Source organism: Erythrolamprus reginae, chromosome 6 (assembly GCF_031021105.1).
Source record: "Erythrolamprus reginae isolate rEryReg1 chromosome 6, rEryReg1.hap1, whole genome shotgun sequence".
In the NCBI taxonomy this organism is placed as follows: domain Eukaryota; kingdom Metazoa; phylum Chordata; class Lepidosauria; order Squamata; family Dipsadidae; genus Erythrolamprus; species Erythrolamprus reginae.
In genome coordinates, this window is record NC_091955.1 from 11,327,475 (window position 1) to 11,610,133 (window position 282,659).

Consider the following 282,659-nt stretch of genomic DNA (forward strand, 5'->3'; position numbering starts at 1 on the left):
TCGGTGGCGGCATTTTCGGCCGATCTGGAGGCTGGAAAGGAGGTGGGGAATCCCAATAGGGAATTCCATGGGTGGAGCTTTGACGTCACGAAAACGTCCTTCCTGGAGGCCACGTTTCGGCCGACCAAAAATGCCGCCGCCGATAGCAAAAACGGCGCTCCGTCTGGCTGTCACCTTCTGAAACAGCCGGGCGCTTCTCGGCGGCCTCCGGAACCTGAACCCAAACTTCCGGGTTCGGGAGAACACCGAGAAGCCCCCTGGCTGTTTAAGGTGACAGGTGGGCGGCGGCGCTTCTCGGCGGCCTCCCAAACCCGAACTTTCGGGTTCAGGAGAACGCCGAGAAGCCCCCGGCTGTTTTAAAAGGTGACAGGCGGGCGGCGGCGCCCAGTGGAGCACCATTTTGGGATTTTTTTCCTCCCTTGCACACATTAATCGCTTTTACATTGTTTCCAATGGGAAACATTGTTTCGTGTTACGAACCTTTCGCCTTACGAACCTCCTTCCGGAACCAATTAGGTTCGTAAGACGAGGTATTACTGTATATGAATCAAGCCCGTCATACGTCACCAAATACTATATTCAAAAGATCTGTGTTTAAATGTGTCCTATATGTCTATAGTTCTTTGGCTTCTTGAAAAAATAGACACAGGATCAGGCCAGTTTCTGAATTTTTAAGCCACGAGGTCCTGCAAGGTCCCTTCCAACTCTGTTAATCTGTTAAAATCACACATAATAACAGTTTATTTATGTTAAATATTAAGAAATATATATATATAATATTTCATAATATTAACCAGGAATAAACTATTCATATTTCCATTTTTTGGATTAGTAGAAAAAGTATTTTCCAAAACAGAGAAGTTGTACATTTTAAAAATCTAGTCTTTGCTGCCCAGAGTAAAAATGTATTGAATGTTAATTAGTACTGAATATTGATGATCCCTGTGCTTGATATAATCAAAATTTCCCCAAAGCTATCAGTTTAAATGATTTTGGAATATAATTCAAAGCAACATTGACTCCTTTTAAGTTCAAAACATTTATCCATACATCTCCTTACATATGTTGTAATCATGGGAACAAGGCCTCAAGAATCCAAGTTTTTTGATGTTAGGGTAGAAACATAAAATGAGTGCAGATCCTTAGTATCCATTTTGGTACTGGCTGTAACTGAAGGAATCTTGGATTGTAAAATAATGCACTTGGGGAAAAGGAATCCTCAATCTGAGTATTGTATTGGCAGTTCCGTGTTAGCAAAAACTTCAGAAGAAAAGGATTTAGGGGTAGTGATTTCTGACAGTCTCAAAATGGGTGAACAGTGCAGTCAGGCGGTAGGGAAAGCAAGTAGGATGCTTGGCTGCATAGCTAGTGGTATAACAGGTAGAGGGAGATTATGATCCCGCTATATAGAGCGCTGGTGAGACCACATTTGGAAGACTGTGTTCAGTTCTGGAGACCTCACCTACAAAAAGATATTGACAAAATTGAATGGGTCCAAAGACGGGCTACAAGAACGGTGGAAGGTCTTAAGCATAAAACGTATCAGGAAAGACTTAATGAACTCAATCTGTATAGTCTGGAGGACAGAAGGAAAAGGGGGGACGTGATCGAAACATTTAAATATGTTAAAGGGTTAAATAAGGTCCAGGAGGGAAGTGTTTTTAATAGGAAAGTGAACACAAGAGCAAGGGGACACAATCTGAAGTTAGTTGGGGGAAAGATCAAAAGCAACATGAGAAAATATTATTTTACTGAAAGAGTAGTAGATCCTTGGAACAAACTTCCAGCAGACGTGGTAGATAAATCCACAGTAACTGAATTTAAACATGCCTGGGATAAACATATATCCATCCTAAGATAAAATACAGAAAATAGTATAAGGGCAGGCTAGATGGACCATGAGGTCTTTTTCTTTCGTCAGACTTCTATGTTTCTATGTTTCTACCCTGTAATTAGTCAGAAGGCCATGACTTGAGTATAAATTGACTTGGTAGTTGATCAGGTATATATTAGTGCACCTACAATAGGGTTTTCAAACTCAATTTCATTGAGGACCGCGTCAAGGTTGTTTTTGATCTGGGTGGCGGGGGGCTATGGTGGAAGTGGCCAAGACGATGTCTCTCATTGAGGCTCCATTTCCGGCCATATTGACCCTCAATCAGCTGAGGGCCGGGAAGCTGATAATCAGATGCTTGGTTTAACAGGCTCTGTTCTGTTTGCTGCAAGGAGGTAAATTACTAGGAGGCAGAGGGTGGGAGCGGCTGGGTGGGGCTACAACCACTGTATAAGATGCACCCAAGTTTTCACCCTCTTTTGGGGAGTAAAAGGGTGCGCCTTATACTCTGAAAAATACAGTATATAATTTGTGCCAGTTTGTTTCTTTTTTTTATTTTTATAATAAAATTAATTGATTTTTTTCATTAAAAAAACCACACAGACATACAAACATTTAAACATGTAGTAGGGGTTACAATTACCCCTCTCTTCTTAGAAGTTAATTTTAAATACAGAAAAAGAATATATTCTTAGTTCATTAAATCAACATATTAATCTAGATGAAAAGAAGAATTTTGTTTATATATTCTAATAAACATAAAATTGAATTAATCAAAAGAAAAAAAATCTAAAGTCATTTCAATATATTCATACATTTCTCATAACATTTAACTAACTGTGCCAGTTTGTCTCTATGGGAATTGCTGAAGCCGCCTCTATCTTGCACCCTTGTTCCAGAGTTCAACCATTGTGATGAGTCCCGTCCCCAACCAAAATCTAGATATCCAGCCATATGATCTGAGTATTGATATTTACAGCCGTTACATTTACTGGACTTGTGAAGCCACAAACGTCATCAACGTCACACGCCTGGATGGACGGTTGATGGGCGTGGTGTTGAAAAACGAACAGGATCGGCCTAGAGCTATCGTCGTGAATCCAGAGAAGGGGTAAGTGGGTCGCAGGATGGGAAACGCTTAGACAATCCAGATCCTTTTCTCTCTCGACTTTTCTCCTGGTCTTGTTTTCTGCGGTGCTACACAAGGTGATATTCCAGTGTTTCCCAACCTTGGCAACTTGAAGATATCTGGACTTCAACTCCCAGAATTCCCCAGCCAGCGTTTGCCAAGGTTGGGAAACACTGTGATATCTCAAAATGGGTGAGCAGTGTGGTCGGGTGGTAGGAAAAACAAGTAGGATGCCTGGCTGCATAGCTAGAAGTATAACAAGCAGGAAGAGGGAGATTAGATTAGATTAGATTTATTGGATTTATATGCCGCCCCTCTCCACAGACTCGGGGCGGCTCACAACAATGGTAAAAAACAGTACATAGTAACAAATCTAATTACAGTTTTAGGTTAAAAAGTCCAAAAAAACCGCCGAACAAAATACAGTGTTCCCTCGATTTTCGCGGGTTTGAACTTCGCGGAAAGTCTATACCACGGTTTTTCAAAAATATTAATTAAGAAATATTTTGCGTTTTCCCCCCCTATACCACGGTTTTTCCTGCCCGATGACGTCATATATCATCACCAAACTTTCGTCCACCTTTAATAAATATTTTTTTAAATAAACTTTAATAAAGAAACATGGTGAGTAATAATCTAAATGGTTGCTAAGGGAATGGGAAATTGCAATTTAGGGGTTTAAAGTGTTAAGGGATGGCTTGTGATACTGTCCATAGCCAAAAATAGTGTATTTACTTCCGCATCTCTACTTCATGGAAATTCAACTTTCGCGGGCGGTCTCGGAACGCATCCCTTGCGAAAATCGAGGGAACACTATTACATTTTTATATCCCTTTTCAAATTTGTCAAGCTTAAAATAGGGAGAGTTATTTTTTTATTAACTTTCTAAGTTGCTTAACAGTTCCATTATTTCAACATGCTGGCTGGGGAATTCTGGGAGTTGAAGTCCTCACATCTTAAAGTTGCTAGGTATCAAAGAACACTTGATTTAAACTATATTACACAAAATAAAAGTAGGTCCAAGGAATAAACAAGTTAAAATCAGTGGTGCGATATTTGTAATAAAGAGTACATATAATGATTATACTAATAATAAATCAGTATAGAAATGTGAAATTGTTTTGATAACATGTAAGAATTTTAAAGATGTCTTCATCTATGAAGCTAAAGGATTATGTAGGACAATTTTATAAATAGTGTGTGTAATATAGATAAAATTAATGAGTAGGAGAATCCTCCATAAATTAAACAGATTCCTAATCTTTATAGAAGCAGAAGGATAAAATAAAATGTTTAGGAACTATTTAGTCCCACGTTTTTGTAAACCACAGAATATTTTAAAAGTTAAAATATTCTTCCTGCTAGAAAACGCAGAGGGAGAAAATCCAGAACAGTTGGTGGATTTTTAAGCTCTAGTTAATGAACTGTATTTTGTTAATGAGAGCTTAAAATTATGTATGCAGTCATAATTAACAGACTAAGATATTAACTGCTTTTTAACATGCAGCTTTTCTGTTACAACAATACAATTATTTTTTTAAAATGAACATCAAAGGTAATCTGCATTTAAAACTTTGAACCCTATGTTACTGATACCATCAAAACATGTAGCTTTGGAAAACTGGAAGCAAACTTTCTTGGGTTTCTTTTTAAAAAAAATAGTTTTAAATAAAATAAAATGTTGAATTCCATGTAATTCCAAGTAGTTTCTCTGGCAGTGCTGTAGAATTGTCTTTTTACAGAACCTTCATTCAACCTTGAGCTTCAGATTTTCTTATAGCCTCCCATCCAATATGCACCACATTTAATTATACTGCTCAAAAAAATAAAGGGAACACTCAAAATAAAACATCCCAGATCTGAATGAATGAAATATTCTCATTTCATTTGCACAACTATTCCATTTGCACAGCAGCATATGAAATTGAGTGAATCAATAAGTTTTGCTACCTAAGTGGACAGTTTGATTTCACAAAAGTTTGATTTACTTGAAGTTATATTCTGTTATTTAAGTGTTCCCTTTGGGTTTTTTTGAGCAGTGTATTTCAAAATAAGCTGTTTGCTACCATTTCTTGTGTCCTTTTTAGTTAGTACAGTATTCTCTCCCCTGCATCCACAAACAGTCCAGCGATACCTGTTGTGATTCAGTCTGAGGCTCCTCAGAGAACGGCTGGACCTCTGCTGCTCCATGCTCAGAGGGGGAGGACGAGGAACAGGAGGAGGAGGAGGACCAGGCAGATAGGGAAGAGGAATGTCTGGACGAGGAGGAGGGGGAACAGCCAGAGACCCCCGGGGGGGAGCTCTCCCCAGCGAGTAGCCTGGAGTCATTAGATGAGAACGCACAAGCCATTATAGATATGAGGCAGAGAAGAGCAGCACAAAGAAGGGGACAATTAGCCAGGTATTTCCATCCCTAATAGGCAACAGCTGGGTTTGGGTGTGGTTCTCCTCAGAAAGGTTGAAAAGGCAGGCCCGCCCTTCCTGTATTGTGGAGAGTTATCTTTTGGGAGTCCTGTGACCTTGCTTCGATCCTTGGCGTCTCTGATTCTGGCTTGTGGCCTCGAAGGCTGAAAACTTGGGGGAGGCGTGGGTTTTATTATCTACAGTGGTGTGTGTGCCAGCAAGAAGCCTGTTGTATTGTCTGGCCATCGTGACTCTTCTGTGAAGCTTCACAGCATTCCAGTTTGTAAGAACAGTTTTTGTTCTCTGTGTTTGTTTTCAAAGATATAAAATGACTTTGCTTTTTACCAGCGTGTCTGGATACTCTTTTTAGTTGGTGTTGACGTCTGGGGGAACCCAGACAGAACAATACCCAGTCAGCTGATTTAGTGGGGGGGCAGGATAGAAAGACCCCGTGTGAAATAACGTGATCGTCTCTCATTTTGCAGGTACATGTATTTCACCAATCTCCAAGAAAGATCTCCCCCTAAGATTGAAAGGGCGGCATTAGACGGAACGGAACGGGAGGTCCTCTTTTCCAGCGGGCTGAGTAAACCTGTTGCTTTGGCTGTTGATAGCAACTTGGGGAAGTTGTTCTGGGCAGACTCTGACCTGCGGAGAATCGAGAGCAGCGATCTGTCTGGTAGGATAAAAGGGAGTTTTGTTGTTGTTTTTGCTTTCAATTAATACCCTTCTTCGAAAAATCAAACCGTGTTGCAAACTGTTTGTTACAAAAGTTGTGCTTCCACAATATTTCTTTTATACTTTCACTTGCAATGCAACGCTTTCAGGTTTGAGCCATTGTTTTATTGTCCTAATCTAAGAAACCAAATTCAAAACGCTAGATCTAATATATGCAGCCTAGCATTGTTTTCACCATTATTATGGTGTAATTGCAGGTTTTCCATGGATGATTCCTAGTGATCTGAGTTACAACCTGTGTGTTAAAGTGGTGTGCACTGCCTAGTACAGAGAAAATAGCGAGCGGTTATGGGCCTTCTAAGGCATACCCATATTTCTCCAGCACTCCGCGGACTGCATTGGCTGCCGATTAGTTTCCAGACGCAATTCAAAGTGTTGGTTATGACCTATAAAGCCCCACATGGCATCGGACCAGATTACCTCCAGGACCGCCTTCTGCTGCACGAATCCCAGCAACCGGTTATGTCTCAGAGTCGGCCTTCTCCAGGTCCCGTCAACTAGACAATGTTGTTTGGCAGGACCTAGGGGAAGAGCCTTCTCTGTGGGGGCCCGGCCCTCTGGAATCAGCTCCCTCCGGAGATGTGCACTGCCCCCACCCTCCTCACCTTCCGTAAAAGCTTAAAGACCTATTTATGCCGCCAGGCTTATGGCCATTAGACCCTGGCCAACGAGTATAGTATGTTTTGCTGTGTTAATGGTAATGAATGATTTTTAAATCTTATTAAAGTTTTTAGTATAATAATTGGATTTTTAGATATGTGTATGGTATGTTGTGGTTAGCTCTGGCCCAACTCCTGCCCCAAGCAATGTGGAGGTGGATGTGGGGGAGACATCCACATGCCACAGGCCTGTTTTGCTTCTAGTAGAATCTGTCTTCTCTGACCAAGGAAGCGTGATTGACAGGAAGAGGGGAGTTTGGCAGACAGCCCAGCAGGAGATCAATCATCTGTATCATCCCTGGATTCTGAACAAGAATTAATGACACATCCACACATGCGTAGAGTGATGCATAGGAGACAACAACTGAAGGATTATTACAAGAGAAAATGAGGCCATCTGTGGTTGGGTGGGGCTGCTGTAATTAGTGCTACAGATAAAAGTGCAGCCTGGTGTTTTAGCCTCATGGCAGTTTATCTGATTCATTGTTTCGTCAAGATCGTGGTTTTTGTGCTGTTCAGGATTGTGTGTGTGTCTCTGGACTTTAGAATTGGACTCAATTTCCCAGTTATTGGGTGAGCAATTGGATTGCATTTAACCTGTGCCTTGTGTGTACCAGAAAATCCCTTTGACATTTAAAAAGGGAGCTGTTTCTGTTTTTCTGTATAGTGGGGGGTCAGAGGTCGACCTCTAGGTTGCTCCCTTGTGGGTTGCTCAGGGGTCGGTCCTCTCCCCCCCTTGCTATTTAATATCTACATGAAACCGCTGGATGAGATCATCCAAGGGCATGGGGTGAGGTATAATCAATACGCCGATGATACCCAGCTATACATCTCCACCCCATGTCCAGTCAACGAAGCAGTGGAAGTGATGTGCCGGTGCCTGGAGACTGTTGGGGCCTGAATGGGTGTCAACAAACTCAAACTCAACCCAGACAAGACGGAGTGGCTGTGGGTCGCTGTGGGTCTTGCCTACCAAGAAGGACAATTAAATCTGTCCGTCCATTACCCTGGGGGGAGAACTATTGACCCCCTCAGAGAGGGTCCGCAACTTGGGCGTCCTCCTCGAGCCATAGCTGACATTGGAACATCATCTTTCGGCTGTGGCAAGGGGGGCGTTTGCCCAGGTTCGCCTGGTGTACCAGTTGCGGCCCTATTTGGACAGGGAGTCACTGCTCATAGTCACTCATGCCCTCATCACCTCGAGGTTCGATTACTGCAACATTCTCTGCATGGGGCTACCTTTGAAAAGTGTTCGGAAACTTCAGATCGTGCAGAATGCGGCCGCGAGAGCCGTCATGGGGCTTCCTAGATTCACCCACGTTTCTGCAACACTCCGCGGCCTGCACTGGCTGCCGATCAGTTTCCGGTCACAATTCAAAGTGTTGGCAATGACCTTTAAAGCCCTACATGGCATTGGGCCAGAATACCTCCGGAACCGCCTTCTACTGCACGAATCCCAGCGGCCGATAAGGTCCCACAGAGTTGGCCTTCTCCGGGTCCCGTCGACCAAACAATGTCGTTTGGCGGGCCCCAGGGGAAGAGCCTTATCTGTGGCGGCCCCGGCCCTCTGGAATCAACTCCCCCCAGAGATTAGAACGGCCCCCACACTCCATGTCTTTCGCAAATTACTCAAGCCCCACCTTTGTCGCCAGGCATGGGGGAGTTAGGATATTCCTTCCCCTAGGCCTATACAAGTTATGTATGGTATGTTTGTGTGTATGTTTGGTTTTTATAATAAGGGTTTTTAGTTGTTTTATTAAATTGGATTGTTACATGTTGTTTTTTATCATTGTTGTTAGCCGCCCCGAGTCTGCAGAGAGGGGCGGCATACAAATCCAATAAATAAATAAAATAAATAAATAAATAAATAAGTGTGGGAAATTTATTTATTTATTTATTTATTATTTATATTTGTATGCCGCCCCTCTCCGCGAACTCGGGGCGGCTCACAACAAGGCATAACAAATCGTAACAAATCCAAATAAATTAAATATTTAAAAAAGTTTAAAAAGAACCCCAATATACTAACTAGCACACACACAAGCATACCATACATAAATTGTACATGCCCGGGGGAGATGTTTCAGTTCCCCCATGCCTGACGGCAAAGGTGGGTTTTAAGAAGTTTACGGAAGGCAGGGAGAGTAGGGGCTGTTCTAATCTCCGGGGGGAGTTGGTTCCAGAGAGTCAGGGCCGCCACAGAGAAGGCTCTTCCCCTGGGGCCCACCAACCGACATTGTTTAGTTGACGGGACCCGGAGAAGGCCCACTCTGTGGGACCTAATCGGTCGCTGGGATTCTTGCGGCAGGAGGCGGTCTCGGAGATATTCTGGTCCGATGCCATGAAGGGCTTTAAAGGTCATAACCAACACTTTGAATTGTGACCGGAAATTGATCGGCAACCAATGCAGACTGCGGAGTGATGGCAAAACATGGGCATACCTAGGTAAGCCCATGACTGCTCTCGCAGCTGCATTGAAATGATCATATGTCACTGTCTTCAGTGCCCTTGTACCTTTGAACAGTCCCTAAATGAACTGTTGTAAGTCAGGGACTACCTTTCCCTACAGATTTACCACAAGAGCATTTTTACTAAGCCTCTTGCTCTCCCCCCGTTTGCCATAGAACAGGGGTCCCAAACCACCGGGCCGCGGACCAGTACCCGGGCCGCGGGACTTGTTGCACCGGTCCGTGGAGTCAGCAGCTGCCGGCCCTCATGCCGCCACCCCCCTCCCTCCAGCGCTTCGCCTCCCGCCGGGCAAGAGGCCTCGGGAGGCAGGTTCTGCCGGCCACAGGACGATGGATGGGGCGGGAAGGACCGAGAGGATCAAGCATCTTTTGGCTTCTGCCGCGGGGCGCTTTTGCGTTTTTGGCTGGGGGGAGGCAGGAGGGCCAGCCTGACCCCCTCTCTCCAGCGCTTAGCTCCCGCTGGGCAAGAAGGCTTGGGAGGCAGGTTCTGCCGGCCACAGGACGATGGCGGGAAAGAGGGGCGGGGAGGACCAGCACCCCCATGCTTAATCCCGCCCCCAACCACGCCCCTTTCCGCCCCCACTGGGCCATAGAAAAATTGTCTTGCTGAAACTGGTCCCTGGTGGAAAAAACGTTGGGGACCACTGCCATAGAACACATTTGCAAGTCATAATTGGGGTTTTCAGGAAGATTTATTCCGTGGTTAGAAAATTACTTCTTGCGGTTTGGTTGGATGAGACTTAGAGAACATTAGAGCTCTGTTGGTGGGAAGAGCTGGAACCTTTGGTTTTCTTTTTAAAAAAAATAAAACCTCCCGCGTTCATCAATGCCTGTCGAGGAAGGTGAGATGTCCTTTTCAATGAGATGAGTCAGAATTACATACGTGGCTCCAGTGAATCTTCAAAAGCCTCCAATTCTACTCAGAATAGGAGATTGTTGTTGCTAGTTGCAAAGTCCTATCTGACCCATTGCGACCCCATGGAATATGTTCCTCCAAGCCTTCCTGTCCTCTGCTATCCCCCAAAGTCCAGGTAGTCCTCTTTTAACGTCATGGAAGATATGCATTGCATCTTGTGATTAGATGGCCCATCAATGCAATGCCTGTTGTGCAAATTATATTGTCTTTTTGCTGAAATGGCAATCAATTCAATTCAATTTATTAGATTTGTATGCCGCCCCTCTCCGAAGACTCGGGGCGGCTCACAACAATAATAAAAACAGTATAACAATGGAACAAATCTAATAATAAAATTATATTTAAAAAACCCAACAATTTAAAAACCATACGGCACATACATACCAAACATAAAATATAAGAAAGCCTGGGGGAGATGTCTTAATTGCCCCATGCCTGGCGATATAGGTGGGTCTTGAGTAACTTGCGAAAGACAAGGAGGGTGGGGGCCGTTCTAATCTCCGGGGGGGAGTTGATTCCAGAGGGCTGGGGCCGCCACTTAGAAGACTCTTCCCCTGGGGCCCGACAAACGACATTGTTTGGTCGACGGGACCCGGAGAAGGCCAATGATCGAAACATTTAAATATGTTAAAGGGTTAAATAAGATTCAGGAGGGAAGTGTTTTTAATAGGAAAGTGAACACAAGAACAAGGGGACACAATCTGAAGTTAGTTGGGAGAAAGATCAAAAGCAACGTGAGAAAATATTATTTCACTGAAAGAGTAGTAGATCCTTGGAACAAACTTCCAGCAGACGTGGTTGGTAAATCCACAGTAACTGAATTTAAACATGCCTGGGATAAACATATATCCATTCTAAGATAAAATACAGGAAATAGTATAAGGGCAGACTAGATGGACCATGAGGTCTTTTTCTGCCGTCAGTCTTCTATGTTTCTATGTAACTCTGTGGGACCTTAGTGGCTGCTGGGATTCATGCAGTAGAAGGTGGTTCCGGAGGTATTCTGGTCCAATGCCATGTAGGGCTTTAAAGGTCATTACCAACACTCCAGAGATGTTGCATTATTAGAGGAGGAGACAAATCTTTCGTAACCTTTTGTTTCCAAACATAAACTTAGAGTGTTTGAAATGTGTTTACAGCCGTTGTGCATTTTATTGGGCTCATTCAGCATTATGGTTTAGGCATCTCACATTAAGACGCAGTCATAGCATATGCGAAGTTACAAAACATTTTGCTTTTGGTTCCGTTTCCTCCACTTCACCTTTTTTTTTTTTTTACACCATTTTCAAGGTGCAAATCGGATAGTGCTAGAGGATTCCAACATACTGCAGCCTATCGGCCTGACCGTGTTTGAAAAATGGCTTTACTGGATCGATCGCCATCAGCAGATGATTGAGAAAATCGACATGACTCGCCAAGAAGGACGTACAAAGGTTCAGGCCCGAATTGCTCAGCTGAGCGACATCCATGCCGTTAAAGAACTCAACATGCAGGAATACCGTAAGTCGGGGGCATCACACTTGATTTCATTGAGGGCCACATCAGGGGTGTGTTTGACCTCAGAGGGATGGGCGTGGCCACGGTGGGCGTGACCAGCTCCATGCCACTCAGGTTGGGGCACCTATGATGGCCAAGTGCTAAGGCAGGACTTTTTTGAGTCCACCTCTTATTTTATTATTTATTATTTATTTATTTTATTAATGAATTATTTATTTATTCATTTATTCATTCATTTATTATTTAATTAATTATTTTATTTTATTTATTTATTTGATTGATTGATTGATTGATTGATTGGATTTGTATGCCGCCCCTCTCCGAAGACTCGGGGCGGCTAACAGCAATAATAAGACAGCATATAACAATAATCCAATGCTAAAAACAATTAAAAAACCCATTATAATAAAAACCAAACATACATACAGACATACCATGCATAAAATTGTAAAGGCCTAGGGGGAAAGAGTATCTCAATTCCCCCATGCACTCTTAAGACAGTGATGGCGAACCTTTTTTCCCTTGGGTGCCGAAAGAGTGTGTGCATACACACACTATTGTGCATGCACAAGTGCCCACACCCATAATTCAATGCCTTGGGAGGGCAAAAACAGCTTCCCCCACCCAAGTGCCGCCTCTATGTTGGTGGAGGCTGGTAATGGCCTGTTTCCCAACATCCATTAGGCTTGTGTTTCGTCCTCCCTAGGCTCCAAAGGCTTCCCTGGGGAGAGGGTAAAAACGCCCGGAGGCTCTCTGGAAGTCAAAACTCCTCTCCCAGAGCCTCTAAAAACATAAGAACATAAGAAGAGCCATGCTGAATCAGGCCAAAGCCCATTGAGTCCAGCATTCTGTGTGCCCACCTATTGTACATGGGCATCTTGAGCAGAAAGAGAAGGCAAGACCCTCCTTTTCCCTTGACCCCCAACAAATGGTACCTAAGGGAATCCTGCTGGCCTCCACCAACATAGAGGCGGCACTTGGACATCTGTTTCAAGTCTCTGTGTGAGCCAAAAATCAGCTGGCCGGGACGCATATGCACATTGGAGCTGAACTAGGGCAATGTCTTGTGTGCCAACAGATATGGCTCCGTGTGCCACCTGTGGCACCCATTTATTTATTTATTAGATTTTTATGCCGCCCTTCTCCTTAGACTCAGGGCGGCTTACAACATGTTAGCAATAGCACTTTTTAACAGAGCCAGCCTATTGCCCCCACAATCCGGGTCCTCATTTTACCCACCTCGGAAGGATGGAAGGCTGAGTCAACCTTGAGCCGGTGATGAGATTTGAACCGCTGACCTGCAGATCTACAGTCAGCTTCAGTGGCCTGCAGTACAGCACTCTACTTGCTGCGCCACCCCATGCCATAAAGCTTGTTGCTTTATTTATTGATAGATAGATAGATAGATAGATAGATAGATAGATAGATAGATAGATAGATAGATAGGTACATAGGTACATAGGTACATAGATAGATAGATACATAGATAGATAGAAAGCCAGATAGCCAGCCTATTGCCCCCACAATCCGGGTCCTCATTTTACCCACCTCGGAAGGATGGAAGGCTGAGTCAACCTTGAGCCGGCGATGAGATTTGAACCGCTGACCTGCAGATCTACAGTCAGCTTCAGTGGCCTGCAGTACAGCACTCTACTTGCTGCGCCACCCCATGCAATAAAGCTTGTTGCTTTATTTATTGATAGATAGATAGATAGATAGATAGATAGATAGATAGATAGATAGATAGGTACATAGGTACATAGATACATAGATACATAGATAGATAGAAAGATACATAGATAGATAGATACACAGATACATAAATAGATAGATACATAGATAGATAAATAGATACATAGATAGATAGATACATAGATAGATACATAGATAGATACATAGATAGATGCATAGATAGATGCATAGATAGATGCATAGATAGATACATAGATAGATACATAGATAGATACATAGATAGATACATAGATAGATGCATAGATAGATGCATAGATAGATGCATAGATAGATGCATAGATAGATAGATACATAGATAGATAGATTCTAACTTGAGATCGTTCCCAGAAATGTCATCATGCAAAGATAGCTTCACATTTATATTCCAAGATATTGAAAAGAAGTTTTGGTGCTAAAGTTTGCCCTTGACGTTAGTCCTTTTTGCTTACATCATTTCTACTTTTCCAAATAATTACTGATAATGGAGAGGTGACTGATCTTCATGAAGATTTTGAGCCCCTCCTAGGAGGCAGTCTGAAATCTATAGTTCTCTAATTTTTTTTAAAAAAGCAAACGGGTGTTTGAGATATAAAATACCATCTGCAGATGCCCTTCGTCTTTCAGAACAGCACCCCTGTTCCCAAGATAACGGTGGCTGCTCTCACATCTGTATTATAAAAAGTGATGGAACTACACGTTGCTCCTGTCCCATGCATCTGGTCCTGCTTGAAGATGAACTTTCCTGCGGAGGTAAGACTTTTTTTAAAAAAAAATCTTTTTAATCTTCATTTAGGTGGGGCGGCTCCGTAGCTTAGTGATACTGGAGATGGTCTCAGCACCGATAGTTCAAGGGCAAGTACTGCATGGCAGGAGGAGCTGCTGTCACTCACCTCACCCACCTAACAGATGTCGAAAACATCTGTGCAGGTTAATAGATGCGTACCACTTTGGTGGGGACATGAGCTGGTGCTCTGTGCAGGCAGGCAAATTCATGATGGCTCTGAACCTTCCTGGTTGCAATGCCCGATTGCGAGGCAGCTCTACGGAGGGTTAGGAAGCCTTGGTGATGCTGCAGGAAGAGCCACTTCTCTCGCCCTCCCGTGGCAAACTTTGGCAAGCGCGCAAGCGGGTCCCATAAGAGGAGCTGGTACCTTGGCAAGTCTAAGTATACTGCTCAAAAAAATAAAGGGAACACTCAAAAGAACACATCCTAGATCTGAATGAATGAAATATTCTCGTTGAATACTTTGTTCTGTGCAAAGTTGAATGGGCACAAGAGCATGTGAAATTGATTTTGAATCAGTGTTGTTTCCTAAGTGGACAGTTTGATTTCACAGAAGTTTAATTTACTTGGAGATAGCGCTGGTGAGACCACATTTGGAAGACTGTGTTCAGTTCTGGAGACCTCACCTACAAAAAGATATTGACAAAATTGAACGGGTCCAAAGACGGGCTGCAAGAATGGTGGAAGGTCTTAAGCATAAAACGTATCAGGAAAGACTTAATGAACTCAATCTGTATAGTCTGGAGGACAGAAGGAAAAGGGGGGACATGATTGAAACATTTAAATATGTGAAAGGGTTAAATAAGGTTCAGGAGGGAAGTGTTTTCAATATGAAAGTAAACGCAAAAACAAGGGGGCACAATCTGAGGTTAGTTGGGGGAAAGATCAAAAGCAACATGAGAAAATATTATTTTACTGAAAGAGTAGTAGATCCTTGGAACAAACTTCCAGCAGACGTGGTTGGTAAATCCACAGTAACTGAATTTAAACATGCCTGGGATAAACATATATCCATTGTAAGATAAAATACAGGAAATAGTATAAGGGCAGACTAGATGGACCATGAGGTCTTTTTCTGCCGTCAGTCTTCTATGTTTCTATGATATATTGTATTGTTTAAGTGTTCCATTTATTTTTTTTGAGCAGTGTACTATTCTGCAATAGCACTGTGGTCTCCTTGCTACTGTAACAAGGCCATATATTAATAGCAATAGCAATTAAGACTTACTGTGTTTTTCGGAGTGTAAGACGCCCCTTAGTTTTGGGGGAGAAAAATTGGGAAAGAAAATCTGCCCACCAGGTATTCATCTGGTTAGCGTCTTTAGTCTGGTCAGCTTCAACACATTATTTTATCCCCTGGTTAGGGCTTTTAAAAAACCTTGTAGGGAGAGAGTATGAAAGAGCTTGCAAGCCAGTGAGAGAGCTGGGAACATCATTAGCACCTGGAAAGAAACATTAAATAAAAAACCTGCAAAGACATAGGGCTTGGAAAACATTCTTCGCAGGGAGTAACAATGAAAGAGCTTGCAAGCTGGTAAGAGCTGGGAACATTATTAGCATCTGGTTAGAGCTGGAAAGAAACTTATTCAGAACAAGTTAGAGCAATGGAAAACAACCCTGCAAAGACTTAGGGCGTGGAAAACATTCTTCGCAGAGAGTAACAATGAAAGAGCTTGCAAGCTGGTGAGAACTGGGAACATTGTTAGCATCTGGTTAGGGTTGGAAAGAAACTTATTCAGAACAAGGTAGAGCAATGAAGAAAAAAACCCTGCAAAGACTTAGGGCGTGGAAAACATTCTTCGCAGAGAGTAACAATGAAAGAGCTTGCAAGCTGGTAAGAACTGGGAACATTGTTAGCATCTGGTTAGGGTTGGAAAGAAACTTATTCAGAACAAGGTAGAGCAATGAAGAAAAAAACCCTGCAAAGACTTAAGGCTTGGAAAACATTCTTTGCAGAGAAAAACAATGAAAGAGCCTGCAAGGTGAGAGCTGGCAAGATCATTAGCGGCTAGTTAGGTCTTGGGGGGGGGGATTACCCCTACATTCAGAGTATAAGACACACCCAAATGATCAGCCTCTTTTAAGGAGGAAAAAGGTGCATCTTATACTCCGAAAAATACGATATATACCACTTCATGGTGACTTAGTGCTTTCTCTAAGCGGTTTGCAGAGTCAGCATATTGCTTTGACTCAGCCTTCCAACAAGGCAATATACAGTAGTACCTCTAGATACGAGCTGCTCCACATGCGAATATTCCAAGTTACGAGCCACGACGGGAGCGAAATTTCTGTTCGACACCCGAGCTCAAATTCAGGATACGAGCCGAGCTTCCACTAGGTGGCGCAAGAATCTCCTTGCTTCTGGTTATCTCGGCGGGGGGAAAACAAAGTCTAAAGGCATTCGTTCGAGATGCGAGTTGATCGACATACGAGCTCGGTTCTGGAACGAATTAAACTCGTATCTAGAGGTACTACTGTACTGACTTTTAAAACTGCTTAGAGAGGACTATAAAGCACTGTGAAGCGGTATATAAGGCGAAGTGCAGGGGTGAAATCCAATAGGTTCTGGAGAACCGGTCGCAGAAATTTTGAGGAGTTCAGAGAACCGGCAAATACCACCTCTGGCTGGCCCTGCCACGCCCACCAAGCCAAACCCACAGAACCGGTAGTAAAAAAAAAATGGATTTCACTACCGGCTAAGCACTATTGCTAATTCTACATTGATGTAAAACTATGGTTCCTAGAGTCATTGGTCATGGGCAGGGAGAGTTCAATCAATGCAATCAAATTTCCAGATAGGTAATTCCAGATAGAAACATAGAAACATAGAAGTCTGACGGCAGAAAAAGACCTCATGGTCCATCTAGTCTGCCCTTATACTATTTCCTGTATTTTATCTTAGGATGGATATATGTTTATCCCAGGCATGTTTAAATTCAGTTACTGTGGATTTATCTACCACGTCTGCTGGACGTTTGTTCCAAGGATCTACTACTCTTTCAGTAAAATAATATTTTCTCATGTTGCTTTTGATCTTTCCCCCAGCTAACTTCAGATTGTGTCCCCTTGTTCTTGTGTTCACATTCCTATTAAAAACACTTCCCTCCTGGACCTTATTTAACCCTTTGACATATTTAAATGTTTCAATCACGTCCCCCCTTTTCCTTCTGTCCTCCAGACTATACAGATTGAGTTCATGAAGTCTTTCCTGATACGTTTTGTGCTTAAGACCTTCCACCATTCTTGTAGCCCGTCTTTGGACCCGTTCAATTTTGTCAATATCTTTTTGTAGGTGAGGTCTCCAGAACTGAACACAGTATTCCAAATGTGGTCTCACCAGCGCTCTATATAAGGGGATCACAATCTCCCTCTTCCTGCTTGTTATACCTCTAGCTATGCAGCCAAGCATCCTACTTGCTTTCCCTACCGCCTGACTGCAGAGATACTTTTGTCACTCTATTCAGACAACTGCTTCCCTTATCCTTTTTGTTGCATCTGAAAATAGAGGTGTGTGGTTTTCTTTTCCCCCCCTTCCTCTCCTCAACAGAGCCTCCAACTTGTTCCCCGCAACAGTTCACCTGTTACACGGGGGAGATCGACTGCATCCCTGTGGCCTGGCGCTGCGACGGGTTCACGGAGTGTGAAGACGCCAGCGATGAGAAGAACTGCCCCTTGTGCTCCGATGCCCAGTTCCAGTGCGAGAGCGGTCAGTGCATTGATGCCAGCCTGCAGTGCAACGGGGAACCAAATTGCCAGGATAACTCCGACGAAAAGAAGTGTGAAGGTATTGCAGTGTTCCTGAGCAAAGTAGGGATTGTTATAGGCAGTCTTCAAGCTACAATCCCCCTCCAGCCCCAAACTCCCATGGCTAAGCAAGGCAGCCATGATGTCCCTTTTGCCCCCTGTTGTACGACCTTAGTTGCCACTGTTGTTAAGTGGATCACAAGTGTGTTGAATGAATAACACGAATTGCGTAATTTGATTGGGATAACTTGAAACAAAAATAGTTATCTCTCGGGAGTATGTACCTTTCATTGTATACTCCCTGGGGAATTTTTTAAAAAAAAATAATTTTATTAAATATATACATTTAAAAAACCATTACAAAGTAGACAATTTAACATAATACATAATATAAAAGGGAAAGGAATGGATAGATAGATAGATAGATAGATAGATAGATAGATAGATAGATAGATAGATAGTGAGAGAAGAATCTATAGAATCTAGGCATCTAAATGTTTATATGATATATATATCATGTGGTCTTTTAGCTTTTATTCTCATGGTCTGGGGAATTTTTTTAACAGATAGATAGATAGATAGATAGATAGATAGATAGATAGATAGATAGATAGATAGATAGATAGATAGATAGATAGATTTTTATTGGCCAAGTGTGATTGGACACACAAGGAATTTGTCTTGGTGCATATGCTCTCAGCATACTTAAAATAAAATATACATTTGTCAAGAATGAATGGTAAAGTCAATTTTTTTTATCTTAAACAGCAAACTGCAAAATTTAAAATAAGGCATACAATAAAGACAACAATCCAAAATAAGGAATGGGGGTTTTTTTCAGTCTAAAACGTTCACCAATACAGTTACTTGTCTTATGTTTTTATGTTGAATACCTAACTTGTAAAATTTTAAATATTTTTCTCTTCCCTTAATGATGGATTTGCTTTGTGTCCGCCAGTGCTTTGTTTAACTGACCAGTTCCGGTGTGCGAGTGGCCAGTGCATTGGGAAGAACAAGAAATGTGATCACAGCCTAGATTGTAATGACAATTCAGATGAACAGGGCTGCTGTAAGTTATACCCATATTGTGGGGTGTGGGTTTTTTTAAAGGTTTTCTTCTTTGTTTTGCTTCATTGCCTTTTCTTTCGTTTTAAGCTGCAAGGTATCCGAATTAATTAGCAGCATGCAAAAATAACTAAATAATAAAATTTGCTTTGGTGAATGGCAGGCTTAGCCCTTCACTTTCTTTTTTTTTTTAATATCTTTATTGCAAATAAATGGGGGAAGGGAAGAAGAATGTTTCTTGTCGGAAGGAAACCGTTTTGATCTGCATGTATAATAATATTTAGGATCCTTTTTAGTCTATTGGCAATGATTGTAGTAAAAATTTTATAATCTGAATTTAATAGCGATATGGGGAGGTATGTCTGTATATGGGACCTATTTTTGACATCCTTTGGGACTAGGGTTATACAGCGTTCCCTCGATTTTCGCGGGGGATGCGTTCCGAGACCGCCCGCGAACGTCGAATTTCCGCGAAGTAGAGTTGCGGAAGTAAATACACTATTTTTGGCTATGAACAATATCACAAGCCTTCCCTTAACCCTTTAAACCCCTAAATTACAATTTCACATTCCCTTAGCACCCATTTAGATTATTACTCACCATGTTTCTTTATTAAAGTTTATTTAAAAAAATATTTATTAAAGGCAGACGGAAGTTTGGCGATGACATATGACGTCATCGGGCGGGAAAACCTGTGGTATAGGGGAAAAAACCATAACATATTTTTTAATTAATATTTTTGAAAAACTGGTATAGACTTTTCGCGAAGTTTGAACCCGCGAAAATCGAGGGAACACTGTATATGCCTCGTTCTGTGTATCAGGAATTTTGGCTTCTTCTAAGACTTCAGTGAATCATTTAAGGAGTATAGGGTTCAAATTTTCTGAAGTTTGTTTATACAGTTCTGCAGGGATACCATCTGGGCCTTTTTTGATTAGCAATTGCGTTGTTTATTTCAAGAGCCGTTATCTTTTTGTTCAAAATTTCTTGATGTTCTTCCTTTATTTTAATTTGATTTGAATGTTGTAGTAATTCTACAATCGAACATTCAACTATCTCTTCTTTTTTGTATAAGTATAAGCTGCTGTGTGCAACTAAACACGGTTGCATTCGGCTTGATTTGTACTGCAATTTGTACAAATTATCTAATTTGGGCAATGACACACCTGCAAGAAAATAACCAAGTGGGTTGGGGGGGGGAGAGAACACCAAGGACCCCTCAGTTTGATTTGTTCCGTGCAGTTTTGCTTTGATTCGTGTATCGTGTGTGAAGATGCTCAGCTTGAGTAAAATTCAGTTTTTGTGTCAAGTAGCAAAACAGTGAAACAGGTCAGGTTTTTTCATGATATTTTCCTCAATATAATTGGGCAGATTTCGGAACACATTAGAATAGAAATTAGAATACATTAGAATAGAAATGATAGGGGTAGGGTAGGGTAGGGTAGATAGGATAGCAATAGCACTTACATCTCACTTCACACAGTGACCTACAGCCCTGTCTAAGCAGTTTGCAGAGTCGGCCTATCTGGGTCCTCATTTTACCGACTTCGGAAGGATGGAAGGCTGACTCAACCTTGAGCCCGTCAGGATTGAACTCTATGCTGTGGGCAGAGTTAGCCTGCAGTGAGAAACATAGAAACATAGAAGGCAGAAAAAGACCTCATGGTCCATCTAGTCTGCCCTTATACTATTTTCTGTATTTTTATCTTAGGATGGATATATGTTTATCCCAGGCAGGTTTAAATTCAGTTACTGTGGATTTATCTACCACGTCTGCTGGAAGTTTGTTCCAAGGATCTACTACTCTTTCAGTAAAATAATATTTTCTCATGTTGCCTTTGATCATTCCCCCAACTAACTTCAGATTGTGTCCCCTTGTTCTTGTGTTCACTTTCCTATTAAAAACACTTCCCTCCTGGACCTTATTTAACCCTTTGACATATTTAAACGTTTCGATCATGTCCCCCCTTTTCCTTCTGTCCTCCAGACTATACAGGTTGAGTTCATGGAGTCTTTCCTGATACGTTTTATGCTTAAGACCTTCCACCATTTTTGTAACCCGTCTTTGGACCCGTTCAATTTTGTCAATATCTTTTTGTAGGTGAGGTCTCCAGAACTGAACACAGTATTATTCCAAATGTGGTCTCACCAGCACTCTATATAGCGGGATCACAATCTCCCTCTTCCTGCTTGTTATACCTCTAGCTATGCAGCCAAGCATCCTACTAGCTTTCCCTACCACCTGACTGCACTGCTCACCCATTTTGAGACTGTCAGAAATCACTACCCCTAAATCCTTCTCTTCTGAAGTTTTTTCTAACACAGAACTGCCAATACGTAGTGGTTAGAATGCAGAGATAGCCTGCATTCTAACCACTACGCCACCACAAACAGAATATAGGATAGAATATGGAATGGAGTGGAATGGTAATAGAATAGAATAGAATAGAATAGAATACTACTATACTAATACACTATATTGTACTAATGCTATACTATACTATTACTAAACTCATACTATGCTAATGCTACACTATTCATAGAAACATAGAAACATAGAAGTCTGACGGCAGAAAAAGACCTCATGGTCCATCTAGTCTGCCCTTATACTATTTTCTGTATTTTATCTTAGGATGGATATATGTTTATCCCAGGCGTGTTTAAATTCAGTTACTGTGGATTTACCAACCACGTCTGCTGGAAGTTTGTTCCAAGGATCTACTACTCTTTCAGTAAAATAATATTTTCTCATGTTGCTTTTGATCTTTTTCCCAACTAACTTCATTCTGTGCTCTGCTATACTTTATTTTTTCCCCGGTGCATAAACTCTTTGTGTACATACAAAATGAAAAAAATAATAACAATCATATTAATGATGCCCCTTAGAGGAGATAGTAGAAAAGATGAGAAGGGTAATAGTTATAGCTATAGTAATGGGTAAGTAGACATAAGGCGTTAAGGAATAGAGAAGCTCTACAGAGCTGTAGTCTTTTATTTAAGTTTGATAAAGTTTTTCCTTCCTTCTAGACACAACCGAAGAGCCCGCCCCACCCGCCACCAATACAATAGGCTCCATCGTTGGTGTGATCCTTACGGTCTTTGTCGTTGGCGCCATGTACTTCGTTTGTCAGAGGGTGCTGTGCCCGCGCATGAAAGGAGATGGAGAAACAATGACCAATGACTACGTTGTCCATGGACCGTCTTCTGTGCCTCTGGGTTACGTGCCTCACCCAAGCTCCCTTTCCGGATCTCTTCCAGGTCAGATTTATACAGGCAGTCCTCGACTTATAACAATTCACTTAGTGACCGTTCAAAGTTGCAACAGCACTGGAAAAAAAGGGACTTTAGGTCCATTTTTCCCACACAGAGGGCCTCCAGGAAGCGTTTTGTTACTTAAGAAAATGCCCAGTGTAGGCTGGAAATCTTGTTTTATAAAAAAGCTACAGATTTGTGGTTTGCATTTGGGAAGGCGAAGGTGTCACATCCATCACGTCTCTTAAGATTCATTTATGCCACCAGGCTTGGGGCGAATTGACCCTAGCCTCCTGGCTGACGAATGTTATGTATGGTTGTTGTTTGAATGGGTAGGATTGATTCTTAATATACAGCGATACCTCTACCTACATACGCCTCTACTTACGAACTTTTCTAGATAAGAACCAGGTGTTCAAGATTTTTTTGCCTCTTCTCAAGAACCATTTTCCAATTACAAACCTGAGCCTCCGAAACTGTAACCGGAAAAGGCAGGGAGAAGCCTCTGTGGGGCCTCTCTAGGAATCTCTGGGAGGAAACAGGGCCGGAAAAGGCAGAGAGAAGCCGCTGTGGGGCCTCTCTAGGAATCTACAAGGAGGAAACAGAGCTGGAAAAGGCAGGCAGAAGCCTCTCTGGGGTTCTCTAGGAATCTCCTGGGAGGAAACAGAGCCGGAAAAGGCAGAAAGAAGTCTCTGTGGGGCTTCTCTAGGAATTTCCTGGGAGGAAACAGAGCCGGAAAAGGCAGGGAGAAGCCTCTGTGGGGCCTCTCTAGGAATCTCCTGGGAGGAAACAGGGCCGGAAAAGGCAGGCAGAAGCCTCTGCGGGGCCTCTCTAGGAATCTCCTGGGAGAAAACAGGGCCTCTACCCTCCCTGTGGTTTCCCATCCCACGCATTATTTGCTTTTACATTGATTCCTATGGGGAAAATTGCTTCTTCTTACAAACTTTTCTACTTAAGAAACCTGGTCGCGGAACGAATTAAGTTCGTAAGTAGAGGTGCCACTGTAGTTATCAATTTTAGAGTAGTTTATTTAGTTTTAATTAATTGGATTAATGTATTGTATTTTATTGTTCTTTCTATATGTTGTAAGTCGTGCCAAGTCCTCAGAGAGTGGCGGCATATAAATCGAATGAATGAATGAATGAATGAATGAATGAATAAATATCTTCCTTAGTATGTAAAATTAGGGGAGAAGGCACACAGATTTCTTCAGACACATCTTTTTTTTGGGTCTCAACTTCTTTCTTTCCCCAGAATGCCTCCATCGGTCCTGGGAAATAAATCTTCGAAATGGCCTCTGCGTCATTGTGATCATAATGTAAACAGGACTTCCTGCTCTAAACTAGGTTGGACCAGGGATAGGCAAAGTTGGCTCTTCTATGACTTGTGGACTTCAACTCCCAGACTTCCTGAGCCAATCATGCTAGCTCAGGAATCCTGGGAGTTGTTGTTGTTGTTCTTATTCTTATTATTATTATTATTATTTATTTATTTATTTATTTATTTATTTATTCTTTGTCCAATATACAATACATATGAAAGAGAATAGACATTAAGTAATATATATAAAGATAGAAAGTAAGAAAGAAGAGAAGTAGAAGGAATGGAGAGAAAATATATGATATATGAGATAAGGAAAGACAATTGGACAGGGGACGAAAGGCACACCAGTGCACTTATGTACGCCCCTTACTGGCCTCTTAGGAACCTGGAGAGGTCAATCGTGGAGAGTCTTAGGGAGAAATGTTGGGGGCTGGAGGCTGACACCACTGAGTCCGGCAATGTGTTTCACGCTTCGACAACTCGATTGTTAAAGTCATATTTTTTACAGTCAAGTTTGGAGCGGTTAATATTAAGTTTGAATCTGTTGCGTGCTCTTGTGTTGTTGCTGTTGATGCTGAAGTAGTCGCTGACCGGAAGGACGTTGCAGCATATGATCTTGTGGGCAATACTTAAATCGTGTTTTAGGCGACGCAGTTCTAAGCTTTCAAGATCCAGGATAGTTAGTCTATTTTCGTAGGGTATTCTGTTTCGAGTGGAAGAGTGAAGGGCTCTTCTGGTGAAATACCATTTATTATTATTATTAATTAGATTTGTATGCCGCCCCTCTCCGGAGACTTGGGGCGGCTCACAGCAGTGATAAAACAATATACAATAGCAAATCTAATATTAAAGTCCAAAATAACAATTTTACATTAAAAAACCTTAAAAACCCCTTATATAAAAAACATACACACAAACATTCCATACATAAAACTACATAGGCAAGGGGAGATGTCTCAGTTCCCCCATGCCTGACAGCAGAAGTGGGTTTTAAGATGTTTACGAAAGGCAAAGAGGGTGTGGGCAGTCCTAATCTTCGGGGGGAGTTGGCTCCAGAGGATCGGGGTCGCCATAGAGAAGGCTCTTCCCCTGGGTCCCGCCAGCGGACATTGTTTAGTCGACGGGACCCGGAGAAGGCCGCTGGGATTCGTGCGGCAGAAGGCGGTCTCGCAGATATTCTGGTCCGGTGCCACGAAGGGAAGTTGAAGTCCACACCTCATAGAAAAGCCAAGTTCGCCTACCCCTGGGTTGGACGTATGACGCTTCACCAAATATCTTTCCTTCTAAGTCTTTAACTGAATCCCCTGGGTTTCCTTTAGGAATGTCCCGTGGTAAATCGGTGATCAGCTCGCTTAGCATCATGGCAGGAAGCAGCGGCCCACCTTACGACAGGGCTCACGTCACTGGGGCCTCCTCCAGCAGCTCCTCCAGCATCAAAGGAACCTACTTCCCTCCAGTAAGAGACTTTTCTTATCTAAAAATAGCGATTTGCAACACAAAACTGAAGCGACTTGGTAAAGTGGATCTCGGAGCCCTATGAATAACATATGGGAGAAAACGTGAGCTTGAGTTTGCATGAAAAGTTGGGGTTGCCCTATCCCACTTCCCTTCATTGGCTGCATCTTATAACGAAGGGCAGATTCTAATTCTTTACAGTACAGTGTTCCCTCGATTTTCGCGGGGGATGCGTTCCGAGACCGCCCGCGAAAGTCGAATTTCCGCGAAGTAGAGATGCGGAAGTAAATACACCATTTTTGGCTATGGACAGTATCACAAGCCTTCCCTTAACACTTTAAACCCCTAAATTACCATTTCCCATTCCCTTAACAACCATTTACTCACCATTATTACTGGTACTCACCACTGAATAAGACACTTAATGATCCTGATATTTATAAAGATAATTATTTATTAACAATATTTTTTTTTTGTTCTTTATTTGCAAAATTTATTAGTTTGGCGATGACGTATGACATCCTCAGGTGGGAAAAACCGTGGTATAGAAAAAAAACCCGCGAAGTATTTTTTAATTAATATTTTTTGAAAAACCATGGTATAGGCTATTCGCGAAGTTCGAACCCGCGAAAATCGAGGGAACACTGTACCACAGTTTTTCAAAAATATTAATTAAAAAATACTTTGCGGGTTTTTTCCCTATACCATGGTTTTTCCCGGCTGATGACGTCATATGTCATCACCAAACTTTTATCTGCCTTTATTAAATATATTTTTTAATAAACTTTAATAAGTAAACATGGTGAGTAATAATCTAAATGGTGGCTAAGGGAATGGGGAATTGCAATTTAGGGGTTTAAAGTGTTAAGGGAAGGCTTGTGATACTGTTCATAGCCAAAAATAGTGCATTTACTTCCGCATCTCTACTTTGTGGAAATTCGACTTTCGCGGGCGGTCTCGGAACGCATCCCCCGTGAAAAGTGAGGGAACACTGTATATTCTTTCACAAACACTTTCTACTGGTGTTTTTTTAAAATCTCAATTTCTTTCCTTTTTCCCTCTTTCCTTCCTCCTTATTTCCTTCCTTCCTCCCCTCCCTACTTACTTACTTACTTGTTTATTTGTTTATTTATTTATTGGATTTGTATGCCGCCTCTCTCCTCCCTTCCTGTCTATTTCCATCCTCCCTCCCTCCCTCTTTCCTTCCTTCCTATTTCCTTCTTCCCTTATTTCCTGCCTCACTATTTCTTCCCTCTTTCTTTCCTCTCCCCTCCTTCCCACACTATTTCCTTACCTGCTTGCTCACCTGTTCTTCCCAAACCAGGCCGTTGAGCTCTTACGCTCTGCTCCAGCAATTAGCATGACTTTATGTGAATGGGTGTGGTTATATGGTCTTATGACTTGGGTTTTTAGATTAGTTTTATAACTGGGCTTTAGAATTGGTTTTTTTGTATTGCTTTTATTTGTTGTGAGTCACCCTGAGCCTTCGGAAAAGGGTGGCATATAAGGTAAGTAAGTAAGTAAGTACGTACGTACGTACATACATACATACATACATACATACATACATACATACATACATACCACAGATAAATTTTAAATTACAGAAATCCAAGTTTTAAGCAGTTAACAATGAGCAAAGGGCACCAATCAAAAATCTTAGTGGAAATCTAACAACTGTTTTCCTGGCTTCTCAAGTTAGGTCTTACAGAAGGAAGACTAACCTCTTGGTCAGAAAGAAAAACCACTAAAAGGCCTTTTGGTACATTTGCTTAAAATTTCAGACAAAAAGGGAAATCCTTAATCATCTATACGGAAAGGACAGTATGATATTCATTGTTGTGGCATCTACCCTGTTTCCCCGAAAATAAGTCACTCCCAAAAGTAAGACATAGGAGAGGTTTCATAGAATTGCCTAATATAAGGCATTCCCCGAAAGTAAGACATAGGAGACCTTTCGTTTAGCAACATTCCTGAACAGAACATATATAACAGAACATATTATATAGAGCGCTGGGGAGACCCCATTTGGAATACTGTGTTCAGTTCTGGAGACCTCACCTACAAAAAGATATTGACAAAATTGAACGGGTCCAAAGACGGGCTACAAGAATGGTGGAAGGTCTTAAGCATAAAACGTATCAGGAAAGACTGAATGAACTCAATCTGTATAGTCTGGAGGACAGAAGGGAAAGAGGGGACATGATCGAAACATTTAAATATGTCAAAGGGTTAAATAAGGTCCAGGAGGGAAGTGTTTTTAATAGGAAAGTGAACACAAGAACAAGGGGACACAATCTGAAGTTAGTTGGGGGAAAGATCAAAAGCAACATGAGAAAATATTATTTTACTGAAAGAGTAGTAGATCCTTGGAACAAACTTCCAGCAGATGTGGTTGGTAAATCCACAGTAACTGAATTTAAACATGCCTGGGATAAACATATATCCATTGTAAGATAAAATACAGGAAATAGTATAAGGGCAGACTAGATGGACCATGAGGTCTTTTTCTGCCGTCAGTCTTCTATGTTTCTATGTTTCCATAACACTGCTGTCCATAAATTGCATCCCCAAACGCTGCATCAATTAGTTTTAAAACACATCCAATACGCATCCAACATGCGGCCGCGTGTTTGGATGCATTTTTGCTGCAGCAGGATACAGGATACAATTAACTGGAAAAAAATAAGACATCCCCTGAAAGTTAAGACGTAGCACATCTTTGGGAGCAAAAATTAATATAAGACGCTGTCTTATTTTCGGGGAAACACGGTATTGATCATTGTGAAAACTCAATGTGCGGTTGTGGCGATCTGGTGGAGTAATTGAACGGGATCCTGTCTAATCTAAAATGTTTAATTTGATGGAAGATTTTTGGCTCTAGTGAAATTAACTGGACAAAGTTCTCCAATGGCCAGCTTACATTTTATTTATGAAAAATGGGTGCTTCAAAAAGGGAGGGTTAAAAAATGAATAGAATAAATAGAAGTAAAGATCATTTGGGGGATTTAATTTAATGTCATTTGAAGAAAACGTCATTTGAAGAAAGATTTATTATGGGATTTGAGAAGAAACAGGTATAACTGCTGATTATTATTTTTTCAAATTCTCTGTGCAACTATTTCCAACTTTAACATTATTTAAGATGTGTGGATTTCCTCTGTTAATGTACTGGCTAAGGGATTCTGGGAGTTGACACATCTTAAAGAATGCCAAGGTTGAGAGACTCTACAGCAGCGGTCCCCAAACTACACCCCGGGGGCCACATGCGGCCCGCTGAGGCCATTTATCTGGCCCACGGATCTTTTCCAAGGCCGCACTGGAAAAGCAGTGAGAACATCCCCCTCAATCTTATCTCACCCGAGGTAAAGTAAGGCTTGCTGAAAGCCGAGCTGGGCACAACACACACACATACATGCACACACCCGCCTCCCCCTCCTCTTTGAGTTGCTAGCTCCCATTTTCTGAATGGGGATTGAATGGGAGTCCGGGGTCGGAGGGTGGGGGCTTGTCGGGTGAATCCTCCGCGGGGAGAGAAGAGGGAGGGTGAAAGAGGGAAAAGAGAGAGGAGAGAAAGAAAGAAAAGGGAAAGAGAAGGGAAAAAGAGCGAGGGAAAGAAGTGGAGAGGAAGGAAGGAGGAAGGGAGGGAGAGAAGGAAGGGGGAGAAAGAGAAGGAGAGAGAAAGGGAGGGAAGGAGGGAGGAAAAGAGATAGCAAGAGAGAGAGTGAGAGACAGCAAGAGACAGAAAGAAAGCAAGAGAGAGAGAGAAAGAAAGCAAGAGAGAGAGAGAAAGCAAGCAAGAGGGAGAGAGAAAGCAAGAGGGAGAGAGAGAAAGAAAGAGAGAGAGAGAAAGAAAGCAAGAGAGAGAGAAAGAAAGCAAGAGGGAGAGAGAAAGCAAGAGGGAGAGAGAGAGAGAAAGAAAGAGAGAAAGAGAGGGAAAGAGTGAGTGAGAGAGAAAGAAATAAGGTATGTGCAGTGTGCATAGGAATCTGTTCACAGGTTTTTTTATAGTCCAGCCCTCCAACAGTCCGAGGGACAGTGAACTGGCCCCCTGTGTAAAAGGTTTGGGGACCCCTGCTCTACAGTAAGCACTCCTTTCGATCTTAAACAGAAAAGTGATTTATAATTAAGTAATTAAGTAAAGGTATTAAGTTATAAAGATATTAAGTAAATACATCCTTAAAGGATCCAATTCCAGCTGAAAATAACAGGGACACAAAATGCAAATTAATCTGATGATGGTCAGAATCCAAATGGGAAAGATGGCTTTATAGTAACAACAGAGGGAAATAAATCTAGATGTAAATGTAATGAACGAAAACAAAATACCACTACGAAAGCAACGCTGTTGTATATGTAGTAAACTTCAGTTTTGCGTTCAGTACGGATGGCCTCATTGGTGGGCAGAAAGGCTTTTCCGTGGGACAGATACGTGCTCCTCTTAACGCTGACACTCCCTCTATTGTCCCTTTAAAGATTTTGAACCCTCCTCCATCGCCAGCAACAGAGGACTCCCGCTACACAATGGAATTTGGTTATTCGTCCAACAGCCCTTCTACGCACAGGTCATACAGGTAAGGCCGCATGTCCCCAGTGTTGTGCCACTTGCCCGATAGGTTTGGGATATTTCCTGGCCGCGATTTGCATTGCATCTTGAAAAAAGATGGACCACAGGGCCAGGCTTCCTGTATGACATTCTTCTGGCTTGATTGCTGGTTCCTATGAAAATGTTGGAGGATACTACACGGAGCCACCTTCCATCTCATTTATTTATTTTATTTATTTATTATTACATGCCCAAATCGTGTTTGTTTGGTATGGATGTTTGTTAGATTGGTTTTTTGAGGGGTGGGTGGGTTTATAATAGACTTTGTTAAGGAAATGGGGTTTTATTTATTGTTGTCATTCGACTTCTTTCTATTATTGTACCATGGCGAGAGCAGTCGTGGGCTTTCCCAAAAATGCCCATGTTACACCAACACTTACATGCCATAGGTTCGCCATCACGATTCTTGACATTAATTTATGACACAATCAATTCATCAGGAACTTAACCTTCTACAAGTTAGATATCTATTGATCCATGTCTACTCAAACAAGGAGCAAAATGTACAAATTAACACCACCACCACCCCAAAATAAAACTTCAGATCGTGCAGAATGCAGCTGCGAGAGCAATCATGGGCTTCCCCAAATATGCCCATGTCACACCAACACTCCGCAGTCTGCATTGGTTGCCGATCAATTTCCGGTCACAATTCAAAGTGTTGGTTATGACCTATAAAGCCCTTCATGGCATCGGACCAGAATATCTCCGAGACTGCCTTCTGCTGCACGAATCCCAGCGACCGATTAGGTCCCACAGAGTCGGCCTTCTCCGGGTCCCGTCAACTAAACAATGTCGGTTGGCGGGCCCCAGGGGAAGAGCCTTCTCTGTGGCAGCCCCGACTCTCTGGAACCAGCTCCCCCCAGAGATTAGAACTGCCCCTACCCTCCTTGCCTTTCGTAAACTCCTCAAAACCCACCTTTGTCGTCAGGCATGGAGGAATTGAGATATCTCCCCCGGGCCTATATAATTTATGTATGGTATGTTTGTAAGTATGTCTGCTTAAAAATGGGGTTTTCTTAACTACTTTAAATTTTAAATTATTAGATTTGTTATGAATTGTTTTATTGTGTTGTGAGCCGCCCCGAGTCTACGGAAAGGGGCAGCATACAAATCAAATCAAATCAAATAAATAAATAAATAAATAAATGGTATTGTTTTTTATTGATGTAAGCCGCCCTGAGTCCTACGGGATTGGGCAGCATAGAAGTCGAATAAATTAAATTAAATTATTTAGATTTCTATGCCGCTCCTCTCCATAGACTCAGGGAAGCTCACAACAGAGATAAATACAAAAAAATTAAGAGGCACTTTGTAAGAGGAAGTCAATTCAAACATCATGTCCTCCTTGAATGTCTACAGAGATTCTCAGTCATCCAGGTCATGGTTATCTCAAAGGTGCCTTTTTTTTCCAAGAGGCAACTGGACTTTCTGGTTTTCTTTGAAGACTTTTCGCTGATCACGCAAGAAGCTTCTTCAACTCCCCATCATCCGGTCAGAGGGAAAGAAGCTTCTTGCGTGAGAAACGAAACGTTTTTAAAGAAAAACAAAACAAAAAAGTTATGTTAAAGGGTTAAATAAAATTCAGGAGGGAAGTGTTTTTAATAGGGAAGTGAACACAAGAACAAGGGGGCACAATCTGAGGTCAGTTGGGGGAAAGATCAGAAGCAGCGTGAGAAAATATTATTTGACTGAAAGAGTCGTAGATGCTTGGAACAAACTTCCAGCAGACGTGGTTGGCAAATCCACAGTAACTGAATCTAAACATGCCTAGGATAAACATATAACCATCCTAAGATGGTTTGGTGGGACCCAGGGGAAGAGTCTTCTCTGTGGCGGCCCCGACCCGCTGGAACCAGCTCCCCCCAGAGATCAGGACTGCCCGAACCCTCCTTGCCTTTCGTAAGCTCCTTAAAACCCACCTCTGTCATCAGGCATGGGGGAATTGAGATATCCTTTTCCCCCTAGGCCTATACAATTTATGCATGGTATGTTTGTTTGTATGTATGTTTGGTTTTAATAAGGGTTTTTTCGTTATTAAATATTAGATTTGTTATATGCTGTTTTATTATTGTTGTTAGCCGCCCCGAGTCTACGGAGAGGGGCGGCATACAAATCAAATAAATAAATAAAACAAACAAACAAACAAACAAACACAGGAAATAGTATAAGGGCAGACTAGATGGACCATGAGGTCTTTTTCTTTTGTCAATCTTCTATGTTTCTAAAAATTCCAGTTGCCTCTTGGAAAAAAAAGCATCTTTGGGACATGCCCTTTCTTCTCTATTATTATTATTAATTTTATTAGATTTGTATGCCGCCCCTCCCCAAAGACTCGGAGCGGCTCACAACAATAAAACAGTACAAATCCAATAGTTAAAAACAATTTAAATCCCCTTAATATAAAAAACAGTCATACATCTCAGACAAACCATAGACAGAGTGGATCTTCTCCGGGTCCCGTCAACTAAGCAATGTCGCCTGGTGAGATCCAGGGGAAGAGCCTTCTCTGTGGTGGCCCCGGCCCTCTGGAACCAACTCCCTCCAGAGATTAGAACTGCCCCCACCTTCCTTGCCTTTTGTAAACAACTTAAAACCCACCTCTGCCGCCAGGCATGGGGGAATTGAGATCCTCTTTCCCCCTAGGCCTTTACAATTCTATGCATGGTATGTATGTATGTATGTTTGATTTTTATATTAATGAATTTTTAATCATTGCTAATACCAAATTACTATTGTACACTGTTTTATTGTTGCTGTTACCTGCCCCGAGTCTCCGGAGAGGGGCGGCATACAAATCCAATCAATCAATCAATCAATCGGAAACGGCCCAGGGGAATCCATTTCCCCATGCCGTCATCTGTTGCCTTGGTCATCTATTGCCTTGGTCATCTATTGCCTTCGGCCTTCCACTGTCCTACGGTGTCGATGCTCACACGCCTCTTAACGTTTTCTACCCAGTTACAGGCCGTACAGCTACCGCCATTTTGCGCCTCCCACAACCCCGTGCAGCACCGACGTTTGTGACAGTGACTACGCGCCCAGCCGTCGGGTGATGACCACGGGGGGCAAAGGCTATGCCAGCGACCTCAACTACGATTCTGAGCCCACGCCGCCGCCACCAACCCCACGCAGCCAGTACTTGTCCGCAGAGGAGAACTATGAGAGCTGCCCGCCCTCCCCGTACACAGAACGCAGCTACACGCACCACCTCTACCCACCGCCACCTTCTCCTTGTACGGATTCCTCATAGGAAAGCCCCCCCCCCTCCCCACCTCAACGGCATCCAGCTCAGCTGTGTAAATAATGTCGCTTGCCCTGGTTGAGGCCATGGGGGCAGAGTCTCCTGTGTACAGTGATAATATTTGACCTGGGGAAGTTGCCTTTTGTAGAATGGGGAGAGGGAGGGAGCAAAGAGGTTATTTATATATTTTTCCTAAAAAAAGAGAAATTGCTGCTTTGTGACATAAGAAATTTTTTTTTTAAAGTTTGTATACAAAAGTTTTTTTTAATTATTATTTTTCCAAATGGAACCCAAGAAGATGCCTTAAATCCGCGAAGGGACTGAGCATGTAAGGAAACGGAAGGACCTGGAGATGTTGCTGTTCTATGAGCCAAATATATTTTTTAAACAAAGACAAAGAAGAAGGAAGTAGAGGGTTTTTTTGGTTTTTTTTAAAAAGAGGAAGGAAAAAAACAAGGAAAAGAATGAAAGGACCGGTACCACAAAGCAGCATTTTAAAAATATCTGCAGAGTTGGGTAACTTAATGGTTGTTTTTTTTACTTTTGAGAGGCGAGCAATTAAATTAAACTTGAAGAAAACTGTTGAGACAGATAGGTACACCAAGAACTTTGTTTTCTACAAAAATGGAGTTGCCGGCGTACTCAAAAAATGTTATGCTCACCCACACTTCCTGAAATTGTCCTAATGTTCTACGTTACCAGCTCTTTGTCCCAATTTTGAAGTTCCATCAGCTTTTGTCCAAAGCTATAGAAATATCTTGTAGTTGAATCCAAAGTAGACGAAGTTGCTTGAGATCTGGAGTGGGGGCGTCTTTGCTATCTGCTAGCAATTCCTTCAGGAAACAGTGCCTTTTCCTGGAGCTAGGAGTGGCCCCAGTCCCAGGGAAACACACATTTGAGTTAAGGAGCTTTGGTAATGATGTAACCGCACCACTGGTGGGATTTTTAAAAAAATTACTGGTTCTGTGAGCCGGGCAGAGCTTGGTGAACGTGGCAGAGGAAAGATACTACAAAATCCCCATTTTCTCAGCTGGGACTCGGGAGGCAGAGAATAGATAGGGGCAGGGCCAGTCGGAGGTGGTATTTATCAATTCTCCAAACTAATCAAAATTTCCGCTATCGGTTCGTCAGAACCTGCTGAATCCCCCCCTCTGGACCGCCCCCTGTTGGCCTCCCTCCTTCCCCTTGACTCAGCCATGTGTTTCTCCGGGCCTGCGGGGACCCCATGCAAGCCCAGGAAATTGCAGGGGAAGGTGTGTCTTCTTATGAAGCAGCCATCCAGTAAAAAGGAAGCTGCTCTAGCTGCATCCGAAGCAAACTGACCTGTTTCAGACCCAAACAGGGGCATGCCAGCATGTAGTGTATATGCCAGTGAAGGGTGAACCTATGGCACGGGGGGCACAAGGAGCCATACCTGCTGGCACACAAGCTGTTACCCTAGCTCAGCTCCAGTGTGCCGGCCAGCTGATTTTCAGCTTCTGGAGAGTCTCTGGGTGGGGTGGGGAAGGGCATTTTTGCCTCTGGAGCCTGGGGAGGGCGAAAAACAGACCTAGCAGGCCCACCAGTTTGGGAAATAGGCTGTTTCAGGCCTCCAGAGGGCCTTGGGGGTGGCCATTTGCGCCCTCCCCAAGCATTGAATTATGGGTGTGGGCACTCGTGCATGTGTGATAACACGGGTACACATGCTTTCGACACCCAAGGGAAAAAAAGGTTCGCCATCACTGGTATATGTCTTTAATATATATGTCTTTAATATATATATATATATGGGCCAAGAGGCCAAAAAAAAGGAGCTGTGATGTTCCTTCAATACACCGGGGTGATTCGACACAAAAATATGTAACCCTTCCCTGGTGCAGAGCTGAAGGGATTGGATACTGTAGCCTAGAGGTTAATTCTCTGCCTTACAAGGCAAAGGTTGCAGGTTCAAGTCCCAGTGAGGGTATGGCTGGCTGATGAGGCCAAAATAAGGCTGAAATAGATCTATCCTAGTCTCCCTTAATTTTCAAATTCAGCAAAAAAAACCACGTGACATGTGTGTGTGTGTGTGTGTGTGTGTGTCACATGTTTTTTTGCTGAATTTGAAAATTAAGGGAGACTAGGATAGATCTATTTCAGCCTTATTTTGGCCTCATCAGCTAGCCATACCCACTGGGACTTGAACCTGCAACCTTTGCCTTGTAAGGCAGAGAATTATCCTCTAGGCTACAGTATCCAATCCCTTCAGCTATATATATATACTGTATATATATATTTCAAACTGGGGAGGCTCTTTGCTTGGTGCTTGCGCCCTCCAAGTCTTGCTTGTCATGAGATGAGAATGGATCCAGCTGAGCTAGGCCATGCACACTCCTTTCCTGACACAAGATACAACCTTTTGCAAGATTAGGAAAGCTGTCCATCTCAATGAAGGGAGGGGAGTTGGTGTGTTGTTCTTCTAAATTGAGGGATTTTGCTTCTGTTGCCACAGAAGAGGCTCCTGTGGCTCACAGGAGAGGAAACAGACGTGTCACTGGAGTCTCAGCTTTTTCCTAACTTGCATAGCAATCCCAGGGCCTGAGTCCTTGGTGAACAGGCTCTTTGTGAGTCCGTGTGTGTGTGTGTGTGTGAGAGAGAGAGAGAAATTATGGATGTATGCAAGAAATGATTTTCATTTCTTCCTGCCAGTACAATCGGATTAGTTCTCCTACCACGTCAGTGATGTTGTCAGACCTAAGACAAGGGTAATTACCTCTGAAAAAAATCTCCCAGCTTTTCACTAGATTTCAATGCCCCCAAAGAGGGGGCCAATGTTTTTTTTAATCAGACAAAGAATAAAACATAGAGGCGGCATGTTTATGAAAGTGAACGTTGGGTTCTTAGATTAATGTAAAAGAGAACGTATATTCTTGCAGTTCGTTCAGTGGTTCTTTGTGCACTGATGCGCCATGTGCAGCTTTATATTTTAAATCATGCTTTTTAAATTTATTTTTTTCTTTCTCAAGAAACTTCCGAACCCTTTTTATTTTTTCAGTCCGGCTGCATCCTTGATTGAAAATGCCGCTCCTCACCGGGGCAACGTCAATCCGGCCGCAGCCAGACTTTGCAGCGTGTGATATCCTGCTATTTGGCAGAACTTTCAATTCTTAAGCCCGAACCACTGTGAATGCCCATTTTTGAACCTCCTCTTTGTCGAAATATTTTCTCAGTTCTTTACATTGTTGGTTTTTTTAATTAAAAAAAAATCTTGGTGATATAAAAAAAGGAAAGGTTGTTCAGTTCACAAAGACATCAAACACGTTTTGGACACACACATGCAGAGAGAGAGTTTATTTTGTTGCCAGCACTTTAGACATTAACAGCTGTGTGTTGCGTTATTTTGAGGGGACAGCACATTCACACTGTAATACAAGCTGTATACTCACTATTTTACATTGTAGCCAAATATAATTTCTTCAGTGTTGTCACATGAAAAGGTATACAGTAATACCTCGTCTTACAAACGCCTCGTCATACAAACTTTTCGAGATACAAACCCGGGGTTTAAGATTTTTTTGCCTCTTCTTACAAACTATTTTCACCTTACAAACCCACCGCCGCTGCTGGGATGCCCCGCCTCCGGACTTCCGTTGCCAGCAAAGCACCCGTTTTTGCCTGCTGCAATTCCCCTGAGGCTCCCCTCCATGGGTAACCCCACCTCCGGACTTCCGTGTTTTTGCGATGCTGCAGGGGAATCCCAGCATCGCAAAAACGGACGCTTCGCTGGCAACAGAAGTCCAGAGGTGGGGTTTCCCAGCGAAGGGAGCCTCAGTGAAATCCCAGCATCGCAAAAACACAGAAGTCCGGAGGTGGGGTTTCCCATGGAGGGGAGCCTCGGGAATCCCAGCAGCGCAAAAATGGGCGCTTCAGCTGGCAAAAGGGGTGAATTTTGGACTTGCACGCATTAATCACTTTTCCATTGATTCCTATGGGAAACATTGTTTCATATTACAAACCTTTCACCTTAAGAACCTCGTCCGGGAACCAATTAAGTTTGTAAGACAAGGTATCACTGTACTTAAATATTTACAAAATGTGAGGGTGTGCCTTCACTTCTGTGTGATATAGTCTCTCTCTCTCTTTCTGTGCATCTCCAAAATTTGTTTAATGTCTTTGTAAACCACAAGTTGCCTCTATTAGAGGCAAAGAATTCCCAAGGTTTACCTCCTGTTCAGATGGCTCCATGCAAATGTAATGAAACGGTATCTTCCTTACAGGCTTGATTTACCTGCAAATAGGCAAATAAATAGGTTTCCTCCCGTTCTCCATAATTTCTTGTTTCTCACAATACCAAATTTCATCCCAGCAGGGAAATGTAAGCTGCAGAGCCCAATAACGGATCCATTCCAATGCTAGAGATATAAATAGCTCGGGCCTGAATTGTTAGGTTCTTGATGTTCTCATCAGGCTAGGACAGGGTTAGGCAAAGATGGCTCTACTATGACTTGTGGACTTCAACTCCCAGAATTCCTGAGCTAGCAGGATTGGCTCAGGAATTCTGGGAGTGGAAGTCCACAAGTCATAGAAGAGCCATCTTTGCCTAGCTCTGGGCTAGGGCAGTGATTGCTCTGGCACGCATGCGATAGCACGCGCATGCATGCCCACACCCATAATGCAATGCTCTCCCCCTCCCCGCCACATGAACGCATAACCCCTCCATGCTGCCACCCCAGGCTTCACTGAAGTTCCCAGACTTGGCTGTTGGGCCATTTTTTCGCCTTCAGGAAAGCCTCTGGAGCCTGTAGATGGCGAGAACAATTGTACATTCATCCTATGACTTTTAAAGACTTTTAAAGATGCTCTGAGAAATACCCACTAACCCTTTGCAACAACCACAATGAATTTGATTAGTCTGATCATGTCAAAAGGCTACGAAAGTAGTACAGTGTTCCCTTGAATTTCGCGGGTTCGAACTTCGCGAAAAGTCTATACCACGGTTTTTCAAAAAATATTAATTAAAAAATACTCTGCGGGGTTTTTTTTCTATACCACGGTTTTTCCCACCCGATGACGTCATGTGTCATCACCAAACTTTCGTCTGCCTTTAATAAATATTTTTTTTAATAAACTTTAATAAATAAACATGGTGAGTAATAACCTAAATGGTTGCTAAGGGAATGGGAAATTGCAATTTAGGGGTTTAAAGTGTTAAGGGAAGGCTTGTGATACTGTCCATAGCCAAAAATAGTGTATTTACTTCCACATCTCTACATCGCGGAAATTCGACTTTCGCGGGCGGTCTCGGAACGCATCCCCCGCGAAAATCGAGGGAACACTGTATATGCTTTTGCAGCTATCTTTGCAGATAATGTGTTTTGAGTGTGTGTCTCCTCCCATTTATTCCCGCTTGGAAAATCTTCAGCAGGCCACAATTTTAGTTGCGCATCGGATGTGTGATAGCTCCATAGGTATTTGGCACCTCCTCATTCTCACGTTCTAAAACATGATTCGTTTGCTTCGATAAAGACATAAAGGTAAGACACCTAGTTTTAGGACGCTTTGTGGCTGGTTTTAAAATGCTCGTTCTTGAATTAAACAACCCCCCCTCCAGACACATGGACTACAACAACTGTATTTAAATTTTCTTTTAAAAAAAACACTTAAAATTATTGTTTATAATTGCTTTAAATAAAAAAACAACCTGTAAAAATCCATGGAAGCATGCTTAACAGCATTGCTAGTTTTAAATTATGAAAGACTTTTAAAATACGAAAGGAGTCATCAAAGCAGCTTGATCAGTAATTAAATCTTTATATATAAAGGAATGGATTTTTAAATTTCATTTTGTAAATGGAAAATGGAATGTTTCAGCACATGTTCCAAATACAGGCAGGTTAAATACCTCATAGGGATTGTAAACAATGTTCTTATTCATCCATTTTTTGGGCTGAATGAGGCTACAAAAGAGGGTTTGTATTTTACGTTGATATATTAGTTAAAGGTACTGGTTAATTTGATCCCAGGGGCCACTTTTATATTGCAAATATTTTTCAACCAAGGCTATCCATGAAAAACACTGTTTTTAAAAAAATTCCTTTTTTTAACACCAAAATTAAACTAGGAAAGGAAGGTTTGACAGCAGCAAAGAATGTCAAATGAGAAACTAAAAGTGAAATCTTATAACACCAGACTCCTCCCTGACCCCAACCCCAAATGAAAGCGATGTCTGGTCTCCCTGTTCATTGTGCCATTTTTTTTAAGCCAATCTGGGGGAAATGGTGAAGAAACTCTAAGCAGAGACTGCTAGGAGCTTAAGCAAGACTTGTCTCTAAGTCAGGGTTGGGCAATTTGGCTCCTAAAAAACTTGTGGACTTCAACTCCCAGAATTCCTATGCTGGGAATGCAGGAATTCTGGGAGTGGACTGTCCGAGGGGTTTTAAAGGAGCCATAGTTGCCCACCCCTGCGTCTATGTGAAGGATCCTGTGCTGCTTTTTAACCTTTGAATGTTCTTGCTTTGTTTTTGTAACTTTTAAACTTTGTCCTTTGTTGTTGATTTTTAACCCAAATAATATGTTCATAAAATGTCTATATGACAGTGCTTTGCAAGGATATATGATAACGGCCAACATTTGGTCAGCCCAGTTCACTCGAATCGCTAAATGTTTGTACTGTAAAATAAAGAATGTTTTACTTGCAAGCTGTACATAAAAACTCTTGTACAAAGTTCCTCGTCCTTTTTTTTTTTCATTTATTATTACTATAAATGGAGTTGTAATAAATAAATTGATTTTTTAATAATAAATTTGGGTCTGAAAATCTATTTGGTGCATGGATGGCTTAGATGGAAGCTAATACATGGTAGCGGGGAAATAAGGTACGGCAGTTAAATTAGGTCGCTGTGTAATGCTTTAATGCAGTCCTCAGGTTATGACTGAAATTGAGAGCCTCTAAGGCAGGGACCCCCAAACTTGGCAACTTTAAGACTTGTGGACTTCAACTCCCAGAAATCTCTAGCCATCATAGCTGGCCAAGGAATTATACATAGCCCAAGGTTGAACTGTGGATACTTAGGTACTCTGTTTTTGGGGGAGAGGGATGGGGAAAAAATTGTTGTTAGCTCTGGCCCTGCTCCTGCCCCAAGGACTGTGGATGTGGGGGAGACATCCACATGCTGCAGGCCTGTTTTGCCCCCGGTGGAATCTGATGATGAAGGCTCCTCTGACCAAGAAGACATGAGTGACAGGGAGAAGGAGAGTGTGGCAGACAGCTCAGAAGGAGATCAATTATCTAGCTCCTCCTTGGATTCAGAACAAGAGTTAATGATACAGCCACGCATGCAGAGAGCGATGCATAGGCAGCAACAACTGAGATTATTATCAAAGAAAACGAGGCCACCTGTGGTTGGGTGGGGCTGTGGTCATTAGTGAGGCTGCAATAAAGAGCAGCCTGTGGGTTTGGCCATGTTGGAGGATTATCTGATCATTGTGTTTCATGACTGCTTTATTGACTTGGACCTTTTGTGTGCTGATTTTTCCCCGCTTTGAAACTAAACCAGAGCAAAGTGTGTTTCACTTTGTGAAAGAAGAAGGACTGTGAATTGCCTCACAGCTGCAAGCTAAGTATCACAGAACTGATAAGGGACTTGTACAAATTACCAGTTTGTTTGGAGACGAGTGCTCTTTGCTATACCAAAAGAGGGCTTAGTTTATGTGAATTTTCATTATAAAGAACATTGTTTTGAATTTTCAAACGTGTGTGTGACTGAAATTTGTACCTGTGAATTTTTGGGAGGAGTCTACCAGAAAGCCCGACAGAACATACACAAAGATAGATAGATAGATAGATAGATAGATAGATAGATAGATAGATAGATAGATAGATAGACAAATGATAGATATAAATATAAGTGATATATATACACTGCTGAAAAAAAATAAAGGGAACACTTAAACAACACAATATAATTCCACGTAAATCAAACTTCTGTGAAATCAAACTGTCCACTTAGGAAGCGACACTGACTGACAATCAATTTCATTTTGTTGTCAGCACATTCAATTTTGTACAGAACAAAATATTCAACAAGAGTATTTCATTCATTCAGATCTAGGATGTGTTCTTTGAGTGTTCCTTTTATTTTTTGAGCAGTGTGTGTGTGTATATATATACTGCTCAAAAATAAATTTCTTTTATATACACTGAGAGCATCTGCACCAAAGACAAATTCCTTATGTGTCCAATCACACTTGGCCAATAAAGAATTCTATTCCATTCCATTCTATACTATTTTATTCTTCATTATTTTTCTACTGACAAATGTATCTTTTCTTTTATGTACACTGAGAGCATCTGCACCAAAGACAAATCCCTTGCGTGTCCAATCACACTTGCCCAATAAAGAACTCCATTCTATTTTGTTCAATTCTGTTGATATGTTGTAATCTGGTTTATCTTTAGGCTGACAAAAAATTTGTGCAGGGGACATAGAAAAATGAGGTTTGTGCATGACAAATGCTATCTGTATCTATATTGTCAGTTCTACGTGATTAATGGGAAGGACTCTGGATTGAAATTGGAAGTGGGACGCATGTGATTAATCATGGGTGAGTAATAGAAACATAGAAGAAACATAGAAGTCTGACGGCAGAAAAAGACCCCATGGTCCATCTAGTCTGCTCTTATACTATTTTCTGTATTTTATCTTAGGATGGATATATGTTTATCCCAGGCATGTTTAAATTCAGTTACTGTGGATTTATCTACCACGTCTGCTGGAAGTTTGTTCCAAGGATCTACTACTCTTTCAGTAAAATAATATTTTCTCATGTTGCTTTTGATCTTTCCCCCAACTAACCTCAGATTGTGTCCCCTTGTTCTTGTGTTCACTTTCCTATTAAAAACACTTCCCTCCTGGACCTTATTTAACCCTTTAATATATTTAAATGTTTCGATCATGTCCCCCCTTTTCCTTCTGTCCTCCAGACTATACAGATTGAGTTCATTAAGTCTTTCCTGATACGTTTTATACTTAAGACCTTCCACCATTCTTGTAGCCCGTCTTTGGACCCGTTCAATTTTGTCAATATCTTTTTGTAGGTGAGGTCTCCAGAACTGAACACAGTATTCCAAATGTGGTCTCACCAGCATTCTATATAGCGGGATCATAATCTCCCTCTTCCTGCTTGTTATACCTCTAGCTATGCAGCCAAGCATCCTACTTGCTTTCCCTACTGCCTGACTGCACTGTTCACCCGTTTTGAGACTGTCAGAAATCACTACGCCTAAATCCTTTTCTTTTGAAGTATTTGCTAACACAGAACTGCCAATACAATAGTCAGATTGAGGATTCCTTTTCCCCAAGTGCATTATTTTACATTTGGAAACATTAAACTGCAGTTTCCATTGCTTTGACCATTTATCTAGTAAAGCTAAATCATTTACCATATTGCCGACGCCTCCAGGAATATCAACCCTATTGCACACTTTAGAGTCATCGGCAAATAGGCAAACCTTCCCTACCAGACCTTCCCCTATGTCACTCACAAACATATTAAAAAGAATAGGACCCAGAACAGACCCTTGTGGCACACCGCTTGTAACCTGACTCTGCTCAGAATACTCGCCATTCACAACAACCCTCTGGTGTCTATGCTTCAGCCAGCTGCAAATCCATTGAACTATCCAGGGATTAAGTCCAATCTTCACTAATTTATCTATCAGCTCTTTATGTGGAACCATATCAAAGGCTTTGCTGAAGTCCAGGTAGGCAATATCCACGGCACCACCTTCATCCAACACCTTTGTGACATAGTCAAAGAAATCAATGAGATTAGTCTGACATGATTTGCCTTCAGTAAAGCCATGCTGATTTGGGTCCAATAATTTATTGTTTTTTAGGTGCTGATTTATCCTCTTTTTCAGTAGAGTCTCCATCATTTTAACGACAACTGATGTCAAGCTAACTGGCCTGTAGTTACCAGCTTCTTCTCTACTGCCCTTCTTGTGGATAGGCACAACACTTGCCATTCTCCAATCCTCAGGAACATCTCCTGTTAACAAGGATTGGTTAAACAAATCAGTCAGGGGGGTAGCAATGACAGATCTGAGTTCTTTAAGAACTCTGGGGTGGATGCCATCTGGACCCATTGCCTTATTTATCTTTAATCGTTCAAGTTCTTCTAAGACATCGGCTTCTAAGATCACTGGAGCTGAATCCGTACAGTTGGAGGCAATGCTATATCCCTCTATACTATTATTTTGTAAGGTGTCTTTTGAGAAAACTGAACAGAAGTAGCTATTGAAATGGTCAGCGATCTCCTTATTCCCATTAATGCATGTATTTTTCCCGGTACTAAGCTTCGTGATGCCGCAGTTTTTCTTCTTCTTATCACTAATATATCTGAAGAAGGTTTTATCCCCCTTCTTTAGAGATTTGGCAATTTCTTCCTCTTTTGAGGCTTTAGCAGCATATATTATCTGTTTCGCCTCCTTCTGTCTCATTTTATACACCTCCCTATCAGCTATACTTCCAGACTCTTTATACCTCCTATAGGCAGCCTTTTTTTCATTGACTATAGTCCTTACATCATTGCTAAACCATAGCGGTTTCTTCTTCCTTTTACCTTTAGTTATTTGTCTTACATAAAGTCTTGTGGCTTTTAAGATGGCCTTTTTAAATACAGTCCACTGGGTGCTCGCTCCTGCCATTTTATCCCTCCCCTTTAATTCATTATCTAAATACAGTGGTACCTCGAGATACGAGTTTAATTCGTTCCGGACCTGGGCTCTTAAGTCGAGCAGCTCTTATCTCGAACGACTTTTCCCCATAGGAATTAATGTAAATAATTTTAATTGGTTCCAGCCCTCAAAAAACTCACAAAGTTAGTCTAAATTATGCAGAAAGACATGTTTTTAATGAAGAAATGTACATGTACATATAAATTAATAATGAAGTTTCTTTCACTTAACTTGTAAACTTTCTTAAACTTTTAAATTTACATATGTTCAACTTCTCTGCCACCCAATCCTGTAGGACAGAGGTCCCCAACCCTTTTTGCACCAGGGACCGGCTTTAAGCGATCAAGAGAGGAATGGGTGAATGAATGGACGGAGGGTGGGAAGGAAGGAAGGAAAGAGGGAAGGGACAGGAACAGAGGAAGGAAGCAAGGAAACTTATGAAAGGGGAGAGTAAGAGAGGAATGAGTGAAGGGAGGGAGGGAGGGAAGAAGGTGGGAAGGAGAAAGAAAAGAAGAAATAGAGGAAGGGAAGGTAAAAGAGAGAAAGAAAAAGAGCAAGAAAGAAAGCTGCAAGCACCCCCCCGAGCCCCCCAGGCCGGCTGCAACCTTTTAAAACACGCGCGCCGCTTCGCAGCTGTCTCCTGAAGCCGAACGCGGAAGTTAGCATTTGGCTTCAGGAGACAGCTCCTTGGCACTTGTATCTCGAATTTGGGCTTGTAAGTAGAACAAAAATATCTCTCCCCTCCCAGCTCTTATCTCGAGTTGCTCTTAAGTAGAGCAGCTCTTATGTCGGGGTTCCACTGTATTCCCCCATTGCATTAAAATTTGTTTTTCTGAAATCCAATACTTTGGTTGCATTATAGGATTGCTCACAATGAGTTTTTACATCAAACCACAAACATAGATGGTCACTGCAACCTAAATTTTCTCCCACCTTGACATCTGAAACCCAATTCCCATTCGTAAAAACTAAATCTAGAATATTCTCCCCTCTAGTTGGTGTCTTAACCAGCTGTGCCAGAGCTGCTCCTGTAAAGGCCTCTACTATATTCTTACTTTTGCATGTAAGGACACTGGGGATATTCCAGTCAACATCAGGCATGTTGAAATCACCCATAACCACAATATCTCCCTTTACTGCCATTTGGGTAATTTCATCCACCATCTTGTTGTCATATTCCTCAGATTGCCCTGGAGGCCTATAGATTTATAAGGCCTATATAATATTATTAAAATATTTATTACATTTTGTACTATAAAATGCAAATGAAAATAAAAACAGGGAAATGAAGAAGAGACAAAAGTGTGGGGGATGCAGAAAAAAAGAAGGAAAAAAAGCACTAACTTCCAACTTTTTTCAACACAATAGAATAAAAAACCGCAAAGAATAACTTTACAGTAGGTGGCAGTACCAAAGCCAATTTCAACTGGCCAGAACTTGAGCCTAGGGATGTGCAGAGGTTAGCCTAGGGGCAAAAAACCGAAACAGAAAGCTATTTCCATCGTTCTGCGTGGATGCAATCACCAGGGGCCAAGCTCAACTGAACAGCATTTGTCTCTCTATGCAAAAATGAATAAGCTGACTTTGGGGTTATTTTGGAGGAAGTAACAGCACGTATTACAAGAAACAATTGAATCCCAAAGCTTAAAACAGGAAGCAGCATGTACGCAGAGAATGCCAGCTGTGCAGAAAATACGACTTCAGCAACCAAGTACAGTGGTACCTCTACTTAAAGAATGTTTCTAGATAAGAACCGGGCTGTGCAAGATTTTTTTTGCCTCTTCTTAAAAACCATTATCTACTTAAGAACCCGAGCCCAGAAAAATTTCCCAGGAAATTTGAGAGCGGCACGAAGGTCCAGCCAGTTTTGATCTTCTGAGTCTATTAAAATTTAAAATTAAATTTTTTAAAAGAAGTTAAAAAGAATCGAAAGTTATTGTGAGACTTTGTATTGGGATACATAATTACTAAGACAACGGTTTTAATTCTGTTGTGGTTAGCTCTGGCCCAGCTCCTGCCCCAAGGACTGTGGATGTGGGGGAGACATCCACATGCTGCAGGCCTGTTTTGCCCCCGGTGGAATCTGCTGATGAAGGCTCCTCTGACCAAGAAGACATGAGTGACAGGGAGGGGGAGAGTGGGGCAGACAGCTCAGAAGGAGATCAATTATCTAGCTCCTCCTTGGATTCAGAACAAGAGTTAATGATACAGCCACGCATGCGGAGAGCGATGCATAGGCAACAACAACTGAGAGATTATTATCAAAGAAAATGAGGCCACCTGTGGTTGGGTGGGGCTGTGGTAATTAGTGAGGCTGCTATAAATAGCAGCATGTGGGTTTGGCCATGTTGGAGGATTATCTGATCCTTGTGTTTTGTGACTGCTTTACTGACTTTGACCTTTTGTGTGCTGATTTTTCCCCGCTTTGAAACTAAACCAGAGGAAAGTGTGTTTCACTTTGTGAAAGAAGAAGGACTGTGAATTGTCTCACAGCTGCAAGATAAGTATCCCAGAACTGATAAGGGACTTGTACAAATTACCAGTTTGTTTGGAGACGAGTGCTCTTTGCTATACCAAAAGAGGGCTTGGTTTAAGTGAATTTTCATGATAAAGAACATTGTTTTGAGTTTTCAAACGTGCGTGTGTCTGAAATTTCTACCTGTGAATTTTTGGGAGGATTCTACCAGAGAGCCCGACAGAACATAACCCGAGCCCAGAAAAATTTCCCAGGAAATTTGAGAGAGGCACGAAGGGCCGGCCAGTTTTGATCTTCTGAGTCTATTAAAATTAAAATTTAAAATTTTTAAAAGAAGTTAAAAAGAATCGAAAGTTATTGTGAGACTTTGTATTGGAAGACATAATTACTAAGACAACGGTTTTGATTCGAAACCAAGAAAACCCTCTTTGTTACTTAAAGAGACTTTGAAGACAGGATCACCCGGATCCCAGGCTTGTTTGCTAGATTTTAAGATTATTATTTATTATTTATTAGACTTGTATGCCACCCCTCTCCGAGGACCCAGAGCAGAGATGCCAAGTGTTCTGTCAGGCTCTCTGGTAGAATCCTCCCAAAAATTCACAAGTACAAATTTCAGACACACACACATTTGAAAATTCAAAACAATGTTCTTTATAATGAAAATTCACTTAAACCAAGCCCTCTTTTGGTATAGCAAAGAGCACTCGTCTCCAAACAACCTGGTAATTTGTACAAGTCCCTGATCAGTTCTGGGATACTTAGCTTGCAGCTGTGAGGCAATTCACAGTCCTTCTTCTTTCACAAAGTGAAACACACTTTGCTCTGGTTTAGTTTCAAAGCTGGGAAAAAGCAGCACACAAAAGGTCAAAGTCAGTAAAGCAGTCATGAAACACATAATCCTCAGGCTGCTATTTATAGCAGCCTCACTAATTACCACAGCCCCACCCAACCACAGGTGGCCTCATTTTCTTTGATACTAATCTCTCAGCTGTTGTTGCCTATGCATCGCTCTCTGCATGCGTGGCTGTATCATTAACTCTTGTTCTGAATCCAAGGAGGAGCGAGATAATTGATCTCCTTCTGAGCTGTCTGCCCCACTCTCCTCCTCCCTGTCACTCATGTCTTCTTGGTCAGAGGAGCCTTCATCAGCAGATTCCACCGGGGGGGGGGCAAAACAGGCCTGCAGCATGTGGATGTCTCCCCCACATCCAAGTCCTTGGGGCAGGAGCTGGGCCAGAGCTAACCACAACACCAAGGAAGAAAGGAATGGAGCTCAATACACAACTACACAAGAGAGGAGGAGAAATCACTTGTTTTATTGTTCTCTTAATTGTGTACATTTAAATCAATCATTGTGACTTAATCTAATTTTGCCCCTGAGAATTTAATCACTTTCATAATTAAGTCTATCATTCCCCACTACATCTTTATTTGACCAAACCCATTGTGTCATTGTTCTGTTTACACCTGTACCAAACCTCCCAAGGAAACGGGGCGAGGGATGCGTTCAATTCAAAAAAGCAAGCACCTCAAAGACTGATGCCAAAGAGCATCTTACGAGTAACATTGACAAGGCTCCGCGGGAAAACGAGAGGGAACTCAGAAAGTCCAGAAGTAGCAGGCACCTTGCCTTTTTTGAAACCCCACCCTTCATACACATACATACACACACACACAGGAAAAAGCAGATTGCGACAGTCCAATTGTTCGTCTTCACATTCCTGGATCAAAGCAGCCATCGTTCTTGTCCTTAAAGTTCTCAACCCGACTGGGTTGCACGTTTAATTTAGACCCAGAAGCCGAATCTGCAAAATAAGTCGCTTCATTCCACCGGAAGACTTTGGGTCGCTCCAATAATAAGGCTGCATGGCTCTTTCATTAAGCAGGAATAAAACAGAACTTGTAGTCCCCGTCCAGGTCGCATGATATCTACTGCTGCTGTTGCCGGTTTTCCAAAAGTTCCATGAAGCATCCTTTTCCCCATATTGGAGGCAATCCTAAAAGTGATTTAAGTTTTTCCTCTCGCATTCCGATCACTTTTCTCCATATTTAACCAACGCTTTTGAAGGGGAGCTCCTTTTTCTCATTCAACTTCTTCCTGGTCTGGTAATCTTAAGGCTTTTAGCTGGGAGGGGTGGGGGAGAAGTAAGGGGAAACCAGTGAGATTTGTTGTTCAGTGTTGTTAAGATATTCATGAACTGTGAGAGCCAGTAGTAACAAGATCAGCCAATGAATAGGCTTAGCAACTCAGTCAGCCAATGGGACAATAGGGGATACATTTTATAACCGGTTGAAAAAAAGGAATGATAAATCAGGTTAAAGTATAGGTATAAAGTATTGAGTTAAAGTATAAAGTATTTCTTAATACCTATACAGTGATACCTTGTCTTACAAACTTAATTGGTTCAGGGACGCGGTTCTTAAGGTGAAAAGTTTGTAAGACGAAACAATGTTTCCCATAGGAATCAATGGAAAAGCGATTAATGTGTGCAAGCCCAAAATTCACCCCTTTTGCCAGCCGAAGCGCCCGTTTTTGCACTGCTGGGATTTCCCTGAGGCTCCCCTCCATGGGACACCCCACCTCCGGACTTCTGTGTTTTTGCGATGCTGCAGGAGAATCCTAGCAGGGGAATCCCAGCATCGCAAAAACGAGCACTTCGCTGGCAACGGAAGTCCAGAGGTGGGGTTTCCCAGCAAAGGGATCATCAGTGAAATCGCAGCATCACAAAAACACCAAAATCCTCGAAACCCCAGCTCCAGACCTCTGTGTTTTTGCACTGCTGGGATTCCCCTGAGGCTCCCCTCGCTGGGAAACCCCACCTCCGGACTTCCATTGCCAGCGAAGCGCCCGTTTTTGCATTGCTTGGATTCCCCTGCAGCATCACAAAAACACGGAAGTCCGGAGGTGGGGTTTCCCAGCAGCGGTGGTGGGTTTGTAAGGTGAAAATAGTTTGTAAGATGAGGCAAAAAAATCTTAAACTCCGGGTTTGTATCTCGAAAAGTTTGTATGACGAGGCGTTTGTAAGATGAGGTATCACTGTACTTTAATTAAGTTAAAGTATAGGTATTAAGTATTTCTTGGATAAACATATATCCATAGAAACATAGAAGACTGGCCTCATGGTCCATCTAGTCTGCCCTTATACTATTTCCTGTATTTTTATCTTAGGATGGATATATGTTTATCCCAGGCATGTTTAAATTCAGTTACTGTGGATTTACCAACCACGTCTGCTGGAAGTTTGTTCCAAGGATCTACTACTCTTTCAGTCAAATAATATTTTCTCATGTTGCTTTTGATCTTTCCCCCAACTAACTTCAGATTGTGTCCCCTTGTTCTTGTGTTCACTTTCCTATTAAAAACACTTCCCTCCTGGACCTTATTTCACCCTTTAACATATTTAAATATTTCGATCATGTTCCCCCTTTTCCTTCTGTCCTCCAGACTATACAGATGGAGTTCATGAAGTCTTTCCTGATATGTTTTATGCTTAAGACCTTCCACTGTTGTTGTAGCCCGTCTTTGGACCCGTTCAATTTTGTCCATATCTTTTTGTAGGTGAGGTCTCCAGAACTGAACACAGTATTCCAAATGTGGTCTCACCAGCGCTCTAGATAAGGGGATCACAATCTCCCTCTTCCTGCTTGTTATACCTCTAGCTATGCAGCCAAGCATCCTACTTGCTTTTCCTACTGCCCGACCACACTGCTCACCCATTTTGAGACTGTCAGAAATCACTACCCCTAAATCCTTCTCTTCATCCTAAGATAAAATACAGGAAATAGTATAAGGGCAGATTAGATGGACCAGGAGGTCTTTTTCTGCCGTCAGTCTTCTGTGTTTCTATGTTTCTCAGCAAAAGAGGCTTAGGCAGAAATAATAATAATAATAATTATTATTATTATCTATCTATCTATCTATCTATCTATCTATCTATTTGGTTTGTATGCCGCCCCTCTCCGTAGTCTCGGGGCAGCATACAAATCTAAAATGAAGAGAAAACAACTTTTATTCACTGAGAACTACCAGAACGATAGAACAGCACTCGTAATTAGCGAAGCGAAACAATCTCCTCAGCCGTGGCTGACAGCTCTTTTATGCGAGCTGTCTGTTGCGGCAGCCAATTGGAGGCTTGCATTTTCCCGCCGTTTTGTAAACCAACCAGATTATGCCTCAGCTGTCTCCAGGGAGTTGCCAGGACACAACAATAGGTATACCGCAGAAATCCCAGCGACCGATTAGGTCCCACAGAGTTGGCCTTCTCCGGGTCCCGTCAACTAAACAATGCCGTTTGGCGGGACCCAGGGGAAGAGCCTTCTCTGTGGCAGCCCCGACCCTCTGGAACCAGCTCCCCCCGAAGATTAGAACTGCCCCCACCCTCCTTGCCTTTCGTAAGCTCCTTAAAACCCACCTCTGCCATCAAGCATGGGGGAATTGAAACATCTCCCCTGGGCCTATACAGTTTATGCATGATATGTTTGTATGTATGTTTGTTTTTAATAATGGGGTTTTTAGTGTTTTTCCTTAAATTATTAGATTTGTTCTACATTGTTTATTGTTGCTGTGAGCCGCCCCGAGTCTACGGAGAGGGGCGGCATACAAATCTAATAAGTAAGTAAGTAAGTAAGTAAGTAAGTAAGTAAGTAAGTAAGTAAGTAAGTAAGTAAGTAAGTAAGTAAGTCAATAAGTCAATAAGTCAATAAGTAGTAAATAAGTAGTAAATAAGTACATAAGTAAATAAGTAAGTAAATAAATAAATACATACATACATACATACATACATACATACATACATACATACATACATACTCACTCATGGGCTCCACCCCCCATGTAGCGGAAATGGCCCATGAACGGCATGAATGGCAGATTTCCAGTGAAAATCTGTGGGAGGGTTTAGCTTCTCCACATGCGCGGAAGCAAAATAAATGGCGAAAATAGCTGAAATCTTGTGACATTTGGCTTCTGCGCATATGCAGAAGCCAAATCTCGTGTGGGGCACATGCATGCACATTTTGGGAGTGAGCACGCCTGCGCCAGCCACCGAAGACCATCTGGGTAGCAAGGCAAGTGGCTGCCCTTCACTGGGTATACTGCTCAGTAGTTAAATAATTGTAATACAGTGGTACCTCTACTTACGAACTTATTCGTTGCGTGACCAGGTTCTTAAGTAGAAAAGTTTGTAAGAAGAAGCAATTTTTCCCATAGGAATCAGTGTAAAAGTAAATAATGCGTGCGACAGGAGAAACCACAGGGAGGGCGGAGGCCCTGTTTCCTCCCAGGAGATTCCTAGAGAGGCCCCACAGAGGCTGTTCCCTGCCTTTTCCAGCCCTGTTTCCTCCCAGGAGATTCCTAGGGAGGCTCCACAGAGGCTTCTCCCTGCCTTTTCCGGCCCTGTTTCCTCCCTGGAGATCCCTACAGAGGCCCCACTGAGGCTTCTCCCTGCCTTTTCTGGCCCTGTTTCCTCCCAGGAGATTCCTAGAGAGGCCCCACAGAGGCTTCTCCCTGTCTTTTCCGGCCCTGTTTCCTCCCAGGAGATTCCTAGAGGCCCCACGGAGGCTTCTCCCTGCCTTTTCCGTTTACAGTTTCGGAGGCTCAGGTTTGTAAGTGGAAAATGGTTTTTAAGAAGACGCAAAAAAAATCTTGAACACCCGGTTCTTATCTAGAAAAGTTCTTAAGTAGAGGCGTTCTTAGGTAGAGGTACCACTGTATTCATGAACTGGGAGAGCCAATAGCAACAAGATCAGCCAATGAATAGGCATAGCAACTAAGTCAGCCAATAGGACAATGTGGGATAAATATTATAACTGGTTAAAAGGAAGAAATGATAAATTAAGTTAAAGTATAGGTCTACTCAGTCATGGGATCCTCCCGCCCCCCAGGTGGGGGGATGCTATCCGGGTAGCGGAACTGGCCCGCGAACATCACAAGCAGCAGATTTCCGGTGAAAATCACTGTGTTTTTGCTCCTGCACATGTGCAGAAGCAAAAATATTGGCAAAAATAGCCAAAATCTAATGAGATTTGACTTGCTGCGCATGCGCAGAGGCCTAATCTCACGTGGGCATACACACGCACATGTCGGAAGCACGTGCACCTGTGCCGGCTGCCAAGGACCATCTGGGTAGTGAGGTAAGTGGCAGCCCTTCACTGGCTATATTTCTCAGTGGTTAAATAATTGTAATAACTCGATTTATAATACAGGATATGCACAATCATAACAGTAACAAAGAAATGTATAAATGTATATAACTCCGATAATAACGTCTGACGCAAATGGGGTTGTAAATAACCCCAATAATTGTTGTATGTTTGTTTTAGTCTTGTGTGTGTAAAAATAATTTTAAAAATTAATTAAGAAAAGTCAGCCAATGGGAATTAAACACTTTTGAGTCTGTGCAGAGCATCGAAACTGGAATTTAACCTGAAGGCTGGGTGTGGCTCCCATCTCTTACCCATCCCCCTTGGCTTTGGATCCAAGGGCTGAAGTGTTCCTGCAGGTACTTTGTTCCAAAGCCCAGCACAAGATTCATGGGATGGTTGTCCACTGCAGTGAGTCTGGTTGCGGCTTCCATAACCAAGGCAACTTTCATGGTCTTCACTTCCTCCTCTGAACTGGCTGTGGAGTCTATGGGCACCTCCTCAAGAAGCTGGTCGGTCACTCTCGTGAAGAACGAGTAGGAGGTCAGCATACCCCAGATGGTCTGACAGAAGGTCTTATCCTTCTTCATCTGGAAGGGGAAAGAGAAGCTATTTTATTATTTTAATTTCATTTCATTTATTAAATTTATAAGCTGCCCAATTCCTGTCGGGCTCTTTAATACATTGTTTTGTTTTATTTTAATATAAAGGACCGCCTTCTGCTGCACGAATCCCAGCGACCAGTTAGGTCCCACAGAGTGGGTCTTCTCCAGGTCCCGTCAACCAAACAATGTCACCTGGCGGGACCCAGAGGAAGAGCCTTCTCTGTGGCGGCCCCGACCCTCTAGAACCAACTCCCCCCAGAGATTAGAATTGCCCCCACCATCCCTGCCTTTCGTAAACTGCTTAAAGCCCACCTCTGCCGACAGGCATGGGGGAACTGAGATACACTCTCCCCATAGGCCTTACAATTTTATGCATGGTATGTTTGTACGTATGATTGGTTTTTTATATAATGGGTTTTTAACTGTTTCTTAATATTGGATTTTGTTATTTATTGTTTACTGCTGTTTTTAGCCGCCCCGAGTCTGCGGAGAGGGGCGGCATACAAATCCAAATAATAAATAAATAAATAAAGTAAAATTAAGAACCTACAAACCTAAGTAGAGCCATGCTGAATCAGGCCAAAGCCCATCGAGTCCAGCATTCTGTGTCACACAGTGGCCCACCAATTGTCCATGGGGATCTTGAGCAGAAAGAGAAGGCAAAACCCTCCTTTTCCCTTGACCCCCAACAAATGGAACTATGCCTGCTTCAACCAACATAGAGGCGGCACATGGACATCCGTTTCAATAACCACTGATACACTTGGCATCCATGAATCTGTCTAATCCTGCCTTGAAGATATCCAGGCTGACAGCTGTCACGGCCTCTTGTGGAAGGGAATTCCATCAACCAATGACCCTCTGGGTGAAGAAATATTTCCCTTTATTTGTCCTCACTTTCTTACCTATGAGCTTTAGGGAGGGCCCTGCAAATATTGGTTTGTTTGTTTAGCCAAGTTCTTTAACAAGTTCTCTAGGCCAGATTGTTTTCTTTTTTTTCCAAACTGTATTATATGAAGGTCAGCACGAATTCCTCCAGAAATTGGTGGAATGGATTAATGGATGGAATGCATGCGCGGAAGCTGCGGCAAGGGGGGCGTTTGCCCAGGTTCGTCTGGTGCACCAGTTGCGGCCACATTTGGACCGGGAGTCACTGCTCACAGTCACTCATGCCCTCATCACCTCGAGGCTCAACTACTGTAACGCTCTCTACATGGGGCTACATTTGAAAAGTGTTAGGAAACTTCATATCGTGCAGAATGCAGCTGCGAGAGCAGTCATGGGCTTCCCCAAATATGCCCATGTTACACCAACACTCCACAGTCTGCATTGGTTGCCGATCAGTTTCCGGTCACAATTCAAAGTGTTGGTTATGACCTATAAAGCCCTTCATGGCACCGGACCAGATTATCTCAGGGACCGCCTTCTGCCGCAAGAATCCCAGCGACCAGTTAGGTCCCACAGAGTGGCTCTTCTCCGGGTCCCGTCAACTAAAGAATGTCGCTTGGCGGGACCCAGGGGAAGAGCCTTCTCTGTGGCGGCCCCGGCCCTTTGGAAACAACTCCCCCCAGAGATCAGAATTGCCCCCCCCTCCTCACCATTCGTAGGCTTCTTAAAACCCACCTCTGCTGTCAGGCATGGGGGAACTGAGATATTCTTTCCCCCTAGGCTTCTACAATTTACGCATGGTATGTTTGTATGTATGTTTGGTTTTATAATAAGGGGTTTTTTTTAGTTGTTTAGTATTGGATTGTTACATGCTGTTTTTTGTCACTGTTGTTAGCCGCCCGGAGTCTGCGGAGAGGGGCGGCATATAAATCCAATAAATAGATAGATAGATAGATAGATAGATAGATAGATAGATAGATAGATAGATAGATAGATAGATAGAATAAATAAATAAATATTAAATTAAATTAAATTATATTAATTAAATTAAATTAAAAATTAAATTAAAAATTAAATTATTAAATTAAATTAAATTAAATTAAATTAAATTAAATTTTGCCAAAATCTCACGTGCCCACGCGTCTTCTCACATGATTTGCTTCCTGTGCATGCGCAGAAGCGAAATCTCACTCCCATGCGCACAACCGCACTGGTAGCAGAGGTAAGCAGGAACACCCACCCACCCCGCCTGCCCATAATCCCTTGCAGGGTGGAATCTCGGCATCTGAATAGAGCTAGAAGAGTGTTTTAATGTCCGGATGCCCTTCCTGTTACCAGTGTGGAGTTTTGTTCAGTACAGTGATGGGCTCCTATGGGTAAGGTCAGGTATGCAGTACTGGTAGCTAGTAAGGGCCCACAGAATCGGCCTTCTCCAGGTCCCGTCCGCCAAACAATGTCGGTTGGTGGGACCTCGGGGAAGAGCCTTCTTTGTTGTGGCTCCAACCCTTTGGAACCAACTGCCCCCAGAGATCCGCGCTATTTCCACCCTACCGGTCTTCAAGAAAGCCGTTAAGACCTGGCTTTTCCGGCAGACCTAGAATTAGGCTGATTGCAAGTGTGTATGTTTTTTTTAATGTTATTGCTGTTATTACTGACTTTTATTATTAGATTTTTAACTATTATTATTGCTGCTGTATTTACTCCTGTTGTTAGCCACTCAGAGTCTGTTTGGAGTAAGCATATAAATATAAGAAAGAAAGAAAGAAAGAAAGAAAGAAAGAAAGAAAGAAAGAAAGAAAGAAAGAAAGAAAGAAAGAAGGAAGGAAGGAAGGAAGGAAGGAAGGAAGGAAGGAAGGAAGGAAGGAAAGAATGAAAGAAAGAAAGAAAGATAGATAGAAAGAAAGAAAGAAAGAAAGAGGAAGGAAGGAAAGAAAGAAAGAAGGAAGGAAAGAAAGATAGAAAGAAAGAAAGAAAGAAAGAGGAAGGAAGGAAGGAAAGAAATAAAGATAGAAAGGAAGGAAGGCAGAAAGAAAGAAAGAAAGAAAGAAAGAAAGAAAGAAAGAAAATATTTTTTCCTGTGCTAGAAGGAAGTTATGCCTGGCTTTTAGGAGAGAGAGTTTTTAAGAAGACAGCACTGAAATCCATGCGCTTGAATTGTAAATTAAGAAAAACAAGGGATGGATGGGAAAAATTCTTCAATTAATTTTCAAACAGAGCTTCGGAGTCCATACCACCTTTGGTTACCTTTTCCTCCAGTTCATCTCCTGACTTCCGTAACAAGGCAACTATCGCTTCAATAACGTTTTCTTCGTTGTCTGGTAAAAAGAAAAAAATTAATTAAGTGCCTAATTTTCTTTTCATAACACAGCCCGTAAAATAACAAAGCCCTCGGACTAATGGGTTGGTAAGATGCTACTAGAAATTATGGGTTGCTTATAAGTGCCATCAAGTTGTTTTTCGATTCCTTTTTTGACCCCAGAGATTTTCTCCATGGAGAAAATTCTCCAATTTTCTCCATTCCCTCGAAAATGTCCAGAGATACTTCACCAGGAGAGCCCTTCACTCCTCTACCCGTAACAGAACACCCTACAAAACTAGACTTACAATCCTGGGTCTAGAAAGCTTAGAACTACGATGCTTCAAGCATGATCTAAGTATTGCCCACAAGATCATATGCTGCAACGTCCTGCCTGTCAAAGACTACTTCAACACAAGAGCACACAACAGATACAAGCTTAATATTAACCGCTCCAAACTTGACTGCAAAAAATACGACTTTAGTAATCGAGTTGTCGAAGCATGGAATTCACTACCAGACTCTGTAGTATCATCCCCTAACCCCCAACACTTTATTTATTTATTTTATTTATTCATTCATTTGTCCAATACACAAATACATAGGAAGGAAATAGACATGTGGTAATATATATAAGGGTAAAAGTGAACTTAGAGGAGAGGATATATGAAAGGAAGAGAATATATATGATAGGTGAAAGAGAGGAAAGACAATTGGACAGGGGACGAAAGGCACACCAGTGCCCTTATGTACACCCCTTACTGGCCTCTTAGGAACCTGGAGAGGTCAATTGTGGAGAGTCTAAGGGAGAAATGTTGGGGGTTGGGGTTGACACAATTGAGTCCGGTAATGAGTTCCACGCTTCGATAACTCGATTGTTGAAATCATATTTTTTACAGTCAAGTTTGGAGCGGTTCGTATTAAGTTTGAATCTGTTGCGTGCTCTTGTGTTATTGCGGTTGAAGCTGAAGTAGTCATTGACCGGTAGGACGTTGCAGCATATGATCTTGTGGGCAATACTCAGATCATGTTTTAGGCGCCGTAGTTCTAGGCTTTCTAGGCCCAGGATTGTTAGTCTATTTTCGTAGGATATTCTGTTTCGAGTGGAGGAGTGAAGGGCTCTTCTGGTGAAATATCTTTGGACATTTTCAAGGGTGTTGATGTCTGAGATGTGGTATGGGTTCCAGACCGATGAGCAGTATCCACGGTTGACCTCACCAAGTTCCTAAGAGGTGAGTAAGGGGCGTACATAAGTGCACCAGAGTGCCTACCGTCCCCTGTTCTATTGTCTCTCCTATATCTTCTCTTCTATACCTATATCTTTTCCTGCTATACTCTCATAGTCTTGCCCAGCCGCTGGAAAGCAAAGGGAAAATCCCAGGCGCTTCGGCCAGCAACAGTCGATGTTGGCAGTCTGGAGGTGGGGAATCCCAGTGAGGGCGGCAATCAAATGGTGGCAGTCCCAAGGCAGGGGAATCTCTGCAGCAGTAAGGGAGCGCACGCACCCGGTCATGGGTTCATAAGGTGAAAATGGTTCTTAAGAAGAGGCAAACAAATCTTAAATACCAGGTTCGTATCACAAAAAGTTCGTATGAAGAGGCGTTCGTAAGACAAGGTATCACTGTATTGCGGAGGATAGTTGTGTTGAAATGGGCGGAACTGCTACAAGGCATACAGAAAGCAAGTTAGGGGTCTTCCTCTAGAACTTGTCCAAAATGGAAATCTTCTGCAGTGCCCATGTGAGCAATGGACTGGACCAGGGTATCTATGAGACCGCCTTCTGCCGCACAAATCCCAGCGACCAGTTAAGTCCCACAGAGTCGGTCTCCTCCGGGTCCCGTCAACAAAACAATGTCGTTTGGCGGGGCCCAGGGGAAGATCCTTCTCTGTGGCGGCCCCGGCCCTCTGGAACCAACTCCCCCTGGAGATTAGAACTGCCCCCACCCTCCTTGCCTTTTGCAAGCTCCTTAAAACCCACCTCTGCCGTCAGGCATGGGGGAACTGAGATATTCTTTCCCCCTAGGCCTTTACAATTCATGTACGGTATGTTAGTATGTATGGATGTTTAGTTTTACAATAAGGGTTTTTTAGTTGTTTTAGTATTGGATTTACATGCTGGTTTTTGTTACTGTAGTTAGCCACCCCGAGTCTACGGAGAGGGGCGGCATACAAATCCAATAAATAAAATAAATAATAATAAATAAATAAATGTCCATGAACCGAAAATCAGTAGCAAATGTCCCCGTGAATAAATTAAAAATGCACTTTACCTAGTTCATCAATCCCAGCTGGTGGAATTGGCTTGCTGGTTGAGCCACCGTCTTCTTCTAGACTCAATGCACGATCCAGTACTGGAGTGCTCTTCTTCCCCACCGGAAATCTGGAATGATCCACTATCTCGACTAGTCTCTGAGCCAAACGAGAAATGTCCGAGTCATCTAGGAAAGGAAAGCAAAATAAGAATGGGATGATTACCTCCGGAACCGCCTGCTACCGCACGAATCCCAGCGACTGATAAGGTCCCACAGAGTTGGCCTTCTCCAGGTCCTGTTGACTAAACAATGTCGTTTGGCGGGCCCCAGGGGAAGAGCCTTCTCTGTGGCGGCCCCGGCCCTCTGGAACCAACTCCCCCCGGAGATTAGAACTGCCCCCACCTTCCCTGTCTTTCGTAAACTACTCTACTTTTTTTTCTCATCATTCCTATCACCCATTTCCTCCCATGTTGACTGTATGACTGTAACTTGTTGCGTATATCCTAAGATTTTTATTAATCTTGCTTCTTCATTGCTTATTTGACCCCATGACAATCATTAAGTGTCGTACCACATGATTCTTGACAAATGTATATTTTATTTTATGTACGCTGAGAGCATATGCACCAAGACAAATTCCTTGTGTGTCCAATCACACTTGGCCAATAAAAAATCTATCATCCATCTATCTATCTATCTATCTATCTATCTATCTATCTATCTATCTATCTATCTATCTATCTATCTATCTATCTATCTATCTAGACTCATTTATACCGCCAGGCATGGGGGAGTTGAGATAGCCCTTCCCCCTAGGCCATTACAAGTTATGCATGGTATGTTTGTGTGTATGTTTGGTTTTATAATAGGGGTTTTTAGTTGTTTTTTATTATTGGGTTGTACATGTTGTTTTTATTATTGTTGTTAGCTGCCCCGAGTCTACGGAGAGGGGCGGCATACAAATCCAATAAATTATTATTATAATTAAGTATTATGATTCCATTCAACCATCTCCCTTCAGCCAATACATTGTTCAGCAACATACAACCTGCTGCATCATCTAAAACCATTTTGGAATCCAGTTTGGCTCCATCACCATGAGAATTATAGGTAATCCTTGGCTTATGACCACACCAAAGGTACCATATTTTTTGGAGTATTAGATGTATAGGTTTTTGGGGAGGAAAATAGGGATGGGGGGAGTCTGCCTACCAGGTATTCATCTGGCTAGCATCCTTACTCTGGTTAGCTTCAGCTTATCACCTGGTTAGGGCTGGAAACAAAAACTTACTTGGAGAGAGTAATATGTAAGAGCCCGCAAGTCGGTAAGAGCTAGGCTAAAGTTAGAGCAATTTTTAAAAGCCTGCAAAGATTTAGGGCTGAAAAAACATTCTTTGTGTTGTGGTTGGCTCTGGACCAGCTCCTGCAATGGGGAATTTGGATGTTGGCTTAGGAGAAGCCATCAGCTTTGGACAGTGAAGAGTCATTGCCAAGGGGGGGAAGAAGAATCAGATAGAGAGATGGATGCAGCCAGCCCATTAGTTAATGACCTCATTAGTGGGTCATCGGACTCAGACTCGGATCGGTGGACAGATGCCAGAATGCGCAGGCTCCTGGCTAGAAGGGACCAACTGCACAGGTGTCGTCAGAGATAAGAGAGAACACCTGTGGCTGAGGCAATTAGGCTAATGGGGTTGCTGATAAATTTCCAGTGTTGCAGAGAGCGCATGTGGGAGTTTATCCACTTGGAGAAGGATACGTCGTGTTTGCATTGTTCCTGGACTTTCACAGACTTTTTGGGACATTTCACAGCTAAGTAAATCTTGTGGACTCACTTGAAGAGGTTTGGCTGTGACGCTTTCACAGCTGCTCTTATCTGCTCTGTTTGTTTTTGTCTCTCACAGCTTTCAAGGACTGTTATCTATGTGTGAGCTAATTTGCTCAGTTCAAAGTGCGTGTTCACAGCATTATTTTGGATAAACTGCTTTTCTGTTTACTCTGCAACAGCGTGTGTGTTTGAATTTACATTCCTGACTTAATTGGGGCTCGTAACATGAAGCCCGGAATAACACTTCGAAGAGAGTAACAAAGTGACAAAGCTTGCAAGGTAAGAGCAGGGAAGATCATTAGCGCCTCTTTAAGGCTGGAAAAAGAGTTTGAAAAAAGTTACATTCAGAGTATAAGATGCACCCAAATTTTCAGCCTCATCTGGGGGGGAAAAGGTGTGTCTTATACGCTGAAAAATACATTACCTTTCCTAAGCAGTTAAATGAATTATGCCCAATTTGATGACCTTGCTGAGTACCAAAAACGATGAGTACCAAATAAATATTCCCCATAAGGAATAATGTAGTGAGTCACAAGGCAGTCAACACTGACATGTTCTGGCTTGTGCGTTGAGGACCAGGACAAAATTTTCAAATCAAAATGCGTTGAGTACCCAATTCGATGTGTTTCAAAGCGATTGAGTACTGAGATACCACTGTACACAAAAGACTAAACTTCAGGCACACATCTTGACTTCTTTCGCCGCATTTTATTGTCAACTGTTGTTAGAAATAAGTTGTGGGAAAAACTGCCATGCTATCACAATTAATTCCCCTTACTTAAAAATTAGATATTCTAATTTTTCGGTTTTCCCCTGAACAACCCAAGTTGTAGCAAACTCATAGCATGCCTACCTCGTAAACCCTCAACTCTGGTCATCAGCTTCATAGCATGGCCATTGACGGAGGATGCTTCATTCATGAAAACAGCTCTTGCTCGCGGCCTTAGGCAAGAAGGAATACAAAGGCATTTCCAGTTGGTTCTTGTCTTTATCTTTCCTTTTTTCTTCTTCTTTGCCTTCTTCTGGTCCTTCTGTTTTGGTGGTTTATGATCTTCCGGAGAAATTTCTGGGAGGGTCACTTCTTTTTCCTTGGCTGGAGGGTCAGCTTGCACAACCTCACTCCTTTTTTCCTGGACTCTGGGCTCTCTTTCTAATAATTGCCCATATTTGCTCTCAGATAGTCGACGCTGTGCGTAGACCATCAGAACTCTGAATTCTATGCTGGTTTTGTCCGCATCGTCCAAAGAGATTTCTTCCATGTTGGTCAAGCTGTTGGTGTATTCGTTGTTCATCCTGCAGGTTCTATCAGGTCCTTCCGCCCTACAGCAAAAGAAGAAAAACCCACGTCACTTCTAAGTTTTTAACATTTTCCCTTCTTTTCTGCCATTTTAATTCTCAGCTGAGCAATGTAAAAATAATTTTATTGAGTAATAATAATAATAATAATAATAATAATAATAATAATAATAATAATTTATTAGATTTGTATGCCGAGTAGTTTGAAAAACAACATACATACACAAAAGGGGGGCGTTTGCCCAGGTTCGCCTGGTGCACCAGTTGCGGCCCTATCTGGACCGGGAGTCACTGCTCACAGTCACTCATGCCCTCATCACCTCGAGGCTCGACTACTGTAATGCTCTCTACATGGGGCTACCTTTGAAAAGTGTTCGGAAACTCCAGATCGTGCAGAATGCAGCTGCGAGAGCAGTCATGGGCTTACCTAGGTATGCCCATGTTTCACCAACACTCCACAGTCTGCATTGGTTGCCGATCAATTTCCGGTCACAATTCAAAGTGTTGGTTATGACCTTTAAAGCCCTTCATGGCACTGGACCAGAATATCTCCAAGACCGCCTGCTGCCGCACGAATCCCAGCGACCGGTTCGGTCCCACAGAGTGGGCCTTCTCCGGGTCCCGTCAACTAAACAATGTCGGTTGGCGGGCCCCAGGGGAAGAGCCTTCTCTGTGGCAGCCCCGACCCTTTGGAAACAACTCCCCCCGGAGATTAGAACTGCCCCTACTCTCGCCTTTTGTAAGCTCCTTAAGACCCACCTTTGTCGTCAGGCATGGGGGAACTGAGACATCTCCCCTGGGCATATACAATTTATGAATGGTATGTCTGTTTGTATGTTTGTTTAGAAAATGGGGTTTTAAAAATATTTTTAAACTGTAATTTAGATTTGTTGTAAATTATTTCACTTTGTTGTGAGCCGCCACGAGTCTGCGGAGAGGGGCGGCATACAAATCTAAATAATAAAATAAATAAATAAATAAAATATACATAGATTGTTCTGAGTTCGGGTTTTGCCCCGTGTAATATTTCGACGTTTCGGTGAAATCACCTTCACCATCATCAAATATACATACCGCATATACTCGAGTATAAGTCGATATTTTCAGCACAAAAAATGTGCTGAAAAATCCAACCTCGACTTATACTAGAGTCACTGACTTTCACTGACCTGTCCCAAGGCTCCACAGTTCCCATGTGAAAGGCAGGGAGGAAAGAAACCTCATGGTTGGCAACACAAGGGGTTTTTTTTCTCTTTCTGCTCTTGCTACCCCTCATCTGCCTGATTGGCAGCAGGCTGAACCAATCACAGCTCCTTCTCTACACAGAAAGGAGGCACTGAGAGAGCTATCTGATTGGCAGCAAGCTGTACCAATCACAGCTTCTCCTCTACAGGAAGCACTGGGGGAAGGGGCGGGAGGGTTGAAGAGACTTTCAGAAGGAAGGAACCATGGCTTTCTCTCCTGATCAAGCCAGCAACGATATTTTACAAGTAAACAAAATGTACAAGTAAAATGTAAGTTACCCATTTAAATTTGATTTACAGGATAGGTTATTTTGTAAGAAATTGTTGCTTAAAGTGGGGATAACTCTGTGTAATTAAACTTTTTCTTCCAACTATACTTATCCTACCCAAGAGGATTGTTAATGCTGACTTGTTTAAAACAATACAACGGTTAGGATAATATAATAGTATGAATTTTGTCATTAAACATTTGTTCTACGTAATTAATATGAATAGATTTACCTTTTTTAAAGAGTATGGTTTCTCCTTATGCAAGATAAATATAATGTAGAAGAAAGATTTTACAGTTAATGATTGAGTAACCCCCAATTGTTATTTACTGATCTATTGAGATAGTAATAATTGTTTTGACTTATGAAATATGTTTTAAATGGAAAATCTGAATATTTATCACATGGAAGTTTGATTTAAGCAATTGTTTTGAAAGAATATATGAAATCCCAATTATTAAGAAAATTATAAGGATATTGTAATGAAGATTAAGATAACAGGTTTTAAGATTAAGATAACATTCCTAAAGATATTTTAAGAGGTTTTTGGAATTTAAAAAAAAAGAAAAATTTTGGAAGGGGAGGAAGAAAGATGCAATAAATAAAAAACATTTTGGAAGGAAAAAAGTTATATAATATAATAATAACAACAGGGTTGGAAGGGACCTTGGAAGTCTTCTGGTCTAACCCCTTGCCTAGGCAGGAAACCCTACACTACTTCAGACAAATGGGTATCCAACATCTTCTTAAAAACTTCCAGTGTTGGAGCATTCCCAACTTTTGGTGGCAGGCTGTTCCACAGATTCATTGTTCCAACTGTCAGGAATTTTCTCCTTAGTTCTAAGTTGCTTCTCTCCTTGTTTAGTTTCCACCCATTGCTTCTTGTTGTGCCCTCAGGTGCTTTGGAGAATAGGTTGACTCTTTCTTCTTTGTGGCAAACTCTGAGATATTGGAAGAATGCTATCATGTCTCCCATGGTCCCTTTTTTCATTAAATTAGATATACCCAGTTCCTGCAACCGTTCTTCATATGTTTTTTTATTCTCCTACAAAAACAATTTTAAGAAGCTACAATAGAAGAATATTCCATTTTTATAAGTTACCAGTAGCCACTGTATTTTCCACCCTGGACTTATATTCGAGTCAATAAGTTTCCCCAGTTTTTGTGGCAAAAGTGGGTGCCTCGGCTTATAATCGGGTCGACTTATACTCGAGTATATAGGTATATGCGTCAAACCTACATTAAACTTCACATTACATTGACATAGTCTTCAGAGAAGGGCGGCATACAAGTCTAATAAATAATAATAAAAATTCTGAATCCGCGAGTGCGAAGAATGTTGGGAAGGCAACAGCAGCTGCACAAGCGCAGAAACAAATGATAAGACACAGCTGATAAGACTAATGACGCTGCTGCAACCTTGATAAAAACGGGAGGGTTGGCGTGAGCTGTGTGGGAGATTATCGTTTGAGCTTTGAAGAAGAGACATTGATGCATCGTGGTTTTGTTTTGGATTTTGGATTTCTGTGAACTTTCTGACACTCAAGCAGGAAGTACTGTGCGGACTTCAGTGGGTAACTTTGACTTTCTGGACTAATAACTCAGCATTGCTCGTGCATTCCCGGAGGCGTACCGCCCTCTGTATATTTTTATCTACTTAAGAACCATATTTTATTGCTCCTAGGTTGTGTGTTTGATTTATTACTTTGCTCTTGGGTGGCTAGAAGCCAGGCAGAACAACGAGTAAACTGGAAGTCTGTTTTTCTGAACTTCTGGTTTGCCCGCTTGGCCGTTTTTTGCACTCTGGGGGTTCAGGGAAGCCTCATGTGCCCTCCAATATGGCTCCGTATGCCACCTGTGGCACGCAGGTAATATATAGCAAAATAAGAAAACCCAGGTCACTTCTAAGTTTTTACACTTTCCCTTCTTTTCTGCCATGTTAATTCTCAGCTGAGGAATGTAAAAATAATTGTATTGAGTAATTTTAAAAACAACATATATACACAATATATACATATATATGTCAAACATATACACGTTACATTGACATACAAAGCCCAACCTAACAAATAACATCTATAGAATGTTATAGAATCTATCTATGGAAGGTCTTAAGCATAAAACATATCAGGAAAGACTTAATGAACTCAATCTGTATAGTCTGGAGGACAGAAGGAAAAGGGGGGACATGATCGAAACATTTAAATATGTTAAAGGGTTAAATAAGGTTCAGGAGGGAAGTGTTTTTAATAGGAAAGTGAACACAAGAACAAGGGGACACAATCTGAAGTTAGTTGGGGGAAAGATCAAAAGCAACATGAGAAAATATTATTTCACTGAAAGAGTAGTAGATCCTTGGAACAAACTTCCAGCAGACGTGGTTGGCAAATCCACAGTAACTGAATTTAAACATGCCTGGGATAAACATATATCCATTGTAAGATAAAATACAGGAAATAGTATAAGAGCAGACTAGATGGACCATGAGGTCTTTTTCTGCCGTCAGTCTTCTATGTTTCTAAGAATTGCATGGATCAAACATGCAGCACGCCTGAAAAAACTAAGAAATTCCAGGTCTCATACAATTCCAAAGGGGCCCATACTCTACCTCCTTGCTTCCTTTATATTACAGAAGCTAAAATGAAATCGCTAGCCAACTATTTCTACAGCAGCCGATTTATTTTAGGCGTATCAACCTTCCTAAACTTTGTAATGATGTGAACTTTGTTCTAGAAACTGTACAAAGTACACAACAAAGTTTATGGCGGTTTACAAAAGTGATGTGATTGCTTTACTTCTCGTTTCTGAGAAATCAGAACATTTCTTCTGCACAAAATTCCCCACTACTTTTTCTAGCAGTGCTCTGTTGGCTTTAAGAAGTTCTTAAAGAAGGAGGAGATAATAGAGAAAATTACAACATGTGCAGAGATGGACAAATTAACGTTGGAAATAAAAAACAAGGAAGAGTCCGAATTCTATAAATGCTGGGATATGTTCTATTGTTGGCTAGAAAAAAGGTTAAAGTGATTAATGTATGCTCAATTAACAATTAAAAAGAGCTATTTCTTGGTGACAATTTGTATAATGAAAAAATAGAGATATAAGATTACTTTTATAAATTATGATTATTTTTTTAAAAAAAATCTGGTTTATAACATTTTGTGGTTAGCTCTGGCCCAGCTCCTGCCCCAAGGAATGTGCAGGTGGATGTGGGGGAGACATCCACATGCCGCAGGCCTGTTTTGCTCACGATGGAATCTGCCGATGAAGCCTCCTCTGACCAAAGGAAGCGTGAGTGACAGGGAAGAGGGGAGTTTGGCAGACAGCCCAGGAGGAGACCAATCATCTGTATATCATCCCTGGATTCTGAATAAGAATTAATTACACATCCACGCATGCGTAGAGTGATGCATAGGAAACAACAACTGAAGGATTATTACAAGAGAAAATGAGGCCACCTGTAGTTGGGTGGGGCTGCTGTAATTAGTGCTACAGATAAAAGTGCAGCTTGGTGTTTTAGCCTCATGGCAGTTTATCTGATTCATTGTTTCGTCAAGATCGTGGTTTTTGTGCTGTTCAAGATTGTGTGTGGACTCTCTGGACTTTAGAATTGGACTCAAGTTTCTAGTTATTGGGTGAGCAATTGGACTGCATTTAACCTGTGCCTTGTGTGTACCAGAAAATCCCTTTGACATTTAAAAAGGGAGCTGTTTCTGTTTTTCTGTTTATAAAAACTTTTGGGTTTTCCTTTTATCGTGTGGTGTGTGTCTTCCTGGACTAATTACCCTGTAATTACGGGCGGTTGAAACACGCCGGCAGAACAATAACAAGTACTGTATTTAAAAAGTGATATGTAATAGAATGTGAGTACAGTTAGATTTGCTACACATTCGTCCAATTTTCTTTTTAAATGTTTTTGTTTTGTTCTGTGTGTTGTGTGTATATATGTATTTAAAACAAAATTTATTTTTAATAATAATAAAAAAGAAGTTCTTTTTGGCAAATAAGCTGATATTTAATAACCATCGAGGAGGCATTTTCTGCTACTTATCCTTCCCAGGCAAGCATAAATTAGAATTAGAATTCTTTATCGGCCATGTGTGATTGGACAGACAAGGAATTTGTGTTCGGTGCATAAGCTCCAAAGTTGGGCTTCACCCAGAATCTAAAATGTGAGTGTGCGCCTTTTCCAGTCCTGTTTCCTCCCAGGAGATTCCTAGAGAGGCTCTATGGTGGCTTCTCCCCACCTTTTCCAGCCCTGTTTCCTCCCAGGAGATTCCTAGAGAAGTCCTACGGAGGCTTCTCCCTGCCTTTTTCCGATTACAGTTTTGGAGGCTCAGGTTTGTAAGTGGAAAATGGTTCTTGAGAAGAGGCAAAAAAATCTTGAACACCTGGTTCTTATCTAGAAAAGTTGGTAAGTAGAGGCATTCTTAGGTAGAGGTGCCACTTTAAATAAAATATGCGACCAAAACGATAAATCAGAGGTTCCCAACCTTGGCAACTTTAAGACTTGTGGACTTCAACTCCCAGCAGAGCTGGCTGGAGAATTCTGGGAGTTGAAGTCCACATGTCTTAAAGTTGCCAAGTTTGAAGACCTCTGTGATAAATGGATGGAGAATCAACTTTAGAAACGCAGTCTTCCCTGAAGGCAAAAAGTTTCTTCAGAAACATTTGAAGAACTCAAAGGGATGAAGAAGCTTGGAGGAGCACCAGAACCTTCTCAAAAGAAATGGCAAGGGGTAGATACTTCATCCCTTTCCACTGCCAGGAGCATCAACCCCGAGAACCTCCATCTTGGGTGGGGATTGGACTAGATGACCTACAAGGTCCCTTCCAACCAATGATGGGCTGCTAAAATTCCCACTGCCACATTGTGGGCGTGGTTTATTTTTTGGGTGTGGCTTGATTTTGTGGCTTTATGGTCATGTGACCGGGCAGGAGTGGCTTGCTGGCCATGTGACCAGGTAGGAGTGGCTTGCCAATCATGTGACAGGAGGTGGCTTAAAGGTCATGTGACTGGGTGGGAGTGGCTTACCGACCAAGGTAGGTTTTCAAATGCTTGGACTCTTTTTCAGTTGATTAAGTCCCATTATTTGAAGAGCCACAAAAAGGACAAACTATAGACAGCATTATCTGTTGAGGAGCACAGTCACATTTTAAAGTTTTGTACTGAACCCAAAAGGTTCAGTAGGATAACAGGTTAGGCAAGAAGCTCAGTTTTCTTTAATTGCTATAGAAGTTCAGTTCTAGATAATGATTAAACTGATTAAAGCGCTTAGAAACATAGAAACATAGAAGTCTGACGGCAGAAAAAGACCCCATGGTCCATCTAGTCTGCCCTTATACTATTTCCTGTATTTTATCTTAGGATGGATCTATGTTTATCCCAGGCATGTTTAAATTCAGTTACTGTGGATTTATCTACCACGTCTGCTGGAAGTTTGTTCCAAGGATCTACTACTCTTTCAGTAAAATAATATTTTCTCATGTTGCTTTTGATCTTTCCCCCAACTAACTTCAGATTGTGTCCCCTTGTTCTTGTGTTCACTTTCCTATTAAAAACACTTCCCTCCTGGACCTTATTTAAACCTTTAATATATTTAAATGTTTCGATCATGTCCCCCCTTTTCCTTCTGTCCTCCAGACTATAGAGATTGAGTTCATTAAGTCTTTCCTGATACGTTTTATGCTTAAGACCTTCCACCATTCTTGTAGCCCCTCTTTGGACCTGTTCAATTTTGTCAATATCTTTTTGTAGGTGAGGTCTCCAGAACTGAACACAGTATTCCAAATGTGGTCTCACCAGCATTCTATATCGCGGGATCATAATCTCCCTCTTCCTGCTTGTTATACCTCTAGCTATGCAGCCAAGCATCCTACTTGCTTTCCCTACTGCCTGACTGCACTGTTCACCCATTTTGAGACTGTCAGAAATCACTACCTCTAAATCCTTCTCTTCTGAAGTTTTTGCTAACACAGAACTGCCAATACAATACTCAGATTGAGGATTCCTTTTCCCCAAGTGCACTATTTTACATTTGGAAACATTAAACTGCAGTTTCCATTGCTTTGACCATTTATCTAGTAAAGCTAAATCATTTACCATATGGGTAAAAACATACTATTTAATTATTTCCTATTTTAAACGTAAAATTAAGGTTCATACTAAGGTACTACAGAAGAAAGGACAATAAAAAAACAATTAAGTATTCAATAAATAGTGCATAAACCTACTACCCCCACTGTGCCCCACTGCCCCATTGGGGCAGTAGCCTATCACTGCTTCCAACTCTTTTAAATCTGTTAAACCTTTCATCCCCATGTTAACCCAGTTGCCACCTCCTTTGTTCAAGGCAAAAACCAGGACTAGAACATTCAGCAAAAATGAATGTCTGGTGACAATATGTACTGCAGGATCATCTTGAAACACCATCAAGATTTTTTACCCCCTTCCTCAACAGAGCTAGAAGTTGCTTCACTTGGTAACATCAATGTAACAGAGATGTTAACATTGGTGTAACTCCCAAGAGGACATCCACCATCCAGGTTTAAACAAGCCCAACATTTAAATGCAACTCATTAGTATGGATAATTTGGAAGCCATACCTTTGAATTTTAATGCCCAAACGGTCCTGGTGAAATCTCTTCCTGATCTCCCTTACGGGTCTCGCCTACAAAACTACTAAACGGTTGAGAGCCGATGCAATTGAATATCTCCCCGTTCCAGCTGTGTGAGCCCAACAGCCAACTCAAGTGAGGAATTCAAATGAGAGCTTTCACTTCCTCATGAGCCAGTCAAAGGTTAAAAGGGTGGAGTCACCCAAACAAGCTTAAACATCACCCAAGATGAAATCACTCTGACTTGGAGTTTGAAAGCTAAGGGCATCCTGCCCGAGGTATGAAAAACAACTGGAAAAGATATGGGTGAAGGACATCTAAGCAAGGACATCTAAGGGGCGTGCAGAAGTGCACCACGGTGCCTTCCATCCCCTGTCCTAATGTTTCTCTCTTACATAGAAACATAGAAGGGGTATTTGTTGGCACAGGTGTCAAGATAAAGGAGTGTTTATGTATATGTTTTGGGAATGCCCAATAGTGCAGGAATTTTGGCAAAAAGTGCAAGAGGACATTAATAGAATGTTAAATACACAATGGACAATCACTAGGGAAATGGCAGTACTGTATTAGTTAAAAGTAATGCGATGGGAGAATTTAGAGAAATAAAACAAGCAGCGATAGAAAGCACTCAGGCGGTAATAGTTTTGGGTTGGAAAGATGCGACAAAATGGACAATGCAAAACTGGTATAAGTACATGGTGGACCATATTCAATTTGAAATTATGGATAAAAGGATAAATTTGGATAATGAAACTGATTTGAGACAACTGATGGGACGGTGGGACAAGGTAAGACGATATATGACGAGCAGAATCCGAGACCAAGCTACAAGAAATAAACTGGAATCACTCAATAATATGTAAATAGATATATTGCTCTTGGGTCAAAATGGGTTATATAAGAAACACCCCCGATTTGGTGGTAGGGTATGTGTGTGTATCGGGGGGGTGGGCACTTTTCACTATGCACTCTTTTATGTTGTGTGTATATTAAAAATTGTTAAAAATCAATTAAAAAAAATTTTTTTAAAGAAGAAACATAGAAGCTTGATGACAGAAAAAGACCTCATGGTCCATCTAGTCTGCCCGTATGCTATCTCTTGTATTTTATCTTAGGATGGATATATGTTTATCCCAGGCATGTTTACATTCAGTTACTGTGGATTTACCAGTTTGTTCCAAGCATCTACTATTCTTTCAGTCAAATAATATTTTCTCACGTGGCTTCTGATCTTTCCCCCAACCAACCTCAGATTGTGTCCCCTTGTTCTTGTGTTCACTTTCCTATTAAAAACACTTCCATCCTGAACCTTATTTAACCCTTTAACATATTTAACTGTTTCAATCATGTCCCCCCTTTCCCTTCTGTCCTCCAGACTGTACAGATTGAGTTCATGAAGTCTTTCCTGACAAGTGATATGTGTAAGACCTTCCACCATTTTGGAGCCCATTTTTGGACCCATTCAATTTTGTCTATTAGTATTGTGTATATAAACATTGTTATATATTTGTATACTACTAATAAGTACTTCACTAGATAGATATATAGGTAGGTAGGTAGGTAGGTAGATAGATAGATAGATGATAGGTAGATAGATAGATAGATAGATAGATATATGGTAGGTAGGTAGGTAGGTAGGTAGGTAGGTAGATAGATAGATAGATAGATAGATAGATAGATAGATAGATGGTAGGTAGGTAGATAGATAGATAGATGATAGGTAGGTAGGTAGATAGATAGATAGATAGATAGATAGATAGATAGATAGATAGATAGATAGATAGATGATAGGTAGGTAGGTAGATGATAGATAGATAGATATATATGTGATAGGTAGGTAGGTAGATAGATAGATAGATAGATAGATAGATAGATAGATAGATAGATAGATGATAGATAGATAGATAGATAGATAGATAGATAGATAGATAGATAGATAGATGATAGGTAGGTAGGTAGATAGATAGATAGATAGATAGATAGATAGATAGATGATAGGTAGGTAGGTAGGTAGGTAGATAGATAGATAGATAGATAGATAGATTGATAGATTGATAGATAGATGATAGATAGATAGACAGAGAGACAGACAGATGATAGACAGATAGATAGATAGATAGATAGATAGATAGATGATAGATAGATTGATAGATAGATAGATAGACAGACAGACAGACAGACAGACAGACAGATGATAGATAGACAGACAGACAGACAGACAGATAGATAAACATAAACAAATATCTGGAAACAACGATAAGGAACCCATTGGAAACCCCTTGTGCAAGTCTCTCTCAACACAGCCTCTATTGTTTTGAAGGCAAAGAAATTTGCTTGGGAGATATTCCTCAGGCATAGACATCCAAATCACAGGACATAAATCAAATTAAAAAAACGAACAACATAAATTCCAGTAAAGCAGGACATGTTTTCTACGATAACAACAACAACAACAGAATTGGAAGGGACCTTGGAGGTCTTCTAGTCCAACCCCTGCTTAGGCTTACAGCAATATAATATAAAAACACAGTACAGTACAATAATAAAAAGAAGTCAAATGTTAAATATTAAAACAATGAAAAATCCCAGTTATAAAATCTACAAAGCAAGCAGCCCAATCAACACCCATGGATAACCACTCCTTCACAGTGCTTTTAACTGGCTCTTGGCCTTGACTATGACAGTCCTTTAAGGGTGCACAGGTTTCAGAAATTAACCTTTATTTTTATTTATTTGTTTGTTTGTTTGTTTGTTTATTCATTCATTCATTCATTCATTCATTCATTCATTCATTTATTTAGTCCAATACACAATGAGGGTTTTAGTGGGTATATATCTATATACACATAGTAAAATACATGATGAAGGTTATAGAGGAGATACTCATAGTAAAATATATCTAAGAAATAATAGAAAAGAAGGTATAGGAATAAAACATATCAATGAAAGAATAGAAAAAGAGATATAGGAATAGAAGAAAGGTATAGGAGATATAGGAGAGCAATAGGACAGGAGATAGGAGGAAATTCATTAACATTGTTCAGACTTCAAGTTCCATTTCAGGAGGGAAATCACCACATTTGAGTTCCTGCTATTCTAGCCAAAGTCCCTGTAAATAAGTGCAAACCTTGTTCGATACACAGGCAATAAGCCAATCTGCGACTTCTGTTTTTAAAATACAGTATGTTGGTTCAAGTGGCACAACCCTGACCTCTAGTGGACAAAAAAAATATTAAAACATGGTTTTGCAGAAAGTACGTACTTGGTTCAGTTTAGAGGTCTGAATTGGGAATTTTTGAAATAACCCATCAGGTCAATAGATTGGGCCCATTCATTCATTCATTCATTCATTCATTCATTCATTCATTCATTCATTCATTCATGCCTGTATATGATTACAAACATAATATTAACCAAGGTCTAATGTTAGACCATTTCTGGAATACAGCTCACCTGTCTGGAACCTGCATTGCATATCAGACATTACAGTGATCCCTTGATTATCGCGAGGGTTCCGTTCCAAGACCCCTCGCGATAATCGATTTTTTGCGATGTAGGGTTGCGGAAGTAAAAACACCATCTGCGCATGCGCGCCCTTTTTCCATGGCCGCGCATGCGCAGATGGTGGAGTTTGCGTGGGCGGCGGGGAAACCCGGATCTCGCTGCTGCTGCGGCCGCCCAGCAGTTGATCTGCTCGGCGGCGGCAGCGAGGAGCCGAATCGGGCTTTCCCCTTTGCGTGGGCGGCAGGGAAACCCGGATCTTCGTCTGCTCGCTGCTGCTGCGGCCGCCCAGCAGCTGATCTGCTTGGCGGCAGCAGCGAGGAGCCGAATCGGGCTTTCCCCTTTGCGTGGGCGGCGGGGAAACCCCGATCGAGCAGACGAAGATCGGGGTTTTCCCGCCGCCCACGCAAAGGGAAAACCCCGGCTCCTCGCTGATGCCCCCACCCGCCCGCCCGCCAGCAAGAGGGGGAGAGATAGAGAAAGAGAGAGAAGGAAAGAAAGAGATGAGAGAGGGAGGAAGAGAGTGTGAGAGAGGAAGAAGCAAGATAGAGAAAGAGAGAGAGAAAGAAAGATGAGAAAGGAAGGAAGAGAGTGACGTCATCGAGTGGGAAAAATCGCGATATAGCGTTTCGCGAAGATCGAGATCGCGAAGATCGAGGGATCACTGTACTACAATTGAGAGAGTCCAGGAATATTTCATAATTAAAGTCCTCCACTCCTCCTCTTGCAACAAAATACCTTATTCCACCACACTTGAAATACTGGGATTAGACCATTTAAAGTCCTCAGAGAGGGGGAGGATATAAATCCAACAAATAAATAAATAAATAAATGAGTAAATAAATGAGTAAGTAAGTAAACAAACAAACAAGCAAACATACAACAACATTGACTCCGATCTGATCTAAATGTAGTTCATAAATGTAGTTCTACTTCACCTTTAACTGCAGCAATACATAGAAACATAGAAGATGGACGGCAGAAAAAGACCTCATGATCCACCTAGTCTGCCTTTTCATGTATTTTATCTTAGGATGGATATATGTTTATCCCAGGCATGTTTAAATTCAGTTACAGTGGATTTACCAACCATGTCTGCTGGAAGTTTGTTCCAAGCATCTACTACTCTTTCAGTCAAATAATATTTTCTCACGTTGCTTTTGATCTTTCCCCCAACTAATCTCAGATTGTGCCCCCTTGTTCTTGTGTTCACTTTCATATTGAAAACACTTCCCTCCTGAACCTTATTTAACCCTTTAACATATTTAAATGTTTCGATTATGTCCCCCCTTTCCCTTCTGTGCTCCAGACTATACAGGTTGAGTTCCTGAAGCAACACGTTACAGTCATACAGTCATAAGTGGGAGGAGCTGGGTGATAGGAACGATGAGAAAAAAACTAGTAGTAATAGTAGTACTGTACAGACAGTGTTGAGGGAATTATTTGTTTAGCAGAGTGATGGCGTTTGGGGAAAAAACTGATTTTTGTCTAGTTATCTTGGTGTGCGGTGATCAGTAACAACGTTTTGAGGGTAGGAGTTGAAGCAGTTTATGTCCAGGATGTGAGGGCTCAGTAAATATTTTCACAGCCCTTCCTCCTTCCTCCTTTATTTATTTATTTTTTTTATTACTTAGATTTGTATGCCGCCCCTCTCCGAAGACTCGGGGCGGCTCACAACACGTGGAAACAAATCATAAATAATCTAAACAGATTTAGATTATCCTCCTTCCTCCTTCCTCCTTCCTCCTTCCTCCTTCCTCCTTCCTTCTTCCTCCATTTAGTCATTTTTTTAAAAAAATAATAATTTATACCCTGAACTCTCAACCTACAGCTGAGATCTAAAAAGGCTGTGTTCTTTCAACTCTGGAGACATTTTTTTTACCACCAGAAGGCAATCCCTTTCAGCATCTCATTTCTCTAATCCAATTCGGGCTGTGTTTTATCAAACTTTTATAACAGAAGTTATAAAAGTGACGGAAAAGCACCGTTTACAAAGCGAGTGAGCGAGAGGAAAAGGGAGCCCTTCAGCATGGGAAGGAAGAGGAAGCAGGTAGTAACAGCAGCCGCAGCCTTTCAGTCAAAGGAGCAGAAGCACACACCCCTATCGCCCATCTGTGTTTCTTTCTCTGGTGCAGTGTATGGGAGGCAGCCCTGCGCCAGGTGTATGGGAGGCGCATGCTCCTCCTCACCACGTCATAGTCCCTCTTTTTTTAAAAAAAAACCCTTAAAGTTTTGGATTTTTTTTTATTCCTCTCACCTCCCCTTCTTCCTTCGGCAGCGACTGTCCTCCTCCACTTTCTCCTCCCCCCACCCAAATTCCAAGCTTTTATTTCTTTCCTAATGGGTTTGCACGCATTACTTGCTTTTACATTGATTCCTAATGGAAAAATGGCTTCTGCTTACACACTTTTAAAATTTATTTTTATTTATTTATTTTGTCCAATACAAATTGAAAGTTAAAGGGAATAAAAACGTGTAGTAGTAAATATCAGGGAAGGGATAGAAGAAGAGATATGAGAATAGAATATAGAATACAACAATGAAGAGTAGAGGAAGGATATATGGATGGGAGAAAAGATATATAAAATATAGGAGAGACAATTGGACAAGGGAAGGAAGGCACACTAGTGCACTTATGCTCGTCCCTTACTGACCTCTAAGGAACCTGGAGAGGTCAACCGTGGAAAGTCTAAGGGAAAAATGTTGGGGGGTTGGGGGTTTATTTATTTATTTATTATTTAGATTTGTATGCCGCCCCTCTTCGCAGACTCGGGGCGGCTCACAACAAGTGAAAAAACAATCTACAACAAATCTAAATTACTGTTTAAAAATATTGTGCTCTGGCCCTGCTCCTGCCCCAAGGACTGTGGATGTGGGGGAGACATCCACATGCTGCAGGCCTGTTTTGCCCCCGGTGGAATCTGCTGATGAAGGCTCCTCTGACCAAGAAGACATGAGTGACAGGGAGGAGGAGAGTGTGGCAGACAGCTCAGGAGGAGATCAATTATCTAGCTCCTCCTTGGATTCAGAACAAGAGTTAATGATACAGCCACGCATGCGGAGAGCGATGCATAGGCAACAACAACTGAGAGATTATTATCAAAGAAAATGAGGCCACCTGTGGTTGGGTGGGGCTGTGGTCATTAGTGAGGCTGCTATAAAGAGCAGCCTGTGGGTTTGGCCATTGTGGAGGATTATCTGATCGTTGTGTTTCCTGACTGCTTTACTGACTTTGACCTTTGTGTGCTGATTTTTCCCCGCTTTGAAACTAAACCAGAGCAAAGTGTGTTTCACTTTGTGAAAGAAGAAATACTGTGAATTGCCTCACAGCTGCAAGCTAAGTATCACAGAACTGATAAGGGACTTGTACAAATTACCAGTTTGTTTGGAGACAAGGGCTCTTTGCTATACCAAAAGAGGGCTTGGTTTAAGTGAATTTTCATTATAAAGAACATTGTTTTGAATTTTCAAACGTGTGTGTGTCTGAAATTTGTACCTGTTAATTTTTGGGAGGAGTCTACCAGAGAGCCCGACAGAACAGGGGTTGACACCACGGAGTCTGGTAATGAGTTCCACACTTCAACACCTCGATTGCTAAAGTCATATTTTTTACAGTCAAGTTTGGAGCGGTTGATATTAAGTTTGAACCTGTTGCGTGCTCTTGTGTTATTGCGGTTGAAGCTGAAGTAGTTGTTGACAGGCAGGACGTTGCAGCATATGATCTTGAGGGCAATACTTAGATCATGTTTAAGACGTCGTAGTTCTAAGCTTTCTAGATCCAGGATTGAAAGTCTATTTTCGTAGGGTATTCTGTTTCGGGTAGACGAGTGAAGGGCTCTTCTGGTGAAGTATCGTTGGACCTTTTCTAGGGTGTTGATGTCCGAAATTCGGTGTGGGTTCCAGACACTTTTCTACTTAAGAACCTGGCCACGGAACGAATTAAGTTCTTAAGTAGAGGTACCACTGTACATACCAATCTGCTTCTTACTTACTTACTTACTTACTTACTTACTTACTTACTTACTTACTTACTTACTTACTTACTTACTTGTTTATTTATTTATTGGATTTGTATGCCGCCCCTCTCTGGAGACTCGGGGCGGCTAACAGCAATAACAAGACAGCGTACAATAATAATCCAATACTAAAAACAGTTAAAAACCCATTATATAAAAACCAATCATACATACAGACATACCATGCATAAAATTGTAGAGGCCTAAGGGGAAAGTGTATCTCAGTTCCCCCATGTCTGGTGGCAGAGGTGGGTTTTAAGCAGCTTACGAAAGGCAAGGAGGGTGGGGGCAATTCTAATCTCCAGGGGGGATTTGGTTCCAGAGGGCCGGGGCCGCCACAGAGAAGACTCTTCCCCTGGGTCCCGCCAAGCAACATTGTTTGGTTGACTGGACCCGGAGAAGACCTACTCTATGGGATCTAACTGGTCGCTGGGATTCGTGCAGCAGAAGGCGGTCCCGGGGATAATCTGGTCCGGTACCATGAAGGGCTTTATAGGTCATAACCAACACTTTGAATTGTGACCGGAAACTGATCGGCAACCAATGCAGACTGCGGAGTGTTGGTGTAACATGGGCATATTTGGGAAAGCCCATGATTGCTCTCCTAGCTGCATTCTGCACGATCTGAAGTTTCCGAACACTTTTCAAAGGTCGCCCCATGTAGAGAGCGTTACAGTAGTTCTTAGCAGCAGCTTGAGTCTCAGTGAAACCAATTTCACAGTCAATGCTGTACCTTATGATACCTAAAATGATTTCTGTAAATGTTTATGGAGGGAGGTTGAATTTTAACCTGGTCTTATTCTTCGAAACAAAGTTTTCCTCCACCAACATCCGGTTTTTGAAGGAAGTTCCGGCATGGGACAGCTGCAGTTTGAAGACTCTGCCATTTGGATTTGCTATGGAGTTTTACATTAATCACTAGGGAGCTGAGGTGCCCTCAAACAGCTGGCAAGAGGCAGATGGGGGTGGGAGCAGGAAGATTAGGAGGTTGAGTACAGCTGCTGTGAATGTCATTTCACACCTCTGTCGTGTGGGTCGTGGGTCGGGGAGAAGAAAGGAGGGAGGGAGGAACACCAAAGCAGCTGTGCCCTTTGGGACAGAACATTAAGCAGCCCCCTCCCCATTCCTAGCCACATTTGAAGCTTGTGGAATTGTCCACATCAACAATAATGTATTAATCCAAACTTTATTCTTCCAGCAGATGGCAGGACATAACTGAAACTGAACTTAGCAGACCTATGGTAAGTAAAGTTGGAGTTTTATATATTTATTTATTTATATTTATTTATTTTGTCCAATACACAATATTATACAATGAAGCTTATAGAGATATATTATTATTATTATTATTATTATTATTATTATTATTATTATTATTATTATTATTATTATTATTATGTCAGAACAACACAGCAAACGAGATCACTATGCTGGATTTCGTATTTCATCACCAGTCGGGCGCTTCCCAAGCACCTAGGACTGTGTGATGTAGCGGCGAATTATGTTTGCCGGTCCCAGTAAAGCGGCCTTTTGCAATTGACAGGTGGAGATTTTGTCAATTCCGATGGTTTTCAAATGTCCGCTGAGATCCTTTGGCACTTATTATTATTATTATTATATTATATTATTATTATTATTATTATTATTATTATTAATTATTTATTAGATTTGTATGCCGCCCCTCTCCGAAGACTCGGGGCGGCTAGAGAAGATATAGGAGATATAGGAAAGACTATAGGACAGGGGACGGAAGGCACTCTAGTGCGCTTATGTACGCCCTTTACTGACCTCTTAGGAATCTGGAGAGGTCAACCGTGGATAGTCTAAGGGTAAAGTGTTGGGGGTTACGGGATGACACTACGGAGTCCGGTAATGAGTTCCATGCTTCGACAACTCGGTTACTGAAGTCGTATTTTTTACAGTCAAGTTTGGAGCGGTTAATATTAAGCTTGAATTTCTTGTGTGCTCTTGTGTTGTTGTGGTTGAAGCTGAAGTAGTCTTTGATAGGCAAGACGTTGCAGCATATGATCTTATGGGCAATACTTAGATCTTGTTTAAGGCGTCGTAGTTCTAAGCTTTCTAGACCCAAGATTGTAAGTCTAGATTCGTAGGGAATTCTGTTTCGAGTGGAGGAGTGAAGGGCTCTTCTGGTGAAGTATCTTTGGACATTTTCGAGGGTGTTAATGTCTGAGATGCGATATGGGTTCCAAACAGATGAGCTGTATTCTAGGATGGGTCTGGCAAAAGTTTTATAAGCTCTGGTAAGTAGTGTGAGATTTCCAGAGCAGAAGCTACGTAGGATTAGATTAACAACTCTTGAGGCCTTCTTAGCAATGTTGTTGCAGTGGGCTTTGGCACTTAGATCTTTAGTTATTAGTATTCCAAGGTCCTTGACCGAATGGGGATTATCTGTGATAATTTGTTTGTTCAGTTTGTATTTGAAGTTCTGATTCTTTTTGCCGATGTGTAGGACAGAGCATTTGCTGGTTGAGTTGGTTAATACTTGGATGGAATTCCATCACAGTTAGAGGATAGACCCATGATCAGTGATGGGCTTTATGCACTATTTATTGAATACAGTAGAGTCTTGGTTATCTGTCCTTCGGATATCTGACACTCTGAATGCTTGGCTGCATAGCTAGAGATATAACAAGCAGGAAGAGGGAGATTATGATCCCGCTATATAGAGCGCTGGTGAGACCCCATTTGGAATACTGTGTTCAGTTCTGGAGACCTCACCTACAAAAAGATATTGACAAAATTGAACGGGTCCAAAGACGGGCTACAAGAATGGTGGAAGGTCTTAAGCATAAAACGTATCAGGAAAGACTTAATGAACTCAATCTGTATAATCTGGAGGACAGAAGGAAAAGGGGGACATGATCGAAACATTTAAACATGTTAAAGGGTTAAATAAGGTCCAGGAGGGAAGTGTTTTTAATAGGAAAGTGAACACAAGAACAAGGGGACACAATCTGAAGTTAGTTGGGGGAAAGATCAAAAGCAACATGAGAAAATATTATTTGACTGAAAGAGTAGTAGATGCTTGGAACAAACTTCCAGCAGACATGGTAGATAAATCCACAGTCACTGAATTTAAACATGCCTGGGATAAACATATATCCATCCTAAGATAAAATACAGAAAATAGTATAAGGGCAGACTAGATGGACCATGAGGTCTTTTTCTGCTTGCTGCCCATGCACAGAAGTCATATCTCAAGCCCATGGCCGTGCGCACGCATGATGGACACACATTTGCCCCCGATGGGCAGGTTGCTTAATTTTCAGTCCCACCCCTGGCTTTGTCCTGTAGTAACTTCTCAAAGACGTGTTCCCAGGGACACTCAAATCCTTATCACAGGTCTGTTCCAAAGGTCGCCTCTCTATGGCGTCTCCACCTTCCATCCAAGGTGTTCTGTTTATGTTCTGACATCAGATATCATTAGATGAGATAATCACAGTTCCTGTTTATGCTTATTGCTCATCTACCCCTGGAATGTCATCTCTAAGACAATTATGCCAACCCTATTCAAAATCAGGAAAAGCTCAGTTGCGATCTGCAAAAGATAAATCAAATAGAAGCATTTAATAACAATAAAACCCATCAGGAAAGACTTCATGAACTCAATCTGTACAGTGTGGAGGACAGAAGGAAAAGGGGGGACATGATCGAAACATTTAAATATGTTAAAGGATTAAATAAGGTCCAGGAGGGAAGTGTTTTTAATAGGAAAGTGAACACAAGAACAAGGGGGCACAATCTGAAGTTAGTTGGGGAAAAGATCAAAAGCAACGTGAGAAAATATTATTTTACTGAAAGAGTAGTAGATCCTTGGAACAAACTTCCAGCAGACGTGGTTGGTAAATCCACAGTAACTGAATTTAAACATGCCTGGGATAAACATATATCCATCCTAAGATAAAATACAGCAAATAGTATAAGGGCAGACTAGATGGACCATGAGGTCTTTTTCTGCCATCAGACTTCTATGTTTCTATGTTTCTAATATTTGTTATTCTACTGCGTTGGCTGCCGATTAGTTTCCTGACACAATTCAAAGTGTTGGTTATGACCTATAAAGCCCTTCATGGCATCGGACCAGAATATCTCCAGGACCGCCTTCTGCCACACGAATCCCAGCGACCGGTTAGGTCCCACAGAGTTGGCCTTCTCCGGGTCCCATCGACTAAATAATGTCGTCTGGTGGGACCTAGGGGAAGAGCCTTCTCTGTGGCGGCCCTGACCCTCTGGAACCAGCTCCCCCTGGAGATTAGGACTGCCCCCACCCTCCTTGCCTTTTGTAAACTCCCTAAAATCCACCTCTGCCATCAGGCATGGGGGAATGGAGACATCTCCTCCAGGTATATATAGTCTATGCATGGTATGTTTGTGTGTATGTTTGGCTTTTTAAATAAGGGGTTTTAAAATATTTTTAAATATTAGATTTGTTGTACATTGTTTTAATTATTGCTGTGAGCTGCCCCGAGTCTATGGAGAGGGGCGGCATACAAATCTAATAAATAATAATAATAATAATAATAATAATAATAATAATAATAATAATAATAATAATAATAATAAAATAACTATTTGTCTGAAGTAGTGTAAGGTCTCCTGCCCAAGCAGGGGGTTGGAGTAGACGACCTCCAAGGTCCCTTCCAACTCTGTTGTTGTTGTTATTATTATCTGACCCCTTCCAGGAGACATAGATCAAATCTATTGCGTTGCCTTTTGCAGTGTTTTCACATCTTCATACATGGTTGCTATGAGATGTTTTACACATTTAGGTCCAGTGTCAATAGCCTGATACTTTGGCATTTGTCAGTAGGAGGCAAAGGACTGGCATTCTAATCGCACCCTACCCCAAATTTAGAAATATTTGAGGGGGATATTTATACTTGCTATAGGGATGCTATTTAGAGTTCACTCCCAGTTCCACCTCCTCTTCCCTTTGCCTTTGTTTGATTCTGGGCTAGATCGAGATGAATAGAAGAAATGGTCCACCACACTCAAACCAGACCTTTAACTAACACAGCTCGTGGTCCAGATACCGTTTAGTCCTCCAATTCCAGTTAACTAAACAATGCCGCTTGGTGGGACCCAGGGGAAGAGCCTTCTCTGTGGCAGCCCCAGCCTTCTGGAACCAACTCCCCCCAGAGATTAGAATTTCCCCCACCCTCCTTGCCTTTCGTAAGCTACTTAAAACCCACCTCTGCCACCAGGCATGGGGGAATTGAGATTCCCTTTCCCCCTAGGCCTTTACAATTTTATGCATGGTATGAAGCCTCCTTGAAGCCTCCTGAGTGCAAAAAACAGCACAACGGGCAAACCAGAAGTCCATTTTTCCCAGTTTGCCCATAGGTCAGTTTTTTGCCCTGCAGAGGGCAAAATGGCCTTCCCTAAGGCCGAAAATGCTCTGGAGCTGACATGGGGCAACACCTAATGTGCCCTCCAATATGGCACCATGTGCCACCTGTGGCACGCATGCCACCACTGCATCTACAACGTATCTTCCAATGGACCATGAGCATTGTAGGAAGACCTTCCAGAGCAAGGAGATAATAATAATAATAATAATAATAATAATAATAATAATAATAATAATAATAATAATAATAATAATAAGAAGAAGAAGAAGAAGAAGAAGAAGATTTTATTAGATTTGTATGTCGCCCCTCTCCGAGGACTCGGAGCGGTAGGACTCGGAGTTCTTTGGAGAATGGCTGTCCTCCTTTGCATGAAATAAAAGGTCTTTTGGAGTCAGTAAAATAACATAAATAGTTTCTTCTTAGTTGTATACCTCTGGAACTGAAGATGGACTCAAAATCTTTAGACAGTTCTGTGTGATTCTGAGATACTTACATGGAGGTCATCATTATTATGAGTTTTGGGAGTTCTACTAGCACTACAAAATGAAAGAGAACTGTTCTGTCCCAGCATCGAGCCCCTCAAAATAAGATCCACACCACCAGATTTAGTACTAAAGGTTTTACTACTAACTACTTAGCAGTTTGAATCTTTTTTAAAAGAGAGTAAAATCTAACAAAGGCTTCACCATGCTGATTATAATATCTTAGCAGCTGGCCAGAGTTCCAAAAATAGGTAAACACAACAGTAATTACTACATTGTAGCAAAGTTCCATACCATAGACTTAAAGAGTTTGGCTGGAAGCCTGGAGCTAATTAATGCAGACAAGAATGTGGTTCTTTAAAACAAAAGCCGGAGACAAGAGATGCAACAAGATTCTGGAACGAAGTGTGTTGTCCTCTTCACCGAAGCATCACGTGACTCCTCCTTAAATTGCTTGAGGGTGTGGCCCAGTAGCCAGAAGTCCTACTCACGAGGAAGCCTCCTCCTGAGTAACCATTCTTGCCTCCTATAGGCCCTGCGAACCCTAGCATCAAGGCTCCACCTCTTCTCCTGAGTCATTCATCTCAGGAGGTGCAGAAGGCCCTAGTTGTTCTTCAGCCTTTGACACCACGCCCTCTTCGCTGTCCATCTTGACCTGGGCCTACACAGGTCACTTGTCTCGTGCCTCCACTGTCTCTGAGTCCTCTGGATCCATTGCTAACTGTGCAGGATGTGAACAGGCCACAACAACAACAACTAACGGCAATTTCATGTTTATCCCATCATGGAGGGGGAAAAAGAAAGTTCTAGAAATAGATAATGAGGGTAGCAGACCTCAGGACGAGATGGCTGTGACATCTGGAATCCCGCAATCCTTTTACAGATGAGGTTAGGGATTTTTGAACATTAAAAACCTCCTGTGGAAACTCATTGGAAACGTTCCACTGAACCGAGATTGTAGGTGTGAGGTGCTGGTTAATGGAGAAGAATCCTTTGTATATAAAGAAGCCTATGGGGGGGGGGGGGATTTGAGCTGATTTCCTGTTTAGGAAACCATGCGTGAGATATAGGAGGGGAGGACCCTGCCTATCTATCTATCTTTCCCATTCATGCACAAATCTACTTCTACTTTGGTGACTTCCCATAATTTATTTTATTTATTTATTTATTTTGTCCAATACACAATGAGGGTTTTAGTGGGTATATATCTATATACACATAGTAAAATACATGATGAAGGTTACAGAGGAGATACTCATAGTAAAATATATCTAAGAAATAATAGAAAAGAAGGTATAGTAATAGAACATATCAACGAAAGAATAGAAGAAGAGATATAGGAATACAGTAGTCCCTCGCTATACCGCGCTTCACCTACTGCGGCTTCACTTCATCGCGGGTTTTCAAGAAATATTAATGAGAAAAATCATTCGCGGATCTTCGCTGGTTCACAGGTTTCTGAGGAAGTCGATCGGCAGATTTAAACAGCCCGCCGAACTCGATCGGCAGGTTTTTCAAACAAAATATATCTAAAATTGTAAATACTGTATTTAAATACTGTATCTAAAATAAATACTGTGGGAAGGGTTTATAAACACTTAAAACAATGAAAACTTACCAAACAATTACAATATAAATACTTAAATAAGTACTATCAGTCGATAAATTCCCCATCGCGGATTTCACCTATCGCGGCCGGGTCTGGAACGTAACACCAGCGATAGGTGAGGGACTACTGTAGAAGAAAGGTATAGGAGATATAGGAGAGCAATAGGACAGGGGACGGAAGGCATTCTAGTGCACTTGTACTCGCCCCTTACTGACATCTTAGGAATCTGGATAGGTCAACCGTAGATAATCTAAGGGTAAAGTGTTGGGGGTTTGGGGATGACACTATGGAGTCCGGTAATGAGTTCCACGCTTCGACAACTCGGTTACTGAAGTCGTATTTTTTACAGTCAAGTTTGGAGCGGTTAATATTAAGTTTAAATCTGTTGTGTGCTCTTGTGTTGTTGTAGTTGAAGCTGAAGTAGTCGCCGACAGGCAGGACGTTGCAGCATGTGATCTTGTGGGCAATACTTAGATCTTGTTTAAGGCGTCTTAGTTCTAAACTTTCTAGGCCCAGGATTGAAAGTCTAGTCTCATAGGGTTTTCTATTTCTAGTGGAGGAGTGAAGGGCTCTTCTGGTGATGTATCTTTGGACATTTTCAAGGGTGTTAATGTCTGAGATGCGATATGGGTTCGAAACAGATGAGCTGTATTCGAGGATGGGTCTGGCAAAAGTTTTGTAAGCTCTGGTAAGTAGTGTGAGATTTCCAGAGCAGAAGCTATGTAGGATTAGGTTTACAACTCTTGAAGCCTTCTTGGCTATGTTGTTGCAGTGGGCTTTGGCACTTAAATCTTTTGTTATTAGTATACCAAGGTCTTTAACCGAGTGGGGGTTATCTGTGATAATTTGATTATTCAGTTCATATTTGGAGTTCAGACTCTTCTTCCCCATGTGTAGGACAGAGCATTTGCTAGTTGAGATTTGGTGTTGCCATGTGTTGGACCACTCAGAAACAGCGTCAAGGTCTTTTTGGAGAGTAATCCTTCTCTTAAACCTCATAAATGATGACCGTGAGCTGCAGGAGAATGTTTAAATTATGTTAGCGACTCCAAGAAGAAGTGATCTACCAGACCCCGTGTTCTTCGCTTCTTATTTTATGACCTTAGGAACCAGATGTCTGCTTGGATGGCTTCCATGGACCTATCAGCCCGTAGCTGATAGATTGACTTAGTTTCTAGTCTAATTTCTCTCCAAACTAACAAACTGGGGTTTTTTTTCCCTCTCCTTAACCGTCACCTTCAAACAAATGCTCCGGATGATAGTGGAAAGGGAACACTATGCCTGTTAATAACCTTATCAGTCATGAAAATGGATGATTTGCAGTTTCCTGGTTAGGTACATTTAACATTGGGCCATGTGAAAAAGCAATCAAGGAAGAGGACAAGAATGGTTTCCCGAGACTGTACTGCAAAAATGAATCCTGCCCTATTAACTGGGGGCGTGTGTTGGTCTCTGCTTCCAGAATAGAAGTCAAAGAGGTCGAGATGGCAGCAAGAATTGGGGGTTTGGGTTATGTGGTTGGGAAAGTCACGCTTTGTTTCTCTCACTTAAGAGAAGTGGTATCTTTGGACCAGACTACCTCCGGAACCGCCTTCTACCGCACGAATCCCAGCGACCGATAAGGTCCCACAGAGTTGGCCTTCTCCGGGTCCCGTCGACTAAACAATGTCGTTTTGGCGGTCCCCAGGGGAAGAGCCTTCTCTGTGGTGGCCCGGCCCTCTGGAACCAACTCCCCCCGGAGATTAGAATTGCCCCCACCCTCCCTGTCTTTCGTAAACTACTCAAGACTCATTTATACCGCCAGGCATGGGGGGAGTTGAGATATTCCTTCCCCCTAGGCCATTACAAGTTGTGCATGGTATGTCTGTGTGTATGTTTGGTTTTATAATAAGGGTTTTTAGTTGTTTTGTTATTGGATTGTCACATGCTGTTTTTATCATTGTTGTTAGCCGCCCCGAGTCTACGGAGAGGGGCGGCATACAAATCCAATAAATTATTTATTATTATTATTATTATTATTATTATTATTATTATTATTATTATCTTTAAAAAATTTGGCTATTTTTTGTTGTATAAGACACACCTGAGTATAAGATGCTCCTTAGTTTCTGAGGAGGAAAATAAAGAAAAGAATCTGTTTACCAAGTATTCATCTGGCTAGCATCCTTAGCCAACACATTATTTTATCCCCTGGTTAGGGCTTTAAAAAAACTTTATTTGGAGAGAGTAACAAGGAAAGAGCTTGCAAGCCAGTAAGAGCTAAGAACATCATTAGCACCTAGAAAGAAAATAGAGCAAATAGAGCAATGGAAAAAAGCCTGAAAAAACTTAGGGCTTGGAAAACATTCTTTGCAGAGAGTAACAAGGAAAGAACTTGCAAGCCAGTAAGAGCTAAGAACATCATTAGCACCTAGAAAGAAAATAGAGCAAATAGAGCAATGGAAAAAAGCCTGAAAAAACTTAGGGCTTGGAAAACATTCTTTGCAGAGAGTAACAAGGAAAGAACTTGCAAGCCAGTAAGAGCTAAGAACATCATTAGCACCTAGAAAGAAAATAGAGCAAATAGAGCAATGGAAAAAAGCCTGAAAAAACTTAGGGCTTGGAAAACATTCTTTGCAGAGAGTAACAAGGAAAGAGCTTGCAAGCCAGTAAGAGCCAAGAACATCATTAGCACCTAGAAAGAAAATAGAGCAAATAGAGCAATGGAAAAAAGCCTGAAAAAACTTAGGGCTTGGAAAACATTCTTTGCAGAGAGTAACAAGGAAAGAACTTGCAAGCCAGTAAGAGCTAAGAACATCATTAGCACCTAGAAAGAAAATAGAGCAAATAGAGCAATGGAAAAAAGCCTGAAAAAACTTAGGGCTTGGAAAACATTCTTTGCAGAGAGTAACAAGGAAAGAACTTGCAAGCCAGTAAGAGCTAAGAACATCATTAGCACCTAGAAAGAAAATAGAGCAAATAGAGCAATGGAAAAAAGCCTGCAAAGACTTAGGGCTTGGAAAACATTCTTTGCAGAGAGTAACAATGAAAGAGCTTGCAAGCGTGTAAGAGCTGGGAACATTGTTAGCACCTGGTTAGGGCTGGAAAGAAACCTACTCAGAGCAAGTTAGAGCAATGAAAAAAAACCTGCAAAGACTTAGGGCTTGGAAAACATTCTTTGCAGAGAGTAACAATGAAAGATCTTGCAAGCGGGTAAGAGCTGAGAACATTGTTAGCACCTGGAAAGAAACGTTCAGAGCAAGTTAGAGCAATGAAAAAAAACCTGCAAAGACTTAGGGCTTGGAAAACATTCTTTGCAGAGAGAAACAATGAAAGATACTTCTGTTGGCTTTGGCAAGAGGTTGGCAGAGAAGTATGAGATGGGAGTCCAGTGGTGAAATCCTACTGGTACGCTCCGGTTCAGGCATATCAGTAGTGGTGACCGCTAGTGATTTGGAGAACCGGTTGTGGGGGCAGCGCGAGGCTCCCCTGGCATGAGAATGGGTAACCTGGAGTAGATTCCAAGAATAGAATAGAATAGAATAGAATAGAATAGAAATTCTTTATTGGCCAAGTGTGATTGGACACATAAGGAATTTGTCTTGGTGCATATGCTCTGTGTACATAAAAGAAAATATACATTTGTCAAGAATCATGTGGTACAACACAAGGATTGTCATAGGGGGTCAAATAAGCAACGAAGAAACAACCAATATTAATAAAAATCTTAGGATACAAGCAACAAGCTACAGTCATACAGTCCTAAGTGGGAGGAGATGGGTGATAGGAATGATGAGGGAAAAAACTAGTAGAAATAGAAGTGCAGACTTAGTAAAAAGTTTGATAGTTTTTATTTGTTTAGCAGAGTGATGGCGTTTGGGGGAAAAACTGTTCTTGTGTCTAGTTGTCTTGGTGTGCAGTACTCTGTAGCGATATTTTGAGGGTAGGAGTTGAAACAGTTTATGTCCAGGATGCGAGGGGTCAGTAAATATTTTCACCGCCCTCTTTTTGACTCGTGCGGTATACAGGTCCTCAATGGAAGGCAGGTTGGCAGCAATTCTGATTCTCCTCTGAAGTCTGTCGATCTTGTTGGGTTGCAGAACAAAACCAGACAGTTATAGAGGTGCAGGTGAGAGACTCAATGATTCCTCTGTAGAAGCTGATCCCCCATAAGAGCCTGGAGACAGGTGGATTTAGCCTTAAGCAGAGGCCTGGCAGTTTAAGTCACTTCTCAAGCCCTCCTTTTAAAAGCATGGCATCGGACCAGAATATCTCCGGGACCGTCTTCTGCCGCACGAATCTCAGCGATCAGTTAGGTCCCACAGAGTTGGCCTTCTCCGGGTCCCGTCGACTAAACAATGTCGTTTGGCGGGGCCCGGGGGAAGAGTCTTCTCTGTGGCGGCCCCGACCCTCTGGAACCAGCTCCCCCCAGATATCAGAGTTGCCCCCACCCTCCTTGCCTTTCGTAAGCTCCTCAAAACCCACCTCTGTCATCAGGCATGGGGGAATTGAGATATCTCCCTTCCCCCTAGGCTTATAAAATTTATGCCTGGTATATCTGTATGTATGATTGGTTTTTCTTAAATTGGGGTTTTTAAAATTACTTTTAATATTAGATTTGTTTATATTGTCTTTTTTACTGTTGTTAGCCGCCCCGAGTCTGCGGAGAGGGGCGGCATACAAATCTAATTAATAAATAATAAAATTTGCTAAAGAAAGACTCCAGGAGTCAACTAGCTTTCTCTGTTATTTAGTCTTGAAAGAGGCACTGCAATCAGAGGTGCTACCAAGACTTGGCTGGATGAACAGTGGAGCATTCTGCCAGCTATGTGACCCAACAACAAATGAGCCTAGATGGTCATCTTGTTCTTCTGCTCTTTACAAAGACAGAGTCCACCTTTTGTAGGTGCATGATGTCCTTCAACAGGAGACTTGACTGTTTACACAGGTGTTGAGGAGACAGGCTATTGTGAGACTGCATCACTTGTATTAACAATTGAATTATTGTGGTGGTTATTTTTTCCCTTGGCATAGCGAGATTTTACTCTGATTTTAATTTTCTTGTTTTAATCATAGTAGGAACTCCAGAGTGTGCATCTTTGGAAAGGAAGGGAGGAAAAGAAGGAAGCTGGATTATTTTATAGGATATATAAAGAATTCTTTTTTTTTTTCTTTCCTTTCTTTCTGTATCTATACTTTCTTTTTTTTCTCTCTTAATTTTTCCTGCCTTTTAAGTATATTATGTTCTGTTGACTGGCTCAGGCAATGCGTAATAGTCCAAGGAAAAGAAATCAAACACACACGTGCTCTGCTCATCAGCAAACTTGTATTAAATAAACAAAAAAGGGTTACTCAAAACAGTTCTTACTGTCCAAAAACAATGATAGTGCAAGGCTTACTTCAGCCGCATACAAAAACACAGGAAAAAACAAACAAAGACAACCTGGAATGAGCAAAGACGTTTCAGGAGTCCTTTTGAATCTTTGAAGCAAACAGCAAGTTCCAGAGTTTTCACCTCCCACTTGTCTGAAAAAGCTGGGTTGAAAACTCCAACGGCATGGAACATAAACTTCAGAGCAGGAACCACAAAATAACACAGATAAACAGCCACAGTTTGCCTTGGGCCGTTGTTCCCTTTTATACCTTTAGCCCTCATTAAGGGAACCACACCCGGCCCTCAGTATAAGAACCACACCCAGCCCAGGTGCTCCTATGATGACTTGTAATACTCCTTAAAGCGATCCCTTCTTTGCATAGCTCTTCGGCTATGCTGATCAATATATTGATCTGCAGAAGAACCCAGGGACGAAAGACTGTCTGAGGGACTGCATGCCAAATCCCCTGGGCTGTCTGCTGAATCCTGCGTCCCAGTGGCCTCGTCCTCCTGGCTGTCTGCCACATCTTCCTGGCTGTCAGCCAGGCTTTCGCGTTCACTTTGTGCTGCGTCTCTCCCATCTGTGGGAGCAACGGCTGGCCCAGGCCCAAACACAACATATTATATGATTAAATTTCCTCCAACTTTTTCCTAGAATCTCCCCACTTTTACACTCTTGACTTCTTAATAGGTTTTTTTTTTGCAAATAATATTTTCCCTTGTCTGCTCTTTCTGTGCCACTGTAAAACCCAGTGAAATCATTTATCTGTTTTTTCATAGAGCCTCCATGTTGTGGTTGGCTTCTGGGACAGCTCCTGCAACAGGGAATTTGGATGTTGGCTTAGGAGAGTCCTCAGGTTCCCAGAGACTTGTCTTATTGCCATCAGCTTCGAACAGTGAGGATTCCTTGCCAAGGTTAGACGCTAGGGAAGAAGAAGAATCATCAGATAGAGAGATGGATGCAGCCAGCCCATTAGTTAATGACCCCATTAGTGGGTCATCGGACTCGGACTCGGAGGATCGGTGGATAGATGCCAGAATGCGCAGGCTCATGGCTAGAAGGGACCAACTGCGCAGGTATCATCAGAGATAAGGGAGAACACCTGTGGCTGGGGCAATTAGGCTAATGGGGCTGCTGATAAATTGTCAGTGTTGCAGAGAGCACGTGTGGGAGATTATCCATTTGGAGAAGGAGACGTCGTGTTTGCATTTTGTTCCTGGTTTTTCACAGACTCTTGGGGATATTTCACAGCTAAGTAAAAACTTGCGAACTCGCTGTGATGCTTCCACAGCTGTTCTTATCTGCTTTGTTTTTGTTCTCACAACTTTCAAGGACTGTTATCTGTAATCTGCTCAGTTTAAAGTGTGTGCACAGCTATATTTTGGATAAATGGCTTTTCTGTTTACTTTACAACAGCGTGCGTGTTTGAATTTACATTTCTGACTTAATTGGGGCTCGTAGCCAATGTTCCCTCTAATTTTTTTTCGGTGTGGGCAGAAAAGTATAGTGTCTGAGCGGCAGTCCCTTTGGGACTGGGCGGCATAGAAGTATAAACAAACAAACAAACAAATAAATCCCTTCTTTTTTATTAAAATAAATTAATAATAAAACAAAAATGTTCTCATTTCTGGGTCTCTCTCCTGTCTCTCTCCCTTTTCTATCTCATTTGTTTCTCCTTTCTCCCTCTTCCTCCCTTTTTCTCCTATTCCTTCCCTCTCTGACTTCTCCTCTCTTTTTCCATCCCTGCCTCCTCTCCCCCCTGTGTGTGTGTGTTTGTGTGTGAACTGTTGAACCATTTCCAAAAACAAGTGAGGGCTGGGGGGTTTTCCCCCCTGTTATTATTTAAGTGCTTTTTACCATATTCTTTAAATCAATAGTCACTTCTCTCTATTTCTCTCTCTTTCCTGTCATTCTCTGCCTCAATCATTTTGTCATTTCTCTTTTTTTCTCCCCCTTTTTTCCTATCATTTCTCTCTCTTTCTTCCTTCCACTCTTCTCTCTCTCTCTTGCTTTCTTCCTTTCTCTCACTCTTTCTTCCTTCCTCTCTCTTCTCTTTCTTTCTTGCTCTGTCTCACTCTCTCTCTTCCTTCCTCTCTTCTCTCTCTCTTTCTTTCTCTCTCTCTTGCTTTCTTACTCTCTCTCACTCTCTCTCACTCTCTTCCTTCCTCTCTCTCCTCTCTTTCTTTCTTGCTCTGTCTCACTCTCTCTCTTCCTTCCTCTCTTCTCTCTCTCTTTCTTTCTCTCTCTCTCTCTTGCTTTATTCCTCTATCTCACTCTCTCTCACTCTCTTCCTTCCTCTCTCTCCTCTCTTTCTTTCTTGCTCTGTTTCACTCTCTCTCTTTCTTCCTCTCTTCTTTCTCTCTTTCTTTCTCTCTCTCTCTCTCTCTTGCTCTTTCTCTCTTTTTCTCACTTTCTCGCCCCCTCTCTTCTTTCTAACTCGCTCTGTCTGTTGCTCTCTTTGAGAACTTACAAAGTCTGATGGACCACAATACAGTGATCCCTCGAGTATCGCGAGGGTTCCGTTCCAAGACCCCTCGCGATAATCGATTTTTCGCGATGTAGGGTTGCGGAAGTAAAAACACCATCTGCGCATGCGCACCCTTTTTTCATGGCCGCACATGCGCAGATGGTGGAGTTTGCGTGGGCGGCGGGCGGCACCCAGGGAAGGTTCCTTCGGCCGCCCAGCAGCTGATCTGCTCTGCAGCACGGCAGCAGCGAGGAGCCGAAGATGGGGTTTCCCTGTTGCCCAGGCAAAGGGGAAACCCCATCTTCGGCTCCTCGCTGCTGCCGCGCTGCGGAGCAGATCAGCTGCTGGGCGACCGAAGGAACCTTCCCTGGGTCTTCCCGCCGCCCAGGCAAAGGGGAAACCCCAAGATCGCTTGCCGCTTGCCGCTTGCCCGTCACCCGCCCACCCAGCCGCTCGCTTGCCGCTTGCCTGTTCACCCGCCCACCCAGCCGCTCGCTTGCCGCTTGCCTGTTCACCCGCCCACCCAGCCGCTCGCTTGCCGCTTGCCCGTTCACCCGCCCACCCAGCCGCTCGCTTGCCGCTTGCCCGTTCACCCCGCCCACCCAGCCGCTCGCTTGCCGCTTGCCCGTTCACCCGCCCACCCAGCCGCTCGCTTGCCGCTTGCCTGTTCACCCGCCCACCCAGCCGCTCGCTTGCCGCTTGCCCGTTCACCCGCCCACCCAGCCGCTCGCTTGCCGCTTGCCTGTTCACCCGCCCACCCAGCCGCTCGCTTGCCGCTTGCCCGTTCACCCGCCCACCCAGCCGCTCGCTTGCCGCTTGCCCGTTCACCCGCCCACCCAGCCGCTCGCTTGCCGCTTGCCTGTTCACCCCGCCCACCCAGCCGCTCGCTTGCCGCTTGCCTGTTCACCCGCCCACCCAGCCGCTCACTTGCCGCTTGCCCATTCACCCGCCCACCCAGCCGCTCGCTTGCCGCTTGCCCGTTCACCCGCCCACCCAGCCGCTCGCTTGCCGCTTGCCTGTTCACCCGCCCACCCAGCCGCTCGCTTGCCGCTTGCCGCTTGCCCGTTCACCCGCCCGCCCGGCTGCTCGCTTGCCGCTCGAGAGCAAGAGGGGGAGAGATAGAGAAAGAGAGAGAAGGAAAGAAAGAGATGAGAGAGGGAGGAAGAGAGTGTGAGAGAGGAAGAAGCAAGATAGAGAAAGAGAGAGAGAAAGAAAGATGAGAAAGGAAGAGAGTGACGTCATCGGGTGGAAAAATCGCGATACTGTATAGCGTTTCGCGAAGATTGAGATCGCGAAAATCGAGGGATCACTGTAGTACATTTTACTCTTCAGTGAAGTTATACTTCTTTTGCAGATTGTGTGTGTGTGTGTGTGAAGGCAGTTCTATTTACGTCAGCTGTTGAAAATCTTGGGTTTCAGCCAAGTGAGCCGATGGAGCTGTTACTGTTGAAAAAGTAATGTCTTTCTAAAACCTTGAACACGAGGAGAATTAATGTGGCCTTTTTCCAATCTCAATCGTATTTACAAAAGCCAAAAAAATCTGGTGTTACATCGTCTCAAAAAAAGGGTCCTTAGAGAGAATGAATAGATATTTATCCATCCCCGTTGGTAGGATCTGCTACGCTCTTACTAAGAGTTTGCAGATTCATTCTACATTTGGGGATATCTTTGCCAGCTTGCTTGATTAAGAGCTGAGCAACTGCTTCGAGATGAAATCCTCCATGATTTAATGTTATCAGAACGTAACAAAGCAAGGTCTATAATCAATGTTTGCCTTAAAATAGTGGATGTTCTTTCTCCATGCTAGCAATTTTATCCAATAAATTAGTTGCTATTAAGAGTATTTGTGTTTATGTCTTCCTGATGTTCAGGAAGTCCTGTTTATACTTTGAGGAAATGGAAACGATACAATTAAATGCACATTTGATTCAAGATTGTATCTCACTTTCTGAAAATCTTAATGGTGGCAAATAGAAAAACGAGGAACACAGCCGGATGGATAGCTAGATGATATTATTATTATTATTATTATTATTATTATTATTATTATTATTATTATTATTAATTAGATTTGTATGCCGCCCCTCTCCGAAGACTCGGGGCGGCTCACAACAGTAATAAAAACAATATAGCAGTGGAACAAATCTAATATTAAAAAACATATAAAACCCTATCATTATTTAAAAAACCAAACAGCACATTCATACCAAACATAAAACAAAGTATAAAAAAGCCTGGGGGAAAGGTGTCTCAACTCCCCCATGCCTGGTGGCATAAGTGAGTCTTGAGTAGTTTACAAAAGACAGGGAGGGTGGGGGCAGTTCTAATCTCCAGGGGGAGTTGGTTCCAGAGGGCCGGGGCCGCCACAGAGAAGGCTCTTCCCCTGGGGCCCGCCAAATGACATTGTTTAGTCGACGGGACCCGGAGAAGGCCAACTCTGTGGGACCTTATCGGTTGCTGGGATTCGTGCGGTAGCAGATGGTTCCGGAGGTTGTTGTTGTGGTTGTTATTATTATTATCAATAATAATAATAATAATAATAATAATAATTTATTAGATTTGTATGCCACCCCTCTCCAAGGACTCAGAGCAGCTCACAACAATAAAACATCATATACAAATCCAATGTTAAAACAGTCTTTAAAACCCCCTTATTAAAACAGTCTTACAGCCCAAACACACCGGATGAATAGGTGGATTGATAGACAGATGACTTTAGTATCTAAAGGAAAGTTATGTTGTGCCTATCACCTAGGTCAGTGATTCAATTCAATTGAATTCATTTGATTTATAAGCCACCATTTCCAAAATGGACTATGGACAGCGTACAACAATATAAACAGTATGCAGTGAATAAAACCCCCAAATTAAAAACATTCATCCATCAATCATTCGTCACTTTGGGTCAGAGCTGTATGTTGTTGCTCAACAGTCCCAAGCATGGTGGCAAAGTCATGCTTTTAAGGCCTTTCGGAAGGCCAGGAAGGTGGAGGCAGTGCGAATCTCCAGGGGAAGTTGGTTCCAGAGAGCGGAGCTGCCACAGAGAAGGCCCCCCTGTGGTCCCGCCGGCCTACACTGTTTGGCTGAAGGGATCTGGTGGAACAAATCTAATATTAAAAGAAAAAAATATATAAGTGTTCAGAAACTTCAGATCATGCAGAATGCAGCTGTGAGAGCTATCATGGGCTTCCCTAAATATGCCCATGTTATTCCAACACTCCGCAGTCTGCATTAGTTGCCGATCGGTTTCCGGTCACAATTCAAAATGTTGATTATGACCTATAAAGGCCTTCATGGCATTGGGCCAGAATATCTCCAGGACCGTCTTCTGCCGCACAAATCCCAGCGACCGGTTAGGTCCCACAGAGTTGGCCTTCTCTGGGTCCCGTCGACTAAACAATGTTGTCTGGCAGGACCCAGGGGAAGAGCCTTCTCTGTGGCGGCCCCGACCCTCTGGAACCAACTTCCCCCAGATATTAGAGTTGCCCCCACCCCCCTTGCCTTTCGTAAGCTCTTTAAAACCCACCTTCCCCTAGGCTTACAAAATTTATGCATGGTATGTTTGTATGTATGATTGGTTTCTTAAATTGGGGTTTTCAAACTACTTTTAATATTAGATTTGTTTATATTGTTTTTTACTGTTGTTAGCCGCCCCGAGTATACGGAGAGGGGCGGCATACAAATCTAATAAGTAAGTAAGTAAGTAAGTAAGTAAGTAAGTAAGTAAGTAAGTAAGTAAGTAAATAAATAAATAAATAAATAAATAAATAAACCCAGCAATTAAAACCATACAACACATACATACAAAATATAAAAGCCTGAGGGGAGGTGTTCAGTTCCCCCATGCCTGGCGATATAGGTGGGTCTTAAGTAATTTGTGAAAGACAAGGAGGGTGGGGGCCGTTCTAATCTCCGGGTGGGGGAGTTGATTCCAGAGGGTCGGGGCCACCATAGAGAAGGCTCTTTCCCTGGGGCCCGCCAAACGACATTGTTTCGTCGACGGGACCCGGAGAAGGCCAACTCTGTGGGACCTTATTGGCCGCTGGGATTCATGCGGTAGAAGGTGGTTCTGGAGGTAATTGCTGAAATTTCTCTCACACGTGTGTCCTTTCATGCGCAGAAGCAAAATCTCACTGGGGTTACTTGCGTGCATGCCGGCAGGACGAAGCTGCGCACGCAGATCCATTTTTGCTACTGGTACATCATGTAGCCATACCGGCTAGTAACCCAATACTGGTAATTTTTATTTATTTATTTATTTATTTATTTATTTTGTCCAATACACAATGAGGTTTTTAGTGGGTATATATCTATATACACATAGTAAAATACATGATGAAGGTCATAGAGGAGATACTTATAGTAAAATATATCTAAGAAAGAAGAGAAGATATAGTAATAGAACTTATCAATGAAAGAATAGAAGAAGAGATATAGGAATAGAAGAAAGGTATAGGAGATAGAGGAGAGCAATAGGACAGGGGACGGAAGGCACTCTAGTGCACTTGTACTCGCCCCTTACTGACCTCTTAGGAATCTGGATAGGTCAACCGTAGATAATCTAAGGGTAAAGTGTTGGGGGTTTGGGGATGACACTATGGAGTCCGGTAATGAGTTCCACGCTTCGACAACTCGGTTACTGAAGTCATATTTTTTACAGTCAAGTTTGGAGCGGTTAATATTAAGTTTAAATCTGTTGTGTGCTCTTGTGTTGTTGTGGTTGAAGCTGAAGTAGTCGCCGACAGGCAGGACGTTGCAGCATAGGATCTTGTGGGCAATGCTTAGATCTTGTTTAAGGCGTCTTAGTTCTAAACTTTCTAGGCCCAGGATTGGGTTTGTAGAAATCGCCAATATGAAGTGATTGGGTGAATGGAAAAAGAACCCAACTTTCCCCCAGTTTTGGATAATTTACCCGGGTTTGGGAAGTACTATTCTAAAGGGCAGGCCTGGGACATCCTATCCCTAAGGGAAGTCAAGATTTCGCACAGTCCTTTCTTTGTTAGAAGAACCTGTCTGTCAACTTCGTCTTCCGCCCTCCCAAGACGGAACAAGATGCAACGATTAGGTAACTTCGTGCTGTGAACAGATTTGGCTACCGATCAATGGCTTCGGGCTAACTACCTAGCCTTGTAACCTTTTGGAGAGCGAGTGTAACACCTGTCTTCCTGTTGCTCACGGAAAGCACCGCCTTTCCAGCATCCAAGCACCGATAGTACCTGTAGATTTCCTCCCACCCCCTTGCATTGTTTCCAAGCGATGGTAGAGTCAGGAATAAAAGGGTTTCATTGTGCTTTCTTTCACTTTGTAGAGGAAAGTGAAGAATTGTTCCAGTCTTCTTTGTAGTGGGAAGGGCAGGTGTAACTGCAATCTTTTAGCAATGATGTGTATTCCGTACCTACGTTCTGCTGGGATATTTTACAATGTTTGTTTGTTTGTTTATTTAGTCATTCATTCATTATTTCTTTCTTTCATTCATTCATTCTTTCTTTCATTCTATCATTCATTCTTTCTTTCATTCATTCATTCATTCATTATTTCATTCATTCATTCTTTCTTTCATTCTATCATTCATTATTTCATTCATTCATTATTTCTTTCATTCTGTCATTCTTTCTTTCATTCATTCATTCATTCATTCATTCTTTCATTCATTCATTCATTCATTATTTCTTTCATTCATTCATTCATTCATTCATTCATTCTTTCATTCATTATTTCTTTCTTTCTTTCATTCATTCATTCGATTTGTATGCCGCCCCTCTCCGTAGACTCGGGGCGGCTCACAACAGCAATAGAACAATTCATAACAAATCTAATAATTTAAAAACATTTAAAAAACCCCATTATTAATCAGACATATACATACCATACATAAATTGTATAGGCCCGGGGGAGATATCTCAATTCCCCCATGCCTGGCGGCAGAGGTGGGTTTTAAGGAGTTTACAGAAGGCAAGGAGGGTGGGGGCAGTTCTAATCTCCGGGGGGAGCTGGTTCCAGAGAGTGGGGGCCGCCACAGAGAAGGCTCTTCCCCTGGGACCTGCCAAATGGCATTGTTTAGTCGACGGGACCCGGAGAAGGCCCACTCTGTGGGACCGAATCGGTCGCTGGGATTCGTGCGGCAGAAGGCGGTCCAATGACATGAAGGGCTTTATAGGTCATAACCAACACTTTGAATTGTGACCGGAAATTGATCGGCAACCAATGCAGACTGCGGAGTGTTGGTGTGACATGGGCATGCCTGGGGAAGCCCATGATTGCTCTTGCAGCTGCTTTCTGCACGATCTGAAGTTTTCCGAACACTTTTCAAAGGTAGCCCCATGTAGAGAGCATTACAGTAGTCTAACCTCGAGGTGATGAGGGCATGAGTGACTGTGAGCAGTGAGACACGGTCCAGATAGGGCCACAATTGGTGCACCAGGCGAACCTGGGCAACGTCCCCCTCGCCACAGATGAAAGATGTTTCTCTAATGTGAGCTGTGGATCGAGGAGGACGCCAAGTTGCGGACCCTCTCTGAGGGTGTCAATAATTCCCCCCCCCCGGGTTATGGACGGACGGATGGAATTGTCCTTGGGAGGCAGAACCCACAGCCACTCCGTCTTATCCGGATTGAGTTTGAGTCTGTTGACACCCGTCCAGACCCTAACAGCCTCCAGGCACCGGCACATCACTTCCACTGCTTCGTTGACTGGACATGGGGTGGAGATGTACAGCTGGGTATCATCTGCATATTGATGATACCTCACCCCATGCCCTTGGATGATCTCACAATGATTCCAAGAGACACCTGCAGATTTGTCTCTTGGAGTTGGAGTTGTTAGAACAAGTGCAGAGAAGAGCAACAAAGATGATTAGGGGACTGGAGGCTCAAACATATGAAGAATGGCTGCAGGAACTGGGTAGCTGGGCTGGCGCAGCAGGTAGTGTTGTACTGCAGGCCACTGAAGCTGACTGTAGATCTGCAGGTCACCGATTCAAATCTCATCACCTGCTCAAGGTTGACTCAGCCTTCCATCCTTCCGAGGTGGGTAAAATGAGGACCCGGATTGTGGGGGCAATAGGCTAACTCTGTTCAAAACTGCTATTGCTAACATGTTGTAAGCTGCCCTGAGTCTAAGGAGAAGGGGGCTCTTATACTATTTCCTGTACTTTATCTTAGGATGGATATATGTTTATCCCAGGCATGTTTAAATTCAGTGACTGTGGATTTACCAACTACATCTGCTGGAAGTTTGTTCCAAGGATCTACTACTTTCAGTAAAATAATGTTTTCTCACGTTGCTTTTGATCTTTTCCCCAACTAACTTCAGATTGTGTCCCCTTGTTCTTGTGTTCACTTTCCTATTAAAAACACTTCCCTCCTGAACCTTATTTAACCCTTGAACATATTTAAATGTTTCGATCATGTCCCCCCTTTCCCTTCTGTCCTCCAGACTCTACAGATTGAGTTCATGAAGTCTTTCCTGATACGTTTTATGCTTAAGACCATTTTTGTAGCCCGTCTTTGGACCTGTTCAATTTTATCAATATCTTTTCTGGTGGGGTTTTTAAAAACATGAAACAGTAGTACCTCGTGACACGAACCCCTCGTCATACGAACTTTTCGAGATACGTGCCTCTTACGAACTTTTTTCACCTTACGAACCCGCCGCTGCGAATGCCGAACCCGGAAGTTTGGCAAAAGTTCAGGTTCGACGTTCGGGAGAATGCCGAGAAGCGCCGCCTCCTGGCTGTCACCTTTGCAGAAGAGCCGCAGAGCTGTCGGCCGGTCGGGAGGCTCAAACGGTGGTGGGAAATCCCAATAGGGAATTCCAGGGGAGGAGCTTTGACATCAAAGACGTCCTTCCTGGCTGGCCGAAACGTGGACTCCAGAAAGGACATCTTCCTGACGTCAAAGCTCCGCCCCTGGAATTCCCTATTGGGATTCTCCACCTCCGTTTGAGGCTCCCGACCGGCCGAGAGCTCCGCGGCTCTTCTGCAAAAGTGACAGCCAGGCAGCGGCATTTCTTGGCGTTCTCCCGAACGCCAAACCCAAACTTTTGCCGAACTTCTGGGTTCCGCATTCAGGACAACACCGAGAAGCCCCCCCGGCTGTTTCGGAAGGTGACAGCCGGACGGCGGCACTTCTTGGCATTCTCCCGAACCCAAACCTTTGCCGAACATTTCGGGTTCGGGTGTGGGAGAATGGCGAGAAGCAGGAAGGTGACAGCCTGGCGGTGGCGCTTAGCAGAGCGTCGTTTTTGCAATACTTTTTTTTGGGCTTGCACACATTAATCGGTTTTACATTGTTTCCTATGGGAAACATTGTTTCGTCTTACAAACCTTTTGCCTTACGAACCTCTTCCCGGAACCAATTAAGACGAGGTATCACTGTATTTTATTCCGATTTGCACATCCATCTTTGACTCCAGGGATCTCGACGTGCATAAAATTTTCCCTGTTGGCTGAGGCTTTGGGTTCAAACACTCTGTTAAGAGAATGAAAAAAAAACCAACCCCACCGCAAATAAAAGCTGCATAAAAGATCCCTCGAAAAGACAGAACGCCTTCCCCTCCGGTTTTTTTTTATATTAAAAAAAAATTTATTGAGATGATGTAATTACAAGCATTTAAAAATTATTTGCAACTCACTGGCCCTGAGTAAAGGCATTCTCGTTTTGCTTTGTTTACATTCATTCCGTTCACTCCCTTAACCCCAACACCTCGAAGAAAATAGGAAGCGCCATCTTCAACAGATTATAATTTACTTAAGAAAATAATAAAAAGAGGGTTTTTTAAAAGAAAACGACGCTAACAGCACAATTTCCTTTCGATTTTGCATATGGCTGCAGCTAATTCAACAGACAAAAAAAAAATCAAGAGGTTTTATTCTTAGTTCTCTTCCAAACTTTTGAGCTGCTAGCAATTCTCAGTATACATGGGGAATTTTCCGAGTGAATTCTTATAAAAGGGACTCTTTTCCAAAGTTTTTTTTTTAAAAAAACATTGATTTAACAGACTTTCTGTTCCTTTTAACCACTGACTAAAAGAGAGACCAGGGAAATGCCAAGCGTTGCAACAGTAATATTATTATTTTTTCTTTTTTTTACCAAATTAGATTCACCGTTGCCCTTCTGAAGAACAGCCACACGTTAATTGAAATATGTACTTTGGCTTCACAGAAACAAACATTGTGATTCAGTTCCCGAATTTGGAAAACACACTGTTCCAGGTTCAATTTCTCTCACTCTTTTAATATCTTATCGTAAGACAGGCTCTCGTTTTTCCCTCCCGCTTCCCAGACGCTGCATTTTCATCAATTGCTTTTGGCCAGACGCCTGTTGTTGTTTGGATGATGGCGTGTGTGGATGAAAGGCAAACAACAACACAAACACACATCCCACCCACCCACAATCGTTGTCATCTAACCCCAATAAACTGGACGCAATCCCGTTGTTGGATTTCTTGCCTTCTCAAAAATAGTAGCTTTTATTTTACGGCAGCAATGACGGTTCCGTTGGGACTGGGTTAGACTTCATGCTTTGTAATTCTTTTGGCTAATGTATGTATGGCGGCTGCTTAGCTGGTAAGACAGATGGAGCTGAAGTCGCTTTGAAGCTCTGGTGGGAAAGGAGAAGCCGCAACTGTAGGAAAGGGACAACACCCTTTTTTCCCCTGGTTTGTGTGTGTGTTAAAATTTTCATCTGCTGCGTTTTTAATGGGAGGTATACGTTTCTATCGAGGGCGGATTTCATTTTGCTTTGGAAAGAAAGGAAAAAGCAAAGGATTTTTGCTTTGTAAAAGCAAATTTGCTTTTGTTTCATATTTTTAAAGGTAGCCCTCTAAAGGTGAGTCGAAGCCCCATCTTTGCACCACGCAATCCGTCCACCATCTGACCGCTTTTAAAAACACCCCCTCTTCTTGGAAGTCTTTGTGGCTGGTTCTTTTTAAGGAATGCTCCTTGCAAAAGGTGAGTTAAGAATTCACCTAGCCTGTTATCTTGAGAACCTCAAATGTCAACACTCCCTTTTCAAAAAGGTAAGTTTCTAGCCCTTAACAATTCAGAAAAATAGGCTTGAAAAGCTGCAATGAAATTTCCAAAAAAACAAACAAACCAAGAAGCAGGTTTTCCAGCGATGGGAAGTGAAAATTAAATTCAAGACAAACCTCTGTGCTCCTTGACTGGGGAAGAAGCAGGCAATAATTACACAAAGTAAAGGGGAAAAAAACAGATGCAAAAATACTTCATTTGCCCCAAAGAACCTAGAAATACAGTTTGTTATTTTTTTTTTCCTGTCGTCGTTTAAGTTACTGCGGAAAAAGAATTTTGACTTCTTTCCAGTACGGTTTACACACTCTCGTCCGTGGCTGTTTATATAAAACAAAAAAAACCACAACACTCTTATATAGCCAGCGTTTTGTCACGACAAACTTCTGCACGTAATGAGGAATAAGTTCGTTTGTGGTATATGGAGAGGGGTGACTTCAACCTAGAAGGAGTTTCACAGAACAAACCGAAGGCACATACAAATCTCCTCTTAAGGCTACGGAGCTCATCTGTCGTTGCAGGAATCCAGAACACTGAAACGTCAAAAAAAAATAGTAGTCTTCAGTATTCACACCTCGCCTAAGAAACGAGGTAATGACTAGAAAACTTCGGTGGGGTTGTGTGTTGTGCGTGCGTGGATAGAGCAGAAGCAAAGGGGACGGACACAACGGTCGGCCCCAGAGGTTCAATTTCACCTCTCCGAGCTGTGGAAGGCCACTTCCCGGGGAAATTATGAGCCACCGTTTTGGAAAACCCTAAACCCTTCTTCCTCTCTTTGGAGGACCAACGGTTTTTCCTCATGGACCAGAGGCAACAACCCAAAAGACGGAGAGAGACCCCGAAAAAACCCCCCATCACACATTCTTCAGCCTTGAGGATGAAATACCTTTAGTAACTATTTCTGGAATTGTTTCTCCTATTCCTTTTGATGGTGCTCAGGATTCGGTCCGCGTACTTTGAGGACGTTGGCCCTGGCCAAATGACCGCTCCCCAAACGATGGCACCCCCGAATGACAGCACCCTCTTTCTCCCCACTGACCAGGAAGGCTTTTTTTTTGGTATTTCTCATGCTCTAAACCAGTGGTTCTAAACCTGGGGGTCGCCTAACACCCTGGGAAAAGACAAATTTTCCACCTTGTTAGGAACTAAAGCTTCTATTCTGGCGCCTTGAAACATAGTTTTACAGTCCGACCAATCAGGCGTTTACAGTGTGAGTGTCCGTCTGTAAGCTGCCGATCAGCTTTAAGCTCTTTGGAAAAATTGGTTGCTAGACTTATGGTTGGGGGTCACCACAACACGAGGAACTGTATTAAGGGGTTGTGGCATTAGAAAGGTTGAGAACCACTGCTCTAAACCATGGATTGCAGTCCGCGTCCTTTGATCTATCTTTGCGCTGGCGGACCTCACCCGCAAGTACGTTTTGGCCTCTGTAGTTTCTCTCGGAGGCCTCTCGCCCTCCGACCCTTCGATTTTTGCTTTTCATTTTTCCCTACAAAGGCTCTCGCGAGGAACCTGCGCTGACCCACGGCTGTGCTAATTTCCATAGGAAAGCACGTTCTGCTCTGCAAAAGGGATTTTTTTTTAAAAAGCCCAAATATTACTTGGGCGGGTTAATTAGGAAAATAATAATAATAATATATATATATTTATATATATATATATATATATCCCAAACTGACCAATCGAAAACAAAACAAAAAAATAATAATAAAATCAAGCCCAAGGCGAGACAGGTCCTCAAAGCCACCGGACGAGAGGGTTATGTTCTCCTCTTTCAACCAGATGTTGCTGCCACTCTACAATTGCCAGTCTGTTTCTTCGCTTAAGGTGCTTGGAGGTCCTGCCAGTCCAAGATGAATTCCAAGTCCTGGAGCCCTGTTTCCCCAGCCCAATGGATCTCAGAGACGGTTTTCTCCATGGATCACGGTGAAAGAAGTGGATAAAATCCTCAGCACTCGTCTTCCTGGTAGATCTGCTCATCCAGTTCCTGAGATTCCAGATGTTCTAAGCGATCTGTGCGGCCGCTCATAATTTCATCCGGCGTCTTCATGAACCTGCGGAAAACAAAGAGCACGTAAGGAGGGGAGCAGTAGGGTTTAAAACGCTCTCTACATGGGGCTACCCCCCTGAAGAGTGTTCGGAAACTTCAGATCGTGCAGAATGCGGCCGCGAGAGCAATTGTGGGGCTCCCTAGATTCGCCCATGTCTTGTCAACACTCCGCGACCTGCATTGGCTGCTGATCAGTTTCCGGTCACAATTCAAAGTGTTGGTAATAACCTATAAAGCCCTACATGGCATCGGACCAGAATACCTTCGGGACCGCCTGCTACCGCACGAATCCCAGTGACCGATAAGGTCCCACAGAGTTGGCCTTCTCTGGGTCCCGTCGACTAAACAGTGTCGTCTGGTGGGCCCCAGGGGAAGAGCCTTCTCTGGCGGCTCCGGCCCTCTGGAATCAACTCCCCCTGGAGATTAGAACTGCCCCCACCCTCCTTGCTTTTCATAAGTTACTGAAAACCCACCTATGTCGAAGTGGAAGTGATGTGCCGGTGCCTGGAGGCTGTTGGGGCCTGGATGGGTGTCAACGAACTCAAACTCAACCCAGACAAGACGGAGTGGCTGTGGGTCTTGCCTCCCAAGGACAATTCCATCTCTCCGTCCATTACCCCGGGGGGGGGAACTACTGACCCCCTCAGAGAGGGTTCGCAACTTGGGCGTCCTCCTCGATCCACAGCTGACATTGGAACATCATCTTTCAGCTGTGGCGAGGAGGGCGTTTGCCCAGGTTCGCCTGGTGCACCAGTTGCGGCCCTATTTGGACAGGGAGTCATTGCTCACAGTCGCTCATGCCCTCATCACCTCGAGGTTCAATTATTGCAACGCTCTCTACATGGGGCTACCTTTGAAAAGTGTTCGGAAACTTCAGATCATGCAGAAAGCAGCTGCGAGAGCCATCATAGGGTTTCCAAGATTCGCCCACGTTTCTTCAACACTCCGTGGCTTGCATTGGCTGCCGATCGGTTTCCGGTCACAATTCAAAGTGTTGGTCATGACCTTTAAAGCCCTACATGGCATGGGACCAGACTACCTCTGGAACCGCCTGCTACCGCACGAATCCCAGCGACCGATAAGGTCCCACAGAGTTGGCCTTCTCCGGGTCCCCTTGACTAAACAATTCTGTGTGGCGGCCCCAGCTCTTTGGAATCAACTGCCCCCTAAGGTCCATACTGCCCCCACCCTACTGGCTTTGCATAAGGCCCTGAAGACCTGGCGTTGCCGGCAGGCCTGGTGGCCATAAGACTGACACCTTCCCTCTGGAAAAATATTCTTGGTCAGGTTTGATGAATACTAAAAACTTATTTCCCTATTTTGATGAGTTGTACAATCAAATGAACTTGAACTTTGTCTATGTTTTTAATTTGTTGTTGTTTTCATTTTCTTTGAATGGTTACTCATTTATAAAAACACACATACACATGTGAAGAGACCGCCATCGATAACATTATTAAGTAGAACCAAAAATTCTGTCAACAACAGAACCAGGATGCTTTCACAAAATTTGGAACGCACAAAAGTACAAAAAATATACCACAATTACCTGAACAAAAGTCTTTGTCCTGGCTCCTTTCTGATAATATTTAGTTTGTAGTAGTGGCGCAGGGCGCGAGACATTTTCTCGTAGGTCATGTTTGTTCGGTTCTGTTCCATTTAAGACAAAGAAAAATCAAGAATTAAAGCAAGTTACCAAAACGGTAAAAGAAAGGAGGGTGGGCTAAACCCCGGTTCACATTTGTTGTCCCTTGTCATCGGTTGTCTCCTCTTATGTCAGGCTAGATAACACGACCTGCAGGCTCTCGGCGACCCTGCAGGAGATTACCGGAGCAAGGTAAGGGCTCGGCGGGCCGCTCACAGCGTAGTGTGCGGCGGTGTGGCAGAGTGGGCGAGGGGAGAAGCCACTGTGAGAGGCACGGGGAGGCGAATGGCGGTGAGTGGGCAGCGGCGTGGCAGAGCGGGCAGGAGGGAACTGCCATGAGAGGCATGAGGGGCCAATGGCATTAGGCAGCGGTGAGCAGCCACTTACCGTTTTTGCCTATTTCCAGGTTCTTTTCGCTTTTGCGCATACGGGTGTAGGCGGTGGCGTGGCAGACGGGGCGGTGGGGGGGAAGCCATCATGAGAGGCACGGGAAGCTGAATGGCGGTATGTGGCTGGCGGTGTGGCAGAGCGGGCGGTGTGTGGGGGAAGCCACCATGAGAGGCACGGGGAGGCAAATGGCGGTGAGTGGGCGGCGGCGTGGCAGAGCGGGTGGCCTTTTCTACCATTGGTCCAGCTCTTTGGAACATCTCCCCCTGCCGCCTTTCACATTAGGGGCAGTGGGTAGATTAACAAAAGATCCCACCTCTCTCCCCATCCTGTTCCTGCCTTCCGGATCTTTTAATCAGGCCACAGAATTTGGATCTTCAAAGTGTTTTATTTATGTCTCTTAATTTTTGTATAGTTTTTCTCTTTTTAAGATTGTAAGCAAGCGAGAGTTACCCTGTGGTTAAGATGGGCAGGCCATACATTTTTACAAACAAACAAACAAACAAACAAACAAACATCATGATGATGATTTATACAAGATTACAGAATTTCTCTTTTGGTCTAGGTCGCAACCCCTTTTCTTTCTTTCTTTCTTTCTTTCTTTCTTTCTTTCTCTTTCCTTCCTTCCCTGCCTGCCTGCTTGCCTTCCTTCCTTTCTTTCCTTCTTTCCCTGCCTTCCTTCCTTCCTTCTTTCCTTCCCTGCCTTCCTTTCTTCCTTCTTTCTTTCCCTGCCTGCCTTCCTTCTTTCCTTCCTTCCTTTCCTTCCTTCTTTCCTTCCTTCCTTCTTTCTTTCTTTCTTTCCCTGCCTGCCTTCCTTCTTTCCTTCCTTCTTTCTTTCCTTCCTGCTTTCTTTCTTTCTTCTCCTCCTTCCTTCCTTCCTTCTTCAAAGAATCATTTCTATTCTTTCTCCACTCCTCCGCAATCATCTAATTCACAATCGACGCAAAGATTCACCCATCGCGTCGTCCTTTGTACCTTATGGTTCCCCCATAGCCGGGCCAGCCCATTAGGGTCCACGATCCGAAATATTTTGGATTCTCGGTCCTCCCATCGGATGAAATTTTCGTACCGGCTGTCGGAGAGCAACTGATAGACGTAATCCCAAAGGAGTCTACAGTCTGGAAAACAGAACGAGAGAAATGTTTTCAAAAAGGTTTCCTGCCGGAAACGAACTAGTTAATTCGCCACCAATGACTCACCTCTAGGAAAGGCGCCAGAAACTGTCATACGTTACTCTACTTCTCCGCATAAAGTATATTGAGATACAATTGCTCCTAGCAAACAATCCCCAAACTCATTTACACTAATTATAAAGTGGTATTTAAGAATGAAACTGATCCATTACAAAGACAGGTGCCAGGAGGTGTTAATAGCTGAGATGTGCCAAGAGAGAGAGAGAAAAAAGCTGTGGTGGCACAGTGGTTAGGGTGCAATATTGCAGGCAAACTCTGCCGATGACCAGCAGTTCAATCCTGAGTGGCTCAAGGTTGACTCATATATATTTATATATTGGATTTGTATGCCGCCCCTCTCCACAGACTCGGGGCGGCTAACAATAGTAATAAAACAGTATATGACAATAATCCAATACTAACAACAGTTAAAAACCCATTATATAAGAACCAATCATACATACAGACATACCATGCATAAAATTGTAAAGGCCTAGGGGGAAGTGTATCTTAGTTCCCCCATGCCTGGCGGCAGAGGTGGGTTTTAAGCAGCTTACGAAAGGCAAGGAGGGTGGGGGCAATTCTAATCTCTGGGGGGAGTTGGTTCCAGAGGGCCGGGGCCGCCACAGAGAAGGCTCTTCCCCTGGGTCCTACCAAGCGACATTGTTTGGTTGACAGGACCTGGAGAAGGCCCACTCTGTGGGACCTAACTGGTCGCTGGGATTCGTGCAGCAGAAGGCGGTCCCCAAGGTAATCTGGTCCGGTGCCATGAAGGGCTTTATAGGTCATAACCAACACTTTGAATTGTGACCGGAAACTGATCGGCAACCAGTGCAGACTGCGGAGTGTTGGTGTAACATGGGCATATTTAGGGAAGCCCATGATTGCTCTCGCAGTTGCATTCTGCACGACCTGAAGATTCCGAACACTTTTCAAAGGTAGCCCCATGTAGAGACAGTGTTAGAGTAGTCGAGCCTTGAGGTGATGAGGGCATGAGTGACTGTGAGCAGTGACTCCCGGTCCAGATAGGGCCGCAACTGAGGCACCAGGCGAACCTGGGCAAACGCCCCCCTCGCCACAGCTGAAAGGTGTTTCTCTAATGTGAGCTGTGGATCCAGGAGGACACCCAAGTTGCGAACCCTCTCTGAGGGGGTCAATGATTCTCCCCCCAGGGTAATGGACGGACAGATGGAATTGTCCTTGGGAGGCAAGACCCACAGCCACTCCATCTCGTCTGGGTTGAGAATTCCGGAGGTGGGGTTTCTCATGGAGGGGAGACTCAGGGGAATCCCAGCAGCGCAAAAACGGGCGCTTCGGCTGGCAAAAGGGGTGAATTTTGGGCTTGCACGCATTAATCGCTTTTCCATTGATTCCTATGGGAAAAACTGTTTCGTCTTACAAACTTTTCACCTTAAGAACCTCGTCCCGGAACCAATTAAGTTTGTAAGACGAGGTATCACTGTAGTATCCTTCCCCTGTAGTGAATTAAAATCCGCCAGTCTTAAAAGTGCCCAAAGTTGGAGACCCCTAAAGTGGAAAATTGCTTCATGTCCTATCACAGGACAAGACAATTTTTTTTTTGCTGTGAAAGAACATCAGGAGAGCAGAGCTCAAATGATTTCTCGTCATTTATTCTCTTTGTAACACAACCCTTTGTAAAAACAAAACCAAACAACCTCTGGAGAGGTTTACGAGAAGATCGGTTTTCCGTTGATCCTAACCATAAGCAGGATAGGGCGGAACTGAACCGGAATTGGCAACGAGGAAAGGGAAGGAAAACTCCCCATCTGCTTTTTGTTCTGGGATTATTATAATTTTTTTAACCACACACGCAAACTGCTGTTTCTCTTAACAAGGAAGGAAACGTATTAAATATAGCTTGGTGTTCTGTCGGGCTCTCTGGTAGAATCCTCCCCAAAATTCACAGGTACAAATCTCAGACACACACACGTTTGAAAACTCAAAACAATGTTCTTTATAATAAAAATGTCACTTAAACCAAGCCCTCTTTTGGTATAGCAAAGAGCACTCGTCTCCAAACAAACTGGTAATTTGTACAAGTCCCTTATCAGTTCTGTGATACTTAGCTTGCAGCTGTGAAGCAATTCACAGTCCTTCTTTTACAAAGTGACACACACTTTGCTCTGGTTTAGTTTCAAAACGGGGAAAAATCAGCACACAAAAAGTCAAAGTCAGTAAAGCAGTCACGAAACACAACGATCAGATAATCCTCCACAATGGCCAAACCCACAGGTTGCTATTTATAGCAGCCTCACTAATGACCACAGCCCCACCCAACCACAGGTGGCCTCATTTTCTTTGATAATAATCTCTCAGTTGTTGCTGCCTATGCATCGCTCTCCGCATGCGTGGCTGTATCATTAACTCTTGTTCTGAATCCAAGGAGGAGCTAGATAATTGATCTCCTTCTGAGCTGTTTGCCACACTCTCCTCCTCCCTGTCACTCATGTCTTCTTGGTCGGAGGAGCCTTCATCAGCAGATTCCACTGGGGGCAAAACAGGCCTGCAGCATGTGGATGTCTCCGCCACATCCACAGTCCTTGGGGCAGGAGCAGGACCAGCGTTAACCACAACAGCTTGGGGAAGAAGATTTAATAAAATAAAATAAAAAGGTATTCTTCCAGAATCGCTGCATTTCTGCAGCTAAATAGGATTTTAGGGCAGCCTTTCTAAAATTTGCCAGCTTTTAAGATGTGCGGTTTTCCAATTTTCAGAATTCTCCAGCCAGCCTATTAATTTGGTCCAGATATCTGTGGTGCTTAGAGTTACAGGATATGTTCCAAAAGTAATGCAATTGAATTTCCCGCGCCGCTCCTATTGGTCGGAGTGGGACCGAAGCACTTGGAGTAGGTGGGGGGGAGGCGCTAAGCTTTGCCGCGAAACCGGTCTCAGTGTTCTCCAAGCTGTGGAAGCGACAGGTAGTCAGGTGCCAATGCTGCCCCCTCCCCCCTATAGTCCTGACGTCGCCCCAGAAGACTTCTTTTTGTTCCCTCGGATTAAGGCAGCCCTGAAAGGAACCCGTATTTGATCCATAGAAGAGATCCAATCAGCCGTGACGAAGACCTTACGAAAGGTCCCCGAAGACGCCTTCCAGGGTGTGTACCGGTCATGGCAGAGTCACTGGAAAAAATGTGTAGAGGCCCAAGGACAGTATTTTGAAGAACTTTAAGTGTTTGTGCAAATCTGTTCAATAAATTACTTTTTTTAAAAAAAAATGCATTATTTTTGGAACACACCCTGTATATACTATTTTACAGCGACTGACAGCCCTCTTTAAGCAGCTTATAGTCAGCATAGTGCCCCCAACAATCTGCTTGTCGCTATCACTTACACACTGCTGCAGCTACGCTGTCTGAAGAAATGCAAAATTTACACATGCACTCTTCAATAATGTATATCTAAAGTTTCGCATTCGTACCATTATTGTAGGTTGAGGTGGGGGAGTGGTGCATTACTTTCTGGGCGACCCTCGTAGCTTGCAATACTGCACTCTGCACATCTTAACCAAGATAGTCCTGTAAAGACTTTCCCCATCTTTTGACTGAGCAACTGAAGAGACCCTAGTTAAAGAATGGTTTGTTTACCGCAGAAAAAAGGAGAAGAGCTATTTTGAATATTAGAGAACTTTGCCAACAGTTAATTCTGCCACCTGCTTTTGCACTTATCAGCTCTAAATAAGAGAGATAATTTGTCATTCTGAACGCAAAGGTCACTCAAGATAATACAAATTCTCCCAGTGTCCGGGGGTTTGTGATTGTGCGACTGCTTCACTTTGCAGAAATGCTAGAGGTTCAACAATGCCCTAATAGTTTCAGCTAAATGAAGCTTGGAAATAAGAGTTAAGAATGTGATTTTGGAGGGGTGGGAATCAAAATGTACAGTGGTACCTCGGTTCTTGACCACAATTCGTTCCAGAAGTGTGGTCGAGAACCGATTTGGTCGAGTACCGAATTAATTTATCCCATAGGAAATAATGGAAATGGATTTAATGGGTTCCCAGCCCCTGTTGACTCGTTGAGAACCAATTAAATCTATTTTATTTCCTATGGGATAAAAAATCTATAGTCTAAGCGCTCCAAGCTGCAGGAAGGGTGGGGGCGGCTGCAATCCCGGCAGCTTCGGGGGGCTCCTTTCCTCAGTGCTTTGTCTTGTTACCTGTAGGCAGCTGCACCAACTTTCTCCTTCCCGGCGGCAACGGCGGCAGCTTCCCTTCGAGTAGCAACAGCGCCGGGAACGTCACGTAATGAAAGGAAGCTGCTGGAGCGGCGGCAACTGCTGAGATGGCTCCGGCGGCTTCCCTTCAACACGTGACGTTCCCGGCGCTGTTGCTTCTTCGAAGGGAAGCCGCTGCCATTGCTGCCGCTGGGAAGGAGAAAGTTGGTGCAGCTGCCTACAGGTAACAAGACGAAGCATTGAGGAAAGGAGCCCCCTGAAGCTGCTGGGATTGCAGCCGCCCCTGGCGGTAACATTTCGGATAATTAACAAAATTTTCTGTGGCTGTTCGGTATCTGAATTTTTGTTCAGATACCGAAGGAAATTTTTGCTGAAAATTTTGTTCGGTATCTGTTCTGTCTGGGTCACTCCAGAAGCCAATACCAACCCAAAAAGAGAAGCCAGACACACTGGTAAAAGGCAAAGGCAGTTTTATAAAATTCAAGAAAAACACAGCTAACAGAAAATGTCCTTACAAACAGGAAAAACGCTGGAACTTCAAATATATACACGAAGACAATAGTCCATGAAGCAATACCAGATTCTTGCTGCCAAGACGAAGCTGTAGATAGCAAACATACGCCTCCCACGAGTCTTCCAGACTGCTAGGCCACAAGCCAAGATCAGACACGCTGAGAATCAAAACAGGTCACCGCAAATCCAATTGATAACACTCCACATGGCTTCAAGGCCTTGCCTGCCTTTTAAACCCTGCTGATGAGGACCACACCCAAATCTAGCTGTTTCTAATTCAATGGTGATAATATTTCTTTAACTGCTCCTTTCGTTGCTCTGAACATCTCTGTCTCATGTCAATGACAGCGTGTGCGTCATCACCTAATGACTCCAAGCTACTGGCTGTGGAGAGGGCCCCCCCCCCAGGGGCTCTCATGCAGTTCTCCTTCATCCCATTCCTGACTCTCCTCTCCCCGTCCGACTGTTCAGCCCCCTCCTCTGCGCTGTCATCCTCCTCCGGGCATGGAGCCAGCAGAGACGCAGCCGGTCCCTGAGCAGCCTCAGGCTGAACCACAACAGTATCCGAAATGTACGACAACCAAGGCATTCGAGAACCGAGGTACCACTGTATTTGAATGGCACCTTTAAGATTTGGTTTTTTCTACAGTCTCCGAAGAGCTGGCGGTGTGAACTTTAATTTGAAGGCCCTTGATAATAAAAGGACCAAATATGAAATCCTAGATGAAATTCCCAGCTGATAAGCTTTGTTGTTGACTATTCACTACAGATCACTGGTGGGCTAAGGAAAATAGAGCTGTCACATCTGGGCTACACTAATTTGGGTGGCCACCAGATGGCAGCAAAGAATAGTGGCTTTCTCTATCTCCATCTAGTGGTTGAGGGGTTTTTTGCAGTCTAATACAAAAATCCCAAGGAATCTATCAACCGATTTCTACTCAACAGACATTGCTTCCATGCATACTACAACAGGTGCTTCTATGAGTCTCTCCATTTTGCTCACCTGGCTCCTTTGCACCTCTAACAACTTTGAAACCATCCAAGAGTTGTCAATGGTGCTACCAGCCATGGTGAGTGTGTGTGAAACTTTCTTGAGGATTGGGCCAAAATCCAAAAAGCAATTGAAAGGCAGCTTAGTCAAGTGGTTAAAGCACCAGGTCTGAACAAAGCTGTGAGTTCAAGTCCCAATTTAGGGATGAAAGCTAGCTTGATGACCTTCAGCCCAAACTCTCTCTCTCAGCCTGACACATCTTATGGGATTGTTGTTGTGTGAAATATAGAAAGAGGAAGGTGTGTTGGATACATTTGCTACCTTGAGTTATCTGTAAAACTAATAGAAACATAGAAACATAGAAGACTGACGGTAGAAAAAGACCTCATGGTCCATCTAGTCTGCCCTTATACTATTTCCTGTATTTTATCTTAGGATGGATATATGTTTATCCCAGGCATGTTTAAATTCAGTTACTATGGATTTACCGACCACGTCTGCTGGAAGTTTGTTCCAAGGATCTACTACTCTTTCAGTCAAATAATATTTTCTCACGTTGCTTTTGATCTTTCCCCCAACTAACTTCAGATTGTGTCCCCTTGTTCTTGTGTTCACTTTCCTATTAAAAACACTTCCCTCCTGGACCTTATTTAACCCTTTGACATATTTAAATGTTTCGATCATGTCCCCCCTTTCCTTTCTGTCCTGCAGACTATACAGATTGAGTTCATTAAGTCTTTCCTGATACATTTTATGCTTAAGACCTTCCACCATTCTTGTAGCCCGTCTTTGGACCCGTTCAATTTTGTCAATATCTTTTTGTACACGAGGTCTCCAGAACTGAACACAATATTCCAAATGTGGTCTCACCAGCGCTCTATATAAGGGGATCACAATCTCCCTCTTCCTGCTTGTTATACCTCTAGCTATGCAGCCAAGCATCCTACTTGCTTTTCCTACTTCCCGACCACACTGCTCACCCATTTTGAGACTGTCAGAAATCACTACCCCTAAATCCTTCTCTTCTGAAGTTTTTGCTAACACAGAACTGCCAATGCAATACTCAGATTGAGGATTCCTTTTCCCCAAGTGCACTATTTTACATTTGGAAACATTAAACTGCAGTTTCCATTGCTTTGACCATTTATCTAGTAAAGCTAAATCATTTACCATATTACAGACCCCTCCAGGAATATCAACCCTATTGCACACTTTAGAGTCATCGGCAAGTGGTTTTCAACTTATCACAGTTTATTTAGGGACTGTTCAAACCCTATTCTAATTTAAGAATTACAGTGATTCACTTAATAGGTGTTGTACATACTCCTGGTCAGTTGGAGGACGATGAAGAGCTTGACGACTCTGATACAGATAGTGTTTATGAATTAGTGGCAGGCCCTGGGTTACAGGTATCAGAACAGGTGGGAGGCCAGCCACAGGATGTTGCTATGAGTCCAGACTCCAGTGAAGAAGAGACAGACAATCGCTGGTTAAATCCTCACTTCAGAAGAGTTCAAAGGCGCAGGGAGCAAGTGTTAGGGAAAAGATATTAAGGGGAGGAACGGGTTAATTACTGGAGAGATGTATTTGTCACGTCAGGGGCGCTAACGGGTAAGAAGGGCGGAGTTTTCAAGGTTGTAAATCTATCATGAACGACAGCCTTTAATTTTTTTCTAGGCTGGTCTATTTCTCCTTCTCCTTTCCCTAGCCACAATAGGCGATTTATTCCTCTTAAACCACAGCATTTTTATCAGTCAGAAAATAAATGGGTTGTTGTTGTTTTTTGAAAAAAAATCAAGAAAAATTACTGAGAAGGGAAAGGCTATTTATTCTGTCTGAAAATTTGTCCCACGTTTTTTTTTATTAACACAAGTTTCCTAAAACTACAGCTGGCCAAAATAAATAAACTGTTTTCCCTTCTTAAAAGGAGCGTAAATATATTTTTATTCTGAGAGGGACCAGAACTGAAAAAGATCTCAGGAACACCACAAGTTGTTGGAAAACTTGGTTCTGCCCAGCGGGCCTGGGGAACCCAAAGCAGGTTGGAGCTCATTAAACGGCTTGTGAGAAGTGATATTATGAAGGCAGGGAGTGATTTGGGATTGGGTAGCATATAAATCAATTAAATTAAATTAAATTTTAGCATATCAATTTATTATGTGACTCTTCTTTTATTCGTTTTATTGTTTTTCTATGAGTTTTTTTTAAATCTTTTTCAGCCACCTTGGGTCGCCACATGCAAACAGGCGGCAATATAAATCCCCACAGAAAATACAATATATATCGCATTTTGGGAATACAGTGGTATCTCATGATACGAACCCCTCGCCATACGAACAACTCGAGATACAAACCCGGGGTTCGGAATTTTTTTGCCTCTTCTTACGAACTTTTCCGTCTTACGAACCCGGCTGTCGCTTTTTGAAACAGCTGGGGGGGCTTCTCGGCGTCCTCCTGAACCCGAACTTCCAGGTTTGGCATTCGGGAGGCCGCTGAGAAGCCCCCCGGCTGTTTAAAAAGTTGACAGCCGGGCGGCGGGGTTTCTCGGCGGCCTCCCGAACGCCGAACCCGGAAGTTCAGCAAAAGTTTGGGTTCGGGAGGCCACTGAGAAGCCCCGCCACCCGGCTTTCACCTTTTGAAACAGCCGGGGGGCTTCTCAGCGTCCTCCTGAACCCGAACGCCAAACCTGAACTTCCGGGTTCGGCGTTCGGGAGGCCGCCGAGAAGCCCCCCGGCTGTTTCAAAAGACAACAGCTGGGCGGCGGGGCTTCTCGGCGGCCTCCCGAATGCTGAACCCGGAAGTTTGGGTTTGGTGTTTGGGTTCGGGGGGCCATCGAGAAGCCCCACCGCCCGGCTGTCACCTTTTGAAACAGCCGGGGGGCTTCTCAACATCCTCTTGAACCCGAACGCCAAACCCGAACTTCCGGGTTCGGCACTGGGAGAACGCTGAGAAGCGCCCGGCTGTTTCAAAAGGTGACAGCCGGGCGGCGGCGTTTTTTTGCGGGGGGGTTTCGTTGCACGCATTAATTCATTTTACATTGTTTCCTATGGGAAACAATCTTTCGTCTTACAAACTTTTCGCCTTACGAACCTCCCCTGGGAACCAATTAGGTTCATAAGACGAGGTATTACTGTATAAGACGCACCTTAGGTTTTTGGGAAGAAAATAAAAAAAATAATCTTACCAGATATTCATCTGGCTAGCATCCTTAGTCCGGTCAGATTCAGCACATTATTTTATCCCCTGGTTAGTACTTTTAAAAAAAAGTGAATAACAATGAAAGAGCTTGCAAGCCAGAAAGAGCTGGGAACATTGTTAGCACCTGGTTAGGGCTAAAAAGAAACATTCGGAGCAAGTAGAGCAATGAAAAAAAAATCTGCAAAGACTTAGGGCTTGGAAAACATACTTCGTAAAGAGTAACAATGAAAGAACCTGTGAGGCAAGAGCTGGGAAGATCGTAAGCACTTAGTTAGGGCTGGAAAAAAAACTTCTAAAAAAGCTACATTCAGAGTATAAGATACACCTGAATTTTCAGCCTCTTTTAGGGAGGAAAAAGGTGCATCTTATATGACCTATAAAGCCCTACATGGCATTGGGACAGATTGCTTGCGGGACTGCCTCCTGCCGCATGAATCCCAGCGACCGATTAGGTCCCACAGTGTCGGCCTTCTACAGGTCCCATCCACTAGACAATGTTGTTTGGCGGGACCTAGCGCCTTCTGTGGAGGGGGTCCAGCCCTCTGGAATCAGCTCCCCCTAGAGATTTGCAGTGCCCCCACCCTCCTCGCCTTCCGTAAGAGTCTAAAGACTCACCTATACCGCCAAGCTTGGGGTTAATAGATTCTCCCCACTGGACGATGAATGTATAGTGTGTTTGTTTGATTGAATGAATGATTATGTATGTATTTTAATTGGTTCCTTAGTTTTTTAGTTGTAACTGAATTTTTAATTATTTGGATTTTGATACATATATTGTCTTTTTTTATATGTTGCAAACCGCACCGAGTCCTTGGAGAGGGGCGGCATATAAATCCAATAAACCTAAACTTATACTCCGGAAAAATACGGTGAAATGCGTGGTACTGACCTGCGATTCTCCCAATTGGCATTCCGTGATCCTCAGGGGGCGAGACGGACACCATGATGTGGTTCATGAACGCTAACTCTTCGCGGTGGGACAGGTTGATGGGCTTCACCTCCCTGTGCAACCCATCTTCAGACAACCTGGAAGCTTTGAAGTCAACGGAGTGTCGGGGATTCAGTATCAAAGGGTGCATGATCGGGCTGGGCATCAACTGGATGACCCTAGTATTTTCCTGGCGAGGGCTGGAAGGCTTCTGAGCTACTTCTGACGGCGTCGGGCAGTGGTTGCTCTCGGCCGGAGACACCGAGAGAGGGTAAGACTCCTGATGGTTGTTCTCCTGGTGCCGCGTGCCCAAGAGCCGGTCGGCCGGCGAGAGGCGACGGATAGTGTTCTCAAGGGGGGACTTCAAGGATCGCTGCTCAGACTCCGGGGAAGGCCTGTGATTGGCGCCGAGGGGTGACCTGGAGCGGTGTAAGAGTTCAATGGTAGGTGGATTGTGATGCATCGAGTCCGCTGACTGTCTTGAAGCTCTTGAGATAAAGTTATCTGTGAAACCAAGAGGGGGGGGGGGAGAGAAGATAAGAAATTTTAAAAAATCAGGTACCCTCAAATCAAGGAAGGGCTGTAAAACCTTTTACTACCACAATGTGGGTGTGGCTGATTTTGTGGGTGTTGCTTGCCAGCCATGTGACCAGGTGGGAGTGGCTTGATGATCATGTGACTGGGGTGGTTTAAAGATCATGTGAGTGGCTTAAAGATGGCCAACCTGATGTCACTCACATCAAAGGTTTGGGTTAGGGTTAGGGTTCCTGGATAGTGATGGGCGAACCCAATGGTGTTTGGGTTCAGCATGTTCGGACGAACTTTGCGCAAAATTCGGCCAAACCCGAACCAAATCCGAACTTGAACCCGAACGGGGAATCCCTCCCATGAAGAGATTCCGGGGGCAGAGCTTTGACGTCACCGGCAGGTTGCTAAGGACGCCAGGGTGATCACTTCCTGGATTCCATGGAATCCAGGAAGTGATCACTTTGGCGTCCTTAGCAACCTGCCGGTGACGTCAAAACTCCGAACGCCGAACACGACCCCGAACTTTGCCCCAGGTTTGACCCGAATTGTGCGGGTTCGGTTCGCCCATCACTATTCCTGGCCTCTCCTAGACTCAAAGAGCTACAATTTCCCTATCTATTTACTATTACTGAACATCCAAAATATACTATTTAATTCTATGTATATATACCATATGTGCACATACATATTACACACGGGCACACCAAAATATATATTATCTATTATATAAACTGTATGTGTATACACACACACACACACACACACACACACACACAGCTCTTCTAAAATTATACACATTCAACCTCATTTACTGTGATAGGAAAAACATACCCAGAGCCCAGAAGAGAAAAAAAGAAAAAAAAATTCAATTTTTTTTCTACCAGTTCTGCCTACCTGAAGGTACCTGTAGGAGCCCATCACTGCCTCAAATGGGCCAATAAAACTAGTATCTCTACCCTTACAACCCAAGCGTACAGCCTGTAGGTCCAAGATGAAATTATTAAATAAAAGAAATTGTAACTTTTAAGTAACGACTACCCGGGATTAGGTCCCTGGATTGTAAAAATGTTCGGAAAGATCTGGGACAGAATCACGCCTGTTGCCAGCTTACACATGAAAGTCTAAATGAAGCCTATGCAATATATAACATACACAGGCAAATACCAGGAAAGACTGCCAAAATTAAGCAAAAACAATTGCCTAGCATATTGTCTAAAAATGTTTAGGGTATAGGGCAGTGATGGCAAGGGTAGGAGTACTACACCTCCCTACACCTACAAAAATATATTGATAAAATTGAACAGGTTCAAAGACGGGCTACAAAAATGGTGGAAGGTCTTAAGCACAAAACGTATCAGGAAAGACTTCATGAACTCAATCTGTATAGTCTGGAGGACAGAAGGAAAAGGGGGGACGTGATCGAAACATTTAAATATGTTAAAGGGTTCAATAAGGTCCAGGAGGGAAGTGTTTTTAATAGGAAAGTGAACACAAGAACAAGGGGACACAATCTGAAGTTAGTTGGGGGAAAGATCAGAAGCCACGTGAGAAAATATTATTTGACTGAAAGAGTAGTAGATGCTTGGAACAAACTTCCAGCAGACGTGGTTGGTAAATCCATAGTAACTGAATTTAAACATGCCTGGGATAAACATAGATCCATCCTAAGATAAAATGCAATGTTGGGGGGGAATTCTGGGATTTGAAATCCAGATATCTTCAAGTTGCCAAGGTTGGGAAACACAGCTCTAGGCTTATGGCATAAGACAACTAGTATGTAACTAAATAAGAACAAACCATAGTAAATATACTTAATTGATATAAAATATATAAAGAGGAAAGAATTGTAAACTGCTGAAACGTAAGCCTAAAAAACTCAACCAACGTCAAACACGTTTGTTAACTTCGTTTATTTTAATTGTTTATTTTATTTTATTTATTTATTTTATTTTATTTATTTATTTTGTCCAATACATAACGAGGGTTTTACCATAGTGGGTATATATCTATATACACATAGTGAAATACTTCATGAAGGTTATAGAGGAGATACAGTACTCATATTAAAATATATCTAAGAAATATATCTAAGTCTGTTAACTTTGATTATTTTAATTGTTTATTTTATTTTATTTATTTATTTTATTTTATTTATTTATTTTGTCCAATACACAACGAGGGTTTTAGTAGGTATATATCTATATACACATAGTAAAATACATGATGAAGGTTATAGAGGAGATACTCATAGTAAAATATATCTAAGAAAGAATAGAAAAGAAGGTATAGTAATAGAACATATCAATTAAAGAATATAAGAAGAGATATAGGAATAGAAGAAAGGTATAGGAGATATAGGAGAGCAATAGGACAGGGGACGGAAAGTAAAGTTTACTTTTTAATTAAAAAAACAACAACTTATTGAATGTGCAGCTTGACGAGAAACCCAAGTAACATTTCTGATCCTCCCCCCTCTCTCCCCAGCTTCTGCAATCCCAAGGGGTCCTTTGCTTGAAGACCCTAGGGAGGTCTCATCCGGCTTGGATTCTTCTAGTGCTTTGCCCTGACCTCCGTCTGACTCCAGCCCCCTCAGACGCTCCTCATGTCCAAAGACGGCACCCACCCGTTTCCTGGCTCAAGCTGGAGAGGAAACGGCCCTGGTGTGGATTTTATGATTCACACAGCCCAAAACTCATAAACAAGAAAAAAGGTCTCTCTTTGTTTCGCTATTTAGGTCAGCCTTTAAACGGGCACAAGGAAGTGAAAAGTCGGGTGCCAAGCCATGCCCCTGTCTGCGGTGAGGGAAGAATGTTTGAAAAAGCAGAGAGAGAGAGAAAGAGAGAGAGAGAGAAAGGGAGGGAGAGAGTCAATGAGAAGGATGGCATGTTAGGTCCCATGCGTGGTACTGGGTGGAGGCTGTAATGTTGGGAGCAGAGCAAATCAAGGCTGCTGGAACAGGCTTTGGGATTCTGATGATGATGATAATAATAATAATAATTTATTGGACTTGTATGCCGCCCCTCTCCGAAGACTTGGGGCGGCTCACAACAATAATAAAACAATATAGCAGTAAAACAAATCCAATATTAAAAAAACATATATAAAACCCCAGGAATTAAAACCATACAGCACATACATACCAAACATAAAATATAAAAGCCTGGGGGAGGATGTCTTAGTTCCCCCATGCCTGGCGATATAGGTGGGTCTTAAGTAATTTGCGAAAGACAAGGAGGGTGGGGGCTGTTCTAATCTCTGGGGGGAGTTGATTCCAGAGGGCCGGGGCTGCCACAGAGAAGGCTCTTCCCCTGGGGCCCGCCAAACAACATTGTTTGGTCAACAGGACCCAGAGAAGGCCAACTCTGTGGGACCTTATTGGCCGCTGGGATTCGTGCGGTAGAAGGCATATTCTGGTCCAATGCCATGTAGGGCTTTAAAGGTCATGACCAACACTTTGAATTGTGACCGGAAACTGATCGGCAGCCAGTGCAGGCCACGGAGTGTTGCAGAAACGTGGGCGAATCTAGGGAGCCCCACGATGGCTCTCGCGGCCGCATTCTGCACGATCTGAAGTTTCCGAACACTTTTCAAAGGTAGCCCCATGTAGAGAGTGTTGCAGTAATCGAACCTCGAGGTGATGAGGGCATGAGTGACCGTGCTCAGTATTCATAAACCACAGCTTATAGGGGTGATCTAAATAAAAAGCCACATATATTTCGTGCTTTGCATTGATGATGTTGCCTAACTGGGTAATGACACGTCTGTAAGAAAAGAACCAAGCCCAGAAAACACCAAGGACTCTTCATTTGAACCCTGAGTTGCAAACACAAATGTTCTCCTTTATCAGCACGTTCCTCCCCAATTGTCCTCTTTCTTTCCACAGCATCACCTGAACTGTTTGTGTAATTTTGCAAACAGAGATCCTTGACGTTACCTTCATCGTGGTTCTGATGGAGCATGACATCTGGTGGAGCGTGCACAGAATTCCCAGGGTGGAAGAAGGGGGAAAACATAATATGAGAATTTCTTTGCTTCAAGATGTGCTGAAGAAGCTCATATAACACATCACCTGGAAGAAGAAAAAGAAGAGAAAAAAAAACACCAACTCAGGACAATGAATTTTTAAAGACTTTGAGGTCCCACAAGATAGAAAGGCAGGTTATATTTATTCACATACACTGCTCAAAAAAATAAAGGGAACACTCAAACAACACAATATAACTCCAAAGTCTGTGAAATCAAACTATCCACTTAGGCAGAAACATTGATTGACAATCAACTTCACATGTTGTCATTACATTCAACTTTGTACGGAACAAAGTATTCAATGAGAATATTTCATTCATTCAGATCTAGGATGTGTTCTTTGAGTGTCCCCTTTATTTATTTTTTTGAGCAGTATACAGTGAACTTATGAACTTAATTGGTTCTGGGACGAGGTTTGTAAAGTGAAAAGTTTGTAAGACGAAACAATGTTTTCCATAGGAATCAATGGAAAAGCAATTAATGTGTGCAAGCCCAAAACTCACCCCGTTTGCCAGCCGAAGCACCCATTTTTGCGCTGCTGGGATTCCCCTCCATGGGAAACGCCACCTCCGGACTTCCGTGTTTTTGTGACGCTGCAATTTCGCTGAGGCTCCCCTCTCTGGGAAACCCCACCTCTGGACTTCCGTTGCCAGCGAAGCGCCCGTTTTTCCGCTGCTGGGATTCCCCTGCAGCATCGCAAAAACACAGAAGTCCAGAGGTGGTGTTTCCCATGGAGGGGAGCCTCAGGGGAATTCCCAGCAGCGCAAAAACGGGCGCTTCGCTGGAAAAAGAAGTCCGGAGGTGGGGCATCCCAGTGGCGGCGGCGGCTTGGGTTTGTAAGGTGAAAATAATTTGGAAGAAGAGGCAAAAAAATCTTAAACCCCGGGTTTGTATCTCGAAAAGTTTGTATGACGAGGGGTTTGTAAGACGAGGTATCACTGTATTTATCTGCATTCATTCCTGATACCGTCCAGCTCCCACGATAATAAAAAACAGAAAAATCCCACGGCTCCTTCCTTTGACATAAAACTCTTCTCTCACACATTGAACTGCAGAAAAGTATTTACAGGTGGTCCTCGACTTATGGCCAGAATAGAGCCCAAGATTTCTATTGCTAAGCGAGACAATTGTTAAGTGAGTTTTTGTCCTATTTTATAACCTCCTCCCTTATTGTTAACTGAATTGCCACAGTTGTTAAGTGAATAACACGGTTGAAAGGTGAATCTGCTTCCCTGTTGACTTTGCTCGTCAGACTAGAATAGGATAGGATAGGATAGAATATAATAATTTATTGGCCAAGTGTGATTGGAGACACAAGGAATTTGTCTTTGGTGCACATGCTCTCAGTGTCCATAAAAGAAAAGATACATTTGTCAAGAACCATGGAGTACAACACTTAATGATTGTCACAGAGTACAAATAAGCAATCAGGAAATAATCAATATTAATATAACTGGTAAGGATACAAGCAATAAGTTACAGTCATACAGTCAGAATGGAGTGGAGTGGAGTGGAGTGGAGTGGAGTGGAGTAGAGTAGAGTAGAGTAGAATAGAGTAGAATAATTTTATTGGCCAAGTGTGATTGGACACACAAGAAATGTGTCCTTGGTACATATGCTCTCAGTGTTCATAAAAGAAAAGATACATTTGTCAAGAACCATGGAGTACAACACTTAATGATTGTCATAGAGTACAAATAAGCAATCAGGAAACACTCCACACCATGGTGCAAGAGGCCGAGTAGGTCATGCCCACCAGGGCCACAGCCACCCAACAAATGGACAGAGAACTGATTGTTCAAATTTTTAAATCCCACCCAGCATTTAGAAAACCGTTCTTCTCTGTGTGGCTGGAGTGAATAGTTTGAGCAGCTTTTGTAATGTTGTGTTGCAGTTATTTAATGCTACAACGTGATACTATTTACTCTTTATAACATTCTTCATAGTGTTCCCTCGATTTTCGCGGGGGATGCGTTCCGAGATTGCCCGCGAAAGTCGAATTTCCGCGAAGTAGAGATGTGGAAGTAAATACACTATTTTTGGCTATGAACAGTATCACAAGCCTTCCCTTAACACTTTAAACCTTTAAATTACAATTTCCTATTCCCCTTAGCAACCATTTAGATTCTTACTCACCATGTTTATTTATTAAAGTTTATTAAAATATATATTTATTAAAGGCGGATGAAAGTTTGGCATTGACATATGATGTCATCGGGCAGGAAAAACTGTGGTATAGGGAAAAAACCCGCAAAGTATTTTTTAATTAATATTTTTGAAAGACCGTGGTGTAGACTTTTCGCGAAGTTCGAACCTGCGAAAATCGAGGGAACACTGTATACACTTTTCATTTTTGCTGCTCTGAGTATCTTGCGTGAAGTAAGTTATGAATATTTCCAATACATGTGTTTTTCACACCATATCAGTAATTATCCTGGCAACAATACAACCATTACCAGAAGTCCAAAGAATTACAGTGATCCCTCGATTAGCACGGTCTCGATTAGTGCGAAACGCTGCAACGCGGTTTTTCAAAAAATATTAATTAAAAAATACTCCACGGTTTTTTTGCTATACCACGGTTTTTCCCACCCGATGACATCATACGTCATCACCAAGAGTCACTTCTCTGTCTCTTTCTCTTTCTTTCCTGTCACTATGCTTCAATCATTTTCTCATTTCTCTTTTTTCTCCCCTTTTTTCTATCATTTCTCTCTCTCTTTCTTCCTCTCTCACACTCTCTTCCTCCCTTCTCTCTCCCCCCCTCCACTTGCCCACGAGAAGAAAAAAAGCAACCTCTGCCGGGCAGCTCCCCTTGTGCCCCCGCTTTGTGCCTGCCTCTTTTGGGGATTTCTTTTTCTTTTCTTTTTTGCGCTGGCAGCGGGAGCTGTTGGGGAGGGCTCTGCCGGGAAGGCCTCTCAGCTGCAGAGCCGAATGGGGGCGGAGGCAACAGCGGAGCCCGGCGCTGGGGCCATGCGAGGCTGTTCATCCAGGGGGGCGTGGACTAGCAAGTCGCCCTCCTTTCTCTCTCTTTCTCAAGATCGCTTGCCGCTTGCCGCTTGCCTATTGCAGCGAAGGAGGCGAAGCAAGGCTCCAAGCTGCAAAGCGGCAAGCGGCAAGCGATCTTGGAGTTTCCCCTTTGCCTGGGCGGCAGGAAGACCAAGGGAAGGTTCCTTCAGCCGCCCAACACCTGATCCGCTCCGCAGCGCGGCAGCAGCGAGGAGCCGAAGATGGGGTTTCCCCTTTGCCTTTACCCCATCTTCGGCTCCTCGCTGCTTCCGCGCTGCGGAGCAGATCAGCTGTTGGGCGGCTGAAGGAACCTTCCCTTGGTCTTCCCCGCCGCCCACACGCAAACTCCACCATCTGCGCATGTGCGGCCATGAAAAAAATGGCGCACATGCGCAGATGGTGGTTTTTACTTCCGCATCCAGTATAACGCGGAAATCGGTTAGCGTGGGAGGTCTTGGAACGTAACCCCCGCGCTAACCGAGAGATCACTGTAGTCGAGAATTAATCCTAATCTCTTTTTTTAAAAAAAAAATGCCTAATTTAATATCTAATAGGTTGTAAGAATGCTCTCTAATCCTAATATATCCTACCACCGACAAAATATTCTGTGACATTCCAATTTGCTATCTAATTAACTGGCTGATAAAATAGACATACGGTCAAGCTACAAAATTGTACGCAAAAACTAATCTACAGTGACTCCTTTTCAAATCTGAGGCATGCTACAATATTCATTTTGTATCCTCTCTCCCGCAATATTTCCTATTACTGACTTGGAGGAGAAAAATGCTTATCGGGTTTGCAGATGACAAAAATGAATGAGATTGCTAATACAGTGTTCCCTCGATTTTCGCGGCTTCGAACTTCGCGAATAGCCTATACCACGGTTTTTCAAAAAATATTAATTAAAAAATACTTTGCGGTTTTTTTCCTATACCACAGTTTTTTCCCACCCAATGACATCATACGTCATTGCCAAACTAATAATTTTTGCAAATAAATAACAAAAAAAATAATTATTGTTAATAAATAATAAATATCAGGGTCACTAAGTGTCTTATTCCATGGTGAGTACCAGTAATAATGGTGAGTAAATGGTTGTAAAGGGAATGGGAAATGGTAATTTGGGGTTTAAAGTGTTAAGGGAAGGCTTGTGATACTGTCCATAGCCAAAAATGGTGTATTTACTTCCGCATCTCTACTTTGCGGAAATTCGACTTTCGCGGGCGGTCTCAGAATGCATCCCCAGCGGAAAACGAGGGAACACTGTACTCTGGAAAATGGAAATAAAATTTGTACGATGAGAAAAAATCAAATGCCCATTTCTCCCGTCCTACTTACGCTCCCCTCACACACACAAAAAGGAGTTTGGAATTGTTTTATTTCTCCCTTCACTAGGTCTCGTATTATTTAAAATCGTAATCAAAATGGGTTTAATATTAAATGGGATTTGTTTATTGTTAGGGTGTTACCCAGTGAAAGGTAGCTGGCTCCTGCTGTGCTCCGCATCTCCGGCAGAGTTAGGCGCCCGAGCGAGATTTTGCTTCTGTGGATGTTCAGGGAGCAAAATCCCACGAGGGGACAGGTGCATTCGCGAGATTTCGGTAGGGTTTTTTTTGCTTCTGCTCATGCGCAGAAACAAAAAAAGTCACGGAAAATTGCTGAAATCTCGTGAGTGTGTAAGTCCCCTTGCGAGATTTTGCTCCCTGTGCATGTGCAGAAGCAAATTCTTGCTCGGGCGCGTGAGCACCTCTGGTGGTCACCTGGAGCAGCACGCACAGTTCCATTTTGGCTACGGGAACTCCATCCCCTCCCATCCAGGTGGGAATCCAATAGTGTTCCCTTGATTTTCGTGGGTTCGAACTTCGCGAATAGCCTATGCCACGTTTTTTTCAAAAAATATTAATTAAAAAATACTTCACGGGCTTTTTTTTTCTATACCACAGTTTTCCCCACCCAATGACATCATACGTCATCACCAAACTTTCGTCTGCCATTGCTGATTGGCCAAAATCTTTGGCCAATCAGCATTTTTATCGCAAAAAAATAATTATTATTGTTAATAAATAATTATGTTTATAAATATCAGGATCACTAAGTGTCTTATTCAATGGTGAGTACCAGTAATAATGGTGAGTAAATGAGTGTTAAGGGAATGGGAAATGGTAATTTAGGGGTTTAAAGTGTTAAGTGATGGCTTGTGATACTGTTCATAGCCAAAAATGGTGTATTTACTTCCGCATCTCTACTTTGCGGAAATTCGACTTTCGTGGGCGGTCTCGGAACGCATCCCCCGCAAAAACCGAGGGAACACTGTACTGGTTCTCTCCCCTCCCATCTAAACTGGCCCATTTCTGCAGCAAGTAAAAATGTGCATCAAATAATAGGAATGCAATAAAGTTTAATTAAAAATATTTCAGATGTTGATTCTCCGCATCTAATCTCTGACAAATGTTGCACTGTTGCCCCTTAATGCAGTAAGAGATCTTATTTAGTTAGTTTGTTAAAATTACTTACCAGAATGTGGAGATCTGTATCGGAAGTCCTCTTTGGTTAGTAGCAAGAGAGCTTTGCCATTCATCTCAAACGTATTGCAGTCAATGGTTCTGAGGGAGAACTCCTTCTCTGCCCACTTTAGCCATTGACCTACATCATCTCTGCTCCAGTAGATGGGTTGCAAACCTGTAGAGAAATCAACAGAGGAATGTCAACAAGATGATGATGATGATGATGATTATTATTATTATTATTATTATTATACTAGATGGATCATGAGGTCTTTTTCTGCCGTCAATCTTCTATGTTTCTATCGCTGGACGACAAGATTAGATAAATAATTTTGTTTGGCAATAAGGGACACAAGATTTGTAGAGAAATTAATAATTTTGCATTGTGATTTTTTTTGGAGGGATTATAGAAGAGTTACTAACAAAATACTGTATTTTATTGTACTGGAAATAGAAGATCTTTGACATTGTACTAAAGCGTATGAAGGGAAAAATAAAAATTTAGACTGGGAAAAAAATATGGAAGATGGACAAAAGAAGACTATCTATTCAATCTGTAGGTAGGGTGAATTCAGGGGTGGGTTCCAGATTCCTCAACTGCCAGTTTACTCAAGGACGTATCGTGAGCGCGCGCACACATGCGCAGTACTAAAAAAATCAAGAGGGTGGCGCCTACAGTGCTACCGAGAGAACCTGCTTGGGGGCTGTTCTGCTGGGCTCTATGGTATAAGTCTCCCGAAAATTCAAGGGTACAAATTTCAGACACACACACACACTTGAAAGTACAAACACAAAGTTCTTTATCACAATATTCAAAAGAAACAAAGCACCCTTTTTGTATTGCAAAGAGCACTCTTCCCCAAAACAACCTTGTAGGCTGTACAATCCCCTTAATCAGTCCTTAAGTACTTAGCTAGCAACTGTGAAGGAACGTCACAGCCCTCCTTCTTCCACGAAGTGAGACACACCCACTTTGCTCTGCTTGGTTTCAAAGTCGTGAAAAATCAACTAACAAAGTCTGGAAACAGCAAGGCACGGTCCTGAAGAAACAACGATCAGATAATCTTCCACAACGGCCAAGCCAGCACGCTGCTATTTATATCAGCATCTCTAATTACTGGAGCCCCACCCAAACACAGGTGGCCTCTCTTATCTCCTGTAATATTTCCTCAATTGGTCTCTTCTATGCATAACTCTGTGCCTGCTTGGGTCTAACACTTCCTCATCCGAATCGACCGAAGATAATGGAGATTGGCTTCCTGGGCTGTGTGCCAAGCCCCCCTCTTCCAAGTCACCCCCACCTTCTTCGTCCGAGGAAACTGCACTACCTGACTCTGTCGGCAATAAAACAGGCCTATGACATGTTGATGTTTCCACTGCATCCACCTCCACATTCCTTGGGGCAGGAGCTGGGCCAGAGCCAACCACAACAGGGGCGTGGCAGGGTCGCTACCAGTTCCAGCGACCCAGGCCGCCAAGTTACTACTGGTTCTATTGAACTGGTCCAAACCGGTAGGAACCCAGGTTCACTTGGTGCACCAGTTGTGGCCCTATTTGGACAGGGAGTCATTGCTAACAGTCACTCATGCCCTCATCACCTCGAGGTTCGATTACTGCAACGCTCTCTACATGGGGCTACCTTTGAAAAGTGTTCGGAAACTTCAGATGGTGCAGAACGCAGCCGTGAGAGCCATCTTGGGGCTTCCAAGATTCGCCCACGTTTCTTCAACACTCTGTGGTCTGCATTGGCTGCCGATCAGTTTCCGGTCACAATTCAAAGTGTTGGTCATGACCTTTAAAGCCCTACATGGCATTGGACCAGAGTACCTCCGGAACCGCCTGCTACCGCACGAATCCCAGCGACCGATAAGGTCCCACAGAGTTGGCCTTCTCCGGGTCCCGTCGACTAAACAATGTCGTTTGGCGGGCCCCAGAGGAAGAGCCTTCTCTGTGGCGGCCCCGGCCCTCTGGAACCAACTCCCCCCCGGAGATTAGAACTGCCCCCACCCTCCCTGTCTTTCGTAAACTACTCAAGACTCACTTATACCGCCAGGCATGGGGGAGTTGAGACACCTTTCCCCCAGGCTTTTTTATACTTTGTTTTATGTTTGGTATGAATGTGTTGTTTGGTTTTTAAAAAAATAATGATAGGGTTTTATATGTTTTTTTAATATTAGATTTGTTCCACTACTATATTGTTTTTATTACTGTTGTGAGCCGCCCCGAGTCTTCGGAGAGGGGCGGCATACAAATCTAATAAATAATAATAATAATAATAATAATAATAATAATAATAATAATAACCCATCTCTGGTTGAATTAGATAGATATGTGTTTGGATAAAGTTGATTTTTCTATGTGCTCAGTCAGCTGTATAGAAATTCAACATCAGAAGTCCACAAATGCAACCTATGGGCACATCCATAAGTTTAAGTTGGATATGCTGAGAACGTCTCCAATATCACTAAAAAAAATTAAAAAAATAAAAAATTGCCAAGACAAAGGGCAACATTTGGCCCCCTGAAATGACACCGAGCCCTGGAAGATGGATTGCTAAAAATACTGAAGACTTTCCTCTTTCTCTGCAAAACCTTTCTATTATGACACGAGTACAAAATTGCATTTCCTTCTTCCTTTCTAAGGTAAAATAAATCAAAAGGTTGAACTTTGCCCGCTATAAATTGGTTTAAAATTAGGGTTATGTTTCAAGATTGGAGAGATGCAACCTACTGAAGAATTTCTGAGGTCCATGTGGCTACAACCGGATCAACATTGATTCAAATCAATCCTTTGGAAGGTCAAATACTGCCACTGAAGTCCAAATACTTTGGACGTCAAATGAGAAGAGAGGACTCGCCGAAGGAGACCGATGTTGGGAAAGGCCAAAAGAGGAGAAGGGGACAATGAAGGAGGAGATGGCTAGATAGAAAGATAGAAGACTGACGGCAGAAAAAGACCTCATGGTCCATCTAGTCTGCCCTTATACTATTTCCTGTATTTTATCTTAGGATGGATATATGTTTATCCCAGGCATGTTTAAATTCAGTTACTGTGGATTTATCTACCATGTCTGCTGGAAGTTTGTTCCAAGGATCTACTACTCTTTCAGTAAAATAATATTTTCTCACGTTGCTTTTGATCTTTCCCCCAACTAACTTCAGATTGTGTCCCCTTGTTCTTGTGTTCACTTTCCTATTAAAAACACTTCCCTCCTGGACCTTTGACATATTTAAATGTTTTGATCATGTCCCCCCTTTTCCTTCTGTCCTCCAGACTATACAGATTGAGTTCATGAAGTCTTTCCTGATACGTTTTATGCTTAAGACCTTCCACCATTCTTGTAGCCCGTCTTTGGACCCGTTCAATTTTGTCAATATCTTTCTGTAGGTGAGGTCTCCAGAACTGAACACAGCACTCCAAATGTGGTCTCACCAGCGCTCTATATAAGGGGATCACGATCTCCCTCTTCCTGCTTGTTATACCTCTAGCTATGCAGCCAAGCATCCTACTTGCTTTTCCTACCGCCCGACCACACTGCTCACCCATTTTGAGACAAAGAAGATGAATTTGGGAAAATTCTGCAAGACAATGGAGGATGGCGGGATCTTGGCATGCAACTCTGTGGCCCATGGGATCACAGAGTCGGACATAACTTAGCAACTGACCAACAACAACCACATCATGAGAAGGAAACTTTTTTTTACTGACTTTCTCGGCACGAGTAAAATTCACAACTTCTGGAGGCAAGCTGTTCCACTGGTTAATTTTTCTAACTTTATTTTGTTTATTTTGTTAATTTCTCCTCAGTTCTAAGTTGCTTCTCTCCTTGTTTAGTTTCCACCCATTGCTTCAATCAAAAACACTTCCCTCCTGAACCTTATTTAACCCTTTAACATATTTAAATGTTTCGATCATGTCCCCCCTTTCCCTTCTGTCCTCCAGACTATACAGATTGAGTTCATGAAGTCTTTCCTGATACGTTTTATGCTTAAGACCTTCCACCATTCTTGTAGCCTGTCTTTGGACCCGTTCAATTTTGTCAATATCTTTTTGCAGGTGAGGTCTCCAGAACTGAACACAGTATTCCAAATGTGGTCTCACCAGTGCTCTATATAGTGGGATCACAACCTCCCTCTTCCTGCTTGTTATACCACTAGCTATGCAGCCAAGCATTCTACTCGCTTTCCCGACTACCTGACTGCACTGCTCACCCATTTGGAGACATCAGAAATCACGACCCCTAAATCCTTCTCTTCTGAAGCTTTTGCTAACACGGAACTGCCAATACAATACTCAGACTGAGGATTCCTTTTCCCCCAAGTGCATTATTTTACATTTGGAAACATTAAACTGCAGTTTCCATTGCTTTGACCACTTATCTAGTAAAATTAAATCATTTGCCATATTACAGACGCCTCCAGGAATATCAACCCTACTGCACACTTTACAGTCATTGGCAAATAGGCAAACCTTCCCTACCAAACCTTCCCTTATGTCACTCCCAAACATATTAAAAAGAATAACCTCTCTGCTTGAATCTTGTCATGCACTGAATAGTTTTAACAGGAGCATCATAAATTTTAAAGTTTGCGGCAAACTGTCCAGGCCCCATCGCCGATTTTATGATTGATGTCCCTCAAATCTTTTATTTCTTCCCATCCATTTGCTACGCCTTAGGCAACCTCCCCCCCAAATAATTTCCCACTGAATTGACAGAGCTCAGATATGAATAGATTTGAACACATACGCTAGTCTGAGGCTGCACAGCTTCCGCTAACTACTAAATCAGGCAAAGATTGACAGTGTAAAGAGAAGAAAAGCATCCCACAGGGGAGTCGGAAAAAAAAGTCAACATGGCAGCCACAACTGTGCCATTTAATCTCTCCCCTCCATTTTTTCCCCATGTGCTTCAGAACCAACATCGGGACTTTATGCATGGCCCCTGCAGAGGCCCTTGCTCGAACGCAGGCTGCATTGTGTCGTCCCCATCTCGTTTCATTTCAACAGGACCAAAACTACAGGTCGTGGGCCACAATCAAAAGGGGGAATGGTTGGATTGGAAGAGTTATTTACTCGTCCCCAATTCCTCCTCCTTCCTTTTTCTTTTGGATATATCATTAAATCAGTGCAGAAGGGAGAATGGGAAGGGAAGAGAAAAGAAGAGAGGAAGGAAGGAGGGAAGGGGAAGGGAAAGAAGGAAAGGAAGGGAGGGAGAAAGGGAGGGAAGGAAAGAAGGGGGAAGGGATAAAGGGAAGGAAAGGAAGAGATGAGAAGGAAGGAAGGAAAGAAGGGAGGAAGGAAGGGAGAGAGAGAGGGAGGGAAGGAAAGAAGGGGAAGGGAAAGAAGGAAGGGAAGGGAGGAAGGGAGGAGGGGGAAGGGAAAGAAGGAACGAAGGGATAAAGGGAAGGAAGAGACGAGAAGGAAGGACGGAAGGAAGGGAGGGAAGGGAAAGAAGGAAGGGATAAAGGGAAGGAAGAGATGAGAAGGAAGGAAGGAAGGAAGGAAGGAAGGGGAGGAAGGGATAAAGGGAAGGGAAGGAAGAGATGAGAAGGAAGGAAGAAGGGAGGAAGTAAGGGGAAGGGAAAGAAGGAAGGGAAGGGAGGAAGGAAGGGAGGAGGGGGAAGGGAAAGAAGGAACGAAGGGATAAAGGGAAGGAAGAGACGAGAAGGAAGGAAGGAAGGAAGGGAAGGAAGGAAGGAAAAATGAGCTGAGATATTTCAGAACATTTCAACAAGTGGGTGGCAGAAAGGAGACATTGAGTGGGAAAGTAAAACACACACACACACAGAGCATCAAATGTGTGTAGGGGCAAACCCCGCACGTCACAAGCAAAGGGCAGGCGGAGCATTTTGACGTTAATTACAACCTACAAACTCTTGTTGAGCCACACAATCTTGGCAAAAGCACGCCAGCTTTTGAAACCAAGCTAGAAAGGAGAGCCACGGGGGCATTTCCGAAGAGAAGGCCGGGAGAAAGGAAAAGGGGGCTATTTTGGCTGCCTGGTGTTTCAAAGCCGCGAATCAATTCTCAACCTTTTGAAAGCCACAGGCTGCTAACATAAATAAGAGAGGTGGCTGTGGGTGCTTTGTTGTTTCCAAGCATTCGGATCCGCAATGCCAGGCTTATGTTTTATTCAACACCACGAGGGCTAGGAACTTGTTTTTAAAAATGCATTGCATCCCAATGTTTTAAGGGTATATTTTAAGGGTATATTTTTTTGTGTTTGTAGCAACATAGAAACATAGAAGACTGACGGCAGAAAAAGACCTCATGGTCCATCTAGTCTCCCCTTATACTATTTTCTGTATTTTATCTTAGGATGGATCTATGTTTATCCCAGGCATGTTTAAATTCAGTTACTGTGGATTTATCCACCATGTCTGCTGGAAGTTTGTTCCAAGGATCTACTGCTCTTTCAGTCAAATAATATTTCCTCACGTTGCTTTTGATCTTTCCCCCAACTAACCTCAGATTGTGTCCCCTTGTTCTTGTGTTCACTTTCCTATTAAAAACACTTCCCTCCTGGACCTTATTTAACCCTTTAATACTGTATATTTAAATGTTTTGATCATGTTCCCCCTTTCCCTTCCGTCCTCCAGACTAGACAGATTGAGTTCATTAAGTCTTTCCTGATACGTTTTATGCTTAAGACCTTCCAGTATTTCTTATTTCTTTTTAAAAACAATAAACTTTATTTTTTTAAAAAAATCTAATTCTAATTTCTTGAGTCTTCCCAGATACTCCCAAGTCTTTTTTTCTTTTTCCGCTGGACATTTCCCTAAATTTAGACACCCTAAAATCTGAGTTACAATCTTCCTGTAGAGATTCACAAGATGATATCATACTAAATGTGATCAACAAGAAGCGAGTAATGTTTTTCTCTCTCGGTTTCTTTTTCAGAAACGACCTTGTTTAAAAGACCCGATTAAAACCTATTGATTTTTTCTTTTTTAAAAGTCTTGGAGCTCTTTGAGATGAGCAAATAAATCTCGCTAACTTCTGGCCAGAGATTCCTGGAAAAAATATTGGCCCCTTTCTGGAACTAGGCTGGGATTCCCAGCTCCATCTACCTCCCGGCTGCTGACATAAAACCCAGGGAATCTGCTTGGAAATTTTCCAATTTTTTTCCTGGAACAATGAAAATGAATTGGACCTGTTGGGGGGGGGGGGGCTTTATCGCCTCCGCATTGAACAGTTAAACAGCTCACATTAGAGAAACATCTTTCGGCTGTGGCGAGGGGGGCGTTTGCCCAGGTTTCGCCTTGTACACCAGTTGCTGGCAACGGTAGTCTGGAGGTGGGGTTTCCCAGCAAAGAGAGCATCAGTGAAATCACAGCATCACAAAAACACAGAGGTCTGGAGGTGGGGTTTCGAGGACTTCGGTGTTTTTGCGATGCTGCGATTTCACTGAGGCTCCCTTTGCTGGGAAACCCCACCTCCAAACTTCCGTTGCCAGCGAAGCGCTTGTTTTTGCGATTCTGGGATTCCCCTGCAGCACCGCAAAAACACAGAAGTCCGGAGGTGGGGTTTCCCATGGAGGGGAGCCTCAGGAGAATCCCAGCAGCGCAAACACGGCGCTTCGGCTGGCAAAGGGGGTGAATTTTGGGCTTGCACGCATTAATCGCTTTTCCATTGATTCCTATGGGAAACATTGTTTCATCTTACAAACCTTTCACCTTAAGAACCTCATCCCGGAACCAATTAAGTTTGTAAGACAAGGTATCACTGTAGATCCAAGCAAATCCAAAGTTGGTTATTCTCGAAAAGGTAAGTAAGGTCAGATGAGCCAACTATCCAGATTGGAAACGATCTGGAAATACAGTCATACCTCGTCTTACGAACCTAATTGGTTCCAGGGGGAGGTTCGTAAGACGAAAGGTTCGTAAGACGAAACATTGTTTCCCATAGGAAACAATGTAAAGTCAATTAATCCGTGCAACCAAAAAACCCCCCCGCAAAAAACCGGCGTTCGGCGACTGCTGGGAAGCTGCGCGGCTATTTTAAAAGGTGACAGCCGGGCTGGGGGGCTTCCCAGCAACCTCCCGAACCCCGAACCCGGAAGTTCGGCAAAAGTTCGGGGTTCGGGAGGTTGCTGGGAAGCCCCCCAGGCCGGCTGTCACCTTTTAAAACAGCCGTGCGGCTTCCCAGCAGCTTCCCGAAGCCGAACGCCAAACCCGAACTTCCGCGTTCGGCGTCTGCTGGGAAGCCGCGCGGCTGTTTTAAAAGGTGACAGCCGGCCTGGGGGGCTTCCCAGCAACCTCCTGAACCGAACCTGGAAGTTCGGAGACAACTGGGAAGCTGGGCGGCTGTTTTAAAAGGTGACAGCTGGGCTGGGGGGCTTCCCAGCACCCCCCGAACCCCGAACCCAGAATTCCGGGGGTTTGGGGTTCGGGGGGGGGTGCTGGGAAGCCCCCCAGCCCGGCTGTCACCTTTTAAAACAGCCGCCCGGCTTCCCAGCTGTCTCTCGAAGCCGAACGCCAAACCCGAACTTCCGCGTTCGGAGACAGCTGGAAAGCCGCGCGGCTGTTTTAAAAGGTGACAGCCGGCCTGGGGGGCTTCCCAGCAACCTCCCGAACCCCGAACCCGGAAGTTCGGCAAAAGTTCGGGGGGTGCTGGGAAGCCCCCCAGCCCGGCTGTGACCTTTTAAAACAGCCGCGCAGCTTCCCAGCTGTCTCCTGAAGCCGAACGCCAAACCCGAACTTCTGCGTTCGGAGACAGCTGGGAAGCCGTGTGGCTGTTTTAAAAGGTCACAGCCGGGCTGGGGGGCTTCCCAGCAACCTCCCGAACCCCGAACCCGAAAGTTCGGCAAAAGTTTGGGGTTCGGGGGGGGTGCTGGGAAGCCCCCCAGCCTGGCTGTCACCTTTTAAAACAGCCGCGCCGCTTCCCAGCTATCTCCCGAAGCCGAACGCCAAACCTGACCTTCTGCGTTCGGCGTTCGGAGACAGCTGGGAAGCCGTGCGGCTGTTTTAAAAGGTCACAGCCGGGCTGGGGGGCTTCCCAGCAACCCCCCGAACCCGAAAGTTCGGCAAAAGTTTGGGGTTCGGGGGGGGGTGCTGGGAAGCCCCCCAGCCTGGCTGTTACCTTTTAAAACAGCCGCGCCGCTTCCCAGCTATCTCCCGAAGCCGAACGCCAAACCTGAACTTCCGCGTTTGGCGTTCGGAGACAGCTGGGAAGCCGCGCGGCTGTTTTAAAAGGTGACAGCCGGGCTGGGGGGCTTCCCAGCAACCTCCCGAACCGAACCCGGGGTTCAGAAAAATTTTGCCTCTTCTTACGAACTTTTTTCGAGTTACGAACTGGTGTTCGGGAGGCTGCTGGGAAGCCCCGCCGCCCGGCTGTCACCTTTTCAAACAGCCGCGCGGCTTCCCAGCAGTCTCCGAACGCCGGTTCGTAACTCGAAAACAGTTTGTAAGAAGAGGCAAAATTTTTCTAAACCCGGGGTTCCTATCACGAGTTGTTCGTAAGACGAGGGGTTCGTATCTTGAGGTACCACTGTACTGGAGTTTTAGTCTCGATGGAGAAGTCAAAAGGCATTCTAGACTAGAAGGCGGCAAATTGCAAAACACTTCCTTAACAGCTGCTAAGAAAACCGACGGGTAAAGTCCACTAAGCCGTCATCATTCAAGTTGGAGAATTTACTTTTAAAACCAAATAAGAAACTGGTCACTGGGAGGGAAGTCTTTTATGGCTTTGTTTCCTCAAGGATAAAAATAATTAAAATTTCATGTATCTGTGAAGGCTCTGGATTTGAGCTCTTTCAACAATAGTTCTTTCTCCTTGTCGGATCAAATGAGTAGGGTAGGGTAGAATAGAACAGAATAACAAAATAGAGTAGAAGAACAGAACAGGTTTAACTTAAACAATCATGGTGTTTTCTTAATGACCATCACAGAAAATGTCAGAATCGTTACAGACTTATGTCATAGACTTCTTTTAACCCATGAAACCCTAATTTGGAGGAAGTTGTTGTGGTTAGCTCTGGCCCAGCTCCTGCCCCAAGGAATGTGCAGGTGGATGTGGGGGAGACATCCACATGCCACAGGCCTGTTTTGCTCCCGATGGAATCTGCCGACGAAGCCTCCTCTGACCAAGGAAGCATGAGTGACAGGGAAGAGGGGAGTGTGGCAGACAGCCCAGGAGGAGATCAATCATCTGTATCATCCCTGGATTCTGAACAAGAATTAATGACACATCCGCGCTTGCGTAGAGTAATGCATAGGAGACAACAACTGAAGGATTATTACAAGAGAAAATGAGGCCACCTGTGGTTGGGTGGGGCTGCTGTAATTAGTGCTACAGATAAAAGTGCAACCTGGTGTTTTAGCCTCATGGCAGTTTATCTGATTCATTGTTTCGTCAAGATCGTGGTTTTTGTGCTGTTCAAGATTGTGTGTGGACTCTCTGGACTTTAGAATTGGACTCAATTTCCCAGTTATTGGGTGAGCAATTGGATTGCATTTAACCTGTGCCTTGTGTGTACCAGAAAATCCCTTTGACATTTAAAAAGGGAGCTGTTTCTGTTTTTCTGTTTATAAAAACTTTTGGGTTTTCCTTCTATCGTGTGGTGTGTGTCTTCCTGGACTAATTACCCTGTAATTACAGGCGGTTGAAACACGCCGGCAGAACAGAAGGTACTTAATATTCTCATCTGAATTTCTGCAGCTTAGATATCATAGTGATCTTCACTATCAGGATTTCCATAAATTGCTTTTGCCACCTAGTAACAAATGCAAAACCCAAAGATGGGAGTAAAAAAAATAAATATATATTAAAAATAATAAAATAATATAAAAATATAAAAATCCTGAATCTTAAAATAATGTATTAAGGAGGGAAGTGTTTTTAATAGAGAAGTGAACACAAGAACAAGGGGGCACAATTTGAGGTTAGTTGGGGGAAAGATCAGAAGCAACGTGAGAAAATATTATTTTACTGAAAGAGTAGTAGATGCTTGGAACAAACTTCCAGCAGACGTGGTTGGTAAATTGAATAGAAAGACGCCTGAAATAAACATATCCATCCTAAGATAAAATACAGGAAATAGTATAAGGGCAGACTAGATGGACCAGGAGGTTTTTTTTCTGCCATCAATCTTCTCTTTCTAGGTTTCTACATAAATAAATTAATCTGGAGGACAGAAGGAAAAGGGAGGACATGATCGAAACATTTAAATATGTTAAAGGGTTAAATAAAGTTCAGGAGGGAAGTGTTTTTAACACAAGGACAAGGGACACAATCTGAAGTTAGTTGGGGGAAAGATCAAAAGCAACATGAGAAAATATTATTTCACTGAGAGTAGTAGATGCTTGGAACAAACTTCCAGCAGACATGGTTGGTAAACCCACAGTCACTGAATTTAAACATGCCTGGGATAAACATATCCATCCTAAGATAAAATACAGGAAATAGTATAAGGGCAGACTAGGAGGTCTTTTTGTCATCAATCTTCTATGTTTCTATGTTTAAGTGCCTGCATTTGTACTGTTTCATATTAAAATGTTGATTTTAGCTACTGTAAGTGGGGTTTTTTTTTGAATACCCATTTCATTATTAATATTCCTCTTTTTCCAACCTCTCCAACTATTTTCATTTTCAGTAAATAAGAAGAGGACTGACATTGCAATTCTAAGCCAGTGTTTTTCAACCAGTGTGCTGGGACACACTAGTGTGCCGTGAGACATGGTCAGGTGTGCCGCGAAGCTCAGCAAGAGAAAAAAAGCAAGAGAGAGAGAGAAAAAGAGAGAGAGAGAGAGAAAGAAAGGCAGGGAAGGAGGGAGAGATAGAAAGAGCAAAAAAGAGGAAGGAAGGAAGAGAGAAAAAGGGATGGAGAGAGAGAGGAAGGAAGGAAGGGAGAGAAAGAGAGAGAGAAATAGAGTGAAAGGGAGGAAGAGAGAGATAATTTTTTTGTCCAAACTTTTTTTAGCCCCCCCCCCCTCTCCCCCCCCTCGCTCAATGTGCCCCATGATTTTGTATATGTAAAAAATGTGCCGCAGCTCAAAAAAGGTTGAAAATCACTGTTCTAAGCAACATAGGCAAAATCTAGATCTAAAGGATTTTGGATGAAAGAGGAGGGGGGAGAGACTTGCAGTGACTTTACTTTGATGTAACTGCGTTGCTAACTTTAACACACACACACACACACACCCCAATAAAGTAGGCCAGTCCCACTAAGACCGAGAAAACAGTTGTTTCCTTGCTTTTGAAAAGTTGACATTTGGACCCGGGACTTCCCGCTCTCGCCCTTAACCAAGGGGGAAAAAAAACAAGAGTGGAATGGGGAAATGAAAACGATAGCAAAAATAAGGAAGAAGGAAATATGATAAAGGCATTGACTGCAAGGGGGAGAATGGAAAAAAAAACTTGAGTTAGCAACATCAAGGCCAAGTTAGAAGTCAGAAAGAAAGTTTCTTGGGTGGGGCCTCTCCAATACACAGAAAAACAGGTAGTCTTTGATTTACAATACAGTGATAGAAATATAGAAACATAGAAGACTGACGGCAGAAAAAGACCTCATGGTCCATCTAGTCTGCCCTTATACTATTTCCTGTATTTTATCTTAGGATGGATATATGTTTATCCCAGGCATGTTTAAATTCAGTTACTTAAATTCACGTCTGCTGGAAGGTTGTTCCAAGCATCTACTACCCTTTCAGAAAAATAATATTTTCTCATGTTGCTTTTGATCTTCCCCCCAACTAACTTCAGATTGTGTCCCCTTGTTCTTATGTTCACTTTCCTATTAAAAACACTTCCCCCCTGGACCTTATTTAACCCTTTAATATATTTAAATGTTTCGATCATGTCCCCCCTTTTCCTTCTGTCCTCCAGACTATACAGATTGAGTTCATGGAGTCTTTCCTGATACGTTTTATGCTTAAGATCTTCCACCGTTCTTGTAGCCCGTCTTTGGACCCGTTCAATTTTGTCAATATCTTTTTGTAGGTGAGGTCTCCAGAACTGAACACAGTATTCCAAATGTGGTCTCACCAGCACTCTATATAGCTGGATCATAATCTCCCTCTTACATAGAAACATAGAAGTCTGACGGCAGAAAAAGACCTCACGGTCCATCTAGTCTGCCCTTATACTATTTTCTGTATTTTATCTTCCTGCTTGTTATACCTCTAGCTATGCAGCCAAGCATCCTACTTGCTCTCCCTACCACCTGACTGCACTGTTCACCCAGTGATGCCGGGAAGTAAAAGACCTTGGAATACTAATATCAAATGGCCTAAGTGCTAAAGCCCACTGCAACAATATCGCCAAAAAGGCTTCTAGAGTTGTTAACCTGATCCTACGTAGCTTCTGCTCCGGCAATCTCACACTACTCTACTCACAAGAGCCTACAAAACTTTTGCCAGACCCATCCTGGAATACAGCTCATCTGTCTGGAACCCATACCCCATCTTGGACATCAACACCCTTGAAAACGTCCAAAGATATTTCACCAGAAGAGCCCTTCACTCCTCCACTTGAAACAGAATATCCTACGAAAATAGACTGACAATCCTGGGTCTAGAAAGCTTAGAACTACGGCGCCTAAAACACTATTTAAGTATTGCCCACAAGATCATATGCTGCAACGTCCTACCGGTCAATGACTACTTCAGTTTCAACCGCAACAACACAAGAGTACGCAACAGATTCAAACTTAATATTAACCGCTCCAAACTTAACTGTAAAAAATATGACTTTAACGATCGAGTTGTCGAAGCGTGGAACTCATTACCGGACTCAATAGTGTCAACCCCTAACCCCCAACATTTCTCCCTTAGACTGTCCACGATTGACCTCTCCAGGTTCCTAAGAGGTCAGTAAGGGGCGTACATAAGTGCACTAGTGTGCCTTTCGTCCCCTGTCCAATTGTCTTTCCTTTATCTCATATATCATATATATTTTCTTCCTTTCATATATCTTTTCCTCTATTTTTACATATTATATTTATATATATTACTTCATGTCTATTCTCTTCCATATGTATTGTGTATTGGACAAATGAATAAATAAAAAATAAATAAATAAGTAGGGACGCTATATTTATTTAAGTACTTATCCACTATTTTAAGGCTTTATAAACCCCCACACACACACTTTTACGCTACATAAACCTTTCCCATTCCTTTAATGACCATTCCCACACTGCTCTGTGCATGTATTGTACCTTTACACTTACTGTAAAATGTGTTGAATTCCTAAGCCTACATGATGAAACGATGCTCCGCGTGAAATGGTCGAGTGTAGGAGCAGACTCAGAGATGGGGAAGCGGTACACAGACGAAAAGTAAACAACGCGGTACTGTACTGAGCCAATCAGGCTCCGGGATGCAAAGCAGCACTCTCTGGTTGGTCACTTCTCCAATCGAACAACTGTGTTGTTTACAATCTCATGTAGGCAAAGTAGCATCTCAGACCGAGTTCCGCAGAAAATAGGCGTTGATTGCTTACCTGAACGCCTCTTCTCGTACGGTGAGCGGGTACAGCAGTCACATGGGTTGCTCATGTCCAATCCGGTGGAACTGAGCCTAGTGTTAAAAAAGCTTGCCGGATCCGCCCCTTCCCCAGAATTCGCGAATCCATAGACTAGGCTCAGCTGTGAAGCTCTGTAGTGTTCAACTCTCATTGTTAGAGGAAGAAAGTTATAGGAAGGAAAAGAAGACACATACAAGGGCGGGAAGTGACTGCTGTACCCGCTCACCGTACGAGAAGAGGCGTTCAGGTAAGCAATCAACGCCTATTCTCCGTACTGAAGGAGCGGGTCCAGCAGTCACATGGGACATACCCAATAGATGGTCCCTAGGGTGGGATTAGATTGCTATCGTGTGAGATAACGGATTGGAGTACCCTTCTGCCGAAGGCAGCGTCCGCTGAAGCGTAAGAATCAATCTTGTAGTGCCTGATGAAGGAATTTGGCGAGGCCCAAGTGGCTGCTTTGCAGACCTCCTCCAACGGGGCTTGAGTCGCCCAAGCGGCCGAGGTGGCTGCGCTCCTGGTGGAATGCGCTGTGATGTTCCTTGGAACTGAGAGGGAGGCCGACTCATAGGCCTTAGATATAGTCCCTCTGATCCAACGGCCTATTACTGTTGAAGACACTTTAGCACCCATGACTCTGGGGTGATAGGCTATAAAAAGTGCTTCTGACCTCCGAAACGGTCCTGTGCGTTGGATATAGATTCTCAGCGCTCTAATGAGATCCAGGGTGTGCCATCTAATTGCCAAGGGATGGTCTCGTTGGAGGCAGAAGGAAGGTAGGACAATATCCTGAGATCTGTGGAACATGGAACTGACCTTGGGTAAGAAGGTGGGGTCCAGTCGCAAGACTACCTTGTCCTGATGAAATTGACAAAGGTCCTGCCTGATTGAGAGGGCAGCCAGCTCCGAAATGCGTCGGGCAGAGGTAATAGCCACCAGAAAGGCTACTTTAAAGGATAGGTATCTGAGGGATGCCGATTTTAGGGGTTCGTATGGTGCCTGCGTGAGGGAGTGGAGAACCCGTGGCAAATCCCAGGACGGGTACCTGTGGACCTTGGAAGGTCTAAGATTGGCTATGCCCTTGAGGAATTCCTGAACTTCTGGGAAGGATCGGAGAGGCTGTCTGCGGGGGCCCCCTAAGACAGAGGAAATGGCCGCCAGATGACGCCGGAGGGTGCTGGTGGAAAGTCCTTTATGGAAACCTTGCATAAGGAAGGAGATGATTCTGTGTATGGGAATGCACAGGGGAGAAAGTCCTTCCTGTAGACACCACTGGTGAAACTTGGACCACGTGTGGTCGTAGATTCGATTGGTCGAACCCCTTCTGGCCTTTAAAATGACCTCCACTGTATCGGGGTCGTGACCACGCAGTTCTAAGTCTCTCCTGATAACAGCCAGGCGGTGAGGTGGAACCACTCCGGGTCTGGATGGAATGAGGCCCCCTGCTGCAGCATATCCCCCGAAACGGGGAGTCGCCAGGGGTCCTGGACGGACAACTGTTGGAGATCCGCGAACCAGGGCCGGCGGGGCCAATGAGGGGCGATTAAGATTACTCGGGCCCTCTCGGTGAGGACCTTGTGAATCACATCCGGGAGAATTGGAATTGGAGGGAATGCGTAAAGTAGGCCTGGAGGCCATGGGCTCCGGAGGGCATTGATTGCTTCCGCTCCCGGGGATGGAAATCTGGAAAAGAAGCGAGGGAGTTGGGCGTTCGCATTGGTCGCGAAGAGATCCAGAATTGGTAGGCCGAATCTGAGGCTGATTTGATGGAACAGGTCTTGATGGAGATTCCACTCTCCTGGGTCTATCGTTGCTCGAGATAGCCAATCCGCCTGGACGTTGAGGCTCCCCGAGATGTGGTCGGCTAGGAGCGACCGAAGATGTTTTTCCGCCCAAAGGCCTAACTTGAGGGACTCCCTCATGAGGGCCTTGGATCTCGTGCCCCCCTGCCTGCAGATATGGCTTTTTGTGGCAATGTTGTCGGTGAGAATGAGAACGTGCCGGTTGGGAATGCGAGGAAAGAAATGCTTCAGAGCCAGGGAAACGGCTCTTAACTCTAGCCAATTGATTGGCTTGGAAGCTTCCTCCGGGGACCACGTGCCCTGGGCTATCATCCCCTGGGCGTGGGCGCCCCATCCCGATAGACTGGCATCTGTGGTGATAATAAATTGATCCGGGCACCTGAACGGGGATCCTTTGTCCATGGCCGGAGACTTCCACCACTTGAAGGATCTGCGAACCGTTGGTGGGATGACAATGCGACGATTTGAGTTGCTGTGCCCCGATCTCTGAAAGGGTAATAGGAGCCACTGTAGTTCCCTAGCATGAAGGCGAGCCCAGGGAATGATGCCTATGCATGACACCATCTTCCCCAAAAGGGAAGACAGGGATACTATGGATACTGAAGGTTTAGATAAAATGCAAGAAATTAACTCCCCTATACTGAATTTTCTCTCGGGAGAGAGAAAGACCTGGGAGGATTCTGAATTAATAATGGATCCCAGGTGTAAGATGGATGTGGAAGGTTGGAGATGACTTTTATCAAAGTTGATGGAAAATCCATGGTCCTGAAGGACTGACATGGTGACAGAAAGGTCTGTTTTCACTTTCTCTAGGGAGTTCCCATGAATCAAAATATCATCAAGATAACATAAAATGTGAATGGGAGACGCCCGGATATAGGCCGCCAGGGACCCCAAGAGCTTTGTAAAAACCCGAGGGGCCGAGGAAAGGCCAAATGGCATCGCCCTATACTGGAAATGCCTGCCTTGAAAGGAGAAACGTAAAAATTTTCTGTGGCATTTGGCTATAGGAATGTGGAGGTAGGCCTCAGTGAGGTCTAAAGAGACCATGAAATCTCCCGTGTGGATGGCGGCCAAAATAGATGATAAGGAGTGCATCTTAAACTTCCTATATTTGATGAATAGGTTCAGCTTCTTTAAATCCAAAATAGCTCTCCAACCTCCGGAGGATTTTGGAACCATAAATAGGATGGAATAAAAACCTAGACCCTTCTGACCGGAAGGAACCGGTTGAATGGCTCTGATGGACAATAAGTGGGAAATGGCCTCCTCCATACGGTTACAATCTGAGGAGGACCTGGGAGAAGGGCAAGAAATAAAACGTTTCGGGGGGGGAGAAATAAATTCTAACAGAAGGCCTGTTTGAACAGTGTCAATGACCCAGGGGTCCTTGGAGGTGAGACGCCAATTAGAGGCGAAATGGGCTAGGCGACCACCTATGGGAATTGAGGAAAAATTACCATCTAGGTTTCTTTGAAGCCCTGTTAGAGGACGTTCCCCTTTGGAAGCGAAAACCTCTGCCCCTGGAGTTCCTACCCTGGGAACGAAAGCGGGGGGAATACTGACCTGGAGATCTCTGATAGGAAGCCGCTTGGTCTTGCTGACGCCCTGGGCGACGAAAGGACTGCGTTTTGGTAGCCTTTTTGGTGGTTGGACCCAAAACTTTCTTCTTGTCCGTGGTTTCCGTGAGGAGTGGATCCAGAAGATCACCGAAAAGAAGGTCGCGCTTTAAAGGACCCAGGGATAACTGCCACTTCTGGCGTACTCCGGCTTGCCAAGGGCGAATCCATAGGAGTCTTCTTGCCGTTGTAGAAGCTGCAATAGACTTAGCAGAAAATCTAGTAGATTGTAAAGTGGCATCAGCCACGTACTGGGCAGCTGCAAAGACCTTGTTGAAGTCTTGTTGACCTCTCAAGTCATCGGGAGGAATATGTTGTTGAAGTTGGCGAAGCCACAGAAGCATGGCTCTGGAGAAGAAGGAAGCCGCTGCAGAACTTTTAATGGCCCAGGAATCTGCGGTGAATCCTCTTTTGAGCATTTGTTCAATCCGCTTGTCCTCTGGGCGGAGGACTTCCTCTGCTTCGCCTGGCACAGCAGCTGCCGAGTGAAGGATCTTGACCGGTTCATCCGGTTTTGGAAAAGATAGGAGCTCCTCATAGGAAGAGGAAAGTTTGTACAATTTTCTATCCTTGGTTGAGGGATTAAGCCCAGAGGCTGGAAAATCCCACTGCTTAAGTAAGGCATCTTTAAACAATTTAGGCATAGGAATTACCTCGTTATCCTCCTGTTCCTCTGTGAAGTAAGGTAAGTTCTCCTCCGGGGGGTCAGTGGATGTGGAGGCCTGTTTCTCCTGGGCCGCCAATCCCGTAGAAATTCTAGCTTTGAGGAGGAGAGATTTGAACAATTGAGAAGGAAAAATAGTAATTGGAGAAGGCACCTTTATTTGGGATTCCTCATCATCTGAGAGGCCTTGAAAGGGATCCTCATCCTCCTCCATATCCTCATATTCGTCCTGAGAGGAATCTGAATCATCCTGAATAGGAGCTCTAACCGCTGGGGAAGAACCCAAGGGGCGGGAGGGACGAGGAGGTGGAGGAGGTAAGGGAAGCTCATTGATGGTAGAGAGTTTAGCATCAATGGCCTTGGACAACACAGAAAAAATAGATTGGAATTCAGGAGGTAAACTAGAAATATCAGCAGGAATGGCAGAAGAATCCCTGAAGGCCTGGGAGGATCCTGGCTGGGGGGAATCTTCAATAATATCTGGTTCCTCTGGACCTATTCCCCATAGGTTAGGTTGGGGTCTGTCTAGGTTTGGCTCATCCAGAGATAACACAGGGACCCCAGAAGGAGGCAGACTAGAAGCCTCTGGGGGGTCTTGACTACTGAGTACTTGGGCCTGTACTTTCAAACGCTTTGCTGATTTATCATGGATTCTTTGTAGGGCTAGGTCCCTTCTCTTCTCAGCCCTGGTGACCTTGGTCGAGGGGCGGGCCCCTGAAGAAGAGGAGGTCGAGGCCTGGGGGATACTGGTAATCTCATCGCCTGTAGGCCTGGCCTCTCTGGGACCTTTAGTTGTGCCTCTCTTGGGAAAGGTAGCCATAGTCTGACAATTAACAGAAGACCAGGCTGAGCCAAATAACTGAATAATTAGGGAGAAGAATTTCAAAGGCTTCCCAAGAGGAATGGATCCTGCTCCGAGGCCTCGGAGCTGCTGAGACTTGAGGACAATCTGGGCAAACCCAGAGTTCGTGCCCCCAAATACAGCGTGGCCAGCCTCCCTAAACTTTAATTAAAGTAACCAAGGCACTCTGGTTGGAGGCTTAGCCGGTGGAGAATTAAGCCTGAGCGTCCCAAAGCCCACTCCGGGATCCACGCGGTGGACTGAGGCCTACGCGGCTGGCAGGAGGCCAACACGAGAGACCTAATTTTAAAAAGGGCGCGAAGGCCTTCGCGCCGAAAAATCGCTCCGTAATGGAATTCTTAAAGGGGAAGCGATCGACTAAGTCCAGGAGACTAGAACAAGCGTCTCACTCCGCAGGAGGTATTTCTTAAGCCCTTTATCAATAATACAATAATTTATCAATGAATCAATACTTGCACCAAGACCTCCAGGCCAAAGGATTAAAAGAATCCACAAGCGGCAGCGGGGATCGTACACGGCAAGACAGCCGGGGGAAAACGAAACCGCAACTTCTCCCAAGAAAAAAAGCCGAGCCACAAACGGCTGGCGCTATTAGTGCAAGTAAATAAATAAGAACAAATAAATCTTACTACTTTTGAAGGGAAAGATCGAAGGGAAGGTGTTAGAATGTTGAACGAGCTATCACAATACAACCGCAGGATATGCGAACTGAGCGAATTCTGGGGAAGGGGCGGATCCGGCAAGCTTTTTTAACACTAGGCTCAGTTCCACCGGATTGGACATGAGCAACCCATGTGACTGCTGGACCCGCTCCTTCAGTACGGAGAACCCGCGAAGTAGCAAAAATCCACGATATATTTTTCCCGTTAATATTTTATAAAAACCCCGTGATGCACCGAGTCCGCGAAAGGTTAACTGCGAAGTGGCGAGGTATCACTGTAGTCCGCTTAGTGACCGCTCGAAATTACAATGGTGCTGCAAAAAATGGCAATTTATGGGCATTTTTCACACTTACGACAGTTGCAATGTATCGCTATGGCCCTGTGATCAAAATTCAGATGATTGGCAACAGGTTTATATTTATGGCGGTTGCAGCGCCCCAGAAGTCACGTGATCAAAGTCAAATCAGATTCGCCTTACAACTAGGATAACGATTTAATAACATCATTGATTCACTTAACCAGGGTGTCCAGGGGGGAAAGCATTTTGACATTCCCTGATATATCCCTGTAACGTGCGATCTAGTTAAAGCCCTACATGGCATTGGATCAGAGTACCTCCGGAACCGCCTGCTACCGCACGAATCCCAGCGACCGATAAGGTCCCACAGAGTTGGCCTTCTCCGGGTCGTCTGGCGGGCCCCAGGGGAAGAGCCTTCTCTGTGGCGGCCCCGGCCCTCTGGAATCAACTCCCCCTGGAGATTAGAACTGCTCCCACCCTCCTTGTCTTCCGTAAACTACTCAAGACCCACCTATACCGCCAGGCATGGGGGATTTGAGACATCTTTCCCCCAGGCTCCTTATAATTTATGTTTGGTATGTATGTGTTGTCTGGTTTTAATATGATAGGCTTTTGGTTATTTCTTTTAATATTAGATTTGTGCCACTATAATATTGTTTTTATCACTGTTGTGAGCCGCCCCGAGTCTTCGGAGAGGCTGGGATTCGTGCGGCCGAAGGCGGTCTCGCAGATATCCTGGTCCGGTGCCATGAAGGGCTTTATAGGTAATGACCAACACTTTGAATTGTGACCGGAAGTTGATCGGCAACCAATGCAGACTGCGGAGTGTTGGAGTAACATGGGCATATTTAGGAAAGCACCAACACTTTGAATATATTGAAAACTCAATTAATGCAGTACGTGGTACTGGCACCATGGAAACATGGTTCAAAAGAAGGAAGTCCGACCTTCAGGAAGAATCATCATATGGACTTTTCCATACTCCTTAACGCAGTGATTTTCAACCTTTTTTGAGCCGCGGCACATTTTTTACATTTACAAAATCCTGGGGCACATTGAGCGGGGTGCGGAGGCTAAAAAAAGTTTGGACAAAAAAGTTCTCTCTCTCTCTTCCTCCCTTTCGCTCTATTTCTCTCTCCATCCCTCTTTCTTTCTCCCTTTCTTTTTTGCTCTTCCTCTCCCTCCCTCCCTCTATGTCTTTCTCTCTCCCTCCTTCCTTCCCTCTCTTTCTCTCTCTCTCATGCTTTCTTTTTCTCTCTGTTTTTTCCCCTTTCTCTCGCTTTCTTGCTTTCTATCTCTCTCTTGCTCTCGTTCTCTCGTTTTCTCTCACTTTCTTTCTCACTTTCTCTCTATCTTGCTTTCTTTCTCTCTCTCCCTCGCTTTCTTCCTCTCTTTCTCTCTCTTGCTTTCTTTCTCTTTGAAGGTGCAAAGAAGGAAGCTCAGCTTCTGGTCTCGGAAGCTGAGCTTCGTGGCACACCTGACCACGTCTCGCGGCACACTGGTTGAAAAACACTGCCTTAACGGACTCTTTGGGTTTCAGGGCTGACAGGCCATAAGGAAGTCAGCTAGCCCTCTGCAGCTGCTTGCAACCTGAGATTTGAACCGCTGCTATTATCTGGCCCTTCCAGCATCAGGCTTTCGACAGGAAGCTCCCCCCTGCCTTTTCCGTCACAGGAAATTTCCTGTGGAGGAAGCACTTATCAGGCCAAACAAAGAGCTTTGGGGTATAACAAAAACAGCAAGTGGCAAGCTGAAATAGCATTTAGGCCGTTCTGGTAAGGCGGCTGCATTTATTATTCAAGTTCCAGGAACAGAACAAGGAAGTCGAGCTGGAGGTGATCGGTCTTGATAGAAGAGGAAGCATGCAAATAAAAATCCTGGCTCTGGATTTGTATTTGTATTTATTAGATTTGTATGCCGCCCCTCTCCGAAGACTCGGGGCGGCTAACAACAATAAAAAAGACAATGTGAACAAATCTAAGATTAAAAATAATCTAAAAAACCCCAATTTAAAGAACCACTCACACATACAAGCATACCATGTATACATTTATTTATAGAAACGTAGAAACATAGAAGATTGACGGCAGAAAAAGACCTCATGGTCCATCTAGTCTGCCCTTATACTATTTCCTGTATTTTATCTTACAATGGATATATGTTTATCCCAGGCAGGTTTAAATTCAGTTACTGTGGATTTACCAACCACGTCTGCTGGAAGTTTGTTCCAAGGATCTACTACTCTTTCAGTAAAATAATATTTTCTCATGTTGCTTTTGATCTTTCCCCGAACTAACTTCAGATTGTTGACATTGTCTGGCTGACAGGACCTGGAGAAGCCGACTCTGTGGGATCTAACTGGCCAGGGCCGCCATCAGGAATTTTGGGGCCCCATACAGCCTAAGTGTCAGGGCCCCCCCGCCATTTTAAAACTATTTTAAGTCGCCAAGCCACTCCATCCCCCGGGGATCATTTCCCGCTTCACGCCAAGCGAGGCGGTCCCATAGGCCAGTGTTTCCCAACCTTGGCAACCCGAAGATTATTTGTTTATTTTTTATTTATTTATTTTGTCCAATACACAATGAGGGTTTTAGTGGGTATATATCAATATACACATAGTAAAATACATGATGAAGGTTATAGAGGAGATACTCATAGTAAAATATATCTAAGAAATAATAGAAAAGAAGATATAGGAATGGAACATATCAATGAAAGAATAGAAGAAGTGATATAGGAATAGAAGAAAGGTATAGGAGATATAGGAGAGCAATAGGACAGGGGACGGAAGGCACTCTAGTGCACTTGTACTCGCCCCTTACTGACCTCTGAGGAATCTGGATAGGTCAACCATAGATAATCTAAGGGTAAAGTGTTGAGGGTTTGGGGATGACACTATGGAGTCCGGTAATGAGTTCCACGCTTCGACAACTCGGTTACTGAAGTCATATTTTTTACAGTCAAGTTTGGAGCGGTTAATATTAAGTTTAAATCTGTTGTGTGCTCTTGTGTTGTTGAGGTTGAAGCTGAAGTAGTCGCCGACAGGCAGGACGTTGCAGCATGTGATCTTGTGGGCAATGCTTAGATCTTGTTTAAGGCGTCTTAGTTCTAAACTTTCTAGGCCCAGGATTGAAAGTCTATAAGCCTAGGGGGAAGGGAAAATTTCAATTCCCCCATGCCTGGCGGCAGAGGTGGGTTTTGAGGAGCTTGCGAAAGGCAAGGAGGGTGGGGGCAACTCTGATATCTGGGGGGAGCTGGTTCCAGAGGGTCGGGGCCGCCACAGAGAAGGCTCTTCCCCTGGGTCCCGCCGAAGGACATTGTTTAGTCGACAGGACCCGGAGAAGGCCAACTCTGTGGGACCTAACCGGTCGCTAGGATTCGTGCCCCAAGTTACATTTGCACCCCTACGTTTCAGGCAATCTGACAGCTATCCGTTAATTTTTAATTCTCCAGAAAAAAGCAGAACCACCATCGGGGTAACTCCAAACGTTCAGAAGGGTCGTTTCCAAAATAGACCAATATGTACCAAAAAAAATCCCTCATCTCTTTTTAACTGGTGTGACACTTGCAGTCAATCCCAAAGTAAGAATGAATTAGTTCAACTATAACACTGGGGAACGGCAATTTAGTTGCCTTAAATCTGTGACTGGTTTTCAACTAACCTTTTGGCCTCTAGATCCAAAAAATAACCACAGTTTTTGTCTATCATGCCAACTTTTTAACCTACAAGATACCCTCAAAAGTCATACAGATTATGCCTATAAAGTAAAGTAAAAAAACTGACCAAATATACTGTTTGCAAATAATAATTTTATTCATACAAAGGCTATAATAATTACTGCAAGTTCATACAAACTTGGAGGCTTCACCCCATCTTTTCCAGCCCTGTTTCCTCCCAGGAGGTTCCTTTCATGGGAAAAGAATCCAGCCACAATTTTTTTGGCTTCCTGGCCGTCAGCGACGTCTACCACAAATCCACAACTCTGATTGAAAGACTGTCCGTGCAAAATATATATATTATTTTGCAGTTTAATGCAAAATATATATATATTATTTTACAGTTTAATGTTTCCAAATGTAAAATAATGCACTTGGGGAAAAGGAATCCTCAATCTGAGTATTGTGTTGGCAGTTCTGTGTTAGCAAAAACTTCAGAAGAGAAGGATTTAGGGGTAGTGATTTCTGACAGTCTCAAAATGGGTGAACAGTGCAGTCAGATGGTAGGGAAAGCAAGTAGGATGCTTGGCTGCATAGCTAGAGGTATAACAAGCAGGAAGAGGGAGATTATGATCCCGCTATATAGAGCGCTGGTGAGACCACATTTGGAATACTGTGTTCAGTTCTGGAGACCTCACCTACAAAAAGATATTGACAAAATTGAACCGGTCCAAAGACAGGCTACAAGAATGGTGGAAGGTCTTAAGCATAAAATGTATCAGGAAAGACTTAATGAACTCAATCTGTATAGTCTGGAGGACAGAAGGGAAAGGGGGGACATGATCGAAACATTTAAATATGTTAAAGGGTTAAATAAGGTCCAGGAGGGAAGTGTTTTTAATAGGAAAGTGAACACAATAACAAGGGGACACAATCTGAGGTTAGTTGGGGGAAAGATCAAAAGCAACGTGAGAAAATATTATTTTACTGAAAGAGTTGTAGATCCTTGGAACAAACTTCCAGCAGACGTGGTTGGTAAATCCACAGTAACTGAATTGAAACATGCCCGGGATAAACATAGATCCATCCTAAGATAAAATACAGAAAATAGTATAGGGGCAGACTAGATGGACCAGGAGGTCTTTTTCTGCCGTCAGTCTTCTATGTTTCTATATATTGGGGTGTTTGGGGTGGGGAGAAAGTTGCATTTCAAACTCTTAATTCTATCTATCCTGGGTCTTGAAAGCTTAGAACTGCGGCGCCTAAAACACGATTTAAGTATTGCCCACAAGATCATATGCTGCAACGTCCTTCCGGTCAACGACTACTTCAGCTTCAACCGCAACAACACAAGAGCACACAACAGATTCAAACTTAATATTAACCGCTCCAAACTTGACTGTAAAAAATATGACTTTAACAATCGAGTTGTCGAAGCGTGGAACTCATTGCCGGACTCAATAGCGTCCACTCCCAACCCCCAACATTTCTCCCTTAGACTCTCCACGATTGACCTCTCCAGGTTCCTAAGAGGCCAGTAAGGGGCGTATAAAAGTGCACTGATGTGCCTATCGTCCCCTGTCCAATTGTCTTTCCTTATCTCATATATCATATATATTCTCTCCTTATCTCTTATATCATATATAACCTCTCTCTCCCATCTACTTCTCTTCTTTTTTACTTTCTATCTTTATATATATTACTTAATGTCTATTCTCTTCCATATGTATTGTATATTGGACAAAGAATAAAATAAAAATAAACAAATAAAAATAAACTGACCCTGGATAGACTTCTCAAGCCCTCTCAGTTTTTTCCCCCCTGCCCTGGCGTGCTCCAACTTCCCTTCACCCACCAAACTGCAGCTGTGGTCAAGAGCCTCCTGCCAACAAGCCCACCGTTTCCCCCCTCCACAGGAAGTTCCAAAAGATCTCTTCCTGCACAGGAAATTTCCTGTGGTCCAACAGACATTCCTGTTTGCTTTTATCACCCCCGCGCATTAGTTTTGGCACAGGGCAGGTCTTAAGAGCTTGCAAAGAGCCAAGATTAAAAAAACACCCATAACTTGTAAAGGAGCATGGTGCTTTTTTTTTTTTAAAGGCTGGCCTCTCTTCTGCCCACAGAAGAGAGGTTTTGACACAAAGGTCACTCCTCTTTGGTATTTTTAGCCGGCGGGGTTGTGGATTAGGCCTTGTTGAGCAACTCCGGAGCTTACATGTGGAAAATGGGGAGGAAGAATCAGAAATTTATTTATTTTATTCATTGGATTTATATGCCGTCCCTCTCCGAAGACTCGGGGCGGCTAACAGCAATCATAAAACAGCGTACAATAATAATCCAATACTAAAAACAATTAAAAACCCCTTAATATAAAAAACCAAACATACATACAAACAAACATACCATGCATAAAATTGTAAAGGCCTAGGGGGAAAGGGAATCTCAATTCCCCCATGCCTGGCGGCAGAGGTGGGTTTTAAGTAGCTTACGAAAGGCAAGGAGGGTGGGGGCAATTCTAATATCTGGGGGGAGTTGGTTCCAGAGGGACGGGGCCGCCACAGAGAAGGCTCCTCCCCTGGGTCCCGCCAAGCGAAGGCTCTTCCCCTGGGTTGGGGGCGGCTAATAAACTGAAACCTGACCCCATCAGGGGCCTACCACGCGATTCTGCTGAATCAAGAACCGGCGTTGAATTGCTGGGTGAATATTATAGAAACATAGAAGACTGACGGCAGAAAAAGACCTCATGGTGCATCTAGTCTGCCCTTATACTATTTCCTGTATTTTTTTATCTTAGGATGGATATATGTTTATCCCAGGCATGTTTAAATTCAGTTGCTGTTGATTTACCAACCACGTCTGCTGGAAGTTTGTTCCAAGCATCTACTACTCTTTCAGTAAAATAATATTTTCTCATGTTGCTTTTGATCTTTCCCCCAACTAACTTCAGATTGTGTCCCCTTGTTCTTGTGTTCACTTTCCTATTAAAAACACTTCCCTCCTGGACCTTATTGAACCCTTGAACATATTTAAATGTTTCGATCATGTCCACCACCCCCTTTTCCTTCTGTCCTCCAGACTAATTTATTTATGTAGAAACCTAGAAACAGAAGATTGACGGCAGAAAAAAACCTCCTGGTCCATCTAGTCTGCCATTATACTATTTCCTGTATTTTATCTTAGTATGGATATATGTTTATTCCAGGCGTGTTTAAATTCAGCTACTGTGGATTTACCAACCATGTCTGCTGGAAGTTTGTTCCAAGCATCTACTGCTCTTTCAGTAAAATATTTTCTCACGTTGCTTCTGATCTTTTCCCGACTAACCTCAGGTTGTGCCCCCTTGTTCTTGTGTTCACTTTCCTATTAAAAACACTTCCCTCCTGAACCTTATTTAACCTTTTAACATATTTAAATGTTTTGATCATGTCCCCCCAAACTCTATCTTTGTAGGGGTTTTTTCCTCCATTTGCTCTTAATGTTTCTTTCCAGCCCTAACCAGGTGCTAACAATGTTCCCAGCTCTTACCCCTTGCAGGCTCTTTCACTGTTACTCTCTGCAAATGTTTTCCAAACCCTATTTTTTGCAGAACCCCCCCCCCCCCATTTCATTTCATTTACTTGTTCCAAATGTTTCTTTCCAGCCCTAACCAAGTGCTAACAACGTTCCCAGCTCTTACTGGCTTGCAAGCTCTTTCATTGTTACTCACTACGAAGAATGTTTTCCAAGCCATAAGACTGCATTTTTTTCTTCTTCATTGCCCTTCTTGCTCTGAATGTTTCTTTGCAGGTGCTAATGATGTTCCCAGCTCTTAGTGGCTTGCAAGCTCTTTTATTGTTACTCTCCCCAAATAAAGTTTTTTTAAAGCCCTAACCAGGGGATAAAATAATGTGCTGAAGCTGACCAGTCTAAGGACGCTAGCTAGATGAATACTGTTCTGTCGGGCTCTCTGGTAGACTCCTCCCAAAAATTCACAGGTACAAATTTCAGACACACACATGTTTGAAAATTCAAAACAACGTTCTTTATAATGAAAATTCACTTAAACCAAGCCCTCTTTTGGTATAGCAAAGAGCACTGGTCTCCAAACAAACTGGTGATTTGTACAAGTCCCTTATCAGTTCTGTGATACTTAGCTTGCAGCTGTGAGGCAATTCACAGTCCTCCTTCTTTCACAAAGTGACACACACTTTGCTCTGGTTTAGTTTCAAAGCGGGGAAAAATCAGCACACAAAAAGTCAAAGTCAGTAAAGCAGTCACGAAACACAACGATCAGATAATCCTCCACAATGGCCAAACCCACAGGCTGCTATTTATAGCAGCCTCACTAATGACCACAGCCCCACCCAACCACAGGTGGCCTCATTTTCTTTGATAATAATCTCTCAGTTGTTGTTGCCTATGCATCGCTCTCCGCATGCGTGGCTGTATCATTAACTCTTGTTCTGAATCCAAGGAGGAGCTAGATAATTGATCTCCTTCTGAGCTGTCTGCCACACTCTCCTCCTCCCTGTCACTCATGTCTTCTTGGTCAGAGGAGCCTTCATCAGCAGATTCCACCGGGGGCAAAACAGGCCTGCAGCATGTGGATGTCTCCCCCACATCCACAGTCCTTGGGGCAGGAGCTGGGCCAGAACTAATCACAACAAATACCTGGTAAGCAAATTATTTTCCCTATTTTCCTCCCCCAAAACTAAGGTGTGTCTTATACTCCAGTGCGTCTTATACTCCAAAAAATATGGTAGATCTCTAGTGAGTCACACAGACATGGGGAGGCAGGACAAAGCAGAGGTCCCAGAGATTGCAAGGGTTAGGGTTACTCTTCCAGCATGTCATGGCTTGTTTCCATCCAAATAATTATTGTGTAGATTATAAAACCATCACAATTCCAAGGAGAGATAAAAAAGGGGGAAAACCTATCATATTATTGTTTAAAACCCCCAAGGAGAAAGAGAAATATCTTCCAAAGTTTCTCACCACCTGAAGAAATGTGCGGCGATTCAAAACAAACAACATCAAAATATTTTACCCTTCCTCCGTCTGCTCATCTCCTCCGCATTTGCGCAACCAACTCAGTGGAAAAATCCCCCTTTTTGCACAATTTCCCCTCCGTCTTGTAGACCGAGGCAGAAAAACATGAATTTTCCACTGCTTTCCTATAAGATCTCAAATGCCAAGTTCTCAGATAAAGTAATAAAAATCAGAATTAAATGTTCCATCCAAGGATCTTCTCTTCTTCATTCATGTATTTATGAACATGGCCACTCGATTCTTGACTTACAGCCATTAGCTGAGCACCCATTTGGGACTTACAACTGGTCCTCGCACTTACAACCAACTCGGCCATCCCCACAGTCATGTGATTAAAAGTTGGGCAGTTGGCAACCAATCAATATCAACGTTATTTGATTAGCCAATCGACCATATCAAAGCGAGGAAAAGGACCACATCGGTCGTCATAAAACTGTGACTGGTTAAAATACAATAAAATTGGTTAAAACACAGGGAATTTGAATAAATAATAAGTTAAAATGCAGTATAACAAGGTTCGACAAACCCAGGCGCCTGGTCGCCAGTGGCGCCTAGAAAATGTTGTCTGGCGCCTAGAAAATGTTGCCTGCTGTACTGTATGTCAGCGTTTCCCAACCGGTGTGCCGCCTGGGCAGGGCGCTGCGGTGCCTCTGACCTCTCCGCTCCTGCCCGATGCCGCGGTTTCTGGCGCTCTCCTGCTGGGTCCCAAAGAAGGCAGGCAGGAAGGAGAGCTCCATTCTTCGCGCCTTTTTCCCGCCTTCCTTCTTTGGGACCCAGCAGGAGAGCGCCAGAAACCGCGGCATCGAGCAGGAACCGGGAGGTCGGAGGCACCGGCACGGCAGCGCCCGCCCAGCTGAAGGTTCCCTGTCGTCATTGGGGCCCGGCGGGAGGGCACTGGCGGTGGGAGCGGGGGGGGCCGCGGCTGCAGCGGCACAGGCAGTCGCGGGGAGATGGCGGGGGGAGCGGGGGGCAGCTAAAGCGGCCCCGGGCACCGTTCCCTGTACGCTTTTCCAGGGGCGCGCAGGGAGCCGCGGCCACCCGCCCGCCTACCGGATTTCCCTCCGCGCAGCTGGGGAGGTGGATTCGCCGCCCCCGCCAGCCCGATCTCCCTCCAGTGGCTGGTGACGTAGTTCTACCGCCCTCGCCAGCCTGATCTCCCTCCGTGGGGGGGTGGGGGGCGACGAACCGACGACCGGGGGCTGTCCGTCCGTGTTGGGTGGTGCAGGGCAGGCACAGGCAGCCCCAGGGGAGAACAAGGGAGGGAGAGAAAGGAAAGAGAGAGTAAGGGAGGGAGAGAAAATTGAATGAAGGAGGGAGAGAAAGAAAGAGTAAGAAGCAGAAAGGATAGAGAAAAAGGAAGAGAAAGGGAGGGGGAGAAAGGAAAGAGGGAGGAAGGGGGGGAGAGAAAATTGAATGAAGGAGGGAGAGAAAGAAAGAGTAAGAAGTAGAAAGGATAGAGAAAAAGGAAGAGAAAGGGAGGGAGAGAAAGGAAAGAGGGAGGAAGGGGGGGAGAGAAAATTGAATGAAGGAGGGAGAGAAAGAAAGAGTAAGAAGTAGAAAGGATAGAGAAAAAGGAAGAGAAAGGGAGGGAGAGAAAGGAAAGAGAGAGAAAGGGAGAGAAAGGGAGGGAGAGAAAATTGAATGAAGGAGGGAGAGAAAGAAAAAGTAAGAAGTAGAAAGGATAGAGAAAAAGGAAGAGAAAGGGAGGGGGAGAAAGGAAAGAGGGAGGAAGGGGGAGAGAAAGAAGATATGAAGGAGGGAGAAAAAGAAAGAGAGATAGGAAGGAAAGAGGGAGAGAAAGGAATGAGAGAGAAAGGGAGGGAGAGAAAGGGAATGAAAGAGGGAGAAGGGGTGAGAGATAGAAAGGATAGACAGAAAGGGAGAGAAAGGAAAGAGAGAAAGGGAGGGAGAGGAAGGAAAGAGATGAGAGAGGAAGGAGGAGACAGAGGGGGTGAAAGCGATGTCAGGTGGAGACTCGGCAAAAAACCAAGTTTGCTTAAAAAAAATTCTGGCTCCTAAATTTTTTGGCTGGCTCCTAGATTCTGAACAACTTTGTCGACCCCTGCAGTATAATATGCTAAAATTGAGTAGTAAAACATGAGAATATAACTCATGCAAAGGATTATATTAAACATATCTAAGATACCGATATAAAATATTCTTAAGTGAGTTCATCTCCTTTGCATGCCACCCCAATATGTTCTATAAAACGTATTCTCATCTGAACAGCCCTGACTATAAACTTAGCGGTTCTAGAAACTACATATAAATTTGTACCCTGAAGAAAATATGATAATTGTTTATTACAGTCCCAGTGTATGATTTTGTCAAGTAGGGGCTGTAAATACTGAGGTCTTACTGAGGAGTATAGTTTACAATTGAGTAGCACATGTGCAATGGTTGCCGATCAGTTTCCGGTCACAATTCAAAGTGTTGGTTATGACCTATAAAGCCCTTCATGGCACCGGACCAGATTATCTCAGGGACTGCCTTCTGCTGCACGAATCCCAGCGACCAGTTAGGTCCCACAGAGTGGATCTTCTCCGGGTCCCGTCAACTAAACAATGTCGCTTGGTGGGACCCAGGGGAAGAGCCTTCTCTGTGGCGGCCCCGGCCCTCTGGAACCAACTCCCCCCAAAGATTAGAATTGCCCCCACCCTCCTTGCCTTTTGTAAGCTACTTAAAACCCACCTCTGCCGTCAGGCATGGGGGAATTGAGATCCTCTTTCCCCCTAGGCCTTTACAATTCTATGCATGGTATGTATGTATGTATGTATGTTTGGTTTTTTATATTAATGGGTTTTTTAATCGTTTTTAGTATTAGATTACTATTGTACACTGTTTTATTGTTGCTGTTAGCCGCCCCGAGTCTCTGGAGAGGGGCGGCATTCAAATCAAATCAATCAATCAATCAATCAATCAATCAATAAATCAATAAATAAATAAATGTCTTCTATTTCTGGTGCACCGCAAATGCATGTTCTCTCAAAATATTCACTTGGTGGAATCGTTCATATTTGACCATAGAATCTAACTGCTCAAATCTTGCTCTAGTGAGTGCTGTTCTATGGTATTGGGTCAGACCCATTGTAGGGTATTTTTCTAGTTGAAAGGCTGTTTTGTTCTTGGCTAACCATTTCAGTGACCTGCACTTAGAAAGTCGCTCAATATCAGTTTGTGCATTAACATCTAAAACTCTTTGTTGAAATATTGCCTTGGCCTGATGTCCGGCTGAAAGCAGGTGTTGCATTGAGAAACCGAAATATAGGGTGGTTTGAGAAAGTTGGTTGACCCATGCCAACCAACTCGGTAATCCCCACAGTCATGTGGTTAAAAGTTGGGCAGTTGGCAACCAAAATGTGTTTATGTTGATTGCTGCATCTCAGGGTCACTTTTAAAGCATGCCAATTGTCTATTTTTAAGTCAAAGGGATTTTTTTTATGTGCAAAGAATCGGAGAATATCCTTAGGACTATGTAACTTTTTATTTCTTTTCCTGATGAATTATTTGGCCAATATAACAGGGGAATTCCATATATCAATTTCATACAAGTTATCATTGTTTTGTATGGTATACTTAGACAGGAGCCACAAAAAACCACAATTAACCGTATACTTCAAAGAAGGCAACTAGGTTTACCAAGCAATCTACAAATTGTCAGCTAAGGGCTCTTCTCAAATTGGTAGCCATCGCTGGGGATTTTAAAAAAAAAATTCATAGCTTGTTTGTAAGAAAGAGTTGATTCATAAGGCAGCCTCATTAAGCAATCTGTTTGCCTAAACCTAAGCCAATGAATGCATTTTTATCTGTTCCAAATTTAGTACAGTAAAATAGCATTTAGCCTTCCTGTACTCAAGGGTCCTGAAGAAAAAAGGAATACAGTATGTAGACCAACTCCCATCTGCTTCTCCAAGCAGTGCACAACTATGAGGATAAGTCATTAATTTTAATTAATGTAGGTACAGGAAAAAGTAACACAAACTTGGAGCCCTAGTTTAATCTCCAAATCATATCTCCAAATCCTTGCCTTTCGTAAGATTCTTAAAACCCACCTCTGCCGTCAGGCATGGGGGGAACTGAGATATTCTTTCCCCCTAGGCCTTACAATTTACGCATGGTATGTTTGTATGTATGTTTGGTTTTATAATAAGGTTTTTTTTAGTTGTTTAGTATTGGATTGTTGCATGCTGTTTTTTGTCACTGTTGTTAGCCGCCCCGAGTCTGCGGAGAGGGGCGGCATACAAATCAATCAATCAATCAATCAAATAAACAAATAAACAAACAAGCAAACAGGAATTTGAAAACTCTTGAAAGTCTCCTTATGGAAGGGTGTCCAATCTTAGCAACGTGAAGACTGTGTACAGTTCTGGTCAGCGCGCCACAAGAAGGATAGAATGGAACTGGGAAAGGTGCAAAAAAGGGTGATAAGAATGATCAAGGAAATGGAGGGGGGGCCCCCTTATGAAACCAGGTTGCAACGCCTTGGTCTCTTCAGCCTTGAAAGACGGCGTTTAAGGGGGGACTTGATCGAAGTGTATAAAATCATGCATGGGATAGAAAAGGTGGATAGAGAAAAATTATTTCCTCTATCACACAATACTAGGATGAGGGGGCACTCCCTAAAGCTCATAGGTAAGAAAGTGAGGACAAATAAAGGGAAATATTTCTTCACCCAGAGGGTCGTTGGTTTATGGAATTCACTTCCAGAAGAAGTCGTGACAGCTGTCAGCCTGGATACTGTGTTTCCCTGAAAATAAGACACTGTCTTATATTACTTTTTGCTTCAAAAGTTGTGCTACGTCTTATTTTCGGGGGGTGCCCTATATTTCTCAGATAAGACAAATTCACAGGCAGTAAAGCTGACACCCCCAAAGAAAGTGTACCGTACGGTACACTGATTACGGTACGGTACCTGTCAGTATGGCACCCCCACACACAAACGACGGCACTTATATGGTACAACAGTATACTCCCGCTATTGCAGCTTCCGGCCACCAGAGGAACTACAGTCTACGCACTGTAGTGGAGACTGTAATGGCGGTGAGACAGCAGCAGACTGTGTCTGCTGTACTGGACGGTACAAAGCGGTGGAAGGGGCCAGCAGGGGACGCCACATTATTACGGTACCGCTATGAACAGCTTTGAATGGTACCGTATGTTTTTCCACCGTACCGTATGTAAACTTGACTACGCCTTATTTTCGTGCCTTATATTAGCAAATTCTGCAAAACCTCTGACATGCCTTACTTTCGGGGTACGTCTTATTTTCGGGGAAACAGGGTAGCTTCAAGGCAGGATTAGAACAATTCATGGATGCCAAGTGTATCGGTGGTTATTGAAACGGATGTCCATGTGCCGCCTCTATGTTGGTTGAGGCAGGCAGGGTTCCCTTGGGTACCGTTTGTTGGGTGTCAGGGGAAAGGGAGGGTTTTGCCTTCTCTTTCTGCTCAAGATCCCCATGGACAATTGGTGGGCCACTGTGTGACACAGAATGCTGGACTCGATGGGCCTTGGCCCGATTCAGCATGGCTCTTCCTATATTCTTGTGGACTTCAACACCCAGAATTCTCCACGCTGGCTGGCGAATTCTGGGAGTTGAAATCCACAAATTTTCATGTTTTATTTATTTATTTATTTTTATTTATTTATTTTGTCCAATACACAATGAGGGTTTTAGTGGGTATATGTCTATATACACATAGTAAAATATACATGATGAAGGTTATAGAGGAGATACTCATAGTAAAATATATCTAAGAAATAATAGAAAAGAAGATATAGTTATGGAACATATCAATGAAAGAATAGAAGAAGAGACATAGGAATAGAAGAAAGGTATAGGAGATAGAGGAGAGCAATAGGACAGGGGACGGAAGGCACTCTAGTGCACTTGTACTCGCCCCTTACTGACCTCTTAGGAATCTGGATAGGTCAACCGTAGATAATCTAAGGGTAAAGTGTTGGGGGTTTGGGGATGACACTATGGAGTCAGGTAATGAGTTCCACGCTTCGACAACTTGGTTACTGAAGTCATATTTTTTACAGTCAAGTTTATAGCGGTTAATATTAAGTTTGAATCTGTTGCGTGCTCTTGTGTTGTTGCGGTTGAAGCTGAAGTAGTCGCTGACAGGTAGGACGTTGCAGCATATGATCTTGTGGGCAATACTTAAATGGTGTTTTAGGCGTCGTAGTTCTAAGCTTTCTAGACCCAGGATTGAAAGTCTAGTCTCGTAGGGTATTCTATTTCGAGTGGAGGAGTGAAGGGCTCTTCTGGTGAAATATTTTTGGACATTTTCAAGGGTGTTAATGTCTGAGATGCGATATGGGTTCCAAACAGATGAGCTGTATTCGAGGATGGGTCTGGCAAAAGTTTTGTAAGCTCTGGTAAGCAGTGTGAGATTGCCAGAGCAGAAGCTACATAGGATTAGGTTTACAACTCTTGAAGCCTTCTTGGCTATGTTGTTGCAGTGGGCTTTGGCACTTAAATGTTGCCAAGGTTGGACATCCCTGTTTTTAGGTCTACCCACAGGACATTCCATCTTCTTGTTCTCTAGATCTGTTTTTCCATCCATCCCACTTGCATTATCCCTGGAGCAGACTGATTTCCTGCAAAGTTTTAAAGCTGGGTAAAAAACGATGTTCTTAATCTCCCTAATAATCTGGATTCACTAGGATAAACATTTGAAGGGAAGTGCTAATTATAAAATGCAAATTCTTTCCAGACAGAAAATTTATTTAGATCCTGAACAGCAAGGGCTCGTATATCTACGCGGTTGCCATCTGGAGCCGCCATGGTAGAACTCATCGGAAGATGGATTTACATTTCAAAGGCACGTTAGTAGGGGGCTCAGATCCCAAAGTTTCGTCTAATTCTGAGATTTGGGACAAATAACATTTCCGATTAAACAATTAACTCTTGAATACTCTCTGGTTTACACACCTCTTTCTTCCTTAAGGTTTCACACTGCGATATTTTAATAATTTCCTTAATTGTCAGTTTGGATTGGGTTTCTGGAATTGAACATTTAGTCAACTTTCTAGGTTTAGAAGGCTTAGAACTACATCGCCTTAAACACGACATAAGCAATCCCAGCGACCAGTTAGGTGCCACAGAGTGGGTCTTCTCCGGGTCCCGCCAACTAAACAATGTCGCTTGGCGGGACCCAGGGGAAGAGCCTTCTCTGTGGCGGCCCCGGCCTTCTGGAACCAACTCCCCCCCCCCAGAGATTAGAATTGCCCCCACCCTCCTTGCCTTTCGTAAGCTTCTTAAAACCCACCTCTGCCCCCAGGCATGGGGGAACTGAGATGCTCTTTCCCCCTAGGCCTTTACAATTTTATGCACGGTATGTTTGTATGTATGTTTGGTTTTATAATAAGGGTTTTTAACTGTTTTAATATTGGATTGTTTATATGCTGTTTTTATTAGAGAGGGGTGGCATACAAATCCAATAAATAAATAAATAAATAAATAAATAAATAAATAAATAAAAAATAAAATGAATTAATTAAATAATAATAAATAAATAATAAATAATAAACAAACAAACAAAGAAATAAAACAAAATAGCCCATAAAATTATCTGCTACAACGTCCTTCCTGTCAACGACTACTTCAGCTTCAACCACAACGACACCCAAGCACACAACAAAGGTACAAACTTAAAGTAAACCGCTCCAAACTCGACTGCAGGAAATACGACTTTAGCAACCGAGTAGTTGATGCATGGAACTCACTACCCGACAATGTAGTATCACCACCTACCCCCAAAAACTTTACCCTTAAGACTATCCACTTTTGACCTCACCCGATTCCTAAGAGGTTAGTAAGGGGCATGTGTGCCTTCCGTCCCCTGTCCTAATGTTTCTCTCTTGCTAGTATCATGTATATAAACATTGTTATATCTTTGTATACTACAATATGTACTTGACAAAACAAATAAATAAAATAAAATAAACCATTGGTTTGTAGAACATGCTGCATGCACAAGCTGGGGTTCAAACCTGGTTAGCTTAAGCAACAACCTATGATTAAAAGAATCATGCATGATATATGAAGCCAAACCCTGGAGATCATCCAGAAATCTGTCTTCCTCCTAGTTGAATCAATACCCCAAGGTACGTGTCTCAAAAGAACATGTCACCATTCGAACCTTTAGAAGGAGACTAACCACCCCAAGCCAGAACAAGGAAATTATTAAATGCACGATGAGTTTATTAATAGAATAGAATAGAATTTTATTGGCCAAGTGTGATTGGACACACAAGGAATTTGTCTTGGTGCATATGCTCTCAGCGTACATAAAATAAAATACACATTTGTCAAGAATCATGTGGTACAACACTTAATGATTGTCATAGGGGTCAAATAAGCAATGAAGAAGCAATATTAATAAAAATCTTAGGATATAAGCAACAAGTTACAGTCATACAGTCAACATGGGAGGAAATGGGTGATAGGAATGATGAGAAAAACTAGTAGAACAGAAGTGCAGATTTAGTAGAAAGTCTGACAGTGTTGAGGGAATTATTTGTTTAGTAGAGTGATGGCGTTCGGGGAAAAACTGTTCTTGTGTCTAGTTGTCTTGGTGTGCAGTGCTCTGTAGCGACGTTTTGAGGGTAGGAGTTGAAACAGTTTGTGTCCAGGATGTGAGGGGTCAGTAAATATTTTCCCCGCCCTCTTTTTGACTCGTGCAGTATACAGGTCCTCAATGGAAGGCAGGTTGGCAGCAATCGCTTTTTTTGCAGTTCTGATTCTCCTCTGAAGTCTGTGTCGGTCCTGTTGGGTTGCAGCACCAAACCAGAGAGTTATAGAGGTGCAGATGACAGACTCAATGATTCCTCTGTAGAACTGTATCAGCAGCTCCTTGGGCAGTTTGAGCTTCCTGAGCTGGTGCAGAAAGAATATTCTTTGTTGTGCTTTTTTGATGATGTTTTTGATGTTAGATGACTATTTTAGGTCTTGAGATATGATAGAACCTAGAAATTTGAAGGTCTCTACTGTTGATGCTGTGTTGTCTAGTATTGTGAGAGGTGGAAGGATGGAAGGGTTTCTCCTAAAGTCTACCACCATTTCTATGGTTTTGAGTGTGTTCAATTCTAGATTGTTCTGGTCACACCACAAGGATAGTTTGTTCAACTTCCCATCTGTATGCGGATTCATCAATGTCTCGAATGAGTCCGATCACTGTTTTGTGCTTTAAACTGTAGTTAGCACCAATTCCGGTACAGCGTGTTGTTTCAAACCAATCTTGTGTTTCTGTGACTAAGTGTTCTTTCTGGATTCCCCCAGACGCCAACACCAACTAAAAAGAGTAGCCAGACACGCTGGTAAAAAGCAAAGTCCTTTTATATCTTTGAAAACAAACACAGATAACAAAAACTGTTCTTACAAACTGGAATGCTGTGAAGCTTCACAGAAGAGTCACGACGGCCAGACAATACAACAGGCTTCTTGCTGGCACACACACCACTGTAGATAATAAAACCCACGCCTCCCCCAAGTTTTCAGCCTTCGAGGCCACAAGCCAGAATCAGAGATGCCAAGGATCGAAGCAAGGTCACAGGACTCCCAAAAGATAACTCTCCACAATACAGGAAGGGCGGGCCTGCCTTTTCAACCTTTCTGAGGAGAACCACACCCAAACCCAGCTGTTGCCTATTAGGGATGGAAATACCTGGCTAATTGTCCCCTTCTTTGTGCTGCCCTTCTCTGCCTCATATCTATGATGGCTTGTGCGTTCTCATCTAATGACTCCAGGCTACTCGCTGGGGAGAGCTCCCCCCCCCGGGGGTCTCAGGCTGTTCCCCCTACTCCTCGTCCTGACATTCCTCTTCCCCATCTGCCTGGTCCTCCTCCTCCTCCTGTTCCTCATCCTCCCCCTCTGAGCATGGAGCCGGCAGAGTTCCAGCCGTTCCCTGAGGAGTCTCAGACTGAATCACAACACTAAGTAGGGATGATTTGCCATGGCGAGTGTTTATAAGGAAGTGATACGGTGAAACATGTCTCGTGGATTTTTCCTGATTTGCACACATTATCTGAAAACCCGACTTTGCAAACTAACCAAAACAGTCTGCACTCAATGTTTCTCCTTATTTATTTAGAAGTTAATCATGTGTTTCCTTTTTTCGTTTGGAAGTTAGTCATGTTTTCTCCTTATTTATTTGGATGTTAATTGTGCTGACCTTGATCTGATTCCTGATTGAAAGTACATAATAATTGCAAAAGACTGTCGAGGCAAACAACGTGAAAATGTCATAACCTTTGGAGTAATGACACTCCTAAATGATCATGATGAGCGTTCCAAACTTCTGGAGGCAAGTCGTTCCACTGATTAATTGTTCTAACTGGTGTTGTGGTTAGCTCTGGCCCCAAGAACTGTGGATGTAGGGGAGACATCCACATGCTGCAAGCCTGTTTTGCCCGCCCCGCCCCCCGGTGGAATCTGCTGATGAAGGCTCCTCTGACCAAGAAGACCTGAGTGACAGGGAGGAGGAGAGTGTGGCAGACAGCTCAGAAGGAGATCAATTATCTAGCTCCTCCTTGGATTCGGAACAAGAGTTAATGATACAGCCACGCATGCGGAGAGCGATGCATAGGCAACAACAACTGAGAGATTATTATCAAAGAAAATGAGGCCACCTGTGGTTGGGTGGGACTGTGGTCATTAGTGAGGCTGCTATAAATAGCAGCCTGTGGGTTTGGCCATTGTGGAGGATTATCTGATCGTTGTGTTTCGTGACTGCTTTACTGACTTTGACCTTTTGTGTGCTGATTTTTCCCCGCTTTGAAACTAAACCAGGGCAAAGTGTGTGTCACTTTGTGAAAGAAGAAGGACTGTGAATTGCCTCACAGCTGCAAGCTAAGTATCACAGAACTGATAAGGGACTTGTACAAATTACCAGTTTGGTTGGAGACGAGTGCTCTTTGCTATACCAAAAGAGGGCTTAGTTTAAGTGACTTTTCATTATAAAGAATTTATAATTGTTTTGAATTTTCAAACGTGTGTGTGTCTGAAATTTGTACCTGTGAATTTTTGGGAGGAGTCTACCAGAGAGCCCGACAGGGGTTGTTACAATAATAATAGGTTGTGTTAAGACTCTATGGCAGGGGTGTCAAACTCAAGTCCAGGGGGCTAGATCTGGCTTGTGGGGCTCTTAAATCTGGCCCATGGGGCTGCCCTGGAAACAGCAAAGGACCGTCGCGTGGTGGCTCTGCTGGTAAAAACGGAACCCAAGAGGGCTCCACGCAGCTCTCCTGAGCTCCATTTTCACTGGCAGCGGGAGACCGTTGCAGCCCAAAACAGACCTCGGGAGCATGTTTTCTCTGGCAAAACATTTGGCCCACCACAGGCGCACGCCGCAGACATGAGTGACAGTGGGATGGCCACGCCCACTCCACCCCGCTGAGGTCAAACACAATCCTGATAGGGCTTGCAGTGCAATAAGAGTTTGACATCCCCGCTCTGCGGTATTTTGGGCTTTTCGGATGGGGAGCATGTAGCCTGCCCTGCAGTCTGCATGTCCAACGCTCATTTTTGGATGGAGATGACAGAAAAGGGTCTGCCTCCCGAGAGCCAAGCTCAGCCTTAGTCAATAATATGTCAACAGCTGTTTCTTCCAGGAAATGTGCAAACCAAGACACTCCCTCTACCCACATTCAGGCCTTCTTTCACATTTCTGCATGACTAATTTCCTCAGAAAGGAAATTTCCCTGAAGCCAAATAACCCGTTGCGCCTCTAATTGTTTGTCTGCTCTTAGCAAGGCAAGAAATATCCCCAGATCCCATTTCAAACGTGGCTTTTGCAGGAAACCTGACTCCCGTCACTGGAGCCAGTAGATCAGGGGTCCTCAAACTTTTTAAACAGGGGGCCACTTCACGGCCCCTCAGACTGTTGGGGGACCCGGACCAGCTAGTGACTGGGTCATGCGACCAATTTAGCAGTCCATCAAACAACGCACACAAATTAAAACTTTTAATTTGTTTTGCTCCTGGGGGTGTTTTATTTGCTCTTGTTTGCATGTTGCTCGTTTTGTTGGCGTGTTGATCATTTGAAAAAACGATCTAGTAAAAAGAAAAGTCAACAGAAAGAGCAACATAGAAACAAAGAAACATAGAAGATTGACGGCAGAAAAAGACCTCAGACTAGATGGACCCTGAGGTCTTTTTCTGCCGTCAATCTTCTATGTTTCTATGTTGCTCTTTTGGTTGACTTTTCTTTTTACGAGGTCATTTTTTCAGTTGTTTGAGTCTAGTCTTCATAGAGACAAATCTAATAAATAATAATAATAATAATAATAATTATTATTATTATTATTATTATTATTATTATTTATTTGATTTGATTTGTATGCCGCTCCTCTCCGTAGACTCGGGGCGGCTCACAACAATAACAAGAACAAGGTAAGAACAAATCTAATAATTTAAAAAACACTAAAAACCCCATTATTAAGAGCAAACAAACACACAAACATTCCATGTATAAACTGTATAGGCCCGGGGGAGATGTGTCAGTTCCCCCATGCCTGGCGGCAGAGATGGGTCTTAAGAACTTTACGAAAAGCAAGGAGGGTGGGGGCAGATCTAATCTCCGGGGGGGGGGGAAGCTGGTTCCAGAGGGTCAGGGCCGCCACAGAGAAGGCTCTTCTCCTGGGTCCCGCCAAACGACATTGTTTAGTCGACGGGACCCGGAGAAGGCCAACTCTGTGGGACCTAACCGGTCGCTGGGATTCGTGTGGCAGAAGGCGGTCCCGGAGGTATTCTGGTCCGATGCCATGAAGGGCTTTATAGGTCATAACCAACACTTTGAATTGTGCCCAGAAATTGATTGGCAACCAATGCAGACTGCAGAGTGTTGGTGTAACATGGGCATATCTTGGGAAGCCCATGATTGCTCTCGCAGCTGCATTCTGCACAATCTGAAGTTTCCGAACACTTTTCAAAGGTAGCCCCATGTAGAGAGCATTATTATTATTATTATTATTATTATTATTATTATTATTATTATTATTATTATTATGTCAATACAACACAGCAAACGAGATCACTATGCTGGATTTCGTATTTCATCACCAGTCGGGCGCTTCCCAAGCACCTAGGACTGCGTGATGTAGCGGCGAATTATGTTTGCCAATCCCAGTAAAGCAGCCTTTTGCAATTGACAGAGGGAGATTTTGTCAATTCCGATGGTTTTCAAATGTCCGCTGAGATCCTTCGGCACTGCGCCAAAGGATCTCAGTGGACATTTGAAAACCATCGGAATTGACAAAATCTCCATCTGTCAATTGCAAAAGGCCTCTTTATTTATTATTATTATTATTATTATTATTATTATTATTATTATTATTATTATTAAAAACTGGGGAAACCGAAGCCTGGTTGAGAAGCGAGGACTTCTGTCCTCCCTCCCTCCTTAAGGGAAGAGTTTATTTTCATCCTCCAGTGATCGAGGCTCCTCTTTAAGAGCGGTTTTGAAGAGCTGTTTGGCCTGCATGTCTTTAATTTGTCATTCCGTGATGAATTCCCTTCCCATCCAAGAAGCCTTCGGGCTCAGGAAGCCGCCGTCGGCCCACACAGGAAATTCTTTCACAGCAACTTCCCTGAAAAGGAAATTTCCGTCCGATGTGTGGCCTCCGCTCGCTCGCGGAGGCTGTTTCTTTCTTTTTTTGGCAACCCCCTCCTTCGCCTCTGCAGGCAGAATTCAATGTTTCCAAATGTAAAATAATGCACTTGGGGAAAAGGAATCCTCAATCTGAGTATTGTGTTGGCAGTTCTGCGTTAGCAAATACTTCAAAAGAAAAGGATTTAGGGGTCGTGATTTCTGACAGTCTCAAAATGGGTGAGCAGTGCGGTCAGGCTGTAGGGAAAACAAGTAGGATGCTTGGCTGCATAGCTAGAGGTATAACAAGCAGGAAGAGGGAGGTTGGGATCCCGCTTTATAGAGCGCTGGTGAGATCACATTTGGAATAGAATAGAATAGAATAGAATTTTTATTGGCCAAGTGTGATTGGACACACAAGGAATTTGTCTTGGTGTATATCAAAAGCAACATGAGAAAATATTATTTTACTGAAAGAGTAGTAGATCCTTGGAATAAACTTCCAGCAGATGTGGTAGATAAATCCACAGTAACTGAATTTAAACATGCCTAGGATAAACATATATCCATCCTAAGATAAAATACAGAAAATAGTATAAGGGCAGACTAGATGGACCATGAGGTCTTTTTCTGCCGTCAGACTTCTATGTTTCTATGTTTCATATGCTCTCAGCGTACATAAAAGAAAATATACATTTGTCAAGAATCATGTGGTACAACACTTAATGATTGTCATAGGGGTCAAATAAGCAATGAAGAAGCAATATTAATAAAAATCTTGGGATATAAGCAACAAGTTACAGTCATACAGTCAACGTGGGAGGAAATGGGTGAAAAGAATGATGAGAAAAACTAGTAGAACAGAAGTGCAGATTTAGTAGAAAGTCTGACAGTGTTGAGGGAATTATTTGTTTAGTAGAGTGATGGCGTTCGGGAAAAAACTGTTTTTGTGTCTAGTTGTCTTGGTGTGCAGTGTTCAGTTCTGGAGACCTCAACTGACAAAAAGATATGGATAAAACTGAAAGACAGGCTACAAAAATGGTGGAAGGTCTTAAGCATAAAACCTATCAGGAAAGACTTCATGAACTCAATCTATATAGTCTGGAGCAGAGGTCTTCAAACTGGGCAACTTTAAGACATATGAAGTTCAACTCCCAGAATTGTTCAGCTGGCTATATTGGCTGGAGAATTCTGGGAGTTGAAGCCCACAAGTCTTAAAGTTGCCAAGTTTGGGGACCCCTGGTCTGGAGGATAGAAGGGAAAGGGGGGACATGATCGAAACATTTAAATAGGTTAAAGGGTTAAATAAGGTTCAGCAGGGAAGTGTTTTTAACAGGAAAGTGAACACAATAACAAGGGGGCACAATCTGAGGTTAGTTGGGGGAAAGATCAGAAGCAACATGAGAAAATATTATTTGACTGAAAGACTAGTAGATCCTTGGAACAAACTTCCAGCAGACGCGGTTGGTAACCGAATTTAAACATGCCTGGGATAAACATATATCCATCCTAAGATAAAATACAGGAAATAGTATAAGGGCAGACTAGATGGACCATGAGGTCACAGCTTCATGGGAAGAATGAGGGCTGTGACGTTTCTTCACAGCATTTATTTATTTATTTATTTATTTATTTATTTTATTTATTGATTGATTGATTGATTGATTGGATTTGTATGCTGCCCCTCTCCGGAGACTCGGGGCGGCTAACAGCAATAATAACACAGCATATAATAATAATCCAATACTAAAAACAATTAAAAACTAAGTACTTAAGGACTGATTAAGGGACTTGTACAGCCGACAAGGTTGTTTTCAGGACGAGTGCTCTTTGCAATACAAAAAGGGTGCTTTGTTTCTTTTGAATTTTGTGATAAAGGACATTGTTTTTGAACTTTCAAGTGTGTGTGTGTGTGTGTGTCTGAAATTTGTACCCGTGGATTTTCGGGAGGCTTCTACCAGAGAGCCCGGCAGAACACTTAGGAGATATTCGGGTCAGTGAAGTCTGCTCCCCATGGTAGAACTTAGGTTGTGTCGAATTAAGGCCCTGGCCATCTCTTCCACCTTCAACGGAAGTCAACGGAAGCACGATTTCCCTTCTACGGTGGCAATTGAGAAATAAAATCCGAACCACCCTGACAGCTGGGGAGAGGCATCTGAAAAGAAGTCTGTGGTTCCAAAGTGGCCGAGGGAAGAGGGAACAAAAAGTGGTGGCATGAAGGGGGATTTTGAAAAGACGTATCTGCCGAGTCACCAGGAAGGAAGTGAAAGCCAGAAAACCCGAATAAATAAATACATGGTGAAAAGGGTAGTTGGTTTCCAGGAAAAGAGAAGAGAGGGGGAGGGAGAGGAGGAGGAGGAGGAAAAGTAATAGGAGTAGTAGTAGTAATGGAGGAGGGGGAGTTGCTACCATGAGGAGGAGGAGGAGAAGTAGTAGTAATAGAGGAGGGAGAGTTGCGACCATGGGGAGCAGGAGGAAGAGGGAGAGAAGAAGAAGAAAAAGAAAAAGTAAGGGAGGAGGGGGAGTTGCTACTATGAGAAGGAGGAGGAGAAGTAATGGAGGAGGGGGAGTTGCTACCATGAGGAGAAGTAGTAGTAGTAGTAGTAATAGAAGAGGGAGAGTTGCTACTATGAGGAGGAGGAGGAGAAGTAATGGAGGAGGGGGAGTTGCTACCACGAGGAGGAGAAGTAGTAATAGTAGTAATAGAGGAGGGAGAGTTGCTACCATGGGGAGCAGGAGGAAGAGGGGGAGAAGAAGAAAAAGAAAATGTAACGGAGGAGGGGGAGTTGCTACCATGAGGAGGAGGAGGAGTAATAGTAGTATTAATAGTAATGGAGGAGGGGGAGTTGCTACCATGAGGAGCAGGCAGAAGAGGGGGAGAAGAAGAAAAAGTAACAGAAGAGGGGGAGTTGCTACTATGAAGAGGAGGAGGAGGAAAAGTAATGGAGGAGGGGGAGTTGCTACCATGAGGAGGAGGAGTAATAATAGTAATGGAGGCGGGGGAGTTGCTACCATGAGGTGGAAGAGAAGAGGAGAGGGGAGGAGGAAAAGTAGTAGTAGTAATGGAGGAGGGGGAGTTGCTACCATGAGGAGGAGGAGAAGTAGTAGTAGTAGTAATAGAGGAGGGAGAGTTGCTACCATGGGGAGCAGGCAGAAGAGGGGGAGAAGAAGAAAAAGAAAAAGTAACAGAGGAGGAGGAGTTGCTACTATGAGGAGAAGTAATGGAGGAGGGGGAGTTGCTACCATGAGGAGGAGGAGTAATAGTAGTAGTAGTAATGGAGGAGGGGGAGTTGCTACCATGAGGAGGAAGAGAAGAGGAGAGGAGGAAAAGTAGTAGTAGTAATGGAGGAGGAGGAGTTGCTACCATGAGGAGGAGAAAGAGAAAGAAGAAGAGGGGGAGGAGGGGAGGGGGAGGAGGGGAAGGAGGAGGAGGAGGAAGGAGAAGGAACAGAGGAGGGGGAGTTGCTACTATGAGGAGAAAGAGGAGGAGGAGGCGGAGAGCAGGATATGTTTATGAATCCAGAAAGGTGTTTACAGTCCTCAGAACAGGACACTGCACATTCCTTTCATAAACCTCTCAATTCCTATTTTCTCCTTCTCAGCCCTATCGTCCCCCAACGGCCGCATGAAGGAAGGAAGGAAGTCATGAAGCCAAGTTTCTTCTCGGGGGCACCCAGAAGAATCTTCCAGACCTTGCTACGAATTTGATAGCTGTGACCCCGGGGCCTCCCTGTGTGTGTTACATGGTTTTTAAATGATGGGGGTTTTAGATGTTTTTTAATATTAGATTTGTTTCTATTGTAACATTGTTGTTATTATTGTTGTGAGCCGCCCCGAGTCTTCGGAGAGGAGCGGCATACAAATCTAATGAATTATTTTATTATCTGTCTTTCTTTCTATCTTTCTATCTTTCTATCTATCTATCTATCTATCTATCTATCTATCTATCTATCTATCTATCTATCTCTCTCTTTATTTATTGGATTTGTATGCCGCCCCTCTCCGGAGACTCGGGGCGGCTAACAACAACAATAAAACAGTGTACAATAGTAATCTAATACTAAAAACGATTAAAAACCCATTAATATAAACATCAAACATACCATGCATAAAATTGTAAAGGCCTAGGGGGAAAGAGGATCTCAATTCCCCCATGCCTGACGGCAGAGGTGGGTTTTGAGTAGCTTACGAAAGGCAAGGAAGGTGGGGGCAATTCTAATCTCTGGGGGGAGTTGGTTCCAGAGGGCCGGGGCCGCCACAGAGAAGGCTCTTCCCCTGGGTCCCGCCAAGCGACGTTGTTTAGTTGACGAGACCCGAAGAAGATCCACTCTGTGGGACCTAACTGGTTGCTGGGATTCGTGCAGCAGAAGGCGGTCCCTGACATAATCTGGTTATTACAGTAGTCCCTCACCTATCGCTGGTGTTACGTTCCAGACCTGGCCACGATAGGTGAAATCCGCGATGGGGAATTTATCGACTGATAGTACTTATTTAAGTATTTATATTGTAATTGTTTGGTAAGTTTTCATTGTTTTAAGTGTTTATAAACCCTTCCCACACAGTATTTATTTTAGATACAGTATTTAAATACAGTATTTACAATTTTAGATTTTTTTTTTTTTAAACCTGCCAATCGAGTTCGGCGGGCAGTTTAAATCTGCCGATCGACTTCCTCAGAAACCCGCGATGAAGTGAAGCCGCAGTAGGTGAAGCGTGATATAGCGAGGGACTACTATATTATTGTTGTTGTTGTTGTTGTTATTATTATTATTATTTATGTTTCCAGATATAGACTTGTTTCTGATTCTCCTCACAATATATCATCACAATATTATTATATAATTACGTCTCACAAAATAATTATCTTGGCAGTTCATCAACTCACTTAAGCTCAACTTCGAACTTTCTCTTTTTAGAACTGAAAACCTCTTCCCCACCCCACCCCATTTTCACCAGTTATGGCAAAAAACTCAGGGATCGGCAAAGTTGGCTCTTTTATGACATGTGGACTGCAATTCCCACAATTCCTGCTGCCTCAGGAATTCTGGGAGTTGAAGTCCACCAGTCATAGAAGATCCAACTTTGCCTATCCCTGCTGTAGGTCAAGTACACATTTTTCTGCTCATGGGGTTGTTCTGACCTAGATTTCCATGGCCATTTAGCTTTCCCACAATCAAGATTTTTTTCCAGTTCTTCTGCTCAGATGGGTTTTTCATCCAATGTTGTCGGATCATGGGGAGGATGGGGAGGACTAAGTGCCCGAGGCCTTTGGAACCTCCAGCACCTCACGGCAGCGATGAAGAAGAGAATTTTCTGAAATGCACGTACGAATGAAGAGCATCACATCTGTTGTGACCCAGACACATGGCAACCTTGTACGTGTTCAGACACAAGAAAGGCACGTGACATTACATCACCAGACACATAAGATGAATTTCTTCTGTTCCCGCAAAGAACATAATGCAACACCCAATTTGTACAAATTTATTTAATCCAAATTTATTTAATCCACTTTAATCCAAATTTATTTAATCCAAATTGTGTTAGCAAAAACTTCAGAAGAGAAGGATTTAGGGGTAGTGATTTCTGACAGTCTCAAAGTGGGTGAGCAGTGTGGTCGGGCGGTAGGAAAAGCAAGTAGAATGCTTGGCTGCATAGCTAGAGGTATAACAAGCAGGAAGAGGGAGATTGTGATCCCCTTATATAGAGTGCTGGTGAGACCACATTTGGAATATGGTGTTCAGTTCTGGAGACCTCACCTACAAAAAGATATGGATAAAATTGAACGGGTCCAAAGACGGGCTACAAGAATGGTGGAAGGTCTTGAGCATAAAACGTATCAGGAAAGACTTCATGAACTCAACCTGTATAGTCTGGAGGACAGAAGAAAAAGGGGGGACACGATCGAAACATTTAAATATGTTAAAGGGTTAAATAAGGTCCAGGAGGGAAGTGTTTTTAATAGGAAAGTGAACACAAGAACAAGGGGACACAATCTGAAGTTAGTTGGGGGAAAGATCAAAAGCAACGTGAGAAAATATTATTTGACTGAAAGAGTAGTAGATCTTTGGAACAAACTTCCAGCAGACGTGGTAGATAAATCCACAGTAACTGAATTTAAACATGCCTGGGAGAAACATATATCCATCCTAAGATAAAATACAGAAAATAGTATAGGGGCAGACTAGATGGACCATGGGGTCTTTTTCTGCCGTCAGTCTTCTATGTTTCTATGTTTCTACTCCAGAGGAGGTCTACTCGGGAGTAAGACTGGGAGCTAATTGACCACTCCCCCTAGTTAACAATGTTTGTGAAACCCCTCTGATCATAGTGTGTTTGAAAGACTTTTCCTTTGTTTTCTCTGCTGCAGTTTTGGTTACCAAGAACTCCCTCTAGGCATTTTGCCAAATTTCTGAAGCTATGCAAGACCTAATTGCTCTTTCTTTGTTTTAAAACTCTTTGAACTGATACCAGCTATTAATTAATATTAATTAGTAGCCGGTGGCTTGCCAAAAAAAGACTGCTTGTAGATTGGTGTGTGCATATACACTGCTAAGACGTTTATTAGTAGTAGTATTTAGAAACATAGAAACATAGAAGTCTGACGGCAGAAAAAGACCTCATGGTCCATCTAGTCTGCCCTTATACTATTTCCTGTATTTTATCTTAGGATGGATAGATGTTTATCCCAGGCATGTTTAAATTCATTTCCTGTAGATTTACCAACCACGTCTGCTGGAAGTTTGTTCCAAGGATCTTCTACTCTTTCAGTAAAATAATATTTTCTCACGTTGCTTTTGATCTTTCCCCCAACTAACTTCAGATTGTGTCCCCTTGTTCTTGTGCTCACTTTCCTATTAAAAACACTTCCCTCCTGAACCTTATTTAACCCTTTGACATATTTAAATGTTTCGATCATGTCCCCCCTTTCCCTTCTGTCCTCCAGACTATACAGATTGAGTTCATTAAGTCTTTCCTGATACTTTTTATGCTTAAGACCTTCCACCATTCTTGTAGCCCGTCTTTGGACCCATTCAATTTTGTCAATATCTTTTTGTAGGTGAGGTCTCCAGAACTGAACACAGTCTTCCAAATGTGGTCTCACCAGCGGGATCACAATCTCCCTCTTCCTGCTTGTTATACCTCTAGCTATGCAGCCAGGCATCCTACTTGCTTTTCCTACCGCCCGACCACACCGCTCACCCATTTTGAGACTGTCAGAAATCACTACCCCTAAATCCTTCTCTTCTGAAGTTTTTGCTAACACAATTTGGATTAAATACATTTGGATTAAAATGGATTAAATAAATTTGGATTAAACTTGGATTAAATAAATTTGTACAAATTGGGTGTTGCATTATGTTCTTTGCGGGAACAGAAGAAATTCATCTTATGTGTCTGGTGTTGTAATGTCACCTGCCCTTCTTGTGGCTGAACACGTACAAGGTTGCCATGTGTCTGGGTCATTCGGACGTGCATTTCAGAAAATTCTTCCTGGAATGCCCAAACATTCTAATGATGCTGGCTAGTTACATGGACAGGCCAGGAAGTTATGCAGATCAGCACAAAAGTGTGTGAATTGCTTATGGGAAATATGGATAAACGGACTTAATGGAGGGACAGAGGAAGGAAGGACTGTTTTTTGGGGGTTTTTAATTTTTTTAAATTTTTCTCTCAAAATACATTCAAACAACACAGTGTACCATCTAATTTTCCATGAATAAAATGCAGTCTTTTGTTAGTAACTAATATCAATCATCCAAAAAGTTGCAAAAGTTTTTTTTTCTAATTTTGTCATCCAGTTACATTCATTTTCTTTTAATTAAATTTCCTCCTTAATGTTCCTTCAAAAAGTGCAACGCCAATTATATTTCTAACTTATTAACCATTATGCCAAAGTGCTTCCTTCTTTCTTTATACATAAGCCAAGAAAACCTTGTATAGCCAATCAGATGTCAACAAAAGAAAATTAAAAACAAAACATAAACATATATGAATTTCAGACCTTCTCACGCCTCTAAAATAGTACATTCCCATTTTGTTTTTTACTTTAAAACAAGGTATGTGCAGTGTGCATAGGGATTTGTTCATAGTTTTTTTTTTTTTAGTCCAGCCCTCCAACAGTCCGAGGGCCCTGTGTAAAAAGTTTGGGGACCCCTGGTATAAAGCTTTCCTCTTTAAGTGAGGGTGTTCAAATGGGAAATTATATTCAGCCTACTTGCTAATGTTTAATTTAGTTTAGTTTAGTTTTATTGGATTTATATGCCGCCCCTCTCCGAAAACCCGGGGCAGCTAACAGCAATCATAAACAATATACAGTAATAATCCAATGCTAAAAGCAAATTTAAAAACCCCTTAATATAAAAAACCAAACATACATACAAACATACCATACATACAATTGTAAAGGCCTAGGGGGAGAAGGAATCTCAATTCCCCCATGCCTGGCGGCAGAGGTGGGTTTTAAGTACGGTAGCTTACGAAAGGCAAGGAGGGTGGGGGAGTTGGTTCCAGAGGGCCAGGGCCGCCACAGAGAAGGCTCTTCCCCTGGGTCCCGCCAAGCGGCATTGTTTAGTTGACGGGACCCGGAGAAGACCCACTCTGTGGGACCTAACTGGTCGCTGGGATTCGTGCGGCAGAAGACGGTCCCTGAGATAATCTGGTCCGGTGCCATGGAGGGCTTCATAGGACATAACCAACACTTTGAATTGTGACCGGAAACTGATCGGCAACCAATGCAGACTGCGGAGTGTTGGTGTGACATGGGCATATTTAGGGAAGCCCATGATTGCTCTTGCAGCTGCATTCTGCACGATCTGAGGTTTCCGAACACTTTGCAAAGGTAGCCCCATGTAGAGAGCGTTACAGTAATCGAACCTCAAGGTGATGAGGGCATGAGTGACTATGAGCAGTGACTCCCAGTCCAAATAGGGTCGCAACTGGTGCACCAGGCGAACCTGGGCGAACGCCCCCCTCGCCACAACTGAAAGATGTTTCTCTAATGTGAGCTTTGGATCCCAGCCTAAATTTCAAAACAGCGAAGCTGTTTCTAAAAGTTTTCTGAAGTTTTTCCCCTCTCACTAAAACGTGTAAGAACAGTCTTTTTGCACAGAACGCTTACAATAAAGGCCTTTACCAGAGGATTAAGCAGACAGCAAATCTGCAGTCACTTTGAATAGGGAAACAGAGGGCATACAAGTTTAATAATAAATAAAGGAGCTAAAAGTCATCCTTTCTTTAGGCAAATGAAGTAAACTCTCTCATTTTTCTAAACAGGGCTATTTATAGTTGTCTTCACCAGACTTACTTCCTTATCAGGAATTGGAGGTTCTGCCATCCCTGAATATATATTTTTTCCCAAGGACCCAAAAAAGGAACATTTTGCATCAACAAAAACTGTGGTCCTGACGAATCCAAATTTTACAAAATATGGGAAAGTTGGTACAAATGGCTCAAATAGAAAAAATACACAAAAAAACTAAAGGAAAAGTAAAACTAGACACTTCTTCCTTTCTTACCCAAACATAATGAAAATAGAGAAACACTGCACCATAAAACCCTCAGAAATATCCAAAATGAATACAAATATACTATACAGAACTAAAGAAAATAAACACACAACTCCACATACTAAACACAAACACCTAGTATCAGGTCGCTTGGTAATACAGTGTTCCCTCGATTTTTGCGGGTTCAAACTTCGCGAATCGCCTATACCACGGTTTTTCAAAAAATGTTAATTTAAAAATACTTTGCGGGGTTTTTTCTATACCGCGGTTTTCCCCACCCAAAGTAATCGCCAAAGTAATAATTTTTGCAAATGAATAACAAAAAAAATAATTATTGTTAATAAATAATTATGTTTATAAATATCAGGATTACTAAGTGTCAATGGTGAATACCAGTAATAATGGTGAGTAAATGGTTGTTAATGGAATGGGAAATGGTAATTTAGGGGTTTAAAGTCTTAAGGGAAGGCTTGTGATACTGTCCATAGCCAAAAATGGTGTATTTACTTCCGCATCTCTACTTCGCAGAAATTCGACTTTCGCGGGCGGTCTCGGAACGCATCCCCCGCAAAAATCGAGGGAACACTGTAATAATCAACACTATGGTTGACAAATTATGTCTTTTATATGTGCATATATGAAACACCATTGAAACGGAATGTTTTATATGTTCTAAGCCGATTTGTTTGTCTATTTTTTCTCATTTATCTTTCTTTTTTCTCTTTGCATGTTTTGTTTGTTTCGACTGGTTTTATATGTAGAAATTTAATAGATTTTTTTTTTTTTAAACTGTAAATGGGGATAGCCATGCAAACAAAGTTTGGCCCCTTTATTGCTGATCAGCAGTTTCCTTAAAAACACAGTTTCTCAACTTGAATATGATATTTATTTATTTATTTATTTATTTATTTATTTATTTATTTATTTCTTACTTACTTACTTACTTACTTACTTACTTACTTACTTACTTACTTACTTACTTACTTTTTGGATTTATATGCCGCCCCTCTCCGAAGACTCGGGGCGGCTAACAGCAATCATAAAACAGTGTACAATAATAATCCAATACTAAAAACGAATTAAAAACCCCTTAATATAAAAAACCAAATATACTGTACATACAAACCTACCATGCATAAAATTGTAAAGGCCTGGGGGGGAAAAGGAATCTTAATTCCCCCGTGCCTGGCGGCAGAGGTGGGTTTTAAGGAGCTTACGAAAGGCAAGGAGGGTGGGGGCAATTCTAATCTCTGGGGGGAGTTGGTTCCAGAGGGCCGGGGACGCCACAGAGAAGGCTATATCAGATATATCATATATCTCAGCTGTGATATCCACCATGAGGAAGAAGAAAAAGCAACAGTATTAACTATTTCCTGATTTGGGATCAAAGGACAAAACTGGATTCTTATCTACCGCCTCTCTTTCATTTCCTTTTGCAACACCAGCAACACAAAACCCACTCACTGACAATTTGGTAGGATGCTCTTCTAAGGGGGGGGTGGGTGGTTTTTTTTAGTAAAACCTCGTGTGCTTTTTAGGTGTTTCCAAGAAATGCACATCCCGGAAGTCCTTAATGCAAGGAAGGCCTTTATCTTAGGCAATGTCTAAAAGTAATTAGAACTTGAATTAGACCAACTGAGCAGGGGTCCCCAAACTTTTTACACAGGGGGCCAGTTCACTGTCCCTTGGATTGTTGGAGGGCCGAACTAAAACAAAAAAACTATGAACAATTCCCTATGCATACTGCACATACCTTGTTTTAAAGTAAAAAACAAAATGTGAACATACTATTTAGAGGGGAGAGAAGGTCTGAAATTCATATATGTTTATGTTTTGTTTTTAATTTTCTTTTGTTGACATCTGATTGGCTATACAAGGTTTTCTTGGCTTATGAAAAATGTATAAAGAAAGAAGGAAGCACTTTGGCATAATGGCTAATAAGTTAGAAATATAATTGGTGTTGCACTTTTTGAAGGAACATTAAGGAGGAAATTTAATTAAAAGAAAATGAATGTAACTGGATGACAAAATTAGAAAAAAAACCTTTTGCAACTTTTCTGATGATTGATATTAGTTACTAACAAAATACCGCATTTTATTCATGGAAAATTAGATGGCACACTGTGTTGTTTGAATGTATGTTGAGAGAAAAATTTAAAAAAATTACCCCCAAAAAAACAGTCCTTCCTTCCTCTGTCCCTCTATTTATTTCATTCTTCCTTCCTTCCTTCCCTTCTTCCTTCCTTCCCTTCTTCCTTCCTTCCCTTCTTCCTTCCTTCCCTTCTTCCTTCCTTTCCTTCTCCCTTCCTTCCTTCCTTCCCTTCTTCCTTCCTTCCTTCCCTTCTTCCTTCCTTCCTTCCTTCCTTCCCTTCTTCCTTCCTTCCCTTCTTCCTTCCTTCCTTCCTTCCCTTCTTCCTTCCTTCCTTGTTCCCTCCATTTCTCCTTCCTTCCTTCTTTCCTTCATTCCTCTCCAATTCTCCTTCCCACCCTCTCTTTCCCTTTTCTTTCTTTCTCTCTTTCTTTTCCCTGTGCTCTTGTCACTCACTGGCGGGCCGGATAAATGGTCTCAGTGGGCCTCATGTGGCCCGCGGGCCGTAGTTTGGGGACCGCTGCCAACTGAGCATTGATTTTAAAAAAAATTGAGATAATATAAAAGGGAAACAAGAGGAAGTTTAACGATCAAAAGCACTGTATTTAAAGAAGGTGATAAAATCTGTTGAAGGCTGACTGGTACACACCGTTCCTTGCCCTAATTTTTTCCCCTCTATGTTCTCATGAAGAATCAATGGTTAGCCCTGCCAAAACCTCTAAATTTCACACACTACTCTCCTTACTTGGAAATTACTTCCTTTACACTGATTCCAAACCAAGAAAGGCAAGTGTTTTAACCCATTGTATTTTCCTATTACCTATTAGCAGAAACATAAACAGCCTTAACAGTTTTTGTAGGGCACCAAAGGCCAAGCAGGGCGCTATAACATATCCCTCAGTTAAATCAATAGGCGCTAAAACCAAAGGACAGTCCAACAATCACCCAAGTACAAGATTTTGCCTTTACAGCCACAATTCAGACCAAAGTTTCTGTTGTTAAGCCGGACATTTGCCGAGTGCGTTTTGCCCCATTTTACAACCTTTCTTGCCTCGGTTTTATAATTTTATTTCTTTTATTAATTGGACTTGTATGCCGCCCCCCATAAAACATCAATAAAAAACAATATACAATAACACATCTAAATCCAAATAAAATAAGTAACTAATTTAAAATCATTCTAAAGTTGTTAATTAAATCACTGCAGTTGATAAGGTAGTAACCTTATATCTATCTATCTATCTATCATCTATCTATCATCTATCTATCTATCTATCTATCTATCTATCTATCTATCTATCTATCTATCTATCTATCTATCTAAACAAGTACAGTGGTACCTCTACCTAAGAATGCCTCTACTTACGAACCTTTCTAGATTAGAACCAGGTGTTGAAAATATTTTGTCTCTTCTCAAGAACCATTTTCCACTTACAAACCTGAGCCTCCGAAACCGTAACCGGAAAAGGTGGGGAGAAGCCTCCATGGGGCCTCTCTAGGAATCTCATGGGAGGAAACAGAGCCGGAAAAGGTGGGGAGAAGCCTCCATGGGGGCTCTCTAGGAATCCCCTGGGAGGAAACAGGGCCTGAAAGGGGGGGGGGAGCCTCTGTGGGGCCTCTCTAGGAATCTCCTGGGAGGAAACAGGGCCGGAAAAGGTGGGGAGAAGTCTCAATGGGGGCTCTCTAGGAATCCCCTGGGAGGAAACAGGGCCTGAAAGGGGGGGAGAAGCCTCTGTGGGGCCTCTCTAGGAATCTCCTGGGAGGAAACAGGGCCGGAAAAGGTGGGGAGAAGTCTCCACCCTCCTTGTGGTTTCCCCAATCGCAGGCATTATTTGCTTTTACATTGATTCCTATGGGGAAAATTGCTTCTCCTTACAAACTTTTCTACTTAAGAACCTGGTCACGGAACGAATTAAGTAGAGGTAGAGGTACCACTGAATTGTGTGGTTGGTTCTGAAAACCTGTTGTGATCTTTCAGTAAGCACATTAAGGCCATCATGAAACACTGGGACACCTGTACCATCCTCAACAAAAAGCCTGTTCCAACCTGGTCCCCATTTGAGGTCCAACTACTTCTGGATCACACAGAAACGCCCACGGAAATGAAGCCTTCTAGGATGAAACATCTGGAACCACCCCGTCCTTTCCCCTACATCTTCTCAGAAAGCCACCCTGAAACACTCACGCAAATGGGCCGGAAGTCTGAGCGTCTCTTCCTCCATCCTGATGGTTCGGTGCAGCGGGACATGGAGAGGCGAGGAGGAAGGATAATCGTCTACTGGGCTCACGGGTGGAGTATACGAAATCCTTTCCTGCTGTAAAAGGGAAGAGAAAACAATGTGAATTCGGAGGTGGCGACTAGGAGAATTGAAACAAATCCTATTTGGAAAAAAGTAAGAAATCTGCCTCGTATTTGTAGCAATATTTGTGAAAATATTTACTGACCCCTCGCATCCTGGACACAAACTGTTTCAACTCCTACCCTCAAAACGTTGCTACAGAGCACTGCACACCAACACAACTAGACACAAGAACAGTTTTTGCCACAAACGCCATCACTCTGCTAAACAAATAATTCCCTCAACACTGTCAAACTACTTAAGTCTGCACTACTATTTCTAATAGTTTTTTCGCAGCATTCCTATCACCCATCTCCTCCCACTTAGGACTGTAACTTGTTGCTTGTATTCTTAAGATTTTTATTAATATTGATTGTCTCCTGATTGCTTATTTGACCCCTATGTCAATCATTAAGTGTTGTACCACATGATTCTTGACAAATGTATCTTTTTCTTTTATGTACACTGAGAACATACGAACCAAAGACAAATTCCTTGTGTGTCCAATCACACTTGGCCAATAAAGAATTCCATTCTATTCTATTCTGTTCTAATATAATCTTCTAAGAACAAGGGGGCACAATCTGAGGTTAGTTGGGGGAAAGATCAGAAGCAACGTGAGAAAATATTATTTTACTGAAAGAGTAGTAGATGCTTGCAACAAACTTCCAGCCGAAGTGGTTGCTAAATCCACAGTCACTGAATTTAAACATGCCTGGGAGAAACATATATCCATCTTGAGATAAAATACAGGAAATAGTATAAGGGCAGACTGGATGGACCACGAGGTCTTTTTCTGCCGTCAATCTTCTATGTTTCTATGTTTCTGCTTGTTGTTGGTGATCAGATATAGCAATTTACAAGCCTGCTGTTATGGTCTGATGGAATTATGCATGTGAAAGAGACAAGTAGATTATTATCAGTTGGAAGGCAGGAAGGAAGGCAAACAGAAAGGCAGGAAAACAGGAAGAAAGACAGGAAAATAGGAAGGCAGGAAGGAAGTCAAGGAAACAAAAGGGCAGGAAAACAGGAAGACAGGAAGGAAGGCAGAAAAAAAGGGAGGCAGGAAGGAAGGGAGGGAGGGAGAGTGAACTATGTGTTTATGGAACAGAGAGATTATTCCTTCCTGAAATGACAATTTAAATCGACCCAAATTTTATAACCAACCCAAGATTAAAACTTCACTATAACTAAAACAACATAACTCATTATTTGAAAATCATTCACATCAGGATAAATTATCGTTTAGTGCAAAATCACATAGGTTGTAGCCCTTGGAGATTTCTAAAAATGCTTCTCAAAATGTTCTACTTAAAAGGAATAGAAGAAAAACATTAAATAAGTGACCGAAGGATTGTATTATTCATGTTTATTTTTGATCCATTTTATATAAATGATATGGAATTAATGTCCAGGATGCGAGGGGTCAGTGCCTGGAGGCTGTTGGGGCCTGGATGGGTGTCAACAAACTCAAACTCAACCCAGACAAGACGGAGTGGCTGTGGGTCTTGCCTCCCAAGGACAATTCCATCTGTCCGTCCATTACCCTGGGGGGGGGGGGAACTATTGACCCCCTCAGAGAGAGTCCGCAACTTGGGCGTCCTCCTCGATCCACAGCTGACATTGGAACATCATCTTTCGGCTGTGGCAAGGAGGGCGTTTGCCCAGGTTCGCCTGGTGCACCAGTTGCAGCCCTATTTGGACAGGGAGTCATTGCTCACAGTCACTCATGCCCTCATCACCTCGAGGTTCAATTACTGCTATCATGGGCTTTCCTAAATTTGCCCATGTCACACCAACACTCCGCAGTCTGCATTGGTTGCCGATCAGTTTCCGGTCACAATTCAAAGTGTTGGTTATGACCTATAAAGCCCTTCATGGCACCGGACCAGAATATCTCCGGGACCGCCTTCTGCCGCACGAATCCCAGCGACCAGTTAGGTCCCACAGAGTTGGCCTTCTCCGGGTCCCGTCAACTAAACAATGTCGTTTGGCGGGACCCAGGGGAAGAGCCTTCTCTGTGGCGGCCCCGACCCTTTGGAATCAACTCCCCCCAGATATCAGAGTTGCCCCCACCCTCCTAGCCTTTCGTAAGCTCCTTAAAACCCACCTCTGTCGTCAGGCATGGGGGAATTGACATGTTCCTTCCCCCTAGGCTTATAAAATTTATGTATGGTATGCTAGTGTGTATGATTGGTTTTTAACTTGTGGTGTTCTTAAAATTAATTTAATATTGGATTTGTCTTGTATTGCTGTTGCTGTGAGCCGCCCCGAGTCTGCGGAGAGGGGCGGCATACAAATCTGATTAAACTTAAACTTAAACTTAAACTCTCTACATGGGGCTACCTCTGAAAAGTGTTCGGAAACTTCAGATCATGCAGAACGCAGCCGCGAGAGCCGTCGTGGGGCTTCCAAGATTCACCCACGTTTCTTCAACACTCCGTGGCTTGCATTGGCTGCTGATCAGTATCCGGTCACAATTCAAAGTGTTGGTCATGACCTTTAAAGCCCTACATGGCATTGGGCCAGATTACCTCCGGAACCGCCTACTATCGCACGAATCCCAGCGACCGATAAGATCCCACAGAGTTGGCCTTCTCCGGGTCCCGTCGACTAAACAATGTCGTTTGGCGGACCCCAGGGGAACAGCCTTCTCTTTGGCGGCCCCGGCCCTCTGGAACCAACTCCTCCCGGAGATTAGAACTGCCCCCACCCTCCCTGTCTTTCGTAAACTACTCATGACTCATTTATGCCGCCAGGCATGGGGGAGTTAAGATATTCCTTCCCCCTAGGCCATTACAAGTTATGCATGGTATGTTTGTGTGTATGTTTGGTTTTATTATAAGGGTTTTTAGTTGTTTTATTAAATTGGATTGCTACATGCTGTTTTTATCATTGTTGTTAGTCTGCGGAGAGGGGTGGCATACAAATCCAATCAATCAATCAATCAATCAATCAATCAATCAATAAATAAATAAATAAATTGAGGTTTCTTCTGATTCCACCAAATTTTTCAGAAACCATCCCTCTGTATGTGGCCCCTAAATCTGAAAAACACCTGGTTTTATGGACAGAGCAAGTCCTCTTTTTGGCTGAGAAACTGTCTTATAGAGTAAATTAAGTGCTTGTTTAAATACAATTGGCCAGGTTCACACCATACATTAGGATTGAACTATACAGAAATGATGGCTAAGACAACAGGGTAGCCTAGTTGCTACATCATCAAAACGTCCAAGTGGAAAACTAGCTCCAATGAAAAATATTTGGGGGGGGAAATTTAATCACCCCCAAAAAGGAAGGGGATTAATTTAAAGTGATAACTGGAGTACGATGTATTTAAAAAACCAGAATGTGGCTATATGTTCCTGAAACTTTGTTAAGTATTTTGTGAGATTTCCGCCACTAAAAAACATCATTTAAATTTATTTATTTTATTTATTCATTTATTAGATTTGCATGCCGCCCCTCTCCGAAGACTCGGGGCGGCTAACAACAATATAAAAAGACAATGTGAACAAATCTAATATTAAAAATAATCTAAAAAACCCCAATTTAAAGAACCACTCATACATACAAGCATACCATGTATAAATTCTATAAGCCTAGGGGGAAGGGAAATTTCAATTCCCCCATGCCTGACGACAGAGGTGGGTTTTAAGGAGCTTGCGAAAGGCAAGGAGGGTGGGGGCAACTCTGATATCTGGGGGGAGCTGGTTCCAGAGGGCCGGGGCCGCCACAGAGAAGGCTCTTCTCCTGGGTCCCGCCAAACGACATTGCTTAGTTGACGGGACTCAGAGAAGGCCAACTCTGTGGGACCTAACTGGTCGCTGGGATTCGTGCGGCAGAAGGCGGTCCCGGAGATATTCTGGTCCGATGCCATGAAGGGCTTTATAGGTCATAACCAACACTTTCTACTATTAATTTGGACCTACTGTACTTTCGGCATTGTTGAAAAGACCCTAATCACAACACGATACAAAGCCAACTTCTGGGAGGTTTATAGCAGTTGAATAATCCACATTTTAATCTCATCTTTCTCCCAAACACTCTTGGAACACCTGAGAACATGTTGAAGATACATTTCGATAAGATACACTTATGTAAAACTACCACACAGCGCAAACTTGCTAAAACAAATTACACAATAAAGATAGGGAAAAAAGAAGGAAATTGCCAGTTTATAATTTGGGAACAACTCTGGATATTAAAGCAGTTTTAAATGGTGCTTTAAGACTTTAGCTTATATTGAGTCTGATAATGGTAACAGCCTAAATTTGGGGAAAATGGAAAACTCTACATATTTGATATTTAAGCTGGAGGGCATCACGAAAGAATGGAAAAGGGCCGAGTGCCTATGGAATTAAGAAGGTGAACTAAATTGCCACTACCACAATCTATGTAAAAATAGAAACTCTACTGTTTCTGACAAAAAAGGCGTCCGACAAAAAATTGAAGCATCTAAGAAGCTGGATGGAGCAGTTCTTAATACATCATATTTGGACAAGCAGAGAACACTTCTATTCTACTAGTTTTTCTCATCATTCCTATCACCCATTTCCTCCCATGTTGACTGTATGACTGTAACTTGTTGCGTATATCCTAAGATTTTTATTAATATTGCTTCTTCACTGCTTATTTGACCCCATGACAATCATTAAGTGTCGTACCACATGATTCTTGACAAATGTATATTTTATTTTATGTACGTTGAGAGCATATGCACCAAGACAAATTCCTTGTGTGTCCAATCACACTTGGCCAATAAAAATTCTATTCTATTCTATTCTATTCTAACATGTCCAAACTGGAATGCGCATGCATGCCGGACCTCCGGAAACTTGAAGGCATGCGCGCCGCCACTTAGCCTTCTGGTTTCTGATGTATGCATGCCAGCCAGCCTTCGCACATGCCGGATCACCAGAAACCCGAAAGATCAGCTGGCCAGTACCCGGGCACCTCCTAGACCCCAAAAATTTGGAGAGCAATACCACTGAAGTAAAAGATGGACATGAAATGAAAGACCCTGTAACTTGAACCAAACTCTCTAACTTGCAATCCAGTTAAGGCGTGATCGTAGATGACGTCATGCCAAAGGGCTAAGCCGTGGAGAAATATCGGTAGCTGAGGAAGCAAGTTGTTGCTAGTTATGCTCATTTTTACTTGACTCTGCCAGGCAGCGCAATCCAGGTTCTACCTCTCTCTCTCTCTCTCTCTCTTTATATCTATCTATCTATCTATTTATATCTATCTATCTATTTATATCTATCTATCTATCTATCTATTTATATCTATCTATTTATATCTATCTATCTATCTATCTATCTATCTATCTATCTATCTATCTATATCTATCCATCCATCCATCCATCCATCCATCCTACCTAACTACCTACCTACCTACCTATCTATTGTATTTGTATGCCGCCCCTCTCCGGAGACTCGGGGCAGCTAACAGCAATAATAAGACAGCGTACAATAATAATCCAATAATAAAAACGATTAAAAACCCATTAATATAAAAACCAAACATACATACAGACATACCATGCATAAAATTGTAAAGGCCTAGGGGGAAAGAGTATCTCAATTCCCCCATACCTGGCGGCAGAGGTGGGTTTTAAGTAGCATACGAAAGGCAAGGAGGGTGGGGGCAATTCTAATCTCTGGGGGGAGTTGGTTCCAGAGGGCCGGGGCCGCCACAGAGAAGGCTCTTCCACTGGGTCCCACCAAGCGGCATTGTTTAGTTGACGGGACCCGGAGAAGACCCACTCTGTGGGACCTAAGTGGTCACTGGGATTTGTGCAGCAGAAGGCGGTCCCTGAGATAATCTGGTCCGGTGCCATGAAGGGCTTTATAGGTCATAACCAACACTTTGAATTGTGACCGGAAATTGATCAGCAACCAATGCATGGTTAACATGGTTTTTCCCTGACTTTTAAATATTTTAATACAGTTTGGTTTTTTTCCATGATTTTTTCTATTTTTTTCATGAATCCCCTGATAATTCCAATATAATAATACTAATACTAATACTAATAATAACACTAATAATAATAATAATAATAATTTACTGGAACTTGTGCCGGAACTACCATTTACCAGTGGCAAAGAACTGGTGAGATCATAAGCCCGAAAAAGTGGCCGAAAATGAGCAAGCAAAACTACTGTGGGACTTCCGACTTCAGACTGACCGAATTCTGAAGCATAACACACCAGACATTGTGATCATGGAGAAAAAGAAAGTATGGATCATCGACATCGCAATCCCAGGAGACAGCAGAATTGAGGAGAAGCAGCTAGAGAAATTAGTGAAATACGAAGATCTAAAAATCGAGCTGCAACGACTCTGGCATAAGCCAGTGAAAGTGGCCCCAGTGGTACTTGGCACGCTGGGCGCAGTACCAAAGGATCTCAGCGGACGTTTGAAAACCATCAGAATTGACAAAATCTCCATCTGTCAATTGCAAAAGGCCGCTTTACTGGGATCGGCAAACATAATTCGCCGCTACGTCACGCAGTCCTAGGTGCTTGGGAAGCGCCCGACTGGTGATGAAATACGAAATCCAGCATAGTGATCTCGTTTGCTGTGTTGTATTGACATAATAATAATAATTTATTAGACTTGGTATTCTGCCCCTTCCATAGACTTGATATTACCCGAACCGCCAATTTCCCTGATTTTTCCCTGTTTTCCAGATTTGCTGGACACCCTGAGGAAGCCAAAGTTTTTTGATGTACCTCGGTGAATTGTTGAATTTAATTTGTTCCCCCTACCATTTTTCAGACCAAATTTAAAAGTTCAACCCCTCCTGCTAATTTCTCACAGCTTGTTTTCTACTAAGAAAAAAAATCCTATTAGATTTGTATGCCGCCCCGAGTCTACGGAGAGGGGCGGCATACAAATCTAATAAGTAAGTAAGTAAGTAAGTAAGTAAGTAAGTAAGTAAGTAAGTAAGTAAGTAAGTAAGTAAGTAAACAAATAAAATAAATAAATAAATAAAATAATAAATTAATAATAAATAAATAAATAAATTTTAATCCTATCCAGGGATAGATCTGAATAAACTCACCAGCTCATTATAAGGAACAACAATTCTACTATGTTCCATCCGCTCTTTTAAAATTCCATTAAAATTCTACCCACAGTTGTATTGACTCGATACGGCTGAAACATTTGGTTCATCAGTAAATGATTAATTTTAAAACCAAAAAAATAAAATTTGACAGAAAACCTGCATTTGGACCTCCACTAGTCCTTGTCTTGTCATTATAACTATTACAGAACATTGGCTTCCTATTATGTGACAGAAAGGAGAAAATAATTAATACATGTTTTCATGCACACGTTTGCTTCCATTAATTAAATTTTAATTAAAAGTCTATTTGACCAGACCCTGCTTTCTTTTTGAAATGCAGCTCCTGTCGCCACAAAAAAAAAACCACTTAAAAGGGTTCTGCATCCTTGGGAGACATGTGGGGAGGGAGGAACCTTGAGTACCAGTAGTTGTTAAAAATGCTAAAATACGAATATTACTGTAATTAATTAATATGTATACTTCATGGCATCGGACCAGAATATCTCTGGGACCGCCTTCTGCCGCACGAATCCCAGCGACCAGTTAGGTCCCACAGAGTTGACCTTCTCCGGCTCCCGTCGACGAAACAATGTCGTCTGTTGGGACCCAGGGGAAGAGCCTTCTCTGTGGCAGCCCCGACCCTCTGGAACCAGCTCCCCCCAGAGATCAGAATTGCCCCCACCCTCCTCGCCTTTCGTAAGCTCCTTAAAACCCACCTCTGTCGTCAGGCATGGGGGAATTGAGATACTGTATTCCTTTCCCCCCAGGCCTATACAATTTATGCATGGTATGTTTGAGTGTATTGTTTGGCTTTTAATAAGGGTTTTTAGTTATTTTAAATATTAGATTTGTCATATGCTGTTTATTATTGTCGTTAGCCGCCCCGAGGCTATGGAGAGGGGCAGCATACAAATCTAATAAATAAATAAATAAATAAATAAATAAATAAATAAATAAATAAATAAATAGTATATTATTATAGGATTTAATGACATATCTGATGTAGCAATACAGGAATATTGAATGTTTGCTGATATCACAATTTTTATTTTTATTTTTTGTCATTGTTGTTGTTTCCTGTCTGTCTTTTGTTGGTATTGATTTGTGTATATTTGAAAACTAATTAAAAAATTTCCAAAAAAATAATAATGCTAAATTGTCATCAACATTTTTGCACCATCAAACTGGACATACCAAAGGACTGCCAACCCCCAAAACAGGTGAGCCCCCCCCCTTGGGGTTGACAATATAGTTTTTATATTTAATACAGTTTTACATTTACTGTTTCAGGTTGTACCTAGTACAATTTTCAACATGTAGTTTAGTTCTTGCCTATGGGAAGTTGCTCTTTCAGTATTTGTAGACATTAAGTCGAAAAAAAGGAACAGACTATTGGATGTGAAACATAGAAACATAGAAGATTGAGGGCAGAAAAAGACCTCATGGTCCATCTAGTCTGCCCTTATACTATTTCCTGTATTTTATCTTAGGATGGATATGTATTTATCCCAGGAATGTTTAAATTCAGTTACTGTGGATTTACCAACCACATCTGTTGGGAGTTTGTTCCAAGCATCTACTACTCTTTCAGTAAAATAATATTTTCTCACGTTACTTCTAATCTTTCCCCCAACTAACTGCATCTCCGATTAAAGTTAACAACCAGGGAACCAAATTATGACGATCTGTCATCTCAGCACAAGCAATTTCATCCTTCTCATTGATCCAAATAAATGTTATTTATAATATAACTTTTGTTTATATTTTATTATGAATAATTTTATTTTTTGTTTATTATTATTTTGTGTATGTAGCAAAAAAAGGAAAACATTTTGATTGTTATTAAAATAGTGTACATCCTTTCTTTTTTTTTTTTTGACGAGGGGTCCTAAGCATTACAAAAATCATAGAAGGGGTATGCATAAGTCAAAAGTTTTGAAAACACTGTTCTATAGGATTCCTCTATGTTCCTTGTTCTGGAATAACTTGGGAGTCAGACATTCTCTTTCAACTCAGCCTACTGGAGAAGAGGACACTATGTACACCACTTTGTGTTCCTGAATGAAAAGCAGAATATAAACGTAATAAATAAATACAACTGTACTATAATCTATCTAGGGACCAGAATAACTGGATCCATGCAATCCCTTGCAACATTTTGCTGTTGCATTACTCACCGCACAAACAGTCCTAAGGGAAACAGAGTAAGCGCATACAGCATCCCAAAGGTGTGTGTTTGTGTGTGTGTGTGTGTGTGTGTGTGTGTGTTACTAAGGATTAAAAACTGCAAAGATTCAGAGGTCTTTTGCCAGCTTGAATCCACTCAAGTTTTACTCATCCTAGGAACCTCTGCAACGCTCAGTTGGCTTGTGCAACACCAACAGAACCTGTTGAATGGCTTTTCACCAGCTCTCTCAATATTTAAGGCTTTCATCTGCAACACCAGAACAACCGAAAGCAAATAAGTCTGAGTGTTCCTTAATGCCAATATGAAATTACTGTCTAAAATAAAATATGATTCAGTTATCAACCAGGCAAGGAATCAATTGCTGGAGATAAACTTGGATTCCTATCTACTCTGCCTACCTATCTGGTAAACTCAATGGTGGCTAACTTCATGGTTCAAAGGAAGTTTTTGGTAGGAAGAAGCTAAGACTTACTCTCTTTTTAGTAACATATGGAGAAAACAGAAACCCATTTGAAAAGTGTTCGGAAACTCCAGATCGTGCAGAACGCGGCCGCGAGAGCCATCGTGGGGCTTCCCAGATTCGCCCATGTATCTACAACACTCCGTGGCCTGCATTGGCTGCCGATCAGTTTCCGGTCACAATTCAAAGTGTTGGTCATGACCTTTAAAGCCCTACATGGCAATGGACCAGAGTACCTCCAGAACCGCCTGCTACTGCACGAATCCCAGCAGCCGATAAGGTCCCACAGAGTTGGCCTTCTCCGGGTCCCGTCGACTAAACAATGTCGTCTGGCGGGCTCCAGGGGAAGAGCCTTCTCTGTGGTGGCCCCGGCCCTCTGGAATCAACTCTCCCCGGAGATTAGAACTGCTCCCGCCCTCCTTGTCTTCCGTAAACTACTTAAGACCCACCTATACCGCCAGGCATGGGGGATTTGAGACATCTTTCCCCCAGGCTTATTATAATTTATGTTTGGTATGTATGTGCTGTTTGGTTTTTAATTATGATGGGGTTTTTAGTTTTTTAATATTAGATTTGTGCCATTATAATATTGTTTTTGTCGTTGTGAGCCGCCCCGAGTCTTCGGAGAGGGGCGGCATACAAATCTAATAAATTATTATTATTATTATTATTGTTATTATTATTATTATTATTATTATGTCCATTCAGAATGAGTATTTGAAGTCAGATGGGAGCTTCTGGGGGCATTGCAAATCAAAAATCAATACTTTTTTAAAATTTTCATATTCCAAATGAGATTTTCACTTCAATATGTGAGTGCTTTAGACTTGTAGTTTTTCCTAAACGAGTCAAAAAGAGGGATGTGAAAATATTTACTGACCCCTCACATCCTGGACATAAAGTGTTTCAACTCCTTCCCTCAAAAAGTCACTACCGAGCATTGCACACCAAGACAACTAGAGACAAGAACATTTTTTCTCCGAACGCCATCACTCTGCTAAACAAATAATTCCCTCAACACTGTCAGACTTTTTACTAAATCTGAACTTCTATTTCTACTAGTTTTTCTCATCATTCCTATCATCCTTTTCCTCCCATTTAGGACTGTATGACTGTAACTTGTGGCTTGTATCCTAAGATTTTTATTAATATTGTTTCTTCATTGCTTATTTGACCCCTATGACAATCATTAAGTGTTGCACATCACGATTCTTGACAAATGTATATTTTATTTTATTTTATTTATTTGTCCAATATACAATACATATGGAAGAGAATAGACATTAAGTAATATATATGACGATAGAAAGTAAAAAGAAGAGAAGTAGATGGGAGGGAGAGAATATATATGATATAAGAGATAAGGAGAGAATATATATAGAGATAGATATAGATATATAGATATAGATAAGGAGAGAATATATATGACATATGAGATAAGGAAAGACAATTGGACAGGGGACGAAAGGCACATCAGTGCACTTATATACGCCCCTTACTGGCCTCTTAGGAACCTGGAGAGGTCAATCGTGGACAGTCTAAGGGAGAAATGTTGGGGGTTAGGGGTTGACACTATTGAGTCCGGTAATGAGTTCCACGCTCCGACAACTCGATTGTTAAAGTCATATTTTTTACAGTCAAGTTTGGAGCGGTTAATATTAAGTTTGAATCTGTTGTGTGCTCTTGTGTTGTTGCGGTTGAAGCTGAAGTAGTCGTTGACCGGAAGGACGTTGCAGCATATGATCTTGTGGGCAATACTTAAATCGTGTTTTAGGCGCCGCAGTTCTAAGCTTTCAAGACCCAGGATAGATAGTCTATTTTCATAGGATATTCTGTTTCGAGTGGAGGAGTGAAGGGCTCTTCTGGTGAAATATCTTTGGACGTTTTCGAGAGTGTTGATGTCTGAGATGTGGTGTGGGTTCCAGACAGATGAGCTGTATTCGAGGATGGGTCTGGCATAAGTTTTGTAGGCTCTAGTCAGTAGTGTGAGATTGCCAGAGCAGAAGCTACGTAGGATCAGATTAACAACTCTGGAAGCCTTTTTGGCGATATTGTTGCAGTGGGCTGCAACAATTTGTACACTGAGAGCATATGCACCAAAGATAAAGAATTCTATTCTATTCTATTCTCAAAGAACAAATATGTCAATTATTAAAAGTTTTGATTTAATCATTGACAATTATCAAAACATTTAATGATTGACAAGCTCACACTTTTAAGATATCATGGGGGGGGGGGAGAGAACCCAGCCATGGATTTTGTAGGATTAGGAAATGCGAGTATCACTTAAAACAGATTTCTACTTTCGATTTTGCAAGCTGTCGGCTTGATGTTCTTGTTTTGTGATTTCACCATCATGACTGTTCAAGCTATCTGTTACAATGCACCTACTGTCATATTCTAATCAGCACCCTTGTGTCAATATAAAGAAGATGCCTAGGAGTGCTACATTACTGTACTCTAAAAATGTCATCATCTCCTTTTTGCAACGTATAGAACAGGGGTGGGCAATTAATTTTGGCTGGATTAATATAATTAACTCAGTTCTAGCCAATACTGTATATTATTGGGTAGAACTGAGTTAATTATGTTATAATTATAAATTATATTATATATATTATATACATATAATTATATATTATGTTATATTATATATTATATATTATATTATAATTGTAAATTAATTGCCCACCCCTTCTTTCCTTGTTCCCTCCATTTCTCCTTCTTTCCTTCCTCCCTCCCTCCCTCCATTTCTCCTTCCTTCCTTCCTTCCTCCCTCCCTCCATTTCTCCTTCCTTCCTTCCTCCCTCCCTCCCTTCCTCCCTCCATTTCTCCTTCCTTCCTCCCTCCCTCCATTTCTCCTTCCTTCTTTCCTTCCTTCCTCCCTCCCTCCATTTCTCCTTCCTCCCTCCCTCCCTCCCTTCCTCCCTCCCTCCATTTCTCCTTCCTTCCTTCCTTCCTCCCTCCATTTCTCCTTCCTTCTTTCCTTCATTCCTCCCTCCCTCCATTTCTCCTTCCTTCCTTCCTTCCTCCCTCCATTTCCCCTTCCTTCTTTCCTTCATTCCTCCCTCCCTTCCTCCATTTCTCCTTCCTTCCTTCCTCCCTCCCTCCCTTCCTCCCTCCATTTCTCCTTCCTTCCTTCCTCCCTCCCTCCATTTCTCCTTCCTTCTTTCCTTCATTCCTCCCTCCCTTCCTCCCTCCCTCCCTCCATTTCTCCTTCCTTCCTTCCTTCCTTCCTTCCTTCCTTCCTTCCTTCCTTCCTTCCTTCCTTCCATCCAAAGGCCGCCCTTTGCCCAGGTCTGGCACAGAAGAACCAAGAGACAAGGTCCCTGGAATTAAAAGCTTTCTGTAGTATTCTATTCTATAGAGCCGGGGTGGCACAGCAGGTAGAGTGCTATACTGCAGGCCACTGATGCTGACCGTAGATCTGAAGGTCAGCGGTTCAAATCTCATCACCGGCTCAAGGTTGACTCAGCCTTCCATCCTTCCGAGGTGGGTCAAATGAGGACCTGCAGAGCTACAGTCAGCTTCAGTGGCCTGCAGGACAGCACTAGACCCCACCCCACCCACAAGCCATTACAATACTGATCCAGCCCTTGAAGAAATCCAATTTGACACCCCTGGCCTAGAGAGATTTCACAAGTTTGCATTCTGCAGGGTTTTTTTGCTCTTGGTGACTGTAATTGAGGGTCTTCCGTGAATCTGATGAAGCCGGTGACAGGTCACAAACACTTGTGCCTTTTTTTTTAATCGAATGGGTTCTCTGAAAAGGGGCTCCCAAGCTCCTTATGTAGTTTCTTTAAAGAAATCCCACAGATTACCCGGGCAACCGTTTATTAGGCAAAGAAGGGATCATCTAAAAAAATTCAATTACGACATGTTCTCCAGAGGTTTTTTTTTTTTTTAATATGCATGTACCTAACGGGCTATTTTATTTGGAGATAAACAATATTATGCAGAGTAGAAAGAGAGAGAAGCAGAGCAAGCAAAGGAAATATAAAAGGTAGAAATAACATAGAAACATAGAAGACTGACGGCAGAAAAAGACCTCATGGTCCATCTAGTCTGCCCTTATACTATTTCCTGTATTTTATCTTACGATGGATATATGTTTATCCCAGGCATGTTTAAATTCAGTGACTGTGGATTTACCCACCACGTCTGCTGGAAGTTTGTTCCAAGGATCTACTACTCTTTCAGTGAAATAATATTTTCTCACGTTGCTTTTGATCTTTCCCCCAACTAACTTCAGATTGTGTCCCCTTGTTCTTGTGTTCACTTTCCTATTAAAAACACTTCCCTCCTGAACCTTATTTAACCCTTTAACATATTTAAATGTTTCGATCTCATGTCCCCCCTTTTCCTTCTGTCCTCCAGACTATACAGATTGAGTTCATTAAGTCTTTCCTGATACGTTTTATGCTTAAGACCTTCCACCATTCTTGTAGCCCCTCTTTGGACCCGTTCAATTTTGTCAATATCTTTTTGTAGGTGAGGTCTCCAGAACTGAACACAGTACTCCAAATGTGGTCTCACCAGCACTCTAAATAGGGGATCACAATCTCCCTCTTCCTGCTTGTTATACCTCTAGCTATGCAGCCAAGCATCCTACTTGCTTTTCCTACTGCCCGACCACAGTGCTCACCCATTTTGAGACTGTCAGAAATCACTACCCCTAAATCCTTCTCTTCTGAAGTTTTTGCTAACACAGAACTGCCAATGCAATACTCAGATTGAGGATTCCTTTCCCCCAAGTGCATTATTTTACATTTGGAAACATTAAACTGCAGTTTCCATTACTTTGACCATTTATCTAGTAAAGCTAAATCATTTACCATATTACGGACACCTCCAGGAATATCCACCCTATTGCACGCTTTAGAGTCATCGGGACAAATAGGCAAACTTCCCTACCAAACCTTCACCTATGTCACTCACAAACATATTAAAAAGAATAGGACCCAGAACAGACCCTTGTGGCACACCACTTGTAACCTGTCTCTGCTCAGAATACTCGCCATTAACAATGACTCTCTGATGTCTACGCTTCAGCCAGCTTGAAATCCACTGAACTATCCAGGGATTAAGTAACAAAAAGGAAGAAAATCTAATTAAATGTGGTTCACACCAGAAACATTTTCACTATATCTGTCCATCGTTTAAAAAAAAAAATCTTTGTGTCATATGCCATTTCTAGAAATTATCTCATATTTTTATAATGTTCTTTGCATGAGTTTTTTTTTTTTTTTTTGCCAGCTGCAAGCCTGGAAAATGCAAGTTATTCCTTTGTTTGCACACAGGAGAGAATATTGGCGGCTGCTAATGAAAGTTTCTTTTAATAAAAAAAGAATGTGTTACTCAAAAAAGGTGTTACCACAATCCTGATTGATTGATTGATTGATTGATTGATTTATTTATTTATTTATGCAAACATTAGACTAACAAGGCTCTCCTCCCCACTAGGATGGATATTAATAATCTAACCTGGGCTGTTTTGATAAATGAAGAATTAAAGCTTTAGGAGAGGCCATTTAAAAGGTTTTCAAAAAGAGAATCTTTCACAATTAGGTGACCGAAGAGTCTTTGCAGAGGGGCGGCATACAAATCTAATTAATAATAATAATAATAATAATATTAGTTGTTATTATTATTATTATTATTGTTATTAATTAATTAATTAATTTTATTTATTTATTGGATTTGTATGCCGCCCCTCTCTGTAGACTCGGGGGGGCTAACAACAATGGTAAAAAAAACATGCGACAATCCAATACTAAAACAGCTAAAAACCCTTATTTTAAAACCAGCCTAGGGGAAAGAATATCTCAGTTCCCCCATGCCTGACGACAGAGGTGGGTTTTAAGGAGCTTATGAAAGGCAAGAAGGGTGGGGGCTATTCTAATCTCTGGGGGGAGTTGGTTCCAAAGGGCCGGAGCTGCCACAGAGAAGGCTCCTCCCCTGGGTCCCGCCAAATGACATTGTTTAGTTGACAGGACCCGGAGAAGGCCCACTCTGTGGGACCTAACTGGTCGCTGGGATTCGTGCGGCAGAAGGCGGTCCCAGAGATAATCTGGCCCGGTGTAGGTCATAACCAACACTTTGAATTGTGATGGGAAACTGATCGGCAAACAATGCAGACTGCGGAGTGTCAATATTATTATGTCAATATAACACAGCAAACGAGATCACTATGCTGGATTTCGTATTTCATCACCAGTCGGGTGCTTCCCAAGCACATAGGACTGCGTGATGTAGCGGCGAATTATGTTTGCCGAGCCCGGTAAAGCGGCCTTTTGCAATTGACAGATGGAGGTTTTGTCAATTCTGATGGTTTTCAAATGTCCGCTGCGATCCTTTGGCACTGCGCCCAGCGTGCCAAGTACCACTGGGACCACTTTCACTGGCTTATGCCAGAGTCGTTGCAGCTCGAACTTTTGATCTTTGTATTTCACTAATTTCTCTAGCTGCTTCTCCTCAATTCTGCTGTCTCCTGGGATTGTGATGTCGATGATCCATACTTTCTTTTTCTCCACAATCAGGATGTCTGGTGTGTTATGCTTCAGAATTTGGTCAGTCTGAAGTCGGAAGTCCCACAGTAGTTTTGCTTGCTCTTTTTCGACCACTTTTTCGGGCTTATGATCCCACCAGTTCTTTGCCACTGGTAGATGGTAGTTCCGGCACAAGTTCCAGTGGATCATCTGTGCCACAGCATCATGTCTATGCTTGTAGTCAGTCTGTGCAATCTTTTTGCAGCAGCTGAGTATGTGATCGATTGTTTCATCTGTTTTTTTACAGAGTCTGCACTTTGGATCGTCTGTTGATTTTTCAATTCTGGCTTTGACAGCATTTGTTCTAATGGCCTGTTCTTGTGCCACCAGTATTAGTCCTTCTGTCTCCATTATTATTATTATTATTATTATTATTATTATTATTATTATTATTATTTTATTATTACATTATTACATTATTTTATTTATTTATTTATTTATTTATTTATTTATTTATTTATTTATTTATTTATTTATTTATTATTTACTTATTTATTGGATTTGTATGCCGCCCCTCTCCGGAGACTCGGAGCGGCTAACAGCAACAATAGAACAGTGTACAATAGTAACATAATATTAAAAATGATTAAAAACCCATTAATATAAAACCAAACATACATACATACATACATACATACATACATACATACATACATACATACATACCATGCATAGAATTGTAAAGGCCTAGAGGGAAAGAGGATCTCAATATATTATTATATTATTATATTATTATTATTATTATTATTATTATTATTATATTATTATTATTATATTATTATTATTATATTATTATTATTATTTTATTATTATTATTATTATTATTACTACTACTACTACTACTACTACTACTACTACCACCACCACCACCCTGATCTCAATACATTTCAAAAAGGTTTGACGGACACGTCCCAACAAAATACAGCACAACCCCCCTTATATTTTCCATGCCTTTAAATAAGAGCTCCTTCACAGCTGTCTGGCCCAACGCCATTATCTGAACCGCTAAAATTGAAAAGGCATGTGGCATTAAATTATAGGATAATGTTCCATTAATTTAAAACAGCCAACCCGCAGTTCAATTTCTCACGGCGAAACACTCCCTTGCCACGCTAAGTGTGCGCCTTAATTCTCTTGCCACCTGCCAAGTAAAGTTTGAGGGATTCACAGTTCTCTTGGCCATTAGCCAGGTTTCATAAATTGCATAACGCTTGTGGGACTGTTTTAAAAAGACACCTGAATAATGACTGTGAATAAGGAATGCGTTGCATCTGAAAAGGAACGGCCGAAGCGCTGAAAGCAGATAGGGAGCATTCAACAGCATTGCTTTACCCAAAGCAAGGCAACTTTTTGGCAAGACTGAAAGGGCTGCTTTAATAACTAAAGATGTTCTCGTTGGATGATATTACCGGACAAAAAATCCGGACGAGGTATCACTGTATTTGTTCAACTTGCAATATTATAGATCCTAAGGTAAAACCAGCATTAAACCCAGCGATACGGAAATCGGAATTGCAGTCAAGGATTCAGTCGTCAACAATGGAAAAACTATTTAAAGCCAATTCATCTCTTAATTGCCTGGCGTCAACGAAACCAATAAAAAAAAAAGAGGACAGGTTGCCAAAATCTTTACTTCAATCGATGCTTGCTGGAAGAAGATGAAAGCATGTCCGTTTAAGAGGCAAGGGTGATGTTTCCATAATGCCTTTTCCTCATTTTTTCTCAGAAAATTACCACTGATATTATCGGTATGAAAAGAGGATGGTAGTGCCAAATTCCATCAGAGAGACATTATTCTGAGCTATTGTGCTGGAGCCTGGATGAACAGAACACCGTAGAAAAAGTCTTCTTAATTTACCCAACAACTAAAAAGTAATTAAATTGGCTCAGACAGAATTTTATTCTTTAGTCAATGAACAAACACACAGACACACGCACACATATAAACACACACAAAACCTAATTCATACTTTGTCTTCATATTTTGTTCAAACATTCTCGTACGAGTAACAATTTACTAAATTAAATTAAATGTGTAAGTTATTAAATTAATAAAAGATGAGTAAATTAAAGTGCAATTAGATTACTTCTGCAATAATTACAACAATTATATACAAAAAGTATCTAAGCAAAGAAAACACATGAACATTTCCATTTCTGTACCGTTCATTTTTATGAGTGGGGTATAGTGGGGTATATTCTATTATATAATATATACCCCACTATTATATAATAGTGGGGTATATTCTATTATATAGGAATTTGCTACAAGTTAAAATATTAAGAAAACTATTTGGGGGGTGGGGTGTAATCTCTTAAATATTTTTTTAGGGTTTTTTTATTTTCAAATTTTTATGTTACAAACAACAATAAAACATGACAAAAGTGTCAAAACAATAATTACACTGTTATACAATAAATCGTTTTTGATTCCCAGGTCATTGGATTCATAAGAGATTACAGGTAGTCCCCGACTTACGACGGGGATCCGTTCCCACGGCCCGTCGTAAGCCGAGTTTTGGTGTAAGTCGGAATATTCCGATTTACATGAATATGCCGACTTACACAGCGGAGGCTTCTTCAAGGAACCAACAGCCGGTCCTTCTCGGCGCTGCGTTGCCCACCGCGGAGATCCCCTCACCTGAACGGAGGCGGTGGCGGCGGCCTCGGAGGCTGCAGCAACACAGTGTCGAGAAGGACCGGCTGTTGGTCCCTTGCAGCCGCCGCCGCTTCCTTTTGGGAGGTCTCCAAAGCCGCCACCCACCGCAGAGATCCCTTCGGCCGAACGGAGGCGGCAGCGCTGGCTTCGAAGCTGTCCCCAGGTCATCGTAATGACGAAACATCGTACGTCGGGGACGACGTAACCCGGGGACTACCTGTATAAATTTCCATAAGTCCTTATGAAAAATTGCCTTTCATCAGAAATAAAGATCCATATATTTCTGCAAACATACAAAATACTGTATACCATATACTTGAACTGTAGTCCTTCCCTTTGAAGCAAACATATTATTTTTCCTTCCTTCATCATCTGCTCTTATTTGGAGTATCCACAAGGAACCTTTTAACCTTCCTTGTAAATACCATTCTGTGAGATCTGTAAATTTCTTAAATGACATCACTGGTGGCCATTTCCATCATCCACATCATGATATAAAGCAGTGGCTCTCAACTGGGGGTCGGGAGTCGGGACCCGTTTGGGGGTCGAACGACCGTTTCACAGCGGTCATAGGAAAAGACAAATTTCCCATGGTGTTAGGAACTAAAGCGCATTGGAATGTATTTTTACAATCCAACCAATCAGGTGTTTACAGTGGGGGTCTCCTTCCTGCCAATCAGCTTCAAGCTCTGTTGGGAAAATCAGTACAGCAGTCACGAAACACAACGATCAGATAATCCTCCACAATGGCCAAACCCACAGGCTGCTCTTTATAGCAGCCTCACTAATGACCACAGCCCCACCCAACTACAGGTGGCCTCATTTTCTTTGATAATCATCTCTCAGTTGTTGCTGCCTATGCATCGCTCTCCGCATGCGTAGCTGTATCATTAACTCTTGTTCTGAATCCAAGGAGGAGCTAGATAATTGATCTCCTTCTGAGCTGTCTGCCACTCTCTCCTCCTCCCTGTCACTCATGTCTTCTTGGTCAGAGGAGCCTTCATCAGCAGATTCCACCGGGGGCAAAACAGGCCTGCAGCATGTGGATGTCTCCCCCACATCCACAGTCCTTGGGGCAGGCGCTGGGCCAGAGCTAACCACAACACTTAGGATGCTAGGTAGATGAATATCTGGTGAGAAGTCTTTTCTTGACCCAAAACTAAGGTGCATCTTATACTCCAGTGCGTCTTATACTCTGAAAAATACGGTAGTTATTTTTGCTATTTGCAGACAGGCAGTTTAGTACAATCCACAGCCAGTGTTTCTTGGGCGCTTGAAGATCTGAGAACTTCAACTCCCAGAATTCCCCAGCCAAAATGGCTTACTAGGGAATTCTGGGAGTTGAATTCCACACATCTTCAAGCAGGAATACTGACCTACACACTGGCAAAATTTTGCAGAACAGCTTAGGGCAGTAATTTTCAACCTTTTTTGAGCTGCGGCACATTTTTTACATTTGGGGGAAAAATTCTCTCTCTCTTCCTCCCTTTCACTCTATTTCTTTCTCCCTCTTTCTCTCCCTTCCTTCCTCTTTCTTTCTCTTCCTTCCTCTCTTTTTTGCTCTCTTTCTCTCTCTCTCCCTCCCTCCCTCTTTCTCTCTCTCTCTTGCTTTCTTTCTCTCTCTCTCTCTTTCTCTCTCTTGCTTTCTTTCTCTCTCTCTTGTTCTCTTTGTCTTTCGCTCGCTCTTTCTCTCTCTTGCTTTCTCTTACTTTCTTTCTCTCTCTCTTTCTTTCTTTCTCTCTCTCTTTCTTTCTTTCTCTCTCTGAGCTTCGCGGCACACTTGACCATGTCTCGCGGCACACTGGTTGAAAAACACTGGCTTACAGGACAAAGCAGGACATTAGGAGTTGAATTATCAAGAATCATCACCCAGCTCTCTCTCTTTCAATCATCTCTCACCTTCATTAAATTTAAAAATCAGGAAGAATCGGGTCGCACCCTTTCGGACAAACAAGTTTTATTGAAAGGCAGAAGTGTTTGGGTGAGTTGCAACTCATGGAGAGTTTTTGGCTTTAAATAAAATGCATTAGTCAGAGAAAGAAAGAGGCCACCGCACTACTCCCGAATTCTACCTCTCCTACACATTGCCTCTCTCCTCCTACACTCAGTTTCATTAAGTTAATAACTGTTGTAGAATTTTTGTTTATTGGGTGGACTTTTTTTAATGTTTGTGGGCTATTTTAAGTGGTTGGCCTTTTGCCCTAATAAAGAATTGCTTCATTCATTGCTCAGGTTAGCTTCCATTCTTGCATAATTGTAGCTGCTTCCTGCAATGTTTAGCCAAAAGGCGTTCAAATCCAGTTCAAACAAGCTCAAACTCAACCCAGACAAGACGGAGTGGCTGTGGGTCTTGCCTCCCAAGGACAATTCCATCTGTCCGTCCATTACCCTGGGGGGGGGGTGGAATTATTGACCCCCTCAGAGAGGGTTCGCAACTTGGGCGTCCTCCTCGATCCACAGCTAACATTGGAACACCATCTTTCGGCTGTGCCGAGGAGGCCGTTTGCCCAGGTTCGCCTGGTGCACCAGTTGCGGCCCTATTTGGACCGGGAGTCATTGCTCACAGTCGCTTATGCCCTCATCACCTCGAGGTTTGATTACTGCAACGCTCTATACAAGGGGGCTACCTTTGAAAAGTATTCGGAAACTTCATATCGTGCAGAACGCAGCCGCGAAAGCCATCGTGGGGCTTCACAGATTCGCCCACGTTTCTACAACACTCCGTGGCCTGCACTGGCTGCCGATCAGTTTCCGGTAACAATTCAAAGTGTTGGTAATGACCTTTAAAGCCCTACATGGCATTGGACCAGAATACCTCCAGAACCGCCTTCTACCGCACGAATCCCAGCGACTGATAAGGTCCCACAGAGTTGGCCTTCTCCGGGTCCCGTCAACCAAACAATGTCGTCTGGCGGGCCCCAGGTGAAGAGCCTTCTCTGTGGTGGCCCCGGCCCTCTGGAATCAACTCCCTCCGGAGATTAGAACGGCCCCCATCCTCCTTGTCTTTCGCAAATTACTCAAGACCCACCTATATCACCAGGCATGGGGGAAACTGAGACATCTCTCCCAGGCTTTTATATTTGGTATGTATGTGTTGTATGATTTTAATCTTGGGGTTTTTATATATCTTTTTATTATTAGATTTGTTTTAATGTTACACTGTTGTTTATTATTTTTATGAGCCGTCCCGAGTCTTTGGAGAGGGGCGGCATACAAATCCAATAATAATAATAATAATAATAATAATAATAATAATAATAATAATAATCTAAAACTTAATAACAAATGTTGAACACTGTCAATTAAGGGCTATTTCCTGAATAGGACTGGAATACAGTGGAACCTCAAGATACGAACTTAATTGGTTCCAGGGAAAGGTTCGTAACACGAAAGGTTCGTAAGACGAAACATTGTTTCCCATAGGAAACAATGTAAAGTCAATTAATCCGTGCAACAAAAAAAAAACAACCGCAAAAAAACGCTGCCGCCCGGCTGTCACCTTTAAAAACAGCCGGGCGGCTTCCCTCTCTCTCTCTCTCCTTCCTCCCTCCTCCTCCTCTTCCTCCTCCTCCCGTATTCCACCTCCCTCCCAGCCCGCTAGGCAGGCCAGTGGTCCCCGTCACGGCGGCCCGATTGAGGGGCCGGCGGTCTCCGCCAGGGAGAGCTTCCTGGCTTTCGTTCTTGTTGGATTCGCGCGTTTTCATGCCCAGGAAGCTCTCCGAAGTGAGGAGAACCGCCGCTGTCGCCGCTCGGCCGCGCCTCCTCGCCCGCCGCCCGCCCGCCTGCCCAGGATGCAGACCTGCTGCCTCGCCCTGCGCCTGCTGCCGGCCCGATCCTGCGTCTATTGCTTCTGGGCTGGTTCCATTCTGTTCCCTACCGGCCCGATTGAGGGGCCGGCGGGAGGAAAGCGAATGCCTCTCTTCGTTGCGCTGCCTGGCTGGCAGCGGAAGATGTAAACGAGCCCACGGGGCCGGTCTCCGTGGCCGACAGGGAACGGAGCCTTCCATGGCGGCTGCTTGCTGGGCTGGTAAGAGGGGGAGCCGAGCCCAGCCCCGTGAGCTCGGTTACATCTTCCGCTGCCAGCCAGGCCATGCTGGTGGAAGCGCAACAAAGAAAGGCACAATCTTTGGGGTTTTCGCTGGGGGGGGAGGAAGTTAGGAAGGTCCTACCTCTCCCCCCAGCGAAAACCCCAAAGATTGTTTGCTGCCATACGATTTAGCAGCAAAGTGACGTGGATGGATGGAAAGCTGAAACAGCCCGGTTTCAGCTTTCCATCCCTTCACGTCACTTCGCCGCTAAATCGTGTGGCAGCAAACAATCTTTGGGGTTTTCGCTGGGGGGGGGGGAGGAAGTTAGGAAGGTCCTACTTCTCCCCCCAGCGAAAACCCCAAAGATTGTTTGCTGCCATACGATTTAGCAGCAAAGTGACGTGGATGGATGGAAAGCTGAAACAGCCCGGTTTCAGCTTTCCATCCCTTCACGTCACTTCGCCGCTAAATCGTGTGGCAGCAAACAATCTTTGGGGTTTTCGCTGGGGGGGGGAGGAAGTTAGGAAGGTCCTACTTCTCCCCCCAGCGAAAACCCCAAAGATTGTTTGCTGCCATACGATTTAGCAGCAAAGTGACGTGGATGGATGGAAAGCTGAAACAGCCCGGTTTCAGCTTTCCATCCCTTCACGTCACTTCGCCGCTAAATCGTGTGGCAGCAAACAATCTTTGGGGTTTTCGCTGGGGGGGGGAGGAAGTTAGGAAGGTCCTACTTCTCCCCCCAGCGAAAACCCCAAAGATTGTTTGCTGCCATACGATTTAGCAGCAAAGTGACGTGGATGGATGGAAAGCTGAAACAGCCCGGTTTCAGCTTTCCATCCCTTCACGTCACTTCGCCGCTAAATCGTGTGGCAGCAAACAATCTTTGGGGTTTTCGCTGGGGGGGGGAGGAAGTTAGGAAGGTCCTACTTCTCCCCCCAGCGAAAACCCCAAAGATTGTTTGCTGCCATACGATTTAGCAGCAAAGTGACGTGGATGGATGGAAAGCTGAAACAGCCCGGTTTCAGCTTTCCATCCCTTCACGTCACTTCGCCGCTAAATCGTGTGGCAGCAAACAATCTTTGGGGTTTTCGCTGGGGGGGGGGAGGAAGTTAGGAAGGTCCTACTTCTCCTCCCAGCGAAAACCCCAAAGATTGTTTGCTGCCATACGATTTAGCAGCAAAGTGACGTGGATGGATGGAAAGCTGAAACAGCCCGGTTTCAGCTTTCCATCCCTTCACGTCACTTCGCCGCTAAATCGTGTGGCAGCAAACAATCTTTGGGGTTTTCGCTGGGGGGGGGGGAGGAAGTTAGGAAGGTCCTACTTCTCCCCCCAGCGAAAACCCCAAAGATTGTTTGCTGCCATACGATTTAGCAGCAAAGTGACGTGGATGGATGGAAAGCTGAAACAGCCCGGTTTCAGCTTTCCATCCCTTCACGTCATTTCGCCGCTAAATCGTGTGGCAGCAAACAATCTTTGGGGTTTTCGCTGGGGGGGGGGAGGAAGTTAGGAAGGTCCTACTTCTCCCCCCAGCGAAAACCCCAAAGATTGTTTGCTGCCATACGATTTAGCGGCGAAGTGACGTGGATGGATGGAAAGCTGAAACAGGCGAAAGGCGAGGAAGCCTATTGTAGCAGCTGCCACAGCGGAGACATTTGGGGTTTTGGCTGGGGAGGGAGGGGAAGGCAGGAGGTCCGGCCCTTCATTTGCCCTCCCAGCAAAAGGCAAAGCCGCGCAGCTCCGCATCGCCGAAGGAGGCTTAACCCCACCACTCTGTCCCACCCCTCGGCCGTATCCGGCATAACTTCCTCCTGCCTATCCCCGCTCTTCTGCCGGCCACGGCCGAGGGGTGGGACAGAGGGGTGGGGTTAAGCCTCCTTCGGCGATGCGGAGCTGTGCGGCTTTGTCTTTTGCTGGGAGGGCAAATGAAGGGCCGGACCTCCTGCCTTCCCCTCCCCCCCCCAGCCAAAACCCCAAATGTCTCCGCTGTGGCAGCTGCTACAATAGGCTTCCTCGCCTTTCGCCCGTGCCTGGCGGGAGCTGAAGAGTGCTTTGCCCAGTGCAAAGTTGACAGCAAGCAGCTCCGCAGTCCCGAAAGGAGGCTTAACCCCACCCCTCTGTCCCACCCCTCGCCCGTGGCCGGCAGAAGAGCGGGGATAGGCAGGAGGAAGTTATGCCGGATACGGGCGAGGGGTGGGACAGAGGGGCGGGGTTAAGCCTCCTTTGGGGACTGCGGAGCTGCTTGCTGTCAACTTTGCACTGGGCAAAGCACTCTTCACCTCCCGCCAGGCACGGGCGAGGGCGTGGAAGCTTATTGTAGCTCGCCCATGGCCGGCAGAAGATCGCTCTTGCCCGGCTTCCCCGCGAGGCATCAGGTCAGCATTCTGGGCGGGCGGGCGGCGGACGAGGAGGGGGAAAGCCTCCTGCAGCAGCTGCCACAGCCGCCGGCTTCCCCGCCGCCCGCCCCACAGAATGCTGACCTGATGCCTCGCGCGGAAGCCGGGCAAGAGCGATCTTCTGCCGGCCATGGGCGAGGGGTGGGACAGAGGGGTGGGGTTAAGCCTCCTTCGGCGATGCGGAGCTGTGCGGCTTTGTCTTTTGCTGGGAGGGCAAATGAAGGGCCGGACCTCCTGCCTTCCCCTCCCCCCCCCAGCCAAAACCCCAAATGTCTCCGCTGTGGCAGCTGCTACAATAGGCTTCCTCGCCTTTCGCCCGTGCCTGGCGGGAGCTGAAGAGTGCTTTGCCCAGTGCAAAGTTGACAGCAAGCAGCTCCGCAGTCCCGAAAGGAGGCTTAACCCCACCCCTCTGTCCCACCCCTCGCCCGTGGCCGGCAGAAGAGCGGGGATAGGCAGGAGGAAGTTATGCCGGATACGGGCGAGGGGTGGGACAGAGGGGCGGGGTTAAGCCTCCTTTGGGGACTGCGGAGCTGCTTGCTGTCAACTTTGCACTGGGCAAAGCACTCTTCACCTCCCGCCAGGCACGGGCGAGGGCGTGGAAGCTTATTGTAGCTCGCCCATGGCCGGCAGAAGATCGCTCTTGCCCGGCTTCCCCGCGAGGCATCAGGTCAGCATTCTGGGCGGGCGGGCGGCGGACGAGGAGGGGGAAAGCCTCCTGCAGCAGCTGCCACAGCCGCCGGCTTCCCCGCCGCCCGCCCCACAGAATGCTGACCTGATGCCTCGCGCGGAAGCCGGGCAAGAGCGATCTTCTGCCGGCCATGGGCGAGCGGCAGGGAGTCGGGGCTGCTGGCAAGCGCCCCAGCCTGGCTGTGACCTTTTAAAACAGCCGGGGGGCTTCCCAGGAGCCTCCGGAAGCCAAACGCCAAACCCGAACTTCCGCGTTCGGCGTTGGGAGGCTCCTGAGAAGCCGCCCGGCTGTTTTAAAAGGTGACCGCCGGGCTGGGGGGCTTCCCAGCACCCCCCCGAACCCCGAACCTGGAAGTTCGGCAAAAGTTCGGGATTCGGGAGGTTGCTGGGAAGCCCCCCAGCCCGGCGGTCACCTTTTAAAACAGCCCGGGGGCTTCCCAGGAGCCTCCCAATGCCGAACCCGGAAGTTCGGGTTTGGCGTTCGTAACTTGAAAAAAGTTCGTAAGAAGAGGCAAATTTTTTCTGAACCCCAGGTTCGTATCACGAATTGTTCGTAAGACGAGGGGTTCGTATCTTGAGGTACCACTGTATTTTCTTTTTTTTCATATTTGATATGAATGGATGTTTCAAAACTCAGCAGTTTCGGAAAGTGATTTATACTAGAGTAAAAGAAATTTTAAGAGTTCTATTTGTTTTTCAAAATGTGGTTTTTAAGTTAAATATGGCTAAGTCCTGTATTGCCACAAAGAAAACGATGCTAGCATTAACTCTTCCAAGGATACCCCATGCTTTCTACTAGAAAGTATATACACTGCTCAAAAAAATAAAGGGAACATTTAAACAACACAATATAACTCCAAGTAAATCAAACTTCTGTGAAATCAGTTAGGAAGCAACAATCAATTTCACATACTGTTGTGCACATTCAACTTTGTAGAGAACAAAGTATTCAATGAGAATATTTCATTCATTCAGATCTAGGATGTGTTATTCGAGTGTTCCCTTTATTTTTTTGAGCAGTGTACAACTCTGTCTGTAGAGGAACAGTTTATTAAGTTAAAGAATTACCTCTTTACTTCATTGGACTCCGAATTGAACTTGGCTTGGAAAGCAATTTTTGGATTATAATTCCATATACAAACAAGTACCACATCTAAAATTTTGGTTTGCAAAGAGGTAAATTGCTGAGAGGCAGAGGCCAAAGGGTGGGGGAGGCTACATCTTGTGTATAAGAAAACCCAAAGTAAAATAAAATATAATAAAACAAAATAAAATATTATGGCCTAAATTGGGTCCACTCAGAACTGAACCAGCGATTCCAGAATTCATGTTAGAGAAGCAATTTTTTCAAAACATTTTTTCAAAACAGTGCAATTTTTACAAAAGTCAATATTGTTGAATTCAGGGAGCCTCCCTTGCTCAAAAGGCCATTGGAAGTTTTGGACTATCAACTCAATAACTATCTCCTAAAAATCGGTGGGAAAAATAGCATTATTTGGAGAATTCCAGCGGAAGGGATAAAATGTGTAGTTTTAAATTTCTGCAAGGCTTAAGGTAGCAAATGTACAAACTTCAGCTTTTACGTTTCCTCTTTTTAGAAGATTTATTTCCAGGAAGCTACCCAGGCATTATCAGCACAAACAGATGCTGGCAATGTTGTAAAGAAAAGCTGTATAGTAAATTTTGCAGCTTAGTAAAGGCACCTATTTTATTCTTTCATATGCCCCAAATACATGATGAAATGAGTATCCCCACCCTGAAACAAAAACCCAACCATTTTTAATTTTATTTTTTTAAATTGCTATCCTTTATTCTTCCCATGTATAATTCTGCAATAATTTTAATATAAAATAGCAATTGTATTTTAATACAAATGTTAGTTACTGTGCCCAAGGGCTAACGTGGAAAAGAGTGAAGAAAAATTTGTCTTAAGCTGAGCAACAATTCAATTTTTAAAATGAGAAAACACCAGGATTAAATTCTTGGGAAAAGGCGGAAACTGTTGAGAGCAATGATAATTTAGGAAATTGAGGCCAAACAAACAATCTTGGAAAGAAAGACATTTGTGCAATGAATCTCCTAATTGTTTTTTTTCCTGCCTCCCTTCCTAACCATGAGTCTGAAAAGTACGGTAAATAAAATAAAATAGAGTAAAATAAAATAAAATAGAGTAAAATAAAATATAATAAAACAAAATAAAATAGTATGTCCTTCAGAATGTGGAGAAAATGTCTCTGATCACTCTGATTGTTATTATATTAATCTTTTTATTATTATTATTGGTCCACTTTTATTTTGTTCTCTTATGAAGTGAACAAAATATAAACGCTTTTGATGTCCTGGAACCCACAGCCTACAGTTCCATCTGTAGTAAGAATTAAAAGCTCTTTAAAAGTAAATTCAGTTTACTTTTGAAATAAATTGCCCTTTCACATCAAAATAAATATACCAGATTTGATGATGTAGTAGCCCCAAAAGTAGAGAGTAGCCCCATGTAGAGAGCATTGCAGTAGTCGAACCTCGGGGTGATAAGGGCATGAGTGACTGTGAGTAGAGACTCCCTGTGCAGATAGGGCCGCAAGTGGTGCGCCAGGCGAACCTAGGCCAACGCCCCCCTCGCCACCGCCGAGAAATGATGGTCCAATGTCAGCTGTGGATCGAGGAGAACACCCAAGTTGCAGACCCTCTCTGAGGGGGTCAAAAGTCCCCCCCAGGGTAATGGACGGACAGATGGACGAAGTGTTGGACCCCCATTCTTACCAATGCACCCCTGCATTACCATTACTGTCAGCCTGCAGTGGTTAGAGTGCAGTACTGCAGCTGCCAGCAGTTTGGTAGATCGAATCTCAGTAGGCTCAAGGCTGACTCAGCTTTCCATCCTTCCAAGGTTGGTAAAATGAGGACGGATTGTTGGGGGCAATATTTATTAATTAATTTATTTATTTGATTTTTATGCCGCCCTTCTCCTTAGACTCTGTTAACCGCTTAGAGAGTGATGTAAAGCACTGTGAAGCGGTATATGAGTCTAAATGCTAATGCTATTTTAAACTAGATTCCCTCTTCAAAACAAGAACTGAAATCAAGTTTCCAAACTTGTTTTAGAGGTTTACTTATTTATTTATTTTATTATATTTTATTTTATTTGACTTCTATGACGCCCAATCCCGAAGGATAGAGGGCGGCTCACAACAGTGTAAAATTACAATAACAATAATAAAAACAAGTAGATTAGGGAAGATTATTATTATATTGGGATTCTCAAGGGAAGATACTTTTTGTGAAAAATAAATAGAAAAATATGTTACATAATGATTATGATTTGTTGAATCAGAAATGATATATCGGTAAAATGGAAGGAAAGAAAGGAATGAGAAAATGCTTAAACACAGAGAGTAGAAAATCTATTTTAATTTTTTTTAATAACCCTTCCTTCCTATATGTATTGGTAATGTTATAATCAGACTAAGGTATGATGTGGATGGTGTTTTTTCCTTCTTCTTTCTTTCCTTCATGTGATGTAAAGAGAAGTAAATTTGGAGTTTTGTTTTTGTTAAGGGCAACTACGATCAAATGAAGGTTTAAAAAGCAGGAATGAGTTAAGTAAGAATACAAGAAATGGATTGAAGCACAACGGCATAGTTTTAGTAGATAAAAGCAAAAAGCCAAGAGAAATTTGAAATGAAAGTGAAAAATAATTTCTGAAATCCGGATGTTAAAATCTGAAAAGCAGGTAGCATAAGATGAATGATGTGTAGCAGAATAAAATGGATAAATAATTGGGACATTTTGATTAAGAATTTGGCTATTGATATGACAGTGGTACCTCGGTTCTCGAACGCCTTGGTTTTCGTACATTTCGGATACCGAACAAAAGTTTCTGCAAAAATTTGCTTCGGTATCCGAACAAAAATTCAGATACTGAACAGAAAATTTTGTTTACTACCCAAAATGTGCGACCAGGGCAGCTTTGCAAAGCAGCTGCCACAAGAACTGAGGGGACGGGGTGAGAGGGAATGGGAGTCGGGATCCGACACGCCCCTCCTGGCCCTCTTAACAGCCTCCCAGTCTCTACCGTCTAACTGCTCCAAGCTGCAGGAAGGGTAGGGCTGGCTGCAATACCGGCAGCTTCGGGGGGCTCCTTTCCTCAGCGGTTCAGTTCGTTATCTCCAGGCAGCTGCACCAACTTTTTCTTTCCTGGCAGCGGCGGCTCCGGCGGCTTCCCTTCATCACGCGACGTTCCCGATGCTGCTGCTGCTCCTCGAAGGGAAGCCGCCGGAGCCGCCGCCGCCGGGAAAGAAAAAGTTGGTGCAGCTGCCTGGAGATAACAAACGGAACCGCTGAGGAAAGGAGCCCCCGAAGCTGCCGGTATTGCAGCCAGCCCTACCCTTCCTGCAACTGGGAGCAGTTAGATGGTAGAGACTGGGAGGCTGTTAAGAGGGCGGTCAGGAGGGGCGTGTCAGATCCCGACTCCCATTCCCTCTCACCCCGTCCCGTCAGTTCTTTATCCCATAGGAAATAGAGGAAATACTGTAGATTTAATTGGTTCCCAGCAAGTCAATGGGCTGGGAACCAATTAAATCCATTTCCATTATTTCCCATGGGATAAATTAATTCGGTTCTCGACCAAATCAGTTCTCGACCACACTTCTGGAACGAATTGCGGTCGAGAACCGAGGTACCACTGTATATTGTATTGTATTTTAATTTGAAGGATGTGAATTTGAATCTCTGTAAGGTGTGGAAAAACAATAAAAAATGTTATACCCAAAAAGAAGTCAAGGGAAACCCCCCCCCGAGCAATTTCTAAAATCCAAATTAAAAGTTAAAAACAGTTTAAACAACACACATACTACTCATTTATACCAAGCAATCCTAAGCAACGCCAGGAAGAATTTCCATCAGATTATAGATTTCAGGTTTGCTGAGATTTCTAATTAGCCATTGGCTGGGTCATGACCGATCTAGGCATTCAAGATGAACAAGAGAAAAGGAGGAAGTGGATAATCTTGCCACAGGAGCTGTCCGTCACTTCCTTATTGTGTTCAAGTTTTGATTGCTTTTATTTCCCCCAGGGAGCTTCCATAAAAACCAACGTAACAGACATAAACAGGTAAGACTCCAATTTCCTACACCACCTACGTTAAAACACACACCACCTCCATGTACAAAGCAACTTTGTGTGGCAACATCAAACAACCTGTTGGGTTCCAAAGCAGCAACGCCGTGTGCCTTAAATGAGATAATGAAACTTTGTTCCTTGATATGATGCTACCAGCCCGTGAGTAATTATCTTGTCCAAAGATAAGTTTCCTTTCAAGTAAGGAGAGGCCTTCTCCTAAACAAAGAATTGCAATTTGATTACATTTTAAAAGAGATGTATTTAGATTTACACAGTGAGTGGACTTTTTTCCTAGTACAGTGGTGCCTCTACTTACAAACTTAAATCATTCTGTGACCAGGTTTTTAAGTAGAAAAGTTTGTAAGAAGAAGCAATTTTTCCCATAGGAATCAATGTAAAAGCAAATCATGCCTGCGATTGGGGAAACCACAGGGAGGGTGGAGGCCCTGTTTCCTCCCAGGAGATTTGTATTTGTATTTGTATTTATTAGATTTGTATGCCGCCCCTCTCCGAAGACTCGGGGCGGCTAACAACAATAAAAAAAGACAATGTAAACAAATCTAATATTAAAAATAATCTTAAAAACCCCAATTTAAAGAACCAATCATACATACAAGCATACCAGATTCCTAGAGAGGCCCCACGGAGGCTTCTCCCTACCTTTTCCGGCTCTGTTTCCTCCCAGGAGATTCCTAGAGAGGCCCCACGGAGGCTTCTCCCTACCTTTTCCGGCTCTGTTTCCTCCCAGGAGATTCCTAGAGAGGCCCCACGGAGGCTTCTCCCTACCTTTTCCGGCTGTTTCCTCCCAGGAGATTCCTAGAGAGGCCCCACGGAGGCTTCTCCCTACCTTTTCCAGCTCTGTTTCCTCCCAGGAGATTCCTAGAGAGGCCCCACGGAGGCTTCTCCCTGCCTTTTCCGCCCCTGTTTCCTCTCAGGAGATTCCTAGAGAGGCCCCACGGAGACTTATCCCCCCCTTTTCCAGCCTTGTTTCCTCCCAGGAGATTGCTAGAGGTGCTCGAATGTCAGGTGCTAATGTAACAGAAAGTGCCTGAATGTTTGGCATTTCAAGAGGTCATGTCTCAAAAGTAATGACTGCTTTTGAAAGAGAAAGAAAACGTCCTCAGCCAAACACAGGTCTGGTCGAAAGTTGAAGTGGTCTGAGAGAGACCGTCGGACTCTAAAGCGAATTGTTAGAGCGGATTGCAAGACCACAGCTGCTAAAATCACTGCAGAGCTCAATAGAAATATAGAAACATAGAAGTTTGACGGCAGAAAAAGACCTCATGGTCCATCTAGTCTGCCCTTATACTATTTTCTGTATTTTATCTTAGGATGGATATATGTTTATCCCAGGCATGTTTAAATTCAGTTACTATGGATTTATCTACCACGTCTGCTGGAAGTTTGTTCCAAGGATCTACTACTCTTTCAGTAAAATAATATTTTCTCATGTTGCTTTTGATCTTTCCCCCAACTAACTTCAGATTGTGTCCCCTTGTTCTTGTGTTCACTTTCCTATTAAAAACAGTTCCCTCCTGGACCTTATTTAACCCTTTGACATATTTAAATGTTTCGATCATGTCCCCCCTTTTCCTTCTGTCCTCCAGACTATACAGATTGAGTTCATGAAGTCTTTCCTGATACGTTTTATGCTTAAGACCTTCCACCATTCTTGTAGCCCGTCTTTGGACCCGTTCAATTTTGTCAATATCTTTTTGTAGGTGAGGTCTCCAGAACTGAACACAGTATTCCAAATGGCACCAGCGCTCTATCCAGCGGGATCACAATCTCCCTCTTCCTGCTTGTTATACCTCTAGCTATGCAGCCAAGCATCCTACTTGCTTTCACTACCGCCTGACTGCACACGTACAGAACCCAGTGTCCACAAAAACTGTTCAAAGGGAGCTTCACAAATCTGGATTCCACGGAAGAGCTGCAAGATGTTTCCATTTTTTTGTCCACCCCCTGTAATGTTCACCAAAATGCATCTTCTCTCCTATCTACTGGACAAAGTATATTCCAAGGATTGGTGAGTAGCTGTCCGCTGGACTTTTCTTGAAATTTACTTCCAACTTCAAGCTGCAGTTTCCATCTTCCAACGTCCATCATCTTTCGAGGCATAGAGAAAAAGCCAAATTGAAGCCTGTCTCTTACTCAATGAAACACATTTGTGGGTTACACATTCAAACGTCTTTGATTGTTAAATTATGTGAGAAATATAATGAAGATTTTTTTTTTAAATGACTCACATCAACCAGTAAACATGATAAGTAACCCGCACTGCAAAAAAAAGGGGAGGGAATAAGACAAAAGCTTCTGTTTTCCTGAGAAAAAAATTACATACGTTGAGTTTAAATTACCCAGATTGAGTTTAACCTCAGCATCTTCTGATACTATCTGCAAATTGTGGCTTCAATGTACTACAAGTGTGCCTGGGAAAATGTGGTGTCAGGGACCTGTATAAATTTGATCTGATAAAAAAAAATCTTGCGGAAATAAAAAAATATTTGAGAGTGTGTGCGGGAAAATAAATATCCTGTGATTGAAATGCTTGGCTATAATCCATATTTTGCAGAATGCAGCTGCGAGAGCAATCATGGGCTTTTCCAAATATGCCCATGTTACTCCAACACTCCGCAGTCTGCACTGGTTGCTATTCAGTTTCTGGTCACAATTCAAAGTGTTGGTTATGACCTATAAAGCCCTTCATGGCACCGGACCAGGATACCTGCGAGACCGCCTTCTGCCGCACGAACCCCAGCAACCGGTCAGATCCCACAGAGTTGGCCTTCTCCGGGTCCCGTCGACTAAACAATGTCGTCTGGCGGGACCCAGGGGAAGAGCCTTCTCTGTGGCGGCTCCGACCCTCTGGAATCAGCTCCCTCCAGAGATTAGAACTGCCCCTACCCTCCTTGCCTTTCGTAAACTCCTCAAAACCCACCTCTGTCGTCAAGCGTGGGGGAACTGAGACATCTCCCCCTGCCTATGTAGTTTTAGTGCATGATATGACTGTATGTATGTTTTTTTATATTGGGGTTCCTTGTTTTTAGTTTGTTTTAAATGTACAATTGCTATTTTAGATTTTAAATTATTAGATTTGTCAATACATATTGTTCTTTATCACTGTTGTGAGCCGCCCCGAGTCTACGGAGAAGGGCGGCATACAAATCTAATAGATAGATAGATAGATAGATAGATAGATAGATAGATAGATAGATAGATAGATAGATAGATAGATAGACAGACAGACAGACAGACAGACAGACAGACAGACAGACAGACAGACAGACAGACAGACAGACAGATAAATGGATAAATAGATAAATATTTTAGTGTTACCAGGACAACCAGATTCAAACTTGTGATTTATCAACAGTTCAAACACAGGTTGGATATAGTTATTTTATTTTCAAAAAAGTCAAAATAGCTAAGGCTGCAAGTCTACTCAAGTACTGGAAAATGGTGTAAGAGAAGCTGAATCCCAAACAAAGAAGCTTTGCAATTTTTGATGGAAAGTTTTGAGTGGCTTCACTTCCATTTTAATTCATATTTAAACAAGAAAAATCATTCAGTGGAAATCCTGGTTGGAATCATTCTTCTGCGAATGTGCCAGTTGGGTTTAATCATAGTTTTGTTTATTACTTTTCGTTTAACAATTCTGGAATATTGACAATGAAATTTAAAGACAAAGGGGGCTCGGAGTTTTACCAGGTTTGGGTGAAATTCTATGAATGGTTTGAAAATGAATATAAAGTTTTTTTAATATTAATATAAATGGGATAAAAGGAAATGAGAAATATGACTGTTATTAACCCCGATGATAAAAATAGATAAGGAAGCAGCATTAGATAAGTAGGTAATACATACCGAAAGTTAAATAAAAATACAACGGAAATAGAAATAAAGCTCTAAGATTGTCATCACAAGAAAAGAAAAATGAGAAAAGCTCTCTGGTCTGTAATATAATTAAAATTAGTTATTTGAAATAATTTTTTGGACAGACTGAACTACTGGGAATTTAAAATGTGATTTAGGCTATATTATTAGTTTATTATAAAAGATTTTGTCTAATGTTTTTTTGTATGTTTTTTTAATGTACATAAACCAATAAAGTACAGTATCCCCATTTGGAATACTGTGTTCAGTTCTGGAGACCTCACCTACAAAAAGAGATTGACAAAATTGAACGGGTCCAAAGACGGGCTACAAGAATGGTGGAAGGTCTTAAGCATAAAACGTATCAGGAAAGACTTCATGAACTCAATCTGTATAGTCTGGAGGACAGAAGGAAAAGGGGGGACATGATCGAAACGTTTAAATATGTCAAAGGGTTAAATAAGGTTCAGGAGGGAAGTGTTTTTAATAGGGAAGTGAACACAAGAACAAGGGGACACAATCTGAAGTTAGTTGGTGGAAAGATCAAAAGCAACATGAGAAAATATTATTTTACTGAAAGAGTAGTAGACCCTTGGAACAAACTTCCAGCAGACGTGGTTTGTAAATCCACAGTAACTGAATTTAAACATGCCTAGGATAAAGATATATCCAAAAAAGGTTGAAAATCACTGGCTTAACGCAAATATTATAAATCATCCTTTATCGACTGCTTAACCACCCATGATTAATTCTGGGCTAACCTACCCAATAGTATATGTCACCTTTTACATCTCAGAAGGATATGAACTTGTGAACTATGAGTTGCTTTGGATCCTTTGAAATAATGAGCACTTCAAATGTTTTCCCCGGCCCACCTGCCCAAAATTAGACAAAGGAAACAACTTTAAACCATTTCCCTTTGGACCTTCTGCAATCTTAACTCCGCAGATCGGATCAATCAAGCTTCAGATAAGACTGACTAACTCAAGCCAGTTTTTTCTCTACTTAGAGAGCCACAAATTCAGAGCAGTTTTGTTTCCTTTTCAAACAAGTAAACATTGGTTCCAGCCTGCAACCATAATAGGAAGTGGGGGAAAAAAAAATATTCAACAAAATTCAGGCTGCCAGCCTAAGTGCACAATATATTCCTCAATTTGATCCCATCCAGATGGGTTCGATTACCACTTTCACAATGAGCATCATTATTGTGAGTGGTCCTCAACCACCCCTGGTCATGATAGGTGCTGAGGAGGATGAGCCAGGCCCATCGTGGTACCCTGGGCCAGTGGTTTTGCCAGCTGATGCAGAGAGTGAGAGTGAGGGAGAGATGGACCTGGATGAACCTGAAGGACCACCAGAGGTGGCAGATGTGCCAATGACAGCAAAGTCTCACTTAGAGGAGGAGGAAGAGGAGGAGGACCATGAGCCTCTGCTAGATGCCCGCTTTTAGAAGACTACGAAAAAGACACGAATACTTGTATGGGAAAAGGAAGTAGTCTGTAGTTTGTTAACTCTAGGGAATTGTTGCTTCTTTATATCCATTTATTTGTGTCACTTTTTTCAAGTTTCCTGTTTCCTGCACTTGTTGACAAACAAACAAGCCAATAACTAAATGAATAAATAAATAATCTTGGCGGGAGGGGGAAAGGGGTCTACTTTTTAAATTTAGAAAGTCTAGATGACTTATGCATTTCATATTTATACAGTGGTACCTCTACTTAGGAACTTAATTCGTTCCGTGACCAGGTGTTTAAGTAGAAAAGTTTGTAAGAAGAAGCAATTTTTCCCATAGGAATCAATGTAAAAGCAAATAATGCGTGCGACTGGGGAAACCACAGGGAGGGTGGAGGCCCTGTTTCCTCCCAGGAGATTCCTAGAGAGGCCCCACGGAGGCTTCTCCCCACCTTTTCCGGCCCCGTTTCCTCCGAGGAGATTCCTAGAGAGGCCCCACGGAGGCTTCTCCCCACCTTTTCCAGTCCTGTTTCCTCCCAGGAGATTCCTAGAGCCCCACGGAGGCTTCTCCCCACCTTTTCCAGCCCTGTTTCCTCCCAGGAGATTCCTAGAGAGCCCCACGGAGGCTTCTCCCCACCTTTTCTGGCCCTGTTTCCTGCCAGGAGATTCCTAGAGAGCCCCTTGGAGGCTTCGATCCACCTTTCCCAGCCCTGTTTCCTCCCAGGAGATTCCTAGAGAGGCCTCACGGAGGCTTCTCCCGAACTTTTCCGGCCCTGTTTCCTCCCAGGAGGTTCCTAGAGAGGCCCCACGGAGGCTTCTCCCTGCCTTTTCCAGTTACAGTTTCGGAGGCTCGGGTTTGTAAGTAGAAAATGGTTCTTGAGACGAGGCAAAAAAAACAACAACCCTTGAACACCCGGTTCTTATCTAGAAAAGTTCGTAAGTAGAGGTACCACTGCACTGGGCTTTAACTACCAATTGCTAAGTGTTAGTTTATAGTTGGAAAATATGATGCAAAGTTTGCAAACAGTTTTTAACAACCTTCCCAGCAAGATCTTTGCATAATTTCACTGAACGCTTTCACTCTGCAGAACTCAGGCCACACACACACACACACACCTTCTTGAAATAGAGTTTTTTTGGTCTTCAGGCCTAACACAACAGCATGATCATAACTGAAAGCAGTGACTTTCGGTTTTTATACACCGGTATTTACAGCAGAAGCCAGAAAACTAACATTTGCATTTGGGATGGATGGCAGATTGAAAAACTTGGCTTTCTTCCTTAGCCACTATCCCTTCTTGCTTTCAAACTTAAGTAGGACGCAACTGGGAACCGAATAAGCCAAATGTGGTTTAGCACAACGCCAGCCATGATCCCAATTGTAAGCAGTAGCAGAAATATATTACAGTGGCACCTCAACTTAAGAACGTTTCTAGACAAGAACCGGGTGTTGTGGTTAGCTCTGGCCCAGCTCCTGCCCCAAGGACTGTGGATGTGGGGAAGACATCCACATGCTGCAGGCCTGTTTTGCCCCCCCCCCCCCCGTGGAATCTGCTGATGAAGGCTCCTCTGACCAAGAAGACATGAGTGACAGGGAGGAGGAGAGTGGGGCAGACACCTCAGAAGGAGATCAATTCTCTCTCTACTCCTTGGATTCAGAACAAGAGTTAATGATACAGCCACGCATGCGGAGAGCGATGCATAGGCAGCAACAACTGAGAGATTACTATCAAAGAAAATGAGGCCACCTGTGGTTGGGTGGAGCTGTGGTCATTAGTGAGGCTGCTATAAATAGCAGCCTGTGGGTTTGGCCATTGTGGAGGATTATCTGATCGTTGTGTTTCGTGACTGCCTTGCTGACTTTGACCTTTTGTGTGCTGATTTTTCCCTGCTTTGAAACTAAACCAGAGCAAAGTGTGTTTCACTTTGTGAAAGAAGAAGGACTGTGAATTGCCTCACAGCTGCAAGCTAAGTATCACAGAACTGATAAGGGACTTGTACAAATTACCAGTTTGTTTGGAGACGAGTGCTCTTTGCTACACCAAAAGAGGGCTTAGGTTAAGTGAATTTTCATTATAAAGAACATTGTTTTGAATTTTCAAACGTGTGTGTGTGTCTGAAATTTGTACCTGTGAATTTTTGGGAGGAGTCTACCAGAGAGCCCGACAGAACAGGTGTTCAAGATTTTTTTGCCTCTTCTTAAGAACCATTTTCTACTTAAGAACCCGAGCCAGGAAAAATTTCCCAGGAAATCTGAGAGCGGCACGAAGGCCCGGCCAGTTTCCTGCCATTCCCCCTTTAATCCCGGCCATCTCGGGCTTTTCTGGGCTGCCAGAGGAGCCTTTCGGTGGCGCTTAAGGAGGCTTTGGCAGTCCAGAGCGAACGAAGCATTTTCCTTTCTCTGGGTGTTTGGAAAGGGAATAAACCTCTGCCAACGCCCAGAGAAAAGAAATGCTCCCTTCACTCTGGGAAGCCAAGGAGTCACCACAGTGAAGGAAAGGCACCGGCTACAAAGCAAGCGAGCGAGAGCAGAGGGGAGCCCTTCAGCATGGGAAGGAAGAGGAAGCAGGTAGCAGCAGCCAGTGTACGAGAGGCAGCCTCACCCCGGGTGTATGGGAGGCACATGCTCCTTCTCGCTGCCTCAGTCTCTCTCTTTTTTTTTTAAGCCTTAAAGTTTTGGATTTTTTGGATTCCCCTCCCCTTACCTTCTTCCTTCAGCAGCGACTGTCCTCCTCCTCTTCTTCCTCTTCCTCCTCCTCCCACCCAAATTCTGAGCTTTTATTTCTTTCCTAATGGGTTTGCACGCATTATTTGCTTTTATTGATTCCCATGGGAAAAATTGCCTCTCCTTAAGAACGTTTTTACTTAAGAACCTGGTCACGGAACGAATTAAGTTCTTAAGGAGAGGTACCACTGTATTTGCAAATGAAACCAAGAAGAAGAAAAAAAAACAACCCAAGATTCTTCTTTCCTAACCAGCTCAAGATTTATTTTTTGCATGCGGCAGGAGGCGATCCTGTAAGTAATCTGTTCCGATAGATAGATCGATAGATAGAGATAGAGATAGATAGAGACAGATAGAGACAGATAGATAGGTAGGTAGGTAGGTAGATATTTTATTTATTTCTTTGTTTGTTTGTTTGTTTATTTATTAGATTTGTATGCCACCCCTCTCCGTGGACTCAGGGCGGCTCACAACAACAATAAAACAATTCAAGACAAATCTAATAATTTAAAAACATTAAAAAACCCTGTTATTAAAGCAGACATACACACATACATACCAAACATAAAATATAAAAGTCTGGGGGAGGTGTCTCAGTTCCCCCATGCCTGGCGATATAGGTGGGTATTGAGTAATTTGCGAAAGACAAGGAGGGTGGGGGCGATTCTAATCTCTGGGGGGAGTTGATTCCAGAGGGCCGGGACCGCCACAGAGAAGGCTTTTCCCCGGGACCCGCCAAACAACATTGTTTAGTCGACAGGACCCGGAGAAGGCCAACTCTGTGGGACCTAATCGGTTGCTGGGATTGGTGCGGCAAAAGGCGGTCCCGGAGATATTCTGGTCCGATGCCATGAAGGCATGGATAGATAGATTAGATAGATAGATAGATAGATAGATAGATAGATAGATAGATAGATAGATAGATAGATGATAGATTTGTGATAGATAGATAGATAGATAGATAGATAGATAGATTAGATAGATAGATAGATTAGATAGATAGATAGATAGATAGATAGATAGATTAGATAGATAGATAGATAGATAGATTAGATAGATAGATAGATAGATAGATAAGATAGATAGATAGATAGATAGATAGATTAGATAGATAGATAGATAGATAGATAGATAGATAGATAGATAGATAGATAGATAGATATAGATAGATGATAGATTGGTGATAGATAGATAGATAGATAGATAGATAGATAGATAGATAGATAGATAGATAGATGATAGATTGGTGATAGATAGATAGATAGATAGATAGATAGATAGATAGATAGATAGATAGATAGATAGATAAACTGATCACAGAAGACGGTGCCTGAATCAGCTGTGTTGTGCCAATAGGATTGTTTTGATATGTTCTTCCTTACTTCTTAGAAGAGAAGCTATGGCCCGTGAACTTTAGTATGTTCTGATAAGAAAGAAAATTAAGAGTGATGTCTTTTCATCAAGTGGCTGAATCAGGGTAGAAGAAGGAAGAGAGGAAGGGATGCAATTTCTCTTAGGTGTATGTTTCCATGCCCTCGGGTGACAGGCGGAGTTTGAAGACCAGGATGCGGCTACAAAATTAGATCAATAAATAAGCAAAGATTACAATTAATCCAAACACCCATTTTATCCAAGGATCAAAATAAAGAGTTACGATGGCTCCGTCACCTTAGAACGTCTGTTGATACGGATGTGTAAGTAAATTCTACATTATTGAGTTAGTATAAAAGTAGCTGCCCAACTTTATTGCAACCACAGACCACTTCAAACACTAAGACATTGGGCGGCTTACGATAATTAACCAACAGATTTAACTGTGTTTATTTATATCTCACCTTTATTATCTTTTAATAAACTCAAAGCGGTGAACATATATTGAGTCCGTGAGGAAAAGGGCAGCTTATAAATCTAATGAAATAAAAATACAAAATAAAATAAATATATATCTATCTTTCTTCCTGGTGTTTGCCCCGTAACAGCAACACCAAGATAAACATAATGCATGTTTCTTCAACACTCGGTGGCTTGCATTGGCTGCCGATCAGTTTCCGGTCACAATTCAAAGTGTTGGTCATGACCTTTAAAGCCCTACATGGCATTGGACCAGAATATCTCGGGAACCGCCTGCTACCGCACGAATCCCAGCGACTGATAAGGTCCCACAGAGTTGGCCTTCTCCGGGTCCCGTCGACTAAACAATGTCGTTTGGCGGGCCCCAGAGCCTTCTCTGTGGCGGCCCGGGCCCTATGGAACCAACTCCCCCCGGAGATTAGAATTGCCCCCACCCTCCCTGTCTTTCGTAAACTACTCAAGACTCATTTATACCGCCAGGCATGGGGGAGTTGAGATATTCCTTCCCCTAGGCCATTACAAGTTATGCACGGTATGTCTGTATGTATGTTTGGTTTTTATAAATAAGGGTTTTTAGCTGTTTTATTATTGGATTGTCACATGCTGTTTTTATCATTGTTGTTAGCCACCCCGAGTCTACGGAGAGGGGCGGCATACAAATCCAATGAATTATTATCAGTATTATTATTGTTGTTGTTGTTGTTGTTGTTGTTGAAACTAACTTAAGGGTTGTCCTTCTGGAATTGGAAAAGGTTAGTTATTGTTGCTTCGGTGAGGATGAAAGGAAGGAATGCGGCCGTTGACCAAAATGCTGAAATGTCCAAGAATGTTCTCAATGTTCTTCTACCAGCCAAAATTCCATGCAGAAAACAAGTTATCTTATTCAGCCTGTTCACCTCTAGACCTGAGAAACATTTCAAATGGATAAATGGCATTTATTACACTAAACTGCTGCAAAAAGAAAAATTATTCTAACGCAGGAATGAAAATTTCCATTTAATAGAAATGCACTGGGTTTCTACTGTTGCTAGATTAAATTCTTTCCCGGAAAGCTATTAAATAAAGAAAAAAGAAAATCCGATAAACCAATTCACTTCCGCCAAAGCGAAAGAGTTCATCTGTTATGTGACAAAATGCAGTATATGATTTATTCTTAGACCTTTAGACCGACTTAGGTTTTTTTTATTACTTCTTGTCTCTGAAGGGAAGTTCCTGAGTTTTAAACGAAGCTTTCTAACTTTAAAGCTCATTTAATTAAAATTGCTATTTCACTCTTATCGTTCCTTCTAATCTTTTAGTGTTATCCTTAGGCCTAAGGGTTTCATAATAGCTTTGAGAAGAAAAATAGGTTTGATTTGATTAGGCAAAAAAAATAAAATACAAATATACAGGTGGGGGAGGGTGTGCTGCTACACGCATTGCGTGTTAGCACTGCACAAATGGATGCAAGATATGAAAATAGTCTCCTCCTGTGTTGACGTCATGTTGCATTAAGAGCATCAAAGCTACTGCAACTATGAATGCAATTCATAAGATTACAAGTAGTGTTGGCGAACCGAACCTGCATAGTACGGGTATGTGCCGAACTTTGCGAGGTTCGGCATACCGAAACCGAACTTTTCCAGAAGCCTGTGTTCAGGTTCGGCGTTCGCTCGAATACCGCGGTGGGCAGGAGGGGGAGGCGGGGAGGGCTGAGGCTCAAGCCGCTGACTCGGTTTGGGAGGGCAGGAGGGGCGACTCCAGACCCGGAGCCTGACCCCCCCCCCCCAGCGCTTCGCCTTTCGCCGGGCCAGAGGGGTGGGGAGGCAGGTTATGCCGGCTGGCTATTCAGGATCCCGGCCAGCAGCTTCAAGCGGGCGGTGGGCGGGAGGGAGAGGCTCCCAGCCATCGCCCGCTTGAAACTGCCCACCAGGATCCTCAGAAGCCCAGGCCGGCACAACCTGCGTCCCAAGTCCCCCTGCCCAGCGGGAGGTGAAGCACTGGGGGGGAGGCATCAGGCTCCATCAAGCGGGTGATGGCCAGGAGCCGCCAAAACGAGAGAGAACTAGGGGCAGGACCATCGTCTGCTTGATGGAGTCTGACCCCCCCCCTCCAGCGCTTCGCCTCCAGCTGGGTCAGAGGTGTTGGGGTTGGGGTTCGGCGAACCTACCCGAACTCCGACGTCAAGTTCGTCCAAACCCGTCGAACCCAAACTTCAATGGGTTCGCCCAACACTAATTACAAGAGTATAGATGGTGATGGATGAGTTGACACGGTGTTACTGAGTAAGCCTCTACATGGTTTGGTTTTGGCTAAGCTGCCCTGAGTGTAGCTCATTGTAGTTTATTCATTCAAACCTGTTTAATCAGACCGTGGTTTAAAATAATGTGGCTGACACCCAGCGGTAGGCTACTAGCCGGAACTAGCGGTAAATTGCACTTGCCGCCGCAGCTCGTATGTGCTTGCAGAGCCAGTGCGATTTTGCTTCTGCACCTGTGGAGGTAGCAAAATCGTGGATGGAGCCACAGGTGCGCCCGTGTTTCAGCATGCGCGGAAGCAAAAAACCTGCCGAATCACAGGCACATCTGCGGCTCCATGCGCAATTTTGCTACCTCCACAGGTGCAGAAACAAAATCACGCTGGCCCCGCAAGCACTTACGAGCCGCGGCGGTGAGCGCAATTTAGTGTTCCGGCTAGTAGCCTACTGCTGCTGCCACCGTAAAGAATCAGATTTCAACTTAGTAAATAAGAACTATGGCATATTCATTTTGATCATTACAATCCTGTTTCAACTCCTACCCTCAAAACGTCGCTACAGAGCACTGCACAGCAAGACAACTAGACACAAGAACAGTTTTTTCCCGAACGCCATCACTCTGCTAAACAAATAATTCCCTCTACACTGTCAGACTTTTTACTAAATCCGCACTTGTATTTCTACTAGTTTTTCTCATCATTCCCATCATCCTTTTCCTCCCACTTAGGACTGTATGACTGTAACTTGTATCCTAAGATTTTTATTAATATTGATTGTTTCTTCATTGCTTATTTGACCCTTATGACAATCATTAATTGTTGTACCACATGATTCTTGACAAATGTATATTTTTCTTTTATGTACGCTGAGAGCATATGCACCAAGACAAATTCCTTGTGTGTCCAATCACACTTGGCCAATAAAGAATTGTATTCTATTCTAACAGGAATTACTCAGATTTTTTTTTTAAAAAAAACTGATTAGAGGTGTTCTGCCGGTGTGTTTCAACCGCCCATAATTACAGGGTAATTAGTCCAGGAAGACACACACCACACAATAAAAGAAAAACCCAAAAGTTTTTATAAACAGAAAAACAGAAACAGCTCCCTTTTTAAATGTCAAAGGGATTTTCTGGTACACACAAGGCACAGGTTAAATGCAATCCAATTGCTCACCCAATAACTGGGAAATTGAGTCCAATTCTAAAGTCCAGAGAGTCCACACACACAATCCTCAACAGCAAAAAACCACAATCTTGACGAAACAATGAATAAGATAAACTGCCATGAGGCTAAAACACCAGGCTGCACTTTTATCTGTAGCACTAATTACAACAGCCCCACCCAACCACAGATGGCCTCATTTTCTCTTGTAATAATCCTTCAGTTGTTGTCTCCTATGCATCACTCTACGCATGCATGGATTTGTCATTAATTCTTGTTCAGAATCCAGGGATGATACAGATGATTGATCTCCTCCTGGGCTGTCTGCCAAACTCCCCTCTTCCCTGTCACTCACGCTTCCTTGGTCAGAAGAGACAGATTCTACTGGAAGCAAAACAGGCCTGGGGCACGTGGATGTCTCCCCCACATCCACCTCCACATTGCTTGGGGCAGGAGCTGGGGCAGAGCTAACCACAACAAGAGGAAAGAAAACACAGCACATTGGTAATTATCATAAAACTTATGATCTAGATGCAAATGTCCATAGATACCTATGGAGAAGCCGACTTTCTGGGAAGCTTTTAGGAATACAATGTTAATGGAGTCTGAATGCCGAATCCAATGTTTATCTTTATTTATTTTATTTGTATCCTGCTTTTATTATTTTTACAAATGACTCAAGGTGGCAAAGCTACTTAATACTCCTGCTATTTCCTCCCACAACCATCATCATGTGTGTGGTGGGTTGGGCTAAGAGAGATGGACTGACCCAGAGTCACCCATCCAGCCTTTCATGCCTAAGGCAGGACTAGAATTCACGGTCACCTAGTTTCTACCCTGCTGCCTTAACTACTAGACCCATGATGGCAAACCTGGGGCATGTGTGCCACAGGTAGCACATAGAAACATAGAAGATTGACGGCAGAAAAAGACCTCATGGTCCATCTAGCCTGCCCTTATACTATTTCCTGTATTTTATCTTAGGATGGATATATGTTTATCCCAGGCATGTTTAAATTCAGTTACTGTGGATTTGCCAACCATGTCTGCTGGAGGTTTGTTCCAAGGATCTACTACTCTTTCAGTAAAATAATATTTTCTCATGTTGCTTCTGATCTATCCCCCAACTAACCTCAGATTGTGTCCCCTTGTTCTTGTGTTCACTTCCCTATTGAAAACACCTCCCTCCTGGACCTTATTTAACACTTTGACATATTTAAATGTTTCGATCATGTCCCCCCTTTTCCCTTCTGTCCTCCAAACTATACAGATTGAGTTCATTAATTCTTTCCTGATACGTTTTATGCTTAAGACCTTTCACCATTCTTGTAGCCCGTCTTTGGACCCGTTCAATTTTGTCTATATCTTTTTGTAGGTGAGGTCTCCAGAACTGAACACAGTATTCCAAATGTGGTCTCACCAGCACTCTATATAGTGGGATCACAATCTCCCTCTTCCTGCTTGTTTATACCTCTAGTTATGCAGCCAAGCATCCTACTTGCTTTTCCTATTTTCCCCCTTATTGACAATCTCGCACTTTTAAGATATCAAAGGGGCGAGTACAAGTGCACTACAGTGCCTTCCGTCCCCTGTACTATTGCTCTCCTATTTCTCCTATACCTTTCTTCTATTCCTATATCTCTTCTTCTATTCTTTCATTGATATGTTCTATTACTATATCTTCTTTTCTATTCTTTCATAGATGTATTTTACTATGAGTATCTCCTCTATAACCTTCGTCATGTATTTTACTATGTGTTATATATATATACAGTGTTCCCTCAATTTCCACGGGGGATGTGTTCCGAGACCGCCCGCGAAAGTCGAATTTCCGCGAAGTAGAGATGCGGAAGTAAATACACCATTTTTGGCTATGGACAGTATCACAAGCCTTCCCTTAACACTTTAAACCCTTAAATTACCATTTCCCATTCCCTTAACAACCATTTACTCACCATTATTACTGGTACTCACCATTGAATAAGACACTTAGTGATCCTGATATTTATAAACATAATTATTTATTAACAATTATTATTATTTTTGTTATTTATTTGCAAAAATTATTAGTTTGGCGATGACATATGATGTCATCGGGTGGGAAAAACCAAGGTATAGGGAAAAAACCGCAAAGTATTTTTTAATTAATATTTTTTGAAAAACCGTGGTATAGGAAGTTTGAACCCACGAAAATTTAGGGAACAGTGTACCCACTAAACCCTCATTGTGTATTGGAAAATAATAAATAAATAAAAATAAAATAAATAAATTTGGGGGGGGGCAGCCATGGATTTTGTAGGATCAGGAAATGTGAGTACCATTTAAAATAGATTTTTACTTGCACTGCTATCTCTCATCTGGAACGCCCCTTGGATAAAGACAAAACTGGATATTTGAGACTTCACCTTTCCTCCTCCTTTTCCCTTAGAGGCAGGGAAGTGGGAATGTTGGTAGCAGAAATGCGAAATAAATTCCTCCATCATAATCCCACTGAATTACAGGAACTGACAGATCAGATTAAGTCCACTGGTTTAGAATAATCCCAAAGTTTGGCCCAGGCAAGCCAACTCCCATTTGCTTTTCAACGGGGTGAATCAACCCGACGTGGGACCAGAAATGTCAGGAAATTTAAAAGCATTTCACTCGCCATTCTGACCCACCTCTGCCCCACCTTCAGGGCTGCGATGAAGGACCCATCATCCTCCCTGCCCCTAGAACGCGTATTTCACTTATCTTAGAAACATAGAAGACTGACAGCAGAAAAAGACCTGACGGTCCATCTAGTCTGCCCTTATACTATTTCCTGTATTTTATCTTAGGATGGATATATGTTTATCCCAGGCATGTTTAAAATCAGTTCCTGTGGATTTACCGACCACGTCTGCTGGAAGTTTGTTCCAAACATCTACTACTCTTTCAGTAAAATAATATTTTCTCACATTGCTTCTGATTAACCTCAGATTGTGTCCCCTTGTTCTTGGGTTCACTTTCCCATTGAAAACACTTCCCTCCTGAACCTTATTTAACCCTTGAACATATTTAAATGTTTCGATCATGTCCCCCATTTTCCTTCCGTCCTCCATACTAATTTATTTATGTAGAAACCTAGAAACAGAAGATTGACGGCAGAAAAAGACCTGACGGTCCATCTAGTCTGCCCTTATACTATTTTTTTGTATTTTATCTTAGGATGGATATATGTTTATCCCAGGCATGTTTAAATTCAGTGACTATGCATTTACCAACCACGTCTGCTGGAAGTTTGTTTCAAGCATCTACTACTCTTTCAGTAAAATAATATTTTCTCACGTTACTTCTGATTAACCTCAGATTGTGTCCCCCTTGTTCTTGGGTTCACTTTCCTATTGGTGCTGCAACCCAACAGGACCGACACAGACTTCAGAGGATAATCAGAATTGCAGAAAAAACAATTGCTGCCAATCTGCCTTCCATTGAGGACCTGTATACTGCACGAGTCAAAAAGAGGGCGGGTAAAATATTTACTGACCCCTCACATCCTGGACACAAATTGTTTCAACTCCTACCCTCAAAACATTGCTACAGAGCACTGCACACCAAGACAACTAGACACAAGAACAGTTTTTCCCCGAATGCCATCACTCTGCTAAACAAATAATTCCCTCAACACTGTCAGACTTTCTACTAAATCTGCACTTCTATTCTACTAGTTTTTCTCATCATTCCTATCACCCATTTCCTCCCATGTTGACTGTTTGACTGTAACTTGTTGCTTATATCCTAAGATTTTTATTAATATTGCTTCTTCATTGCTTATTTGACCCCTATGACAATCATTAAGTGTTGTACCACATGATTCTTGACAAATGTATATTTTATTTTATGTACGCTGAGAGCATATGCACCAAGACAAATTCCTTGTGTGTCCAATCACACTTGGCCAATAAAAATTCTATTCTATTCTATTCTATTGAAAACACTTCCCTCCTGAACCTTATTTAACCCTTGAACATATTTAAATGCTTCGATCATGTCCCCCCCTTTTCCCTTCTGTCCTCCAGACTGTACAGATTGAGTTCATGAAGTCATTAAATTCATTAAGAAAAGAACATCCGAATATTGGGTGGTGAATAGAAGAAGCTGGGTTTGTACCAGGAAATAAACTTTGTTCATTTCCTCCTTTGCTTGCCTGATAAAGATCCTTTGAGGAACAGTTGCTTTCATTCACTTCTCTTTCCTGAGTGATTTCTGTTTTAATAAAAGAAATGAATTCCAGGCCGGGTAGATTGTGCAGGAGCAAGTACAGACCACAGATGAACCCAAAATGTCCTTTGTTATGAGCAAGAACAGTTGTTAAGTGAGTTCTACCCAGTGATGGGCTCCTACGGGTACGGTCAGTGTTGTGATTCAGCCTGAGGCTCCTCAGGGACCGGCTGCGTCTCTGCTGGATCCAGGCCCGGAGGAGGAGGACAGTGAACAGGAGGGGGAGGACCAGGCAGACGGGGGAGAGGAAAGTCAGGAAGAGGATGAGGGGGAGCAGCCTGAGAGCCCCGGGGGGGGGGGGGGGGGGCTCTCCCCAGCCAGTAGCCTGGCTTCATTGGATGAGAAAGCACCGGCTATAATTGACATGAGACAGAGACGTGCAGCTCAGAGACGGGACCAATTAGAAAGGTATTGGCATCATTGAATTGGCAACAGCTGGGTTTGGGTGTGGTTCTCCTCAGCAGGGTTTAAAAGGCAGGCAAGCCCTTTTAGCCATGTGGAGAGTTATCAACTGGGAGTTCTGTGACCCTGCTTTGCTTCTCGGCGTCTCTGATCTTGCCTTGTGGCCTAGAAGACTGGAAGACTTGGGGGAGGCGTATGTTTGTTATCTCCAGCGTTGTTTTTGACAGCAAGAATCCTGTTGTACTTCATGGCCTTCGTGAAACATCTTTGAAGTTTCAGCGTGTTCCTGTTTGTAAGGACATTTTCTGTTACCTGTGTTTGCTTTGAATTCTATAAACTGCCTTTGATTTTTACCAGTGTGTCTGGCTTCTCTTTTTGGGTTGGTGTTTGCTGGAGGGACCCAGCCAGAACAGGTCAGGTACGCAGAATCGATAGAAAAATTTGGGTCAGGTACGCAGAACAAGTAGGGAAAAAATGGGTTTTTTTCTTTTTTCCCTTCTGGGTCCTGGGTATGTTTTTCCTATCACAGTAAATGAGGTTGAATGTGTATAGTTTTAGAAGAGCTGTGTTTGTGTGTGTGTACACATACAGTTTGTATAGTAGATAATGTATACTGCTCAAAAATAAATAAAGGGAATACTCAAAGAACACACCCTAGATCTGAATGAATGAAATATTCTCACTGAATACTTTGTTCTGTACAAAGTTGAATGGGTACAACAGCAGGTGAAATGGATTGTCCATCAGTGTTGCATCCTAAGGGGACAGTTTGATTTCACAGAAGTTTGATTGACCTGGAGTTATATTGTGTTGTTTTAGGTGTTTATATTTTTGAGCAGTGTATATTTTTGTGTGCCTGTGTGTAATATGTACTATATTATTATTATTATTATTATTATTATTATTATTATTATTATTTATTAGATTTGTATGCCGCCCCTCTCCGAAGACTCGGACTACACATATGGCATATATACATACAATTAAATAGTATATTTTGGATGTTCAGTAATAGTAAATATATAGGGGAAATTGTATCTCTTTGAGGCGAGGAGAGGCCAGGCACCATAACCCAAACCCTTGATGTTAGTGAGGTCAACTTGGCCACCTTTAAGCCAGTCACATGACCTTTAAGCCACTCCAGGTCACATGATCGTAAAGCCACTCCCCTGGTCACATGGCCAGCAAGCCACACCCACAAAATAAGCGCCACCCACATTGGTAGTAAAAAGTTTTCCAGCCCGTCATTGATTTTATCCCATTTTACGACCACTCTTGCCACAGTTCTGAAACAGTTAAATTTATTGTTAAGTTATTAAAAGTGAATCTGGCTTCCCCATTGATTTATCTTGTCAGAAGGTTGCAAAAGGCATGAGCCTGGAACGGTCATAAAAAGAGTCAGTTGCCAAATATTTCAATTTTTGGTATTGTGAGTCCAAGGATACTACAATGGTGTAAGTGTGAAAAAATGGTCATAAGTCATTTTTTCAAGACCAGTATAAATTCGAGCGGGCACCAAAAAAAAATAGTGCCTAGACAAGAGCTATTTGTAGACGAAACTAAATATAACTGGAATAATATCAAAACTAAATACAGGGATACCTCTATTTACGAACTTAATTCGTTCGGTGACCAGGTTCTTAAGTAGAAATGTTTGTAAGAAAAAGCAATTTTTCCCATAGGAATCAATGTAAAAGCAAATAATGCGTGTGATTGGGGAAACCACAGAGAGGGTAGAGGTCGTTTTTCCCAGGAGATTCCTAGAGAGGCCCCACGGAGGCTTCTCACTGCCTTTTCCAGCCCCGTTTCCTCCCAGGATATCCTAGAGAGGCCCCACAGAGGCTTCTCCATGCCTTTTCCGGCCCTGTTTCCTCCCAGGAGATCCTAGAGAGGCCCCACGGAGGCTTCTCCCCCGCCCTTTTCCGGCCCTGTTTCCTCCCAGAAGATTCCTAGAGAGGCCCCATGGAGGCTTCTCCCCATCTTTTCTGGCCCTATTTCCTCCCAAGAGATTCCTAGAGTGGCCCCACAGAGGCTTCTCCCTGCCTTTTCCGTCCTGTTTCCTCCAGGAGATTCCTAGAGAGGCCCCACCGAGGCTTCTTCCTGCCTTTTCCGGTTACAGTTTCGGAGGCTCGGATTTGTAAGAGGAAAATGGTTCTTGAGAAGAGGCAAAAAAATCTTGAACATCTGGTTCTTATCTAGAAAAGTTCGTAAGTAGAGGCGTTCTTAGGTAGAGGTTACCACTTTATATCCAATTTTTAGGTACCAAATTATACTTCAAATCCCATTTAAAGGCTCACCTTATTTTTAAAAAAGCTTCCCACACACAGGCCTTTCTTTCTTCCTTAGACTTCTTGAAAAAAAATTGTGATATTATTCTGAATACTAAAAAAAAATTAAAAAAAATAACCCCTTACCAAGATGCCTGTATGAGGCCCACGATAGATTATGAAAAATATAAATAAGACTATGCTCCTTTACTTGCAAGAGAAGAGACTGCTAAAGCAAAGGCTATCCCCTTTGTAGAAACTCCGCGGAGAACGAAACCCCAAACAAAATCATGCAAACGAATATCGCTTGATTAAATGATGCCGGGGTATAATATGCAACTTTATACATTCCCTTTTTATTCTGAGCAAAGAAACAAATCCATGCGGCGTGGATTTTTAAAATGGATTTATTTTTGCCTTGGAATTCTTCCCACTAAATAAGAGTGATGATGTCATTTCCAACAAGGGGGGAGAAAAGGATTTTGATACAGCTCAGAAGCAACCTATCCAGTGAAAAACAGAATGAGCAAAAGAAAAAGCTTTTGGTGGAATTGGAGTAGAGAAGACGCCCTATTACAGCGGTTCTCGACCTGTGGATCGTGACCCCTTTGGGGGTGGAATGACCCTTCCACAGGGGTCACCTAAGACAATCAGAAAACACATACAGTAGTACCTCTAGATACGAGCTGCTCTACACGCGAGTATTTCAAGATACGAGCCACGAGGGGAGAGACATTTCTGTTCTAGTCCCGAGCTCAAATTCGGGATACGAGCCGAGCGTCCACTAGGTGGTGCAAGAATCCTTGCTTTTGGTTATCTCGGAGGGGAAAAACAAAGTCTAAAGTGATTTGTTCCAGATACGAGTTGCCTCGACATACAAGCTCCCCTTCTGGAACCAATTATGCTCGTATCTAGGGGTACTACTGTAATTTCCGATCGTCTCCTCTATCCCTCTCCAGGCAGGTCCACCCACATGCAAATAGATGACTACCAAAACAAAAAATGTGTATCATGGGAACTTCTGAGCATGTGCAGAAGCCAAATTTCCATGCATCTCCATCTGGTTTCTGCTCCCTTTTTTTGCAATTTTTTAAAAAAAATCGGCACTGCACACGGGTGCAAAGCAGACACCTGCCACAAAGGGCGGATTCTCGATTCCACACTACCGGTGCGGATGCGCACACAGCGGGTGCGCACGCTGCGAGTTAGATTTGGCTTCTGCGCATGCACAGGAAGAAAATCTTATGAGAAGACGCACGGGCGCGTGAGATTTCGGCAATACTTTTGCTTCTGCGCATGCACAGGAGCAAAAAAATTGGCCCAAATTGCCAAAATCTCACACGCCCATGCGTCTTCTCGCGGGATTTTGCTTCCTGCGCATGATCAGAAGTTAAATCTCGCTCCAACGTGCATGCAGTGTGCAGCTCCACTTTCGCTACCAGAATGCCACCACCTGCCCCCCATCTCGGTACCCCCTGTTCCCCCGAAATAAGACAGTGTCTTATATTAATTTTTGCTCCCAGAGATGTGCTACGTCTTATTTTCAGCGGATGTCTTATTTTTTTCCATGAAGAAGAATTCAAATTTATTGCTGAACCAAAAAAATGAACATTTATTATATACTGTACAGTAGTTGTCATCACAAACCAGCATAACCAGACAAACTGCGAATCCTATCAGGAATTTCTTACTACTACGTACCATTATTTCCATTTTCTTAAAAATATATGTTATATATGTTTCTGTTTGGGAATGCTGCGAAACGAAACGTCTCCTACGTCTTACTTTCGGGGGATGCCTTATATTAGGCAATTCTACAAAGCCTCTCCTAGGTCTTACTTTCGGGGGGTGACTTATTTTCGGGGAAACGGGGTAGGAACCCAATACTGGTGCTCATAAGCCGCAGCCACACAGCGTAGAAGGAAGCAAACCAGCAGTGAGGTAAGTTAGGACCCACTCCTGACTTTCCTAATAGAGTGATACCTTGTCTTACAAACTTAACTGGAGTCCCACGTTTCGGCCGGCCCAGGAAGGAACGTCTCTGTGACGTCAAAGCTCCGCCCATGGAATTCCCTATTGGGATTCCCCACAACTCCGTTTGAGCCTCCCCGACCTGCCGACAGCTCTGGCGGTAGATTTGGCTTTTGCCATGTGCAGCGAGCGAAATATCACGTGACGATGCGCGAGCAGGATTTAGGTGATTTTCACCGATATTTTTTGGCGACAAAATATCGGCAAAAATTGCCAAAATCTCGCTTGCACGTCCCCAGCGCAAGATTTCACTTGCTGCACGTGTGCAAAAACCAAATCTCGCGTGGGGGCACACATGAGGGCGCAGCTCCTGTTTTTCCAACTAAAGCTGTGCACCAGTCCGCGTAACCAGCAGCCCATTGCTTTACTATATTATTCAGAAAGAGAACCCGCCAACTCCTAAACTAGAACAATCCTGCTTTGATAAGGATTTCCTTTCCTTCCAAGGGGCCTGCACATAGAAGGCAACCCAAACAAAACAATGGTTTTAAGTCCCTAGAGAACTGAATTGAACCATTCATTTCTTACTCTTAAGTTGACCAGTTCACATATTTACTGAAAGGAGGGGAATCTCCAGTCATTATAAAAGTTGTGCAATTGGAACTGTATAAAGAAGGTACCGTATTTTCCAGAGTATAAGACTCACCGGAATATAAAATGCACCTTAATTATTATTTGGGAGGAAAAAAGGAAAATATATTCATCTGGCTACCATCCTTAGTCTGATCAGCTTCAGCACATTATTTTATCCCCTGGTTAGGACTTTAAAAAAAACTTATTCAGAGAGAGTAACAATGAAAGAGCTTGCAAGCCAGTAAGAGCTGGGAACATTGTTAGCACTTGGTTAGGGCTGGAAAGAAATATTTGGAGCAAGTTAGAGCAATGGAAAAAAAAACACAGCAAAGACTTAGTGCTTGGAAAACATTCTTCACAAAGAGTAACAATGAAAGAGGTGGGAAGATCGTTTAGGGCTGGGGGAAGCTTCAAAAAAACCATTACATTCAGAGTACAGTGTTCCCATCAATTTTCGCGGGTTCGAACTTCGCGAATAGCCTATACCACGGTTTTTCAAAAAATATTAATTAAAAAAATACTTCGTGGTTTTTTTTCTATACCACGGTTTTTTCCCGCCCGATGACATCATACATCATCGTCAAACTAATAATTTTTGCACATAAATAACAAAATAAATAATTATTTTTAGTAAATAATTATGTTTATAAATATCAGGATTACTAAGTGTCTTATTCAATGGTGAGTACCAGTAATAATGGTGAGTAAATGGTTGTTAAGGGAATGGGAAATGGTGATTTAGGGGTTTAAAGTGTTAAGGGATGGCTTGTGATACTGTCCATAGCCAAAAATGGTGTGTATTTACTTCCGCATCTCTACTTCGTGGAAATTCGACTTTCGCGGGCGGTCTCGGAACGCATCCCCCGCGAAAATTGAGGGGAACACTGTATAAGATGCACCTGAATTTTCAGCCTCTTTTAGAGAGGAAAAAGCTGCATCTTATACTCTGAAAAATACGGTACTTTATGTGATTGTTCATAATACTGTATACTGTATAGATAATTTCTGGTAAACTCTCTGGTGCTCTGCCCAGAACCACACAGGAAAACAACGTAGTTGGAAACAACTTAAAAGCAAAGCCTTCAAACTACACTTAATATTGAAAAATCATTGAATTACATTCAATTACGGAATTGAAAAATAGCCAGTTTTGGTTTAGTAGCGAAGGCATCAGGCTAAAAAGCAGGAAGTGATAAGTTCCAGTCCTGCCTTCATTGTGAAAAACCAGCTGGGTGACTTTGGGCCAGTTGCTCTCACTCAACTCAGCCCAGCTCCGTCTCCCTCGCAGGGTTGTTGTGAGAAAAAAATAAGAGGAAGGGGGGAAGGGCTACTAGGTGTTTGCTTTTTATTTATAAACATAATAAAGGTGAAAAATAAGTATATTTTAGCAATCCCATTCACAGTGCCAGATTTTCCTCCAACGAATGACAAATATTGCTAGTAACCACCTGTCCTTAACATCCTTTTTTAAGGATGGGAATCTCATGGTACAGTGTTCCCTCGATTTTCGCGGGTTCGAACTTCACGAAAAGTCTATACCACGGTTTTTCAAAAATATTAATTAAAAAATACTTTGCGTTTTCCCCCCCATACCAGTTTTTCCCACCCAATGACGTCATATGTCATCACCAAACTTTCGTCCACCTTTAATAAATATTTTTTTTAATAAACTTTAATAAAGAAACACGGTGAGTAATAATCTAAATGGTTGCTAAGGGAATGGAAAATTGCAATTTAGGGGTTTAAAGTGTTAAGGAATGGCTTATGATACTTGTTCATAGCCAAAAATGGTGTACAGTGATCCCCCGAGTTTCGCGCTCTCGATCATTGCTAATGGCTATATCGCGATTTTTCCACCCGGAAGTAAAAACACCATCTGCGCATGCACGCCCCTTTTTTCTATGGCCACGCATGCGTAGATGGTGGAGTTTGCGTTCCCCGGGCAGATCAGCTGCTGGGCGGCTTCCCTGGGTCTTCCCCCTCTTGCTGGCGGGAGGGCGAGCGGCGGGCATCAGCGAGGAGCCAGGGTTTCCCCTTTGCGTGGGCAGCCAGTAAAACCCCAGCGCCGCTTCCCAGCTGAGTCCCGAAGCCAAACGCGGAAGTTCGCCTTTGCTGTCTGGCTTCAGGACTCAGCTGGGAAGCGGCGCGAGCGAACGGCGTGGGCGGGCGAAGGGCGGGCGAGCGGCAGCGAGGAGTTTGCGTGGGCGGTGGGGAAACCCCAGCGCCGCTTCCCAGCTGAGTCCCGAAGCCAAACGCGGAAGTTCGCCTTTGCCGTCTGGCTTCAGGACTCAGCTGCTGCAAGCGAGCAGCCGGGCGGGCGGGCGAACGGGCAAGCGGCAAGCGATCTTGGGGTTTCCCCGTTGCCTGGGCAACGGGGAAACCCCATCTTCGGCTCCTCACTGCTGCCGCGCTGCGGAGCAGATCAGCTGTTGGGCGGCCGAAGGGGTCTTCCCTGCCGCCCACACGCAAACTCCACCATCTGCGCATGTGCGGTCATGGAAAACAGGACGCGCATGCGCAGATGGTGTTTTTACTTCCGTGCCACTACATCGCGAGTTTACGATTATCGCAAGGGGTCTTGGAACGGAACCCTCGCGATAATCGGGGGATCACTGTATTTACTTCCGCATCTCTACTTCGCAGAAATTCAACTTTCGCGGGCGGTCTCGGAATGCATCCCCCGCGAAAATCGAGGGAACACTGTACATGTTAGTATATTTTACCAAATATATTTCACCAAATACAATGCTGCCCATGTCTGCCCAACATGTGGCAGAACATTTCGTGCCCATATAGGCCTTACCGGCCCATCTATGGACAAATCACGTACAGCCCACAACCCATTAGATGTCATGGTCCTCTTCGAACATAATTTCAGACAGATTACGGGCATGTTGAAATCAAATTCTTTGGGCGTGAAGGAACACAATCTATCCTCGAGGGAAATGCAAATTAAAACATAAATCATAGGATTTTTTTAAAAAAATGTTCGCTGCTTGTAGATGGGCCTTAATGATTAGAGAAGACTAAAGGGTAAAACACAACAAAAAAAATTTAAAAAAATTTCAGATGCACACGGTTGCCAGTTTAAAAAGATTAATGGTTTTTTTGGGTTTTTTAGACTTTTAATTAATTAATTGGATCCAAGATATTGTATATTGTTTATGTGTTGAGAGCCGCGAGAGTCCTCGGAGGGGCAGCATAGAAGTCAAGTAAGTAAGTAAGTAAGTAAAGTAGGAAGGAAGGAAGGAAGGAAGGAAGGAAAGAAGAAAGGAAAGAAGGAAGGAAGGAAGGAAAGAAGAAAGGAAGGAAGGAAGGAAGGAAGGAAGGAAGGAAGGAAGGAAGGAAGGAAGGAAGGAAGGAAGGACATTCTTAAGCAGGAAGTCCTGCCTATACCATTTCAGACAAATGGTTTGTTTGTTTGTCGATTGACTGATTGGACTTATATGCCACTCTTCTTCGAGGACTCTTGTCCAATCTCTACTTTAAAATTTCCAGCGCTTTAGTGAACGTGTAACTTTAGTGAACTTTGGGGGGGGGGGAGGATTGCACTTTGCCTATCCTTTCCCCCCCCCCCATGCCTCTTGGCTTTGTCTTAAATGTGTTCTGCTGGTATTGTTGTTGACCACGTTTCAAGAAAAACACGGGTGGGGGGGAGACACGAGTGGCCCAAACATACAGTGTTTATCCCATACCTCCACGCCTGCAACAAGGCCACCAAATACAAGATGTAAACTCCACGCAGGTCCAGGAGAGAACAATTGTAGGGGGGTCTCCAAGAAGTCATTCCCCACCCACCACCCACCCCAACAGAACTCCCTTCCTAGTTCGAAGGAAAGGCACCTTCGCCCATTTCCTTCACACACAAAAAGGAAACCGTCCTGAGGGGGATCCGCTTCCTGGCGGCCCAAACCGCCAAAACAACCTGTTTCGTTTTTTCTTTTCTTCCTAAACTATCCAGAAAAGTCGGACCTACAAAGGGACGGGGGGGGGGGTGTCTCCAAATCACACCCGACGGCGTCACAAAAGGGATCGACGGCCTGAGAGAGATCCTGCCCGCCGCGACCCCCTCCCCTCCGAGGTGTCTGTGTGGGGAGGGGATATAAAGCAGCTTGCGCGCAAAACCTCGCCGGGCGCGCAAAACCTCGCCATTCCATTACTACAAAAGCGCCTCAGCGCGCCCGGCCCAAAACTCTCCTCACGCGGGGGTCGCCTTGCCGACCCCCACCCCGCCCACGAATCGGGGGCCGAGGTGGAGGGTTCAGTGGAGGGATCCATCCGGCCATCTCCCCTCACGGAGCAAGTTGAGAAACTTCTCCAAAAAGAGGCTTTTCTATATACCAGGAAAGGTTTTGTGGAGAGGCGGCGCGTTTTTTTTATTTTTGCGCCCTCCCGGCGCTTTCTTCGCCATGTCTGCAACACCCCCTCCCCCAAAACCAGTTTGGGGGAAGGAGGGGAGAGAAAGAAGGGGGGGGAGGAAATAAGGGTCCACCGATCCCGCGCCGAATCCGGCCCAAACGCGCGTTTCCGCCCCCTTTTGCGCGCCCGGAGCGACCTCTCCATTTGGCAAGGCGAGGAACCCAATTGGAGTGTGGGGGTTTTGTTGGAAGAAAGAGGAGCAGGAAGCCCATCCCACCCTACTCCGGGCTTTCCGAGGCCCGATGGCAGCCGGGCGCTTGATTTTTCGTTCTTTCATTATTTTTTTACCTTGATGCAGACCAGATCGGGACCTTCCGACATGTCGCCGCGGCGGGAAGGGCGAGCGGGGCGCCCGGACGCAGGAAGTTGGCCGCGCACCTCTCAAACGCGCGCCTCGGCTTTTCTTTTCTTTTCTCCTCCCTGGCTGCTGCTGGGCTGCGCCTTTCCGCTTCGAGCTGCCTCGGCTTGGTTTCCTTTCTCTCAGCAGCACCGCGGCCGGCCGTGCGAAGGCGCTCTCAAGGCGCGGCGGCGGCGCCTCCGCTCACCGGTGAGCCGGCCGCGCGCGCCCCGGCCCCCCTCGCATGGCACGGGGAAGGGAAGCGAGGAGGCGGCGCCGCCGTGTGTCCTTGTCGTCGTCGCCGCGCGCGGGGCGGGCTCGGTTGTTCCTCCTCCGCCTCGCCGGCGGCCTTCTCCTCTCGGCCCGGCGCGCAACGACGCTACCCCGGCGGTGGAGAAGGAAGCACCTCCGCTCATGGACCTTGGAGAGAGTTTCCTAGGCTGGCCGAGTGACGCGAGTTCCCGGCATCGGGCTCTGCCCTCTTAAAGGAGACGGGGCCCGGCAGGAAATGGGAAAGCGGCCCGCTCCGGTTGCCGGAAAAGAAACCAGAGCGAGGAGGAGGAAGGGGGGGATGTACCGCGGGAAAGGGGGAGGGAGGGAAGGAAGCGGGAAGGGGCGCTCGGGGGCTTCTCTTTTTTTGCAGCCTTGCAAGCCGGGGCGCGCCTCGTGCTTGCAAATCCTCTGTATGTGTGTGTGTGTGTGTTTTAAAAAATGTATTGAATTTTATACATTAAAAAACAAACACAACATGTAAACAAACACCAACACGAATACAAATCCAACTACTTTTTAAGAACCTAAGAAGAGTCCTGCTGAATCAGGCCAAAGCCCATCGAGTCCAGCATTCTGTGTCACACAGTGGCCCACCAATTGTCCATGGCAGTGTTTCCCAACCTTGGCAATTTGAAGATATCTAGACTTCAACTCCCAGAATTCCCCAGCCAGCATTTGCTGGCTGGGGAATTCTGGGAGTTGAAGTCCAAATATCTTCAAGTTGCTAAGGTTGGGAAACACTGGTCCATGGGGATCTTGAGCAGAAGGAGAAGGCAAAACCCTCCCTTTTCCTTCACCCCCAACAAATGGTACTCAAGGGAATCCTGCCTGCCTCAACCAACTCTGTTTGGCGGGACCAAGGGGAAGAGCCTTCTCTGTGGCGGCCCCGGCCCTCTGGAACCAACTCCCCCCCCAGAGATCAGAATTGCCCCCACCCTCCTCGCCTTTCATAAACTCCTTAAAACCCACCTCTGCCGTCAGGCCTGGGGGAACTGAGATATTCTTTCCCCCTACGCCTCTACAATTTATGTATGGTATGTCTGTATGTATGTTTGGTTTTGTAAATAAGGGTTTTTTAGTTGTTTTAGTATTGGATTGTTACATGCTGTTTTTATCACTGTTGTTAGCCGCCCCGTGTCCACGGAGAGGGGCGGCATACAAATCCAATAAATAAATAAATAAATAAATAAACATTGAGGCAGCACTTGGACATCCGTTTCAATTACCACCGATACACCTGGCATCCATGAATTTGTCTAATCCTACCTTGAAGCTATCCACGCTGACACCTGTCATGACCTCTTCTGGAAGTGAATTCTATATAAACCAACGAGCCTCTGGATCAGTGGTTCTCAACCTTTCTAATGCCGCGGCCCCTTAATACAGTTCCTCGTGTTGTGGTGACCCCCAACCATAAGTTTAGCGCCAATTCTCCCAACAGAGCTTTAAGCTGATTGAGAGGGAGGTCAGAGGGCAGCCCCACTGTTAACACCGGATTGGTTGGATTGTAAAAATACGTTCCAAGGCGCCAGAATAGAGGTTTTAATTCCTAACACCGTGGGGAATTTGTCTTTTCCCAGGGTCTTGGGTGACCCCTGTGAAATGGTCGTTCTATCCCCAAAGAGGTCCCGACTCCCAGGTTGAGAACCACTGCTCTGGATGAAGAAATATTTCCATCTGTTATTTGTCCTTGCTTTCTTACCTATGATCTTTAGGGAGTGCCCCCTCGTCCTAGTATTGTGTGACAGAGAAAATAATTTCTCTCTATCCACCTTTTCTATCCCATGCATGATTTTATACACTTCGATCAAGTCCCCCCTTAAACGCCGTCTTTCAAGGCTGAAGAGACCAAGGCATTGCAACCTGGTTTCATAAGGGAGGGGCTTCATTTCCTTGATCATTATCTTTGCCCTTTTTTGCACCTTTTCCAGTTCCAAGTAAGTTAACATCCAACTATTTCCTCCTTATCCGTATACTATAAGATTATAAACTTATACATATACAGTGATCTCTCGATTATCGCGAGGGTTACGTTCCAAGACCTCTCGCGATAATCGGTTTTTCGCGATATAGTGGAAACACCATCTGCGCATGCGCGCCCTTTTTTTCCCATGGCCGCGCATGCGCAGATGGTGGAGCCGGTGGCTGGGGAGGTGGATTCGCCGCCCCCACCAGCCCTTCCTGCTCTGGGTCAGAGCCGCGGAAACCTTCGGCTCGCCGAGGCTGCGTCTGACCCCCTTGAAGCAAGGCTCCAAGCTCGCCTGCCGCCGCCGCTACGCCTCCGCCGCCTCAGCCACCCCCTCTGCTCTGCAGGGACCTCGCATGCCTCGCATTCTCCTCGGCGGTGGCCAAGCGGCAGGTTTACAGTAATGGGAGACCAAAGGCGAAAAAAGAAAAGAAAAAAAAATCCCCAAAAGAGAGGGACAAGAGGCAGGCACAAAGCGAGGGCACAAGGGGAGCTGCCCGGCAGAGGTTGCTTTTTTTCTTCTCGTGGGCAAGTGGAGGGGGGGGGAAGGAAAGAGAGAGAGAGAAGAGTGGAAGGAAGAGAGAAAACCGCGGACATATTTTTAATTTATTATTTTTTGAAAAATCGCGGTATAGCGTTTCGCGAAGATTGAGATCGCGAAAATCGAGGGACCACTGTATTCTAATATGCACATTTTCATTATAAATCAGTTTTCCATTTTTTGTATCCATTTGTACCACAATGTCCAGATATCATAATAGTCCGAGTCTTTTTTTTATCATTTATTGCCATAGTTAACCAATCCATTTCTGTACAGTCATATACTTTCTTAATAGAATAGAATGGAATTCTTTATTGGCCAAGTGTGATTGGACACACAAGGAATTTGTCTTGGGTGCAGATGCTCTCAGTGTACATTTAAAAAAAAAACAATTATTTCTCTATCTTCTGGTATTCTTGGATTATTCCATTTTTTTTGCATACACAATTCTTGCTGCTGTCACAATATGTAAACAGCAGATACTTTATGTTTTTTGGCTAAGTTTACTTTATAATTCCTAGCAAGAATAGTTCCGGGGGAAATTCAATATTGGTTGCCGTTATTTCCCGTACCCAACCATGAAGATTTCTCCAATATTTCCTTGTTTGGGGACACGTCCACCATCCGTGTGTGTGTGTATGTCTGTGTTTTATACCAGTGTTTCCCAACCTTGGCAACTTGAAGATATTTGGACTTCAACTCCCAGAATTACCCTGGCTGGGTGGGGAATTCTGGGAGTTGAAGTCCAGATATCTTCAAGTTGCCAAAGTTGGGAAACACTGTTTTATACAAACCGAAGGGGGGGGGGCAGGCAGGAGAAGAATCCCGGAATTTGGGGAGGGGGATCACTGCGCCTGAGCACGCAAACGGTGTAGGATCGCCTCCCCTCCTGCGCGCTCAATCCCAGCCCGAGGCACAGGATCGGTGGGCATTTTAGGTCGGCAGGCCCTTGGGGGGGCTTTGGGGTGGAGTGGGGGGTTTTCAAGCACCCACAACGCAACATAACAGGGTGGGCAAAGAGAGAGAGAGACATAAGTGGTGCGTAAGTGCACCAGAGTGCCTTCCATCCCCTGTCCTAAGGTATATAGTTTTACTAGTATGTACAGGTATATGAATATTATTACTGTATATCTAAAGTTTTTCTTATTTTTCTTGTTACTGGTATGTATATGAATACTATATCTAATGTTTTTTTCTTTTCTTGTTACTAGTATCATGTATATGAATATTTTTATATCTAATGTTCTTTATTACTTTTCTTGTTACTGGTGTCATGTACATATATATTATTATATCTAATGTTTTTTCTTACTTTTCTTGTTACTAGTATCATGTACAGTATATGAATATTATATCTAATGTTTTTTCTTATTTTTCTTGTTACTAGTATGTATATAAATACATCTAATATTTTTTCTAATATTTTTGTTACTGGTATGTAGATGAATATTAATATATCTATTTTTTTTCTTATTTTTCTTGTTACTAGTATCATGTATGTGAATATTATTATATCTACTGTTTTTTCTTATTTTTCTTGTTACTAGTATTATTTATATGAATATTATTATATCTAATGTTTTTTCTTACTTTTCTTGTTACTGGTGTCATGTACATATATATTATTATATCTAATGTTTTTTCTTATTTTTCTTGTTACCAGTATCATGTACAGTATATGAATATTATTATATCTAATGTTTTTTCTTACTTTTCTTGTTACTAGTATGTATATAAATACATCTAATATTTTTTCTAATATTTTTGTTACTGGTATCATGTAGATGAATATTAATATATCTATTTTTTTTCTTATTTTTCTTGTTACTAGTATCATGTATGTGAATATTATTATATCTACTGTTTTTTCTTATTTTTCTTGTTACTAGTATTATTTATATGAATATTATTATATCTAATGTTTTTTCTTACTTTTCTTGTTACTAGTATGTATATAAATACATCTAATATTTTTTCTAATTTTTTTGTTACTGGTATGTAGATGAATATTAATATATCTAATGTTTTTTCTTATTTTTCTTGTTACTGGTGTCATGTACATATATATTATTATATCTAATGTTTTTTCTTACTTTTCTTGTTACTAGTATCATGTAGATGAATATTATATCTAATATTTTTTCTTATTTTTCTTGTTACTAGTAATGCACGGTATATGAATATTATTATATCTAATATTTTTTCTTATTTTTCTTGTTACTGGTATCATGTATATGAATATTATTGTATCTAATGTTTTTTCTTACTTGTTACTAGTATCATGTATATAAATATTATATCTAATGTTTTTTTCTTACTTGTTACTAGTATCATGTATATGAATATTATATCTAATGTTTTTTTCTTACTTTTCATGTTACTAGTATCATGTATATGAATATTATTACTGTATATCTAATGTTTTTTTCTTACTATTCTTGTTACTAGTATCATGTATATGAATATTATTGTATCTAATGTTTTTCTTACTTTTCTTGTTACTAGTATCATGTAGATGAATATTATATCTAATGTTTTTTCTTACTTTTCATGTTACTAGTATCATGTATATGAATATTATTATATCCAATGTTTTTTCTTACTTTTCTTGTTACTAGTATCATGTACAGTATATGAATACTGTATTATATCTAATGTTTTTTCTTACTTTTCATGTTACTAGTATCATGCATATGAATATTATTATATCTAATGCTTTTTCTTATTTTTCTTGTTACTGGTATCATGTAGATGAATATTATTATATCTAATGTTTTTTTCTTATTTTTCATGTTACTGTTATGTAGATGAATATTATATCTAATGTTTTTTTCTTATTTTTCTTGTTACTAGTATGATGTAGCTGAATATTATTATATCTAATGCTCTCTCCCTCCCTCCCTCCCTCCCCCCCCCTCTCTCTCTCAGCACGCACATACCCCTGGATGCAATTGTGTAGGGACCACAAGGAGCCTGCTTTTCAACCCTGCCTCTTTTAAGAGCCTTTGCAAGGGAAGCGAGAGCGCTTTCTTTGGGTTACACAAACTGGAGCCCGGGGAGGGGAAGGGAAGGGAGAGGGGGAGGGAAAGAAAAGAGGAAGGGAAGGATCGCAGCTAAGGCGCTTGCTGTAGAGACAAAAGAAAGAACCGGGAAGGAAGAGGTTTTTCAATCTGCTTTTTTTTTTCTTTTTCCTCCCAGCTTGGATCAAAAAAAAAAAAAACCTGGAGGGAGAGTCTCTCCCTCCTGGCTTTCCAAAATAAACATTCCGCTCCTCCTTTTTTCCCACCACCCTTCCAGCCCTCCGTTTGCCTCTTTTTTTCCCACCAGCTGGCAGCCTAGGAAATGGATTTCTCTTGCTGGAAAGATGCATTGGCGGAAGCCTACAAGAAAGCTGTTTTCCTTGCAACGACCTATTTTATGGAAGGGCAAAGGGACAGCTGAGGTTGGGACGGTTTTCCCCGAGAAAGGTTCCTTCACCTGCACGGTTCCAGAAGTCCTTTTTATTTTTTTCCTTTCTCATATTTTAGTCCTTGGCTCAGATAAGCTTAAAATTCAACCCAAATTGTTTACAGTCACTTTGTAAGGGAGATAGGTGGCCTAAAAAATAATAGAAAGAAAAGAGAGAGAGAGGAAAGAAAGAAGGAGGAAGGAAGGAAGGAAGGAAGGAAGGAAGGAAGGAAGGAAGGAGGGAAGGAGGGAAGGAAACTGACCTGAGAAGACAATTACTATTAGAATTACAAAAGCTGAAAATTCAACCCAAATTGTTAACAGTCATTTTGTAGGGGAGATAGGTGGCCTAAAAATAATAGAAAGAAAAGAGAGAGAGAGAGAAAGAGGAAGGAAGGAAGGAAGGAAACTGAACTGAGAAGACAATTACTATTAGAATTACAAAAGCTTAAAATTCAACCCAAATTGTTTACAGTCACTTTATAGGGGAGATAGGTGGCCTAAAAATGAATGAATGAAAGAAAGAAAGAAAGAAAGAAAGAAAGAAAGAAAGAAAGAGGAAGGAAGAAAACTGACATGAGAAGACAATTATTATTAGAATTACAAAAGCTTTAAATTCAACCCAAATTGTTTATAGTCACTTTGTAGGGGAGATGGCCTAAGAAATAAGGAAGGAAGGAAAGAAGGAAGGAAGAAAGAAAGAAAGAAAAAGAAGAAGAAGAGGAAGGAAGGAAACTGACCTGAGAAGACAATTACTATTAGAATTACAAAAGCTGAAAATTCAACCCAAATTGTTTACAGTCACTTTATAGGGGAGATAGGTGGCCTAAAAATGAATGAATGAAAGAAAGAAAGAAAGAAAGAAAGAGGAAGGAAGGAAGAAAACTGACATGAGAAGACAATTATTATTAGAATTACAAAAGCTTTAAATTCAACCCAAATTGTTTACAGTCACTTTGTAGGGGAGATGGCCTAAGAAATAAGGAAGGAAGGAAAGAAGGAAGGAAGGAAGAAAGAAAGAAAAAGAAGAAGAAGAGGAAGGAAGGAAACTGACCTGAGAAGACAATTACTATTAGAATTACAAAAGCTGAAAATTCAACCCAAATTATTAACAGTCAATTTATAGGGGAGATAGGTGGCCTAAAAATGAATGAATGAATGAATGAAAGAAAGAAAGAAAGAAAGAAAGAGGAAGGAAGAAAACTGACATGAGAAGACAATTATTATTAGAATTACAAAAGCTTTAAATTCAACCCAAATTGTTTACAGTCACTTTGTAGGGGAGATGGCCTAAGAAATAAGGAAGGAAGGAAAGAAGGAAGGAAGAAAGAAAGAAAGAAAAAAGAAGAAGAGGAAGGAAGGAAGGAAAGTGAACTGAGAAGAAAATTACTATTAGAATTACAAAAGCTGAAAATTCAACCCAAATTGTTTACAGTCACTTTGTAGGGGAGATAGGTGGTCTAAAAAATAATAGAAAGAAAAGAGAGAGAGAGGAAAGAAAGAAAGAGGAAGGAAGGAAGGAAGGAAGGAAAGAAGGAAGGAAACTGACCTGAGAAGACAATTACTATTAGAATTACAAAAGCTTTAAATTCAACCCAAATTGTTTACAGTCACTTTATAGGGGAGATAGGTGGCCTAAAAAATAATAGAAAGAAAAGAGAGAGAGAGGAAAGAAAGAAAGAGGAAGGAAGGAAGGAAGGAAGGAAACTGACCTGAGAAGACAATTACTATTGGAATTACAAAAGCTTAAAATTCAACCCAAATTGTTTACAGTCACTTTATAGGGGAGATAGGTGGCCTAAAAATGAATGAATGAATGAAAGAAAGAAAGAAAGAAGAAGGAAGAAAACTGACATGAGAAGACAATTATTATTAGAATTACAAAAGCTTTAAATTCAACCCAAATTGTTTACAGTCACTTTGTAGGGGAGATGGGTGGTCTAAGAAATAAGGAAGGAAGGAAAGAAGGAAGAAAGAAAGAAAAAAAAGAAGAAGAAGAAGAGGAAGGAATGAAGGAAAGTGAACTGAGAAGAAAATTACTATTAGAATTACAAAAGCTGAAGATTCAACCCAAATTGTTAACAGTCACTTTGTAGGGGAGATAGGTGGACTAAAATAATAAAAATAATAGAAGGAAAGAAAGAAAAAGGAATGAACGAAGGAAGGAAACTGACTAAGAAGACAATTACGGTACTATTAGAATTACAAAAATTTAAAATTCAACCCAAATTGTTAACAGTCACTTTGTAGGGGTGATAGGTAGCCTAAAAAATGAAAGGAAGGAGGAAAGAAAGAAAGAGGAAGGAAGGAAGGAAGGAAGGAAGGAAGGAAGGAAGGAAGGAAGGAAGGAAACTGAACTGAGAAGACAATTACTATTAAAATTACAAAAGTTTAAAATTCAACCCAAATTGTTAACAGTCACTTTGTAGGGGAGATAGGTAATCTAAAAAATGAAAGGAAGGAGGGAAGAAAGAAAGAAGAAGGAAGGAAGGAAGGAAGCTGACCTGAGAAGACAATTACTATTAGAATTACAAAGTCAAAGGACCGTGATGGCAGACCTATGGCACAGGTGGTACACAGAGCCATATCTGCCGTCACACGAGCCGTTGCCCCAGCTCAGCTCCACTGCACATGTGTGTGCCAGCCATCTGATTTTTGGCTCTGGGGATAATAATATAAATGGTTAGAAAAAGAATGTGAATAAAGAAGAGGAAGAACGAAAGTGAAATAGAAACTCGGGCAACCCACCAATAAAGGAACGAGGAAGAAGGGGGAATTGAAAAAAATCTTACTAGACAAATATACATTTATGATGATATATACACTGCTCAAAAAAAAAATAAAGGGAACACTTAAACAACACAATATAACTCCAAGTAAATCAAACTTCTGTGAAATCAAACTGTCCACTTAGGAAGCAACACTGATTGACAATCAATTTCACCTGCTGTTGTGCACATTCAACTTTGTACAGAACAAAGTATTCAATGAGAACATTTCATTCATTCAGATCTAGGATGTGTTTTTTGAGGGTTACCTTTATTTTTATAAGCAGTATACTGTATATAAATATTTAAAATAAGGGGGGAAAAGAAAGGAAGAAGGGACTTTAAATAAATAGTGAATCAAGTTTGCCAGGATGCCATCCCAAGACATGCTAGAACAGATAATGTCTGTGTGTATGTTTGGTTTTATAATAAGGGTTTTTAGTTGTTTTATTATTGGATTGTCACATGCTGTTTTTATCATTGTTGTTAGCCGCCCCGAGTCTTCGACTCCCAGAAATCTTGAGCTATCATGACTGGCTCAGGAATTCTGGGAGTTGAAGTCCACAAGTCATAGAAGAGCCAACTTTGTCTACCCTTGTGCTAGAATAAGTAAGCACAGCAATAGAAAGGAGAAAGAGTAGAGTAGGGGATAGGATGCGACATAAGGGTAGGAGAGAGGGTAAGGAGAGGGGAAAGGGGAGGAGTAGAGGAGAGGAAAAGGGAAGGAGGGAAGGAAGGAGAGGAGGAGGAGGACGAGGGAATTAAGACCGTGTAGAACAATGATGGCGAACCTTTTTTTCCTGGCGTGCCCACATCCATAATTCAATGCCTGGAGAGGACGAAAACAGCCTCCTACACCCCCTGGAGGCCTTCTGGAAGCTGGAAATGGCCTGTTTCCCAGCTTCTGGTGGGCCCAGTAGGCTCATGTTTCGCCCTCCCCAGGCTCCAAAGGCTTCCCTGGAGTTAGGGGAGGCTAAAAATACACTCCCCGATCCCCCCAGTGGCACTCTGGAAGCCAAAAACACCCTCCCAGAGCCTCAGTGTGACCAAAAATTTGTTTGTTTATTTATTAAATTTGTATGCCGCCCCTCTCCGTAGACTCGGGGTGGCTCACAGTAATAATAAACAATATATAACAAATCTAATAATTTAAAAGAAACACTAAAAGCCCCATTATTAAAAGCAAACATACACACAAGCATGCCATACATAAACTGTATAGGCCCAGGGGAGATGTTTCAATTCCCCCATGCCTGACGACAAAGGTGGGTTTTAAGTCTATCTAACAATCAGTAGGCTGTGAGTTTGATCCTAGGTAGAGGCAGATGTAGGATCTCTTGTTTGGGCAGGAGGTTGGAATAGATGACCTGCAAGGTCCCTTCAAACTCTGTTAAATCTGAAAGCTGCCTTGCCAGAAGTTCCACGTGGTCTTTTACAACAAGGGAAGGGACTAGATCCAATCTAGAGCACCAGAAACTCTTGAGGTTGGCAAAAAAAAAAAAAGTAGGCACAAACTCTTTAGCACCACCTGCTGCAGCCTGTGGTCCAGTAAGTTGGTTGGCTATCTCATCTCAGCATATATTAGACTGCCTTGGCCACAGCTCCATCTGTCTGTGTAGTGGAAACTTGACTGCTCTGAGAAGAACCTCATCACTCAACAAGTTGTCCCCTCCTTCCTTCTTCAAGTCAATTGAAAGGGGATGGATTTGGAAAGCATGGATTGCCATCACTTGGAGCCAAAATCTTAGAATAGAATAGGCTGGGCTAGCATAGCATAGGAATAGAATTAGAATAGAATAGAATAGAATTCTTTATTGGCCAAGTGTGATTTTACACACAAGGAATTTGCCATTGGTGCATGTGCTCTCAGTGTACATAAAAGAAAAGATATACTGTATTTGCCAAGAATCATGTGTTACAACACTTAATGATTATCATAGGGGGTCAAATAAGCAATGAAGAAACAATATTAATAAAAAATCTTAAGGATACAAGCAACAAGTTGCAGCCATGCAGTCATAAGTGGAAAGAGGTAGGGGATAGGAGCAATGAGAAAAAAATAGTAGTAATAGTAGTGCAGACTTGGTAAATAGTTTGACAGTGTTGAGGGAATTATTTGTTTAGCAGAGTGATGGCGTTCGGGGGAAAACTTCTTGTATCCAGTTGTCTTGGTGTGCAGTGCTCTGTAGCGACGTTTTGAGGGTAGGAGTTGAAACAGTTTGTGCCCAGGATGCGAGGGGTCAGTCAATATTTTTGACCCGTGCAGTATACCGGTCCTCAATGGAAGGCAGTTTGGCAGCCATTGTTTTTTCTGCAGTTCTGATTATCCTCTGAATTTTGTGTCGGTCTCGTTGGGTTGCAGAACGGAACCAGACAGTTATAGAGGTGCAGATGACAGACTCAACGATTCCTCTGTAGAACTGTATTAACAGCTCCTGGGGCACTTTGAGCTTCCTGACGTTCTGTCGGGCTCTCTGGTAGACTCCTCCCAAAAATTCACAGGTTCAAATTTCAGACACACACACGTTTGAAAATTCAAAACAATGTTCTTTATAATGAAAAGTCACTTAAACCAAGCCCTCTTTTGGTATAGCCAAGAGCACTCGTCTCCAAACAAACTGGCAATTTGTACAAGTCCCTTATCAGTTCTGTGATACTTAGCTTGCAGCTGTGAGGCAATTCACAGTCCTTCTTCTTTCACAAAGTGACACACACTTTGCTCTGGTTTAGTTTCAAAGCGGGGAAAAATCAGCACACAAAAAGTCAAAGTCAGTAAAGCAGTCACGAAACACAAAGATCAGATAATCCTCCACAATGGCCAAACCCACAGGCTGCTCTTTATAGCAGCCTCACTAAATACCACAGCCCCACCCAACCACAGGTGGCCTCGTTTTCTTTGATAATAATCTCTCAGTTGTTGTTCCCTATGCATCGCTCTCCGCATACGTGGCTGTATCATTAACTCTTGTTCTGAATCCAAGGAGGAGCTAGATAATTGATCTCCTTCTGAGCTGTCTGCCCCACTCTCCTCCCTGTCACTCATGTCTTCTTGGTCAGAGGAGCCTTCATCAGCAGATTCCACCGGGGGCAAAACAGGCCTGCAGCATGTGGATGTCTCCCCCACATCCACAGTCCTTGGGGCAGGAGCTGGGCCAGAGCTAACCACAACACCTGATTTGGTGCAGAAAGAACATTCTTTCTTGTGCTTTTTTGATGATGTTTTTGATGTTAGGTGACCATTTTAGGTCTTGAGATGTGATAGAACCTAGAAATTTGAAGGTCTGTGGAAGGGTTTCTCCTAAAGTCTACCACCATTTCTACGTTGTGAGTGTGTTCAGTTCTAAATGTTGATCTTTCTGGGAATCTACTTCATGAAACTCAGCACAGGTTTGTACCGTTCGATACCATTGTTGGGTATGTTTTTTCCATTTTACCATGTTTCCCCAAAAATAAGACCCTGTCTTATTTATTTATTTTTTGAACCCTGAAATAAGGGCTTGGCCTTATTGCCGTGAACTCAAAAGCCCGATTGGGCTTATTATCAGGCAATGTTTTGTTTCAGGGGAAACGGTATAATTTTTCATTTTAACCCTTAGGTTACTTTATAGGAGTACTGTACTGGGAAGGGGTTTTCCCCCCAATTAATACGGGCAGGTATTCTTGTTTTATTTTATTTTTTTAACCGTTTTTCAGGTTAGAAACCACTTCATGGCAGATGAAGGTAAAATAGTTTAGCAAGATTTTATGATGCATTTGTTTATTTTATTTTATTTATTTATTTTGTCCAATACACAATGAGGGTTTTAGTGGGTATATATCTATATACACATAGTAAAATACATGATGAAGGTTATAGAGGAGATACTCATAGTAAAATATATCTAAGAAATAATAGAAAAGAAGATATGGGAATACTGTAGAACATATCAATGAAAGAATAGAAGAAGAGATATAGGAATAGGAGAAAGGTATAGGAGATATAGGAGAGCAATAGGACAGGGGACGGAAGGCACTCTAGTGCACTTGTACTCGCCCCTTACTGACCTCTTAGGAATCTGGATAGGTCAACCATAGATAATCTAAGGGTAAAGTGTTGGGGGTTTGGGGATGACATTATGGAGTCCGGTAATGAGTTCCACGCTTCGACAGCTCGGTTACTGAAGTCATATTTTTTACAGTCAAGTTTGGAGCGGTTAATATTAAGTTTAAATCTGTTGTGTTGCTGTGGTTGAAGGTGAAGTAGTCGCCGACAGGCAGGACGTTGCAGCATATGATCTTGTGGGCAATACTTAGATCTTGTTTAAGGCGTCTTAGTTCAAGGCTTTCTAGGCCCAGGATTGAAAGTCTAGTCTCGTAGGGTATTCTATGAAATGTTCTTATTAAAATAATCCTGATATTTCTTGGTTTCTAGTGGCAAATGTGGAATCCATTTCCTCCTTAAATCAAAATACAGGAAATCCAATAAAATAACAAGCGCTTAATGGAGCCTTTTCGATTTAACCTCTAAAAGGTCCTTTGGAGATGAAGATGGGACAAACATGCCTTTGTCTTCAAACTCTGGAAGCAGCCAGCTCTTTTTCTGGAATCACTGAAGAAAAATTTATTCTAACCTGAAGCCGACATAAACGATATCAAACAACACCAACACGCCACACATTGTTTTCCTACAACAGCCAGTTTGGTCTAGTGCAGGAGTCGGCAAGCTTAAACAGTCAAAGAGCCATTTGGCCCCATTTTCCACAGAAAAGAAAACACCGGGAACCACAAAACCTGGGTGGACGTGGCAAATTGCATTGGCTGCCGATTAGTTTCCAGTCACAATTCAAAGTGTTGGCTTGTTATTAGTATACCGAGGTCTTTAACTGAGTGGGGGTTATCTGTGATAATTTGATTATTCAGTTCGTATTCAATGCAGATGTTTCATGTGGCATGTTCCTTATTTATTGCCCTGCCAAACTATTCCTTTACCTTGGTATCTTTCCAAACCCGCACTTAAGATCTTTATCGTAAATCATTTTATACCTGCCTAGCCCATGTTTTTTTTTACCCAGCCTTGTCTCTCTATCTTGCCCAGCTTCAATTAGGACACTTGCTCAGTTCCTGCTTTGATACATGAACACAGTGGTTCTCAAGCTTTCTAATGCCGCGACTCCTTAATACAGTTCCTTGTGTTGTGGTGACCCCCGACCATAAGTCGAACACCAATTTTCAGCACTGTGTATGTGCCCGCGCGGCACGGAAGGAAGCAAACTAGTGGCAAGGTAACTTAGAAAACCCCCAGAATATGAATATACAGTGGTACCTCATGATATGAACCCCTCGCCATATGAACAACCCGAGATACAAACCCGGGGTTCGGAAATTTTTTGCCTCTTCTTACAAACTTTTTCCGTCTTACGAACTCGCCGCCCCCACCGAGAAGCCCCGCCGCCCGGCTGTCGCTTTTTGAAACAGCCAGGGGGCTTCTCAGCGTCCTCCTGAACCCGAACGGCAAACCCGAACTTCCGGGTTCGGCATTCAGGAGGCCGCCGAGAAGCCCCCCAGCTGTTTCAAAAGACGACAGCCGGGCGGCGGGGCTTCTGGGCGGCCTCCCAAACGCCGAACCCAGAAGTTCGGCAAAAGTTCGGGTTCGGGAGGCCGCCGAGAAGCCCTGCCGCCCAATTGTCGCTTTTTGAAACAGCCGGGGGGCTTCTCAGCGTCCTCCTGAACCCGAACGGCAAACCCGAACTTCCGGGTTCGGCATTCAGGAGGCTGCCGAGAAGCCCCGCCGCCCGGCTGTCATCTTTTGAAACAGCCGGGGGGCTTCTTGGCAGCCTCCTGAATGCCGAACCCGGAAGTTCGGGTTTGGCGTTCGGGTTCAGGAGGACACCGAGAAGCCCCCCGGCTGTTTCAAAAAGCGACAGCCGGGCGGCGGGGCTTCTTGGCGGCCACCCGAACCCGAACTTTTGCCAAACTTCTGGGTTCAGCATTGGGAGAACGCTGGGAAGCGCCCGGCTGTTTCAAAAGGTGACAGCCGGGCGGCGGTGTTTTTTTGCATTTTTTTTCCCGTTGCACGCATTAATTCATTTTATATTGTTTCCTATGGGAAACAATGTTTCATCTTACGAACTTTTCGCCTTACGAACCTCCCCCGGGAACCAATTAGGTTCGTAAGACGAGGTATTACTGTATATTACAGGCTCTATTAATAATTATCAAAGCACTTTATTGAATTTTCTGGAGTTTCTTCAGCAAAACAGCCCATTCCAATTAATTAGAACAAAACCATTGTGCTGCCTATCCGTAATACGATTTCTATGGAAACTGTAAAGAATGGGATATTTTTGCGAATAACAAAAATTTTAAAAAGTAAATGCTTTAAGCTATAGAACAGATTAATAATTGTGCCGACAGATGGTTGAGAATATCCATGAATTTTAATTATATACTTTTAGATGGATGTCTATATTAATTCCATTCAAATGCTTTAGACTAATAAAAATATTATACTTTTTTGTGGAATGTCAGACTCTTAGCCTTCTCAATTATGCCTCTCTTCCTGAAATGAAAATGTTCAAAGTTTAATAGAATTAGTGGATTTGATTATTGGTATAACTTGATACACATGCACTTTTAAAAAACAGAAATATAGTACAGTGGTACCTCTACCTAAGAACTTTTCTAGATAAGAACCGGGTGTTCAAGATTTTTTTGCCTCTTCTTAAGAACCATTTTCTATTTAAGAACCTGAGCACGGAAAAATTTCCCAGGAAATTTGAGAGCGGCACGAAGGACCAGCCAGTTTCCTGCCATTCCCCCTTTAATCCTGGCCATTTTGGGCTTTTCTGGGCTGCCAGAGGAGCCTTTCGGTGGCGCTTAAGGAAGCTTTTGCAGCCCAGAGCAAACAGAGCATTTTCCTTTCTTTGGGCTTGGATAGGGAATAAACCTCTACCAGCGCCCAGAGAAAAGAAATGCTCCCTTCACTCTGGGCAGCGACTGTCCTCCTCTTCTTCCTCCTCCTCCTCCCACCCAAATTCCGAGCTTTCATATCTTTCCTAATGGGTTTGCATGCATTATTTGCTTTTACATTGATTCCTATGGGAAAAATTGCTTCTACTTACAAAATATTCTACTTAAGAACCTGGTTACAGAACAAATTAAGTTCTTAAGTATTATGCTGCAACATCCTGCCTGTCAATGACTACTTCAGCTTCAACTGCAAAGACACAGGAGCACACAACAAATTCAAACTTAATATTAATCGCTCCAAGCTTGACTATAAAAAATATGACTTTAGCAATTGAGTTGTTGAAGCGTGGAACTCATTACCGGACTTATTAGTGTCAACCCCTAACCCCCAACATTTCTCCCTTAGACTATCCATGATTGACCTCTCCAGGTTCCTAAGAGGTCAGTAAGGGGCGTACATAAGTGAACTAGCCTGCCTTTCGTCCCCTGTCCAATTGTCTCTCCTTATCTCATTTATCTTTTCTTCCTTTCATATATCTTCTCCTCTATTTTTATATCTTTTCTTTATACATAATACTTCATGTCTATTCTCTTCAATACGTATTGTGTATTGTATCTTTTTGAGGCAAGGAAAGACCAGGCACCCTAACCCAAACCCTTGACGTGAGTAACATCAAGTTGGCCACCTTTAAGCCAGTCACATGGCCTTTAAGCCACCCCTGGTCACATGATCATCAAGCCACTCCCACCTGGTCACATGGCCCGCAAGCCACATTCACAAAATAAGCCACGCTTATTATGGTAGTAAAAAGATTTGTAGCCCTTCACTGGTTGTGAGCTACCCAGCGTCCACTGGGAGTTGGACGGCATATAAATCCAATTTTTTTTAAAAAAAAATGGTGCCATCACTTAAAAGTCTACGCATCTTAAAGTCGCTGAGGTTTAGAAACACTGCTTTAAAGGAACAGACAAGTAAACCCAGACAGATAGCCAAAGCAGAAAGGCCAGCTTCACCATTTTGTGACACCACCCTGTTCACAGAGTATCGGTGCTATTCTCCGCCTTCTCCGAAAGGATTATTGGATCCTGTGCGGATTAACATAAGTTAATTGCAGATTAATCCTTCTCAAACAAATTGCTTCCTCATCTCACCAACCCTGGCATATATTAAAGCCTTCCATTATTTCCTGGTCCTTCCCACCCCCACACACATATTAGGAGGATCTCCAATTGGGAAAATTGAAGAGATCCGTTGAAGGCTACCTTTGAAAAGTGTTCGGAAACTTCAGATCGTGCAGAATGCGGCCGCGAGAGCCATCGTGGGGCTTCCTAGTTTCGCCCACGTTTCTGCAACACTCCGCGGCCTGCACTGGCTGCCGATCGGTTTCCGGTCACAATTCAAAGTGTTGGTAATTACCTTTAAAGCCCTACATGGCATTGGGCCAGAATACATCTGGAACCGCTTTCTATCGCAAGAATCCCAGCGGCCGATAAGGTCCCACAGAGTTGGCCTTCTCTGGGTCCCGTCGACCAAACAATGTCGTTTGGCGGGCCCCAGGGGAAGAGCCTTCTCTGTGGCGGCCCTGGCCCTCTGGAACCAACTCCCCCCAGAGATTAGAACGGCCCCCACCCTCGTCTTTCACAAATTACTTAAGACCCACCTTTGTCGCCAGGCATGGGGGAGTTAAGTTATCCTTTCCCCCTAGGCTACTACAAGTTATGCATGGTATGTTTGTGTGTATGTTTGGTTTTTTATAATAAGGGTTTTTTAGTTGTTTTTATTAATTGGATTGTTCATGTTGTTTTACCACTGTTGTTAGCCGCCCCGAGTCTGCGGAGAGGGGCGGCATACAAATCCAATAAATAATAATAAGAGAAGTTGCTCTTCAGCCTCAGTAAAGGCATAACAAACAAGCAGACTTGCCACTCGCCCTTAAAGTTGCCACCAAAACCACAAAGTGACTGTGAAAGGGATCTCGGAGTCTTGGTGGATAATCAACTAAATATGAGCTAGCAATGTGCAGCAGCGGCTAAAAAGGCCAACACAATCCTAAGATGTATCAACGGTGGGGGGATGCACTCCAAGACCAATGAGGTATTAATACCACTCCAGAACGCCCTGGTCAGTCCACATCTGGAGTACTACATTCAGTTCGGGTCACCACACTTCAAAAGAGACATAGAAACTCTGGAGAAGGCGCAGAAAAGGTGCGGATTCCTTGGGGAAAAGGAATCCTCAATCTGAGTATTGTATTGGCAGTTCTGTGTTAGCAAAAACTTCAGAGGAGAAGGATTTAGGGGTCGTGATTTCTGACCGTCTCAAAATGGGTGAGCAGTGTGGTCGGGCAGTAGGATGTCTGGTATGTATGTGCTGTTTGGTTTTTAATTATGATAGGGTTTTTAGTTTTTTAATATTAGATTTGTGCCATTATAATATTGTTTTTATTGTTGTTGTGAGCCGCCCCGAGTCTTCAAAGGGGGGGCGGCATACAAATCTAATAAATTATTATTATTATTATTATTATTATTATTATTACTATTATTATTATTATTATTATTATTATTATTATTATTATTATTATTATTATTAAACAAGGAGAAACAGAAAGACAAGATAAATTTCTCACCATTCATGCTCTCTTCACCATTCATTGCATGTCGGATGGACGTCCTCGGAGAAGGTTCACGTAAGGTTTTCTCTCCAGGTCTCTTGGAAAGAAAACAAACTTTGGGCCCCTTGTAGTTCTCTGAACCATCTTCGTTTAATCTTCCTTCTCCTGCTGAGATTGCACTGACAGTCTTGAGTTGATCTTCATACTCCACCCGAACTCGCCCCTGAGTTTTGGGTGCCTCTTCTTCTGTGCCATGGGAGCATGTGCCAATAAGAGAAATGGGAGGGAAACCCTGTGGATGATTAAGCCTGGATAAAACCAAAACAAGATCTTATCACACGTCCCACTTTTTAGCCCTGGCAATTATGACAAAGGCCAACTTGCTCCAGGCGATCTCTGCAAAACCTTGCAGGAAAGCACCAGCTCAGCAAAGGAGATCCTGAAGCAAACAAGGCGAAGATTTTGGATAATTTTATTTGTTTATTTGTTTTGTCACGTTCATATCAGAGAGGGTCCGCAACTTGGGCGTCCTCTTCGATCCACAGCTCACATTAGAGAAACATCTTTCAGCTGAGGCGAGGGGGGCGTTTGCCCAGGTTCGCCTGGTGCACCAGTTGCGGCCCTATTTGGACCGGGAGTCACTGCTCACAGTCACTCATGCCCTCATCACCTCGAGGTTCGACTACTGTAACGCTCTCTACATGGGGCTACCTTTGAAAAGTGTTCGGAAACTTCAGATCGTGCAGAATACAGCTGCGAGAGCAGTCATGGGCTTACCTAGGTATGCCCATGTTTCACCATCACTCCGCAGTCTGCATTGGCTGCCGATCAATTTCCAGTCACAATTCAAAGTGTTGGTTATGACCTTTAAAGCCCTTCATGGCATCGGACCAGAATATCTCCGAGACCGCCTCCTGCCGCACGAATCCCAGCGACCGATTAGGTCCCACAGAGTTGGCCTTCTCCGGGTCCCGTCAACTAAACAATGTTGGTTGGCGGGCCCCAGGGGAAGAGCCTTCTCTGTGGCGGCACCGGCTCTCTGGAACCAACTCCCCCCGGAGATTAGAACTGTCCCTACTCTTCCTGCCTTCCGTAAACTCCTTAAAACCCACCTTTGCCGTCAGGCATGGGGAAATTAAAACATCTCCCCCTGGGCACGTTTAATTTATACATGGTATGCTTGTGTGTGTGTCTGTTAGTATACGGGTTTTTTTAAATCTTTAAATATTTTAATTAATTGGATTATTTATGATTTGTTTCACTTGTTGTGAGCTGCCCCGAGTCTTCGGAGAGGAGCGGCATACAAATCCAAATAATAAATAAATAATAAATATTGGTGGTATACAAAGATGATGATGATGATGATGATGATGATGATGATGATGATAATAATAATAATAATAATGGTGGTTGTAGTAGTATTAGTAGTAATAGTAATAATAATAATAATAATAATAATAATAATAATAATAATAATAATGTATTAGATTTGTATGCCCCTCCCTCTCCAAAGACTCGGGGCAGCTCACAACATAACAGCAATACAAATCTAATGTTAAAAAATTAAAAAACTAATTTAAAATACAGTAATACCTCGTCTTACGAGCTTAATTGGTTCCCAGAGGAGGTTCGTAAGGTGAAAAGTTCGTAAGACAAAACAATGTTTCCCATAGGAAACAATGTAAAATCAATTAATGCGTGCAAGAAAAAAAAACTACGCAAAAATGGCGCTCCGCTGGACGCCGCCGCCCGGCTGTCACCTTTTGAAACAGCCGGGCGCTTCTCAGCGTTCTCCTGAACGCCAAACCTGGAAGTTCGGCAAAAGTTCGGGTTCGGTGTTCGGGTTCAGGAGAACACCGAGAAGCCCCGCCCCCTGGCTGTCAGCTTTTCAAAAGAGCCACGGAGCTGTTGGCTGGTTAGGAGGCTCAAACGGAGGTGGGGAATCCCAATAGGGAATTCCATGGACGGAGCTTTGCCGTCACAGAGACGTCCTTCCTGGCCAGCTGAAACGTGGAAAGAAAGAAAGAAAGAAAGAAAGAAAGAAAGAAAGAAAGAAAGAAAGAAAAAAAGAAAGAATAAAGGCGGGAGGAAGAGAAGGGAGGGAGAAGGAGAAGGGAGGAGGAGGAAGAGGATTGAGGTGGAGGAGGAGTTGGAGGAGGAGGAGAAGGAGAAAGAGGAGAGAAGAGGAGGAGGTGGTGGAAGAGAAGGAGAAAGAGAAGGAAGAGAAAGGCGAGGAGGAGAAAGGAGGGAGAAGGAAGAGGAGGAGGTGGAGGAGGAGGAGAAGAAGGAAGAGGAAGAGGAGGAAGAGGAGGAGATGGTGGTGGAGGAGGAGAAGGAGAAGGAGAGGGAAGGAGGAGAAGGGAAGAGGAGGAGGAAGGGGAAGAAAGGAAGGGGAGGAGAAAGAGAGAAGGAAGAGGGGAAGATTCCCTCGGAGGAGAAAAGATCAAGCCATGGACAATGTCACTACAAGCGCCAACAGTAGAAGATAGCGTGCAAGATTCAATCTGTGTAGGTGGCATCACTCCCAGGCAGTAGCGCTTGGTGAATAGGCAGGGTGGCATCAATCATAGCCTTAAACAAACACTGCAGGAGAGACAACGGCTTTCTTCAGGAAGCTCCCACACCCAGGATGTGTTGAGGCCAATTTCCATAATGTTCAATTTGCTAATTTATTCCAATGCCCTGGCTTCGTGTTGCAATCGCTCTTGGAAATTTCTGAGCAACTTTCAAGTCTGCCACAAAGGTTTCTTGGAAGATGCTAACTCCTGCGGGTGTCCTTAATAAAGCAACATCTTAGTCCTTGGAGGGAAGACACCAGGAAGTCCTAAGGGATTTAGGCTGATAAACATTCCAGAACAAATCACTTCTGTGCACACCTGTGCAAGAAATTGCTTGGGTAGGGCCTGTGTGGTTCTTAAGGGTCCCGTGCAGGGGTAGGCTACTGCCCAGACAGGGGGGACGACGCAGTGGGTTAGCAAAAATGGAGCTCTACCTTAGAGCACCCGGTTAGGTCCCACAGAGTGGGCCTTCTCCAGGTCCCGTCGACTAAACAATGTCATCTGGCGGGACCCAGGGGAAGAGCCTTCTCTGTGGCGTCCCCGACCCTCTGGAACCAGCTCCCCCCGGAGATTAGGATTGCCCCTACCCTCCTTGCCTTTCGTAAACTTCTTAAAACCCACCTCTGCCATCAGGCATGGGGGGAACTGAGATATCTTCCCCAGGGCTATATAGTTCATGTATGGTATGTTTTTTAAATTATGGGTTTTTAGTTTTTTAAATATTAGATTTGTATTGTACATTGCTTTCTACTATTGTTGTGAGCCGCCCCGAGTCTATGGAGAGGGGCGGCATACAAATTTAATTAATAATATTATTAATAATAATATTAATGATAATGATGATGATGATGATGATGATGATAATAATAATAATAATAATAATAATAATAATAATAATAATAATAATACTGGCGACACAAGAACAGGCCATTAGATGCTGTCAAAGCCAGAATTGAAAAATCAACAGACGATCCAAAGTGCAGACTCTGTAAAGAAACAGATGAAACAATCGATCACATACTCAGCTGCTGCAAAAATATTGCACAGACTGACTTCAAGCATAGACATGATGCTGTGGCACAGATGATCCACTGGAACTTGTGCCGGAACTACCATTTACCAGTGGCAAAGAACTGGTGGGATCATAAGCCCGAAAAAGTGGTCGAAAATGAGCAAGCAAAACTACTGTGGGACTTCTGACTTCAGACTGACCGAATTCTGAAACATAACACACCAGACATTGTGATCGTGGAGAAAAAGAAAGTATGGATCATCGACATCGCAATCCCAGGAGACAGCAGAATTGAGGAGAAGCAGCTAGAGAAATTAGTGAAATACGAAGATCTAAAAATCGAGCTACAATGACTCTGGCATAAGCCCGTGAAAGTGGTCCCAGTGGTACTTGGCACGCTGGGCGCAGTGCCAAAGGATCTCAGCGGACATTTGAAAACCATCGGAATTGACAAAATCTCCATCTGTCAATTGCAAAAGGCCGCTTTACTGGGATCGGCACACATAATTCGCCGCTATATCACTCAGTCCTAGGTGCTTGATGAAATACGAAATCCAGCATAGTGATCTCGTTTGCTGTGTGGTACTGACATAATAATAATAATAATAATAATAATAATAATAATAATAATAATAATAATAATAATAATAATAATCCGGGCAGGTGGGCGGAGCCTCGCACTTCCTTCGAAGGGAATTCTGGCTGGGGAATTCTGGGAGTTGAAGTCCAAATATCTTCAAGTATCCAAGGTTGGGAAACACTGTGATAGTCAACACCATTTTTCTCATGTAGGAATGGATTTTTCATCTCCCCACACACAAAGCAAAGCTCACAAGGAAAGAGCTTTTGACAAGGTCCTCTCTTCGAGTATCAACCACGCCAAGAGAGGTTCTCCTCTGCACTCAATCCTGTTCCCATCCTTGATAAACTGGTAAAGGGATCCCTGGTTGTGTGGAGTGACTAATAGGGTCCCAGATAAGTTTGTCTGTTCTACCCAGAATACATGCAATAGACGTGTGTCATCCTTGTTTTCTTCGTGAAGGAAGTCCTCACCTTCCAATCTTTCGTTTAGCAACTCCTCAAAGTTACGACAGCCTGCAAAAAAGCAACTCACAACTGGTTCCAGCATGTCCCAACTCGACACTGGTCCCAGCTGCTGCCCTCACGGGGGGGGGGGGGAGACGAGACACAATGGGGGTAGTAAGTTTATGCACTATTTATTGAGTACATAATGGTTTTTTATTGCCCTACCTTTTCTAGTACTGTACCTTAGTATGATCCTTAATTACTTTTAAAATAGGAAATAATCAAATAGTATGTTTTTACCCATAAATGTTTTAATAGTTTTAATCATTATCTAGAACTGAGTCGACGGAGAGGGGCAGCAAATGTCAAATAAATAAATAAATAAATAAATAAATAAACAAATAAACAAACAAACAACCCAATACTGGTTAGACATCATTGTGCTGGGTCTCCTAGTAGAGGCTTTAAGATCTACCGACTAAGAGGGATTTATACCTTTCCATAAAAGTTGTTCTATTCTTAGTAAAAAACACAATTGAACATATAACATATGCAGGATGTAATTATGGACCCTACTTGTCATGGTATGCCTGACAAGTCCCACCTAAAGGATGACATCTGTCCTATGGCGTCCCCTAGTGGTCACTAGCATGTATAACAGCTTCTTTTAAAATGGGATTTCGAGACATAGGAGTTCACATGACTGCATCCACGTTTCCAAATCAAATGGCAGTTTAAGTGTCACAGACACACATATATACAAGAGAATCTTACCTATAGAAAAGAATATGTGTAACTCAGGATTGAAGTATGGCATCCACTTGAAACAGAGGCTAGACTTTCAATCCTGGGCCTAGAAAGCCTAGAACTAAGACGCCTTAAACAAGATCTAAGCATTGCCCACAAGATCATATGCTGCAACGTCCTGCCTGTTGGCGACTACTTCAGCTTCAACCACAACAACACAAGAGCACACAACAGATTTAAACTTAATATTAACCGCTCCAAGCTTGACTGTAAAAATATGACTTCAGTAACCGAGTTGTCGAAGTGTGGAACTCATTACCGGACTCCATAGTGTCATCCCCAAACCCCCAACACTTTACCCTTAGATTATCTACGGTTGACCTATCCAGATTCCTAAGAGGTCAGTAAGGGGCGAGTACAAGTGCACTAGAGTGCCTTCTGTCCCCTGTCCTATTGCTCTCCTATATCTCCTATTCCTTTCTTCTATTCCTATATCTCTTCTTCTATTCTTTCATTGATATGTTCTATTCCTATATCTTCTTCTCTATTCTTTCTTAGATATATTTTACTATGAGTATCTCCTCTATAACCTTCATCATGTATTTTACTATGTGTATATAGATATACATATACCCACTAAAACCCTCATTGTGTATTGGACAAAATAAATAAATAAATAAATAAAATAAAAATGGTCATAGGCTACAAATAAGCAATCAGGAAACAATATTAATATAAGCCTACAAGCAACAGGTTACAGTCATACAGTCATAAGTGGGAGGAGATGGGCGATAGGAACAATGAGAAGACTAATATGAATGTGATATTTGGGGTGTTTTTGAATTGGCTGTTTTATCACTGTTGTTATATTGTTACTGCTTTTTATTCTGTACTATTGATTGTACACCACCCAGAGTCTGCAAATTAAATTAAATGAATAGTAATGTAGCCTTAATGAATAGTTTGACAGTGGTGAGAGAACTATTTGTTTAGCAGAGTGATGGCGTCCGGGGGGAAATATTCTTGTGTCTAGTTGTATTAGCGTGCAGTGCTCTATAGCATGAATCCCAGCGACCAGTTAGGTCCCACAGAGTGGGTCTTCTCTGGGTCCTGTCAACTAAACAATGTCGCTTGGTGGGACCCAGGGGAAGAGCCTTCTCTGTGGCGGCCCCGGCCCTCTGGAACCAACCCCCCCCCAGAGATTAGAATTGCCCCCACCCTCCTTGCCTTTCGTAAGCTTCTTAAAACCCACCTCTGCCGCCAGGCATGGGGGAATTGAGATACACTTTCCCCCTAGGCCTTTACAATTTTATGCATGGTATGTCTGTATGTATGTTTGGTTTTACAATAAGGGTTTTTAACTGTTTTAATATTGGATTGTCATATGATGTTTTACTACTGTTGTTAGCCGCCCTGAGTCTACGGAGAGGGGCGGCATACAAATCCAATCCAATCCAATCAATCAAATCAAATGGTTATAACTTAAGGGCTGTCTGAACATTTTCTTGGGAAAATGATCAAATTACAGTTTAGCCATCCAGGTTCTATGTGTGTCTTTCAAGACAGACTGTTTTAAAAAGCCACTTTTTTCACTGAGTGGAGTAGATTTTCATAATTGACATCTGCTGTCATCCTGCAAAGTTTCCCCTCCCACACAAACGATCCACGCCTTGCATAACCATGTGATATGTTATCTGGTCCTCTTAAGTATTATTAATTGATTTTGCAGTGTTGAAACGCTGCACCTGCAATTACGCACAATCTATTCTCTAATCCAGTGATTTTCAACCTTTTTTGAGCCGCGGCACATTTTTTACATTTACAAAATCCTGGGGCACACTACCAACCAGAATGACACAAAATGACACTCTAAGAAAGTACATATTATACATATTATCCCCCCTTGTGTGTATACACACTCTTGAACCATTTCCAAAAACAGGTGAGGGCTGGGGGGGGTTCCCTCTCTTATTCTTTGGGTTCTTTTTATCATATGCTTTAAATCAAGAGTCACTTCTCTCTTTTGTTTTTCTCTCTTTCCTCACATTCTCTTCCTCAATCATTTTATCATTTCTCTTTTTTCTCCCCTTTTTTCTCTCATTTCTCTCTCTCCCTTCCACTCCTTTTGTCTCTCTTTCTCTCTCTCTCTTTCTTTTTCTCTCTCTTTCTCTCGTGCTTTCTCTCTCCCCCCCTCTCTCTGTGTGTCTCTCTCTCTTGCTTTCTTTCTCTCTCTCTCACTTGCTTTCTTTCTCTCTCTCTCTCTTGCTTTCTTTCTCTTTCTCTCTTTCTCTCTCCCCTCTTGCGGCACACTTGACCATGTTCCATGGCACACTGGTTGAAAAACACTGCTCTAATCATCTTGGGACTGAAGCCAAATGCAACAGTTTCACTTAAACCAGAGGTCTTCAAACCTGGCAAACTTTAAAACATGCGGACTTCAACTCCCAGAATTGGAGAATTCTGGCTGGAGAATTCTGGGAGTTGAAGTCTTAAAGTTGGCCAACTTTGGAGACCCCTGATTTCAATGCACACGGACACAAACACACAATATAATCCAACCCCAGTAGAACAATTTAAATCTGCGTTCCTCACGCTGCAGGATTACCGTATTTTTCAGAGTATAAGAGGCACCGGAATGTAAGAGTTTTGGGGGAGAAAATAGGTGAAAGAATCTGGTTACCAGGTATTCATCTGGCTGGTGTCCTTAGTCTGGTCAGCTTCAGCGCATTATTTTATCCCCTGGTTAAGGGCTTAAAAACAATTTTATTCTGAGAGAGTAACAGTGAAAGAGCTTGCAAGCCAGTAAGAGCTGGGAACATCATTAGCACCTGGAAAGAAACATTTGGAGCAAGTAGAGCAATGGAAAAACCCCTGCAAAGACTTAGGGTTTGAAAAACGTTCCTCTTTGCAGAGAGTAACAATGAAAGAGCTTGCAAGCTGGTAAGAGCTGGGAACATCTTTAGCACCTGGTTAGGGCTGGAAATAAATTTATTCAGAGCAAGTTAGAATAATGAAAAAAATCCTACAAAGTCAGTGTTCTGTCTGGGTGCCCCCAGACTTCAACACCAACTGGAAAAAGCAGCCAGACACGCTGGTAAAAGCAAAAGCACTTTATAGTTTGAAAAATAAACACAGAGAAAAACCTGTTCTTCCCAACAGGCAGGCTATGAGACTTCACAGCAGAGTCCTGAGGGCCAGACAATACAGCAGACTTCTTGCTGGCACACCCACCACTGTAGAGAATAAGACCCACACCTTTTCCCCCCAAGGTTTCAGTATTCAAAGTCACAAACCAGAATTCCAAGACGCCAAAGATCACAGCCAGGTCCCAGGACTCCCAAAGATAATACTCCACAAGCCAGGAAGGGTGGGTCTGCCTTTTCAGCCTTTCCAGAGAGCACCACACCCAAACCCAGCTGTTGCCTCTTTAGTGCTGAAAGTACCTGGCTAATTGTCCCCTTCGTTGTGTTGCTCTTCTCTGCCGGAGATCGATTATTGCTTGTGCATTTTCATCTAAGGAATCCAGGCTGCTTGCTGGGGAGAGCTCCCTCTCGGGGGACTCTGTCTGTCCTCCCTCTCCCTCAGCCTGAGATTCCTCCTCCCCGTCTGCCTGAACCTCCTGTTCCTCATCCTCCCCCTCTGAGCAGGAAGCCGGCAGAGGATCAGCCGTTCCCTGAGGGGCCTCAGACGGAATCACAACAGTCAGTAAGAGCTGGGAACATCATTAGCACCTGGAAAGATGTCTACGGAGAGGGGCGGCATACAAATCTAATAAATAAATAAGGAAACAGTTGGAGCAAGTAGAGCAATGGAAAAACCCCTGCAAAGACTTACGGCTTGTAAAGCATTCTTTGCAAGGAGAAAAAATGAAATAACCTGCAAGGTTATTGGATGATCGTGAGATCATCCAAGGGCATGGGGTGAGGTATCATCAGTATGCAGATGATACCCAGCTCTACATCTCCACCCCTTGTCCAGTCAGCGAAGCAGTGGAAGTGATGTGCCGGTGCCTGGAGGCTGTTGGGGTCTGGATGGGTGTCAACAGACTCAAACTCAACCCTGATAAGATGGAGTGGCTGTGGTTTTGCCTCCCAAGGACAATTCTATCTGTCCGTCCATCACCCTGGGGAGGGGATTATTGACCCCCTCAGAGAGGGTCCGCAATTCGGGCGTCCTCCTCGATCCACAGCTCACATTAGAGAAACATCTTTTGGCTGTGGCGAGGGGGGCGTTTGCCCAGGTTCGCCTGGTGTACCAGTTGCGGCCCTATCTGGACCGGGACTCACTACTCACAGTCACTCATGCCCTCATCACCTCGAGGTTCGACTACTGTAACGCTCTCTACATGGGGCTACCTTTGAAGAGTGTTCGGAAACTCCAGATCGTGCAGAATGCATCTGCGAGAGCAGTCATGGGCTTCCCTAGGTATGCCCATGTCACACCAACACTCCGCAGTCTGCATTGGTTGCCGATCAATTTCCGGTCACAATTCAAAGTGTTGGTTATGACCTTTAAAGCCCTTCATGGCATCGGACCAGAATATCTCCGAGACCACCTTCTGCCGCACAAATCCCAGCGACCGATTAGGTCCCACAGAGTGGGCCTTCTCTGGGTCCCGTCAACTAAACAATGTCGGTTGGCGGGCCCCAGGGAAAGAGCCTTCTCTGTGGCGGCCCCGACTCTCTGGAACCAGCTCCCCCCAGAGATTAGAACTGCCCCTACCCTCCTCGCCTTTCGCAAACTCCTTAAAACCCACCTTTGTCATCAGGCATGGGGGAACTGAGATATCTCCCTGGGCCTATACAATTTATGCATGGTATGCTTGTGTGTATGTCTGTTTAATAATGGGTTTTTTTAATACTTTATATTGTAAATTATTAGATTTGTTATGAACTGTTTTTATTGTGTTGTGAGCCGCCCCGAGTCTGCGGAGAGGGGCGGCATACAAATCTAATAAACAAACAAACAAACAAACAAACAAATATCTCTCCCCAAGACCCTGGGGAGGGTAAAAATGCCCCCCTCCCCTGGAGACCCTCTGTTTGCCAACTTCCAGACTTGTTTCTGTATTTAACATTAAAAATCTGGCCCGTATCAGTGGGGTTTAAAAAAATATTTTTTGGTTATGTTAAAAATGAAAACAAATTCAAAATTCAAGATAAACACATGGAAGGAATAGCAGAGATAGATGATTGACTCTCTTAAATCTGAAGAATTTTAAAAGGTGGGGCAGGCTATTAGTAGATTAATGAGCCTGTCAAGATGATATCTTTAATTTGATAATAATATCTTCCTCAGGTAAAGTCACACCAGAGATAATCTTCTTCCAGATCCGAGATGATGCAGACTCCAGTTGCGACATCTCTTAAAACTATGGAAGTGCCTGAAGGTAGAGTACAGAATAAGGGTTGGAAGGGACATTTGAGGTCTTCTAGTCTAACCCTTTTATCGAGCAGGAGACCCAGTGGAGAAATCCATTTATTTTTACTATCAGTTCTATCCCAGCGGCCTAAACAATATCGGTCGGCGGGACCCAGGGGAAGAGCCTTCTCTGTGGCGGCCCCGGCCCACTGAAATCAACTCCCCCCAACCTCCTCGCCTTCTGTATAATGTTGAAGACTCACCTCTGTCACCAGGCGTGGGGATGATTAAGCCCCCCACTTTACTGGGTTTTTTTCTGACCTCTATATTACGATAAATTGGTTTGAGTGTGTATGATTGTGTGGTTGATGATTTTATGATACTGATTATGTTAAATGTTTTTAATTAACTTTAAAAAAAAATTAACATTAGATTTGTATTGTGTTGTATTATTGCTATGTTTTGAGCCACCCCGAGTCTTCGGAGAGGGACAGCATACAAATCTAATAAATTATTATTATTAATTATTATTATTATTATGGGCGTAACTTGGTCGGCGTGGTGTTGCTTGGTGGGCGTGGCAGGGGAAGGATACTGCAAAATCCCCATTCCCTCCCCACTCCAGGGGAAGGATACTGCAAAATTCCCATTCCCACCCCACTCCAGGGGAAGGATACTGCAAAATCCCCATTCCCTCCCCACTCCGGGGGGAGGATACTGCAAAATCCCCATTCCCTCCCCACTCCAGGGGAAGGATACTGCAAAATCTCCATTCCCTCCCCACTCCAGGGGAAGGATACTGCAAAATCCCCATTCCCTACCCACCCCAGGGGAAGGATACTGCAAAATCCCCATTCCCTCCCCACTCCAGGGGAAGGACACTGCAAAATCCCTATTCCCACTCCACTCCAGGGGAAGGATACTGCAAAATCCCCATTCCCTCCCCACTCCAGGGGAAGGACACTGCAAAATCCCCATTCCCTCCCCACTCCAGGGGAAGGATACTGCAAAATCCCCATTCCCTCCCCACTCCAGGGGAAGGATACTGCAAAATCCCCATTCCCTCCCCACTCCAGGGGAAGGATACTGCAAAATCCCCATTCCCTCCCCACTCCAGGGGAAGGATACTGCAAAATCCCCATTCCCTCCCCACTCCAGGGGAAGGATACTGCAAAATCTCCATTCCCTCCCCACTCCAGGGGAAGGATACTGCAAAATCCCCATTCCCTACCCACTCCAGGGGAAGGATACTGCAAAATCCCCATTCCCTCCCCACTCCAGGGGAAGGATACTGCAAAATCCCCATTCCCTCCCCACTCCAGGGGAAGGATACTGCAAAATCTCCATTCCCTCCCCACTCCAGGGGAAGGATACTGCAAAATCCCCATTCCCTACCCACCCCAGGGGAAGGATACTGCAAAATCCCCATTCCCTCCCCACTCCAGGGGAAGGACACTGCAAAATCCCTATTCCCACTCCACTCCAGGGGAAGGATACTGCAAAATCCCCATTCCCTCCCCACTCCAGGGGAAGGATACTGCAAAATCCCCATTCCCTACCCACTCCAGGGGAAGGATACTGCAAAATCCCCATTCCCTCCCCACTCCAGGGGAAGGATACTGCAAAATCCCCATTCCCTCCCCACTCCAGGGGAAGGATACTGCAAAATCTCCATTCCCTCCCCACTCCAGGGGAAGGATACTGCAAAATCCCCATTCCCTACCCACCCCAGGGGAAGGATACTGCAAAATCCCCATTCCCTCCCCACTCCAGGGGAAGGACACTGCAAAATCCCTATTCCCACTCCACTCCAGGGGAAGGATACTGCAAAATCCCCATTCCCTCCCCACTCCAGGGGAAGGACACTGCAAAATCCCCATTCCCTCCCCACTCCAGGGGAAGGATACTGCAAAATCCCCATTCCCTCCCCACTCCAGGGGAAGGATACTGCAAAATCCCCATTCCCTCCCCACTCCAGGGGAAGGATACTGCAAAATCCCCATTCCCTCCCCACTCCAGGGGAAGGATACTGCAAAATCCCCATTCCCTCCCCACTCTTGGGGGAAGGATACTGCAAAATTCCCATTTCCTCCCCACTCTTGGGGGAAGGATACTGCAAAATCTCCATTCCCTCCCCACTCCAGGGGAAGGATACTGCAAAATCACAATTCCCTCCCCACTCTTGGGGGAAGGATACTGCAAAATCACCATTCCCTCCCCACTCTTGGGGGAAGGATACTGCAAAATCACCATTCCCTCCCCACTCTTGGGGGAAGGATACTGCAAAATCACCATTCCGTCCCCATTCCAGGGGAAGGATACTGCAAAATCACCATTCCCTCCCCACTCTTGGGGGAAGGATACTGCAAAATCACCATTCCCTCCCCACTCTTGGGGGAAGGATACTGCAAAATAAGGGGTGTGCATAAGCACACCATTGTGCCTACCGTCCCTATCTTACTGTCCTATTGTCCAAATTTACCTGTGCCCACTTTGCTTTCGTTTATGTTTATACCAATACCTGGTATCTTGTACATGTTTTGACGAATGAATAAATGAATGAACGAATGAATGAACGAATGAACGAATGAACGAATGAATTAATGAATAAATGAATAATAAGATCTCCATTCCCTCCCCACTCCTGGGGGAAGGATATTGCAAAATTTCCATTCCCACCCCACAGTAGGCCCAGCGAGATGTGGTATTTGCCAGATCTCCGAACTACTCAAAATTTCCACTACTGGTTCGCCAGAACCTGTTAGAAACCGCTGGATTTCACACCTGCCCTATACTATTCCAAAGAAATGGCTGTGCATTTTCTTCTTCAAAACCTCCAGTGCTGGTTCAGAAGGCAAATTGTTTCGCTGTTAATTGTTCTTTCACAAAATCTCCCTAATTCTAGGTTGGATCTCTCTTTAATAAGCTTCTACCATTTGGGGATTCGCTTTATCCTGAAGAAAATTGGCAACCGCATCTAGAGGAAAATGCTACACAACGAGATAGGAGTTAAACCGACTTAACAAATAAAGTAAGATTAAAGGGCTATTGCCCAATGATACGTTCTTAATATAAATTGATAGGAAAGAATGATAAAATCTTTGCACTGTAATTTCAGCTGAAAAGCTGGAAGCACGCCAAGCTTGCAATTAAGGGACAATTAAGAAAATTAAATCAAGTTTGATAGGATCATCCAATTTTGTGCTGTCAGAATATATTGCAGGTTCCTAAAAGAAGCACTGTATAAAATGGAAATGCTTAAGTGAAGGCTTAAGCGAAAAGGCTTGATCCACAAGATAATTTTAGCTAGCCATGTAATATTACGGAAATGTTATCCAATTTATTCAATGTATCCCCCTCCTACTTTGGCTGTTGTTGCTGATATACAGGAAGATCTTGTAATTCTGGCATAGATAGAACTGCATGTAATGAAATCACTGATCAAGCGAGTTTGAGCCGATGGGAGTTGGAAAGGTTTGACTTGGGAGCTTTGGAAAATATCCAAAAACTCATCCGAAAAATTCAAGGCTGGAAGAATAAATGCCTCACCTGGAGTGAGCTAGCATATCTCCCCACCTTCTTGATGTTAGTTGGGGGAAAGATCAAAAGCAACGTGAGAAAATATTATTTTACTGAAAGAGTAGTAGATCCTTGGAACAAACTTCCAGCAGACGTGGTTGGTAAATCCACAGTCACTAAATTTAAACATGCCTGGGATAAACATAGATCCATTGTAAGATAAAATACAGGAAATAGTATAAGGGCAGACTAGGTGGACCGTGAGGTCTTTTTCTGCCGTCAGTCTTCTATGTTTCTATGTTTCCTGGATCCAGAGGTTTAATGCTACCTGGGAAGAAGCAGACTCCACTCCCCTTTATTGGAGAATTAGTTCTATTAAAACCAGTGATGGGCTGCCAAAATTTTTACTGCGGCCGTGGCTTATTTTGTGGGTGTGGCTTGATGGTGATAGAAACATAGAAACATAGAAGACTGACGGCAGAAAAAGACCTCATGATCCATATCTAGCCTGCCCTTATACGAATCCACAAAAGGTGACCCGTGAAGTAGCCAGGGATTACTGTATAGACACAGAAATTCAGAAATAGACATATACATTTTGTTATTTGTTTATTGTCATTGTTGTCATTGTTAATATTGTCCATTGTATTTAATTAATTTATTATTATTATTATTATTATTATTATTATTATTATTATTATTAATATGTTTGTTTTGTTTTGCCTTGTATCGTTTTCTTTTTTTACGTTTTGTAAATGTGTAGACGTATAAATTTTTTTGGTTATATTTTTAAAAAAATAATAAAAACTTTATTTTTTTTAAAAAAAGAAATATTTCTGAAAAAAAGGTAATCTTCAAGTTACAAAAGTTTGTTTGTTTGTTTCTTAAATTTGTATGGCTCCCAACTCCAGAAGGTAGAAGAGGAGGGAATGTTATTTCAGTAATTGCTATAGTATGGTTGACTGATGGTCACAGCCAGATGTTGGATACTGTAATTGTGTTGATAGTTTTGCACAACCATTTCATGGATGTTAGATGGTGTCATACTGCCCTCTACTGGGCACAGACTGAAGGCCAATAAAGGAGAATAGTTGTAGCTCAGGGTTGAAATGAGGGATACTTGGCGCTCTCTGAGCTTTGTATTTATTTATTTATTTGAGTTGGAAGCAGGGGTGGGCTACTGCCCAGACCGGGGGGACGACACCCAGTGGGCTAGCAAAAATGGAGCTCCACCCCAGAGCACCCAATTTGCACTGAAAGATGTTGAAATAAAATGCATAAGCCATGCCCACAGGGTGGTAGTAAAGATTTTGGTAGCCTTTCACTGGTTAGAAGGGACCTTGCAGGTCATCTAGTCCAGCCCTCCTGCTCAAGCAGGGAGTTCCTACACCATTTGAGACAGATGGCAGTCCAGTCCGGTCGCAAGTCCTTCATTCCTCTTCTCACAATAAAATACCTTACTCCGAGAGACTTGAAATTCTTGGTTTAGACAACTTACAACTCCGTCGTCTCCATTCCGACTTAATTATAGTTCATAAAATCATATACCAAAATGTCCTACCTGTTAACGACTACTTCACCTTCAACCGCAACAACACACAAGCACAAAATCGATTTAAACTAAATGTCAACCGCTCCAAACTTGACTGCAAAAAATACGACTTCAGCAACAGAGTAATCAACGCTTGGAATGCACTGCCTGATTCTGTGGTTTCTACTCCTAACCCCAAAACCTTTAACCTTAGACTATCTACAATTGACCTCTCCCCCTTTCTAAGAGATCTTTAAGGGGCGTGCATAAGCGCATCACTGTGCCTACCGTCCCTGTCCTATTGTCTTCTTTTGTTACTTTTTATCATTACTTATCTAATGTTCAATTTGTACAAATTATCACCCTATAATTGTTTGATAAATAAATAAATAAAGTAAGTAAGTAAGTAAGTAAGTAAGTAAGTAAGTAAGTAAGTAAGTAAGTAAGTAAGTGTTGGGGGTCTCACAAACTCTCCTGGCAGGCTGTTCCACTGATGGATCACTCTCATCGTCAGAAAGAAGACATCAGAATATAAAAACATAAGAAGAGCCATGCTGAATCAGGCCAAAGCCCATCGAGTCCAGCATTCTGTCCCACAGAGTGGGCCTTCTCCGGGTCCCGTCGACTAAACAATGTCGGTTGGCGGGCCCCAGGGGAAGAGCCTTCTCTGTGGCGGCACCGGCCCTCTGGAACCAACTCCCCCCGGAGATTAGAACTGCCCCTACTCTTCCTGCCTTCCGTAAACTCCTTAAAACCCACCTTTGCCGTCAGGCATGGGGGAATTGAACATCTCCCCCTGGGCACGTTTAATTTATGCATGGTATGTCTGTGTGTGTGTCTGTTAGCATATGGGGTTTTTAAATATTTAAATATTTTAAATTTGTCTGATTGCTTATGATTTGTTTTTACATGTTGTGAGCCGCCCCAAGTCTTCGGAGAGGGGCGGCATACAAATCTAAGTAATAAATAAATAAAATAAATAAATAAATTCTGTGTCACACAGTGGCCCACTAATTGGGGATCTTGAGCAGAAGGAGAAGGCAAAACTCTCCCTTTTCCTTGACCCCCAACAAATGGTACCAAAGGGAATCCTGCCTGCCTCAACCAACACAGAGGCGGCACATGGACATCCATTTCAATAACCACCGATAACCTTGGCATCCATGAATTTGTCTAATCCTGCCTTGAAGCTATCAAGGTTGACAGCTGTCACGACCTCTTCTGGAAGTGAATTCCATAAACCAACGACCCCCTGGGTGAAGAAATATTTCCCTTTATTTGTCCTCACTTTCTTACCTATGAGCTTTAGGGAGTGCCCCCTCGTCCTGGTATTGTGTGATAGAGAAAATAATTTCTCTCTATCCACCTTTTCTATCCCATGCATGATTTTATACACTTCGATCAAGTCACCTCTTAAACGCCGTCTTTCAAGGCTGAAGAGACCAAGGCGTTGATAACAGTTCTCTTGAACGATGATGATTGCTCAAACCCCTCCCACCTGGTCACATGTCCGACAAGCCACTCCTACCCAATCACATGACCATCAAACCGCACCCACAAAATAAGCCACACCCACAATGTGACAGTAAAAATTTTGGCTGCCCATTACTGCTTCAACATGCATGTGTGTGCCGGAGAGCTGATTTTTGACACGCAGAGGCTCTGGGAGGGGTGTTTTTGGCTTCAAGAGAGCCTCCGGGGGGTGGGGGAGGGCATTTATACCCTCACCCGGCTCCAGGGAAGCCTTTGGAGCCTGGGGAGGGCAAAACACGAGCCTACTGGGCCCACCAGAAGTTGAGAAACAGGCCATTTCTGGCCTCCAGGGGGCCTCCAGGGGGCGAGGGAAGCTGTTTTTGCCTTCCCCAAGGCATTGAATTATGGGTGTGGGCACTCGCGCATATGCAATAGCATAAGACTAACAGACTAATAGACTAACATACACATAAGTCTAAGGAGAAGGGCGGCATAAAAATTGAATGAATGAATGGATAGATAGATAGATAGATAGATAGATAGATAGATAGATAGATAGATGATAGATAGATAGATAGATAGATAGATAAATAAATAAATATGGAAAACAGACAAAATACCAACAACATTCAATCTAATTAATAAAATACACAAAGTGGCTGAAATGAGTAAACTAACTTTAGAACTTCAAGACAAAGATGATACTGAATATTATAAAATATGGGACAAGTGATATGACTGGTTGAGACAAAAGAAATATCTAAAAAACATAAAGCTCACATAAATACTACCCACTATTTACAAGAAACATTGAATGCAATTGTAGATATGTAATCTTACAATCCCATTGAAAAGAATGATTTAGAAAAATAACTCTTTGCTCTTAAGCCCATGGGTCTATGTGTACAAAACATCAAAATAGCTACGAGGACTACAATGTTTTCTTTAACCAATGACAAAGAGCAAAGGGAAAACGTACCACTTTATTTAAAGGCTGTGTAAATAATGATAGTCAACATATTAGTTGACCCCGCCCTTTTATTTTCTCTTTCTCTCTTTTCCTTCTTTCCTTTCCTTTATTTTCTCTCTCTTTCTTCCTCTTTTTTAATCTCCCTTTTTATTTTGCTTGTTTTTGTATTTGTATTTGCCTATTTTTCCTTGCTTGTTTTATATATGCAAATAACTAAACTCAAAAAGACAAATGTATCTTTTTTTTAATGTACGCTGAGAGCATATGTACGAAGACAAATTCCTTGTGTGTCCAATCACACTTGGCCAATAAAGAATTCTATTCTATTCTATTCTATTCTATTCTATTCTAAAACTAATAAAGATATTTTTTAAAAACCGGGGGCAGGGGCCTTAAAGTTCATAGGACTGGCTTAAAGGTGGCAAAATATATATTATAATACTATTTTTATTTTCTATGAAAATTTTTGTTGCTCCAAATTTTTAATCAAGAAACCCCACACCCCACCCCCACCCCCGTCAATGGCGTCCCACTTTACCAATGTTAAAATCTGGTCACCTTTAGTCTTACAGAAAGCCAGTAAGGTGGGGGGCAGTGCTAATCTTGGTTGATTCCAAAGAGTTGGGGCCGCCACAGAGAAGGCCCTCCTGTGCGATCCCACCCACCGACATTGCTTTGCTGATGGGACCAGGAGAAGGCCAACTCTGTGGGCTCTAATCGGTCACTGGGTGGTATGCGGGTTATTTTATTAGCATTTATAAGAGATGATATAAGCATATGGATTAATATTGAAGGTATATGTGCTGCTCTGTATATTGTTTTAATGTGGAGAAAAATTAAAAACACTTTTTTTAAAAAGAAAGGAAAGAAGAGGAGGGCTTAAGAGTAGAGGAGGGAACAATGTTCTGAACTGCTATCAAAATTACCCACCTGTTGCGTTGGATTAAACACAAGGAAGGAGGAAATCAAATTTATTTTTGAGTTGAATTTCGCTTCTGCCATTTTCAGAGAATTGACCTGTTGGCTCTTTGTGGGATGGACAGAATCGCTTCTCAACTTTTTTTTGCAGTGGAGGAAAAGCTATTCTGTGCCTGAGTCACGAAATCAGATAACTAAGCAACCGAGGCCAAAGTAAACAAGGCAGCTTTCTTAAAACAAAACAGCAAATGAGCTGACTCATTCTTGGCGGTGCTGTGGCATGTGTGGCCTAACTTGAGGTGACAAGCGATTCAGGCCTTGGAGATGAAAAGGAGGAGCTGGGGAGGGTCTGGTACCCACCAGGCACAGATAGTCCTGGACAGCTCATTTAGTGACCATTCAAAGTTATAACAGCTCTCTCTCTCTCTCTCATCTATATCTATCTATCTATCCTATCTATCTATCTATCTATCTATCATCTACAGTATATCTATCTATCTTTATCTATTTATCTATCTCTCTATATATCCATTTATCTTTATCTCTCTATCTATCTCACTATCTATCATCTCTCTCTCACACACACATCCATATCTCTATCTGTCTATCTACCTATCTATCTCTCAATCTATCTATCATCTACAGTATATCTATCTATCTTTATCTATTTATTTATCTATCTATTTATCTTTATCTCTCTATCTATCTATCTCTCTATCTATCATCTCTCTCTCACACCACAACTATATCTCTATCTATCTATCTATCTATCTATCTATCTATCTATCTATCTATCTATCTATCTATCTATTTATCTTTATCTCTCTATCTATCATCTCTCTATCTATCATCTCTCTCTCTCTCATCTATATCTCTATCTATCACTCTATCATCTCTTGTTGCGTATATCCTAAGATTTTTATTAATATTGCTTCTTCATTGCTTATTTGACCCCTATGACAATCATTAAGTGTTGTACCACATGATTCTTGACAAATGTATATTTTATTTTATGAACGTTGAGAGCATATGCACCAAGACAAATTCCTTGTGTGTCCAATCACACTTGGCCAATAAAAATTCTATTCTATTCTATTCTATTCTATTCTATCTCTATCATCTATCTCTATCTATCTATCTATCTATCTATCTATCTATCTATCTATCTATCTATCTATCTATCATCTATCTATCTATTTATCTTTAGCTCTCTCTCTCTCTCTCTCTCTCTATTTATCTATCATATCTCTCTCTTTCTCTCTCCCATCTCTCTCTCCCTATCTATCTCTCTATCATCTCTATCTATCTATCTGTCTGTCTGTCTGTCTGTCTATCTGTCTGTCTATCTATCATCTACAGCAGTGTTTTTCAACCAGTGTGCCGGGGCACACTAGTGTGCCGCGAGACATGGTCAGGTGTGCCGCGAAGCTCAGAAAGAAAGAGAGAGAGAGAGAAAGAAAGAGAGAGAGAGAAAGAAAACAATAGAGAGAGAGAAAGAAAGAGAGAGAGAGAAAGAAAGGCAGGGAAGGAGGGAGAGATAGAGCAAAAAAGAGAGGAAGGAAGGAAGAGAGAAAGAAAGAAAGAGGGATGGAGAGAGAGGAAGGAAGAGAGAAGGAGGGAGAGAAATAGAGCGAAAGGGAGGAAGAGAGAGAGAGAATTTTTTTGTCCAAACTTTGTTTAGCCCCCCACTCCCCCCCCGCTCAATGTGCCCCATGATTTTGTATATGTAAAAAATGTGCCGCAGCTCAAAAAAGGTTGAAAATCACTGATCTACAGTATATCTATCTACCTACGTACCTACCTATATCTATTTATATTTATCTATCTATCTATCTATCTATCTATCTATCTATCTATCTATCTATCTATCTATCTATCTATCTTTATCTATCTATCTATCCTCTATCCTTCCTTCCTCCTTCCTTCCTTCCTTCCTTCCTCTTTCTTTCTTTCAGGGGAAATGTAGAAACAACCCAATGGAGATGTATTGCTCCTTCCTTCCTCCTTCTTTTTCCTCTTAATCTTTTAAAAATTTTGTATACTTTTATTGCACAGAAAAAAGTCCAATTAAAAAAAAGTCCCTTCTGTCTTGATGTCTTGCTGGCTGAGTTTGTTTTTTTTACAGAATACACAACATTCCAAAGTCATGTTACATACCATCAAGACTCCAGCAGCGGATCGCTATGCAATGTACAAAATTATTTATTAGATTAGTTTAACTTCTTTTTT

General features: G+C 43.0%; 3 protein-coding genes across 3 annotated transcripts in view; 1 reads left to right on the top strand and 2 right to left on the bottom strand.

Annotated features, from left to right (window-relative positions):
* LRP6 (LDL receptor related protein 6) overlaps positions 1-33,271 on the top strand; it is a 134,193-nt gene extending 100,922 nt beyond the window's left edge. Inside the window, exons 14-23 of the mRNA XM_070755242.1 lie at positions 2,734-2,945; positions 5,852-6,045; positions 11,438-11,647; positions 14,000-14,125; positions 17,707-17,943; positions 18,862-18,972; positions 21,996-22,226; positions 24,863-24,999; positions 29,475-29,572; positions 32,566-33,271. Coding sequence (XP_070611343.1) covers positions 2,734-2,945; positions 5,852-6,045; positions 11,438-11,647; positions 14,000-14,125; positions 17,707-17,943; positions 18,862-18,972; positions 21,996-22,226; positions 24,863-24,999; positions 29,475-29,572; positions 32,566-32,857 — 1,848 coding nt within the window. The 3' untranslated portion in view covers positions 32,858-33,271. The remainder of the gene's footprint in view (positions 1-2,733; positions 2,946-5,851; positions 6,046-11,437; positions 11,648-13,999; positions 14,126-17,706; positions 17,944-18,861; positions 18,973-21,995; positions 22,227-24,862; positions 25,000-29,474; positions 29,573-32,565) is intronic.
* A 14,048-nt stretch (positions 33,272-47,319) lies between these two features.
* Positions 47,320-69,639, bottom strand: BCL2L14 (BCL2 like 14). The gene is made up of 6 exons (XM_070755250.1): positions 69,449-69,639; positions 60,887-61,353; positions 58,224-58,391; positions 55,902-55,972; positions 52,479-52,754; positions 47,320-48,148 (listed from the first exon to the last, which is right to left on the bottom strand). Exons 2-6 carry the CDS (start codon positions 61,323-61,325, stop codon positions 48,107-48,109), a joined length of 996 nt encoding a protein of 331 aa, XP_070611351.1. The 5' UTR covers positions 61,326-61,353; positions 69,449-69,639; the 3' UTR covers positions 47,320-48,106.
* Positions 69,640-103,917: 34,278 nt separating this feature from the next.
* ETV6 (ETS variant transcription factor 6) lies at positions 103,918-243,021 on the bottom strand. The gene is made up of 8 exons (XM_070755251.1): positions 242,712-243,021; positions 183,874-184,003; positions 127,447-127,611; positions 121,829-121,963; positions 117,328-117,870; positions 107,346-107,488; positions 105,888-105,988; positions 103,918-104,342 (listed from the first exon to the last, which is right to left on the bottom strand). The coding sequence occupies exons 1-8, from the start codon at positions 242,742-242,744 to the stop codon at positions 104,237-104,239; spliced, it is 1,356 nt and encodes a 451-aa protein (XP_070611352.1). The 5' UTR covers positions 242,745-243,021; the 3' UTR covers positions 103,918-104,236.
* Between the last annotated feature and the right edge of the window lie 39,638 nt (positions 243,022-282,659).

Bases quoted from the DNA above. Each gene is read 5' to 3' on its own strand.
- BCL2L14 (XM_070755250.1), bottom strand. From the start codon at position 61,325: ATGAACAACGAATACACCAACAGCTTGACCAACATGGAAGAAATCTCT. The intron at 58,392-60,886 runs GTAGGCATGCTA...TTCCTTTCCTAG, and splicing joins CAGAGTTGAGGGTTTACGAG to ATGACTCGGACATTTCTCGT. The intron at 48,149-52,478 runs GTAAGAGATGGG...CACCCCTCCCAG, and splicing joins TCCAAAGCCAAGGGGGATGG to CTAAAAGCCTTAAGATTACC.
- ETV6 (XM_070755251.1), bottom strand. From the start codon at position 242,744: ATGTCGGAAGGTCCCGATCTGGTCTGCATCAAG. The intron at 127,612-183,873 runs GTGAGTGTTTCA...ATTTCTCTACAG, and splicing joins CAGACTTCCGGCCCATTTGC to GTTTGCAACCCATCTACTGG. The intron at 104,343-105,887 runs GTAATTGTGGTA...TGTTTTCCGCAG, and splicing joins GGACAAAGACTTTTGTTCAG to GTTCATGAAGACGCCGGATG.